Here is a 252,860-nt window from a genome sequence, read left to right as displayed (position 1 = left end):
CTCAGCCAGGTCTCTGGGGAATGGGGACAGGATTCTTCGTGGCCTTCTGAAGGTGGAAGAGATTTCGGGGGGAGGGTGTTAGGCGTGGAAACTGAGGGGTGAGGATGACACGAAGCAGCCCGGTCGGTGGCCGGCCTCAGTGAGGTCGCTCTTTCTCCCTCTGAGTCTGTGCTCATCTTAGCTCAGGCTGCCGTAACGAAACGCCGCAGTCTGGGCGGCTGACACATCGGAGAGTTCTTTCTCATAGCTCTGGAGGCTAGGAAGTCCAAGATCAAGGTTCTGGCTGATTTGGTTTCTGGTAAGAGTTCCCTTCCTGGCTTCTGGACGCCTGCCTTCTCACTATGTCCTCACGTGGCCTTTCCTCCGTGCCTGTGCAGAAGCTGAGAGAGAGAGAGAGAGAGAGAGCTTTTTCCTGATAATGTCCAGGAAGACACAGGACTGGGTTTCTCCACAGACCACAGCCGGGGCTGGTGGGCACTAAACCTTGTCTCTCAGGGCCAGTGGGGTGGCTCCCGAGCAGCCATCGACTTCAAAGCCAGGCCCGGCATCTCTGCCCTCCGTCACTATAGGGACTGCAGGGAGCCCCTCGGCCTTTGAGGGGGGCTGAGAAGGTTCACAGCAGGGCAGGCAGCCCAGCCCAGTGGTACCCAGAAGCCAGACTTCAAACCCAGCTCAGCCCCTACCAGCCAGATGGCACTGAGCAGTTCCCTAGTCCCTCTGAGCCCTAAGTTTCTCGTCTATAACACAGGGGCCTCTCCTCTCTGACGCAGCTGTCATCAGGTAACTTTGGGAGAACCTGGGCAGAGGCAAAACACGTTACAGGTGTAAAGGGCACCGCGAGAATGCGTGTGAATAAGAAACCTCCGGGTTGGGCTATGCAGAAGGCACCTCTGGCCAGACCCAGGCTCACGACCGAGCTTTGGGCACCAGGGAGCCGAGTCTCGGGGGCTGGTCTGTGCCCACGTCAGACACGGGGCCATGCTGGGCCGCTCGAGGCACACGGTTCTGGAGAACGGGAAGCCCGGTTCTCTCGGGGTGCGGGGATGCAGCGCGCTTGCCATCAGGACGCCCCAAGGCTGAGGGGGTCCCCGCAGGCCTGGCCCCTGCACGTCACTTGGACACAGACCAACGCTGTTCTCTTCCCACATCGGGGGTTTGAAAGAAAATGCCGTTCGAGAGAAAGGCGAAACCTCCACTTTCTTTCCAGGTAATGAACCTGCTCTGTTTTTACACTGAGCGCCGTGGAAGGAGGTGGCTGCTTGGTTGGGGAAGGTCCTTCAGGAAAATGGAGAGTGGGTTCAGGACCGGGTAGGCCGTATTCGGGCCTCGGGCAGGGCTCCCCTTGCTCCCCCTATGGGGCCGTGGCGGGCTGGAGAAGGGACGGACTGTGAGGAGAGGCTGCTAATGGTCCGCTTGTCACTGGGGCTCCACTCTTCCTGCAGTATTTGGGTTTTTAGTGCCCAGGAGTGGGCTGCCCTGCCTCACACGCCAGCCTCGGTTTCTCTCGGCCTTCTCCTTGGTGTGGGATTTTGGCTGAGACGCTAAACACCCCTGAGCCTCCATTTCCTCATCCTCGAAATGCAGACAAAGAAATGCACGAGGTGGCCGCCTCACAGGCCTGGCAGAGAGGGCACGGCTGAGTCTGAACGCCGACGCCACCCCCGGCGGGGGTCGGGCCACCCTGTCGCCCTGGCTTGTCAGTTCTCTTTCCTTCCCGAGATGAGGGAGATTGGTCACGAGAAAGCCCCCGACACCTGCGAGGCTTGGCCTCCCTGAATCCCCCGTCAGCTCGAGGCTGCTTCCGCTTTCCAGAAAGTGCGGTTTCTGTCGGCCGACGGCGTAGAATTCTAGGCTGTAGGGAAGTGAGCAGCTGCGGTCACCTTGCCCTACTCCGTCTCTTCACGGAAGTGGAAATCGAGGCCCGCGGAAGGGGAGGGGCGGGCATCTGGCACGATGACACACGGAGAAATGTCCAGTATCACAACCTTACATGGCAAACGAGGCCTCTTCTCTTGACATGTTGAAACTCCACCTGGACAAGGACAGAGCCCAGATCTCGGTGGGCGCCAGCGAGCTGTGGGCCATGTTAGGCCCAAGTTGTGTTTAAGATTTTTGAAACTGGTTCTCAGCGTTCACACTGAGAAGATTTCACAAACACGTGCAGATTTCCAGCTTCTCTTAGAAATGTTGATGAAATTGGTGTCGCACAGCCACAGTCAGTGGCTGGAGTGGGTTAGCCTCTGCTCCCTTGAGACTGGGCACGGGAGCCCTCACCCGGCCGGCCTCGCTGCCCGATGTGCCTGCCAGGGCTCAGTGGGAGCGTGAGCCTGTGACGCCCGCGTAGAACTTGCTGGTCCGGGATGGCGTATTCCCTCCCGTTCTCAGACCACACCTGTCTGGACAACAGGTGGTTCCTGTTTTTCTGCCTCTCCGTTCTCTCAACCAGTTAACCTGGCGTCAGGTAAAAGTGAAGACAGTAAGACATCCCATTCCATAATGGAGTTGTTTTCCATTGGAAAACCACAAACGTTCCAGAAGAAACTCTTGCTTTCCTTCCCAGTTGACCTAGTTGCAAAGGAAAGTCTTGTTTTCTTAAAAAGCCAAGATCTTGCTGCTGTGGTGTGCGGAAGGTGGTCAGCATTTCCATTAGGAACACTTTCCTGGGCTTTCAGACCCGGCCATAAAGATGTGTTTTGGACCCAAATTGCTCCCTCCCCCCAAGTGGAACCTGGGAATCTTTATTTCAAGGACTCTTTCAAAAGATCTTTCACTCTTGAAGTGCAAATACGTGTGGTTTGTGGCTCTCCAGACTGCGTTTGGGGGTTTAGATTTCGCCACATGACGTTTTCCAACCTTTAATTTTAAAGCCATCATCTTCTACATTTATTTCCACGGTTAAAACTGGTATTTTCTCTTTTTGTTATGATGAGAAGGTTGCATGAAAGGAGACTTTGTCTGTCTCTCCCATTTGGGGGACGTGCCAACATGGGGCCTTGGCAGGACCCTAGAGTGGCTGTCCTTTAAGTGTGTTAATTCGTGTTAACCGATCAGAGTGAACACGGTTCCGTTAGGAATGAAGAGGAGGTCTCATCCGCTCCGATCCCGGCCGGGCCTTCGCAGGTGTTTGTGATAGGGCTCGGTTCTCTCGGTTGTTTTAATTACCAGGAAATAGAGCTCCAGGCTCGATAGGATTGTTCTCACGGAAAATTTTGAAAACCTGCTCTGTATCACCTGTTCACTTTCTTTTTTTTCGAGAATGAGTTGATATTTTATGTATGGAGAGGCGGCCTACAGAAAAGGCAAACTTAACTCACCCGGTACGTATCTGTTCGCTTTATTCACGCCAACCTCCGAGCCAGCTCCGCGTCCTGCATTCCCTGACGTGGACAACGCCATCCGCCCAGATGCCCAAGTGGGGGCCTCTACACGTGGCCTTGATTTCTCCTGCTTCTCTTCTTCGGCATCTGGTTAACCACTTCCTGCCTATCATCTTGCTGAGAAGGCCCTGAGTCTGTCCTCCCCCTTCCCCATGGCCATGGCCATGGCCGTGCCTGTGTCCTTAACCATCTCTTGCCTGGGCTCAGCCTTCCGGCTGGCCTGGCTGAGCCAGTGTCTCCCCAGCCAGGCCACCCTCCACTCTGCGACCAGGTTGAGTGCCCTCAAAAAGGTCGCATCTCATCCCATTCCACACTCTTTCTTAAAAACTTTCGTTGGCTCCCGCTGTCTCAGGACAAAGTCCTGAGTCTGCCGCGTGACGTGGGACATACTCGCCAACGTTCTAGGACTGTGTACACCACTTCCATCTTGGGAACTTTATGTTACTGTCACTCTGAGCCCATCGTTCCACGGACAGCCAGGCCTTTCCTCGGTTCAACATTCTGTTCTCTATATCCAGCGGGGCTCCCCCCAGACACCCTCCTGTGGCAAACTTGTTCAAAGGCCAGGTCAAATGTCACATTCCTTGGAAATCTTTCTTGGTCTCTTCCAGGTGGAGTCAGTACTTTATTCAAAGCTCAGGGAGGATATTTGCCTGATGTATCGTGGTTTATCTTTCTCCCGGTCTTATCTTCCGCTAGACCATGAACGCTTTGAAGATAAGCTTCTGCATCTTTACTGATCTCTAAATATCTGTCACCTAATACAGCATCCGACCCAGACCTGTAGGCAAGGCTCCCTCGATGTCTCGTGAATTGAATAATCGTAGCTAATATTTATAAAGGGCGTGGCATGCACGAGGTTCCATTTCAAGTGCGTTTTACCCATTTTAATTTTCCCCCAACGGCCTTTAAGGCAGAAGCACGTCTTAGGGTTCCATTTGCTGATGAGAAGACTGGTGTGGAGAGCTTATGTGGGTTACCCAAGGCCGCGCCACCTGGATTGAATTCAGGCCACCTGTTGTTGGCTGGCTGAACCTTGGTGGTATTCTGTTTTCCAGTAAATGAGTCGTGGTTCAGCGCCCTGACCGACCTCTGTATAGCTCTGAGGTGAAGGTCATAGCAGGAACTGAAACCCGGGATCCATTTCCGGCCCTAAGATTTCCGTCTCAGGCTGTGGACTGAAGGCTCGATCTCTGTGTTCTTCCTCTCCTCAGCTGCTGGACCCAGGTGAGTCCCAGGCAGCTCGGGGGACAAGGGTGATGATACATTGCTGGCCTGCCTTTGGGAGTGAATCATCTAAAACCTGAAGTCCTGTTCTGAACAAACACCTCCTGGGAAGTGTGGGACGTCAGAAGTAAAGCAGGGACACACTGACCCCTTCGCCATCATCTTCCTCATCACCCTCATCACTCAGGAGTCTCTCCGAGGTCAGAAAATAGACCTCGTGCGGGTCTGCAAGCCCAGGCGAGAATGCTCGTTTCCTGAACCTTCATCCAGGGCGCAGGTTTATACACGAATGACCCAGCGTGACTACCCTGTGTGGCTGAAGTTTCCCCAGGAGCAGCAGTCAGAAGACCCAAGGTGACCACTTCCTTCCCGGAGGGGTCTGGATGGGATTCGTCATCTGTCTGGAATGTTTAGGGACAGTCTCTTCCGGAGGCGGGGATCTGAACTAGAACTCGTCCCAGATCTGTTCCATCTGGTCACAGGAGCCCGGGTCAGCACACGATGCTAAGAATTGACCCTTTAAATAGGGGGTGAGGGAGGTGGCCAGGTGTGCTGGAAGGAACAGAGACTCTGGAGTAGCCCTCATCTCGGTTCTGGCCTTGGCTCTGACACCATGGGAGGTGTTTGCTGCTTGCCCCGTGAGTACGATTCCGCCCCTTGACCCTCGCCAACTGTCCCCGCTCTCAGCTTTCATGGTCCGTGTGGTTCTGGAGAAGTGGATTCACCGCCTGGGCCTGGAGCTGGACACCGCTGGCCAGGCCGGTCCGTGCCTGGTTCCCCTGACGGCAGTTCTGAGCAGGAGGGACTTGACACCTCAATCAGCCCAGTCAGAGGACTTTTGCTGGGAATGCAGGACGCTGAGACTCTGGTCTCCCTCTCGAGGTCCTCGAGGACTCCCGTATCCCTGGTGCTTGTGAGAAATGCGAATTCCTAGGCTCTACCCCAGACCCGCTGAATCCGACCCTGAGTGGGAGCCCGGGAAGCAAGCCCTCAGGACGCTTCCGAAGAACCCTCCGCTTCAAGAGCCTCTTCTCTATGACATTCAATTTACAGGCGATTTAAAGACACAAACACCAAACCAAGGAGAAAACAGGCACGAAGAAACAAGGCGGCTTGCCCAAAGTCACGCGCCTAGCGAGTGAGGAGCCGGGGCTGGAAACCGGCTTTGCTCCCGTGCACGCCATTTAGGGGGCATCTGTGTTTTCACGACGTCGTGCGACTGTTCGGAGATCCCCGACCTGGTCCTTTGCGCCCAGGATGAAAATAAGTTCCGTGTGCCCTGAGGGCCTGTGGGGTGCGGCCCCCCACTTACTCACACGTTCACATGCCACATCACAGGCTCAGCGTCAGCTGCACTTAGGAGACCCCGGGGTCAGTGAGGACCGCGTCCTGCCCAAAGGGGCGGGTCTCTCCCTTGGCGCAGGAACCAGGGCGGGCTGGGAGAGAGGTGGTTGCCCTCATTTCTGGGGTCAAGCTGCTGGTGTCTCGGCTGGCTCCTTCTAACCCGATATGGGCTCCCAGTGTCGGTTTGGCACCCCAAGGCTCTGCTCCGCGTGTGTGTGAGGGGAGGAGGCGGGATGGGGGTGGGGGGGCGCCCAGCTGGTTCCTGGCCAGAGTCACGGCTCCAGTCTGAGAGTCCAGGCATACCTAAGTCGTCTCTCGTGGCTCCCCAATGCCATATTAGGCTGCCCCCTCCAAAGAGCGGAATCTCTGACTCATCTTCCCCCTCCCCCACACCTCCTCGCTCCTGCCAGTTTTTGGCTAAGATTAGATTTCACTCAAATCTGTGGCTTCTAAGGTTTATGTGCTATTTCAGTTTGGCGAATGACTCCTTGTTTCGAGTCAGAAGAAGAAGGCCTTTAGCCGAAGGGCCTCAGGAAGGGTTTTCTAGGCGACTTAATGTTTTGTACAACCGAAAATGCTGTGATTTCGGTGTACGTGAATCAGGAAGAGGCTGATCTGTCTCTCCAGTACATCCTGGGGTTAATGCGTGACATACAGGAGCGATTCTCGTTGGAAAGGCAAGGAAAACAAACCGCCCTCCCTGAATGTCCTGGGGGTCCCCAGCCCCGTGCTCGCCCGCACCCCAGCCCCGCCAGGTAGGCAAACTTTCCCAGTCCAGAGATGAGGAAACTGAGGTTCAGAGAGGTCAGGTCCCAAGCCCGAGGCCACGAAGCCCAGCGGGGGCATCAGGCTTGGAGCTCTGGCCTCACGTGTGGTCCGGCCATGCTGAGGAAGAGGCTGGGCTCCAGCCCTGCTTCCGCAAGAGATTCGAAGGTGTGTGTTCTCTAACCCTTCGCCCTGGGCCTTGGAGCGTGAATCGGACAGAGCTTTCTGGGTGTGGGCGACAGAACAGAGAATTGGAAAAAGAGGTGCAGAATCAGAGAGAAGGCAGGAGAGGCAGGACTAACGGACCGGAGCGCGGGGGGCCGGGCCGCTTGGCAGGCGGTGATGGAAGGTCTCCCCCAGGGCCGCCCCTGGAACAAGGGCCCAGCCGCTTCGTGCTCCGTTGTCTCTGCTCACAACTCAGACTCCAGGGACATCCGTGCAGCGGGCCGGGCTCTGGTGCCCACCTCTTGCCTTGCGGGGGTAGGGCAGGGTGTCTTGAACGATGGTCTCTACAGACAGCATCCGAATTTCCCAAAGGAAGTAGGGATGCCGTGACTGAAAGACAGGGCAACACTTTCCGTTACGTGAAGCGGGAAGGCCACGAGGAAGGAGGCCGCTCCAGGTCCCTCTGGCCCAGGGATGGGGGCACCAAGGCCTCGGTGCTAGGAAGAAGTTGTGGTAAACCAGGCTTTCCCCAGAGAGAAAGGAAGTATTGACAGAGAGGCTGCGGGGCCCCCAGGGAGGAGGAGGGGGTGCAGCAGATAGGATCCCCCCACTGAAAGGGGAGGAGGTGGGGTGAGGGACATTCAGGCTTGGGTTCTTTAGTTTTGTTCCAGCTTTGAGATTTGGGGTTAGAATTCTGACAGTGCCTAATATAGATGAGCTTCATGAGAACCCATGATCCCTGCACTGCAGGGCCACCAGCAGAGGGGCCTTGGATCCCCGGAGCTCTACTGTGTCCCCAATTCCCCCCATACGGGCCCAGCTCAAGTAATTATTAGTCGAAGATCAGGAAATGATCAGAGTCCCATGGGTGAGTGTCAAACCGCTTGGATTCACATCACAGCCCTACCTCCAGCCACCGCGGTGACACTGGCAAATTAAACTGTCCGTGCCTTGCGGGCCTCTTTTGTGAAGCGGGGCTGTCCACGCACTCCTCCTCACAGGTTGTCGTGGGGGGCAGATGAGATGAGGACAGGTGCGCACCGCGGAGCGCCTTCCCCGGCAGGTCGTCAGAGCCCGGCGAAGGTTAGCAGGAAGGAGCATCGCGCCTCCCGCTCCCGCGAAGCTGGTCGGGGAGAGCCGCGTGGCTTGCTCTGGGCAACAAAGGATATGTCGAAGTGACGTGTGGAACTTGGTGGATAGAGCTCGGTAGATAAGTGTGGAATGGCAGCGGTCACGGAGACGGGCCCCGGGGTCCCCTGGCGATGGCAGTGAACAGGGTCCCCTCACCCTCCTGCACTGGGCATGTGGTGAAAGCGAGAAAGAAACTCTCAGGCCTTCTTGCCTGCCCAGGGCGGGCTGCAGGGCTCTCCTCCAGTTGCATGTCTGGAGTTTGCATGAAAACTCAGATGCCTGGTCTCTGCCCCTGACCAGTCGTGTCCAGATCTCTGGGTGGGCCCTGGGATTCAGGTGACAGCTCGTGCAGATAAAAAGCAGCAAGGAAGATGGCAACTGTGTGTTCCTAGGCTGCGATGCACTGAGGTCCTGCTAATTATGTCGCAATTGTGTGAGCAGCTTGATTTCGGATGTGGTCTCTTTCACGGATCTGTACACACTCAGTATGGACACCTGTGCGTGGTGCGCGTGAGCGCGTGCAGGCTGGCTAGCCCACTCAGCGTCCCACGGGGAGGCTCTGTCACTGCTCCGTGCGAGCCTTCATCTGTGCCGTTCTCCCGTGAGAATGGAAGAGAAACGCCCTCTCCTTCTGATCACGGAATTCCCGTCTTTTGAGGCCCACCAGCTCCAGCCTGCCGGTGCTTGGGGGTGGGGTGGGGAGGGGGACAGGACCCCATTAGTTATTCAGTGTTCTGCCGTGCACAGCAGCACGGCCCCGCAGTATGGGAGAATGCAAACTGAGTTTTGAATTTTCTTCCTTTCTCTTCTCTTGCTGTTTGTGGACGGCCTCAGCCATGCCAGGAAGCACGCGGGGTGCTCTGTCATGCAGCGGGTCATTAATCTTTGCTGCCAGCCATGAAGTAAACATTGTCACCATTTTACAGATAAAGAAGCCAAGGCTCCGAGGTGGGTGGGTTAGGGGTAAATAACTCATCCAAATGGCAGAACTGGGTTGTTTAACCTCATTTTTTTTTCTGACTCTGAATCCTTTGCTATAAATCGGCAATCCCAAACGCTTCGGGCTCAGGACTCCTCTGCCTTCTTAAAAACTGAGGGTTCCGAAAAGCTTTTAATGTGGGCGCTAGCGATCAATATTGGTCCTATGAGGAATTAAAACTGGGAAAAACGTAACAGTATTTATTTCACATGAAATGACAATAATAAACCCATCACATATAAGACATATGATTTTATAGAGGGAAATTATATTTTCCAAAACAAAAACAGTGAAAAGTGGCCTTATTTTACATTGCGCAAAACTTTTTATTGTCTGCCTTAATAGAAGGCAGCTGGATTCTTGTATCTGCAGTCAGTCTGCTGTGTTACCACAAGTCACGCAGGCTCTGAAACACTCCACCGTATACTTTTGAGGCACTAAGAGTGAAAAAGGAAAATAACTTTTTAGTGCTGCTGTGAAAATCGTTTTGAACCCATGAGACCCTGAGAGGTCTCAGGGAATCGCGAGGGTGCCTGGGCAACCCTTTGAGAGCCAGTACTTGGATAAGCTCTGCTTTCCTCTGTATTCTCGAAATTTCTGAGCACTCCTCGTCTGCCTTTAGCACTGCCTGGACTTCACAAATGCCCATCCTTGTTGGGTAAGATGAGAGTTAGAACACAGGCAGCTCCTGGACTCCTGGCAGGAGGCTGCTACGGTCGGTCCACGAACAGCCTACAATTGCCACACGGTGCGGGAGACATGGGAAACACCGTGTGATCTTGACCCGGCTTCACGAGACCTTCCGAGCTCAGCTCTATGATGACCCTGGAATCTGAACGAATCACCACAACTTGTTTTCAAAGGAAGGAAGAAAAATATACACCTTTCTCTAGCAAATTGGAAATCGAAATACATTCCTGTCGGTTTGGGGGAGCAGAGAGGTAAACAGGTGGGTGCAGGGGATTTTTAGGGCAGTAAAACTATTCTGTATTGTCCTATGATGGTGGAACAGGTCACGATGCGTTCGTCAAAACCCATAGAATGTACGTCACCAAGAGTGAATTCTGTTGACGGTGATGTTAGTTAATATTAATGTGTTAACATCAGTGCGTCCATTCTAACAAGTAAACTGCACAAATGCAAGATGTTAATAACGGGGGGAAAATAGAGGGAAGGGTGAGAGGTTATGGGGAACCCTCTGTACCTTCCCATCAAGTTTCTGTAAGGCTAAAACTGCTCTTAGCAAAACATCCCCACCAGTCTGGGCCCTCTCTGGGTACTCTCTTTGGTTTAGGGGCGGGTCCAGTGGAAACCCTTGAACCGCTGTCCCGGCTGCCACGATGCTGGGGAACGGTCCCCACTCACGCATCATGGTCCCATACCAGAGATTCTCTTGGGATCTTTCTCCCATGATCTGTAGCTCTCAAAAGTCTACAGTAGCATCAACTAGGATTTGGAGGGTGTAATTCTGGTGGTGAGGCTAGTAATTAGAGGATCATTTAAGAGACTCCTTGGTGTGGTTTAATTACTTGAGAACTATCAGCCCATCCTCACAGGGATAATAGGCTCTCTAAAGCACAATGAAGCAAGAATTCTGAGTGTCTGGGCCTGGGGAATCTCCTGTAGCAAGATGTGGGCGGGAGGCCTGTCTCTCTGCCCAGGCCACTTGGGACTTCCTTGGGTTGGGAATCCAAAAGGAAAGCGTTTTACAATTGTGGGTTGGGTCAGGAGATGTGGCTGGCCAAGGTGTGTGAACCCCTAATTGACCACCAGCTCAGGCGGACAAGCCTTGGCTTGCTATGAGGGCACGCCTCCCTCACGAAGTCTTCTTTTAAATAAGCCCAGTCTGGAGAACAGAACCTGTTATAGCTGTCCTTGGCCCTTGGCAATCTGGGGACCATGAGGCTGGGACCAAGAGAGACACCAAAGGTGCTGATTTTAAGGAGGCGCGGTAAGGGCAGGCTCGGCACCTGACGCTGTGGGCCTTTCGGACCCCAGGCGCCGGGCTCACCTCGCCCTCGTCCTGACCTGCTGTGCAATGTGCCTTCCTTACCTCTCTGGCTATTCTGATCTTCAGACGCGCACCTGTCTTCCTCGCACCTGAGTATGTGCACCGTAAATAGTTCTTCACGTGTTCTCCTTGAGTTCTTCGCCCAGTGCGCATCTCCTTCCCCAGCTCCTTCGGGCCCAGCAGTCTCAGGAAACGTGCCTGACGCTGGAAGTTTCCTTCCACAGCCCAACGAGCACAGAGGCTCCCAGATAAAAACGTGCTTAGGAGACAATAAGCAGTTGTTCTGAGGTGGAAAGCAGAGACCCTAGTGACAAGCGCTCTCCTAAGACTTTCTGCTTTCGGGTGGCGGGGCCGCCATGTGAGGGGACAGGTACCATGGTGACCCTCTCAAAGAATTTTTTTTTTTTTTTTTTTGGCAGGGGTTTTCTCTCTGCTCAAACTTAATTGGTAATAGTATAACTTTCAATTTAATCATTGACCTAAATGAGTTGTATTTTTATCTCAGCAGGAGTCTGGCTGGGCTGAAAGAAACAGCTGTGGCAGCTGAGTGACAGGGGGACCTCTCAGTAGAATATTTGGGCTGGCAAATGACACCACTCCCGCTCTGAGATAAGACGGAGACTTTTTCAATCTATGTTTTAAAATCATAAAAAAAACCAGAGTCTCCTGCTGGAGATAAGAGTAAATAAGTTGGTCGGGAGCATCTGGGAGCTGTAAAAGAGGAGAGTGATACCAGCATTACTGAGATTATTGCTGAAACTAAGATTATGAGTAATTAAGGTTTTGAAAGTTTTCTCCAGGTGCACAATAGGCTACTCAGTATCTTGGATTCTTGAGCTGGGGTCAGGTTAACTATTAAAAGAAGACAAAAAAGTATTTCTAACAAAACCCGAAGGGAGTTTCGAGCCTGCACCATTCCCACTGCTTTACTGAGCCTTGATTTAAGCCTGAGCTCTCGGGAGGTCTCGCGTTGACTCGCGTCCATGCCCGGATTGATGGTGTTCTCCTTCACCGTGATGTTAAATTAGCTTGCTTGTTTTCCTCCCGGTGGTGGGATGTCCTTCGCCGAAATGTGCACTGTGAGCAAACAGACCCACGGCCACAGGCTGTGTGGGGACAGACGGGCATTGCATTTCTTCTCCAACTCGTAGTCCCCTCTGCTGGAACCTAAAATGCTGGGCCCGCAGCAGACATTTTTACTCCTCTTCTTACTCGGAAAGAACAGATCGCAATGCTCATTGCAGAGGCACGCAAGCCATCATTCTCACGTGCCTGAAATCTTCTTTTACAGGCGTCCTTTTGTCGGTATCTTTGATCTGGAGGGTGCGGTCACATGTTCCCTGAAGACGTAAGTCATCTAGAAGAACAACAAAGAGGAGAAAATCCCCTTAAATAACCCCCAAAACTGAATCAAAAATATAAATTAATTATTTTGAATCATTCCCTGATTCTCCCTTCTCTATCTCCTCTTCTCATCTTGTCTTTGAACGGGAGGTTCCAGAGCTGCGCAAGGTCTTAGCATCATCCGTGTTGGCCATGTGTCTAAGATGAGATACCTCATTCACAAAGGGAAACTTTTCATTTGGTTCGATTAGTGGGGAATGACTTTCTCAGAATGAGAGGATTAATCATTTTTAAACTGTTTAAATGTTTTTTTATTTAAAAAATTTTTTGAATATCCATTGACAGAGAAAACATGGTGCGTACACCACACACACATACACACACACACACACACACACACACAGAGGAATATTATTCTGTCCTGAAAAAGGACATCTCGCCATTTGTGACAAGATGGATGAATCTGAAGGACATATGCTAAGTGAAGCTGGACATAAAGACAAATACCATATGACCTCACTTATATGTGGAATCTAAAACAGTCAAACTCATAGAAACATAGCGCCGAATGGTAGCATCCGGGGCTTGGGCAGTGGGAAAAATGAGAAGGTAATGGATGGCCAAAGGGTACAAACTTCCAGTTATGGAAGATGAATAAATTCTGGAGATCTGACATGTAGCATGGCAACCAGTTAACAATACTTCATTGTATACTTGCTTTTGCTAAGAGGGTGCATCTTAAGTGTTCTCACCACACACACAAAGGTAATGCGAGGTGATGAGTATTTAACTATGGTGATCATTTCATGATATATACGTATGTTAAACATCAAGTTGTATCCCTTAAATATATACGATGTTTGTCAATTATATCTCAATAAAGCTAAAATTTTTTTAAAAGAAGAATTTTAGCAATTGTTTAATCAAATACGTGCCATAGTAGTCAGGACTCCTTGTATAGCAGGTGCCAGAAATCTGTTGAAGAAATAAACACTATCAAAAATATAAAGGTGTAAGTCCTAGAACCGAAGGGTGATCCCTGGGGCCAGGAAGCTCTAGGGTCTCAGGACCAGGTGCTGGAATAGGGTCTCCACCCACCCAAGGTCCCTGCAGCCCCCACCTGCAACCTCAGAAGCTTATCCACCCTGAATGGCCAGTGCTGCCCATACCTCTGGGGCTGCATCTTTGGAGCTTGTAGCCAAAAGAGGAGGAAGGATTTTCCAGCACATACAGTTTTTAAAAAGTCTAGGAGAAGGGCTCTGTTTTGCTCAACTGGGGTCAGATGCTCAGCTAGCACAAGAACGCTACTAGAAAAATGGGGGTGGGCAGCAAATCAGCAGCCACAGCATTCTCCTCTAATGAGGGAGAAATCATGTTCAAAAAAAAAGTTCCAGTGACTATGACAGTCCCTCAGGAAAGTTGCAGAGTTGCTGTCGTACCTCCTGATGCAGCAGGCGATGAATTTGCCCTACCACACAGGCTAACTTCACCCCCTGCATGCCAAAATGCTCCCCTTCTCTCTTTCTCTTATGAAAACGGAGCAAAAAGTAAAACGCAGTGAAGCCATGGGCAACTGGAGTCCTCAATGAACCAGAAATCTGTTTTTCATTCAACCTCGGGGGAAAGTAGAAGAAAGTCTTCACCAGCTCATCTTGCAGTAAGCTCTGGGGGCATAAATATATGGCTTAATCTCCCATTGCTTCCAAATGTCTTTTGTATGCTTCATTCTTATTTTGATGAAATACACATAACAAAGTGGACCATTTTAACCATTTTTAAGTGTACAAGTCAGTGGCACTAAGCACATTCACAACGTTGCGTAACGATCACCACCATCCATTTCATCATCCTGGACAGAAACTCTACCCATTAAACCCCAACTCCTCATTCACTAACTGCCCCCCACCCCCAAACCCCTGGGGACCTCTAGTCTGCATTCTGTCTCTATGAGTTTGCCTATTCTAGGCACTTCATAGAAGTGGGATCATAATAATTGTACTTTTGTGTCTGACTTATTTTACTTAGCATAATGTTTTCAAGGTTCAGCCATAGTGTAGCATACATCAGAATTTCATTCCTTTTTATGGCTACATTTATATATATTCCATTCATCTGTTGATGGACACCGGGTTGTTTCTACATTTGGCGATTGTGGATAATGCAGCTATGAACATCAGTGTACACCAAATGCCTTTCGGCAGTGCTGGATAAGTACTCATTTTCATGAAAATGATGATGTGGTATGTCCAATTACAACAGCAAAAATTGAATTTCCCGTTAAAATGGAGGCTCTGCGGGATCATGGAAAAAAAGACAAACTCCGGAATCCTATAGACTGATCTTTACCGCTTGGTTTATGATTTCCTAGTCTGTGATATTGGGCAAATTACGTAAGTTCTCTGAGCCTTAGTTTCCTCACCCAAAAAATAACTGACAAAAAAGGCTAAAACTGACATTTCTGGGCTGTTTTGAGCATTTGGTGTTTCCCAGATCCGCTTAGTGATCAAAAGCATGCCCATAGCACTTCTGAAAAACCCAGATTCCTGAGCCCCGCTCCGACACTACTGACTTAGAAAATATAGGAGCGAGGCCTGGAAGTCCGAAATCTTTAGGTGATGCTATGAAGCCAGATTTAAAACTCATCACTGAAATCAAGTAGATAAAGCCAGCCCCGAACTCAGGGCTCGTTTGATAAATGCGAACTTGCTCTCTTCCTCTTTTCGTTTCTTTATACTGTCTGTGCCCGTGAAGAAAGAACAGAGGAAGATGGCATTTTAAGATACACTTGCAACAATGACCGTTTCACGTAGTAACAATGAATATTCTAGCGGCGGATTGTTTTCTGTTTTGAACAGCTAACCAGTCACCTACAGCCGTACATGAGTTTGGCAGTGAAGGTTATAAAACCACTGACTTTACTCATTTATATCTTTGGCCATGCGTTTGGGTGCAGGTGCACCGTGTGCAGTTCAAGTCTGCTAGCGAGGGTGCCGAGGGGAATGGCGGCTGGAAGATACGCCATGTCGCGTGGAAAAGGGAACCCCTTGCAGATAGGCATTCCAGCCTGAGACTTTAATGCAGAGAAAGAACCAGTGAATTTATATTTTTTAAAAAAAACTGATTATTTTTTTGTGCGTGTCTTTCAAATTATAAGAGGAACGGACAGAGACATTATAATATAATTTGTTCCAGGTTCAAAAAAGCATATTTATGTCTTATGAGGAAAATGTAATTCAAACTGGCTGTGAGATGAGAGCTGTCAAATAGATTGAAAGCTGGATTATAAACCAAGACTAATGAGAGCCTGCAATGTGCACAAAGTTAGGGATGGGGTCCAGGAGGCTCGCTGCGAGGTCTTACAGGGGAGGTAAACAGTCTATTAATTAAGGTAGCAGATGGTAGTAAATTGGGAGATGTTTCAGATTCCAAGGACAGAAAAATAAAGGAAAGCGTGGGATCCGTAGCGGGGAGTGAGAAACCCCAGCGCGGACTCAATGATAGAAAAATAAAACGAGCCCCAGGTAGCCTTGGAAGCGAGCGCTATTTGAAATAACACGGGGGTTAGAGAGAGACTAGAGATGTTAGCAGAGTGGCTAAGGAGCTACTGGTGAAAGGGACCCGTGAGGCCATGGCTGAGCGTCAGGGATCCGGGCTGCCTCGGGCACGTGTGCCTAAGCTGAAGGTAACACGCCTCCGGGTAAGCATACTCTTGAGACCTGCCCCTGTGAGCGTTTGCAGACAAGAAATTGCCTCAGTAGAAGGGACTAAATTGAATGTAAACTGAAGAAGTAAATTAATTAGTGTAGGCGGAAAGAGCAGGTGAGCTGAGGTCGTGTGATGTGACCAGAGTAAGCCAAGGGGAGGAAACGGAGGGAAAGCTTTGGATTGTAGATTGGTGGACTACCATCGACCCTCCGGCTTGCCTTCAGTTAATTCCTCAGGCTTTTTGAGCCTCAGTTTCCCCACTACTAAAATGAAGATACGATTTCTTACCTTCTAAAGCTGGTGAGTATAACTTGGATGAGGTCTGTGCATAAATCACCGGGAACGTCGTTAAGTTTTGAGCATATGCAGCCTCCTGCCTGAGCTCCCCGTGCAATGAATGCGATCAGCCCGTACCTGTGGGAGGGGATGGGGAGAGGTGTGGGGGGAATTCTGGGGAGCATCTGTACAGCGGCCTCTGCATCTCTGTTCTCATATTCTGCCTGCAGAAGTGGGTCGTGCTCTGTTGGTATCATAGTGCAGCCATAGGCACCTCAGGGGGAGAGTCTAAAGCCGCTTCATGAAGCAAGAATCACATATGGTCAAAATTATCCTTGAGAATCCCTGAAAAGGCTCATAAAATACAGTACTTTGCTCCCTCTCAAAAAGTTCTTTGCAGCCAATTTTTCCCCAGAGTTGGAAGTGATCGCGTTTTTTTGTTTTTTGTTTTTTTTCAGTTGAGCACCAGGTAAAGTAATTGGCTTATACTTGTGGGCCATGCTAAACAAAAAATACTGAACTTTAAACCTGAAAATGGCACGTGGCGTGGTTAAATCCTCACACCAGAGGGGCCCCTGGAAACCGAGGGCAGCGCTGGGCTCCCCGTCCGTGCTGACTCCACACGGGTGCTGGGCGGGTAGAGCTGTGTATCTTCTGTCCTCTTCTGGGCCAGTCTTTGGGACTGTCTTCGTCTATTGGGGCCACTATAATAAGATACCATAGACTGGTGGCTCCAACAACAGAAATTTATGTCTTACTATTCTGGAAGCTGGAAAGTCAACGATTAATGTGCTGGCCGACTCGGCATCTGACGGGGGTGGGGAGGCTGCTTTCTGATTTGCAGATGGCTATCTTCTGGCTGTGTCCTCCCGTGCTGGGGAGGGACCCTTGAGTTTCTTTCTCTTCTAATAAGGACGCTAATCCCATTATAGGCCCTGCCTCCAAGACCTTATCTAAACCTAATAATCTCATCACCTCCCCCAAACCCTACCTTCTAATACCATCCCATAAGGGTTGAGGGCTTCAACATACAAATTTTGGGGGGATGCAAACATACAGTCCATAACACAGTTGAATTGGGCTGCTCTCACTTACACAATTTAAGTTTCCTCCACATCGTAGCATGTATCGGTACTTCGCTCCTTTTTAATGCCAAGTCGTACAGCATTGTTTGGATGGACCACATCTTGTTTCTCCATTCATCCATTGATGAACATTTGGGTTGGGTTTCACTTTTTGGCTATTACGAATAATGCTGCTATGAACAAATTTATCTGAACACTTGTTTTCCATTCTCTTGGATATGCACCTAGGAGTGGAATGACTGGGTCATATAGTAATTCTATGTTTTACTTTTTTAGGAACTACCAAACTGTTTTCCAAATGCACTGTACCATTTCACACTCTCACTAGCAATGTTTGAGGTCCTAAATTTTCCACATCCTTGCTAATAACGTGTTACTTCCGTTCTTCAGTTATCATAGACATCCTGGTGAGTGTAAAGTGGATTCTTGTGTTTTTGATTTGCATTTCTCTGATGACTAATGATGCAGGACATCTTTTCATGTGCTTATTGGCCATCTGTGGCTCTTTTTTGGAGAAATGTCTTCAGATTCTTGCCGATTTTTCAATTGAGTTTTGGGTTGTTCATTGTCTTGGTGGTTGTTGAGTTGTTAGAGTTCTTTATATATTCTGTATATTGGACTCTTAGGTGATACATGATTCGCAAATATTTTCTCCCATTCTGTGGGTTGTCTTTTCACTTTCTTGATAATAGCCTTTGATACACAAGTTTTTAATGTTGGTGAAGTCCAATTTATCCATTTTTTTTCTTTTTTTGCTTGTTTGGTTTTTGTTTTTGTTTTTGTTTTTGCCAAATCCACGATTATAAAAATTTTACTTCTTATATTTAGGTCTTCAATCTATTTTGAACTAATTTTTGTATGTAGTGCGAGGTAAGGATCCAACTTCATTCTTTTGCATCCTTTACGATATCTGCATAGCATTCTGTTCTATAGTTTATTTCACCAGTTTTCTTCTCAAATATTTGGATTACTTCCAACCTTTTACTACCGAAATAATATGATAAATATTCCTGTCTTTAGTCACTTCCTACATATCCGGGCATATTTGTAGGCTAAGTGACTAGAAGCGGGATTGCAGGATCAAAGATCGGTTACCTAATTGTCCTCCCGGAGGCTGAGTGGACGTGCACAGCTTCCAGCGCTTGCTGATCCTCACAGAAATGTGCCAATCAGATGGGTCATTTAAATATTTTTACTACGAGTGGGGTCGTACGCCTTTGAATATATTTTAAGAGCCTTTGTAATTTCTTTGCTATGAAATTTCTATTGGATTATTGGTCTTTTTGTTGTTGTTGTTATTATGTAGGCGATATTTATAAAGCAAAAGAGGCCTGTGGCTATAATTTGTTTATTTACCTTTCGGCTTTATTATTGGTGCCGTTCTCCTTCTCCAGAGAAAGTGTTTTACCCCTTCTTTTTCAAGATTTTGGCGTTAAGTGGCTACTTTTACAAGGCTTTCCCGTTCCAATGTTAAAATATTTTATTTTTTTGCTTGTATTTTTTATGATTTCACTATATTATTTAATCTTTGGTACAGCTGGAATTTATTTGGTTATTTGGTGTGAGGCAGGGATTCGTTTTTCCCTCTATATAGTTAAAGTAGTTTTTTTTTTTTGAGGTCATACATCCTCAGTTTCCCAAATAAAGCAGTAAAAGTTCAGTCCTGACCTGAAGGAAGCCCAAACCCACTTTGGTGTTTGACCCAGGTTGGGAAGGGCCTCTCTATGCACCGAAGTCAGAGGGTGGCCCTTTTTGGCTTTACCTGCTTAAGGAAGCATAGAGTCGTGGTTAGACTAGAGGCGGGCAGGGAACAGCAGCTGCTTTCTCAATACCTAGTTGTGTGAGTTGCACGCTGCTCATGTTTTTAACCTCTCTGTTGCGTTTTTTCCTTATCCATAAAGCGGGGATCATAACAGTGCCTATCTCACAGAACGGTGATAAGAAGTGAATACAGCCTAGTTTGGAAACTCCTCAGCACAGTCCACAGCCTAGCAAGCAGTAAAGCCAAGAGAACTGCTGCCATCAGCATTGTCACGGTCATCGTCATCGTCATTCAGGCACTTCGTGATGGCTCCAACCTGAGGTCTGCCCTTTCTGACACAGAAGGTGCTGACCTCGGGCTCCTGCTCTTGGACTGGACCCATCTTTTGTCCAGTCTTCTGACAAGGGAGCAAGTGGCGACCCTTGAGTGTCTGGTCTAGGCCTCCCTGGAGGGGTTCTGGGCTTTTGTGTGCATCCATCCATTTCCGAATCTCTCTAATTAGATGAAATCAAATAAAAACACAAATCAAGTGTAGCCCTGAAGGAAGAAGAGATCCCACAAAGGGTTGGCACCAAGGCTTGGTGGTTTGTAGGTGGTAGACTGAGGTCGAGAGTGAGAAAGTAAGTAAATAACCCCATATGAGCAATTTCCTAGTAGACCCGACCCAGGGCCCCAACTGCCTTGGAGCACTCGAATGCAGCTTCTGGGCTCTCTGTCTCATCGGCTTGTGGTGGCAAGGAGGCAGGGCCGTTGCGCCTTTCAAAATTTTTCTTTTTAAAGGTGGACCATAAAGCCACCTCCTTTTTTGGAGAGGTGGCATCATTCTCAAGGAGAATGGTGGCTGCAAGGTCACGTGGCGTCACCCCTTTTGTCTGAGAAGTGCCTGGGTATAGTAACCTTTAAGCTTCTGAAAGCTGTAACTGGGTGAGTTAACCCTGGTGGGGTTTTCGGTCACCATTATTTTCTGGTATTTTTGTTATCTTTGATGATGTAGCTACTGCTTTCTCTTCTCAACCTTAGGGAAGAGAGATACAATTCAGAGAACGAAAGAGGCAGATTCTTGCCTTTTGAGTTTTAAATGAGAAATAGACAGAGAGAGGGCCCTAGGGTTCTCCGGACTTGGGGGAGACTCTAGGGAAGGAAGAGAAGGGGTCCTTCCGAAGGGACTCCAGCTTCCCAGGCAGGAGAGGGGATCTGGGTCCTAGGGGAACCTTGGCTTCCCTCAGCCAGGGGGTCTGGTTCTGGAGTAGAAATGGCAGCTAGGGAGGTCACTTTGCAGGAGGTCTCTGAATCCAGGGGTGGATTTAATGTTTATGGGGCTTGAGGTTTAAACAATTTGGGACCTTCTTTAGAAAACAGAATTCAAAAGGATGAATTCAAAATTAGGTGCAGGTGGGTTTCTTTGGATGTGATGAAATATTCTGAAATTGGTGGTGACGGTTACACAACTTTGCAAATATACTAAAAACCACTGAACTGTATACTTGAAAAGGGTGGTATGTGAATTGGACCTCAATTAAAAAAATACACTGTTAAAAAAAAGTTAGGCACAGGGTTCCTGAAGGAGCCACACTGGGGAGGACCAGATCCTCCCCCCTCCTTGGCCTGCCTCCCATACCCAGGCCTGAAGAAGCTTCCAGGAACTTTGATGCAATCTTGGAGGAAGAGTGGGAATTACTGGTGATGAGGCTTCAGCTGTGTGGGATGGCACCAGGAAAATTAAAAAAGTAGCATTTCTTATACTCCTGGACTGAGATTCGAACCTGCCATGTGTATACCAGCTCTGTCTCAGGGGAGCTCAACGACCAGGCCTCCCTCAGGCAATGTAGGTGGTTGTGGAGCTGGAAGGGCTTGTACCCTATGTCTTCTGGGCTGGGGAGGGCTCCCTAGAGGGGACCTCACTTCTACCCAGAGCAGTTTTGGATGTAGAAATGGTCTGCAGTCTGGGCAAACAGACGAGGCTCTTCGGAGGCCAGGGATATGCCACTGTCATATTTATAATCGAATCCTTGTTTATCTTGAATCAGACCTGGCTCTCTGCATAACTTCTGTTCCCCATATTTTGAAGATTCAGGCCCAAAACACATTTCAGGGAATAAGGAGAAAGCTCATGTTTGAAAATGAACCAGCAAAATAAATCATTGTGTTTCTGACATGATGCCCATTGAATACTTTTCAATTCTTAGCTTTGGCAACAGCCTGTTACACACACACACACACACACACACACACAAAACAACCTATCACATAATTCTTTCTGAAAGGCTCATTCAGCCGGCCTCCCCCTCTCGGCTCCCAGCCCCCCTCTTCTCTTCTCTAAGCTCTCTCTCTCTCTTTTTTTTTTCTTTTAAACCAGCCTTTCTGGTGAGAGGGCAAGTGTACACACAGTCTCCTTTTCTGTTTGGGAAACAGAGCCCTATCAGTGAGCAGTAATGATAACATTGGTAGTTATGCAAGCAGAGATAACAGTAATCAGATCTCACGCTCTGGGCAAAAACCAATGGCCAAAATCTCACAAGGGGTTGGCGTGTTATGCTGAAAGGTGAAGGGGGATGTGTATGTGTGTTTTTGTTTTATCAAAGCACTTTTTTTTTTTTTTTTCTGCCAGAGGATCTCCTGGTTAAAGCCCTTTAGAAGTTGGCCAGTTAAGGGGACCCTGCCCTAAACCGAGATCTGAACTTCCTTCCTCTCCTTTCTCAGATTCTCTTGGCTATATTTTCTTGCATCAAATGATTTAGGGCTTCCTTTGCTTTCCAGCAGGTAATTTGAACTCTCTATATTGGAAGGAGCGAAGGCTAATGAACTCACTCAAGCAGAGGCCCATTGAATGGTAGCATCGGTTTGCAATGCCATTTGGATTTTTAAAAAGAAAGGTGTTGTTCTGGAGTTGCCCTTCTTTCCAAATCTGATTTTCCTCAGGGGGTTTCTGTCCATTGCTACCCAAATGACATGCAAATATACCGATACCTGGAAATTCTGACAGGGGCAGGAACTAGAAGTTGCCAGGCCAAAAATAGATCCCAGGCATAGATTGGGTTTGATAAGAGACCATGATCCTGAGCCCGTCACCTGCATTTAGGGATTGTAAAGTCAATGCTTTTAAGTTTCTCTGCTAGTTGGTTGCTCCGATTTCCTTTTGGAGTTGTCGTTCAGTCGTTTTATGGCAGAAGGAAGTCATGTCAGGTTCTCCAGATGTGGCAAATAATGTCTTCACGTGGACCCAGGGTCCCATCGTGAGACGGTTGTCAAGAGACGTATTCTGATTTTTATCTGACTTGAGCTGAAACTTGGATCCATAATAACCATCATTTTCAACAAAATGGAGACCAAATGATTTTCTCCTCTGTTCTGAAGCGTTCCTAATTACATTTGAAATGGAATGCATGGTTTCTACTTTTCTTCTGGGCACCCGAAGAACTGTCCCACTTTGTTTCCCCTTTCTGCTCATCTCTACCTCCCAAAAGAAACTGAGACGTGTCTACAGAGACTTAGACATGGAGCTGCGAAATGCGCCATAAATCACGAATTGCTTGGGGCGGGGCGAGGGGTGGGGGTTGGAGGCATTGTATAAGAAAATAAATTTTGTTTTATTTTTTAAAGATAAATTTTCTCTCCTGTCTGCAGACATAAGTGTTTGAATTAAAAATCATACTTCAAATGCTGTGTAGATGTTGGCATTTTAAAAGCAAATAATATTGGCTCATGGGTTGCTAAGCAACCCGTACAAACCAATCAGCATGGGTTTTAAACTGGGAACTGCTCTAAGAGACAAAAGGAAGCACCCATCACTGCATCTGGTGCAGTGGGCGGGGTTGGGACAGACCCTCTTCTAAATGGCTCCAATTAGAAGTTCAGCTCCCCGGCTTCCTCTGCCTGAACAGGCATTTTAATTTCACTGTGTCAATTCTCATTATCTATCTACATGGAATCCCCTTTTTAGTTTTCAGAAGTAATTAAGTAAAAAGCCCTTTCACTCACTGCGTTCTTGGCATTGATAAAGACATTTGAGGCATTTCAGACAAGGTGGGGGCCGGTTCCCCAGCAGTCTTTGAAGATGTTCTTTAAAGACGGTGCTGTCGAATGGAGGCAAACAGACCAATTAACCCCAGAATCGAAGCCCTGGTGGCTTTAAACTCCCTTCAAAAGAAATTAGCCCTACTGTTAATAAAGTGGGTGTTAGACCATTTCAGAATATCTGAGGCACACAGAGTCCACTGGAATGGAATTATTACATTGTCTTTGCCCAAAGAAGAGCCTTGTGCTGGTGTGAATTTTTGGTACGATTGTTGTCTGAGAATCAGGAAAAAATGGTCCAAACCACAGCTGGAGAAAAAATTCCTGGTGGAATAGTCCAGGTTTGTGAAACAAAAACATGGTTAGCTTTGAAAAAGAAAGAGAACCAGAAAAGGCAGAAGAGGGAGGTCCCAGAAGGGAGTCCCCCCCTACCCCAGCTGGGACTTGAGGCTCGAGCTGGGGTTCTGTTCAGGGCTCCAGCCCCCAGTGGTAAGTCTCGCTTCTCTGCTCACCCAGGAAGCCTGGTGGCACAACTCTTGAGTCCCCTATAGATTTTCCACGTCCCGGGGGAGACGGACCCAGAGCTTCAGACTCTGCAGGTAGAGTTAATGAATTGCCAAGACCCAGGGTGTTTATTTGAGTGGCCTTGATGCTTTCTCACAAGCAGAAAAAAAAAAAAAAAGAAGGAAATTATTTATTTTCTGGGGGAGTTGTTTTCCTCTGCTGGGACTTTGGAGGTGGATTTCGTATTGTTTTGGTTAAATGTCCATTTTTAGTGCTGCGGCTCACCCCTATTGTCTTTCTAAGAATAGAGAAATAGACCTTTTAATCGATGTATTCTCCGGGAAGAGGTCGTATTTTTAGTATCTGCCCTGCCAGCATGACTCTTTGACAATAAAGTGTAGGGAGAAAAGAAAAGAAAATAAGGAGCAGCCACCCCGACGCCCGGGAGGCCGAGCAGGGCGGGAGGGAGAGTGGGCTCCTGTGCGGCCCGCAGGTCTGGGACCTGGCCAAAGTCTCGGACTCGGGAGGGAGGCGCGTCTGGGAGGACAGAGCACACACGTCTTCAGAGGTGGGCGGAAGTGGCCGAGGCCTTTGTCGGCGTGTCTGCGTCTGCGATGGAGTCGGAACTTCAGCCTTGAGGAGCCGCATTGATGATCCGCGTCTCTCCCCACTGTCCACTGTCGTTTCCGAAGAGGAAAACGAGGCTGGGAGGAGCAGCAGTAACTCACCCGGAGTTCCGCGTTCTCTGCCCTAACTGGCCCGGATCTGTCCCGCCGCACAGGGACTCCGAAGGCCAGCTTGCTCAGGACGCAGGCTTTTGTTTGGCGTTGGCAGCGGGGCGGTCGGGCACCCGCCTTCGAGACGGGTGCCCTTTGCTCAGCGCCTGCGTGCCCCTCTGGGTCGGGGCTTCCCCCTGGCGTGGGGCCCTGAGCCGTGGGCGAGACTCGCCACCGTGGCCCGGGCCGGGCCGAGGAGGCCGTTGTCTCCTTCCTCGCGGTCTCCAGCTCCCCTTCTATCACGCCTTTCTCAGGCTCTGCCTTATCTCTCCCAGATAACGCGTTCATTTTCCAGCCATGACATTCCCCCACACCCAGTGCGAAGCGCGGACTCGGGAGGAACGGACAAGCAGCTCTCCTTGTTGCTTTAAGAGGCTCCTATGTCATTTCTAAGTTGATCTAGGAAAAGCAAAGCTCTGGGCTTTGATTCACTTGGGAGAGCCGGGACATGCGGTCTCCTTTTCAGCTTCCTTGCCCTTGGCCTTGCCTGCGGGCGACACCCCCGTTCTCTGTGTAGTGCTTCATCAACTCACGTGTTCAAAGAGTGAATTCCCCCACTTAGCGAAATTCTCAGTTTAAAGTTGAGTTTGAACCCTAGAAATGGAACCTCCGATAGATAATTCAGGGAAAATTTTCCTGGGGTCAGATCTGAAAATTCAGGGGCCTATGAGGCACCAGGGTTATGAATTTGCCGAGGCCAGGCCTTTACTAGCCACCTATTTATGCTGACATTGTCCCCGCTGGGCATCAATGCTGGGTCTTCATTCCCTTCCCTGCGACTCCTCCAGGTGTCTCTGTGCCATTTGAGGATTCCTCGGAGACACTGTTCTCATACCATGCCAGGCTGAGGGAGCTGTCTGGGGGGCTGAGCTGCCCGCCCAGACACGGTGCAGTCAGGATTTTGGCTGGAGTCTAGGCACAACCTTGGGGGTCCCACCCAGGAGAATATGGGGCATAAGTCCCTTTACTCCAGGGTTCCAAAAACCATTCTTGAGTTTTCTCATCTCCCTGCCAAACTCGGTTCTTAGAGTTGGTGTGGGGGATTTGGAACTCCTTCTTAGGAACCCACCGTTATCTAAGTTACCTTTTGTTTCTGATTCTCTCTTTCTCCCAATCTGGGAATCTTTATCCAGCATGCAGAAAAGGCCCATTTTGATCACATTCAAACTGCCTGTTTGAGCCTTGCCTGTTTATGTCAAAATGTCTTCTTGACATTTTGAGGCTTCTTTTCCTTCTGCTTCCTTAATAAAAAAAAATTCTGTGTGTGTGTGTGTGTGTGTGTGTGTGTGTGTGTGTAGATATACATATACACACACACACACACATATATACACACACATATAGATGTTTATATAAATGGCTTTACTGTGATATAATTTACACATGATAGAAGTCACCCATTTTAAGTCTACAGTTTGGCGAGCATTCATAAATTTGTATAGTTGTGCAAACATCACCACAGTCCAGGTTTAGAACATTTCCAGCACCCTAAATATTTCCTTGTGCCCATCTGCAGCCAATCCCCGCTCACCCACAGCTGTGGGCAACCACGGATCGGCTTTGTTTTTACAGTTCTGCCTTTCCTAGAAATTTTGTATAAGTGGAATCATACAATGTATATAGTCTTTGGTATCTGGCTTCTTTCTCTTCTGATACATATACGTTTAAACTTTCTGGATCATTATGATTCAGTCGATCTGAAGATGAAGTTTGGGAAACACGAGTTCCCCTTTAAGGAGTCGGGCCATGGATAGAGGCTACAAATGTGGCGGCTGGCAGTGACAAGGGGCGGAGGGTAGGACTTGTTTGTTTTAAGATACAAGGGACTTGAGAAGCTTAAATACTGATAGAAGAGTCATTAGAGGGAGAGAGGTTAAGGTGGCTGCGTGGGTGCCGGGTGATAAGCCGAGTTGATGGCATGGGGTCCTAAGAGGGGGAGGAGGGAAGACGGGAAGGACAGGCAGGTTCAGAGAGTCGGTGGACACTGAGGACATTCTCCTCTTACTCAGGTGTCTTGTTTCCCTGTCACCTGCCGAGGAGGGCGGAGAGTAGGTGGGAAGTCTGAGCGGAATGCAAGTTTGAAATAATTGTGAACAATGGAAGGTTGAACCGATCAAGGACACAAAGGTGGGCTGCTAGGCAGAAAGAGAGACCCAGGCAGTGCTGGCGAGTGTGACTTCATGATGGCGCCCATGAGTGTGGACGTACCATTGACCCCAACGGTGCTAGTAGTTTGGGCACACGTGAGAAGAAGCGTGGATCTGACGTTTCAAGTTGCCCCGGGAGAGATGAAAGAAGGAACAAGGAATTTAGCATGTCGATAGGAGAAGGTCTGAATAAATCATCAAACCCAAGTTGATTATAGAAGGAAAGGAAGAGATGGAGAAAGGTGTGTGTGTTCAGGAAGAAGTCACTAGGTATAGTAGGATCTGCAGGGGGTGAATGAATGAAGAAGCAGGAATCATTTGCAAGGGCAAGCCGTGAGGGAGGAAGCCAGTCCGAGCGCCGAATTCCTGAATTTGTGGTTTCAGAGGTCGGCATTCCACAGTGAAGCCACCAGGTGGCTGAGTGGGAGTGGAGAAAAAGGTAGATGGAGATACAGAGTCAAGGGTTCGAGAAGGCGCGTGTAGGAGGGCTGTTCGCAGCCTGGTGAACCTTCCCCCGGGGCAGAGAGGGAGAGCACTGGAATGGCCAGATGGGCCGCCGCTGATGAAAACAGGCAGGGGTGGAAGCTAGAACAAGCCCGTTTACCCGAGGATGGAGGGGGTGGTCTGGGACTCTCGAGGGGGTTAAGGACGTCTGTGAGACAGCTGCCCTAGGTGTGGAAGGTGACCCGGCTTCGTCTGCGATAAGGCTATGGGGAGCAGTGGTCTCAGGGGAGACCCGGTTTCAGACGGGGCCGGCGGATCAGAGCTGGAGGAGGCGGGAACTTGCCGGTGCCTCCTTCCCGCTGTCCTGTGTGTTCACTGTGCCTTCGCCACCACAGACTGTAGCTGCTGCACCATCTCTGCTGCCAGCATTTTTGCAGCGACCATGTTCATCGCATATTTAACTGGCCGTGAAGCGATTTTGCTGTAAAAACGATAACTTAACTAGTTGACAGTTTTGGTTTCGATTTTGGGTTTGGGTTCATTTCTCCAGTGAAAAGTTTTTGCAGTCACTCCCATTTTGATATTCTATATGAAGCTTAGCTCGCCCTCAAAACGGTCGCTGGGTTAAACTCGCACTTCCTATAGAACGAAGACAAGTTCTCGGGTGCGATCCGCAAAATAAAATCGGTTATTTGTGCAGTATTGCCGTGAATCTTCGTATACTTTAAATAAAGTCCTTAAAGTCTTTTATTCATTTTTTTCATGTTCATTATGTCCTTCTGAATGTTTTTTATTCATCGTGATTTTATCTTTTTTTTTATGGCAAAATTGTCTTACGGCTAACCGGTTTGTGGTAAAACCCTTGCAGCCGAGGTGCTGTGGTCAAAGTAGCTCGGACCCTCCTTTCTACCTGTTCAGGTAAATTGGGGTGAAGAGCCAAAGACAATCTCAGGTGTAAATTGCCCTCAGAAATTTCTCTAAAAGCAGCAGCTCAGCCATGTATTAAACAGCTTGGGGGACACTGCCTGATTCCCCAGCCGTAGAAAGGAAAGGACTAAAATTTTCGGCGATGCTTTTGTGTTCCAATCTGCATTCGCCGTCTAAGCTTCCTGTCTGTCGCTCTGACTATCTGCCACGTGCGTTACCTGCTGCCCGGAGGACGGCTTCGGCGGGAGCGAGCGACGTGCCCTCAACCAGACCAAATGGGCTTTTCGCTGCCACTACTGTTTGTATAGATTATTGGCTCTGGCGACTTTTTCCGATGATTAATACAAAATCACTGTTGGAAATTCTTCTTTCTGAAAAGACCCCCCCCCCCAAAAAAAAAAATATTGTTTTTTTTGTTCTTTGTTTTGTGGAGGATAAATTCTCCATTTCATCCACTTAAATGGTTTTTCACTTCGAAAGAGTGAGTGCTATTGAACTCTTCTGCTTGGCCCTCTCGGGTCAAAGGACCTCCATCATTCAAACACATTTCATACCCTGCCAGCACCTGAAACCACGTAGCCTGCCGCTTCTGCGTGAGGGAGAAACAGCTCTTCGATTGTGGGCTGGTCCACCCCCTTCCATCCAGTGGGCTCATATTCTGATGTGACTTCATGACGGGAGGCGACAATCTGCTCTTCCCAAGCTGGCTCCAGTTTCGGTTTATTCCTCTTAAGGGAGCATCTCACTGCGTTGCCTGATTTGACAAGGCTTAGAGGTCGGTGGGTATTTTGACTCTCCCTCATTTTTACTTTATGCTCTTGGAACCCAAATCTCCAATGCCAATCCATTGTATTCCCCTCCGTCCTCCCACCCCCCGGGGTCAAGATCCACTGAGTTCCTCAGCAATGTCTTATAGGGATATAGCGATGAGGCTGTCATAAGGCACGTTGATTGAAAGAATACAGTACACTTCATTGAGTCTTTTCTCTGGGACCAAGGTACACATTTATAGGATTCTTGGCCTGGTATCTCCCTCCCTTATTATCTTGGGGATACCTTACCCCTCAAAATCATATGACCACTGCAGGGGCTAACATGGTCCAGTGTGACCTGCACTTCTGGCCACTGTCAGCTGGCATTGGGTGGCCCCTGACTCACGCTGGGCCAGCCGGTCCCTTACTTTTGGATTTGGGAGTGGAGGAACATGACCAGCTAGTCCCAGGTTGCCCAGGACTTTCTCAGTTTCTCTACTAAAAATTCCATGCCCTGGGAAACCTCTTGGCTCCCAGCAAAGTGAGGCAGTTGGCCTCCCTAGGCTGGGGAGAGCATCAAAGCTGATGTGTCTCTGTGATTAAAGCTCTAAGCTGCTCTGTAGCAAGAAAGAATGTGCTGATGTGGAAACCCGGGCAGAGGAGGGAGATGAGGAAAGATACTGGCTTTATCTCTGCTTCCCATGCTCCCTGTATGAACCGTCCTCAAGCCCATCGGCCAGCGCATTGCACATTTTGCTGATTTCTGTTAAATGGAGCTTTGTCACGTCGACCAAAAGAAGCCTGATGCCTGCAATGCTCTGCCCAGGGCTGTGCCAGGCCTCTCCTTCTCGCTGAATCTGGGAACGACCTGCGAGCTAGACAGGAATGTGCCCTTTTACAAACAAAAACAAAAAACCAAATCTCAAAGATTTTAAGAGACTGACGGTCAAGGTCACAAATTAGAAAGATATAGAACTGGCAGTGATATCTAGGCCCAGAGAGTCCACGGTCGGGGTCTTACATTCACACTTCCGCTGCCTCTGCAGCGGATTCCTGAATCTGCTCACGTGGGCAGGGTACTGGTAGTCTGATGTCTATCCTGAATATGGCATGACTGGGGAGGGCCCGCACACCAGCTTCCACTCACTTCTTAAAGCCCAACTTCCCCCTCTGGGTGGGGAAAATCTTCAGCAGCAGCTGAGGGTTCTCTCACATTTGCTATAGTCCAGTGTTTTTTTTTTTTTTTTTTTTTTTTTTAGCTCGTTTGAGCTTTCCAGCAATCCCATAGGCAATGGTCTATTTTATCCTCACTTTACAGGTGAGGAGAACAAGGTACAAAGGAAAGCGATTTGCTAGTCAGTGGCGGAGTTGGGATCAGGAGTGCAGGCAGGCGGCATGGTGCGGAGTCGCTGGGCTGTCACTTCGAGCAAACGACGATGGCCCTGAAACCAGGGTGGGAAGCAGGTGATACCAGCCATTACGGAATCTGGGGTGGTTCTTCACCTCTTAGACCTTGCTTTTATTTCCCGCCCGTAAGGAGTGACTGAGAGGGTTGTGTAGGTTGCCAGTTTTGGTCCCTGGTCCATGGAGGACGCTCAGCACGTGGCGGTCACCCCCGTCCAGGCCTCCTCGCCAGATGCGTCGCTCACATTTCAGTTGCAGAGAAGAGAATCAATGCACGTCGTGGAAACAAGAAGCATTTTTTTCCGTCTTGTTTTGTTTCCCGAAGTGGTACTAGCGGCCTGCAGAACTGTTGAGAAGGCTGGGGAAGCAGACTCGAGGTTGACCATTTGAGAACGAGTCCCAGATCTAGAGTGCAGAACTGAAGCCACCCTGAATTAGAGGCCACCACTGCTTCCACCAGCCGCAGGCCACATCTGCCCTGATCCACGCCAGCAAGTGGATGGCCGGCACCCCACTTTCTGACACCCCTGAAGCTAGAGGTGCCAGGACTGCTGTGGAGGAGCTAAATGGCTGCAAGGCCAAGCTTATCAATAGGGAGGGCCAACAGAAGTACTGCTTTCCCTTACTTCCACTTTCCTAATCATACTTGCTTGCATCCGATTGGCTGAGATTGAATCACAACTGGAAGCCTCGTTGCAGGGGAGTCTGGGAAGTGTAGCTTTTAGCTTTCTAGCCTCCGCGACTCCAGTAGGCATCTAAGGAGGGTAGAATGGGTGTTGGATACCAATCCAACAGAGTAGGGTGGCCCCCTTACAAGGCTATCTGTAAGATGCTGAATGTTGCTTCTGGGTAGACGTGCTAAACACGCCTGCTGTGACTCCCTTCTCTCATCTCCTCCAGAAAACACCTTCTTTGAATTTCACGTGCTAAGTGGAGCGGGCAACTCTAGACAGAGGTTCTGGCTACCCTTTGCCACTGACATGGTGTGACATTGAGCATGCTTCCTCTTTGGTAAACGAGGGGGCTGGCCAAGGCTTCTCATCACACTTAGCAACCTCTAAATTTATAAGAAACAGACTCACATGTGATCACTTCATTCCAGAGCAACATTGGAGAAATAACATATTTCTTCTCAATATCAACGTTGTCAAAACCGCAGTGTCTGGGTCTGCATGGTTTCTGGTGAAACAGAGGCTGTGAAAACTGCGTCAGAGCAAACGTGGACTTAAATAGATAATAAATCTTGATAGGGACACAGGACTGCTGTATTTGGAGTCGAACCTGTTTACCCTCACCAGATAAAGTTCAGTTTGATGGCTCAGCTTCCCAAACTGGGCCAAGGTTCAGAAATGGAAGGTCTGTAGAATTCATTCCTAAGAAAACAGAAAGTAGAATTAGTAATCTAGAGTGTCAATATTGATGCTGAATTTTACTGTTGGGACCCAGGCCAAAATTGGGCCCTTGGTGTTTGGCTCTGTGGAAGTCAGGTGTGAATTCCTGGTGCCTATTAGCCTGACATTTCAAGGGACTAGAGCCACTTAAAAAAGCTGAATATGCATACGAACGTCGATGTGTAAGGACCAACATTTCGATTCTGTTTAAGAACTCCTAGCAGCCCTGGCTGAAGAGGCCCAAATACACAAAAATGTGATCAGAGGGTTTACACAAGAGCATCCCAGGTCTCACACCAGTTAGCTTCCTTCTGCATTTTACACGAATAAGTCTCTCTTGGGTCTCCAGAAATCCATCCTTGACGGGGCATGCCGCCCCCAGAGCAGGCTTCTCTGGGAATGCACATTTTCTTGGTTGCTTGCGGTATTCACTATTCATTTTATTTTCTTAGCTGAGTTGAGAAGATCCTGAGAACAAGAGGTGAACTTCAAGTTCGCCTAACCCCACTTCCCTGTTGGAGAGAGAGATATTTGGGGAATGAAGTCAAAGCAGGAAAGCCTGGGGGGGGGGGTGGTGGTTCCTGATTGTCATCTGGTCATCAGTCCTGTGTGGTCCCCCCTCACTTTTAGCCACCTGTGCATCCTGCATACGTCCTGGACGTTGTGATTCCGTGAATTAGTCAGTTTCCCCTCATTCCCATCCCGCCCCCCATTCTTTCCTTACTTTCTTAAACAATCCATGTGGTTTCCTTAGAAGATGTCCTAGCGGTCCAGCATCTTGGGCACTTAAGTAGCTTTTGAAGTTGTCTTGCTTAGCTTCACTTGGCTGAGCTCTCTCTCTTTTCCCTCTACCCCCATCCACGCCCACTCACAGAAGTGGATGAGTCTTGGCTGGACCAGGGTTGGGGAGACCTGGAAAAGCGCCAGTAGTTTCTCATCCATGGCAGTGAGGATGCCCAGAGGAGCCAGTGGAGAAGGGGACAGAGCAGGATGTGTAATCTCAAGCCAAAGGAGCTACTGTCAGATTTCGAGGGCAGGAGACTGGCCAGTGAAAGAGGAGAGCAGCTCCGAGGGCGAGACCGGGGTTTTGTCTGGAACAGGATCACTTCTTTACCTGGATCAGAGTGAGTGAGGGCTGCTCAGCTCGGTTCACAGGCCGAGGGTGAATGAATGGCATCTACCGTGATCTTAGCACCTTGTGTGTGCACGTGCGCTCAGAGACCCATAGTGACATGAAGCTTAAGACGCTGTCCTTAGTGATGGTTTCCTATCCACTTGGAAGCACGCGAAGAGCCTGTGTAACACAACAGGCTGTGTATTAAGTGCTAAATTATTGTGGACAGAGAACTAGACTGGTGAAGAGGATGCCCAGTTCTTACCATCTGTCTGCTCCTTAAGTCGGCTGTGGGGGCCAAAGTCTGCTATTCTGCAATGTGAAGGGATGTGCCTGAAAAATGAAAAAAAAAAAAACCTTAAAAAAATTACAAATGCAATAATACAGATACAGGAGTGTGCACAGAACACGTGAATTTCCACAAAGTAAGAGCTGGCATTTGTGGTGCCAACTTCACCCAGGCTAAGCAGTTGCATAATGCCAGCACCCAGAGGCCGCCTTCGAGCCCCCTCCCGATTATTTTCTCTCGGGGCCGTCACTGTGATCTCTATAGTTTCCAGTCCCTTTCAGCTCTAACAGGGAGTGACTCTAGACGTAACCACTGTGGACAGAAGGTCTCCACAGGCCTGGCTGAAGCTATTAAAAACAGGAACTCTGTGTTATATAGGTTCTTTTAAATAGTTTTGCAATAATGAGTATTTTGGGCCCAGATTGTGTGGGGACCATCGGAATTCTAATTTTTTTTTTTTTTAACAACTGAGCACGATAAACCAAGTTTCTGTATCTTCTCTCCTCTATGTACTTGGCACCGTGGTTCTAAATCTGTACTGTGGGTCAGACAATCCTTGCTTTCATCCCGAAGCTCACTATCGAGTATAGAGCTGTTTTTTAATTCTGGAGGTGCAGAACTGGCTGGGCGGGTACATCGTGGCACTAAGCTGCTCCTTGGGACTGCCCAGTTGTGATTCGGCTTGTGTACTTACGCCCGTAAAAGGTTTTTTCGAGCACAGAAAAAGGGCAAATGCCATGATTAAATGCGCACACACACACACACACACACACACCCAGAAAGCACGGCCACTAGCATAATACCACACGACGCACCCACTCAAAAGATGTTTGCAAAAGGAAATGGATTTGAAAAGTCTTCGAATGGAAAAAATGTGGCTGGATAGTGTTCAGAGACAAACGAGTACACGAGGTTTTACTGAAAAGCTGGTTTCCAGCAAGGCTTAGGATCGTTTTGCTGTGGCTTTCGCCGTATTAGAGGTTTCTAACCTCTTTCGGTTGGTGACGCAGTTGGAACTTCTGACGCGTCACTGGGGAGCGAGTGTCCTTGTCTCTTTCCACATGCCCCCCCCCCCCCCGCTCGGCCCCTGCTGGATCGTGCCAGCCCGCACGCCCCCTGCCTCAGCCTCGGAGCGGAGCCGCCCGCAGGCTCGCACTCCGGTACCCACGTCCCCCCGCCGCCCGTGCCGTCTCCCCTTTCCAGCTGTCTCCACTTCTGCCCACCAGTCGGGAGCAAGGTCATGGCTAGTCTGAGCCACAGCCTTCTCGCTGGGAAAATGTTGGAGAAGACGGCGCGAGGCGTTTTCTTCGAAGCGCAGAGACAAGGCGCCGCCGTTGAGCCGAAGTGCTCACTTCATTTCCTCCTGCTGGGGTCTAAATCGTTCTCGCCACAGGGCACCGTTCGCTGGCGTGGGTCTCCGGTGTGCTGGAGGAGATTGCTCCTTTGTGTGGTTTCAGGAGTGGGGTGGTCCTCGGCTTTTAAATCTGTCCCCTTTTCTCTGTCCCACCTCCCTGGTCACAGTGACCAAAGCCCATGTGCTCAGTTCATTCCTAGGGGCTGTGAAAGGTTTAGGTCCTCAGGAGTTTCTTAATAAGAGGCCTACATTCAAGCCTTTATGAACTCATGCCGAGTAGAGATCAGAGACCCAGTGAGGAGCTGTGAAGAGGGGCGACAGATGACCAAGGACCACTTTGCTTTTTGGCAGCTGTGTGGAAGGCCGAATGTCAGCGTTGCATCCTGCAAAAGGGGACATCCTGCTTCCGGGTAAGCGCTGGTTACCGACGGACGTGGTCCCCCAACAGGCTGAGGATTCACTGACAGTGGGACCGAGGCCTCGGGAAGGCGTGACCAAGATGCTAGTGACAATCAGTGTGGTGCTTACTTACTACTGGCGATTTCCTGCCCATTTCCTGCCTGGTGCTTCCATTTCTCTGTGGCGGGAAAGAAGGCACGTTTCCGAACCGGCATAGTCCCAGGTACAGACGAAGAGCTGTAGGGACACACCAAAGCTTGTCCAGTTTCCTTGCCTTGCACAGAAGAGGGTGCCTCCCTCACAGGGGCTGCAGAATCTGGGAATTCATCAAGCCCTGTAACCTGATGGGCCTGGGCCTTTAGATTGTTAGCAGAAGGAAAGCAAAGTGGTTTTTGAATGTGTGTCCATGCAAGACTGCAAATGAAAATACAGAGTGAAACTTGATCAAACCTGGCATTCCTCTCTCAGGCTTCCTCGGGGCGGAGGAGATGGCTACAGACTGGAAAATGTAATTTCAAGGGGGCCTGGCGAGAGACAGCAATAAAGACCAGCTTGTTTCATAGCACGGTTTGATGGGGGAAAGGCTTAGGAAGCGTCTTCATGGATGAAACGAGAGATGGTTCTAGAGGACGGAGCCTGATAACAGGGAGGCGGCCGAGCTCGCGATGGGAGAAGTCATGCTTCTTTAATTTGTTGGAATTTACGAAGGCTTCGCTGTAACTGCAGCAAAGCAAAGATCTTTTTATCGGTGCCGATGAATCAGATGAAGAAAAGGCTGCTGTTAGTTGTCAAAAGCGCACTGCCATACCGGCGGATGGTTAACAGCCGGCTCTGGGGGGCGGGGCGCAGAGCAGCCCTGAGCTTCTGCTGCGTTTGCCCGATGGCTGCGGTATAAATGCTGTCACGGTGGCTGAGTGCGAGGCACCAACGTGGCACCACTGAATACGGAGAGACACAGAATGAGGTCTCCCTCGGGAGCTGGTACGAGCCAGCCTACACAACCCCGTCGGTTGTTTCTCTGGCCTTGATGTGGGGTGAGGGTGGGGGGTGGGTTGGGGTGGGGGGAGCCGCTGGCCTGGTTGTCCTGCCTCGGATGGCAGCTAACATCCTGCTTCAGGAAGGCGGGCCGGCCTGTTGTTGGTGGCACAGGACGAGGGCTGGGGAGGAGAGCCAGATGCAGGCTGCTCTGGCCCGAAACTGGGATTTAAAATTCTAATGTTTTTAAACGATTCCTGAGGAATCCAGAATGCTTCAGAGGAATTCCAGTAAGCCCAGAGGATTCTGAACAAAACACGATGCGGACAGCAAAAGAATATTGAGTCTTTAGGGGAAAGTGCCCATTACTTGAAGCGAATGCTTTTTAATGATGTGTGAGCTGACCCTGGGTAGCGGGATCAACGGGGGTCACGGGGTCATCCTCCTTGTAGCTGGTGAAGACTGCTCAGAGAGGCACGGCTGTTGCTTCCCTTGGAGCTCCTCTGTGCACTCCATATGTCTTGCATTTTTTAAAAGACCAGACCTGAATTAAAATGTTCTGCCCCATTATCCCTAAAAGTACAATCATACTTGTCAGACCGAGCATGCGATGTTTAGTCCACTTGTGAAGCACCTCATCTTTGAGTGTAGGGTTTCAGTTCTTGGGGCCCAGGAGCAGCCCCTGCCCCCTCACCCGAAACCCTGGGAAAGAAGGTGCCAAGTGTGAGTCCCTTGACCCTTCTGTGGAGCAGTCCTAAATTTCGATTCAACACGGGTTTCTGTAAATAATGAGTGAATAAATAATCAAAGTCTCAAATACAAACACATATTCCCCCCTCGTAAGAAAAACTTAAAAAAAAAAAAAACTATGAAAAGGAAAATCTGCTGCTTAACGGTTTATTCCTACTTGCTTTTTCCCTCTAATTTATCCCACGCTTCGTGGACACTTAGGTCTTTCAACTCAAAAGACTGGAAAGCTCGGAAGCCCATTATGTAATTAATTCTACGTGTATTTATTGCTAAGCACCGGTAAGGCAAGACCCAGTTTCCCTCCCCTCAAGATACTCATTATCTAATAAGGAATGCAGTGTTTGGAAGGAGTTGGAACTTAGGCCAGACGGCGGTGGGGGGAGCTGCGGGCAGTGTTTGATCGGGGGCATGGCGCAGTCAGAGCTGTGCCCTTAGAAGGCAGTGTGAGGAAGGTGGGTTGGGAAGAGAGACCTGTGTTTCAGGAGAGAGGTCACCGCAGTCCAAGCAGGTAGAGATAGTGGGAAGCAGGGAGAAGGAAGGAGGGATGAAGAGAAACATACGTGTTAAGAAGAGTTGTTTTGAGGGCAGGATAATGAGCTCAACCGAGCTGTCAAGCTGGAGAAGAAATAGGACAAAACTGATATATTCTCCATGGGTTTCTGGTGTGTATCTGCACCTCTTATGATCAGAGACACTGACAGCTTTGCTTCCAGACTGAGTTTTCAAGGATGTTTGTCTGGTGAACAGCCTTGGAAGATAGAGATGGCGTTTTCTTCTGGAGCAGAAGATAAATTTGTTTGCTGTCCAACAAAATAAAGATAACATCTAGCTCGAAGGTCAGTTAGCTTTTCTTGTAGCACATTGTAAAAATGAAGCTCACACTGCCTGCCGTGCCGTGAGCAATAATGTTCCTGGTCTCTGGCCCAGGGGTCTCGTGTCTCTTCCAGCATTCATGAATCCATGGCAGGCTGGTAAGTTGGTTGCAGGTAGGGAAAAACCTTAGGCCCTCTTTAGAATCTTAGTTCTCGACACATGGAAATAGACATTTAGATCTAGGTAGTCTTTAGACATCATTTTTTCAGTTTTCTTGTATTAGACATGAAACCGAGGACCAAGGTGACTAGTTTTAGGACCCAGAGCAAGTTTGTGGTCAAGATGAAACTTTGTCCTAAGCGCACCCACCTCCTTCCCTAGGGCTTTCTTCACTGTTGCGTGTTGTGCTTGGCTTAATGTGTAAGAAGCGTTTCTGTGGATGATAATAGCAGCTAAATTCATTGAGCCCTATACCGCTCTATCCAGGTGTGCTAAGGGCTTTGCAAGCCCTGATCATCTTATTTGAACCTCTCCTATTATTACCTCTAGTTTAGAGAAGAGGAAACTGAGGCATGGCACGCAGAGGTTAACGGCTGGATCTGCACCCGAGCAGTCTGGTTCCAGCATCCACGGCCTACACCGCCTCAGGCTGGTCGAAACGAAAGTCGCTTTTTGGAAGCGGGCATAGGAAAATTTTCGAAGTTTATATTTCCATTGGATGGGTCCTGAAAAGAGAGGAAGGTCTAAAACGTGTTTTGATCACGAGAGTCTTGATGACTCACTGGGATTATTTTTGTTTATAAATGTTCATTTCATCTCTGATCTACTGCTGAGTTGAGAAAAACACATGTCAATAAGATGACAAAGAATATCATCTGTTGAGAGAGAGAAGGGAAAAGGAACACAGGCCGGCGGGGACAATTCTCTCACGTGAAAAGGAATAGAAATGCACTTTTGTTTTGAGTAATACCCATCATGTCGTGGGCTCTTACTACTTGCCAGGGACCATGCTAAGCACCCATGCGCATTATCTCATATGAACCCCCGTGCCTCTGTGGGTTACGTCTTTGTATCACGTCCATTTTACAGATGAAGAAATTGAAGGCCAGAGAGGTAAAGTCTCTCAGGAGGTGGATGGTATAACCCAGGATTAATGCCAGGCAGCACCCCTTCAGCTCCCATGCTCTCAGCACTGCCTTGGCTGTGTCATCAGGGAAGGCTCCATGGAGGAGGTGGCAGACTTCGAGTATGGGAGAGGGGAGGGCATCCTCAGTGAAGGAAAGGCACGGAGAGCTCTCGGCTTCTATGTGGGGTAGTGGGAGAGAGAGTTGGAGTGACAAAGCTAGATCAGATTATGGAGAGTCTTGAACGAGACGCTGAGAGGAGCTCGAGATGGTTTTTGAGGAGGAAGAGTGAAGAGGCAATGCTGTTGTTCAAGACGTCGCGAAGTGGCAAGAAGACGAAGCCCTGCACCAGATCCCAGGACGGCCGCGGGAGGCTGGAAAGGAAGGGACGTGGGCTCAGTCCTGCCTCCCTCCCTCCCTCCCTCCTTTATTCCTGTCTGCGGAGCGGCAGTTTCGGGTTCCTTATCTGGTGATTATATTTGTTTGTGGCCCTTAACATGGTTTAAAATACTTCAGTCTAGACTATGAATGTGTGGACTGGATAGTTGTAATAACGCTCTGGACAACCAGTGGTTCGACTTAAGGTACACCTGAGGTCATCAGCTAGTGTTTGAGACATCATCGCGAAGGATGCTCTCCCAGGTAGCTACTGCAGGCTTTGGCTGTCTTGACCTGCAAGCAAAAGCAGGGACTTTTGTTACTCATGTAACAGATGAGGGAAGTTACTTCCCACTGGTGTTCGTGTGTAGGGGTGTGTGTGGGGATTGGCCTTCGGTGTAAAATCCACATCTTCCCACCGCATGTTCAGGTGGAAGACTGTACGAGGTGTCTAACCACCTGTGCCCCTTGCAATGGTGCCCCAGGCTTGATTCTGAACTGGCCCAGCCCAGCCAGTGTTTTGCAGGATTCTTGCTGCCTGCGTACCAGGCTTGAACATTGTGACATTGACCTTGAGTGACATTGACCTTTCTTGCCAGTGCGATTGCAGCGCCCAAGAGGAGGACGGCTGAGACTTCCTAAAATTTACAGAACAGGTTTTTTGGCGACCATTTTTGTGCCAGTTTACTAATAAATGTTTGTTTCTGGGGCAGAATTCAGTCTGAAACTAGCTTTCGTTGTAACTTAAAAGAGATGCTGGGAGGAGACATAGCCCCATCTACATTTAATTCTTGGAGGAACCTTAACAGTTTCACCCAAAAGAACCTAATAATTGGGAGTAGCCCAACTGACATGTCAGTTTGCCACTCTCCCATATGAAGTAGAGAGCCCTAACATCTTCCTATCACAGACGAGGAAACTGAGACACAGAAACGGGCCTCGCTTGCCCAAGGCCACACAGCTGGGAAATGCCACTTCCAACAGCCAAAATGTCACCTTCACTTGACCTGCTAAAGCAAAACGTATCATCTGTCATTCCTTCCTTGTCATGAAAAAAAATTTGTAGCGGGGAAGGAGTAGAGATTACATATGTGGAGTTTGCTATTTAAAATACGTGACTGTCAAAGACCTGTATTTTTAGAATTCATTGCCGGGGGGCAGATGAAGTTGTGCATAGGCCAGGCCCAGCCCCCCGACTTTTGCTCATCTCTTCCAGCTCTCAGGGATCCAAATATAGTTTTTGACATTGGTACCTTTCCCTCTGGCTTATTCTGATCTTATTTTAAGGGCAAAAAAGAACGCTGAGCTCGGGTTCGGTAAAATTGGAATTCACCTGCCTAGTGTTTTTTTTCTGTAAGCTAATGTTAGTCTCGGTTTCAAGGAGGTAAATTAATTAATGAGACCTCTGTGGTAGATGCCTTCCAAGAGCTAGTCTCCGTTCTTCCTTGGTAAGGCCTAGAGTAGCCGTCCCCAACCATTCTGGCCCCAGGGACCGGTGCTCCTATGGGAACCTAATGCCTGAAGATCTGAGGTGGAGCTGACGCGGTGATGCTAGCGCTGGGGAGCGGCTGCAAATACAGGTGAAGCTTTGCTCGCTCACCTCTGGCTGTGCGGCCCGGTTCCTAAGGCCACAGGCCAGTACTGGTCCACAGCCCAGGGGTTGGGGACCCCTGGTTTAAACTATTTAGGCTTGATCGAAGCCAGCCATGGACATTTCATCCTCCTTTGCCGGTGAGTGGTTTATGGGGGATCGTGTAACCTAGTCCTGGCCATAATATGGGGTTAGTGAGCAATTTGGGGAAAGATTCTCCTTCTAGACAAAAGGTAGGGAGTGATGTGAGGAGAAGGCCTCTGATCCCACCCTGTTCCTTCTTGCATGGATGGGACACTGTCGTGCGAGGCCATGATGTTTGGTGCTTCAGCAGTCATTTTGTGACCATGAGGGGAGACTTGCTGACACGTGAGGAAGGCAGGGCAGAAGAAGGACAGAAAGAGCTGGGGTCTTTGGTGGCATCGCTGAGCTACTTAACCAACCCTGGCAAGGCGGACTTGTTTTGGGAAACTAATTGTTTCAGCCCCTTTTAGTTGAGTACTCTGTCACTTGTAGCTGACAGTATTACTATAGGAATAACTATTAACGAAGAAAACAGGGGAAGGGTGACAAATTCTCCAGCAGAAGAGTTAACCCCAGCATTCGTGAACGATGTGTCTTGAGACCTTGATTCATCTCATATTCCTAAATTAACGGTAAGTCCATAAAATGCCACGAAGTATTACTTAAAAAACTGAAGGGACGCTTTATCCTAATAAGGGATATTGATTTCAAATGACTGAAGAAAAAAAATCACTGGAAAAAAAAAAAAAGAAAGAAAGAAAAAATCCTCCTGGTCCAGCAAGCGACAGGTAGAGCACGCAAACGTCAGCCAGGGCTTGACGCGCATGCAGCTCGGCGGCGCCGCGCGCGCCGGCCACGCCCCGTTGCCCGGTCCGCGCGCCTCCGAGCTGACGTCACGTCCAGGCGCTGACGTCACGTCCAGGCGCTGACGTCACCGTCACGTCCAGGCGCTGACGTCACGTCCAGGCGCCGCGGGCCAGCAAAGAGGCTGCCGTCGGCCGCCAGGTAAAAAAAAACCCGGTTCCTTCAAAGGCTCAGAAAGACGCGTTCTTTCCACTGGCTCTAACGGGGCTGTGTGTCCCCTGCAGGAGTGCGATGCTTCGATTTCGGCCTGAGTCACCTGCCTGGTCTGGGTGCGTGGGGAGAGTCGACTGCACCTGGAAGTCCACAGGCCGAGACCAGGAACTACGGCTTCTCTAGGAGCCGTTGGGGACTGTCATCGGAAGGTAAATGAATGTTGGATGGCAAAAACTGGCAGCGCCCACTCCGCCTCCTCAGATCCTTTAGAAAGTCTGTTTTCTGCTGGAGAATGAGCGCTTTCTCCAACATTCTCATTTTTAAACACATACACACGTATTTTTAAATCCCATCACGAGCATTAGCAGTCGTCTCCCTTTTCAGTGTCATATTTCTTGACATTTTTATATGTGATGAGCAGAGAACGCTCGAGCCAGAAACAGATAGGAGCGCAGAGAGGTCTGCTACGGCCCTTGCCGGCCTCACTGTGCACGTCATCAAGATTCACACCTTGGAAAACGACAAATTAGTGCCGGGCGTGAAGCTTCTGGTTTTGCTCCCAAGCTGTTGGAGGGCTAAGTGTGTGAAGTGACAGGAGCCACAGTGATGGACATTTTGTGTGAGTGACGGAAGCCCTTGGACGGACAGACGGATGGTGGAGTGACTCTGTTTGTGGCTCCAGTGATCACAATTTCGCAGACAACTGCGAAGGCCTCTTCCCTTGACGGCTGTGAGCAGGCCTCGGGTGTGCCTGGGGAGGCGGCTCAAAACCCTCCCAGCGGCTACGGAAGGCGATGGTGTGGCCCACTCTGCTGTGCCTTCTGGAACGTGGGACTCACACCTGGGGGAGGGGAGGGGGTGATGTTATGACATTGACGTAACACAAATAAGCACGTTTTCACTTTAATAGCTATTACGGCACTACTTTGTTTATATTGCGTTAAAAACCCCACAGCTTGCACATCAGGCTTTGATTTCATGGCCGACGCTGCTAAGACTGAAGCGAGCAGCAATCTGGGATCCGCCTGACACAGACCTCGTAGATGTCTGGGGCAGCACCCAGGTGGAAGGTGTACGTGGCGGGAGTTGAGAAGACAGACTACAAAAGGCGGAGGTTTGGAGGACGTGACTCTTCAGGGTCCTCTGACTTTAAAGATGTTAAGTTTGCCGTTGTACACAGCTCCACAAGCATCTCATAGCCGCCGTGCTGCGGAGAGAGCTGTGGGAAGGACGGTGACGGGGATGCTCGGAGCCCTGTCTGGATGGCTGCGGCATTTCCTTGCAGGTGGTAGAAATCATCCACCTTATACAGCCAAGGAGACTGACGCTCAGAGAGGTTAGCAAACCTGCCCAGGTTCGAATACTGATTAGTAGCAGGACTGGCATGCAAATCCAGGTGTGTTGGACCCACGACTAGGGTGGCCAGATTTAGCAAAGACGAATAGAGGATGCCCAGTTAAAACTAAATTTAAGACAATCAAGAAATACATTTTTTAGGTGTATGTATGTCCCGTGCATTATTCCGCTTATACTTGTGCTTAAATGAGTCGTTGCTTATGTGAACTTCAAATCTCGGTGGACATCCTGTGTTTTCATTTGCTACATCTGGCAAGCCTTCTCCCAAACCCCTGTTCTTTCTCCTGCATCCATGGAAGGTTCCACGAAAAAGGTGGCAAATGACATAAAATGCGGCGTGAGGGGAAGGAAATGTCCAGAATAGGCAAAGTTGCAATTTAAAGAGATATTTAAAAATAAAAGTCTTTCCCCGGTGCGTCTGTCAGGGCAACGGCCCCAGCACCCCATTATCTTGGATGCTAAAGGGGGAACTTCTCCAATTTCATGCCCAGATGGGGGAGACGAAGAAGCAGGTTCTTTGACAACCAGGATTATTTTGTCTTTTTTCATCCATTATATTTCGGGAGCTTTCAAGTCTTTAAAGACAACCTCGGGGGCAAGTAGGGATGTCACTTACAATTTTAAGTGTTTGCTATTATGTGAAAGAAAAAGAGGAATTCCAGATATGGAAGACTGCGCGTTCCAGGGCTCCAGCCACTTTAAATACTCTTCAAAGAAAGTGCCAACAAGAATGAGAACGTAGAAGTTTTTTTTTTTTTTAATGTCTCCCTTATTATGTTCTTGCCTTCTTAAGATCTTAACATGCCGGTGTCAGATGCAAGTAGCTTTTTACTATCATCTTGAAACAGAATCAGGAGACATTTACTCCAGAAAAAACGCAGACTACTTTTTCTTGTCCTCTAAGCAGCAGCATGGTTAGCATATGCGCCTGTGCCTTCCCCGCGTTCCTCTGGATTGCGTGCCCTGCCTCTCCAGGTCTTCGCAGTTGGGAAGGTGAGGCGTTCCGCATAAACGCCCGAGTCCCGGGGCAACGTCTCGGGCGGCGTGGCTCACTCTGAGAGGCATGTCTGCCGGCGCCGCGGGGTTTGTGACCGTCAGTGCAGCGCAGTCCGGGCGGGAGTCTAGGGGGCCCCGGTGACGAGGCTGCTTTCCGTCCGTCCGTCCGTCCGTCCGTCCGTCTTGCTCCGTTGCAATGTTCCTTTGCCCCTTGTTTGGAATCGTTTTCCACGGGGGTAAGAGAGCGATGGCTCTTTGAGTCCTGTTCGTGGCTACGTCAACCGGAGGGTCACGCTCAGCTGCTCTCAGTCCTCCTTTCCTCACCCAGAAAGCAGGGGTGGGGATCCGACCTCCCGGGGTCGCTGTGGGCATTGAACTCCGGATGCACGTGCAGCTCGCACTAGTTTCCTGTGGCCGCCTTAACAAGGGGCTACCAACGTGGCGGCTTCGGACTAGGAAAACGCATTCTCCTTCAGTCCTGGAGACTAGACGCCTCACGACCCTGGACAGGCCTTGGCTTGTGGCAGCGTCACTCCAATCTCTGCTTCTGGCTTCATGTGGCCTCTGGGGGTCTTTTTCTGTTCGTTGCCAGGACACCCTCATTGGGCCAGGGCTCACCCTGATGCAGCATGATCTCCTCTTTATCCTAACCTTTTGTTCACCTGCGAAGACGCCGTTTCCAAATGCGGCCCCGTCCTGAGGTTCCTGGCGGACGTGAATTTTTGGGGGACACTGTTGAGCCCGCTCCACGGCTCACAGTGCAGCGCCTGGGCCCTCAAAGAGCGGAGGGAGCTCCGTGCTCCACACGTTCCCTTAGCCGGGGTTTTACGTAACCTCGCGATCCTTTCGAAAGGGAAGGCTATTTACACAAGGCCTCAGAAAATGCCTCCTCGAGTCCCCGGCCAGGCGGTTCCTGCCAGCCGGGCCGTGCCAGATGCTGGGAGCCAAGAGCTGGAAGACAGGAGCCCCAGCCCTCCAAGAGCCCATGGTCTAGTGGAGGAGAGTGACATGTAAACAAGTGATTACAATGCTCCTATTTATGAGGCTGGTGTGCCCCCGGGACTCCGTCCAGAACAATGCTCCCAGGGCTGCTGGCTGCTCGGGCCTCGCCCTCCACCTCTGTGCCTGGCGCTGGCAGGTGACTCACAGGTTACTGTCGATCATCGGGCCCCTCCAGATCCTCGCCTGCTCTCTGGTTTTGGCCTTTACCATCATTGGAAGCGTCTCAGCTGGCTCACTGCTAGTTCATTTTCTTTTTCTTTCTTTTTTTTTCCTGGTGATGGATTTCTACAGCCCTTTTCAAAAGACAAAACAAATTGTTTGTTTAACCTCCACAGGAGTAAGTGGGCCAGGGGTGGCGTGGGAAGGAAAGCGTACTGATTATTCTTGTGGGCAAACCTCCCTGGGTGTTTCCACAGAGATTCTTGACTGACTCACCTCATTGTATTTTCTCCATTACATTAAAAAAGCCTTCTCCCTAGTTCTTCTTTATCTGTCCCCTTTTCTTCTCTTTCTTTTTCCCTCCAACTCCATGCTCTCCCACTATAAAACGTGACCCACGTGGAGCTTCATACGGCTTATTTGGAACTTTTTAGAGATCAGTGGATAGGGCACAGTAGGCACTCGAGATGTCATTTGTGGGCTGACAGATGATGGTTATGTTAGTTACGTGGGGTCAGAGCTCTGTTAGAAGTTCAGGTCTGTTTGGCAAGGCTCGGGAAAAGCAATCTTTTGGGTGGATTCTCAAAAGTACTGATTCTCAAAAGCGGTAAATAGATTGCAATCACCTGGGTGGAAGGCTTTTCTTAGAAATGGAAATGTTCAGTCCCTTGGAGATTCCGATTCCTTAAATCCAAGGGGAGAGCCAGCAGTGGCATGCTTTAGGAGCTCCCCAGGTACCTGACACATAGCCAGGCTTGAAATTCTGGTGTCCTGGGTGTACCCCGGCCCCATTAAATGGGAATCTCTGGCGTGAGGGCCAGGCACCACTACGCTGGGGTTTACAGCCGCCAGGTGATTCCAGTGTTCGCCAAGGCTGCGAACCACACTGCCCATGCTCAGACTTAGGCTGGAGGGCAGGCCCCCAGCAGGTGGTGGCCCCCGGACTCTGGACTCCGAGGCGGCGGCTCTGCAGAGGGGTCTGAAAATGTACGTTTCTGACAGATTTTCGGGTGCTGCTGCCGCTGCCACCGTCACTTGCCTGAGACCACGCCCCGGGAACCACGGCCCTGAAGCCAGGTGGCCCCCTGCAAGGTAACGTGCTGGTCTCGTTTTTCTCCATCTGCTCCTCCACCTTCGCCACCCCCTCCCCGCTTTGCTTCAGTCCGTTCTCGTCAGCTAGGAGACCTTGGCATTTTTTCTGAGCTCGCTGGATGGGAGCTAGCCCTCTGGCTTCCAGGCTGCTTGCTGGAGTCACAGGAAGGGCAGACGGGATTTGCAGAGGAAGAGAGAGGCCCGTTTTTACAGCACGCCTTAATTTTGATTTTCTTTCTCGGCCATCATGCAGGGTATAGAACAATGAATTCTTATGGAGCTAAATTTCCCTACATCTGTTCCCTTGCCACAGAGAAGGCTGGGCTATGTCCCCCGGGCCCAGGGAAGACACCTCTTAATTCAGCTTGGACAGCTAGTCCAGACTGGGTGCCAGGAAGGACCTAAGCCTGTGGCAAGGGTGGGGAGCTGATGGGGAATGTGGGGGAAGAGGGCTGGGGGAGGTGGGGCGTTTGGGGCTTCAGAGGCTACAAAGGTGAAACTTTGGGAATTGGGAGCACAGGAGCCCGGCCTTAGTTGGTGTCTCCAGGTTTTTTTTGTTGTTGCTGTTTAATTGACGTGTAATTGATGTGCAATATCCTGTTAGTTTCATAGTGATTCAATATTTATATACATCGTGAAATAATCCCTATAAGTCTAGTTACCATCTGTCAGCACATAAAGTTATTAAATGTTATTGACTGTATTCCCTACGCTGTAGCTTATATCCCCATAGCTTATTTATTGTATAACTGGAAATTTTGTACCTCTTAATCCTTTTACCTAGTTCACCTGCCCCTCAATTCCTCTCCACTCTAGGAACCACCAGTTTGCTTCCTGTAACTATGACTCTGTTTCTGTTTCGTTCTTTAAAATTCCTTATATAAGTGGGATCATCAGTATTTGTCTTTCTCTGACTTACTTCTTAGGATAATATAGGTCCATCCACGTTGTTGCAGATGGCAAGATTTCATTCTTTTTTATGGCTGAGTAATATTTCATTGTGTGTGTGTGTATCTCGATGAACATTTGGGTTGCTTCTGTATCTCAACTATTGTAAATAATGTTGCAATGAACACAGGGGCGCATGTATCTTTTTGAAACAGTGGTTTCCTTTTCTTTAGATAAATACCCAGAAGTGGAATTGGTATTTCTATTTTTAATTTTTTCAGGAACCTCCACACTGTTTTCCATACTGGTTGTACCATTTTATAGTCTCACCCACAGTGTAAGATGGTTCTCTTTTCTCTACATCCTTGACAGCACTTGTCATTTTTTGTCTTTTTGATAATAAGCATTCTGACAGGTGTGAGGCGGTATCTCGTTGTGGTTTTGAGTTGCATTTTCCTGGTAATTAGTGATGTTAAACATTCTTTTCATGTGCCTGTTAGCCATCTGTATATCTTCTTTGGTAAAATGTCTGCTGAAGTCCTTTGTTTATTTTTTTTAAAGTACCGTGTAAGTTCTTTATATATTTTGGATGTTAACCCCTTATTGAATGTGTAATTTGCAAAGAGGTTGCCTTTTTGTTTTGTCGGTGGTTTTCTTCGCTGTGCAAAAGCTCTTGAGTTTGATGTAATCTCGTTTGTTTATGTTTGTTTTTGTTGCCCATGCCTGAGGAGGCTGGTCCAAAAAATATTGTAAGACCCGTGCCAAAGAGCTTACTGCCTATGTTTTTGTCTAGGATTTTTATAGTTTCATGTCTTACACTCAGTCTTTAATATATTTTGAATTTATTTTTGCGTATGGCGTGCGAGAGTGGTCCAGTTTCAATCTTTTGCATGTTCAGTTTCCCCAATGCCTTTTTATTAAAGAGACTGTCCTTTCCTCGTTGTATACTCTTGCCTTCTTTATCGTAGATTAACTGACTACATACATAGGGGTTTATTTCTGGGTTATCTATCCCGTCGATCTGTGGGTCTGTTTGCATATCAGTGCATACTGTTGGGACTCCTATGGCTTTGTAGTGCGGGGTGCGGGTTTTAAGGCAGGCATATGGTGGCACAGTCTGGGAAAGAGACTGGGACAGGAGGACAGCAGGCCTCGCCTGCCACAGGAAGGTGTCGCCTCCCTTTGCCTTTCTCTTCCCCACAGCAGATAATTGGCCACCCGGATCTGTGGCCCAGGAGCCACTTAATTTGAAGGACATGATTCCATGGCAATCAATGGGAGTGTCTAGTACCTACCCCACCTTTAGCCTGTGGGACAAAAGCAGCAAATGTCACAGGCTGCACTCCCAGTAGAATAGAAAACTCTCTTTGTTTAACGCCAGGCATATCTGTGAGCGCGTTACAATCTTGCGGCAGCGTGCCCACCCCTCCTGTTTTTCCTGGGCCGGGTGAGCCTGCGCCCTGGAACCCTTGTGAAGTTATGTGCTCAGGAGCTGGGCTCTGTGTGCGGGGGAGGAAGCCAGCTGCTCCCTGAAAGGGGACAGGTGAGGGTGCTGGGGTGTCCGTGGGCTGCCAGGCCATGGTGCATTCAAGGATGTTTTGTTCAGTGTTTTTTTTTTTTTTTTTTTGGGGGGGGTGGGGGGAGTCTGACTGTCCCCGAAAGCTGCCATGTCCAGCATATGCCACTGTGAGTTGTCCTGAACACAGGGTCTGGCTTTGCTGTAAGAATCAATAGTCCTGAGCAAGCAGCAAGAGAATATTTCAGAAATCAAACCCACCGTCCCCAGCTCCTAGGACCTCAGGGGCTGGGACTTGAGGAAATGGCTTCAAAGAGCATCCTTTCATCCACGCGAAGAGGCGATAGGATTCTCTGCTCCTTTCCTCAGTGAAGCCAGTGAAGGAGACAGAATGATTAAACGGCTGTGGGACAGAGTCATCGAGCCGCTCCGCCGATATCCGGTGGGTGCCCATCAAGTGCCCAGTCCTGTTTGGGGGCTGGTGATGCTGAGAAAGATGAAAAGACAGATGGAGATGAATCTCCATCCCCTAGGACGGCAGTCCTCAAGTTTTTTGGTCTGAGGACCCTTTATCCTCTTAAAAATCAAGGACCTCCAAGAACTCGAGGGTTTTATCTGTCAGTATTTACCATATTAGAAATACAGAGAAATGTTTGACACACTTTTTATTAAAAAAATAAGTCAAATATGTGTTCACATAAACATTTTAATGAGAAAACTAGTGTCATTATTTTAAACGGCTTTGAGTTGTAATTCATATTTGATAAATTGTACGTATTTAGAGTGTATAATTTGATTTTTTGACATACGTACACATCCTCCGAAACATCACGGCGTATCCATCACCCCAGTAGTTTCCCTGTGCCCCTTTTTACTCCTTTTCTTCAGCCCCCCTCTCTCCACCCCCAGTAATCATTCATCTTTCACTAAACATTAATTTGCATTTCATAGAATTTTATATAAATGGAATCACACAGCCCGTAGTCTGTTTTATTTTTTGCCAGCTTCTTTCAACATATACTTTTGTGGGATTCATCATGTTGTATGTACCAATCATTCATTACCTTTTATTACTGTGAATAGACCACCATTCATTTATCTATTGACGAACATTTAGGCTGTTGCCAGTTTTTGGCTCTTATGAATAAAGGGGTCATAAATGTTCATGTACAAGTATTTATGTGGACATATAACTCCTTTTGTGTGAAAACCGAGGAGTAGAATAGTTTATCCTTTAGGAGGCATGTGTTTAATTCTTCAGGAAACTGCTGAGCTGTTTTCCACAGCAATTGCACCATTTTCTGTTCCCACCTGTAGAGAATGAGTGTTCTGGTTCTCCTACATTCTTGTCAGCATTTGGTAGGGTCTGTCTTTTTAATTTTAGCCACTCTAACAGGTAGTGGTATCTCATTGTGGGTTGAACTAGCAATTCCCTAATAACTAGTGATATTATATCTCCTTAACTAGTGGTATTATATCTCCTTTATGTGAATTGCATGTATGTCATTTTTGATGACTTTCTATGGAAATATTTTGCTCATTAAAAAAAATTGGGCCATTTTATGATTGAGTTTTGAGAGTTTTTAAAAAACATATTCTGGATACAAATTCTTTATTAGATACAGACTTGGCAGAGTTTCTTCTTCCCAGTCTGTAACTTGTCTTTTCATTCTATTAACAATGTCGTAAATTGCTGAAGTTTTATTTTGGGGGAAGTCCAGTTTATCAGTTTGTTCTTCGATGGATTGTGCTTTCGCTGTCTACTCTTAGAACTGTTTGCCTAACTCAAAGACTTTCTTTTATGTTTTCTAGAAGTTTTTTAGTTTTAAGCCTTGCATTTAGGACTATAATTCATTTAAATGTATTTTTTAAAAATTATTTTGATATAGTTGTAGGTTAATTTGCAGTTGTAGAAAATAACACAGGCAAATTCCATGTGCCATTTACCCAATTTTCCTCAATAGTAACATCTTACAAAGTTCTGGAAAATGTCACCTCAAGGATAGTTGAAACACAGAACATTTCCATCACTACAAGAAGCCTTTCGATTGTACATTTATAGTAAAACCCTCCCTCTCACCATCCACTCTCCTAACTCCTTACAACCACTAATCCGTTCTCCATCTCTAAAGTTTGGTCATTTCAAAAATGTTATACAAATACACTTAAACAATGTGTAAATTCTGGGGACTGACTTTTTCATGTAAGTGATCGTGTGAATCAACATTCGTTCCTTTTTATTGCTGAGTCGTGTTCCATTCTATGGCTAGCCCATGATTTGTTTAACCATTCTCCTATCAAAGGACATTTGAGTGGTTCCAGTTTTTGTGGAAAAAGGTACTGTAAATAATACTACTTGGAACAATTGTGTGCAGGGTTCTGTGTGAATATAAGTTTTTATTTTCCTGAGATAAATGTTTAGTTTTGTAAAACTGCCAAACTGTTTTCCAGAATGGCTCTACCATTTTGAATTTCCACCAGTGACATATGAATGACCCAGTTTCTTCATGTTCTTGCCAGCATGTGGTGGTAACACTACTTTTTATGTTAGCCATTCCGAAAGGTACATAGTGATACATTCTTGGGAGGCATGGGGCTGCTTGGTGGAATTAAAAGTCAATTATCTTTTAAAGAGATTTAAAAAACATATAGAAAAAATCTTATATGTTTACACATATAGCATCCTTTTCTGATGATTCAGAATTCTTCGTGTACATTCAGATTCTCATCTGGTGTCATTTTCTTTCTGCCTGAAGGACATCTTTTAACCTTGGTCATAGAGTGGACCTGTTGGTAATAAGCTCTTTCAACTTTTGTATATCTGACAATGTTTCTATTTTGCTTTCATATTATATTTTAATAAACTTTTATTTTAGAAAGATTTTACTCATAGGAAAAATGCAAAGATAATAGAAACAGTTCACAAATACCCCACACCCAGCTTCCCAGGTGTCGACGTCTTACAAATGTGATACGTTTGTCAACACTATGAAAGTCCTTACTTTATTGGTATATCCTTGAGTAGTTTTTATGTAAAGTCCTTTTTCTGTTCCAAAATATCACATTCCATTTAATCGTGTCTCCTTAGGCTACTCGTGGCTGTGATAATTTCTCAGACTTTCCTTTTTCTTTACGACCTTGAATGTTTTGAGATGTACTGATCAGATATTTTGTTGAGTGTTCCACAACATGGTATTTTTCTGATATTTGTCTCATGATTAGACTAGAGTTATGGGGCTTTCGGAGGAAGAGCACAGAGGTAAAGTGTCATTTTCATTACATCATATGAAGGCTACATATTTCCACATGACTTATCACTGTCGCTATGACCTTAATCACCTGGCTAACCTGGCGTTTCAGGTTTCTTCACTATAAAGTTGCCTCTCGCCTTTCTGTACTGTGGTCTTTGGAAGGAAATTGCTATGTGCAGTCTGCGCATTTTATTCATGCATTTTATTATATCAGTATGGATTTATGGGTATTTATGTTTTGGCTTGTAATCTAATACTATGTTTTTTTATTTTGTAGCTGCCTTCATTTTAAAAGACATTGTTGCCAGATGCAGAATTCTGGGTTGGCAGGTGTTTTCTTTCAGCACTTTAAGGATGTCATGTCAATGTCTTCTTGCTTGCATCATTTTTAACGATAAACCTACTGGCATTTTAATTTTTTTGATCCTCTGTACATAACATGGATTTTTTTTTTCTGGCTGTTTTTCAGATTTTCTCTTGATCATTGGTTTTAAGCAATTTGACAGTAGCATGTCTCGGTATAGTTTTCTTCATAGTTCTGCTTGGGATTCGTTGGGCTTCTTGGGTGGTGAGTTGATAATTTTCATTAAGTTAGAAAGTTTTAGCTATTACTTCAAATATTCTTCTGGTGGCTGCTTTTCCTTCAGGGACTGCAGTTAACCATGGCTCGAAATCGTGCCACAGCGTATTGATGTGCCGTTTATTTTTATTTCCCCCCCTTTTTTTTTTACAGTGTATTTCATTTTGGATAGTTTCTGTTGTTATGGCTTCAGCTTTCCTATTTTTTTTTCTCCTGCAGTATAAATCTGCCATTAATCTCACCCATTGTACTTTTCATTCATAGACATTCAATGTGGGACTTTAAAAAATATCTTCCATGTCTCTAGTTAACTATTCCATATGTTTAAAAGGTTATAATAATGAATTAGATATCGTTGTCAGCAAATGCTAACATCTACGTCAGTTCTGGGTCAGTTTCAATTGGCCGATTATTTTTCTCGTTGTGGGTCATATTTTCCCGCCTCTTCGCATGCCTAGTCATTTTTGCTTGGGTGCCAGACATTGTGGTTCTTACCTCATTAGGTGATGAGTTTTTTTGTGTGTTTCTGTAAATATCCTTGAACTTTGTTCTGGGATGCAGTTAAGTGACTTGGAAGCAGTTTAATTCTTTTGAATCTTGCAATTATGATTTGTTAGGTTATTTCAGAACAGTGCTCATCCTAGGGCTAATTATTCCCCACGACTGAGGTAATACATTTCTGAGTATTCAACAAAATGCTCCACGATTATGAGTTTTTCCGGTGTGGCAGGTGGGAACTAGTACTTTACTAGTACTCTACTAGTACTCTGCCTGTGAGCATTTCCTCTAATTTTTTTCGAATGGTTCTTTCCCTGGCCTGAGGTGGGTAGCTTCTTCACATGCATGGATTAGTACTCTGCTGAATCTTTGGAGGGGACCCTCAAGAGACCTCTGGGGTTTTCTCTCTGCGCAGTTTACTCCTCTTTGCCCTATAAACTTTCTCTGTTTTGGTCTTCCCGGACTTCCAGCTGCATGTCAGGCTGTGAAGCTCTGCCTCAGTTTCCCCTCTTTGTATCACAGCCTGCAGACTCTCTCAAGGTGATTCTAGGGCTCGCCATGTTTATTTCCTGTTTCCCAGGATTCACTGTTTCTCATTTCCTAGTGTCATGGTCGCTGTTGTTTTGTGTATTTTGTTAGGATTTTTGGTTGTTGCAGATGAGATAGTGAATTCAGTCCTTGCTTCTCCATCTTAATTGGAAAAATCTGTATAGTTAAAAAAAAAAAAGTACATGATCCGATCCTAGACATAGGGATTCTGATTCACTAGTGGGTGTGAGGTGAATTTACAACTTTTTAAGCTCAAGTTTTTGAGTTTAAAAAACAAAAATCGTGACGGCAATAGCAACCAACATGTACTGGTGATTCTTAGGTACTGCCTCCCTCCCCCAGACTGGGAACTCCATGACGGCATGAAAATAATAGTTATTTGTTATACATTTCCTATGCAGTGTGCACATGCCAGCCATTTTGCATACTTTGCATATTTTATTTTTGTAACAAATCATCGATAAAGATATTTTTATCAACATATCACAGAAGAGGAAACTGAGACTTAGGATAAGAAAACAAAACAAAACAAAACAAAACTGTAGCCTTTAGTTATCTTAGGCCAGTTTTCTGATCCTGCCAGAGTGTTACTACATCGTCCAAATGATCCTGCATCCACAAAGCATGTGCTCTGATATTTCAACAAAGCAGGCAGCCGCTTTCAAAATCATTTTCATTCATTATGATTTATTGGGTTTTACGAACTCTGTCCTTGGGCAATTGCTTTGCTATTTGGAGATATCTTTACCTTTCTTGGTTATATATATATTTTTGTTGTTCTTTCGGTCCTTTTAAAGAAAAATTTAAAAGTCAAATTTTCAGTGCAAACTAAAGAACACTTGGAACGCGTGTAAGGAATAAACAATGCCCGTGTACCCAGCTGAAGGAATGGCTGAGCGCCTTTTTACGGACACTTCAGGTGAGACTGAGTGAGGCGCTTGGGATCAGTGCGCAGACCCCGACCTGCTCCATCCGGATCGCTGCTCGTTCCTGTCTTTATTCCAAGCGAGCTCTCCAACACGCTTTGTTTAGTAAAGCCCAGAGATCAGGGCCCCCTGTGAATGGAGCGCGCCCCCACACACCCCAGGGAACAGATGCTCTCAAAGGAGTCATTTAGCTGTTTGCAAAAAAAAAAAAGAGCGCGTTTGGCTACCACGTAGCAAAATGCGCAGTGAGTGAGAATGGGAACGCCTCTGCGGGGAGAACGGGACAGACGCACCGGTCCCAGGGTAGCAGCATCTCGGTTTCTGTGCCCAAACCGGGCACCCTTTACGAAGCGCATCAGGGTTTCCCATCCGGCCTTCCAGCCAAACCCACAGCCGCCCTTGGCCACCGCCGCTCTCACGGGAGGTCAGACGTGACACCTCTTCCTTTCTTTTTTTGTCCAAAGAAAGACTTCACTCATCATGAGTGGCACTGCTGATGTGTGACTCTGTGGATGACACCTCCTCTGCCAAGCCCATTGAGCGAGTTTCGTTTATTCCCATCACGAAGGTCTGCAGTCCCCACGTGAGGCAGCTCTGACATCCCGGAGATGGTGGTGGAGGGTGCCGGAAAAAAGGAATCTTCGAATTCATACGCACACACACCAGAGCGTGGGCATACGTATACTGCTAGTCATCAGATACCCGAACTAGAGGATTTTAGAATTAAAAGTGGGAATCAATTCAGTTTCTGATTTAATGGTAATTTTTATTGTACATTTTTTTTTTCAGTCAAGACATCTAATACTATTATAAAGGGGGTTTGTGAAGTTACAACCCTCTAATCACACAAGTCAGTTCTTCTGGCAACCAGCCCCCATCCTGAAACCCTCCAGGGGCTCACGGAGGGTCACCTCATTAACATAAACTCAGGTGTGGTTGAAAGGGCCTCCCGGAAATAACAAAAGATGCTCCTCTCGTCCCTATCACTTGGGGAATTCCAAGGGTTTCAGGAAATCTTCCAGGAACCAAGGATAAAAGCCAAAGATACGTTTCTTATGATACCGCAGTATCTCAGTTCTTACTCATCCCTCCGATTCCATTCCCCGCCATGGAGTCATTCCAGCCTTCCGCCTTTCCTTGGAACTTCTTTCTCCACTGGTGAGAAACCTGCCTCTCATCAACGATGTGCTCCTGTGTTCGGTTCTAACTTACACCACATAAAGTAACTTGAACTTGCTAACCCACGCCCCTCTGAGAAACACATCCGCTGACCAGAGTATCACATTCATCTGCAGTTGACCCTTGAACGACACAGGTTTGAACGGCGGGTCCACTTCTACACGATTTTTTTTTTTTTTTCAGTAAATACTGTAAATGTAGTCTCTTATGGTTTTCTTAACTTTTTCTTTTCTGTAGCTTACTTTATGGTAAGAATGCAGTATACAGTACGTAGAACACACACAAAAATGTGCTAATTGACTTTATATTCTGAGCAAGGCTTCTGGTCAATAGTAGGCTATTGTTAAGTATTTGTGGAATAAAGAGTTGTATGTGGATTTTTGACCTCGCAGCACGTGGTGGGGGGTGGGGGTGTCAAGTCCCCAGTACCCCAGGGTGTTCAAGGGTTGACTGTACAGTTCTTTTTAGCCTTACGATTTTTACTCAGAGTTACTTAGATTAGCTATTTTCTTCTCCACCCCCTCAGCATTATTTTATTTGTAATACTGCTGGGTTTATTTGTTGCTATTAGTATTCAGTTGGGCTCCTTCCATATCTTGGTTGATTTTGTCTATTTTTCCAAGATAGCGAGAGCGTTTGAAACGCCACTCTGGTTCTCACATTAAGTACTACGCGAAAGAAATAAAAAGTGTTTCAGAAGCGTCTCTCCCCCCTCATCCCTGGCACCCCGTCTCCCCTTTCTCCCTCACCCCGTTTCCATTCATACCAGTCTCTGGTTTAACTCCCTCCCGCTCACTTTTTTATTTTTCCTCACAAATAAGCAGATATATGAGCACATATTTTTTTTGTAGTTCCTTTTATGGGTTGAATCGTGTGACCCCCCCCCCCCAAATTCATATGTTGAAATCCTGGACCCCATTACCTCAGAAGGTAACTTTATTTGGAAACAGGATCGCTACAGATATAATCAGTGAAGACGAGGTCATTAGAGCGCGTCCTGGTCCAGTGTGACCGGTATCCTTAGACGAAGGAGAAATGTGGACACAGGAAGGTCACCTAGTGAAGACGAAGACGGGTCAGGCCGATGCTTGAGCCAAGGAACCACAAGGTTGCTAGCCAACCAGCAGACGCGAGAGGAGGGGCGTGGAACAGCCCGTTCTCATGGTCCTCAGAAGGAGCCAACCTGCTGCCACCCCGATCTCACACCCGCAGTCTCCGGAACTGTGGGACGACACCTGTCTGTGGCGGAAGCCCCCGCCTTGGCGGTATTTCGTGACAGCAGCTCCAGCAAGCTAACACACCAGCCCCTTCCTTTTGCGTGTGACGGGTGCCATTCTACAGGTTCTCTTGCGCTTTGCTTTTCTCACTTCGTGAAGCAGTCCGCGGAGAGAACTTGCTCATTACAAAAAAAAAAAAAAAAAAAGCTCAGATGCATTCGGGGCTTGGATGTGCCGTAGCTTGCCCAATAAAGCAGGTATGTAGTTTCCAAAATGTTGCAGTTACAAATGATGCTGCAATACATGACCTCGTCCAAATGTATCTTCATGTTGTTGGAAGTTTATCTTCAAGGTGGACTTCTGGATGTGGGGTTGCAGGTAGAAAGGCGGGTGCGCAGGCGGTTACTAACAAATATCAGTGGCACCCCCCCCCCCCACAAGTGGACAAGGGCGCCTATTTCTCCGCAGCCTCACCTAGAGGATATATTGTCATGTTTTCAAATTTTTGCCAGCCTGGCAGGTGAGAAATGGTATCTTAGGAGAGTTTGAATTTTTCTAATTATGAGTTTTAAGTGTTTCATTTGTTCGAGGGTCATTGTTAGATCTCTTTTGTGAATTGTCTATTCATGCCTTTTTTTCCTATCGCGTTTTATTCCTTTGCCCCACAGATTTTGAGAGGTCTTTATATAATTGAGAATAGTGGCCCTTTGTTGGTGCTGTATATTCTGAATATTTTCTTTCAGCTTATCAGATGACTTTGTATAACAAATAACACTGTAAACATTATCCATATCTGTCAAGTTTTCCTTTTATTGCATTGGGTTTGGGTCATGAGTAGAAAGCCCTTTCCCGTAACAAGATTAACCCTGTTTAATCTCAGTTTCAATCAGCAGTCTAGATTAGGTCATTGATTAGGAATAGATTACACTGCTCACTGTTTTGTGGGGCACATGCGGGAGTCTGGCCAGCTAGGGGAAGTGCACATTCAGTTATTTATATCTTATAACAATCTCATGTTTACACACCCAGTGAGCAATTGTGTATGATCCACAGATGATGATTCATCGACAGGCCCCACAGCATGGCTTTAGGCCCCAAGGGAGCATGACCACTTGAATCAGAAGGCACATTAGGCTTTTGATGTTAAGACTTGTTCCTAGACAGTGAATAAATGAGTTCTGTGCCGGTGAGCAACTGAGATCAAGGGAAGATTTGTTGTCTTGAGACAGGGGATGAGAGTTAAAGTTTTTTTTTTTTTTTTTTGTTTTTTAACCTTTAGTCTCTGAGTCTGGGGTTATAAAGCTAAGAATATATATTGTTTTTCTTTCTTTAAAAATGACAGAAAATGTGATCTCAGCACTTGAAAGCCACTGTCCTCTTAAGCCTTTCTCAAACTCTTCATCTTTTTCTGCTCCCACCTCCACCAAGTTAGGGAACCCCGGGCCGGGGCAGAATTTTGGTGACTGAGTGCATCGTTTAGTTCTCTCATTCATGCAGTTCGTTCAGCAAATATTGGTGTGGACTTATCAGGCGATTGTGTGTGTGTGTGTGTAGTTTTGTTTTGGTTTTCTTTTCTTTTCTTTTTTTTTTTTAACTGACACCTGCTCCTTGCCCAAGTCCGGTAAGAATCTCGGGGGTTGGAAGCTGAACATCAGTATTAAAGAACTGCCACCCAGCTTCCCAGGTGAGTCTCATGTGCAGCTGGCTGCGAGAACAGCTGTTCCGTATCTTGCGTCTCAAATTCTCATGTGTCTGAAAATGACACAGGAATCTTTGTCAACATGCCGATTGGGACTTAGTAGGTCTGGGCACAGGAAGGGGGTGCTGAGATTCCGCAGCTCTGATAGGCTCCCAGGTGAGGCCCATGATGCTCATGCACGGACCACGCTTTGGTGGCAAGGCTAGACCCCACCAGGAAGTGATCTGTGAATGTGCTTGTTGAATAGTTTCAGCTGTTAGGACTGTTGGTTGCCATGAGGCTGGAGGACCCTTCCCTAGAGGCATGCTGTATTTTCCCCTGTGTTTTGTTTTTTAAATTCCAAAGGCTGAGGGAGGCTTTGGCCGGGAGGCCTGGGGCTGTGGCTCAAGTCCTTGAAATCCTACTCCCTACCAAGGTGTAGCTCAGCTGTGTAATCCACACCTTGCAGCCTCTTTTCAGGAATGACATCTCTCCTGCCCCCTCTTGTTTCTCTCCGTGGAGTCTCAGTATTGTGAGCTGAGTAATTGCAGGCTGGAAGGGAGCTCTCCAGTCCACACTGAGCACATGCTCAGGCCCCCTGCAAGACCCTCCATGTCCCCAGTAACCGAAACAATGAAGGTTTCATCAACATGAAACAAATCCATCAGTACGCCCTGGATTTTCAGGATGAACCCAATGGCCTCCCCTTCAAACAGCTCCTGAGCTGTTCTGCTAGTTTTGATCAAGATGTGATTAGTGGTTAATGGGCCTTGAAAGACATCTTTATTTATTACTGTTACAGATCACCGTTGCCTCGATATCGATCTTTTTCAATTTTCTATTTCGTCCTTTGAAATGGTCCAAGCGCAGTGGGCAGCTCATTGCCTGCAGCATTCGCTTTGTTCCAAGCCCATTTCCTTTTGTAATTAATGTAGTGATATTTCATTGTAATTGTTATTTGGCCCCCTTTTCTTTTAGACCAGAGGGCTGGAATAAATGGGAACATGCCATTTTAAAGGCGGGTGGCAGGTAGAGAAGAGCCTAGTTCGAAACTAAGTTGAAAACTTCTAATGAGACCTCAATACCGGGCTTAATCAGATTTATCCAGAAGTTGCAATTTTTGCCATACCACAGGAGAAAAATGCCACGTTGGATTTGGGAATTTTAGAAGACTGGAAATTTTGTTGATCAGAATGTTATATCATCCAGAGTATTTTTTAGGAAGTCTGTATTTATGTTGCGAAAAGGTGAGTTAAATAATATTACAGTTTAGTCAATGAGCAATGTTTCTGTCTCTGATCCCTTCGCTCAGCTGGAGGCACCCAAGGTCATGATGCCCTTTCAAGGGGCTGAGTCCTGTCGGGGACACGGAGATGAATGACACATCCCCATGCTCTAGGGGCCCAGAGTCGGGGAGGAGAGGCAAATGGATGCGAGAGGGGGGCCACCTCTCAGAAGCAGGTGAGGTTGTAAAGCTAGTCCACGGACGAAAAATGCCGAGTCCAAATGTGGTGGAGCTCAGCATCTTTTCAGAAAGCCCAGCTCAGTCCGGGTTTCCTCCAGCACCAGGATAGGGTACCACTCTTTAGTTTATGCTCCAGCTGGAGGAGTCGGCTTGTGTTTGGGACCGTGCGATTCTGAAAGTACAGGTCTTAAAATGCTAGAGTGATTCCCGGAGAGGGGAGATGCCTGCAGGATAAGAGACATGTGGGGACAGTAGATGCGTGTGGCCCCCTGTGTTTTCTCGGAGACAGAATGCCCGGTGAGAGGCCCCGCAGGAGAATTCCCTGCATTCTCATTGTTCTTTTTCTTGAGAATTCATATGTGTACTTCTCGTTTGATGTGGAAAAGCCGATGGAAGTTATTTAACCTCCGTTGTGATTCTGCTGTATAAAGCCAAACAGACTTCACGGGTGCTGGAAGGGAGCTAAGCCCAAAGGGCTAGGGGAGTTTTGGGGGAAGGAGAGTGTAATCCCAGCCAAGGAGATTGGGGAAGTGTTTTTGGATCAGGGGAATGAGAGGCAGGCCTCGGAGGAAGGCATGACCTTCACAGGTAGTGCATGGGGGACTTGAGACCCAGACGGGGCCAGCGTAGGAAAAGGAACAGTGGTTGCAGAATCCTGGCTCTGGGACGTGGATGCGGGGAAGTGGGAGCAGGGGACGGTGACACTGGCGGCCTTCAGAAGGCCTTCCTGCCATCCCAGGCAGTCTCCGCTTTATTCCGTAGGCGGTATTAGAGTGAGCACACAGGGCGACAGGAGCTTTGGTGGCAGGAGGCATAGCTGGCGTGGTAGAGACGAGGGGGGCTGGGGTCGTGGGGTGACTGCGGCGTCCGTCTCGGTGGGTCTGCGGTGGAGGCAGAGTGCCGACGACTCACGCAGGGAGCATTTACGATGTAGAAGGGCCGCTTGATTCTGTGTGGGGTGAGGGTGGAGAGGGAGTACGGTGGGGGGTGGCTGGCTTCGAAGGACCTGCAGACGGTGAGTGAAGGACGGTGGCAGTAACGGGGTCTTCGTGACGCAAAGGTGGCCGTGAGCATTTTTATAAAGCGCATTCAATATAATGATAAAATTTTGTATTTGGAAAACAAAATAAAAAGTAGATTATAAGTTTTTGACGATATAAACAATAGGGAGCAAAATGCTAGAGTCATTTTAGGGTTGGGGGATGGAGAGAGGGAGTGGCTTGTCTTCCTGGCTGGACAGAGGGGTTCTGCAGAGGGTCCGTGGCAAATGTGACAGGGAGGGAGTAGCCAGAGAGAAATGCAGGGTCACTTTACAGAGAATCCAGTGGGCTGAGGAGTAGCGCTGAGTGGTGCTTGATGCCTGCACGGCTGAAGTTGGGCCGCGGGGCTGTTTGTCGAGGGGCTTCTTCACCTATTTTTGTGCCATGGACCCCCTTGGCAGCCAAGATCGGTGCTCGTAAATGCATATAACAAAGCGTATAGGTTTATAAGGGAAACCGATGATACCAAAATAGAATTACCAAAAAATGTGAAAAATATCATAATATATGTACTTTCAATTAAGATGTTGAATAACAAGCACTAGAAGCAGGTTTACTCATTCATGTAATTTTGGAGTAGTGGCGATGAATGTAAATGGAATTTCGAGATATGCAGCAACTTTAATGTGATGTGAATATTTTTGACATTTAATCTTACTAATATTACCTCGGTTCGCTGCCTACTTTTATATTTACAGGAAACGATCAATTTCAATTAGAGGTTAGGGAAGATACAGATTTACTGTTTTTCCATCCTCATTCACAGGTCCCATGGGTTCTGTAAGCTCAGGTTAAGACACCCTGAGCCCCACAGTCAGCCCACGCCTTCCTCTAGACTCTGGGGAAGCGGGCGCATCAATCATCGCGGCTCACGGCATTAATCGGATGCATCGAGAACAGTAAGCGTGCCCTTTGGCTCGATTCTAGAGGGTTGCAAGAAGGAGTGAGCACAGATTTGTGTGGAGATGAGGGTGAGTTCTGGAATGGAACGTTCTGGGCTGCACGAAAAATTAAGTAGAGTTAGTTTGGGCAACTCACAGCAGCCGTACAGACCCTAATGGCTGTCGGACAAGGAGGACCTCGAGGTGTGTCCTCACACATGTAGAACATTCTACAAGGCCATATGCATTTTGTACGAAGGTTCATATGAGATTTAATATAGAAGAATTCATTTCGGTGAAGGGGTGTTTCTGAGAAAAGCATCGTGTTTCTGGGTTTTTGAGATGTAAGTGGAATATCTTCCGATAACCATGTTCTCATGTAGAGACCTCACCCGAAGTCTATTTTGGGTGCAAAAACGTTGTCCACAGATTGAACGTAATTAAAGTCTCTCTCACTTAAGAGCCTGGCACCTCATTAAGGTTGTGAGAAAATGCCCTGAAGACACTGATTTAAAGAGCGTGTAGAGTATGAAAACGTCATCTCTGCTGCTATGACAAGTGACAGTGGTCACTGGTGAGCCCATTTCTGTGACTTTCCTGTGCAGGCTGGCCCCAAAGTGCCTTATTCCATATGAGGATGACAGTTGTGGTGATGACTCAGGTCCCAACGGAGCTAGAGCTTGGGTGACTTGAACTGTTTTCTCAGGAGCAAATTCCAAGTGGGCCACGTGGTCTGACAATGGAAATCAGACTCATCTTGCAATTTTTTTTGTTTTTTGTTTTTGTTTTTTGGTTGAGTTGGAGCTCAGGGCAAAGCAATGATGTTTAGCCATGAGAATTTCCTGGGATTCAAAGGCCATCTGAAAGTATTACAAAGATGACCGAAGATGTTAGAACGCAGTGTGAGGAAGATGTGTCATGGTGCTTATAGGTAATTGTATTTCCCTCCGCCCTTTTGGTCAGGAGAGCTGGCAGGGGAGCTCTGTATGCATCACTCAGGCATCTTAGCCGACGGCCTCGGAAATCAGACTCCCCACCTCAGCTGTCTGGCTGTTAAACAGAGACCCAAACTATACAAAATTTTAACTCTCTTGTGCAGAAATTGTGAAGTGCACACTTGCTATTGTGTTCTCACTCGCCTTCGAGCAACATTATTGGCATTCTTGCTCAGTGCCAGCTGGGACTTAAACCGTTGAACTGAGGTTGCTTTTGGTGGCCGTCTGTAGGATTCGTGATGAAACTCGTAAAGGTCCCGGGTCCTGTAACAGTTGAGTGTGAGTATCAGTTTCCTAGGGTTGCCACAACTAATTGCCACAAATTTGGTGGCTCAAGACAACAGTTCTGGAGGCCAGAAGTTCAAGTTCAAGGTGTCGGCAGAGATAACTCCTTCCGGAGGCTGAGAGAGAATCTGTTCCATGTCTCTGTCCCAGCTCCTGGTGAGTCCTGGTCTTCCTTGCCGTGTGGCAACTTAATGCGAATCTCTGTCTTCATCTTCACACGGTACAAGGCCTCTCTCCTGTGTCTTTGTCAAATCTCCTCTTCCTTTGTCTTTAGAGACATCAGTCATTGGATGTAGGGCACACCCCAAATCCAGGACGATCTTATCTAGAGATCTTTAACTTAATTGTAGTTGCAAAGACTATGTCCCGTTGAGGTCACATTCACAAGGACTGGAGTCAGGATATGGATGTATCTTTTGGGGGACCCATGTTCAACCACGTACCACATAAGGAAGAGGCTGTGAGGTGTAGGGGCAGAGCATGGACTTGGAATTAGAGTAAATGCTTCGAATTGCAGCTCCGCCACTGCGAGTCTCGGCAAATTATTTAAGCCTCTGAGCTGCAGCTTTTCATCTGTGGTGGAGAGACAATGATGGCGAACTCACAGGCTTTTGTATGATTAAGGGAGTCGAGGCAAAGCAGGTACCTCGTACAGTGCTTGGGACATAACTCAAGATGCGATAGCTATTCATACTGTTTTCTGGGCCAGACAGAGTGGGGCTTGACATGGCTACTCGCTGGGGATTTCTGGTGGGTCATGTGACATGACAGCTCGGCGTCATCTAGGTTAAAAGTGGGGACTCCTTCCCTCTCTGTTCCCGCCCTCCCTTCTGCTGCTTATGAGTGGGGTCGGCCTCTCCCCTGCTCTGCGCGGAGCCATCCGGCCTGACCCTCGTGTCGATCTAGACCCAAGTCTGAGATGTTTGTGAGAAAAACGAAGCTGCGCCCCAGACACAGGCAGGATGAACAGGCCGGTGTCAGGATGCCAGAACGCAAATCCTGGGCTTTGGCCAACTTCCTGTAACATCTCGATAGATAAAGCGCGAAAGACCAGTCAATAGTTTAACCCATTTAGTTATAGCTCAGGGCGAATGGAAAGGATGAGGGATTTCGTGGCTAATCTCCCGATAGAATCATCACCTCTACCAGCTGTGTGACCGTGGACGAGCGATTTAGCCTCTCTCTGCCTCAGTTTCCCCACCCACGCTAGAGGGGTAATTAGAGGACCTTCCCCACTTGGCATGTGGCTCGCATGCCCGATGGAGGCAAAGCGCTTGGTCCCAGGGCCCGGCCCCCGGCAAGGGCTCGTGGTGGTGGTGGTGTTGGTGGTGGTGTTGGTGGTGGTGGTGGTGGTGGTGTTGGTGGTGGTGTTGTTGTTGGTGGTGGTGGTGGTGGTGGTGGTGGTGGTGGTGATGATTAACATCGCGACCAGAATTATTATTCCCCACACTGTCAGAACCGCAGTTCTAAGTCTTTGGAGAGAGGTTTGCTCACTCTGGCTTTAAAAAGTCACAGGACATCCAGGATTTGTGTTTTCTGATGCCTCTCCCATGCATCATTTATGTTGTAGGCCGAGCGTCTTCAGAATTGATAATTAGGCTTCCTAGATTGCTTTGCAGGTAGAAGTGACAGGCCGGATGAATATGGTAATTTATGAAGCTGAGGTGATTAGAGAAGGAGAAATTATAATCAGCAGAGATATTCTCTTTGCTCTAGGATGGGAAAACAGCAGAATTTAACTTTCAAAATTTGGCTTTAGTTTGAGCTTTAAAACAACTTCAAAACTTTATTAGTCCTTTCAGAAGACATAAGAACACAGAAAACAACGAAAAGAGTTCCTTACATGCCAGCATCAAATGAGCCTCAGCGTCCATTAAAAAGAAGGGACGTAGCACTGATCTAGGTGTTCTGGCTTCTGCCCGCCCTCTCGGAGTTGACACATGATGTAAATGTCACTTGGTCTTTAGTGTTCACACTGCCACCGCTGTTACTCAGTGCCTCCGGACCACGGCTCTGCTGGACTCGATGTTTATCATTGTTGGGTCTGTCGTTGTAGGTTTCGACTACATGGGCAGCCATGAACAACAGTCTGGCGCTTTCAAATTTTATCCGAACGGTGTTGATACACGTAAATCTACTTCGTTTTAGCTGCTAAATGGAATTCTATTATACGACTAAACTGTAAGTTTGCTTACCCATTCGCCTCCTGAGGGACATTTTTGTTGTTGCCCCTTGTGACTGCCGTAATGAGCCCTCGGGTACGTCGCATGCGGCAATGCTCGTGTGTGGAACTGTTCAGCGAGGTGGCATTCTTGGAGTGCGGGAAGTTTAAGGAAGCACGTCTTCAGCTTTATTAGGAAGTGACAAACTGTTCTCCAAAATGATTTTGCCATAGTTTGCACCTTTCGTCTGAGAGTGTGGTCGCATTCAAAAAAAAAAAACCTTAAATATTTTTGCGAAATGGAGGAAATGAGTTGAGGAAGCATGCATTTAACAAAATTTGAGGAACGACATCACAAGTCTTGCATTTTTGACTTTCAGATAGCATTCTGACGTTTTGTCACATGTAACGTGTGTGCATACCCCTAGTTTTACACCTCGCTTCGATTTTGCTGGACCTGTAATCCGAATCTTCAACCGTTATGACTTTTGAATGTGTTTTCCATTTAGTGCTAAGATGCTAAATGCGCCTTAGTAAATTCTTCCAGTGTTTGACTTCAAAGAGAGAAGTGCTTCATATTAATAAAACAAATCTGGACTGTACAAAGAGCTTAACCCTTTCACGGCCAAACTGAAAGAAAGGAGACGATGTGGGGAGCAGAACTAGATGAAAAACACTTCAAAGATAGTCAGATAGTGTTTCTCCTTTTCAAGACTTTATAATCTGGTAGTGGGTGATAGACGATTCAACATAAAATGGTTAAGCAACAGCTTCATAGTCATATATTATCAAGTGCGTGGAGGACACGTTTTCTATATTTGATGACAGAGGAAATGAAGGAGAGAGATACAGCAGAGTAGGGTTAGCTTGGAAAGATCTGGTAGGAAATTAATAGCCATAGAAGGAAACTCACATAACATAATAGGGAATACCATTTATTATCTTCACCTTAATTGATTAATTGGTTCCGGTGGTTGAATGATTCTAAATCTGTACATTCCTAAAGAAAGGAATAAAACATGGCTAGTGTTGACTCATGCTGACTCTTGCCTTCTTTTACTGGGTGGAATCAATGGGCCTGGCCATGGCCGGAAGTTTTAACTCTCCTTTGACCCTGGGGTCAGACTTCCTGCCTGTGACTTACCGAATTACTCAGAGCCAGGGCATCTGAGTCCACCCCCAGAACCAAGCCGTAAACGCGAAAGAATATCCTGCCTTTTACATTCTCAACAGTTCTAGACAAACTGTGTGGAGCTCAAATGTCACCTAGAATCGAGAAGCAGAGCCACAGTTGCCAGAGGAACATGGCGAGTGGGGCCAAGAAACGGAACGGTGCCAAGCTGGCCACTGCTCCAGGAAGTTGGGTCTTTGGTGGCGGCTGTGTGCTTGGGGACTTTTGGGAGTGCGAATATGGCACCAAGATGTTTATAGGCTTTCTTCCAGAAGGAGAACAAATGTTCTCTTCGACGAATTAACATTTCAGGGTGATCAGTGAAGAGTTTCACATCCCACTGTGCTGTCTAGAATTTTCTTTGTGCAACATCACGACGCTTCTCTGATTGAATCCTTCCATTGTTTTTCCACCACACTCACAGCAGCGGTTCTGAATGTCGGCACTATCGACGTGTTGGACAAGGTGATTTTTCTGTTGTGTGGGCTTTCCTGTGCGTTATAGGATTTTAAACATTTCTGGTCTCTACTTACCGGATGCCAGCGGCACTAACCTCTCGGTTGTGAGGACCCAAAATGTCTCCAGATATTGCCACATGTTCCCTGGGGGACAAAACTGATTCCTGCCGAGAACCACCAACTTAGGGCAAGACCAACCCCTTTCCACGGACAGCAGAACCCTTGGCTTCCTCTTTGACGGCCCCTCCAGCATGTGCCCTGGCTCACTCCGTCCCTCTGTTCTGTGAGCCAAACTCCCTCCCTCCTAGGGTCTCTGCCTGAGGCCGGCAGCTCAGCCCGGAAGGCTTCATTCAGATCTCCGTGTGGCTGGTTGGCTCCTTGTTATCCTTTAGGTTCAGATCAGAGGCTTTCCCTGATCTTCCCACCTAAAGCCACCTACCTCTCCACCCTCGCCTCGTGCTCTCTCTCTCTCAACCTCTCTATTTACTTCATTATGCTCATTCCTGCCACAACGACCTAGTATATCCTTTTGTTTTCTTGTTTATTACCTGTCTCTGCTAGACTGTGAGCTTCTGAGAATAGAATCCATTCTATCATAATTCTACATCCTGGAGTCTGACACCTGGTTGGCACGCAATAAATTTTAGTTGAATAGAATTATGAGAAAAGGTCGGCCAAAGAAGCAAACCAGATGACCGCTTCCATATCAGGTCGAGACTTCACTGAGGAAGGTGCCGGAAATCGATTTAACTGGGTGGACCTGCCTGAATGATATATTGGGGAAGCGATTTTTTTACAAATTCCTGAATTCCAGCAGTCTCTCTCTCTCTCCCTCTCTCCCTCCCTCCCAATCTCCCATCAGTTTTTGTGGTCATGCTAGCTGCTCCCCAACAGATTGCTGTCCTACCGGAGGTCAGAGGTCACGCACAAGGCCTGACTCATAAACTCTGCTGGTGAAAGATTGGCGAGGGAGCAGGTTCCAGTTCCTTCCTAAGCTCACGTCTCTCACGGGTCCTTTTCTGCAGCTAATTCCCTAAATGAGTTCGAAGCCTGTAGCGCGGAAACCAATGGGGTCATTGTCGTCCGCTTTGAACTCTGGGCGGTTCCGGGCGGTCGGCGTGCGGAGGCCGGAGGCCGGAGCGGGCGCTCAGCGCCCGGTGGGGGCCGCGCGCGGCTTCGGTCGGTCGAGGTGCAGGGGCGGGGCAGCGAGAGAGTCGCCTCAATAAAAGCCGTGAAAATGAAACTTCAGCACGGGGCGGTGAAAGAGCTCGATTTTATTTTGTTTTCACACGTTAGGTTCTGCTTCTCGCGGACAAGCACCGGGGCGAGCGCTCTGAAAAGAGGCTTTGTGCAGGCGCTGGACGAAGCTCCATCAGATTTGTCGTTTCAGGAATGTCGCCAGATGTATTGACTTACGAGCAATCGCTTTAGTGCCATCTGGCCTCACCGAGGCCACGTTCGGGATGGAAAAAGCTGAACCAGAGAAATAAAATTTGTTCATCATGCCATTACCCTTGCTGCTTATTTAAAGAAGGGGAAAAAATGTAACTTCTTGGCAGGGGGGAGGGAGATGCCATTTGAAAATAAAATATAAGGTTTTTTAGGAGTAAGAGTTCCAAAACTCCAAAGTCAGCCGTGATGTTTACACAGAGACTTGAAAGCTGCCCCCCGGCTGTCATGTTGTGTATATATATATATGCGTGTGTGTGTGTATGTGTGTGTGTGTGTGTTTTGTCCAGTGTAAAACTTCTCTGAGACCCTACTGTTCTGTACGTAAAAAAGTTAACTCCTTAGATCCCGGTCTCACGAGCGACCTGCCTTTTAGTGCTTCTTGGAATGTGACCAGGTAACCTTGTGGGTTTTGTCCCATGACAAAGATTTATCCGGGCTTGTAATGAATAACTCAGTTGTCACCTGGCGCAAACTGGCTTCCTGCATAAAGGGGGCCGTGCTGGAGCATCAGATTCGAATGCTCTCGTCCTTGCCCGTGGCCCCTCTCCCTGTCATAGTGACGGCTTCGTTTCTGAGCATTACTTCACTCGGTTTGCTCAGTCCGGGGGTGACTCGGCTGTATGACTGTCTGCATTGTTTGAATTAATATATGTTCTCCTGGGGTAAGTGGAGAAAACACGGTTGTACGTCCAGAACCATCTACGTAATCTGCAAGGTCTGATGTAGAATGACAAGGCGCAGGGGGCTCTTTGCTGAAAAAGCACGAAGAATTTCAAGACGCCACCAGCAGCGCGTTGCACCAAGCCTGGGGCCTACTGTGCGTGCGGCCCCGTGCGACCGCGTCCGTCACGCAAGCAGGAAGCCCACCGTGTGTGTTTTCAGTGCCGCTTTTATCCTTGGAGTCAGGACACTTCCGGGACCATGTCTTCCCTCCTGTCTGGCCCCACCGTTGTGCCGGGATTGACTCATTTCGCCTTCGAAACTCAGCTAAATCACTGCGGCTTCTCTCAGGCCGTCTGCCTCCCGGCCTCTGTTCGCATTACCCATTTAATTTTAAATGTCAATTCCGTTGATACAAGAAACATTTATTACGTACCTACTGTGCGCCAGGCATGGGGGAGGTAGAGGAGAATTTTTCATTAATTCACTTCCTCATTATTTTTTTTCTTTCATTTTCCTCCTGTCTGCCCCATCATTCCTGTTGTGCCGACTCAGAAAGGGCTGACTGCCCAAGGGGGAGATAGCCCGAAGGCAGAGCCCGAATTAAAATGAGAAATTAATAGCTGGGAAAATAAAGGTGGCCGTTAGCATGCTGGTGCGATTTGTGTATTGGCTGCTAACTAAGTAGGAAAATAGCCCATTGAAGTAAACCACAGCGTGTTCTCAATGAATTTTGGATTTTCCCGTCTAATTCTTAAAAACAGCAATGATTATTTCCATCTTATAGGTGAAGGAGCTAAGTCTCAGGCAAAGGATCTGCTCTAGATTGCGCAGCTCCTAAAAGGCAGAGCCAAGACTTGAATCCAGATCAGGCTGACTGCAAACCTGCTCCAGCATTTGATTAAATCCTATGACCTGAATATGTGAAAATGAATGGAGGCGAGGAGGCTGCTCTGGGTACCAGGACACAGTGACAAAAGCAGTTGGTCAGATACGGGAAAGGTTTCTCACTTCACGCTGCATCTCACGTTTCCTCAGATTTATTATCTCCAGTACGTCTTATGCTGATCCTTGAGGTACGTGGGAAAGGTAGAGTTTATTGTCGTCTTCCTACAGGATGAGTGCACCTCTCAGTTTATTTAAAGGAGTTCCGGTGTCAAATAGTCTGCGTTGCCTCCCCAGGCTCGCTCAGATTTATCAATGTGTCCCTGCTGTGGGTTCAGGAAACATGGTCATCACAGGTACATGGGAAACTCCAGACCTGGCGTCATAAGATTCTAGACATTGCCATTTTAATTGATGAGAAGGCAGCATGTGGTATGGCAAAGGGACTTGGTCTGGGATAGAGGAGGCCTGAATTCTGCTCCTGGCTTTGCTGACTCCTGAGGCTGTGACTTTGGACAAAGCATTCTGTGCCTCAGTATCCCCTCCTTGTACAGTGGGCTTTTTGAGAGCTCCTGCTCGCTCTGACATCCTAACCTTCTAAACAATACATCGGTGGGCTAGAGAGGAACTCAGTCCGTTAGGTAGGACACTCTGTCACGCCTTTCGGTGTTCAGGGCTCGGGAACGGGGTGAATGACGTGCGGTGAGTGAGTGGTTTTTCTTCCTCCATAGTTTATTTATAAAACTGTCCCTTCTGTCCCGCGCGAGCCACAAATGTCTTCACACGAGGATGTGCTGGCTTCATCATGGAAGACAGAGACCAAAACCGTCATCCTGGCAGAGGGATCAAACTCCTTAATTCACTGCAGTGCCAGAGGACAAAGCCAGGATAAGTGAGTGGAAGCTACAAGACCATCTTCAGCTCAGGAGAGGATGAGATGCCCCCAGGTAGCAGCCTCTGATAGTGGAACTCACCCGAGGTAGTAGAAGCCTGAGGCTCCTCTAGTGTAACGTGTGTGTGTGTGAGAGAGAGAGAGAGAGAGAGAGAGAGAGAGAATGAATGAGTATGAGTGTGTGAGTGCCTTAAGCATCAGATAAAAAGCTATTTTTAAGGACTCTAGAAACTTTGGGGGGATTTTTGGTTTGTTATTTTTTTTTAAGAGTACTGAGAAAGCCCAGAGGACAGGAGCATGTGTGCTCACCTCTCCCAGAAGCTCAGACAATCTCCACATGTATAAAGACTCTCAAATATTACAAAGGCCAATAAACGAAGAGTCCCCAGTGAGCCTTCCATTACATAAGTACCAACAATAAAGACAAATGCAGAACGAGTCAGATGCCCGAAGATTCCAGACGGGCTAAAAGCATTCTGTCCGATTGTTCCAGGTTTCTGACCCTTTGTCTCCCTGTACCAGCCCCAGCCCATCTTGTGCTGCAGGTTCCTGGCAGGGGCATCTGGCAGGGGCATCTGGGGAGGGAGAGCAGGGGCCCCTCTCCCCCCATCTGTTCCTGCCCCGCCGTCATTTCAGCTCTGTGGGTTTTGACTCGCGGTACTTTCTACCCATTGTGAGATTTTGCTGGGAAGAGAGTCATGCTCCTGGCCGGGATGCTGGGCCAGATCTCCCCGACTGCCCAGCACAGTTCCAACAGGCGACACCCAGACATCACCCCCTGGACCCCGGGGACAAACACGATGGCCCGAGAAGCCTGGGCCTTGCATTTCAGGAGCGATAAAACTGCAGACCCTCTGTATGTGCTCATACGCGGGGTGGCCCCAGCTCAGATGCCTCTGCTGGGGGATGTCCTCCTTCAGTGCTGGCTGGCGCGTGACATTCTCCCACGAGGAAATGCCCGAAGAGATGAACGACGGCTGCCGTGAAGGTCCGCGATGGAGTCGGGTCGCCGTGAGCGACGGGGCTTGGCGTGCGCGGCCTCCGGTCATCCAGCCTTCGGAGGGTCCACCGACGGCCCTTCAAACCGTTACCTCTTTCCGGAAAAGTTGTTTTAGGATCGTGAATCTCTTTCCTGATGGCACAGCGTCATGAACATAGGAGAGAAAAAGGACGTTTCGCGGGCTTATCCCCTCACGGGCTTGAGATGCTGTCGCAGTTGCGTAGATGTGGATGGCGCAGCACAGGCCGGACAGGCCTAGAAGTCGCTTTATTTTTGGGTAAAACCTTGCCACCCCTCCGGCGCGGAATGCCGTGAACGGTCTCTGGACGAACAGCTTTGAGTCCGGCTCCTCCGCTTACTCACTACATATCTTCGATGAGCTATTCGTAACCGCCTTGGGCTTCCGTGTGCTCATTTGTAACATGGTGAAGAACATCCTGCCTCGGGGGGGCAGGGAGGGATGACAGTCCGTGCGTGGCGTGGTCCACGCCGTGTCGTCGTGCTGGGCACGGCTGAGCGCTCCAGAACACTCCTGCTTTTATTATCGACCTGATGCTGTTTGTCACCCCCCACCCCCACCCTTCATCCCGTCCCCTTTCAAATGAAAGCAGGGTTTATAGGAAGTTTTGTAAGTCGAGAGTGCGTGTTAGTTGATTCTAGTGAGTCAAGGTGGCTGTGTGGGTTTAGGGTCCTACTCGAGTTCTCCTGAAGCTGTTGAAGGAGAGAATTCGCGGCCATGCCCAGAGGCGGCCTCTGGAGATGGGACTCGCAGCTTCAGACAAGCCTTCGGTATGTAAAACCGGCCTTCCGAGAAACTCCAACGCTTGAAGACATCACATGACATTTATCTAAATCTCTCGGGTTTGCACATGGAGCTTTGATTTCACAAGAAGGCTTTCTGGAACTTCCTGCTCCCGGTCCGGGCAGCAGCGTGAGAAGAGGCTTCCGTGTGTGTTTTGGCAGAGCGTGGCCGGAACAGGGAAGCAAGGCGGTGTGAACAACTCAAGGATAATTTAGAAGGAGTGAAGTGATACTTTCCGAATCTCAGAAATTTTTGTTTGGGTTCATTTCAAATTCGGGGCAAAGAATCGTGGGGCTGGTTCTCGTGGACACAGGGAGGACTCTGCCCCTTATACGTGGGGAGCTATGCAAGTCTGTCCTTCACGCGTCAAGCATGGTCTTCTATACGATGGTTGTTTGAAATAGTCTCCCTCTCCCTCTCTCCATATAAAAACCCAAGTACCTGTTATAATTCCCGGAGTTTCCGCATCCTCACAGGACCTCCGGTGAGCATGTCCAAGAGGACCCGTGTGGTACAGTTATACTGTTGGTCTCAGGGAGTGACCGACTCCACATTTTACACTTTCCTTTCACAGAGCACTCACTGATCTAGCATGAGCTAGGGACAGGCACTGACCTTTAAGATAAGTAGATTTATGGTCCAGTGAGTTATTAGCTCTTATAATGAAAACTGCTAGGTGAAATTAACTCTATTTCCTTTGGAGTTGAGCAAAGAACTACTTTGTTCTTTGATTCCCACCTGGAATGTTCTAGCATTTTTCCTGATGCGGTGGCTTTTCCCCGATATTAAAAAAAAAAAAAAAAATTCCATCTTCCAACTCTCCTAATCAAGTTTATTTGAAAGAAATGTCTTTTGGAGATTTAAAGACGTTTTATCACGTGGGCCTTATCTAAGTTTGGCTGATATGACAGTTATGAAATATTTTCTGGGGTCTGAAGACATGCTTTCACTGATATTTATTCCATTCAAATATAAAGTGAAACAATGATAAAGTGGAATCTAAACTAGGTTTTTACTTCTGGTATATACGACTTTAAAAAGCTTTTCTGCTAAAGTTTAAATGAGTTATTCCTTTAGATACTGATTTATCATTTTCGATGAATGTGCCATGTTTTCTAAGCATTGGAACACTGGGTGTTTCTGCCGGTGATAAAAATGCGCCTTTTCACATTTATTCAACACAGATGATTTGAGTACCTACTATGTGCTATGAGGAGTGTTTACTCTGTTTCCTCTGTCTAGAATGTTCTTCCTTAACTACTTAGTATTCTTAAATTCTAAATGAATTTCTTCCTGTCCCTTCAGGCCCATTTTTTAAAACATCCCTTTCTTCTGCTTGTGTGTTTCTTTAAGATGGTGTGGCCTCAGGTTCTAGCAGCTAGAACTGGGGACTCTTTTAGAGCAGGAAACTTATCTTTATCTTCATCTTCACTTTGGACTTCCTAGGTTCTCAGAAAATGTTTATTGAATAGATGTCGAATGATCTTCCAAATAAGTGTTGACTAGATGGATTGCAGCTGAGAAGACAGGCTCACACCGAACTGGGGATCACGGTGGCCTCAGAGGAGTGGCCCTTGTCCACAGCCTTTGTAGGTCTGGAGAGGCAGCACGTCATCCACTGTGCGACTCGACTCAACACCCACACACCCCCACACCCCCACACAAGTGGCTCTGCGTGCGGCGGACGGTGGTCTGCCCGCTGTAACTCATGGTGTCGCTCCGTTGGGCTGTGTGCTGGGAGACTTAGTGGTCGAGTTTATTTTCGTGTTGGGTGGTCTGCAGCACAGATCACGGCAATCCACAAAGCGCCACCAGTGGCATCAGTGGACGCCCAGCAGCGGTGTGAGTCATGGACCTAGAGGCAGTCAGTCCCTGCGTGTGCTTGGCAGATCCCCTGTCCAGTGAACGATGCCCGAGTTCTTTTCAGTCACATTGTGTCTAAATTATCCCGGAGTCTTCGTAAGTAGGATCCGAAGTAATGACATTGAACCGTGTTGCAAAACAAACGAACTTAACCAATAGTCAAAATCTTGAAATTTTTTCTTTAAAAAAATTTTTTTAACTCAAAATTTTAATTTGAGTTTTTTTTCTCTCTGTTTATATTACATTCAAGAAAGAATGTAAAAGAAGGAATATATGACTTCCTCAAGGTGCTGCATTGACCGCCTTCTGAGATCAAAGCCCTCTCCCCAACCCTCACCCCACCCCACCCCGCCACACCTCAGACCTGTTTTTCTAAGCCTGCCAGAGAATTCCTCAGACATCCTCCTTGAAGACTGCCTGACCTGGAGATGATCCTGGACCCCAGTCGACAGGCCGATTCAAGCCTCAGCCAAACACGCTCTGTGGTCAGTTGTGACCTTGATGGTAGCTTTTTAGAGGTAGGATAAATGTTCCTTTCATTCTCCCTAGTGGCCCTATGGGTGTCAGGGGTGTCTGGGAACTCCAGAGGTGACCAAGGGCACCAGGCAGAGTGGTCCTTCCCCTCAGAACTTCCCTGGCTGGACAGTTTGGAGTCTCTACACCACTCCTGACTTCCGGGGTCAGCCCCGGGTCCCATGCACTTCTAGGCCGGGCGGACTGGTCCGGGGCTGCCGCATGCAGCCTGAGCCAGCGCCATAACTAAAGGAGCCATGCTTTAAACTGGTCTAGTAGTGCGAGGTCTCAGATACCACTGTACAGGCATATACAGTATATCCGATTTTAATGATCGTGAAGATCTTTGCTATACATGTGTATACCTGGTGTGTATAAAGTATACACATATGGCTTTTACATACGATTCAATGTAACAAAGTCATTCTTTGCCTTTAGCACAGAAAAATTCAAAATCAGTGTTATTTTTCAAAGGATGTTTCCTTATTCACTCTACAAACACCTGTAGCACCTCTAAGAGGCGGGGCTCTGTTCTAAGGGTGTCACGAATGTGGACTCCTTTAATCTTCACAGCCACTCGTAAGTGGTAGGTACCACTATGTGTCTCCATTTCGTGAATGAGGAAACTGAGGCACAGAGCAGTCAGGGTGCCGAACCGGTACGCCAGCCCAAGCCGTCTGCGCTCCCATTCTCCGCCTCCTGGCTACTCTCCTGGGACACATAGCTCCATCCGTCCCATCTGCAACGAGAGGCAGTTCGCCCCTTCAGTACCAGCGCCTGAGACTAAGTCAGACGATGGGCCGTTTGACTTTCTGTGCATCTGGCACTATGGCGGCCAGCGAGAAGGTCCCAAGGGCAGGGGTTCAGACCCCAGCCGCAGAGGTGGGTGTCAGACCTCAGGCTGGACTCTGGACAGCCCTGACAAAGGCCAAGCAGCTATTAGATGGTAATGCATGTGGGCCCCTGTGGACCCTTAGCAACCTGAACCAGACGTGACACAGCTCTTAGAAGGTCCGCGTTCTATTGCCCATCAGCCAGGGCGGGAGAGGCAGCAACGTTTACACTTTATCTTAACTCCGACTTAAAACAGTTATATTTCCGCTGAGCTGACACTCATGTGGAGCAACCTTCGGGCAGAAGGAATGATTTACTAACTGTTGAGTAGTCAGTTGTGGTCATACGTTGCCTGAGATTTTATTAAAAATTATAACATATCTTAGGAACATAATGAAATAGAGAAGTAGAGAATCAATAAATGTCTTGGCTGTTTTTCCTGTAGAAGGGATGGCTTGTATTGTTACAAGCAGATGCCCTACCGAGGGCGGGGAGATTATCCTTTTATGAGAGCAAAAAGCTTTTAAGCGAATATGTTTTTAAAGGCTGTAGTGAAAAGTGTTTCAAAATGACTCCTGTGCATTAATCCAAATCTTTGTGATGTAGCTGCAGCACCAAGCCACACAGGGCCTGGCTTTAACGTAGAGCAGTGTAGTCCTGCCCTCTGGGTGGCTTCAAGAAAGTTCGAAGTCTCGCTCCAGTGTGATTCAGGGACGAGAGTTGCAGGGAATCGGAGAAAAGGCTGGTGTTGTGTCTTCAGGCTACAACCATCATGGCGCTGGGGCGGGGCCGTGCCCGCCTCTGCGGGAGTCCTTCCGGTGTCCACGTGATTTCAAGTCGCCTCGACCTGGCTCAGGGGGCCTGAGCTCAGGCAGTGGGCAGACAGGAAGGTGCTCTGCAGGGCCAGCCTGTGCAAATGGGGTAACCGGGGACTGGGGAGCTCGTGGATGGGGCTGGGCGGCCGGAGGTCCCCGCTTGAAGGCTTCACAGTGAGATCAGTGTTGTGACATAATAAATGTTCACTCTCTTCATCTGCTAAATGTGGAGGTAATTTGTTGTGCAGCAAAAGATGACAAACATAAATGCTACCTTCTCGCGTCTTCCTGCGCTTTCCTGTTCCTGCTCTCTCAAGCCCACACCGGCTGCGCAGGCATGTGGCCACTGAAAGCGCTGCCCCTGGATGTGGGTAAGAGAGGCCCTGTGCCAGGCCCCTGCGTTCATGGGCCCCGCTCTGGTCGTCCTCCGGCCCCGTCTCTCCCCGAGGGCTGGGAATCTGCAGGAGGACTGTAGCCTGTCCTGCCTCATCGCCCCACATGGCAACTGTCCAAGCACCTAGGAGTCTCTGCCCTAATGCACCCAAACCTCATCCAGGCCCCGGGGGCATCTTCCCTGAGCTTGGCCTCCTGAGGGGGAACCGTGCTGCTAGAGGTCAACCCAGGCCTATGGGTACTACTGTTCCCGAGGACGTGGGTAGCTCTGGGACGCATGGACTCGGATGTCCACAGAGTGCTCGCAGGGTCCCCCATGGTGTGCAGTGGTCCCGGGGTGACAGGAGAGGAGGGCTAGACGGCAGGTCTAGGGCGAGTTCTTCCCCAACATCCTGGCAAGAAACTCTGAGGGTTCTGAGTCTGAAGCTGGTCTTCCAAGTCCCTGTGAAATTGTATTTGTCAAGGTAGAAAGACGAAATGGATTTTATTCAGCAGTTCATGACTGTGATCTATAACTTTTAAATATTTAGACTTGTGGTATATGAGTCTTCATTTTATTTTTCTGGATCTTATAAATGTGAGAGTTAGTCATGGCCACTTGATCTCAAAAGGAATTTGTAGAAAATTGCTATTTGGAGCCAGAGCTAGTCAATCTACAGATAAACATGTTTCTACCTCTCAAAATGTGGTATGAAATGGAAACGAATCAAGCTTACATTTTTATCTTCAGCTCTATTTATATCTATCGAATAGATGGTAGGTTGTTTATCTGCTTTTCCGTCTATTTATCTATCCATCTGTCCATCCACCCAGCGATTCATCTACGTACGCACGTACCTGCCTGCCTGTTCTATCTGAAAATAACCTCCTCTCGTAGGGCGTTTTTGTTCCTCTAAGAAGCCGTCCTGCTCTTTCCTTCGCTGGCACCTCATCTGTTCCCTTGGGGCCGTCCCCCCCAGGGGTTACTTTTCAGCCTTGGCTTCCTTGGCCAAGACTGTTAGACACGCTGGCGAATTTGTGGGATTGTTGGATTTTTGAACTCGGTATCTCTGCTGTTCCCGATTAGAAAAGAACTTCTGATTTCTCCACCATGTTTCATGCCGGAAAAATGCTTCTTGCCTGACTTGCTCCTTCTCCGTGTCCTGTTACACATAGCCGCTCTGCTCTCGTTCAAAAGCTGACACGTTTTAGTGGTAGACGTGATGAGACCTACATTTCTGTTTGTGTTTTGCTAACTTGGGAAGCTCTTTGTCTAGATTATTTGTGTGTAGGTAATCTAGTCAGGGGAGAGATAGAAAAGGAATCATTTTTCTGTTCCAATTAGAACTGGGACCTTAAACACAGACCATATTGCATTTGAAAGTGGCCCAGGAATCTCGTCATATTCTTGTGTTCTAATGAATTCCAAAGAGAGTAGCGGGCCATTAGCGAAGTCACTGGCCATTAAACAACGCTCAGGTTACCCGACCCAGAGCTTTCCTTCCCTGAAGTACGCGACAGCACTATTTTAGTAAATACGATACAGGAAAGCAATTTTTAAGTTCTTTCCTGACATCTAGTCAGCATTTAATAATCTACGAATGCAAGATGATTTTGGAGTAGTCTTCTCAGTTAGCGTGCGTGTGTGTGTGTGTGTGCGCGCACGCGCATCGATTTCTTCTCTACGCTGATTGTTTTATTCCGAAGTCGCCCCGCACGCCTTCCGGCCAGGTCGGAATGGGCTCTTCTCTGAGAAGTGCTGGATCCCGCGGCGGCTGCAGCATCAAACAGTCAGCACAGATGGAGCGTTCCAAGCTATCAGTGTGATTCTAACAGACACGTTTATTTAATCCCGACTCTCAGGACTTAGGCCATCAAGGCCCGCCTCCTCCTTTGCCAGCAGAGTAATTGCTACCACATTTAACTCCATGAATGTGGTGCCATTTTCCTGCAATTGTGGTTAACTGAGGAGAAATCCTGAGACACATAAACCTTGGTTTCTATGAGACATATACGTATGTCACTGAAATATGAGAGCTTGCCTTCACAATACTATCCTTTTAGAAAGCCAGAGCTGTCCGACGTTCCTTGGAATGGTCCTTAAAAGATTTTGGCAGCGTTGCAATCTCTTTCTCTCTCTCTCTCTCTCTCTCTCTCTCTTTCTCTCTCTCTCTCTCTCTCTCTCTCTCTCCTTTTTCTTAAAGGGGTGAAGGTACAGATTAGGGAAGGGAGGAGGCAAATAAGGCGGGTGGCTTATTTATTTACTTATTTTGTCAGGAACCTGGCTTTATTCAGTGGAAGCCATTTAGGCCCATTTTGGGGCAGGGGCCTTAGAGTCTGACCACATTCGAAACACCCTGAAAAGGTTCCAGCCTGTCGACGGGGGAACATCTCTTAAACTGTAGCAACTGACGACAATCACTGTGTTGAGATCAAAGCTTCAGCGTTCTGTCTGCTGACACCTGAGAACATTATCAGAGGGAATATTGAGATGTCAGCAGCAGATGTGAAGGAATTATTTACCAGAGAGCTAGTGAATCGTAAGGGGCTAGAAACACAATCATCCGTAAAAAACACACATTTGAAAACCAGCTTCTACTTTTCTAATAGCTTCAGTCTAGCCTTCCCTGGGGCAGCATTCTTGCGTTCGTAGTTACGATTAGGGCATTGATCTGTCTCTTTACTCACGGTGCATTCACGTGCGCTTCCTCCCGCGGGTGCCAGCGGAGCCGCCATCTCCACCTCCGACTCACTACCTACTCATTTGAGTTTCCGAAAGCATCATACAATTCCAGAAGTAACCAGACACCGGGAGAGCACGTCTGTGCCAACGTACACATGCATGCGACATCACATCCGTGTGGTCCTGTTTTTCTTTCGGAAATTTAGAAGGCGCGTTAGTCATAACCGAGCCCTTCTACATGTCTCGGCGCTTCCCAGTCAACACACCTACGTCCCGCAAAGCCCAGGTAACATGGGTGAAGCGTGTCCTTTTTTAAAATGTGCAGGTTAGGAAATGAAAACAGTCGGAAGCCACCTGCTAGGTAAAGCGAGAGAACAGACGAGAGCGATGAGCTGGTCAGAGTGTCTGAGTCCAGGTCTGGGAGGCTGTCAGCGGTTCTTCCATGCGAATACTTACTGAGCATCTTCTACTCACCAGCTCCTGGGATGAGCAAAATAGGAAGACTCTTACTTTCGCAAACTTCCCATTTTAGTGGGGGTGACAGATTTCAAGCCAACGATCACATGAACATATAATTATAAACTACAATAACTGCTATTAAATGAAGGACAGGATGCTCTAAGAGCAAAATTAGGGACCCCGATTTAGATAGTCAGGGTTGGGGGCGGGGGCATTTAGGAGGCTCCCTCCCAGGAAGCGACATTTAAATTGAAACTTGAAGTCAGAATTGGCCAGGGAGGAGAGAGAAGAAGTTTCGAGATTTAAAGAAGGGCACGTGTAGGGACTGTGACATAAGGAAGAGCTTGACCTTCTGAAGGTCTCGGCTGGATCCAGAGAGAAAGATGCAGAGAGAGGGGAGGGAAGGCAAGAATGGGCCAGGCCAGGGCGACAGGAAACCAGCTGTCAGCAGTGAGCTGGTCTCATGGAGAGAATGTTTCCCACCTCTATGAGGAGAAGGAGGCCCCATCATTCTGGTTCCTGCGAAGGTTCTGATTCAACTTTGGGAAATGAAATATCCTTAAGGCAATTTTATAAAAACATCCCTCTCTCTACTGAACCTGAACAGGAATTCTAAATCTACCGCTAATATCAATCACTTCGCAGAGTGTGTGGGCAGGGGACTTCGGTCTTATTGTTTCAGCAACCCTATGACTACTGTGGATTGTGTAAGAATAACCCCCAGAAAAAACAAGAGTCGAGCTGAGGTTGATCTGGAAAGATTTGCGACATACCTCTTTCAGTTTTGTTTTGATCTACTTTCTCATGTCTGTGAGTCCCTGTCATGTAAATAAATCTCTATACATATTTCTTTATTTTGAAATACATGGATTTCAGGGAAAAAAAATATTCTTGTTCAAATCCTGGAACCAAATGCTGTTCTTAAAGTTTTCGGACAGAGGCCTTCATTGAGACCATTGTTGAAGAGAGAAGCTGGGAATAAAACGCAGTCCCACACATCTCTCTTTCATGTATAGGTCAGATCCATCCACTGGAAGCTTGGCCAGGTCACCGCAGAAGGAGAAATTGCTGAGAAATCGAGTGAATCGGCAGTCTGACCCTGAGTCTCTGAGTTGCCTACGGGATGATGGGATCAAAGGATATTTTACTGTCAAACTTTCTTCCAAAATGATTTTTTAAAGTACACAAAGTTGGCTGCAAAGAAATGTCTGTTTTGTTTTTGTTTTTGTTTTTTGATTCGACAAGCATGTAGTGAATATTTGCTGCACACGGACTGGATCAGGTGTTCTAAAGGACTCACTCACTCTCCTTAAGAAAATGTTCCAACCTGTCTTTACAGAGCTTACAATCTAATTGAGGCCATAAAACTCAAGTTCTTCCACTCAAAAGTGGTGTTAGGGGAGCATCCCATCCATAGTTCAAAGGCTTTAGAGATGCCTCAGGCAGTGGGGTCTGGGCGTGGGGCGGGGACCGGGGAGGAAGGCTCGGGTCTGCAGTGTCGGCTGAGCATTCACAGGGAGACGTGGAGGGGGCCGTGGCTGGGAGAGAGGACTGTAGAAGTGAAGGGTGCTCTTTGGGGGAAACCATCCGCCATGAGGATGATCCGAGCCCACATTTTATTTTGGAAATGGCTTCTCGAGGGTGAGGGACTACGCGTGGACTGCCATGGAGGAGCACGTGGCAGGTCACCAGTGGATCTGCGGGTGGGGGAGGGAGGGGTCGGGACCTCGGGGCCTTTGTAGGGAAAAAAGTTGCCTTTTTTTCCTAGTCCTCGAAGTCATTCATATGTAGTATGGGAATAGGGAAAATATAGAAAATAATGAATGGCCCATAATCCTGCTGTTCTGAGTTGACTTCTGTTAGCATAGCCGAGTATATTTATTTATACATGCCTGTGTATAATCAGCACAGTCACACATACATGTTTTTGAAAAGAAAAAGTCTTCATAGTATTAAAATTTTATTTTTTGCTTGATTATGTATCGTGAGCATTGCTTTATAGCCTGGAACAGTCTCTAAGAATTATGATTTTAATAGCTGCAGGTTATTCCATGGAAAGGATGGGCCGAAATTTCCTTAGTCATTCTCTTTTTGTTAGGCACGTATGTCACTTTTGATTTCGTTGCTAATATGAGTCACATGTGATAAACACTCTGGAACATAACATTTGTTTTCATCTCATTATTTCCTGAGGATAAGTTTCTAGATGTGTAATCACCGGGCCAAGCCGCATAAGCATGCTCTAGGCTTTTGGTGCACAACAGCGACTTGTCAGGGCCCGCTCTGGCCCTGTTTGTCCTCAGATGGCAGTAAACGTTTCCTCATTTGATGGGCTTGCTTCTGCCCCGGGGACATCATTTTTATGCCTGTCTCTTAATTTTCCAAACCGGGAATGAATTCCAATGCCGAAAAATGTGGGCACCTTTTCAGTGTTGTGATCCCAGAAGAGAACTACCCGGCATGATGGATGAACCAAATGTGGTATGTCCACGCCATGGAATATTATTTGGCCATAAAAAAGGAATGAACTATTGACACCAACTACAATGTGGATGAACTTGGAAATGTTATGCCAAGTGAAAAAAGGCAGAAGCAAAGAGTCGTATATTGTATGATTCCCTTTATGTGAAATGTCCAGAATAGGCTAATTTATAGAGATAGGCAGTGGGTTACTGGTTGCCAAGGGCCGTGGGGAGGGGAGGAGGGAGAGACGAGCTAATGGATAGAGGGTCTCTTTTAAGGGTGCGGATGGCGTTTTAGAATCAGGTAGAGAAGAGGAAGGCACAACCTTGCGAATATACTAAATGCCACTGAATTGTGTGCTTTAAAGTAGCTAAGGCGGTAAATCTCATGTGAATTTTACCTCAGTGATGGGAAAACAACCCTACCTTGTGCTGCTCAGGGAACCAGATAAGAGACCTTATTGGGGATCCCAGGGCCTCTCCATCTGGCCCACGCTCTCTGAGAAGGAAAGCAGAAGAAACTAGACCAAAGCTTTGATTTCAGTAGATAACAATCACTTTTCTAGAAGCTATCCAGGTAGATTTTGAAACACTCCGTTTTTCATAGTATTCAATTTTTCTTCAAAGAGATTTTCTAATAGGGCAAGATCTAGTTTTCTCCAGAAACTCTTAGAGCAGGAAATGCCAACATTTCAACATGGCGGGGTTCTGTTTAATGTAAAGATTAGCCCAGACCCCATGTCATAGACTTATTTGTAGAAGTTCATCTTTATAAAACTTTTCCCTGCTTCTTTAGTTACTCATTTTTGTGAGGAATTGAGTTATTGACTATAAAGTTGGCCAGAAGAGAGTCTCAGGGAATTAAAATCTGAATGTAAATTAATGATTAGCTCACCTGGCCTCAGTTTTTAGAAGCAAAATATATTCACATATCTCTCTAAAAGTTGCCAGATAGCTAGCTCATCGAAAATCTCCTAATTATAGGGAAATGGCATTAAATCTCTTTTTCTCACTATTTCAGAGAGTTAAGATTTTTTAATGACAGTTTTGGCTTTGGTTATGTATTAGGATTAGTGTTTCTGGATGTTTAAAGTCATTGATATAAAATAACATTTTGTCTGAAAAAACGAAGAAGGTACTTTTAGAAAATTCCATTAGCAGGTAGTGGTAGCGAAAGGAAATTTCCATTAGTCTTACCAACAAAGCCCGGGGGACTTTTGAAAGGTGTTTTAATAGAAAAAACTAGCTCAAGAGACTTATAATTAAACTCCAAAGATGGAAAAGAAATTAACTTCCTCATTTGTATAGTTATGAGATTTGTGAAGAGGAAAACCCATCAAAGGTGAGCCGTTCCAAACAATGACTCGCTACTCACACCCTCATTCATTCATTCATTCATTCATTCAGTAAGCATTTACTGTGCAGTGTTTACCCCCTTACATAATGCTGTGTTCCATCGATGTGAAAACTATGTCATCAGAGTTCTCATTGATCATTGAAGGCACAGAGTAGTATCACTGAAAAGCCGATAGAAATACGCTATATAATTAGTGCAACAAATTCTACTCAAAGGGAAAATATGCTAACTTGCTGGGGAGAATTGAGAAGATTTCGTAGCGGGAACGCCCGTGGAGTGAGCCGTTGAAAGGTAGACGGCTTGTCAACAGGCAAAGATGACAGAGCATTCGATGGGCAAATAGCGAAGTGTGCGAGCAGCGAGGTGAGTGGGCAGAGATTCCGTTCTGCTGGAGGCGTGGCCGCGGCTCTCACCTGGCGAGGTGGAGTTCCTGAAAGAGCAGAGTGAGGCGTGACCCCAGGCAGGTAGAGGTCCGAAGGCGCACGGGGGCAGGCAGGCAGGCGGGGCTGGACCACGGAGCGGCGCGAGGCAGAGATCGAACGCTGGCCTTGCTTTGGGAGACGTCCGTCGAATCGGGCATCGCGTCGTCACCTCTGCTAAAGACGTTGTTTCCCCGGCCAAGCCACCTCGCCGCCCTCGCTTCTCTCTCCCCTCTAACGAGAGCCCTTACATGGACGGAGAAATACGGCATGTTCTCAGAGCGCTTAGAAAAATCTTGGACTTAAAAGGCACTTCTTTTATTTAAAAATAAAACAAAGCACTTCTCATTTTATTTGTGGCTCCGATTCTGTGGCGAGTTGAAAGAGGTAAACTATTCTCTGGCAGCGAATTCCCCTCCAGCATCCGATGATTTAAAGCCAAGTGGGAAAGAGCTAGGCTGACATCCTGGAAATGTCACCTCAAACACCTTCTTTCTCTTTGGTGGTGGTGGTGGCGGGGCGGCGGGTGTTACCCACGTTATTCAACCCCCCGAGAGGGCGTCCTGGAGGAGAGGGAAGAGGGTTTCTCAGGTGAGGGGAGTGGATGGGCAGGAGCGCTCAGAAGACATGCCGAAGACCACGGCGAGGCAGGGCAGGCTGGCGGCCTGGCTCCAGAGTGGCCGTGCGAAGGCCAGCGAGGCAGGCCGCCGTCAGGGCCAGGCGCTGTCCTGTTTGCAGAAGGCTTTTGCATGAGCTTTGAGTCTTTAAAGGCAGCAGTGCAAGTAGTGTCGGTAATTGCCAGTGAGAGGCGCGTGAAGATCCAGATTTAAGGTTTACTTTGCTTGGGGCCAAATAGGATCACTATTTAAAACTTTATTCAGAACTTGTCATTTGCCATCTCTCCCTCCAGCCTTCCTTTCATCCGTTTGTTTATCCCTCCATCCCTCTATCTGTCCATCCATCCCCCGATCTACCCACACATCCATCCCTTCATCCATCCGTCCATCCATCCACCCATCTCCGGACACTATGCAGTGCCCCTGCACCCCCAAGTGAAGCTGTCCTCACACGCTTGCTTATCTATCGTCCTTGCCCATTCTCCCACGCATCCCTCAGACTTCAGCGTTCCGTCGGGGTACACATACTCTGTCTTGTCTATCCCCAATACCTCGAAAACTGTCTGGCACATAGTAGGTTCTACATGAATATTTATCAAATAAATTTATTAGCTCATTATTATTATTTAATTCCTCAGACATTCTGTACCTACTATGCTCTAGGCTTTCTTCTGGATTCTTGGCACACAAAAATGAATAGAAGACTTGTTCTCTGTACCCGAGACACTAACTGACATTGGGAAAGAAGTAAAAACACAATAAAACACATATTCGATAATAGTGATATAGAAAGGGAAGAAAACCCACAATTATTAAATACTCAGTATGTACACATTCACTGTGTTTGGCGTCTTCCACATGATAGATTTTTCTTGCGCCACCTTTGTAAGACATGCCCTCCATCCTCCTGACGAAGAAACTGGGTCTCTGAGGGAGATAGTAACTCATCTGTTACTAATGAAAAGTGCTATAGGAGAACGGAGAGGGTGTGGTTCATTCTGTTGGGAGAAGTGGTGTAGAGCAGGTCAAGGATGACCCCTCACGGGAGGGGACAGCCGTACCGAGACTTGAAGCCGTCCGCAAGCTCGCATCCGTGGGGAGAGAGGCAGTGGAAAAGGGGAGCATTTCTGTCACTGCTTCCTAGCAGAGACCAAAGGGCAGCATCAGGTTCAGCCAGGAGAGTCGGTAACATACGCAGCTCTTCAGTACATGTGGCCCGTGAGCTGGCGCACCTGGAAACGCGCCACGAGACATCTGCTCTCCGCATCCCTAGCATTTGCTTGCCATGGTGTCGTCGCCCGTGAAACCCAGAGACGACTGACTTGTTGTTTGGCTTCTTTTTAAGGACAATAGTGATCACAGGAAAGAGGAGACCCATTTGTCTTCCCAGGGAATGGATGACAGCCTTAAATTTAGCAGGCTGAGTCAACATTCTCAAGTGCTGATGCCAGCCGTCCACAGATTCTGTTTTCCTTAAAGAAACGATTATCTTTCGGAATAGAAGGATGTGTGAATTCATTCGTTTCCAGTCGCTGCATTCTGCCGTGGTCTGTAACCCTCGTTTGTATTTAGCCATAAAATATACATCCAAACCATCTTTTTCCTCCCCCACCATCTCTGAATTATATGGGTCATTGCCTTGCCCTCAGCTCCAATTTGACAATCCCACTCTGGTGTGAGAAGAAACTAACAGTATCAGATTACTTTGCCCCAAACAGTTAATTCATCTCACATGGCTGAGTGGCTCGTTCCCAGGAAGAGCCTGGCCAGGCTGAGACCAGGGTCAGCCCCGACTGTCACCAGGATTAAGGGCTCTGGGCGGTGGCAGACGCCCCTCCGGGGAACACCAAAGATTCCGATAATTAAAAACAAAACACATGTTCTGTACTCATCTTCTGTAATTCAAATATGTGACGCACTAGACTGTGATTAATTAAAAATGTGGAACTAATATTAAGAATCTGGAAAGGCTCGAAGAAGTTATATTAGCTGGACGATTCCCCCAAATTTAAAAGAGATGAATCAATGTAAAATTAAAAAAAATAATAAGTGTTGTCACTGGCTGATTGAAAACCACAGCAAAAAACAAAACAAACAAACAAACAAACAAACGAACACCCATCCATGGCCGGCTCTCCAGATTCTCCAGAAATCTCCGTGCGCCTGGCAGTGGCTCAAACATTACAACGGTTGTACCGAGGTGTCCATTGGCATTATTAGGTCCTCCTGCTTTTGATCATCCTGACTCGCTTTCTCCTTCGGAACTGTGTCTCTGTAACCAATTTGCAAGCCTCTGACTTTGATTCCAGCTGCCCCGTGGCCGCCGACGCAAACGGCACAGCCTGACGTGCGAGCTCCTTTCGGGGCCCGCTCTCCCGGACCCGTCTGGCTGGTTTTTCTGTCGCCGGCCTCCAGCGCCATTCACGGGCTGGCCGACTGTAGGCAGCAAGGTCCAGATACAAGGCCCCTGGGGTCCTTCACAGGCTCATGTCCATTCACAGCCCTGGAAGCCCCTCCGAGTTACCCTAGTGCCGCTGTCTTGGGGTCTGTCCCCAACCAAGGGAAATGGGTTGGTGGCATTTGAAGAATAATAAGCCTTGGATTAGCCCTGTAACGAGCTCCCCGCTCGCCCCTCAGTTTCCTGGGGAATCAGACTCAGCAAACTGCCTTTCTTTTGGAATCAGCAGGAATTTTTGTAACCTGACAAGTGATAAATACATATTTTTCTCTCTAAGAAAGACTTCTTTGCCAGGAGGGGAATCCTGAGAATCAGTAATACGTTTATACCTTGTTAACAGTGGAAGTTGAGAATGCTTTCAGGATCTATTCCCAACTTTAAGATTAAACAAACAAACAAACAAACAAACAAACAAAAAAACTCAACCCAAGAGGCAGCATCTGTCACAAAGCCAACATTAACCTTCAAAAAGCCCCTTCTAAGAAGACCCCTACATATGCCCTCTTTCCACGACCTGCACCCTCTGGAAAAGGTCTTATGGTTTTGCAACGGGTCGTCTCCCATTCCCGTCAGAGGGGGCCCAGCCTGTCCATGTTTCGGTCCTTGTCTCGCTCATGAAGCTCCACATGGCAACAGGAGACCAGGGCAACGTCTGCCCCCTCCTTCAGTTGTCCTTTCCCACTGTCAGGATTCGCAGCCCTGGGCAGGAAGGGCGGTAAGGCGCATCACCTTCTGGGGTCTCCTCCCACGTCCCTCCAAGCTGCTGCCTTGGAGAGCACAGAGCAGTAACACAGACATCAGGGAGTTAGCCCATTAGACTAAACAAGTCCGAAAGGACGCAGACACCGAGGACTTTATTTAAAGGTCCGCCACCAGCACGAGGGCTTTGGGACAGGCTGGCTCTTTTCTTGTCTGATGTTCAGTCCCGGGGAGAGGGCATTGAGCCGCCTGGACCTTTGTCTCAGGGAGCCTAGATGTCCCTCCCAGAGCATCAGGTGGAGCAGATGCCTGTGCCTTTCAGAGACTGAGGGACGGGCCAGGGGGCGTGGGGGACTGGCCACTTCGGAGCAGGGCCAGGGGAGCGCCGGTGCTCGAGGGAACAATGGGAGCCGGGGGCTTTGCAGCTCAGAACCCTGTGACCCTCTCAGTTCTCCTCCTCTGACCTCCCCAAACTGGACCAAACCATGGAATTGTGGGAATCCCTAAAGCTAAGCAACTTTGCCAGGGCTTTTGCGTTCTTGTTGAAGTCTCGATCCCAAGTGGAGGAGCATCGTGGAAAGGGGTGGGTGTCTCCTTGTAGGGTAATCTCTGGTAGGCTGCACGAAATGGGGTGATGGCTTCGTCAGTGAGTGCTGGTCAGCGTCCCGAGTTTCTGATGTTTTTAAGTGACTGGCAAGTTCGCCGCCCAGGACCAGTAGCCACAGCAGGCGGTGAGAGACATTGCTTTGAGGTCGACTTAAGTCTGCAGATCAAAAATGCTTTTAGTCATCACTCAGTGTTGGCAGCATTTAAACAGTGCTGGGTAGCCCCCAAATCATTCTTATTAAAGAGCAGCCCCTCAAGCTTCTTCCCACCAAAGGGTTCGGGAGGGTGGAAGGATCCTCTTGTGTTATCAGGGTTTTGATTTTCAGTGAGTTTGGCTCTTCTCTCTTCACTTCCATTTCTGATTTGCGCGACACAGAGCTCCGAAGTTTCCGGTTAATCTCATTTGTGCGTTATGCTGGTTAGTGGTGGAAGAACCGCAGAGGCTTAGCTCTGTTTGGAGAAGGACACCCCCCCGACTTCAAAGGTCCGCCGGCATAAAAGGACCCAACCTCAGTGGAAACTGGGATGAAACGTATAGCCCGGCTTCTGATGTGTTTCCATGACTTTTCGGTTTGGATTGAACAGAAAACCCAGAGCAAACAGTCTTCCTGAGCACACAAACTTCCACTTTCCAATATTTTTTCTCCCCCTGGTTAGAGAAATGCCAACATTTTTCAGACTCAATATTCTAATTCAGATCTGCTCTAAATTTGCTGAAGGACTGGGAATTTCTTTATCCTTGGGGGTTCTGCTATTCCCAGTGAATGTAGAAGTTTATTTCAGAGTTCTTCGTGGAGATGAAACCGATTGCAGGCTACCTGGTTACCTGTAGCAGAATGTTTAATGCTGGTTGATGTGCATTTTCTGCTGAGCAGCATAAGTCAGTCGGTACATGTTCCGAGACTCAGGACAAACATTTCTACCAATAGCTTAAATTAGGCGGGATTTAAGAGGCGAAATCATGTTGAAAAAACAAACCAGACAGCACGTCCCGCCTCCTCCATTACTGATTTTTGTATATAACCCATTATTCTTGATTTCTTCCTATGCTAATTCTCTTGCTCTCTTATTTATCATTATAAATTTATAATTCCAGTTGTATCTCCTGAAAGAAGGGAATTGTGCTTTGGAGGCAAGTTGGAAAACAAACCCAACCGTGTCTTTGGTTGAATGCGACATTTGACAATGTCGAGGTATAGTTACTGAAAACAGAGCAAACCCCAAACCCCCAAACCAGGAGGGTGCTCGATCCTGGAGCGGGGCGTGGAGGAACGTCTGCTCTGGGCTTGCCGGACCCCATCGGGCTCAGCGGATTCCACCTTGGGAGCTGCGTTTCAAGACGAACCCAGCCAGACTGCAGTTGGTGGAAGAGAGGGCGTTCGGCCACCTGCTATGTTGTGTTTGACCTGCAGCGTGACTTAAATATTAAATGCTTTTCACCAAGTTTTATATCCTAGAAGTCCAGGCTCCTCCCTCTTGCCTCATATCCGCTCCCTATCACTCGCCACCGTCACTCGCCTGACTTTCGAAGGCATTTGAGATTCTGCCAGGCACGGTTCCAGGCACTGGGGCTATGCTTGAGGACAGGGAGAGCCCTCACCCTCATGAAGCTTTCGTTCCAGGAGGGCAGACTAAAATGAAACAACCCAGCACATCGTCTCCGAGATCGTTTTTGACAGTGACGTGTGCTCCGGGGGAAATAGCAGAGGGTCACGCGATGGGGGGCGATGGAGGAGGGACGTTGCCTGGGATGGTGGGGAAGACCACTGTGGAGGTGACATTGAACTAAACCTCGTGGCACTCTGCGGGAGCGGCATTGCTGGCACAGGGAAGAGCAAGCGCCACGTGGGGAGGCCGGGATGGGACTGCAGAGGTCCCGCAGGGCTGGCGTGGGAAGAGCGAGGCCCGGGTGGGAGCCGACGGCGCAGCAGGCGGGTCTCAGGCTGCGGCGGCCGGTGGAGGAGCCTGGCGTTGGCGGCGGGTGTGATTCCAAGGTCGGACTAGGCGCCTGTGAATCCCCCTTTCTGATCCGATTCTGAAACCCTCGCTGGGGCAGCACAGGCTCTGCGGCCACCGGCCGCCAGACCTCCCACAACACGAGAGTTCGAGTCTTACGGGTTCTTTGGAGAGATGTACAGGCGTAATTCGGCTGCCGGCAAGCGCTCCAGCCTTATTTTGCAAGCCTAGCAGCGAGGCTATGGTGCGGTTAAACGAACTGGCCTCGGTGGCTCAACCAGGCAGTGGGCAGCACCTGAAATAAAGCCCTACTGTGCCGCGTCTTCTCCCCTGTACCGCCTCATTAGTATTCACTAGAGCTGGTGTGATCTGAAAGGGAGCATTGTTTCCGAATCAATAAGGGGCCGAGTTCGTGTAGTACAGTGAGTGCCTGAACTTCAAGTGCCTCCTTATCGCCAGCGCACAGTAGAGGACAGGTCCAAATAAAACACATTATCAGGCTTTGTTGACTTTCCAGGCCGAGTGGCTGTATTAATGGGGCTCTTTATATCCATTCCCTTTATGAACCAGGTTTTCTCACTTTCATTTCTCTGGGAACTTCTAAATAAAGCTTTTGCTGAAGAATGACAAGGGTGTTTGAATTGGATGGTTGAACAGAAACCATTTGCTCCGTGGAGTTCATGCCTGCAAAATGGGGGGAAAATATGTAAGAAATGGCCACCCCGTTTCTAAGGAGGCAGGAAGGGGTTTGATTGTTTGCTTTGCGGCATTCCACATCGTGTTTAAATTTTTGATGCCAGACTGACAGCGCTGACTTTATCAGAAGGTTTTCTCTGAATCTCCACGTCTGCAATTAGAAACTCAAAACGAATTTTTAACATGTTTCTACACTTAGAATTCTAACAATTGTCCGTTGGATTTAGCCTGTGTGTGGGGATCAGTATGATGCCATTATTGCACACTTTTGGTAAAATCCGTGTTACCTGCTTTCCGTTAGTGGGCAGGGTATTGTCATGACTGCCCCGTGGGCACGTTCTGGGTGCATGATAGTTCCAAGCTGGGTGCATCCTCAGATCGAAAGCGAGCGTGCTTAGAAATTCTTTTCTTCACATCTCATTTTATAGACCTCTTGGTTCTTCCTATGCATTTTACTGAGTTGATATGCTTTTCAAATATTTTCTGAGTCAACATAAAGATTTTTAAAAGAAAAATCTGAATTTCTAGTTCCTCGTGAAATATCAAAAGATCTAGCAGCTCTGGGCCTACCCAGGGCCCGAGCTCACCCCAAATCCATAGTCCCCACCACTCCCGATTGTCTCCCTGCCCCCAAGGCTGAGTGCCAGGTTATAGTTTATCACAGCACTGTTGTATTTTTTTTTAAAGTAGAGAAATATTTCTCTGTACTCACATCTTTATCAAAGTAGAAACATAGAAAATGACCCAGGCAGCTGAATGCTTGGCAGAACGGGGAGCGTTTGGGTTTCACACGGTGAAATCTCTCGGCCGGGCTCATTGGCAGCGCTTGCTGGGCCCCTGGATTAATTTGCCTTCACATTTGCCTTCGCATTTGTGTCCCCGCTACCAGAAGTAACCTTCCCTACCTTTCCCTCGAGTTCCCCCCTAAAATGCCACTGTAATCTGGATTTCGAATGACAATAAAATGTACGCCATTTTATTTGAGTCCTCGTAACAGGCTTTTACATAAATTCATTATAGTTTCAACGTAGAGACTGCTTCTAACAGAGGATGTCTTTTTCTTTTAACTCTAGAGCAGAAATTGGTTTGACTAATTGTCATAGGGATAATACCAGTCATGTAATAAGTATTAATCGAACACCTACTATCTGCCGGGGCTGTTGTCGTTGCTGCAGGTGCGTCGGTCTCCCACGACGCTTCTCCCGTGGCGGGTGAGGAGAGGTACAGACGAGATAAGCTCAGCTGTTGATAAACACTGAAGACGTTAAAACAGGCGACTGGACTAGACGATGACTGAGGTGCGAGTGGAGATAAGAGGCTCCTGTCCTGACTCAGGAATGCCTTTTCCTCGACCCGCTATCTGAACCGAGATACCGAATGATAAGGAAGATCTGGGGGAAGAGCGCTCCACTTACAGCAAAGAGCAAGTGCAAAGGTCCTGGGGTGAGGACAGGCTTTGTGCGTTTGAGGGACACAGACAAGGCAACTTGAGTGAGGAGCATGGTATGAGACGAGGTCAGAAAAGGAGGCAGAGGCCGCAGTACTAGGACCTTCTTATAGGTCACATGGGAGCATGGACTTTTACTCCAAGGAGTGCTCCATCTTTCATAGACATGCAGGCTCCAGATTTCTCTTGGCAGACGGGGTGGTGTCCTGGAGAAATTATGGACTTGAGAATTAAGCATCTCTTGGTTTGAATCTCCTCTCCATCCGCTACCGAGCATGACCTTCAGCATGTCTTTCATTTCTCTGAGCTCAGGTTTTAGCTTAAAATAGGAGTAATGCTGTCATTGTGATTTACGGATTCCTTTGTTCATTCATCCCACAAATACTTACTGCATTTCTACTGTGTATCGGGCCCTGGAGATAGGTCCATGAATGTACAGGACAGCTGAGGTTTTCCTTCCTTTAAGAAGCTTACGGTCCACCTGGCAGTGACAGTCATCTAATAGCCAGCATTATGAATAAGATAATTTCAGGTAGTGGTCAGTGCTGTGAAGAAAAGGCACAGAGTAACTGATAACAGAGACTGGGAGGGACCTACTTGACTTAGTAAGTTGTCCTCATTCACTTCAGAGGACTCTAAGGGTCAGAGAAGTTAAGTGACTTGCTCAAGATCTCACCGCACATAAGCAAAACCAGAAATCAAAGCTTGTCTTTTTGGTTCCACAGTCTTTGTTCTTTAATTCTTTCAAGATACTACATAGCCGGATAACTTGTTTATTTTATTGAGTGACTTATACCAGAGAATCGAGAATTAATGTCCAAACCATCCAGGTGGCTACTTAATGCTGGGCTACGCTGTGCCATGTTAAATTATGTGGCTGCTAAAATGACCTGGGACTGAGCACTCAGTCCGTATTGCGCGCATTCTGGAGTCCGAGCAGCCCTGTTTCCACAGTTCCCGCCTGTTCTAACCTTCACGGTTTCCGGGGCACTTCATGCCAACTATTCCATTTGATACTATACCAGCCCTTTGAAAATGTGTCGTTAGCCCTGCTTTACAGATGGAGACGTTGAAGTTCTGCAGAGTAGGTAAGCGATTTGCCCAAGCTGCACAGATGTCAAGTGCAAAGCCCAGTGGATTCTGGGCCAGGACTTGAACGTGGTCTTCATGGTCTAAATTCTAAACTTATTCTACCTACGTCTTCCTCCCAGGGTCCTTCCTACCTCCAGGTGCTCTCCTTCTCCCCAGCCTTATGCCCCAGGAGAACAGAGGGGCACATCCTCAATAAATACATTTTGATTATGAGCGTGCTAGTTGCAGGGTAGGATCTAATCTCAGCCATTGATGCCACTTTGACTTGAATCAATGACTCATTAGTGGCAGTATTTGGACACGTTAAACGTCTTCCAATAGGTGAGGAGGAGTGTATGTTTGTTCATGGAGTCTTTCTCTAGGTAGCAAGTCCTGCTTTCAGCTAAACAGGAGGTTGGTCCTGGTCTGAAGGAACTAGTCTTATTCAGAGCTTCTATTGCTCTTGAAAATTTAGTAGTAGCATTTTTAAAAAAACTCGAAACAAATGAAGAGGAGTCTTCAGTGTGTATAGTGGGGATTTGGGAGCGGGTGGGGGTGCAGGCCCCCTCAGAAACACGTTCGTGCCTCCATCAGCCTCTGCCTTCCTGTTGCCGGCTCTCCGGCTTCCTCTTTGCCGCCTGGCAGGTCCTCCCTGTCCCGTAGGAGATATCGCAGTTCTCGAGGGTCAGAGAAAACTCTCCCCGTGAAGCTTCGCGAGGATGAGCCAGACCCTCTTGTCCCCTCGCTGTCTGCCCTGTCCCCCAGAGCACCTCATTCCTGCCCACAGTGATGTCGCCACCTCGAAGTGGGTGAGTCATGACTTTCCTTCCCGACTGTCACTGGGATGTCTGGTTGTCTGCTCGATATCTTCCCTCGGATCGCGAAGGAAACTCAAACTCAACTTGTCTCGATTGATTTTCACTCCCCAAACCTGTCGTTCATCTAGTGTTTTCTGTCTCAGTGAGGTCACCGCTATCCACCCCATTGCATGAGCTGGGAAATGGGGCGTCAGCACTTCATCTCCGCCCGCTGTCGGGTCCAGCAGCACTTCGGGCCCTGAATACCTGTGGCGTGTGCACCGTTCTCTCCACACCTGTCACTCCCAGTCTAGTCCAAGCTACTCTGGACACCCCCGTCCTCGGCGTCCCATTCAGCACACCCTCAATGGGTCTTCGCGGAAGGCGGGTCTGATCACGCGCTTCCACGGCGTAAAACTCTCCGGTTGTTCCTTATTGGGAATCGAACCGGAATTCCTCGACTTGGCCTTCAGGGCCGCTGCGTTTGGCCTCTTCCGCCCTCCGCAGCCTCATCCAGTCCGCGTGCGTCCACGCTTCCTCCGCTCCGGCTGCGCCCTTCACACCAGAGGCTCTTTCCATGCCATTCCCTCTTTCATCTCTTCTTTGCTTGGTGGAGTTGTATTTACTTGGAATCGCTGATTTCTCATCGCTGCTCAGGCATCCTTTTCCTGGGTCGAATCCTTTTCTTGTAGGTTATATGATGTCACACTGCTACTTCGTGGCCCTTTTCATACTTTACGATGAAAACTTCTCTTCATGTGATTATTAATCTCGACTTTTGTGAGTGCCAGGACCTGCCTACTTTTGCCCCTGCCATCGATACAGTAGTTGGCATTGTAGATTTAGTAGAGGCCTCCTTGCTCGGGGCAGTCAGCGGACACTAAGTTCTCCTAGAAGTTGCGAGGGCACGGTAGTGTCAGTACCAGATAGCTGGGTCGGGGTAACTGACCTGAATTACTGTCACCACCACCATCACCACCACCCAAATCATCATTATCATTACTGGTGCCGCAGTAAGGCGAGTTGGTGTTTTCCTGTTATGGGACATAATCAGTTCATTGGTTTCTCGGGAACATCTAGAGTTCTGATAAACTTGCATCCGATATTGATATGATATTGTCAGTTAATCTCTTTAACAACAACAACACCTACATATATATTTTTTGCTTTAGGCCTTAGAGAGCTTAGGTCTCAAGTCTTCAGATTGGAAAACATACACGTTCTTCTAAAAGTAAGAGTTGAGATCTCATTTATTCATTTAGCAAACATTTTTTTAAGTCCTAGTGTGTGTAAGGCACTGTATTAGAGGCTGGTAATACAGTGCCCTCATGGAACTTATAATACAGTGGAAGGAAATAGAAATAAATAAAAAATATATGTCAGGAATGTAAACATTATAGTGCAAACAAAGTGATGTAGTAGAGCCTGAGGGGGCTGTTTTAGATTCTATAACGGTTTAGCTGTTTTACAGTGTAACAAGCAGCATTAAAATCTCAGTGCCTTATGACAACAAGGATTTGTTTGGAGGCTCCTCATTCATTTGGGGGTTTTTCGTTCACCTTGCACCAGTGATAATCTGAGCATAGCCTTCTCAGCAGAGCAGGCGGGTGAGCGGAAACGTGCTGTAGCTCTTAGGGCCTCTGCTTGCATCTGGCCCACTGTCACCTACACCCGTATTTCATTGGCCGGAGCAAATCATGTGACTGACATCAATGGAGAGAAGCAGTTGCTCTGCCTACAGAAAAGGCATCTGGCAAAAGTGGGGCTGTCTAATTCCGTTACTGGGAATAGGAAGTTGGGAATTGTCATCTGGTCTACCCCCAGAGAGCTCAGGCACCATCAGAGTAGGTGACATGCAAGCTCAGACCTGAACGAAGGAAAGCAACCTGCGATCTTGAGGAAGAGCTGCAGCCACCGGGCACAGCTGGAGGGGCAGACCCGCGGCAGAAACGGGCTTGGCGGATGGGATGAAACACACATGAGTTAAAAGTGGCTGGAGCGGGGCGGCAAGAGCGAGACTCAGGTGTGGGCAGGTGCCCGATGACGGGGGCCGTGCAGGTCACGGGGAGGGTCTGGGCTTTGCAATGGGAAGAATGGGCGTGACATGTGTGCTGATGTTTATAAAATAACACTCTGGCCATGGCTGGTGTCTGCCGTCTGGTAGGTGGGCAAGCAGGGCGGGTCAGCTTTGAAAACCTACGAGGAGCATGACCTGAACCCCCTTTCTCTTAAAGGATTCAAAGGCTACCCTAGGAAATTGCAGGACGATTTAGCCCACACTCTGGTCCTTCACCCCCTTGCAGGGTCGAGACGCTGTGTTTTCCAAGACTGCGCCTCCCCAGGGAGCCACTTGCTTGTCTTGGAGGAAGAGAGTTCAGGGTGGGCCCCAGATATGTCGCCCCTCTGACACCGCCTCCTAATTCAGAGCAGAAGCCTCCATAAGGGATCGCTTCAGAAGAAAGGCTGCGCTTTCATTTATTTTTTCCCCCCTAAAGTTTAAACATTCTCTGCACTTGAGTGGCTGTTGCTTATGCATCTGACTTATTTAGGCAATTTGCTATTGTGTGTGTGGTCCAACCCAGCCTGTTTCAGTGAAGTGTATGTTAGACGCTTGGAAATCGTCCAGTGGGCATGGTGTGTGTGGTTGTATGTGTGCGTGTGTGTGTGGGGGGGTGGGCAGAGGAAGAGAGTGTGGAGGAGAGGAGAGAAGAGGGAGGAAGGGAAGAAAGAGGAGAGAGAAGAAATAAGGGGGTGGGGAGGAGAGGGAGAAGGAGAGGAGAAGAGAAAGAAAAAGAGGGTGAGAAATTTTTTAACTAGCAACTCAAGCATGGCGTTCACAGATGAATAGTATACATTCGATTTGAAGAATGGATTCTTATTTATTTTTTTAATTTGGCTATTGTCAGTCATATTGCAAGCATACTGACATGGTTTAAATTAGCGCGGTGGAAGCAATATACTGCAGAGGAGTGCGTGACTAAATTATTAAGAGCGCTCCATGAGGACCAAGCACGAAACCATCTCAGCAAACAGAGAAACTTTATATGGAGCTTTTCGCCAGCTGTGTCCCTGGTCATTGAGCACAACGTGTAACCGTTTGCCCAGGGACTATTTTTGGAAAAGCAGTCATTTCATCAAGGGTACAGCTTAGGTTTGAAATTTTGTTTGGATCACTTGCCAAGAAATTGGCGTCCAAAAATTAAATACGAAAAATGTGAAGAGAATTGGAAACTAAGGCAGGGAACTCTGCCCACCAAATTTTAACTCTTACTAACCTGTTTGAAAATAACATTGAGAATAATCATATTGTGGCAACAATAGATAATTTGTTTCCACGCTACAGTTTCTGTAATTTCTTTTTTGGACAAGTGGAAACATCAGAAGCTTTAAAGGTAAGAGAGTTCAGATGAGATCTTGGCTACATCACTTAGGGACAGTGTGAGCTTAAGCAAGACGTCTTTTTTTTTTTTTTTTGCCTAAGTTCACTCATCTGTAAACTGGGAGTGAAAGTGCACGCAGGTTTTTGAGCAGAATAAACGAGATCCTGTGTGCAAAAGGCCTTTTAAAAACCGCAAGTATGTGCACATAATGCGTTATAATTTTTAATGATGAGCTGAGGGTCACCGTCCAACACCATTGTAATGAAGAGTTAAGAAATAAGAAAGCGAACATTTTTGCGAATTCCTGGAGCTCTTTAATGGAGTAATCAAAGAAAAAAGCTGGGGCAAATGTTTCAGCGCCGACTCTGGGGCGGGGGTGGGGGTCGGTTTGAGAACTGGTGAGGAGCAGAGCAGATTGTGACCATAGGCAAGGAAAAACAAAATGGGAACAAATCTGCAACAGGTTTAAAGCTGATGTTTTCCTGAACCTCTTAAGCCAATAAAGTACTGTGAGCCACTCATCTTGTTCTGATTTCCACATATTATAGGCCCATTAGCGTGGGATGATAAACAGTTCCCTCAGTAGAAAGAGAAACATCAGGTGATCGGGAGCAGCTACAGGTGAGGGGCGCTGGGAGGGGGCACTGGGCTGTGAGGCAGGTGTGAGGTCTCTCGGATAGACACCCCCTGACTCAGTCAGGAGCCTAGCAAGGCTCCTCGCGTGACATAACTCTGCAGGATTTGTTTATCGCCTTGATAAGCAAATGAGTCACAGGAGAGACAGGAGGCGTTGGGGACCCACAATTAAATTCCGCACATTCCTCAAGTCCCAGCTGGAGTCCCGCCTCATTTGTGCCGTCTTCCCGCCCAGTGGGCGCCCTTTTCATGCTGGTTCTTACAGCATCTTCCACTGGGGAGAGAGACTCCTCTGGACCATTCTTTCCTCACATCTATAGGTCACTCTTTCCTTCAGCCCGTTTTTAAAATAAGAGGTTTTTTTTGTTTGTTTGTTTGTTTTTGTTTGTTTGTTTTTTTCCCGGAGCATTGGTCATGTACTTGGGGCTTTTCATTACACCGAAGACCCAAAGAAGAAAGGGTTCCTCCACCATCGTTCCATTCACAGCCTGGAAGGGAAGATCGATATAAAAACCAATAACCGACATTTCTCCAAAGTAGATTTACAAACGGCCTAAGCGCACGTGAAAAGATGCTCGATACCTTCGGTCATTAAGGAACTACAGATCAAAACCACGATGAGATGCCATTTTGTACCCGCTGGGACAGCTGTGGTTGAACAAACAGAAAATGTGCCAGCGAGGATGCGGGGAAATGAGGGCCTTTAGGGACCGCCGATGGGAATGTAAAATGACACAGCCACCGTAGCCAACAGGTCGGAGGTCCCGCAAGGGTAAACACAGAATCATCATGTGACCTGCCAGTCCCACTCTCAATTAATACCCTAAAGAATTCAAAACAGGTGTTCAGACAAAATCACACGAATGTTCGCGGCAGCACTGGCTGAAGTGGCCGAAAGATGGACACGTCCGGGGTGCCCGTCAACTGACCAACTGGATGAGCAGAGGTGCTCTCTCTATGTATCCACAGAGTGGAATATTATTCAGTCATGAAAAGGAAGGAAGTACTGATACATACTACCTGACCCTCAAAAACATTAGGTGAAAAGACGCAGAAGACAAAAGTCACCTCTCGAATGATGCCATTTACATAAAATACCAGGACCAGGTAAACCCACAGAGACAGAAAGATGAGTGTCTGCCAGGGCCGAGGGAGGAAGGACCACAGAGTGACTGCTAAGTGGACACAGGATTTTCTGTGGAGTGATGAAAATGTCTAGAATTAGTGGGTTCGGAGCGGTAACGTGCCACCTTTATCACGTATCAAGGTTACATACTGACAAAACGACTTACCGCAGTGGATATTAAACCCAGCCACCTGGCCGAGGTGTTTGGCAGGTTTCTCTACTGCGAGCTACTTTTCCCCCTTTCCATGTCGCGTTCTCAGGAAGGAAGTCCGCACCGAGGCGTGGGAAGTTATGCCTCACTTCAACTTCATCCCGTCTTTTAACTTTCCTCATTTCTATTCCCAAGGAAGGAGAGCATTTGGTCAGTATAAACTGAGAACTACCCATGCAAGGATGACTGTGTTCCCCTTCAGCCCCGCTTAAAGCACAGCTTCTCCACCGTGGCGCCGCTGACATTTTAGGTGGGGCGATTCTTTGTCGTGGGGCCGTCCCGTGCGTCGTGGGATGTTTTCCAGTGTCCCCGACCCCTGTGCACTGGATACCAGTAGCAAACTACTTACAGCCTCCAAAAATGCTCCTGCACATTTCCAGGTGTCCTCCTGGGGGGCCGGTGCCCCACACCCCCGTGCCCTAGTCAAGGACCTCACAGTAGATCAGCACGCCAATGGCACCGCGAAGAAAGAGCTTTCTAAATATATATATATATATACATATATATAGTAATACAGTGTTCTTTCTCCAAGCACAAGACTGTTATGCCCCAGGAAGAATGCCCCCTTTCACAAGTTAAACATGCCAGAAAACTCAGTACGTATGCGTTTCTTCAGTGCAAAGCACTAATCAGTTCCAGGGGCAGAACATAGAGCGAATGGCCTGGGACACAAAGCAAGACCTTCCAGGTTCCCATGGAAGGCCGTGTGAGTGCTGCCCTTGTGGGCGTGCAAGGTGATGGCTTTGAAATTACAAGTATGAAAGAGGTTGCTAGAGTCCATCCTTCTTTGTGTTAGGCTGGGCAAGGTTATGCTGTGGTAACAAGCATTCTAAAAACTTCAGTGGCTTGAAACACCAAAGATTTATGTCTTATTCATGTACATGTCCTACGAGGGTGAGCGATGACTCTAATCTTTGGAGTTACTCAGGACCTGGGGGCTGTATCTTGACATGGGTTCTCATGGTCTTCATGGCAGAGAAGACCGTCCACCGAAGTGTCTTACACTGGCGATCACATGTTTTTGGAAGTAGCGTTCATTATTTCCGCGTACTTTTCATTGGCTGGGTCATGTGGCCATGCCTGACTTCAGCAGGCATGAAAGGACAGTTTCACCATGCACCTGGGCGGAGGAGGACCAGATGTCTGTGAACATTGCTAATGACCACTGCACCTTCAAAATACAAAAAAAAAAAAAAAAAAAAAAGTATTATCAGGTCTTAGCTATTATTGAAGAATCAATACATAATAACTCATGAGATGCTTTCCTACTTTGATGACAAGGCCTCAAAAATATTGATTGAATAAAGAGGATATCTCAAAACATTCAGAATTTTTTTTTTCAGGGAGCAGAAGTTGCACCGAAGGTCATCGGTGCAATAGATGTTCCAACTAAGTGTGAACCAAGCTTCAGGGGCTGGTTGTGTCTGAACCGCACCTCGTCCGTGGCTTTTCCCATGGCTTACTATCTGTAGTAACTTCATATCTAGCTGTGTGACAGAGGGCTGTGGAGTCGGGGTTTCGCATGAAGACTTTTGTACATCTGTCCCTGGGAAGAGATATGAAGAGTATAGTGAACGTCCTTCTATTTCCCAGCCGCCTCCCTGAACCAAGAGCCGTGGGGAGGGCGCTATAAATGAAGACCTAAGGGAGCTGTTTTGACAAAGTGCACTGCGGGATTCTGGGGTTGAGCAGTGTAGCATGGGTGCCTTGATGGTGACGGGGCACCGCCAAGTAGAGAAGAGGAGGTACCTCCCTGTCCTCCATGTGCATACGGCGAGGTCCTGTCGAAGTGGGCGGGACATCACCCTGTCAGTGAAGGAGGAGAAACGATGTGGCTTCTTCCAGTGGCTTAGTGGGCAGTGGTACTGCCAGGGAGGCTGGAGCGGGGAAGTAGGGAAGACAGTCCCGTGATTGCCCGGAAGTCACGGGGGAAGGCCACGCAGAGGGCCGATCCCTTGCAGACAAGCAGCTAAAGTTTTGGAGCCGGAAGAGTCTGGGCATTAATTAAATGTAATCTTATTTATAGCCAAAGGCTTATAAATCCTGGGAAACTCCAATTATGTGAGGATTTAAAAAAGATTTTAATGAACACGTGGAAGCAAAGGCCTGGACGAAACAGGTCGGCCGATGTGAAGACCAGTGGATTGCAGCCTCAGAAGAAGCTTTTATTTAGACGTTTGTTCCCCTGGAGCAGGATCGCTTTTGTTTGCTGTTATGTCTCAGTGTTAGCAGTGATATTGACTGTAGTGTTAAAACATGAATATTGGACAGTTGGTTTAATTACTGTATTTTGAAACTAAAGTTTTGCTGAGAGAGAGAGAGAGAGAGAATGTGTGTTACATTTAAAAACTACCGTTGAGCTATATCTGTATCACAGCATACATGTGTGAAGTTATATACTGTGGGCACGTCGTGGTTTATGTACATTCTCCTGTGCGCCTTCTACTTAGAACTCCTTGTGGGCGTAAGTGCCCCGCTGTTTAGCAGAGTGTGGTCTGGGACTTGGGTCAAGGAGCACCCTTGGCTTTTGTCAGGTGATGAGGTGGGATCACTTGTCTCCTGGGAATGATGAAATGTTCCCTTCTCACCCACAAGGGTTCCAAGGCTGAAGGGTTGTTTGTGATGATCTGATCTTCATTCATGTGGTAAAGTTTATTTTTGTTAATTGCCTGTGAGTCAACAACTATACCACATTTACCAGGAGAAAGCAGCCCACACTGTCTAGTGTACACATTTACAAGTTTCTTTAAGGAAAGAGTGAAAGGCCTAGAGAAGCATCTTGAAGTCATAAACCTCTGGAAGAGAGGCTGACGCATGTCCCCAGAACTACCATCGTTGACACAAGAACCCAGAACTAAAATTTATGACATAATAAACCTTGAGATGATGGACCAGAGGAGGAAGGTGGGAACAGAGGCGGGGAAGGGGGTTCCAAGGCACTTGTTTCATTCAGAACGAGGAGTAAGTATTGATACGTTTGAACATGAATGGAGAAGAAAATGTGATTGTGGATCTCAGTAAGTTAGGAGCAACTCTCAGAAAACAAAAATCAAATGTACAACTTTCAAATAGTCAATGAGTTTGATCTATTCGATGGAAGGCAGGAAAGGAGAAGAAAAAAGAAAATATTGCAGAAAAAATAAAATGATATGACAGAAATAATTTGCATATAGCAATAAGCACAATTTAATGCACCAGGCAAAAAAAACGGAAGTACTCAAGTTGAATACAAAACATAAAATCTGGCACTATTTTGTCAATAAGAGAGTAGTGAAAGAAAGAATTTTGTTAGGTCAGTAACAAAAATGTAAAGTATATGTTATGCAAATGTAAACCAAAGGAACACCGAACTAGCAATATTAATATCTGATTAAATAGAATTAAAGGCAAAAACCATCAATGGCAAAGAGAGATACAACATACTTATAAGTGTAACGATAGAGTAAAAATACATAGTCATAATGAATACAAATGCACTAGATATCATCATCTTAAAATATACAAAATGACAATTGATAGGACAAGAAAGAGATAAGTTAATATGCAGTAATTTTAAACAGCTCTCCCAAACTGATAAGTTAAGCAGACCAAAGGTAAGCAAAGATATAAAACATTTGAATAACACATTAAGCTCAAAAACTAATAGATATGTATGGAATTCTGTATCCAACGAACAGAAAATGTACCTTTTTTTTTTTTTTGAGATGAGATCATTCACAAAAAATGACAATTTTCTAGGCCACCAAGGATGCTTCTGTATTCCAAAGAATCCTATTTAATGCAGAATATATTCTCCAATTAAAATGCAATAAAATGAAAAATCAATGTGAAAGAAAACTAAAAATAGCTCATATATGTGGAACCTAAATAACTCAGGTTAAAACAGAAATCATGGGGAATTATGAAATACTGAGGACTAAACAGAAATAAAAAAACTACCTATAGAGTAGGGGCATACACTGTATAACATAATAAGCCCCAGCCAGCTCTGTAAGATCAAACCAAACCAAAACAAAACAAAACTCAGTCTAGTGATTGAGAGAGAGGGTATTAACTTGCCATTTGCCAATGCTGTGATCTAAATAGAAATCTATTGGTATCAACAGAAAAATATTAGAATAAAGGAGTTTAGGGAATTTGCCAGACACAGATAAACTCAGGAAAATCAATCATGTCTCTCCATGTCACCAGCGACCAATCCGAAAATAAAATGGAAAAACAAGATGTCTTCATAAGAGCAACAAAAATTTAAAAGATTTAGAAATGAACAAAGAATACATATAATATCTATGGATAATATTGAAAAGTATGATTAAATGAAGAACTACTCCAGGCTTATGGATGGAGTGTTAAGATGTCAGTTCTCTCCAAACTAATGTATAGTTTCAATGTGATCCAAACAAAATTGCAGTTAGCTTTTTTAAAGGGATGTGACAAAATTTTCTATATACAGAAGTATGTAGGTCCATGAATAGCTAAGTCCCTTTGGAGAAAAGAGGAAGAAGGTGCACTTTCATCACCAGCTATTAAGACATAGTACAAAAGCGTAGAAATAAAAAGTGTGTATTGGTACAAGAACAGAAAAGAACCAATGAAACAGAAATAACGTATATATGTTATAATAAATGTAAAAGGTCAAGAGGACAGGTTACCTAACAGCAAGCGCTGAGAAAATTGGCTCACTCTACAGAGAAAAAGAAAGTGAGATCCCTACCTCACACCATAGAGAAGTGGACCCTGGGTGGACGGACAGCTTACACGTGAAAAGTAGAAGTAGAGCGCTAAGAGGAGACAACGTAGGACCCGGGGCAGAAGGAAGGACTCCCTCCACCATGGTCTCCAAAGAACGAATCATTGGGTGAATGATTGATGGTCCTGATCACACAAAACAGGTATTTTTAAAAAACAACATAAAGTTAACAGTCGAGAGACTAGAAGACATTCTCAATGTCTAAGACCAATGAGAGACCACTATACAGAATACAAAGGACTCTGCCCATAAACCAGAAAGAGAGAGAAAAGTCTATAGAAGAACATGAACAAAGGAAATGAATAGCAATTCATAAAAGGGGTAAACCGGAATGGTTAACGAAGTGATGGAGAGAAGCTCAGGCCCAGTAATACTGACAGAAACATAAATTAAAGCAGGAATGGGATAATAGTCTATTCCCAGTTTAATTGAAAAAATTTTAATCTACTAGGATAATGCATGGGTGGGCGGGATGCGGGGTAGTAGGGTGTGGGGTGGGCGGCCGATGGGAATGGGGACCGATCAGGCGACAAGGGGGTGACAGTGGCAGGCTTACTCAGACGACGTCTGTGTTTACGCGGGGCCTCGGAGCCTCACCCGCTGGGTATTCGCAGAGGAAAGCTTTACGTGAATCTAGAAGAAGACATACATTCAAATGCCCAGTGCTTCCTGTTCATGTCCTGGGGAAATAGAGTCTACCTGTGTGTCGGAGAGGAGAAGAGGGGATAGTTCAGTACGGTGAGGTGGATGGACGTGAACCACTGTGCAGCAGTTAGAGGCCACGGAATCGATGCACTCGTAGAACAGGTACAGAGCTTTAAAACGTAGTGCTGCGTGAAAAAGAATGTGGGTCGTTTCCCAGTGCTGTTTATGCAAACTAACTGCACACACGTGAAGCGGTTCTGTGTTTTACAGAGATACCTACACATTCGAGGGTCGTATACAGTATTGCCTGGGGCAGGAGTGTGGAAATGGGAGTAGAGAATGAAAAAACGAAAGGCGATGTGTAAATAAAGTAAGATAATAGAGCAGACTTTCCTGGCTCGATGACGATAACAGGTTATGAACTGAGGCATAAGATAAATTCAGCCATCTGCCTCTGAAGCCCAGAAGGCAAAGCAAAGTACTCCATATTTGCACCTCTCTCTCCATGCATATTTTCTTGTGTGCCACCAAATATACACGACTTAAAATGGGAGGTCTTTAAACTTCGAAGTCACCATTGAAAGAACTAAATTTCGGATTACTGCAATTTGGAGGAAACAAGTGGTCTCCATCCTTAATTTAGAGAGGTCCAGTCTGGTGCTCATCACCTGTTTCTGGCGCTTGGTTTCACTTGGCCTCCCATTTTAGCCTCTGGAAAATTTCACAGAGCTTCTGTTTTCAGAATCAGGGCTTTAGAGCAGGTACCTCCCACCACCCCCTCCTTTGCTTACACAGACTTTCTGATTGATTGACGTTTCCCTTCCCATCAAACTGCATCAGCTATATTAGCAACTTTATGGTCTGATATCTGATCTCCTGGCAGTCCCACTGGGCAAATGTAGGTCGTTACAGGCAACCAGGTCCTCAGACAATGTCCAGGTTTCCCAGATAATAACTTCTCAAGATTTATTCTCTTTTTTTTTTTTTCCATTAAGAGTCTGTTAGATTCCTTAAATTTTATTTGTAACATGGTACAAAGCAGATCAATTGAAGGTCAGGGACTTTCTCTTGAGGTGGCCGTTATCTCTTCCTAAAGTAAAAAGTAAACAATTCCGGGGTACCCGATAAGCCAGCTCATCTTACTCCTGCTTAATTATACTCAGGTTATAACTATCTTGGTGTATTACTCCTATTTTCAGAAAACTCTTGGACGTAATATGTTCCCACCTCCACCGGCCCCCTTTAGCAGGAATTCTCCTTTATGGGGATCCCACATCCTCTGGGGATCCCACATCCTCCACGAGTAGGTTCCAGCTTCCGTTATTATTTTGTTCCTTGAAGACACAGAGCATCTGGAAAATATCCTTCGTTCAATAAATGTTCATGAATCTAAGCCTATTAATAGTTCCCCAAATGGTCTTTATTTCTCTCCGTAATCAATTTTGGTTATATCAACATTTCTAACGGTGACACTCGTGTGGAAAGTTGTAAGTCTAAGTATTTAGCTGGGTAATAACCCATTTCGTTGTTACGGGCGCATGTGGGATTTGTCACGGTGTACAGACCATCTGAACAACCCCATGTTCTTTCTCTAGATTTGGTGTCGACTTGGCCTCTGTCATTCAAATAAGATCAGTAGTAGTAGATGCTGTTTCTCAGCAAGTTGCCAGTCTTCTGAGCAGTTGAAACATGTCATTAAAGAGAATACTCCGTCTATTAGAAGTCTTCAATTTTGCTGTTTCTCATTATGACAAGTTCAGGGTCACAGATGTCAGGGCCTTTAGTAAGCACACCTGTCCTGCATAGACCTCGGGTAGAATAATTGGGGATCTTGACAGTTTCCAGCTCCCTTGATCATGAACATATCTATGTGTCTAATTATACTTATAAAAACATACCTATATTTGAAAGGAAACTTTACCTCTAATTAGTCGAATGGCCTTGAATAAATTAATTTACCTCCCTAAGCTTCAGTTATCTCGCATACAAGATGAGGCTTCTTTCGTTCACATAGCGAGCACTTACTAAATGCCTCGCGTGCGTGAGGCATCATTTTAGGAGCTGGGAGTAGAGCTGCAAACAGGCAAGTTACCTCTGCATGGAACTCATACTCTTGCTGCAATTCAAAAGACAAAAAAAAAACCCAAAAATAAAATAGTGATATAGCGCGAATACCTCACAGAGTGGTTATGAGACTAACAGAGAAGCTGCAAGGATCGAACAAACTCCCGGGCGTAGTAGGTCCTCATGGGCACAGTAGGCCCTCAATCAGTGGTAGTTACTTGAGTTGAACAAAGAACTGTAGTTAAAAGCTGTCGCTTATTCTGGCCTCTTCGCGAGACCTGTGAGGGTGGTGGCAAAGATGCAGACAGTGACCTTGACGTGCCGCTGGAGTGCCCAGGACATGTTCATGGAGAGATGATGGGGGAATGGCACTCGTGCCCTTGGCTTCCGAAGACAGAGCGCGTGTGAATGCACGTGTGGGGGAGGGGGGGAGAGGAGACGAGGACCAGTCTGTGGAGCAGATCTGGCTCCCGCCCTGCCCCCACCCCCACTTCGCTCCGCCCAGAGGAGGCCCTGGGATTAGTTCCCCGGAAGCATCAGGACCGTCCTCGCTGTAGCTGGGGGCTCACTGCCGGTTCAGCTGAAGCATGTATGCACACGTGCACGCAGCTGGGCGCGTGGGAGGCAGGGGAGGCCGGCATCCCCCAGACCAGTGTCCTCCCTCTCGATTCCCCGCGTGCACTCGTCAAGGATCTTGCGCAATTGCCATTATCACGGTCCAGCCACTGCTCCTTGGGGCTAAGTAGGGGATCACTTGGGGTCCCTCCAGCTGAGACACACTGTGGTTCTAAATTCAAGGACGTTCTCATCTTCATCCCCATTGTCCTCGAGCTTTGGGAAGGGCAGGAGCTGCTCTGGTGGTTAGGACTGAACTGGGCCCAGACCGGTCTCTTTAGGGCTCTGACTTTTCCTTGGCATTATACAGAAACTTGGCTCAGGTTCCCTGCTGTATAAAACCCCTTAATATGTAGTCACTTGATAGACTGAGAATATCTCGGTGCTGTAATTTGTGGTCCTTTTGGAAGGGACTGTGAAATATGATTGAGAGGTACATAGAAGGAAGGAAAGAGAAGCAATGTGGCTACACAAGTCAGCAGAAGTCAAGTTCGAATTTGTGAACCACTCAGTGGACTGAAAGCCAAGTCATTGGAAACAAATCAAAATGAGCAAACACATTTTTATATTATCCTTCTTTAAATATTTGTTACATCCATCGTGGCTGTAAGACCTAGTGACCTTTCCTTGGGGACATTAATTCTTGGGTTGTTGGCTTTTGTTTTTCTAAAGCAAGTAATCACTTGAACTCCCTGGCATTGCACTTGGCCATGAAACTTGCCGGGTAGATGTGTGGGGGAGACTAATGCCTTCTCCGGCTGCCGAGCTGTGCCTGAGCCGGCTAGGACTATGAGGCTTGAAGGCCCAGCAAGCCAACACAAACACACTGATTCCCCTGAACTCATCAGAAGTTTCGCTGAGTTACAGAGAATTCCACTTACTGCTTCTGGAGAACACAGCCAGGCCTAACAGTTCAGATATGTCTCAACAGACTGGAAGCAAGCATTCCTTTTTAAGAGAAAAAACAAGCCACTGTCTTTCCTGCAGGAATTTGATATGATGCGGATTTGAAGATATTCGGCGTGCGGATTTTCATGTTGTACATTCTGACTGGTACCCGAAGGTAAATTCATTAACCAGATTGTATTTCAAGCCCGAAGAGGAATGGCGTGCGTGAACATGATTTAACAGCCCATAGCCACGTGGACTTGTAGAAGCAGCTGTGTCAGACATTCAAGTCAAGTTGGGGCATGAGTGACCTCTAACATCTAAAGGAACGTTTACTCCTTGTAAGTTTATCCTCCAATTTTAAAAAAGTAGTGTTTGCTGACATACAGCCTTCATTAAGCTGCCAGAGACTTAAGATAATAGCAGGAAGTTCTGCACAGATAAACTCAGTGTGGTCGCCAGGGGAGAGTGGAGCTTAGTCCATTAAATCATTAATGGATATTTGAAATGCCTTTATAATGGGGCGCCGATGCAGTCCACATATTAAAATAAAGGAGAACACATCTTATCTTATTCCGTGGTTCTCACTGGGACCAAAAGACTCTCCCTTGAACTTACTTTGTTTACAGATGACAAGGAACGAGGTTTATTTGAACTGGTTTTGTTTTGAGTCGATGTGGGTTTTTCCTCTCAAGTGCAGAATGTATCCTTTGAGTTCCTGCATCTCTGGTTTTTCTTTTTTTTTTGTAGCAGTGCCAGAGTTTATCACCACTCACTTCTGGATAGTGTTAATGCTGCAGTCACTTCCTGTCTGCAAAACAATCGTAACATTCACCAGAGTTCTGGGTGTTAAGGCCACGTGGGGCGTTGTTACCTGAAATGGCTAAGAGGAGTTTTTACGTTAGTGCAAGATGCGGACACCGTTTCGAGAGGAGTATCATCCTACATCCAACAGGTGCCCATCAAATGAATAGGAAGACAGAAGGGGAAGCCTGGAGTGTCTAGGGGACCCGCCTCTCCTGTTCTCATCGCAGCGAGGGTTAGTCTAGAAGTGGTGGAAATAGCCCCAAAGGGAGTCCGTCGATGTAGAGCAGTGGTTCTCCTACTTTGGCGGACGTCAGAATCACTGAGAGAATTTATAAACATGTGCGTTGCGGGCCCCATCCCCTGGGCCTCTGACTCAGTCAGGCCTGGCCAGGGTGCGTTCTGGGGATCTGCCGTTCTGACAAGGTGCTGGGTGATGCTGGTGCTGCTGGTCCAGCGAGCACATTCTGAGAGCCACCGATATCAGGGAGGCCGAAAGGAAATGGGGCCGAAATTCCGTGCTGGACTCAATACTTCACTTCTCGTGTCCCATTTCAAGGAGAAAGGATCTGACGAAAGGTAATGTCGTTGTTTGAAATGTGACTGCAGACATTTCTGACATCATGGAATAGCTGTGTTTCAGCAAAGCAGAAATGAACAAATGAATGAAGTATGTATCAATCCCATTCGCTTGCTAATCTCGTCTATCAAGTCAAAGACATGCTCCCTGTAAGTGGACTTCACAGGGAGAGCCGAGCAGGAGCACTCAGATGAGAGAGGCTCGACGTCACGGTCATGGCGTTGTGTGTGTGGGACTCTGGGGTTGGTGTTGCTCCCTTTTCTTTGTTCTGTGGCCTCTCCTCCCCGCCTCTGCACCTTGCTTCTCCTGGGTCTGCGGGTTGTCAGGGACTGTGGTTTCAGACACCCCACTTAGGGGTGCAAGAGAAGCCATGCTTAGCACTTCATCAATAGAAATATCTCTAGTTTCTATAGACTGACTGATTTCAAAGGCTTCACTCTTAGAATGTAGATCTTCTCATCACTTGTGTTTTTCAATGTCTGATGTTCGTAGGCATTTAACGTCTGCCTTTATCTGTGGAAATCAGCACATAAATGTTTTGCCACATCCCGAGAAGGCCTTAAGTCTTCAGGTTATGGAAAATAAACCAGTGCCCTGGTTTATCAAGCCCTCGGTTTCAAAATTGCCACACACAAAAATGTATTTATGATCAAGGTAAAATGTGTGGGGAGTTTCATTTTCCAGTGTTTTTTAGTGGAAACAAGTAGTAAAATCATGGTGTGGTAAGAGTAACAGAGAATCTTACTGCTTGATTGTCTTTCTCAGTCGAAACTTGGGAATTACTAGGGACAGGAGTCGTCTGGGCTTCCAAAACAGGGAGCAACACTCACATTATTTCGTTGGAGAAGTTTTAAAGGAATTTGTAGAATGTAAATGGTTCATTATCTTAATGATCCAAAACACGTCAGCAAATGACAGGGATACATATCATATTCTGAGGCTGTAGTTCAACATTGGATAGAGCTACAGATAAAATCACATGCATCGCTGCCCAAAGCTTAGAAAAGGGGAAGGAAGGGGAGAGGCAGGTTTAGTTGCCGGTGACTCTTTCAAGTGCAAGAGAAAAAGAAGAAAAGGAAAGTAGGCTTTTCCATCACCCCAGAGTTACCTCTTTGTCCTCGAACACGTATCAGCATAGGGTCTCGGAAGCTGTTGGCACCTGTGAAGAAGTCAGCGATTGTTCCTCGCCTCCGTTATTATTAGGTCCTTTTTTTAAACGTCCTTTCTACCCCTGCTTCCTCCGTTATGCTCAGGCTGCCATGAGCTCGCTTTCTCGCTTCCGTTTCTCTTCCCTGCAGGGAACCACAGGTGACAGTCCTTGCTCATCGCCCCAATCCACCTGTTCTAAATAGTCTCACCCGTAACGCCTTGGGCTCCCCGGGCTTCCTCGTAAATGTGCTCAAAAGGATAATTGTGGTTTCTCAGTTACAAGCTCGATATGAGGTGACAGTTTAGTGGTCAGTCCAGCTGTATCGGGAGTTGAAATTATCCACGCTTGTCTGCACTCTGCTTACCCAACTGGATGGCTCTACCTTTTTCCGGCTGACTTAGCCTTCTCTCCCCCGCAGAGTGTACAGCCTGAATCCCTTTGCCTGCTCAGAAATTGGCTCCCTTTGTCTTTGGGAGTTAGTCGGACCTCGTGGGTAATGAAGAGGTCTGGCTCGTTCAGATTTCTCTCTTTGATGAATAGCAAGAGACCATCGTTTTACTGTGTGAAATAAGTAGTCGCTCCTCTCATGGGTGGAAAAGTATTTCTAAATTATATTCTTTGCTGACTCCTTCCCTGTTTTGCCTCTGAATACTGCTCGAGGCGAATTTTCAGGTTTTGAATGAGCCTCGTTGTGTCGTGGGCGTCTGGTTGAGGAGAGGACAGGAATAAGTGGAAATGCCGATAAGGGGTCCTGGGTCTGTGGGTTGTCAGGGACTGTGGTTTCAGACGCCCCCCTTAGGGGTGCAAGAGAAGCCATGCTTAGGATCGAAGTGCACTTCTCGCTCAAAGACTCTTCCAGAAGGAATATTTTCATAAGTTAGAGACGTCCAGACTCTAAGAGCCCTCGTTCCGTGCTATCCAAATGGCTTTTCCTCATCTTCCTCACCCATCTGGCACAACCGCGTTTTGTTTCTGGCAATTTCGTGTGCGTTTTAATCAGGCGGTGAGAGGGGGGATGAGGAGATGCTCACAGATTCAGGCTGCACCGCCAGCAGCTGCCTAGGTGGAGAATGGCTTGGCGATTTTGCTTGGCTTCATCCGGGCTTCGTGCGCAGTGCCCTGGAGTCTGGAGAGGACGCTCTCCCTGGATATCCCCAGTTGTTTTTCAGAGCAGCAATCCTTCAATGTTGTCTCACTTTCTCAAGCAAAGAAATCAAATTGCCTTAGATGTATAATGTTCATTTCTTCAGCCACAAAACACACTGTGTGTTCAATATTGTGCTAAGCAGGGAAGACACAGAAATGAGTCAGACAGCTTCTGCCCCGAGGAACTTGCTTTCTAGTAGCGCGGGGTATAAGACGGAAGGACGTACAGAATACGGTGAGGATACCGAAGAGGAAAGGGACGAATCTAGTTCCCAAAGGAGGAGTTTGAGTACGAAATTCCCTAGAGAAGACAACTCAGCACCTGCATCATGAAGGATGAGGCGTTGCCGACCTGGAGACAAGGAGTGGCATCTCATGGCGGAGGGGTGACATGAGCAAACACAAGGAATTGTGACACCAGCTGGTGTGCCTCAGACGCCACACTCATAAACAGTTCTTTTTAAGTTTGGGCAACTGAAGTCATAAGCAATTATCTGTGCACCAAATGGCACATTTTCCTCCCAGTAGAGATGCATATCCTCTTTTGCAGTCACGAACCCAGGGTCACTTTTAGGCTACCTGAAAACTACAGAAAACACAATGAAAGTCCGGACGCATTTTGTCCCCTTCCTCCACACTCACCAGAGCTCCAGAATATCAATTGCACGTCTGTTGGAGTCTCGGCGCTTCTCATGCTGCCTGTGTCTGGGGTGAGAACTGCGTGGGGCTGAGCAGTGTCTGCAGTTAGGACGGAAGCTGATGAACTCTTCACGTCCTTGATCTCAACGTGCCTTGACGGAGGCTGAGCCTGTCTGTCTCTACGGGGAGAGCCTGGCTCCAATTCTAGCAGATTTAATAGCTCCTCATTTATTTTTCCAGTCTTCATCAACATGCTTCTAAGAATTGTCTTCACATTCCATTACCATTTTCTAGAACCTTCCCTGCAGAGGAAAACCAACACTCCAACCCGCCACCCTGGTTAAATGTTGGCAGATACTTTGTCTAGTTTTCTAAAACATACATTAAGCAATTCAGCTGAAAGCCTGTTGCAACAAGCCGTTCGATTTTAATGAACTAACTGCACTGAAGGGGTTTTGTCATATTTACATTACGTCTTTCACTAACTAGTTCCAAAAAAAAAGAAAAAGAAAGAAAAAGAAAGAAAATGAGTTACTTCCTAGGATAAAGCCAGAAATACAAAGGACAAAACTCCTTGCTCGAAATGATTTCCTGAAGCCACGTGGCCGGCACCATATACAGAAGATGAATGAAGAAGGGATACATGAGCCGTAAAAAACCCAAATTCTGCTCTGTCCCTCAAGAGTACCCTTCCTTTTTTACGAGCTGGTTTCAGATAAATGAATACACAAATGAGAAAGAGTACCCTCTTCTGCGGGGGTCGACGGTCGCCTGGACCGCGGACCTCAGCAAGAGATGCGTCCGGAGACGGCCGGCCCCGCCACATGCCGGTGTCCCCTCCGGACCGTTTGACACTTCACCATCTCACTGCCCATGGGGAAAAAGTCCTTTGAAAGTGAAAAAAATCACAAGTTTTAAGTTTCGTCTTTAACAAGATGGATGTCCCCGGCAAGCTATGTTACCCCATGGCTTGTCCAGTTATTAGCCAGGGGCAGGGGGGTCAGTAATGATACAACCCCGGTGACCCCATGCTCCCCCCAAGGTGGAATTCCGCTCGGCGACGGATTCGTTATTTACATAAAACGGCAGCAGTTCTGGTGTGGACGCTGGGTAATGAGCCTGGTCACGCTTCCTCCGAGGCCGTGGGTCCCAGCAGGAGCCGACTGAGCTGGCAGGCCGGCGGCCCCCCGCTCGTTTACATTAGGGGCGGCCTTCCGGGCAAGCGGCCAGCCACACGGGGGTCTGCGTTATACAAGGTTTCGGCACCCGGGGAAGTATGGGTGGACGTACATGCGTATTTCTGTGCATATGTATTTACAAGCCCCGTCTGGCCTTAGTTCTGAAAGCAGCGCCTGGGACGAGGCCTAGCGTGCAGATGGTTTATTTAAGGAGCCTCGGCCGCGGGAGCGAGGACGGAGGAGTGACTGGGGGAAGGAGAGCGAGTCAGTAAAGGGACACGTTACTGAGCTGAACATGGAGCGGGCAGCTGGTGCCCCATCCCACGGGGCCGCGGGGTTTAAGCGTTCAGTTCTATTCGCGTTGGTAAATACACGTATCTGTGTACCCCACACCCCTTGAGAGAGGTGGACTACTTCAGTCTTCCCAGAAGCATCTTTGTGCCGCTTGCCAAGCAATCCCCATCTCCAGAAGCACTCACCGATTTGATTTCTATAACTCCACGTTAATTTTCTCATGTTAAAAAACTCCATGTAGATGGAACCATCTGACGTGTACTATTTTGTCTACGGCTGCTTTCGCTCAGCCTAATGTTCTGGACATTCATATGTTTCATGACTCTGCGTCCGTATTTTTTATTGCCACGTAGTACTCCGCCGTGTGAATCTACTACCGCTCGTTTATTCGTTCTCCATTTAGTGACTGACACTTGAGTGGTTTCCAGTATGGAGCTATTAGGAACGCAGCTGGTATGAACAAGTCTTTCTGTGGACATGTGTTTTCATTTCTTCTGGATAAATACCTCGGAGACTGCTGGGTCTTCGAATAACCGTATATTTAACTAGATAACAAAAGCGGTTATAACATTGTACACTCCCACCAGCAATGCGTTAGAGATCTGGTAGCTCCACAGCCTTGCCAATATCTGCTGATTTCAGTGTTTTACGTTTCAGTCATTCTGGTGGGCATGTAACAGCATTTCATGGTAGTTTTAATTTACATTTCCCTGATGACTAACGATATTAAATGCCCTTTCATGTGCTTATTGGTCGTTTGAATATTTTCTTTGGTGCATGTTCACATCTTTTGCTCATTTCTTTATTGGGCTTTCTGTCTTTTTATTACTGAGCTCTGTGAATTCTTTGCATCTTCCAGAATCAAATCCTTTATCAGATCTGTGTGCCACAGATGGCCCCGCCCAGGTCGTGGCTCTCCTGTTCATTTTAATGGCATCGGCTATCCAGCAGAAATGTGAAATGTTGACTTTGTCCAATACTTGTGTTCTTCTTTGATGTTTAGTGCTTTCTGATTTTTCTCTAAATCGTCTTTGCCTAATCCAAGTTCATAAAGATGCGTTCGTAAGTTTTCTCATAGGAGCTTTGTAGTTTTACAAGGCATATGTTGGATTGTTCCGAATAGTCTATGCCAATTTATATTTCTTACCAAGAAAAGTTGGTAGTCAGGACTTTTTATTACCTCTGGACACCGATGGAGACATTACTATGCAGACTGATGAATTGCAGAGACCTTTGAAAATCCTGACTAAATTCCGCATGTTTACATCTGCCCCGGAGATGGTGCGTGAGCCGGGTCAGCGGTTCAGAAATGGTTTCTACATTCTCCTTGCATTTGCTTTGGGTGACGCTGCTTAGCTAGTCCCAGCCCGTACGTTGCCTGTCACCATACACAGGGGCACTCTGCCGTTGAAACCTGACGTACGTTACATGCCTGTGTTGACACTTCTTGTCTTAAAAGAATGGGCTTTTTATTTCACTGGTGCTGCTGCGTTTGTGGGGGTTGCCAGGTCCTTAACATAATGTTTATTTGAATTTGGCAGAATGAAAAATTGGACTTACTTTTTTTTTTAGTTCCCAAGGCTGTTTTCACCTCTAACCTCTAATAATCCTTTTTTTTTTTCTCATTTTATAAAAAAAAAAAGTCTTTACAAAGAAGAATGAAATACAGTAGAGGGTCTTCGCATGTCCTGGGGTTCAGTGAGGGGCGCACCTCCCCCTTCCCCAGCATCTGCAAGTGAAGGTGCGAAGAGGCCCTGGATTGTACAAATTAGAAACGGACCGTCTTCTCTAAAACTGCGTGGTAATCATACAGATTGTCATCGAGTACAGGCTGGTCCTTAATTTATGCACTCAGGCATCCTCTGAACATTTGAGTCTTCGGAGAGAGAACACCGAACACTGGAATCAAAAGGTTTGAGTTACATTCTGGGTCCTGCCACTTGCTAGCAATACGATTTTCAATATGTCATATTTGCTGTCATCTGGTCTTCTCATCTGTACATGGAAACGATGATACCTAGTGAGTTACTCAGAACGGGCTAAGCTCTACCAAAGGCATCAACACAGCTCCGAATCTGTGTGGCTTAGTCATCAAGCCTAGGTTTTTCTTTCCTTGAGCGAAATCCACTGATTTAATTCTCATGTATCTCGTGCTGGTCTTCAGTGCCTCTCTTCCATCTAAGACTTCTTCATTTTATCCTTGCCGTCTGGCCAAGGGGCTTCCAAAGTCACCGTGACAAGGGAACGGGGACGATGGGAGGAGGCGCACTGCCGGTTAACTGCCTCGACTTGGCAGTGACACTCATCACCTCTGCTCACAGTCCATACGAGCGAGTCACACGCCCCCCGTGAGGGAGCCTGGGAAGTGCAAGGGGGCTCGGGCACTACTTGGCGGACACTTCCAGTGTTTGCCGTGTGCATCCCACGGACGTTCTGTGATGCTCAAACGAGATTGCAGATTAAAGCACATTATAAATATCTTACAATATTTACGACAATGTTGTATTACTTTGTATTCCATTCAAGACATGTGCTGATTTAGTTACATTTGCTGGCATTTGCACACACGCTTTTGTGTTTTTTTTTTCTTTTACTGTTGCCTCACTTTGAAGTAGAAATAAGAGCCATGACTATGTTAAAAGTCTGGTTGGTGAACAGATTCTTTATTCTTTACCTTTTTGGACCTAAACACAAGGTCAGTCAAACATCACTTGATTAGACTAACAGAGTGAAAACACATTGGAATGAGCGGAAGATTTGAATTATAGAAGGGTTTTAGAAGAAATACAAGGGGTCTGTAGAAATTCGAACTAGCTGCTTACAAACTCTGCCATAAAGACATTAAGATGCCTCTATAACAAACAGCTGTCATTTGCATGTCAAGTGTGGCGAAAGCCTTCCTTGACTAGCTTAAACATGACTCCTAGCAATCTTGTTTGTATTATTGATTTGTTTAGTGAAACCACTGCTCAGAGAGTACAAAGGCAGGCTTCAGTGCAGCCCAAGCCAAATTATTATAATTTTGGAATGAGTGGAATCTGAAATAACGAGGTTTTATTTTACTTTGCCCTGGGGGTTTCTATGTAGTATTGGGAGAGGGAAAAAAAAATTTGTTTTATTTGAAAAACATACAACTTTCATTGTGTTCAAAGTGAAGTTAGAAAACAAATCAATAAAATGGTCTCATGGCACAATGGGACTTGTTCTGTTGTTAATTTCTCTGTTCAAGGCATTTAACTCAAAAGAATTAGGGTTGTTTTCCCTCTCACTATTTAGCTCGTTTGATTTTGAATTTGAGGCTTATAAACATAACTGCAAAGTCACTGTCTTTGTTATTAATTTCTTGTTGATTGTCTAAAGCTCTGACGTTTGAGCACGGTGTGTGCACTCAAAGTCTCTTTCAGGCAGGGGGACCTGGATCAGTGGTCACACACGTGGCCTTCACCTAGAGAAGCCTCCGTCGACCCACTTATATATCTTACTCTTGTTTCTTTCTGCATCGCATCTATGTAACACACTGGACGTGGAACACGTGTTCTCAGGTCTGCAATGAGACGGATGTCTTCCTGCCCTTCCATCCATTCCGACTCCGAGGTGACATCCTTCCTACATTATATGCAATAATGTCGGGACTTTTCCATTGAGATGGCCTGCCCTCCCTTGGCTAAGACATGAGCACACAATCAAGCTAAGCCATTCAGAATTCTTTCTCCTGGGAATCTGCACATAGACTACAAGGATGGAAGCTGCTAGAATGGATTCTTCTTGACACCTGCTCCCTAAAGAGATAGTCATTATTTCCCGCCCCTCAGACTTCTTAAGGTTCTCTGATTCTTCCCTCTCAGATCTTGGTATTTCATCTTTTTTCTTCAGTTCCGTGTGCTCCCCCATATCTTTCCAATAATTTCTCTTTTTCTTTAGATTAGTTCTCACTGGTTTCTACTACCTGCAAGCAAGAATCTTGTTTCAGTACGGTTATTTGCGTTTGCTTTAGAATCCTAGAATTTCAGTGCAACAGAATCTTAAAGATAAACTCGAAATGCATTGAAATGAGACTGGAAAGGTTGGCCACACTTCTTTATTACATTACAGTTCAATCTATTAAAAGCAGTCAAAAGAACCCTTATCTGAAGATTGAAAATATTTTTGTCCTCGGTCATAATGTTTAAAGTAAAAGGAATCCTCTTCCTTGTAGATTCACAGACTCAGTCGCTCGGTGCCACTGTACGTCTCACAGGCACTTCAGTCCCAAGTCGTCCAAAACAAAACTCGATTTCCCCTAAACTTGCTCCCCAGGGAACCAAACAGGAGAATTCATGGGAAGAAATGAGTTTTCACTTTCATTCTGATGCAACTTCTCACCTGGCATGCTTACGTGAAAGGCGACATCTAACAGGAGAATTTAAGATTGTTTATTTTTTTTCCCAGAAGTTTCTAAAAGCTTTTCTCTGTCTATCATTATTCTTCATTATAATTACAGTATTAAATTTGGAAAACAGAAAAGAAAAAAAAATTACAGCTAGTCCTGGTACTCAAAGAGAGTTCCTGTTAACATTTTGGTGTGATTCTTTTCCTATGGATTTTAATGTGGTTTTGCTAGTAATGCATATGCAATTTTTGGCCTTTCTTTTTCACTTAACACTCTGTAAGCAGCCTCTGCATGGCAGTGGTACAGTCTTCATATGCGTCTTCAATAGGGCTGCATGCTATTCTATTAAATAACCATTCTATTAAATGGTTATTCTATATTTACCCAGCCATTTCCCATCTGGACAGTTGGGCAGATTAATTAAAATACAGGGTACTCAGATTTTATACCTATACTTACAGTGGTAGAAGAACGATTCGGACAGCTCCAGGACATACCTTGGCGAGGGGGGGCGGTGCATTTACAAAGGGTTTGCTGTTCATTTGGTTCTTTTGTTACTAGAGACAGGAATACTTAGATGTAGCCATTTACCACAGCATAAATATCTACAGTCACCAAGGCAGTGGAAAACTTTTAAAATCCACATTTGATGTTTGCCCACGCACATTTGACAGAACAATAGATTATTTTACTCTTGGCCTCAAGAGTTGGTAAGATTCTAATAATTCATTTAATTTCTACCATTGAGTTTATTGGGTTTAAGTTTTGGACCTCAGTTTTTTTGGAGTAACTTCTGCGCCTCCCCCTCTATTTCGGTGGAAAGTGATGTGTTTGGGTTTCTGCTCTTGGAGGGCAATCGTTGGTCTGAACAGTTTTCATTTATCTTAAAATTACAAAGGTATTTCCAGTTACAATCGGTTTTGCAATTCCTTCCTCCCTCTGTTTCACAAAAACCATAAAACCCACACTGTCTGAAAATGCTGCATTGAGCAAAATGGATTCAGTCCTCCTTGGAGAGCAGGAAAGGTTGGAGCCAGCCTGTGCTGTAAACATTTCCAGGGACATCGTCTCTTTCCCAGAATTGGTTTTAGTCAAAGGCTGCTGACCAGTCGTGCAATTCCATGTGGGGTTGCTGACCCTGGATCCTACTTGAACTTCATTCTGGATGTCACGGAGGCATCTACCCACATCGCGTCCGTGTCTTCCCTGCTCTCGGTCCTTCTGTCTCTACTCCTGCTGGTCTGGCCCCCGCCGTTATTTTTTAAGGACCCAAGCCATAAAAAACCAAGACTTTGGATTTCTGAATGAACATTTCCAGTGTTAAACTCAGTGGTTTCCTGTCACAGAAGCACAGACTCAGTGAGTTCTGATGGTTCCACAGTGCGAGTCCTTCTTTTCTGGTTAAATTAAACATCCTCATCCCTTCGATTGCAACATTTGATCCTCCATGTTAAAAGTCTGCAAATTCTTTGAACGGATTGTTTTCAGCAGATTATAACTGGCCTCTTATTTTCCAGTCTTAGGAAAACCAAGTGGAAAGTGTGGGTTTTCTGGAGCATTTTTTTTCCCCGTTTGCCCTCATATTTAATTGCGGACCATGATAGATAGAACTCAGATGGAGGACTTTCTCATGCAGGCCCTTCCTTCCGGTGGGCGCGTGTGCTGTAAATGTTAGAATTCCCACTTCTCCTGTGTGCAATGGCAAGTGTTAGCATCTGGCCAGTTTGCCAGTGGCAGTCGTGGTCCCAACCCAAGACTTGGGAGAGAATTTTGAGAGAATCCGAGCCTTACCCCCTCCACAGAGACCACTGCACAGTCTTCCCTGCCAACCCCCCACCCTCCTTCCCTGCCCAGATTTAGGGAGGGTCGAGAGAGAAGGGGAGAAATCTGTAGTAGGTGTATTGCTCATGACTCCGATATTCTTGAGTTGAAGAAACCGTCTGTTCCCGGAGGGACCTTAGGTGACAAATGTGCGTGCTTTTTGGGGCGGGGGGAGGCACCTGTGGAGGCCGAACATCCCAGTCCAAACTCCCCCGCACTTTCTATCACATCCGGTGCTTACTCACGCCGCTCTCGTTTCTGCACAAGCCTGTCCTCTCTGTGAAACTATGAGCCAGTCGAGGGCAGAGAGACCTCTTGATCCATAAATGTTTGTTGAATGAATAAATAAATGAGTCATTGCTGAGTGTCTCCCAGGGACTCTGTGCTAAGAGAAGAACAGTGATTTCCTAGCTGGGTTGGGGGAGGTTCTGAGCCTTCTTTCCCAGCAGCCCTCTGCGTTCAGTGCTTGGGGCCACCATAACAAATTACCACACACCGCGGGGCTCGAAAGAACCGAAATTTTTTCTCTCCCGGCTCTGGACGGTGAGGTGGTAGATGGTGAGGCTGCTCCCTCTGAGCAGTCTGGAGGGGAGGGCTTCCTCACCTGCTCCGGGCTCTGGTTCCTCATAACTTTAGCCTCTGCCTCCATCTTCACGTGCCTTCTGCTCTTCTGTCTTTAGAAGGACATCTGTCATTGGGTATAGGGCCCGCCCATGGCATCGAGGATGATCCCATCTTGGGATCCTTAACTTAATCACATCTGCAAAGACCCTTTCCTTAAATAAGGTACATTCACAGGTTCTGGGGATTACTAACGGATGCGCAAAATAAATGGAGATAAGGGCACAGATGCTCAGAGACACGAAGCTTTGGCGGCTCAATGCTGAGCTGCCGAGCAGCCCCTGGGGAAGGAGCTGGGTGGGGCCACTCTCCCTGCTCGGGGTGACAGCGACCTCTGCAGAGGCTCTCCGCAAAACAAATGCCGAATGCTACTTTCGCGTTTTGCCTTTTTTTTTTTTTTTTTTCACAAAAGCAAAAATCTTCTTCAGATTTATTTTGGTGAACGAAAACGGGTAGTGATGTACGTCTCTCTTAAAGGCGAAGTGGTGAAAACAAAATTTTGGAAAGAGGGGGGTACCTATGCTCGACAATATGTAACCGAAAAAAATGCCTTCTTACCTAACAGTTCATTACTTAATACAGATGAATTATATATGCGCAGACAGTTGAAAAATGTCTTCTTGACTTCAGTCAGTATTTGAACCGTCCTCAGCGTTGACGAAAGGTTAACATCCTTCCCTTTTTCAAAAATGGTTCTTGTCTGTTCTGCGTCAAATCAAAGGCCTGTCAGCAGGGAAATCCTGAGGACGTCCCAGGTGCACGGCGGGCAGCTTCCTTGGAGAAGCCATCCCCCTATGATTTGTTCCTCTCATCACTTTACTTAGCGATTTTTGTTTGGCTTACGTCAAGTCCCGACAGTACGAAACCAACCATTAAATGGATTTTTCAAGGCACGGCCCACGAAGGACCCTCTGGAGCCTCCTGGGGTTTGCCCTAGAATTAAACAGACCTGCCTCTGCCTTCTCACGTTCCCTCACGACACTAGGCTTCAGTTCTGGAGACCATAAAGGGAGAGGGTGAGACTGATTGGAATGGGAACACAAGGGTTCTGGCCCCTCCTCGGACTGGCGAGCCACCTCAGATGTGTCCCTTCAGTTTCTCTTAGCTTCGGGGTGCCCATTGCCCGTTGGTGTGAAACTATTAACCCTCCTCTGGTTCTGAGAATCCAGCGCTTCCTGTGACTCTAAGACTCACTTCTAGCTCTAAAATTAAGTTTCTACAATTGATATCTTCCTCTCAGTCAGTTACTTGCGAAACTAGTTTGGAGATAGCAAGTAGATTATCTACAGTGTTACTCATCATTCCCTATGCATTCTCTCTGCCATCGTAATTCGACTTCCCCCTTTATTGGGATAAAGAGACAGAGGACAAATGATAACCTTCGCCCTCATGGTATACTGGGGTAGATCTCAGAAGGAATTTCGTAATTTCCATGGCATTCCTGAAGACATTGATCTACGCCTGCCTTGCCATCATTCTTTACCACAGAACATTTAACCCAAGGCTGTGGTTTTATTCCTCAATTTGCGTCATGTGCTCCCAGTGCCTCATGGGAATGAGACGGGGACAAAATTTGGGTGACCGACAGCTTCTACATACTGGGGCTTATACTTCCTGTGAAAGGGCATCCGACCCCATCTTAAGAGGTTGGAAGGGTAATACTAATAATAGGCAACACCCATCAAGTGCCTACTATATACTTAGCACCGTGATAGGCATGTTTTAGCTCTACCTTATTTCATCCACCCATTTAGTTTTCAGGCCTTACTTATACTGAGTGACATGGAAATGGACTAATTTCTAAGGATGGAATTCTAAGTATTTCAGAGGAAAAGAGCAACTATAATTCCTTTTAAGGTGATCTCCTTGAGAGCAGCAATCATTCGGATGGATAAGTTCTGACGGGTTTGCGAAAACATCAGTCACATGACCATGGAGTCCCATCTCAAGTGACTCGGTGGGGGCCTGGGGGTGGCCTGTCATCGCTTCTGCTGACAGATGGGGCTGCCCATCTGCTCTTCATTTTCATTGTTGCCTGCTCAGCCAGAAAGCTCGCAGCCAATGTGTTAAAGGGATCTCCCTGCCCATCCCAGTGGACAGAACTATCCATCAGAATAGGAGAATGTCGGTTTTCTCTTGGGGTTTCATATTTTGTGGAGCTGTGCTTTGGGGAATCCTGACTGAAGAGTGACTTCGGTGGCTGGGAAGGGTGACATTAATGGGCCCAGAGACTTTCATAGATGAAATCGGCACCTCTAAGCATCTTCCTTCTCCCAGAGGGAGCAGCTGAATCTGCTCCTCGCCCAGCAAAAATGTGGGCTCCATGTGCATTATAGACATCTATTCTATATGAAAGTATGCGGCCAGAGGATGTCTGAGTCTCCACTTCTCCCTTCTACACACTGTGCATGGCCCTGAAGATAAAGTTCCCAGGGACTTTTTTAGGGCTGGAGCGGAGTTGAGTTGGAAGCCATCAAGCTGTGATGCTGGACACCTAGTCTTTAGACAAGGGGCACCTCCAGAATGAAGGTTTTTTTTTTTTAAATTTGGGATGGGCACCCAAAATAGTTTTAGAATAGCTTTTCGCAGGAACTCTATGCCACCGAGGAAACGGGAGCCATTTTCCCGGGGGGGGGGGGCGCTGGGTGGGGTCTGCTGCCAAAGTCTCTGCTGCGCAAAGGTGAGGTCAAGGACGGGGCCAAGAGCTTCCTTAATTACAGCCTCTGTTTCCATAAGTCAGTAGGATTTCTGACAGAAAGGGGCTAAAGCAACAGGCTTTATGGTGTAAAATCATAGATTTTAGTTCCTGAAATATAGATGAAACATTTATCGTTTCTATTCAACCATCCAAGGGGAAAAGGGAAAAGGCAGTTTGGTAAATGTTTTGAAGCTCTTTTAGGAGATTCTGGCAGATTGAGGGATGCACTTAACTGGGTATAGCCATCCTCTCCCAGGGCCTTTCTCTCAGGTCCATAAATTTGGCCGTGGTGGCTTCGTGGTATAGCCTCGGCAATGGAGCCACAGAGGGTGTGAGGTCCACCTTCTGTCCATTTCTGAGATGCTGAGCTGTTGGGCTAGGGCCCGTGAACATCCAGTAGATGATTAAGTGAGATTAAAAACATCAGAGCAACTGACATTCACTCTTCCTTGAAGAAGGGAGTTGGTGAAGTGACCTTGACTTTTTAGGAACGTACACTTCGTGAAAATGACATAGACCTTTCCCTCTGTTCTCTGATCATCAGGGATTATGTTTGGTCTCAGCCATCACATCCCTGTGCTCTAGCACCACCAGGGCCACTACCCTCTCCCCCACTCCCCCCAATGTGTATCCTGGGCCTGATATTTACAGGATAATCAAATAGAGCCACCAAACAACTATATAGTATATCAGTAAGGTTGTTTGATTTCAAAGTCTTTCACTAAATAGCCATAATAGCCATAAAATACTGGAGATAGGCTAATGAGGATCATAAAATTTATTATTGAGAGCATCTATTATCTTCCTGAGAGATGCCCTCTCGTTATCACAGTTGGGCTGATTACATTTCCATGGTTAAAATTTCATTACGGCCTGTGTTTTGCTCAGGGTCTCATAACTTGCCCAGAGCTGAAGCTTGTTAGCCAGGAGCTCCTTTTGGGAATTTTACTTTTATTAATACTTTACGGTTAGTGGCCTTTAATTATTAATGTTAAATGAAAATGGGATTCTAAAAGCGTTACAGAGGACTTTTAACTCGGGTGTCAAAATAATTTACAGTGATTAATAAGCTTTAAATGACTATCACAAGAGACCGTTTGAATTCCATTTTGATTGGAAGGCATTGACTGGAATATGTTTATAATTAAAAAAAAAAAATGTGTCCCTGGGGAAAACTTTTATCTGATATCGCTAGTAAGAAATATAGCGTTTCTTCTGAACAACTGATATGCCCTCGTGGGTGGCTGTTAGAACAACGTGTGAGAGCTGGGTTGGTGGCCTGCCCCGTGTTGTTAAGGGGGGCCTTATGTGATGTTCGGATTGGCTTTATCTAACCATTTTCTCTTCTATCCACTCATACACACGCACATCCCCACGCTCCTGAAAAAAGGTGGAGTATAAAAAAATAAAAGGTGACATTTACAAAGAGTTCGCCGTGTGCTATTGACAGGTGCTGTCTCCTTTAATTCCTACAGTAATTGTGTGGGGCAGGTCCTGCTCTTCTCCCCGTTCAATAGATAAGAAAGCCAAGGCTCACGGTGGTCCATGACTTGCCCCGAGTCCTCGGCTGGTAAGTAACAGAATGAGATTTAAATGGGGGGACGGTCAGGATTCAGAACCAATGTATCATACTGTGTTCCATGCGTAAGTGGATAACGTTTCAAACCCCTGCTTTGCCGCTGGCAAGGATCCCAGCGGCCTGGGTTTAGGACAGGTCTCCACCTCCGTAAGGACACAGGGCAGCTCAGGGGGTCAGAGCAGAGGCCCTGCTCCACGGAGGGAGAGGCTAGCAGGGCGCCCCTCCCCGCCCAGGGCGTCTGGAGCAGCAGCAGTAGTTGGGAGATGCTGACTGCAGGCGGGAGGCTTCGTTTGGAAGACGGCAGTCTTGACTCCACCCTTTTTGTAAGCACTGTTCGACATGTTTACTATAATTTCCTTTTCATATTTTTTATATAACGTGTTAGAAATGAGTCTGAGGAGAAGAGGCGATTCGAGTCAGTTCTGGCTTGTCATTTCCTGGACCATCCAGCCAAATTTAAGCCGGTGCATTCAGCCCCCGTCCTCACGCCCTCCCCCTGGGGCATCGGGTCCCTCTCCTGCCTTGTTGCAGGTTCTTTTCTCTCTGAGGGATACAAACTTCTTTGCTAGAGACCTGGGGGCACACATAACTGGGACCCTGAATGATAACGTGAAACAATTCAGGCAACTTTTCTTAGAAGCTTCTAGGTGCCAGGCACAGGCATTGTAGGTTCATTATCTTGTTTACTCCTCATAGCAAGCCATTTCTCCTTCATTGGTGACACCATGCAAAGATGTCTGCAAACTACACACACACACGCACGCGTACTCGCACACTCACGCGCACTCTCACGTGCACGTGCACACAGTGGGTGTGTGAGATGCTCGAGGGTCTTTAGACCTGAGTCTGCTTCTCTCCAGCATTCTTGGTGATAAGGGATCTGAGTGGCAAAGACAATGCAGCTAATGTAACTGAGTCCCTCCTGTGGGCAGACTCATTACGTCACTGTCACCTGGCTCCCAGCCTCTCCGCAGCTGGGTGAGCCAGAGTGTTTTCACCTGCTCTTACTCCACGCGGGGATTGGCGCTCTGGACACAGCTGCCATCCTCCATCCCTTCCCGTGGTGGCTGTATCAATGTCCACCTCCTCCAGCGGGATCCAGAAGGACGAGTCTCCTGTGGGCTCACTCAGGTGACCCCTGTGTCTTCGATACTGGCTGGACCTCAGGATGGTTTGCCGAGTGAATGAGTGTGAGCGTGGAGGAGGGATGGGCAATTTTAGTCCCTGAGACAGCCTTCCTGGGGGTCCTTGCTGACCCCTTCCGGGCATCTGTCACATGTTCTAGGTCAGCCGATGGCATCTCATGTCCATGTCTTGTGTAGAAGGAAAAGACAACTTGGTTATTTGCGGAGAGTCAGCTAAAGAGACTGTGGGTCTCCAGTTTGCCGCAAATTGGCCGCCGACTTGCACTCACATGATATCTGCCAGGACGTAGGAGCTGCTGAACTTCAGAGCTGAGAGAAGTAAACGTCTCCATAGCAACTGTCTGCTTAATTGGTTGAACTTTATAATGGGCCCTCCTGGAGAGGCCCTGTGATCAGAAGCTGCTTTTTCTCAGGTCCTGGGAGCCCGGCTTCTGCTGGGACAGCTCGCCCTTCGACGCCCACCCTCCCTGCTGTGTGCCCTGCACGTCCTCCGCTTGCTGTTCCTGCATGCGTGTGTGTGTGTGTGTGTGCGCGCGCACGTGCACACTCTGGGAGTGTGTGCCAGTGTATGTTGGTATGAGCTTGTGTTGGGTGTGAATCTGTGCGTGCACAGGTGGCTGTGTGTGTGTGTGCATGCATTTCCGAATGTGCATGTGACGGGAAGTATGTGTATCAATCACGCAGGCATGTGTATATGTGAGTGTGGATGCGTGCGTGTGTGTGTGCATGCCTGGCTGTGCGTGTGGACGTGTATTTGTTAGTGTATGCACAGGTGTGTCTGCATATGTGTGCGCATGAATGCGTTTGTGTGCGTGCATGTGTGGCTGTGTGTGGCGGCGTGTTTGCCAGTGCAAGCACATGTCTGTCTCTGTGTGAGGGGCCCCTCCCCCGCCCCGCCCGTGAGGGGTCAGGTGGTGGCGTCGTTCTCCCCATCTCTCCGCATGTTGATATTATCACTTCGCTCCCCAAGTCTGGCAGGAGACGCAGAATTAAACACAGACGTCCTGGTGCCAAAACAAAATCGCGAAAAGGCTTGAAGCCCCCGTTCCCTAACTCGTAGCCTATCGCGCTGGGAACAAGCCCGGCTTTGTTTGATTTTCTGCATTGACCGGGGGTAGAACAGTCTGGAGCCACATGGGTTCTGATAGAAGAGCTGACTCGAAGCCAGGGAATGCCGAGCTGTTGGGACCCAAGGCAGAGCGGAGCCGGCGCAATGGGACGGGACGGGGGCCTGTACGAGAGCGCGGAACGACGTTCTCACCCCGGGTCAGGGATGAAGACAGAGTGGTGGCCCATGTCTGGTCTCGCATGGTCCTGCGGCTGGGCCGGCTGGGTGGGAGGGGCCTGCGGGGAAAAGGGCAGACAGGACAGGTCCCGCCGAAACGTGCTTGTCCGGGGCCAGGTGGCCTGGGGCCCTCTCCAGGGCTTTCTGCGCTGGGGCCCCAACGGGAGGGGAGAGCTGGGGTCTCCTGGGGTCTCCCCATGTGCCTGGGGCTGCCCTGCGGTCTCATTACTTCATTTTCTCTTTTCTTTGGGGCTCTGATCCTAAATGGGCCTCACCAGAGTTTTCTGGTTTTATTCTAACCCTAGTGTTTGGCACCCACCACGCAGGCTGCGTTTTCACTGACTCTGACCAACGAGTTCGCCCAGGGTTGGTCGTGATTCTGCAGTGGAGGGGGTTTGTGGGAAGGCCGTGGGAGGGCCATGCCAGGCCACGGGAGGAATGGACCGGGAAGGCAGGGGGCGTGGGGAGGGTCGGTCCACTGCCAGGGGCGTGCACCCAAGCCAGCTGGGCCTCAGGTGTGGTCGAACCTGTCAGAGGCTCATCATCAATCCCGTGAAGTGGTTGCCCCTGAGGCAGTCAGGCCCAGAGCCTGATGTCCCGGAGTGCTGGTCCGTCCTGCCCCAGGGGTCGGCATGCTCACCCTCCCAGAATACCCCACATCTGTGAGGAGAGCACTCCTCCCCCAGGACGGACCTGTCCTCAGCCCAGAGCGTTGTAGGCCGTGGTGGTTTTTTTGTGTGTGTTTGTTTTTGTTTTTTTTTTTTTCCTTTCTAGAAGTGATCACATCAGCCACTGACTTCGTCACTATTAACTGTTTCAGAGGATCACCCTAGTAGCAGTTAAATCCAAATGTCCAATCTTCTCAGGTTCAAATGATAAGTTTTCCCTCTGGTATCTTGTGCCAAGAAAACATTGTTATTTCGAATCTTCTTTATTGGGGCTTATGAAAGAAATTGGGATGGATTTATGTAATAGAATATTTCAGACGCTGAAAAGAATGGGGCAAATCTGTATGAGAAAAGATGTCTATGATATTATTCCGTATTCTTTTACTTTGTTAAGTGAAAAAAAAAAGCCAGCCGTAGAACAGCACAATCGTTTGATTCTGTTTTTATTACATAATAAGGGTATGGGTCTGGGAAGTCATATACCAAACCAAGAACCATAGTTGTCTTGAGGAGGTGGAGCTTGGGAACTTATAATTTTTACTTGATCTCTCTCTCTCTCTCTCTCTCTCTCTCTCTCTCTCTCTCTCTTTCTTTCAGTTGTAAGCATGAATATTTTTTTTTAAATAAAAAAATCTCATTAATATGGACGCAACTATATGGTCAAGGAGACTTGGCTTTATTTTTAACCAGGGGTTTTAAATCTTTTTTTATGCCATAGACCTTTGTGACAGTTTGTTGAAGACTTTGGATCTCTTCTCAGAATAATACTTTAAATATATAAAATGAAATATGTAAATCCAAATATATCGAAATATAATTACCAAAAAATTATTAGAAATTATGATATAATTATATAAATATACATATACACACATACACACATTTATTAATTGATACATTAAAATTAAAGTTCTAGCTGCAGGTCTTATAGCTACTGTAGTTGAAAAGTGATATTTTGAGAAATCTGCAACTACCGGTGCCGCATGAAAATACCTGTGATTGTTCATGGCCGAGTCGCGTATACTAATCCGAGTGTGGTTTGTCGCCTTCCTTCACAAGTGAAGGAAATGCTAAATGACAGTTACAAGAAGTGAAAATCAAGATGTGACCACCCCCCCCCCCATCTAGCATCACAGATCCCTGTTTGAATTTACCTGCCTAAGGACCAATGCTTTTAACTAGACGTGAGACGCTGACTAATATGGTTCCCTGTTTCTGAGTCTCGGTGCCTGCATCTGTAAAACGAGGGGCTTAGTGACGGCAAATATGTATCATCTTATATGTCAACTGTAACCTGGTGGGGCATGCTGAAAATGTTACTGAGATGATTTCTGAGATCAGTTGGAGGGGGTCCCATGAGTGATTGGTGACGTCTGCCATGGGTACGAGATGGGAGAGGGGGAAGTGTATTCATGGCACAACTTTTTATTCCTGGACTAGATGAGCCTGTGGTCTCTCCCAGCGCTGAAATTTTAACAAGTCTGAAAATAATTAATCTCTTCTGACTCCAATTAAAAGTACCTCCTGTCCAACAAGAATAACAATGGCATGAGGATTGCTATTTCTTCCTGAGAGTGAGTTGTGTGTGTAGCATTGGCGGCATTCTGCCCCCATAAACCAAGTCTTCTCAGAGACTTCCCATTAAATAATATCGTAAGCTTTACCTCCAGTTTCAGTGATAGAATGGTTACTGGGAACAGATTGTCTAGAAAGAAAACAAGAATTAGTAAACACAGTCTTACAAATGAGCCATCTGGAGATTTATTTACATAAGAAAAGAGGAAAGCCTTGGTATTTTCATGCTGGGGTTTGTTTCTCTTGCAAGTAGCCACAGGGGTGTATTTGTCATGAACACACATCAGCTTTTTAGCAGAGATTGCTGAAAGCATGAAAAAACAATGCTCATTTGGTTGGTTATTTGGGGAACTGGAAGGAGAAGAGAGAGTGGGAGAGTCACACACACAAAAAGGGTTTTGAATGAATTTTACCATATGGGATTTCAAAATAGTTATAATGTACTCACACGCTGGTTTTAAAATTATACATTATCTTCAAAGTGCTAAATGAGAACAATGCCAAATAACAAGGTCAAATTGGGAGGCATTAAACCATCGTGCAAATGCAGAGGGACTACAGATACTGGGGGACCAAAACCTCGACATAACTCAACTAGCGTTTCCTGGGTGTCAGGCCAACTCTGCAGAACCCCTTAACTTCTTCCTCTAGTTCGTCTTTTTCTACTGCTCCCCCAGGAAGTGTGCACTGAGATATTCTCTCTTCCTAGGAATTCCAGCCACGTCACCTCTCCTTCCACCCACCCCCAGGGTGTTCCTCTGCGCAGGGAGGACAACATGGAGCAGATAAGAGAGGGGTGGGGAGGATCCCATGGGTGACAGAGCTCACCAAGCCCTCAGCCCCCACGTTAGATGATACCACACCGGCCCAGGTGGCATCTCCTGCCATTTCTGCAAAGTGACAGGCTGGGTAAAAATAGCCCCGCTGTGTCTGGACAAGCAATGTTTGGCCAATAAAATACAAATGAATAAGACGACAGTTGGACCGACTTTACAGAAAGATAGCTCAATTCTGCTCCTGGACAGGGCTGGGTTGTAAAGTATCTTTCATGTTTGCTCTGGAAATTGTATAGCTCAGGGCAGCAATTCTTTATAGGGGCAAGAAGAGGCAAGACTGGAAGTGCTGAGCAGGTCCGCTGCCCCAGGGCTCCTGGCTTCAGAAACAGATGCAAGGGCAGGAAGTGAAGCTTGAAGAGTGAATGCAGCTGGAAAGCGCCCAGCAATTCAGAGCCATCAGCATGAAAGATAATTACCTGCTGACAGGTCTCTGATGTGTACCTAGATGGGTGTGTGTGTGTGTGTGTGTGTGTGTGCGTGCGTGCGTGCGTGCACACACACATGCAGGCTTTGGTTAACTACACCTTTACAGGCAACTTGGGAGCATATTCCGTACTCTTACCTGGACAAGAGGGGGAAGGGCTCATAGACAAGGATCCAGAAGGCTTCGGCATTGTATAGTGAGCAGATACGCACCTGGACTTGGAAATGTGGAAAGTGCGAGAAGAAACAAAACACAAAATGTGAAAAGTGTTCGGAAGAGGTGGTACCAGAGCAGTGTTCTGGGCTGGCGCCTGGCTCGACAATGTTTCTGGAAGGTTCTGTGAAGAAGTGCACAGTCAATAGCCTTGCCGATGGAAGGGATGTGTAAGAAGAACAGCCAATAGGGATGGCAAGCATTTGTCAAGGCCTGGGGACTGAGGCCTTCCACAGCCCATGACACTCGTTGTGGGTCCGTTTTCCAGATGGGCATCCTGACTGAGAAAGGGTACATCAGTCACCTAAGGCTACACAACCAGTGAGAGGAAGGGCTGGGATTTCAACCTGCACAGCTTGACTCCAAAGTTCTTACTTAGGCAAAAGTGACCTTGACCTCATCAAAATGACAAATAGAATTGGGGGACTAGAAGCCCCCAGCACATGACCTCCACACCGTCAGGCAAGTCATCATTATTTCAATTGTTATAATTTATCACTACCAATATATGGAATAGGACGATAAGCTGTAGCATTTTGCATGGGACGGGGGGGGGGGCGGGGGGGGACTCTTAAAAGTGTATTATGAGGCTCTGAAAGTGATTTCAGACGATCGTGAACTTGGATGGTCTTCTAGGTTAGTGATTCCAGACATGATGATTTTGTATATAATGTCTGAAAGTTTGCAGGTGCGCACAGACTGTAGTTGTATATTTAATATCCAATGTTGCTGAAATGCATAATGTCAGAAGCTGCTTTAAATTAAGAAATGCCTTTAAATAAATTTGTATGTTATTGTTATGACATCATCTACACTTATTTGAAAATAGTCATATATACACGGAGGAGACAATAAGATTATTTAGAACACAAACCATGCTTCCTGGGCAAGGGTGGTTAGGAAGATACATTTCATTCCAGAAAATGGGAGAAGAATGGATACTTTTCAAATAGCACAAAGGTGTTTGTTTCTTTAGCACCAAATGGAATTCTTGACTCTCTCAGTATAATCCAACATTTTACCAACCAGTACGATTTGTTGAAGAATGAAAGTTGAGCTCAAGGAAATAGTGGTCTAATTTGACCATTAAGGATGTCAGTCGAAGAGTCTGACTCCCAGATGGAGTAATGGATACAACTTGTTCCATCAGAGTCATTCTAGAAGACATGGCATCGGAGTCAGGCAAGCGAAGTCATAAGTTCAGGACCCTGCTTTCCACTTCCAGGTCCTATTATCGAGGGCCTCGTCGGCTCCTTTATGAGAGCAGTCGGGGGAAATGTGATCTCTGGAGAAAAGGAGCCAGCAGCTCCATGGATGGGTCACCTGGTTGCTTCCTCCCCTACGTTCCCACCTTCAGAGGAATCGGCTCCACTGAATTCATTCTTGCTTTTTTCAGTCCCGATGCCAGGAGCAGCAAATTCCACAGGCACTCGGTAGGGCTTTATCTGATTGTCCCTCTCAGGGGCTGACATAGTGTAACTCATCGCCGATGGGAAGGAAAGGTAATGTAATACCGACGTTATGCTACTTTTCCATGGAGACCCATAAGTAAGAGTCCTGCTTGTTATCCAGTCATCGTTTCCTCTATCCGAGGTTTGAAAAATTTAACCAGCCAGAAGAAATTCGTGTTCTCTGTCCTCCTTTCAGAACTCATGGATCGGGAGTTTTCTAACCTTCTCGGTATTCTCAATTTGAGTTCCAAATAGATTTGAATTTCTTTAGAAATGAATCAGCTCTTCAATTTGCAGAATCAAAGACAGGCGATATTATGGCTCCCTCTGTCTTGACACAAATATCTGCCCATGGAAGGCAGAGGTGTTGGTGGCTTCCTCTCCTTCTGCTGTTATACGAACTTGAATGAGATTAGGTTATGAGAGGCAATTCTGCCTTCCACTGCAAGGACAATGTTGTGCATTTTGCTAAGCTTTCGGAGAGAGTGTGAGTGGCAAGGATTCAATAATTATTGTAAGTAGACTCTAGTAGACTTACAGTTCCAACTTGTTTTGGGGCTCAACTTCTGGAAGACAGCCTACAAAAATAGCAATTTATAGGGGAAAAAAAGCGGGTCCTGAGGCATTTGGTTGGGGCAGACATTAGTTCCATTTAGGGCTTAAACCAGCCCACAGTTAATTGTAGGTCTCTTGCATTAGCTTGTAGGAGCAGGAAAAGCATGTAATTCGAGCTAATCTGATGGGCAAATGAACTGGGTCCTTGGTGCCAAGTGAGACCGTGAAACAAAAGGACACATGTGTTTTCAGGAAAAAAAAACCAATACAACATAGTTTCAACTGTTGCGCACGTGAACCTCTGGAGAATTCTTTGGAAGGTTTGTCATTTTAGAAAAGGACCTTTGGGGTATAGTGGATACACCTCGGGAGCCCAGCGCCTCTCGGTTATCTGGGCAGCGAAGCACGTGGCCTGGATTCATTTGCGGGCCCCTTGCAGAGGAGAAGTTTTGTTTCAACGAATTGTCAGGACCTGCTTCCGAAAGCCCCTCCGTCTTGTGGCTCTTTGTGTTCATTTCACCCGGACGTATGTTATAATCAGTACATTACAATCAACCCCGGCCTCATCCCTGTCTATTCTGATTTACTTGGTCTGAGATGGGAATCTGTGTTCTAAAAGTCTCCCAGAGCAATGCAGTGAGGTGACAGCAGTTAGGGAGGGTTCAGAACCCCACCCCCCACCTAGTAGCAGAGGTGGCTTAAGGAAGGTGAGCTGATGGCTGAGGTTAACGCACTTACTTCAGCGCCCCGAGAGGGAAGTGATGCGAGACAAGCCGTGAGGTCGGACAGGGATATTTGGCACTTTGCAGCGATGCCATCTTGTCGGGCCGTGTTGCAGGGTTTGTGTTCCTGGGGGGTGAGTGCACTGGTGGTTTATCTAACGTCACTCATCCAGAGACCCACTTCCTCAGAGCATCAGTGTGATGCGACCTCAAATCAGGCTGTTCTGATGCGCTCTCTGCTAGCACAAGTCCTCTGAAGGAGAGGACTCTTAAATTTAAATCCCGAGCCTGAAATGAGGATTTATTATGCCCCTTTTCTGGTAGGGCTGCCTTCCTGGGATCCCAGATTTGAATACCTGTTGGTAGGCTGCTTTTAGGTCAATGAACAATTAGGCAGTTTGATCATTCAAATCAGAAATTATCCATTTCACCAAATATGTGTTAAAACAGTAGTCAGTGTGCTTTGAATGCATTATGCTAATTTAAACCAATTTGTGTGTGTGTGTGTGTGTGTGTAATAGTTGTGTTAAAATCAGACCTTTTGTTTTTCCCATTAGAAGAAAACCTTTCTAAGGGCAAACATTTTTTAATATCAGTAATGTGTGAATTGGATAAAACTACAGGATTAGACTCTCCAAAAATTAGGGACAGAAAATTAAATAGTAACTCAAACATAACCTATTATGTGTCTTGAAAATGAGAATTTTTTAAAACATACTAGTGGTTAATATGGTTCATCAGAAAAGACACTTAAAAGAGACAGCAGTCTAGTCTATGGCAGACTAAATATTAATCCCACATTAGAGGAACAATGGACATACTGTTTTCGTACTCTGTTTTTATATGGAAAGTGAAAATCAAAGTAACTGCGGTGACTTCATATTGAATCAGTAAGTCACTTGTAAATATAAAGGCTGAAATGTCACTGGGGGACAAATGAGCAACTTCACCTGTATCCTTAGGTATGCAGTGAAGGAGCTTAGATCAGGGGAACCAGGCATATGGAGCGAAATGGAAAATATTTATTTATTTACCTATCTATTTATTTAATTATTTAATTTTTTATGCCTACAGCACCTGCTCTTCCCAGGTGGTCTCCCATCCAAGTACTAACCAGGCCCGACCCTGCTTAGCTTCCGAGATCAGACAGGATCAGGCGTGCAGGGTGGCATGGCCATAGATGCAAAATTATTTTTTTTAATTAACATTCTAATTCTAACAGAACAGTCACAGATAAAGAGACAGGGGCTCTGAGAGTTTGTAAATTTGATAACTTTGCATGTATTTTAATTTACATGGATTTAGGATCTGAACAACTGGCCTCATAGGGCTTCAATCCAGCACCCGAGAGTAGTTCACCCCCTTCTCAGAAGGTCTGCTTTGCGCCCTGTGGCACCGCATGGAACATTCATGGAAGTAGGACTCTGCATCAGGGTTCAGCAGACAGACAACCAACAGGATCCCTCTCTCCTTCTCTCTTTCTCCCCCTCGCTAGCTCTACTTTATTCCTATATATCATCATCAAGTATATAGGTATATGCACTAAATGTACATATGTGCTATATATGTGCTACATGTGTATATGTGTAACATGTATGTACAGTATCATTTATATATATATTCCTGGTTCACCTGACCTAAGATCCTTCGCTGCACACCTGAGGACGCCAATGAAGTTGCTCGCTATGTTCTCCAGTGACATCACAACTTTTATATTGACAGGTGACTTTCTGATTCAATATGAAGTCACAGTAATTACTTCAATTTCCACTCTCTACATAAATATTGTATCTGTGTATATATGTGCTTGTGTGTGTGTATGAGAGAGAAGGTGAGAGAGAAGTTGATTAATTTTAAAGAATTGGCTCACACAATTGTAGAGACTGGCAAGTCCAAAATACGCAGGGTAGGCTGGCAGTTTGGAGACCCAGGGAAGAGCCGATATTGCAGCTTGAGTCTAAAGGCCACCTGTTGGCAGAATTCCCTCTTGCTAGGGGGACATCGGTCTTTGTATTGTTAAGACTTTCTACTGATTGGATGAGTCCCACCACATTATGGAGGATAATCTGCTTTATCCAAAGTCTACTGATGAAAATGTTCTCCTCTAAAAAATACCTTCACAGAAACATCTAGAATAATGTTTGACCAAATATCTGGATGCCATGTCTAGACAAGTCGGCACATCGAATTAACCATCACAGACTCCTTGCCGTGCCGAGGATGAAAGTGATAACATTTCAGCAATTCGAGAGCAGGGAGGGGGTGAGTAGGCCCGCCATGCTGAAACGATAATCTATACTTTCATGACACCCCTTCGAGTCCTTTTTCATATACATACATTTACTTGCTTAATTATTATAGTATACATATATTTTTATCCTTTCTCCATTAATATTATATTGTAAGCACAATTTCCACGTCCTTTATAGTTCATCTTTATGGAGATGTAACATTTCATCAAAAGGCTGCAGCATAATTTAATTAACCGGTCCCTTCTGCTGCATGTTGAGGTTGCCTGAAGTCTTTTGCTGTTATAAATCATATCGCAGTAGTTCGCTTTCCTTTAAGATAAATTCCTAAAAACAGAATCACTGAGCCAAAGCATTTAAATCAATAGACGTGATGCATATTGCTTTTGTTGGACTTGATTAGAATGTGTGCATTTTTCTAAGTTTTCGTTTGTTTCTTTCTCTTTTGTTTCTTTGTTAATGATCTTACATGACCGCTTCTGGTTTCCGACGATGACATCTGCAGCCAAGGCGACACACAGATGGCCATCACAACCCCCCAATTCCTTCAGTGATGTTTTTCTGACAAAGATATACTTCAAGGCTAAAATGCCCTTACCTAGTCCTCGCATGAGAGAGATTTATAGCTTAGAAAATCTGAGTACAATTTCTGTAGCCATTTTTTTAACCGAGAGTGGGGGGAAAAAACACATTTCACACTTCAAAAGCAATTTGCGATTTATTTTTGGTTCTTTGATAATTCAGGGAGACTTTGAAATGCTTAACGTCTCATATCTTCTCACGTAATTGAAGAAGAGTCCACAGCTGAGAAGTTTAAGGAATTATAGAATCTGGAGCAAACATTTTAGAAGATAGAAGTTAATGGTGTTATTATCTCTTTAAGAAGAGTTTGTTTTAATTTTTTGTTGCAATATTTGAAGTTTCGTATTGGACATCAGCGCCTTGTTTGGTAGGATCTGGTAAACATGCTTGCAGGTCTCACTTCGGTACAAGAAAGTAATGAATGTATTTAAGGAAGTAAATTTAAAATCGATGTTAGGCATGGTGCTTATTTTACATAGGAGTGAATCACTTATATTTTGGGGAAATTATTTATACTTGAACCCATATTTTTTGGACATCTCATGTAAACAGAACCATGCACTAGGTGGTGGCCTTTTGTGACTGGCTTCTTTCACTCAGCATAAGTTTTTCTGAGGTTCATCCACACAGTAACATATATCAGGCATTTGTTTCTTTTCATAGCTGAATAATATTCCAGTGTATAGATAGGCCACGTTTTCTTTATTCGTTCATCAGTTGACAGACGTTGGGACTGCTTTCAGTTCTTGGCTACCAGAGAATAATGGTGCGATGATGATTCATGTACAAGTCTTAGGTAAATATGTTTTTATTTCTCTTGGGTACACACCTAGGGGCGCAATTGCTGAGTCATATGGTAACTCCATGTTTGGCTTTTTGAGAAACATGTTTTCATGGGCTCACACGTGGATCAAGTTATGCTTAGGCATGTTAGTGTCAGCTTGTGTGATGGCAATGACCAAGAGTAAGAAAGTAAAATGCTAGAGTGCCTCGGACCGAGAACGTCTTAACGGGGATGGTTTTTCATAAGAAACTGCTCATTTTGAACAATCTGTTCAGTTCTCAGTTTTTAAGCACATTTATTTGTGTGATAGTGACGTAGGAGGATATTAGTGGACCGAAAGATCTGATGTGACTCATTTATGAAGCTTCCTATAATTCTAAATGCCTAATTTGCTCTTTAGGAATTAGTTTTTGCATCGCAAAGCAAATACCACATACCCCAGACTTCCCAGTAAACACCCCATTTGGGCCTTCTAACGAAATAGTTTCTGTGCCTGTCTTCAGTTAAAAATGCTAATGATGATTCCTTAAGACCCAATGGAGAAAACCAACAGTTCACCAAATGCCTGAACTCTTCCGATTCTGCCGTGTACATGAAGGCTGCAATTAAAGTTGGTTTATTTTAAGCAAAATCCCTTTAATAACATGGGAGGCAGTGTTTGGGGGAACATTTCTGAAGCTGACATTTAATACACTGAAGAAGATACATTATAAACATGTTAATGTTACTATCAGTTGCTTAGCTTTTCACCCGTGAAAGTTCGATTATGAATTCCTTAGGGATTTGATCTTAGCCTTGGAATTAAACCTAAAATGGTTAATTCACATGAACACTGGCCATGAGGATCGAACCCTTTTCCTCTTCTTTAGTAGAAAGACGATATTAGCTGTGTAATTATATCCCTCGGTGGCATTAACCACGGAATTGAAGGTTTGGCTTCCTTCTGGCAAACAAACCCCGGGTTTTGACTTGAAGCTTGTACGGCACACGTGTATAATCACGCTACATGTGAAGGGTGGAAATTAGAGTGTGGGGTTGCTGATTTATATTCCATGAACCGAGTTTTCCTATGCCAACCCAGAAAAAAGCTTACCATGGCCAAAGCGTCCAGTTTTCTTGTGGCTTCTGCAGTCCCTGGAAGTGATACAGGGGACAGATTTTGGTACATTCCAGCACAAGGTCTAATTAAGGATGTAACGATCGGTGAGCATTTAAAGTAAAAGCCTAAATGCTAAACCTGGACCTTCTTGTTTTCAAATTAAAAGGTCAGTAACCCAGTGTCAACAGTTTTAGACAGCTTGGGTTATACCTCTAAGAAATAATCAAAGTCAGCAAGTACAAACAAAGCCAGCCCATTGTTCCATTGCGTCTGAGTGAAGGAATCCAGTTGTCTTATGTGTTGTGACTGACACGATTTGACAGGCTCGCTGTTTTTTTTTTTTTTTTTTTTTTGGTCTTTGGGTTTTGAATAATTGCTTCTTGCAGAAAGCCTATATTTTCTGTACTCTGTGGTTGCCAAGCCGTACTTGACTTTTAAAAGAGAGTCAAAGGAACATATCCTTGTGAGAAATTGCTGCTTTATGGAGTACAAATGAGAGGTTTCATGATCTTTGAAGCTAGGGAGGCCAAACCAGGCTTAGAAACCCCATCGCCAGGCTGCGTTTTATATTCTTCATTGCCATACTAAACTGAACTGTCTTTTTGTTGAAAGTAGAAAAAAGAAAAAGTATATATATAATATGTGTGTGAGTGTGTGTGTGTGTGGTGGACAGTTAGTGTTGAGTTTAGTGAGTTTTCCCATCTCGTTTCCAAAGCAGAAAGTTCTCCTTGACCACTGCAGCCCAGAAGTTGGGCAGAATGGCAGACTGCTCCAGCCCTAGACAAATGGTTCTCCACTGGGGAAGGCTCCCCCTCCCCCCGCCCATCCCCCCGCCCATCCCCCCGCCCATCCCCCCATGGAACATCAGGCAACGTCTGGAGCCGTTTTTGGCTGTCATAACTGGGAGGAGCAGTGCTGCTGGTGTTTAGTGGGTAGAGGCCGGAGAAGCTGCTCAGCATCCTGCACTGCACAGGACAGACCCCTAAGACGGGGACTGGCTCAGCCCCAGATCAGCAAGCTGGGAGGAGAGGCGCCCACTCGGAGGGCTTACCCACGACGCCGGGCGCGGCGTTTCGGGCTCTGCTGTTCACAGGCTGCGGGGGGCGGAAGGAAGACCCAGGGTCTTCCTCCCACCCAACAAAGCGTGCTCTTTGCTTGGCACCCCGTTTCTTGGGGCTGCCCGCGAGGAGAGCACTGGGGCGATGGGAAGCCAGCTCCCAGCCTGCAGGAGCGCCGTGGGGCCAGTGGGGGCGCACACACAGCTGGTGTCACGTGACTTCGGCTCCCCCGCACCGCTCCGCCAGCCGCTGGTGGGAACCTGCAGGCCCGGACTTGCTTTCGTCCTTTATTGGACAAATGTTTTATAACACGCTTTTTGCTCCAGGTTAACTTTCTTCTTCGTCATCATTAAATAATATAAAAAAATATTTCTTCTTGGTGTTTTTTAAGCCTTCACCTTTCTTGGCAGGAAGGCACTTTGACACGCAGATTAGAAAGTCGTCCAAAGTCACCATGACCTCTAGTCTTGCTGCCATGTATGTGAGTATTTCTATTTTCCTTAGCCATGTCTGCAGGGAAACAAAACCACTTTCATCAGTTTTCCAGAGTCAAAATGTCTAAGCATTCTGGGGGCCAGCTGTGGTCTGTGAATGAACGTGTGACCCATGCCGGCCTGTCCCCCGGTCGCTGAGCCCCAGGTCTGCCGGATGAGTGCCACCAACTCCTGGGGCTCATCCAGGCCGGAGAAAAGGGAATGAAACACCTTCGTGCTGAGGCGTGCGTGTGCTGGCTGACTTCTCTCCTTCACTTTTTGATGAAAGGCCTAGAAAGGATGGCAGAAGCACGACTTTGTTGGGGTGGGGGGGGGCTGGCCGTGCATTGTGGGAGGTGTAGCATTTGGTTACAGCTTTGGATCATAGAGTATTAAGGGGGAGGGGCTCACAGGGCCTCCAGGCGCAGTCTCTCCCACACCCCCTTTCCCCCCAAAGGAGGGATTGTTGCCTCCAGCCCTGTGAGAGCCACCTTTTCTCTCCACCCCTGTTCTGCCCATCCTGGGCAGAGAACCGGCCGTGTGAGGAGCAGCCTGCGGCACGTGCGTAAATGCACACCGTGGGTCCCACACCGGCCACGCAGAAGCGGAGCCCCTCGGCGAAGCCTGGGCTCTCTATTTGTGACCAGTCCCCTGGGCCTCCTGAGGCACAGCCTGGTTTGGGGGTCACTTCTCGTGTGCTCTCTTGTCAGGCCATTTCTGTCATGCACGACGCCCTTGACAGCTCTCTGTCAACGTGTCATTAACACATGCTTTTGCCTGCCCGCCCAGAGCTCTCCACCCTGTGGCCTGGGCAGCGTCCAAAGTCATGTCCGGCTTCTCCTCTGCTTGTACCTTCTGCATCAGCCGCTCCAGATCATACATCTTGGGGGAGGTACAAGGCGGTTGTCAAGAGTTAGTATAGTTCAGCCAACAGGGGGCCCGCGCTGAGCGCCGAGTTTGCACACGGGGACCTTGTGAATGAGCCTGCCTCTTCGGTCAGACTCAGTGAGGCCCGCGAGCTCTCCAGGACCCGGGAACGCATGTGCCGAGCGTAGCCCTTTCTCAAGTGGTGTTTAGACATTGGTCCTGATGACCGTCTATGTTGCTTTTGCTCAGGGCCCAACTCCCTAAGTGGAAGAAAGAGTTTGTTTTAAATTCTGTTACCACAAAACCGAGGAGTGTGACATTCCTAGGCTGAGCATCTCCAAGGAGTGGAATTCCTCCCTGTGACCTGCTTCGCACTGCATTCTGGACTTGTCCCCGGCTAGGACATTCGCTGCCCCTGCTGATCTCCCTGTCCCTGAGGTACACATGGGAGACTCTGACTCCTTGATTCTTCCCATTCTTCTGTTTCTCTTGCCATTTGTCAGGACAAGGACTTCACGACCCAGCTCCGAGATGTTGTCTGTAGACTGGGAACAGGTGGCTTGTCAGAGGGGACCCCTGCTCTTCCTGTCACCTCCACGTAGGTTGTTATCTTCAGAGGCAAATTCAGACGGGACCCCCTCTCTCCACGTGACCCTCTCTCGGGATACCTGAACACACAGGATATCTGAAATCTGTGCATTACGTTTATTCACTCACTTGTTTATTCATTCATTCGATTGATAGTCGTCGAATGCCGAGATCTTCCTGCAGGCACCATGACTTGCTTTCTGCCTCAAAGAGTTCCTGAGTGAGGGCAATAATTCCTGTGCCTTTGGAAACTCGTGCCTCTTTCAGTAAATAAATAATAATAAAAAAATTCATGTTCTATCAATGGTTAAAATAAAAAACAAACATAACTTTTGGGACTAAAAGCAAATCTAAGCAACAGTAACTTTATACTGCGCTCCCATGACCTGGTACTATCCCTCTGCCCCCACCCCACCCTTCCCACAGACGCCTCCAACTGTGGGAAGCTTCTGAGTGTGACAACCTGGATTTGTTCCGGGGCATCCAGGACTAACCAGGAATCATCGTGGCCGAAGTGATCACGCTGGTACCTAGTACAAGGCAGGCACTGGTCAGGTTCGAGAAGGGACCGCTCATTTTACAGCCTCCTTTTCCCACCCCGACGGGTGTCGGATTTACACAGAAGCTCAGAATGGCCGACCCATGCCTGCCCACCATCCGTGGATCCTTGTTACACTCTCCTCATAGGTTTGTCCCATCTCCCAGGTAGGTGGGAAGCCCCTTGAGGGCACAGGTTATGTTCACGCACTCCTGTGCACGTGCTCAGACACACTCTCTCTCTCCCTCTCTCTGCCTGCCGCCCCCAGCCTAGCGCCATCCCCTGTACATTTTAGATTCCTAACGGATGTGTTGACATGATTACAAAAATAAAAATTTAAAAACCGATGCCAGAATGCCCCCAAGATCCTGTCCAATAGGACTTTGACTGCCTTCCTTTAAAAACAACAACAAACAGTATGTCTTCTTTTTTCTTCTTCTTACTCTTCCCATTTCTGACCAGGAAGGGTACCACATGTCTTTGGTAAGACAGGTTCAGTGCCACGATGCCTGTGGGCGGTGGCTCTCTTGTCCTCGTGATTTGAATCCGGAGCCAAGGCTGCCTCATTGCTCTCGGGGACTGGCCGTTGGGAGCCTTCGCCAGCTCCTTCAAGGGGGAAGAACCTTGGCAGCGCAGGAGGCCGGGCGGGGCTTGCCTCCCTAGGCAGTGCTCAGAATATCCTTGGGGAGAGGCCTGCCTATGACCTTGACCGTGAGTCCTGGCAAGACATGCAATAGCTGTGCCTCGCATGGGCCATCCGTGCTCCAGGCGGCTCCCCTGGTATGGGGGGTGGTGACAGGCGGATGTAGTCAGCGCTCTAGTAATCGACACAAGTTCTCTTTGACTACCATCTCCTGACAGGTTTTATGGCCCCTTGTCGATCTTATTTTTCTTTCATCACACAGAGCCCTGTATTGAATACTGTCTTTGGAATTCCAGGAGGACCTCGCCCAGCACTCAAGGCTGAGGTCGCTTGCCGTAGTGTCTGAAACTAGTAACAGCTACCATGCATCACGGGAATGCTTGGCGTGGGTTATGAACCAGTTACTATGTTATTTAATTTTAGTAATTGTTTGAGACCGATATTATTTGTACCCATTTTACCATGCCAGAAACTAAGACTCAAACATTGAGTAATCCCTTGATTCATATCTCTGGACAGCGGCCAGCCTGGGACTTGAACCCGCGTCGGCTTGACTCAGAAGCTCTTGCTCTTTTCCCGATACTTGACCACAAAGCAAATTAATACTGTAAACACTATCGTGAAGAGAATGCTTAGTCTACTGAAGAAGACAAGGGCTTCAGCAGCATAAAAACGAAATTTATTGCTAGCCGATTGATATATTAGCCACGCATCAGATTACAGTTTTCATAAAGCATTTGTCCTAAAGGAGTTCTATGTGGCAGTGATGTTAGCAAAGTATGAATTATTTTAGTACTTGAGAGTTATTAAACTGCTTGTCTTTAAAAATAATTACTTATTCAGACTTTCTGCTAATTCGGACTGGCAGTTTCCTGGGAGTAGACAGAGTGAGCATTTGCTATCCTTTGCTCATTCATTAGGCACCCCGAACAATCGGTTCGGCTTGCCAGTACGCTCACTCGGCCCAGGCTCTCTTTATCAGATACGCTGGTGGTTTTGGCTCCCGCCATCAGAACTCGTCCCGGCCCCTCCAGCTCGATCTCATCCACTGGTCTGCTAAGCTTTTGTCTAGGGCGTGACTGGCACAGAGTATGGGCTCGACAGTATTCGTGGAATAAATGGAGCGATGGGCTCATTTGCAGCATGACTCAAAAAGGCGAACAGGACAGGGCTGAAGTGCACAGCTCAGTAAGTCCCGGGTCCCCACGCCCCTCTGTCTACACGCGAGCTTCGCGACAGTCATCAACGGCTGCTTGACGGCGAAAGCCAACACCCTCGTTTAGCGTTCTCGGGTCTGTTCCCTTTCACCCCCAGCCCTTCTCCTTGGTTAGGGTCCAGGACAAAATCGTCACTTTCTTTGAAAACGACCTTTCTTGTCCGTCTCCATCTCTTTTGTTCTCCCGTTTCTATGGTTACCTCATCAGCACTGGGATTCTCCCAGCGCCATCCTTGGCTCCTTCTCTTCTCTCTCTCTGTTCTGTCCCCACTATGGGGTCTGAGCCATGCATGTCACGTGACCTCTGGGACCACGCGTGGAGTGATATCCCAGAAACGCCCCACAAAGCTGGTGGTGCTTCCTCATCCTGGATTCTGTTCTCCTCTCAAACTCGCCGCGCACAGGCTGCCAGACGAGAGCATTGCATGCCGGTGGCGGCGGCCGCCAGTCTCAGACTTCTCTCACGTGAAGGCGGCCAGTGGTCGACTTTGATCGCCTCCGCACTTGTCAGTGACTGGAGGAGCTGCCGCTCCACCTGTTTAGACTGACCCACGGGGAAGTGGCCCGGGGCAGAGACCACAGAGCAGGCCGAGACGCAGACACAAGTCAGCATCCCCAGGCTGGCCTCTCCCCTCCCTGCTGTGGCGTGGTCCCCAGGCCAGTGTCCACAGCGCATGCCCAGGGTGCCAGCCACCTGCTGTGCAGAACCCGAGCCCGTCTCCCTCATCGGGACCAACGGCCTTCCCGATGGAACTTTTTTTTTCTATTCATTTAAAACTACTACATTGCCACCGTGTGTGCCTGTAAGTGTGTAAGTGTGTAAGTTGGTGTTTGTGAGTGTGTGAGCATATATGAGTGTGTGCCTGTGTGAGTGTGAGGGTATGTGTGAGAATGTGTATTTTAATCAGTAAGTTCATAATGAGGAAAATCCGACCCATGTGGCTAATCTGTTAGCAGACCCCAGGAGAGAATGCTGTGCTTTTAAGCAAGAACCACTGGCAACGGCCGTTCCTCTCCTTGAATTTCCCCGGGTCCCCTGTCGGATAAAACGTAGGATCCCCAGTTAAATTTGAGTTTCAGATGAACAACAAATAGTCGTTCAGCATATGTCACAAACAATTTAGTCACTGTTTATCAGAAGTTTAAAACTAACCTTGTGTCCTGTTTTTTTATTGGGTGTATCTGGCACCCCCATTTCTGACATTCCCTCCATCTCAACGTTCCTACAGAGCACGGGACACGAGTCTCGGGCCACTTCCCTCACATGGCAGTGATGCGTTTTTTGGCCAACTGTCTTCCCTGTCAGGATACTTACCCCAAGGCAAGAGCGGTGACTGTACGCTCACTGTCTCAGGCTTTCTGTCATGTCCCACATGCCAGGCACAGGTGTGAGGTCCCAAGACAGGGAAGATAAGGGCTCTACGCTGAAGCAGGGGGTGGCACACTGTGGCCCTTGGCCGGATCCAGCCCACCGCCTGTTCTGTACGGGCTCCGAACGTCACCACACTGGTTCGTTTGTGTTGCTAAGGCTGCCGTCACGCTGCGATGGGAGAGCATATGGCCTCTTGGCCCGCAAAGCCTAAAATATTTACTATCTGGCCCTTTACAGAAAAAAGTCACCGACCCCTGGCCTAGAGGGTCTTACAGTCTAAAGGAGGGAGACAGACATAAACAAATAAAAGCAAATTCATCTTTCATCTCCGAAGCCTCGTCTGTGTCCGTGTGTGGTCTGGGGACCACCTCACTGAGAGCCACCTGGAGCCCCTTGCCCAGCCGAGCTGATGTCTGCCCTTCCAACAAGCCTCCCAGGTGATTCTTCACACTGACGTCTGAGCATTGCCGCACAGGTGTCTGCCACCCTGTCAGGTGCGGGGTTGGCCCTTATATGTGCTGGGATGGCCAGAGAGGGTCTGTCCGTCGATCGCACCTCAGTTCTGTACCATAATCACAATTTCAGCAGTCATAAATCCTGTACGTGGATTTAGCACAATTTACCCCTGCTTCAGGCATGACGTTGCCGGGCTTTCTGTGGGGGAAATGACCCTCACAGAGCAATCCCCTCCACTGACCTGAGCATCGTCCTCTCATCCTGAGCGAGGGTGGTGGCTGCGTCCCAGTCTTACGCAGTGGAGCAGAGCCATGCTTTCTTACGGACAAAGCCATCTTCCACCTCCGGGTCCGTCGCCTCTAGCCGACCTGGACAGCGTCACGCGGTCACGTAATCGGAATGAGCACGCTGGTTCCCTCACGTCCCCGAGCTCAGAAAGTGCTGCCACGCGATGGGTCGACAGAAAATAAATAAGAGAGAGGTCAGCCCAGTCGTGTTTGGAAGGCAAACGCTTCCTAGTGAAAATAAAGCCTGCGACTATACGTGGAGACAGATGTTCACACCTGCTACTCTTGTTAGCGGACTTGAGAAAATAAATTCAAGATAAGCAAGCCATGGGCATTCCTGAGGCCGGCGTGGGCCTGGCTCTTCGTGGCCTTGCAAGCTGATCGGAGTGCAAAGGGGATCAAGTATTGAAGTAATTTTCCTGGCAAGTCCACCTAAATTTTCTCGTGATAGCCAAATAATTAGGACAAACAGAATTTTTAAAAACTTGACTTATCCGTATAATGAGATACTTTAATGACCCTTTTTATTTTGGACACAAAGATCCAGACTTAAAGTTTCCGTTGACGTGTTGGCAGGAGGGGAGGTATTTGGACCTTACATGGCGGTGATGTGGATGGCAATACACTCGTCCAGTTCGCATTCGCTTCTGCTGCTTGGGTTCAGGTGCAGCCACGTGAAAGAGTTTACCTGCAGTCATCCTCAGATCAGTGACATGTCCCGGCCTCACGGGACACTTCGAGGTTCCCCGCGACAGACATCAGTGTTCCTTTTTCCGTTCTTTTCATTCGTTACGTGAAGTTATCAGGCACAGACACGCCTATGCGAGCGATCGTTTAAGATGCATTTGAAATGAAATGCCACCGCACGAGAGGTTCAGCCTTCGGGTATTTAAGTAAATGAAAATTACCTTCTGTCTGACAAGATTTGGAGGAAAAAAAAAGAAAACCTCAAATATCACTATACTTACAATCTTTGGATCGTTGAAAAAAATTCAGACGACCTAAAGAATTCTGTATTTTATGATTTCTTTGATTCATACATTTCATGTTTGTTAGATTATTACATTCCAAGCAGTTCCTGCCATACTACATCCCATGTGCAACCTCAGATGATACAGAAGTGCTTCTGTGCTCGTTACTATGTTTCATATTCAAGTGCCCAACCCAATGTTTTTCTTTTAAATATATTCATTATAACTTAATGTTTCTTTCTTTCTTTCTTTTCTTTTTTTTTTTATGCTTCCATCATTTATAGAAACACACCAGGGAGGGAAACCTGAATTAAAAATGGTCTTCTCACATTTTTTAGACAGGAGCCTTAGAATTGGTTACTAATTGCACCAGCATGGGGCTTATTAGCTGGTTAGAGCCCTATGTAAGTAAATCGTTAAAGGAGTCCAAATGAATTTTATGTGCAAATGTGAGGTTTACCAAGAAAAACAACAAAAAAAGCCTCTCCCTCATATAATCATGCCGAGAAGGGATCAGGTGTTGTTGTACATCTAGGACACAAAATAAATATAAAAATCAAGTCCCCACGATTCAGCCGTTTTTTATTAATAAGTCTTCATCCATCATAAATTCCTGAGAAAGCTGGCCAGATGTTTGAGACCCACCCCACTTGCCACCTAGGTCACGCCTGCAGGAGTTGCAATTTAGTTAATTTCACTACTACAGTAGCTTGATATAATTAAAGACCCAGTAGGTTGTGTTTTAAACGCTATTAAGTCATTAGGGGTTTTTAGGGGACCAGGAATGATCCTTCATTGCAGTAAAGAGGGCAATGGTCTCTTCGTACAAAGAAGCCAACGATCCTTATTTTAAAAAAGTGGGAGTTAAAGCGCCTAGCAATGAAATGCGATGCTCTGACATCAATTATGGAAATCGATAAAGAATGCCGTGAAGCACATAGTGCTTTCTCTGCCTTTTCTCTCGAGGAGCCGCCGCCATGGCAGACCCAACAAGCCTGCGCTCGCCTAATCAAAGCAATAAATTCTCTGCATCAGAACCGCAATTTTGAAGATGGTCTAAAAAAATTTTTTTGTGCTGAAGACTGTTTCTGAGCCCAATTTACCTCCTAATTCCTGAGAACAATAAAGGCATAACAAAGGATTCTGCCTGACGAACTAGTTTAAAATAACATATAGATATTGCTGCACACATCTTTCAACAGCTCAGCTCTGTTAGCAAAAGAGGAGGCAATTGGAGGGAGGCAGGGGCCTAATGAGAACCTCTGAGCAAAAAAATAAAAACTTATAATAGCAGCAGAATCATTTAAATGGGTCGAGCGGGTCAGAAAGTGAACCATTCCGAACCTGCTTTCCTGAGACCGGGCCACTTTCAAGGTTAGTTTTGGTTCAGAACAATCTGTGTTCAGGACACTACTTACCCTACTGAGCCGGCCTGACATCAGCCAGGGACACCTCCAGCACCGCGAGTGGCCCTCAGCTCTCTCCAGCCCTGTCAAGAACCCTCTGGAACACCGGCGAAGGGCGCGCGTGAAGCTCTTCCACGTGCTCCATGACCGTTTGTTTAAGTTTAGTTTTACTACAGCAGTTAACAATCAGATTCGGAGACAAGTCTCATAAATCAGGACAACGGCCCCGAAACTTCCCACGCCCTCTGTTCTGGTAACAAGGAGAGAAAAGGGCGCCAAAAGTCGGTGTCGATTTCCTCTCGTGGAGCCGTTTGCGAAACCCCGAGGTCGCCGCCGACACATCACGGCGCTACGGTGATGAGAGGTGCTGAGGGAGGTGGTGGTCGGAAAGGGCTGGCGGCCCTGTGTGGCCGTCACGTGATGCCAGATGCTGGGGCCACAAGCCACTTGGATGCCCAGACCGGGAATGTTCCAGGCATTTCGAGGAAGCCCGGGGTGGGGGGGGGAATCCAAGAGAGAGACGCAAAAACGATAATGAACCTTCAAGGGCAAGAGAGCCGTGGGCGTTCAAGGCCCAGGATGTGGAGCATGACTTGGCCAAAGGCCGGCTTATGGTCACTGCCAGCGGAGAGAGATTTGAAGGGCCCAGGACATTCGGCTTGGGCCTTGGGTGGGGGCGGGTGCAAGTGCATGCCACGAATGGGAGGCTTCCGCGTAGCGATCTCGGCATGTATCTGAATGAAACTCCAACTGGACCCGAGACCGGCTTCGGGAAAATAGGGACATCTCATCCTTTGGGTTCCTGGCCTCAGGTCAAATCCAGCTCTTGGACATGCCTGTTGGGGGCTGTCGTGAAGAAGAGGGGCCCATTCTAATTGGAACCTTGATTTCTGACCTGATCCAATGTGCGTGCCTGGTTTGTTGAGGCCCTTTGGGGACTAGAAGGATTCTAGTGACCAGCAGCAATGGAAAGTTCTTGTTTTGAGCTGGAAGGAAACCAGATGTTGACTATGCGACTGGCTGTCAGTGTCGATCCTGGTTCCCGTGAGGATGGCTCCTTGCAGATGTGTGGGCTAATTGAAGCCAACTGGCCGTCTGGTTTTAAACAGAGCGGGTCTTCTTGCCTCATCCTCCGCCCCCACCAAAAAATGATCAAGCCTTTACATAGGTTTACTTATAGCTCAGCTTAAGGGTTTATCCATCTTTCACGGAGCACCTACTATGTGTCAGGTACCATGCCAGGCACTGGGGACACACACAGGAAGCCTCCTCCTTAACGAGGTCACGTGCATGACCTAGCCTAGTCCTGCCTCTCCAATTGGCTCTTATACCACGACACTCCTTTGAGGCTGGAGTCACACTGACCTCAGGGCCTTTGCACGTGCTGCCCCTGGTCTTGGAATATTCTTCCTCTTGCTTGTCTCCCGTCTCATCTTTCAGGTCTCAGATGCCTTTCCTGGCCACCTCTTCTGGAGCAGACAGCCGTAGTACTAGTAACTATGACATCTTAACCCTATTCACCCTACTTTTTTTTCTTTATAGTCCTGACCACATTCTGTAATTTCCTCGTTTATGTTTGTTTGCCCCGTAGAGTATATTGGTTACGAGTGTGAGCTCTGAGGTCAGACCGCCTGGGTTCGGATCGTGACTCTGCTTCTCTCTGGCTCTGTGTCTTACCCTCAGCGATTCAGTTTCTTGATCTGTATAATGGAAACGAAACAGTAGCTTCTTTTTCGTGTCGGTTTGGTCAAATCTTTTAGTTAATGGTTCCACATTTCTGTTACTTTGGGCCAGCTACTTAATAAAACAGTAACATAGCAATGAACAGAAACAGACTGCATTAATTCACAGAAAATATCTCAAAAACACGTACTTTTAAAATAGCTATATATCTTTATTAAATGGAACAATTTACAACTATAAAATATAAATGAGGAGGAGATTTTGCTTGCCTGTATAATGCATAAAAATAGCTCAGAATTAGGAAAAAAACATTTACCTTCCAAGCCTGAGTGGGCTCATATGTGTAAAACAACTGAATTCAGATGGTTCAATTTAATCTCTGAAAAACTGGCCATTTCTAGGATTGAATCATTTGTTAGTTCAACATCACGAGAAGAGGTCAGGTACTTAACATGTCAAAAATACAGCAGGTGTTAACACAAATGAATTATTGTAAACTGTACTGAGGAGTATGATGAGTAGCTCAAACAGAAGAAAATATGTTTTTGTTTTTTGTTTGTTTAAAGAGAGGGCATTGAAAAAGAAATGCAAAAAGTTATTGGCAATAGTGTTTTACGAGACAAGGCAGATATTTAGGATGTTTTTGAAAGGCGAACCTTGTGCTGAGAAGAAGCTGTTTAGTTAAGAGTATTGCTGACATGGTTGGCTTGTGATACTGTGGTGGTCCTGGGAATGACGTGACACATTTCTAGTAATTTAATTAGCAATCTAGAACTTCCTTTGCTTCCTAATGAGAGCACTTTAATCCACGTCGTGACTCTTGAATGGCGCATATGTCATCCCAGTGCCAGACGCTGAGGGGACGCTCGTGTTCTCTTTCTGCCATTACCTCCGATGGCCAATACGGTTGGCAGTTGGTATTCTGTTGAATTAAAGATCTGGCCAACTGGATTACCACATGCCCCCTCTACAGATTCTGACTATTCAGGGACAGGACATTAAAGCTCTGCCGAATGGAATGGCGTTCTTAACTCAGAAATTACAGAAGGTGCTTGCAGTTTTTTACATTTATCGTTCCGAGCACCAGTAACCATAATGATGATGAACACCTGGTGGGTAGGTAGTTCCAGTTGGCTGTTCCTAGGCCTGCTATAGATTTAGTAGTGACAGAGTAGTTGACTCTTAGACACTTTCATGGGTCAGACACCGACCTGCTTCTCTCCTGGTTAATTCATTTAATTGTCACATCGATCCTTAGAGATAGGTGCAAGTATTAGTCTCGCTTTATACATATGTAACTTACATCTCAGTAAAAAAATTTGAGAAACGCAGCTCCAAGTTCTGTCCGTCCAGCCGATGAGGTCGCCTTAAGTCTGCTGGCTTCTCTGCCTTTTAGCAGCCTCTTTCCTCCTTGCTTCTCAGCAAATACTCCAAGGAGAAAGGGGAGGTGTGGGGAAACTCTGGCTTGCCGTGGCAGGCTCGCCTTCCCCCTGGGACGCGCCTTCTCAAGCCCTGGGGGCCCCGGCAGGTCCCCGATGCCTCTGGACAGACGTTTTTGCATTTTATCCAACTTTTCTAGTAAACACGCCTGCTGAGATCTATAAGCTACTCCATCACAGCAGGAAAATTTTTATCATCTTTAATAAATACGTACTCTGGTCCCTAACCATCCCAAAGTAAGAGAAATACAGTAACATGGAATAAAATAGAACATGATATGACTATAGTCATAATTTTTTTTTTTTTTTTTTACTATCAGTAGTGATGCATAAAAGCTTCTGGAATGTCATCTTGTAAAATTACACGTAGCGCAGGTTTTAGTCTTGCGATTGTTTGTGTTTAGAAAAAGGAAGATTAAAATGTCTCTTAAACATTCATCTGAGCGGAAGACCCCCGGCATCCAGTGCTGCAGGTGCTCCAGCGAGGCCAATGGCCCCGGGAAGGGGCAGTACCGTGGCTGAGGAACTCACCTCCGCCCTTTGTGGATGCCGAGGTTCAGGCACTGATACCCTTCACGGGCGGAGTGAGCTCAGTTGCTCAGAAGCGACACTGTGCTGCTTTCTGCCGTGTGAATGTCTCAGGGGCCCAGGAGGCCTACAGCCGCTAACACAGGCATCAGAAAGAGAAGCTCCATTTTAAGCAGATGGCATTTTAAAAACGGCCAGGTAAAGGCAAGAAAGGCGGACGTTAAGTCTTGTTCGATCCTTAGAAACCTCACCTCACCTTTAGAAAACACTTACTTCAGATTTATTGAAGGAAGAAAATGGCCATGTTCCCATGTTTCAATTCTTTTGGTAAATATTATGTACGTCTCATGTGTGTTCAGGTACCTTGCGAGAGACATAGGAATATAAAACCTCATCTAGAACAACTCCAGACACTTAACACTCTAGGGAGGAACCAAGACAGAGCTCGCAAGTCAAAGCAGCCTGCGGTTAGGGGTGAAAATAATTGTAGAAGGTAAAAGCTACGGCGGGTTTGCCGAAGGGGGCTCTGTGAGATGCGGAGGGATCCGGGAGGGCTTGCTGGGGGAGGCATGTTTCATGTCGATGCCAGTGCTTAGCGGCTCTTAACCACCACTTGTGTAATTTCCGCTGGCTCTTTTCTTCTCCTTTGGGTCTGTGGTCCAAACAAGATTTGACAGCAATCGCCACCTTAGCATTCTGTTGTTGATTCCTGGGCGACGGGTACCAACGGGTACTATGGGATGTCTTCGCAGGCTTCCCGATCCTTTGGACCTTGCCATCCAGAATGAACAGTCACCTGCACACAGCGCCCGCACCGCGCTCCGCTTCTCCTCGGCAGGCGGCAGGGGCCGGAGCATGAATGAAAAAGCCCGGCAACCAGACAGTCCAGACCTGTGCCGCTCACGTGCCACGGCTCAGAGCTTTGAAGGGGTTTCAGCGAATTAGCGGCGTTGAGAGAAAATTCTTCTTAATCATTTCCTCCCTTTCCCTTGTTGGCTCCGTGAATTTTTCCAGAAGGCAATGGCCAGAACTTTATGGAAACCAAATGATACGTTATTTGAGAGAAATAAAATATAATTGATTCAGAATATCAATTCATCCCCTCTCAGTAGTTTCGTAGAGAGAGTTTCCCACTCCCTCTCCACCCCTGTCCTTGAAATCCAAAGGGGGTTTGTTACTAAAGGTTGATGTTAATTTGTCAAGTCATTTAGCTTCAGAAACAGTTCTTTTAATAGGCTGAGACTCCCGCCAAGGAGGCAGCTCGTGTGTAGAGAGAAAGCGCCAAGCAGGAGGGGAGGCAGGCAGCGTGGCGAGCCCACGCGGGGGCCAGAGACCAGGGGCGCTGCGCAGTGCGGACCCCGCTCTCCAAGGCCTGGCACGTGTTTGGGCGCAGAGCGGGGGTTCACGTCGCTCAGTCGAATGGGCCGTCGGAACCGAGGTGCATTCTTGCATGCGGCGGTCATAAGCTGTCACTTACGCACCTCGCCTGCCCGGGGCTGGATGTCTGCTGGCCCCACTCCCTACGCGGAGGAGTTAGCGAAGCAAGGTCTGCAGCATCAGGAAATTCTCGAAGCCGTCGCCATCGCTGCCTTCGGGTTTCAGCAGCCTCCTACGGAGTCTTTCGGCAGCCGTCCCCAACCTCCCTGGCCCCAGGGGCCGGTGCTCCTACGAGAACCTAACGCCCGATGATCCGAGGCGGCGCTGAGGCGGTGACGCTGGCGCTGGGGAGCGGCTCGGATACAGGTGAAGCTCCGCTCGCTTGCCCACCGCTCACCTCCTGCTGTTGCAGCCCAGTTCCTAACAGGCCAGGGACCAGTCCACGGTGCCCGGGGGTTGGGGACCCCTGCTTTAAGTGACATGGTGGACAAGTGGGAGCTGAGGGCAGTCTGAGCATCCCTATCGAGTTGAGGAATACCGAGGGTTGGTGTTGGCGGCCTGAACCCCACCAGGAAGACTCTCCGGACTGTGCACCCAGCTCAAACTGCAGCCCTTGCCTTTGCTCTGTTTTGCATTCTAAATAATGGTTAAGAGGAAGACATTAACGGCACATGCGGACCGGGGTTGCACAGACTTATTCCGTAAAGGGCCGTACAGTAAATACTTTAGGTTTTCCAGGCTGTCTGGTTTCTGCTACAACTGCTCTACCGTGTAGTAGTTCAGAAGAGCTACGGATAATATGTAAACAAACGAGCGTGGCTGGTTCCAATAAGACTTTATTTCTGGATGTTAAAATTTGAATTTCAGATCATGTTTATTTGTCATGAAATGTTCTTCTTTGGGATCCCTCCTCTCCCGCCACAGACATATAAAAATGTGAAAGCCATTCTTAGCTCGTGGGCCGTACAAAGGAAGGTAGCTGGGCTGGGGCTGGATGTGGCCTGCAGTTAGCTGGCCTCCAGTGCAGAAAGTGGGCTGCTTGAGGGGGACCCCGCCACAGCTGATGATGGGTTCAAGATCCCAAGAATGCAGAGCAACTTAAATGATGGAGCACATCTAACAGAATGAAATGCGACGGGACACAGTCATTCGTTCATTCCACAGATATTCACTGGGTATCTATTGTGCATCACCGGCAGTACGGCAGTAAACCCTATAGAAAGGTCCTGCCCTCAGGAGATTATGTTGTTTTGTGCTGGGCAGCTGGGAGCTGAACACCTTTTGCCTTAGGATGGGGGTCCCCAACCCCTGGGCCATGGACCAGTATCGGTCCGAAGCCAGTTAGGAACTGGGCCGCACAGCAGGAGGCGAGCAGAGGGCCGGCGAGCGAAGCTCCATCTGTGTCCGCAGCCGCTCCCCAGTGCCAGCGTCACCGCCTCAGCTCCGCCTCAGATCAGCAGGCGTTGGACTCTCGTAGGAGCGCCGGTCGCTGGTGCCAAAAAGGTTGGGGACCGCTGCCTTAGGAGACTCAGATAAAATTCTACTCTTAGTTTCAGAAAACCAAACCCACGAATACAGGACAAGAGCCACATCTTTGGGGGTCTCTGTTGAGTCAGTTTGAATCACTACTGTTGTAGCTGAATTAAAGGTGACATGACTTCAAGCCATGTTAATAGAAATAAAGTGTTCGAAGTCAACGCCTGATCTTCTTAGACTTGCTTCTTCGTCCTCTCTTCTGGGCTGGTCAGGCCCCGCTTTGAATACTGGTGTGGAAATGTTTCATCCCTCATCCGACAGCTATTTATTGAGCGCTTACTCTGTGCCAGACGCGAGACTGAGGAGCAGTCACTCAGGGACACCACGGAGAGTAAGGTGGGCTTGGATGTCGTCGAAGACCCTCCCTTTATGATGCTGTGGTGTGGCTAAGGGCAAAAAGGGAACTCAGAGGTGTTTGGAAAAGCACGTAGGTTACGAAATGGCAGAGCGACCGAAGTATCCCCTCCGCGCTTCTGTGATCGAGGTGACGTGAGGGCGGAGCACGTCCCCCACCTCGGCTTTCTCAGGGGTGCTGGTGGCAACGGAGCGTCGAGCGCGATAGGTCCCGGGTCCACTGACTTTGTAATTTCTATTTCCTGATGAGAGCCTTTTAGAGGTAGAGTAGGCCCTAAGTTACCCAATGAAATATTATAGACTTAATATTCTATAATCACATATTTAATTATTACCATTATTAATAAATATGATTAAATATACAATTATACATTGTTTATAATTATTGTTTATCATTTCTATTGTGTAGTGGACAATAGTGTTTGTAACGATGACCTTGAGGCACTAGATATATCATTGAAGAGTTAATACATGCTGTTTAATATCATCTTGGTATTAAATATATGACACTATGTTTCGATTGTTTGATAAATGGTACCCTGGCTATGAGAAATATAACTTTTTATTAACCAGAATGTTTGATTACCAAACACCCACTTAGTCTCCAACCGATTTAGGTAGCATGTTAGCATTCTCCTTTCTATAGCTGAAGAAAGTAAAGTAAATAAGTAAGTAAGTAGATAACCATCGCTTGCCCTGAAAAATCTGAGGTACATTTCCAACTCGTGAATTTCCTGAAGGAGCTGGTGAAGTGTGGGTGACTGCGGAATATCAGTCATTTGAAAAACCTAACACACGTCATCAATTCTAAGATACACATCCCACCACCTCTTAACATTTTTAAATCCTGAAACTTCACCGTATTTGTTTATTATTTCTAACAGTTTTTCAGTGGAGTCTTTAGGGTTTTCTATCTAGAGAATCATGTCATCTGCAAAAGGTGACAATTTAACTTCTTTATTCCCTACTTCTGTGCTATTAATTTCTTTCTCTTGCCTGATTGCTCTAGCTAGGACTTCCAATACCATACTGAATTAAACATTTTTGAAATCTTGGTATACCTTATAATCAGTGTTGTCTTAAACATTTATAATTGTCTACCTTTTCCTTCCCTTTTTTTCTCCTTTTTTTCCCCCTGCCTCTCTTCCTTCCTTTCCTTCTTTCACATAAAAGTTTATCTTTAAAAGTATTCTAATCTTAATGATAATAACTTGGGGTGGCTTTGTGTGAGGTGGGGTCGGATATCCATAGTCTTCATCACCTTCTTCCCAAAGATGCCTCGAATAAAAACAATAATATTTACTAACATGGAGAATTGATGTTTTCCTGATCTTATATAAAAACGAAAGAGCATCTTTATTTTAGTTATTTGTAACAAAAACTCTAAGTGAAAAACAAAACGAAGCAGTACATTTCTGCCCTCACCAAAGCCAGACTGCTGACCCGACACTTGCCCTGCATTCGATTTCTCTAAAAGAGGCCATTTCAAGTGTGTCTTTGCATGTTTTTAGAGAACAACTTGTAAATCCCGTTTTCTTCATCAGCGCACTTCCTTGCAATGTGTAAAAGAGGCTAGATACAAATAATGTGTGTGTGTGTGTGTGTGTGTGTGTGTGTGTATGTGTGTGTATATATATGCATATATTTTAGATAGAGGTTATTTTTTGGTCACTTGCTAATTCATGGGCTCAGTGGATATGAATTCCAGGGTACCCGTTTCATCTAAATCAAGACCAGGAGACTCACTGATGTGCTTGAACTTGCTGGTAAAGAGATTATTCTGCACTTAGGCTGGAGGTAAGGGCGACCTCATCCGCTGCCTTAGATCTCGGGAGCGGGCAGAGCTGATGGTGTGACTGGCAACCTGAATGCTTTTCAACACGTCTTCCTCCTGTTTTTCATTCTGGGTAGTTCTTCCCGGAGTTCAAAGACTCTCTCTCCCAGGCTCCAGAAACTCAGTGATATATGACTGTCTCTAAATTTGTCCTACTTTCTGCTTTTAGCAGTAATCAAACCTCATTCCTCAATTTAATTTGGCTAAAAAAGAATGGCCCGTATGTAACTTTAAGGGATTTCTTGTGATGTCAGGGAAATGTAACTCCGTGTTTCTTAGCCTTGACGATGGAGGGAATAAAGAAGTCGACGGGCTTCTGTAGAACAGATTACTTTCTTTGTCTTTGAAGTTATTTTATCCAATTTAATAGTCTTTCACTTTCTCTTCTTCATCTTTGGTCAAAAGCTTTGTGTAGGAGTACGCAGACGATAAAACCTACACCCACGAAAAGTTCTCAACCACGTAGTCTGCGGCTGTCTGTCACTTGGCTATATAGCATTTCAGTGTTTAGTCTGGGAAAAACAGCAGAATCTATATTTTAACACTTCAGTCTGTCATTTCTTCTAGCTCCGATTTTGCAATTTTGTTTTGTATCTAACTCTGCACAAACATAGCAAAAAAAAAAAAAAAAAGCAATAAATGCACATCAAGACACTGGCATAGTTTTTGATAGTTTAAATTTCACTAATCATTCCAGGTAATTTTTTATTTCCCCGCCCAAATATTTGGTTAATACTTATAAGAGGTTTTGGGGACATGTGAGTTTTGTTTTCGTTTTCGTTTTTTGTTTTTCAAAATCTCAGGAAGGACCAGTCTTGCTCACCCTTCCCACGAGTCTGCCTCCAGCCTGAGGAGCAGTTAGAAATCAGCCCACGAATGCTTTTCCTTTCATCACTGAAGTTCCTGGCTTGTGTACGTGGGAGATGGCCCCTGAAAGTTTTCTGCCAGAAAAATATTTTCTCTCTACTGAGATGAAATGAAATGTTCTTTTTAGCAAACAGAGAATCATGAGGACCTCTGCCTTCCTCCCTCCCTCCTGCTCCCTTCCCTCCTCCCGCCCACCCCCACCCCCTCCCTCCTCTCTTTCTCTCTTAAAAATTTGGCAGCCAACGGCTCAGCAATGAGATTATTTTATTCCAGAAACAACTTTTCCCACCGTAATATAGTTAATGAACTCTTTGTTTAATCTTAAACTAAACTTCTTCATTTCATCAAAGTAATATTTGTTGTAGAAATGGCTTTAAAAAAAAAAAAAAACTCTAAAAGTACAATGAAGAAAAAAATGATTCCCAATTCCCACTTCTCAAATGCTAAAGTTTTGGCATATTATTTTCATCAAGCTTTTTTTTTTTTTTTTTTTGCGGGGTAACCCTTGGTTGACCTCATAGATTGCAAGGATCTTGTCAATTTACAATCCCTTATTTTTTTTATTTTTATGTTTTACACCTACAGCACCTGGTCTTCCTAGGTGGTCTCCCATCCAAGTACTAATCAGGCCTGACCCTGCTTAGCTTAGGTTTTATTTTTTTAAGTAAAAAAATTTTTTTGACTTAGTTGAGATTAATTGCTAATGTATTTTATATTCTTCACTTTTTGCTTAACAAAATATTGTCTTTCTATATGCTATTAAAATGATTTATAAATGTAATTTTTGCTGGCTGCATACTATTCTGCCATACGGTGAGTATATTTCCCCAACCATTCCACTACTGTTGGCTGTTTAGGGTGAATCTAATTTCCACTTCAGCTTTTGAATTAATATAAAATGACCAACTCTGGGAATAAATCAATGTCAGCATTTGATCTCTATAGATTTCGCTAGTGCAGGAGTCTGCAAACTCTGGTAAAGGTCCAGGTAGTAAATATTTCAGGCTTTTCAGGCCATCTGGTCTCTTACAGCTACTCAGCTCTTCCCTTGCAGAGAGAAAACTGCCATGGACAGTATGCAAAAAAAAAAGAGCATGGTTGGGTTTCAATAAAACTTTATTTATTCAAACAGGATATGGCCCCTGGTCTGTAGTTTGCCCATTCCTGCTCTAGTGTGTGTAATTTTATGCTTACAGTTCTCAAAACCTGTTAGAAATGAGTCATGTAATTAATTATGAATCAATTGCATTACTCTCTCTGATTGCGTCCTTTCGAGTTAATGTTGGGCCAAAACAGCTGTCCTCCGGGGTCAGAGAGATGGTTCTTAGCTTGTGGCTCTCAGGGCAGATCAGACAGGCCTTCTCCCAGACCGTAAAGCCCCAGGCAAGCCATCAGCTGGCCTGGAGCAACTATACTGCTAGTTATTTATCCACATGTCACCTCTGTTTACAGAGTGACTCTGAACGGCCTTGCCTGTATTTTTACCTGCATCTGTCAGATCATGACTGGTTCTAGCCTCTGGCCAGCCAGGTAAGAAGCCAAAAAAGGCAAGGGAGAGGAAAAATGTGGTGAAACCAGTGTGACCGCCTTCGCAGAACTAAACCCTCCACCTCTTAGTGGTCTGGACCCCACGTCCCCAAGCCCAGCTCTCTTTTGAAAGTTTAAAGTGAAACCAGTTGAATAGGAGAGTTACTGAAATGTTCTCTCATATTTGATCATTTTAAGACCCCCTCGTAGCTGTCGTGTAAAGTGTGCCTCGAAGGGGGAGGATGCTTGCAGGTTTCTTTCGCGTGTGCGTGTGAACATTGTGAGGGAATTCTCTTGCTCCAGGAATCATCAAGAGGAAGCTCAGGGGTGATGGTGTGCGTGTATTGTCATGGCCGCAGGAAGTCCCAGTGGCTGGCATTAAAACCACCCGCAGCTTGCTCTCTTCCAAGGCAGAATAAAAGCTATCGTGGTGACTATGCCGTAGTGTGGCCTGTCTCCTCAGGCTCTACGAGGGAGTATTAGACACCCACTTGCCATTCAACCAACCACCACCTCGAGTAAAAAGCCAGACTGGGATTCTATATTGTAACTCGAGATGTGATTTTTTTTTTAGCTTGTATCACGGTTGTCTCAAGTTCTCTGGCTGTGAACTTCAACTTATCTATAATTTATTGCTCATGGAGAGGAGCTAATTTGGGGCTTATTATATTTTCTCTTGACGCTGATATTTGAGGGAGAAATGGAATCATAGCCTACACACTCTGGGGTTTGCCAACAATAGATTTGCTTCTTTATCCTTAAAATCAACTGAGGAATTTTAGAGAGGAGAAGACAAATGCCGGTAGAAAAATGTTAACTTAATAAAACGGACTCAGATCAGATTTCCCTCGTTCTGGCTGCCTCCTGCCCGGAATCCTTTTGTTGACTTCTTGAAACTTCCTCTGATTTATAGGACCCCTTTCCTGTAGGCCGAATGCCTTTTGATTAAGAAGTGAACCACAGCTCCAAAACCACAGGGACAGCTGTTGTTCGAATTATCCAGAAAACTCACTGCCATTTTTCCACTTTGTTATGTTAATGCTGAAAGTGGCCCGAAGTGCCAGGGGCCGCTCATTGCCCTAGACAACCCTCGCTTCTCTGTCGGCCCCTTTGGACCAGACGAGGTCTTCCAAAAGAAAGTCTCGAGACTTCTTAAATGGATGTGAAGGTGGGAGGCCGGTTTTCTCCTCTGCGTGTTCTGATTCCTTCCACCCTCAAAACTCTATGAGCATTTAAGATGCCGGGATCCTGTGAATAACGTCTCAACTACCCCAAGCAGTGATGCCGAGTGAAGGATTGAGGGGCTCTCTCTTCCTGGGGTGGTTGGTGTGTATGGATTGAAAACGGAGTGTGATTACACCTGTTGGTCAGATGTTTGTTGCAGTTTCAATTTCAAATAACATTAAAACATAACAGGACATTGCCACTTGTCAAGGGTAGCATAAGAGAAGAGAGGATGAGAAGCGCTCGTGTGGTCCATGACGGGACAGGTCCTGCGACTGGGAAAAGAGACGAAAAGCTGTGACTGAGAGTCTTAGGTCGTTAACAGGTAAAAACTGCCAACACCGGGTCCCTCCCTTTGAGACAGACTGAGCAATCAGAGGAACTTAATGAGTGTACCTGCGGCACCTGGGAAGAGAGACAGGTGGAGGCATCTGCACCCAGGGAGGTAAGAAGGGCCGCACGTTATCCCTGGGCTCAGGAAGCAGCCCACAGCACCTGGGACATGGGGCAGGTGGGCTTTGATAAAGAGGGAGGCAGGACTCTATCGCAGGGCTCAGCACAGCACGGCCCAGCGCCAGGCTGGCCCACTGCCCCTTTCGGTTAATACACTTTTACTGGCGCATAGCCAGACCATTCATTCACGTGTCACCCGTGGCCTTTCGTTCTGCAGCAGTAGAGTTGTTACGACAGAGACTATCTGACCTACAAAACTGAAAATACATGCCGTTTGGCTGTTTCGACAAGAACGAGGTTGTCAACTTCTGCTCTAACATAGGCCCCTGTTACGGGACGATGTCTCGAACGGTCCAGAGGCGGGAAGACCCCGCGCAGCCCGAGAGCGCGCGTGCCCCGGGGGAGGCGGAGCCCAGGCCAGGAGCAGGAGGGGGCGGTGCGCGGGCTCGTTGCCTTTCACTTCTTTCCGGTCCTTCCCGTGAGCGTCCCCGCTCCTATTTTGTCACGGTTGGGTAGGCCAGGGGCGGTTGGCATGGTGACTGCAGGCAAATCCACCCCTTGTCTATTTGCTGCTCCCCACTTTTGGAGGTGGAGGCCAGCAAAACCCCGTGTTGACAGGACTGCGGGGAGGCGCGCAGACGCGTCCTGGGGTGATTAACGTGCCGAGGTCATCGTTCTATCTGGAAACAAACAGTGGAAGGCACAGCTGAGCGGGCGTGGCCCCCGTCGCCGCAATCTGAAAGCCACTATCAGGGGCCGCCGGGCCCTCAGCTGCTCTGCCTCGCCGAGCCAACGGCTAAGCCACGTGCAGCTCGTCAGCCCCAGACGGCCCTGCTCAGAGAGGCAGGTTCACACCGGGCCCGTGGGCCCGGGGGGGAGGCCGCTCTGCCTGCTGGAGAGCTGAGCGAAGGGATCCGTAGTGTCCCTGGGTCACGCGGGCAGGGACGTGGGCAGGGTTCTCAGCGAGTGCGATCCGCTTGGAGGATGCGCCTTTCTGGGGTAGCCTGGAGCGAGGGACTGCACCACCTTCAGAAGCCTGTTTTCCAAGCCCGCCTCCCTTTCTAGATCCGCCTCCAGAAACTTCCGCGCAGTACCACCAGGAGGCCCTGGCTCTTCTCTGGCCCCCCCAGCAGGTGGAAGCGCTTGGCACTGCTGTGCTGACCGGGTCGGGCTTGCTGCGGGCCCCTCTTTGCTGACAAAGCCTCGGTGACCTCAGGGACAGGGTGGGATGTGATGCGGGCGTGGTTCTCGCGTTTACTCCTTTTCGACCTTCCTAGTTGCATTTTAGAGTGTTTCAATGGTGAGCTCGACAAAGGATGTATTTAATCTAATAAAGAATTATAGTAGTCTATTACTACTACCCACTTAGCCAGGGAAACATGATAGGAATTGGGGGGCATTTAAAACTGAATTTTGCCAGTAGCCAGCCCCCCAAATTCCTCAATGTGTGTGTTCTACCTTGAAAACAGAAGCTGTGTGTAGACCTGATAGTGTGCGATTCATTGGAGTCACATCATGAAGTTTGAGGCCGTGACAGCATCTTCACAGCATCGTCTTGCCTGTTTTCCTTCTGACAAATTCTCTTTTGGGAAAGGGTCATCGTGATCCTGAGCCACTTTTTCTGTTGGAATTGGGGCTCTGGTCTGTACAGTCTATGTTGTCTGGCTCCATTTTAAAAGCATAATTTTGAAGTAACTTTTCACTTGAGGTTAGTTCTTAAACTGGTCTCTGGGCCATCTCAGGACCATGTCAACTATAAATGAGACTCTGCTTGGTCCTGCATGTCTGATCCATGCAGATCCTGAAGCCACCTTCCTGTCACTCACCTTCCTCCAATTCTTCTGTGTCCTCGTGGAGAAGGATGCGGGTCCTGTGCTCCAATGGCTTACAAGCCATGGCAGGTGCCAAGGTGTCTTCCCACAGGGCTCACCTCTGGGGCAACGTGATGCAGCAGGAAGCTCCTTGACCTCAGCAGTCACAACTACTTCCCCACGAGACACACTTTCTAACCATTAGATTTCAGAATGAGTTGTGTTTTGTTGTCTACAAAGCGGAGACGTGGATGCCTTCCTCGCCTATGGAGACTTTGAGGCACCAGTCTTCCTAATAAAACACGTCGATGAAGGAGGGAACTGGAGGGGAATGTGGAAAGACGCATGGAGAGTTCCATGGTGATAGCGAAGGAGGCTGGTTCTGTGCGAGCCCCAGAAAAGGATCCATAAAGGGAGATCCGGGTGGAGAGCCAGCTGCTGCTGTATCGCTGTGTGACGTGATCATTCCGCCAACTATGTGGGCGATAGAGTTAAGCCGGGTTGGGCAAAACTGTTAACAGGTGCTCTTTGGTGCTTTTATTGTTTTGTTACATGTGTAACACTCTTCAGCCAGAGCAAAATAAACACATATCCTGGTTATTTAATAACAAGGAAGAGGCCACACCCCAAATCAGGGTGAAAAGACAAACAGGATGGGAACAAATATTCTCCTTTGACAGGTGGCAGGTGCCGAGAGGGGCAGGGTCCAGTGGGGTGTTATTAAGGTGAGGGGTTTAACTGCAATGGGGAACGTTCCAGAATTGAGGTCTGAAGCCAAGGGCGTTGTTAGGGGTTTAGCTTGGTGGTTGGGGGAGGGGCAGGTACACCCCCAGGAAAGAGTTCTCGAAGGAACAGCAGACCTGACCATCCCATGGGAGGGTGTCAGTCTTGGTCCCTTGGGGTCGCGGGAGGTACAAAACATGAGGGGGTCTGAGGGCACTTCCAGGTTACGGCGTTGTGAGTTATTGAGCAGAGCTCTCAGTCCTGGGGAGCTGGGGTGAATCCGGAGAAAATGGGGGTGGAGCCAGAAGAAAAGGCAGCCCAAGAGAAGCGTGGCTGCCACCTTGAGCATCTGCCAGAGGTATGACTTCATTTTATGGACCAACAAGGGACACTGGACAGAGTGTCAGGGGCAGGGGCTGAGCAGACACTGTATCTCAAGGGCGCCCTGAACTTCGTGTGTTTGCCTGAGCATCAGCACACATCGGTCTGAGGAAGAGCTGCCTTCTTATTTTTTGCTTATTTTTTTCCCTTGTTCTGTACTTTGGATGATTTTGAAAATAGATACCCTGGTTACACGTTTGCGGGCCAAAAAACTCGTACAAGTAGGGGAGGAATCAGAACCCAAGAAGGTCTTCTGCCTTTCGCACTTATTCGTTGAAGGGTTGATCAAATAACTTGCAATCCACAGATGCCGCTCTTACTTTCCTTTGGCTTTTATACTTTGCCCTCACGCCAGTGTCGCTTAGACCACACCTGCTGTTTGAATTGTTTTAAGGCTGTCCCGATAGAAACACAAGCTCCTTTAGAAGTCCGCCCTGACAGTTTATCTTTGGGGTTACTGGGAACAACTCCATTAGGAAAGGGATGGATGCATGAAGAGAAAAGACAAGGAGAGTGGTTCTGTCCCATTTTACACATACAGAGGCTGAAGCTCCGAGAAGGCCATACCCCGTCCCCATACGCAGTGGGGCACAGGTGTGTCTGGACCAGTCGAGACTGCTGAGAAGCTCTTGCTCTCCCCACTGCAAAAGTGACCCAGGAACTCTCAAAGGGCAGAGAGTTGCCTGCCATGAACACTCACGGACCCAGAAGGGGGACAGCCATTGTGGCCTTAGGAACCCAAATGTTTATTGACTCAAGTTCACAGAAGGTGAAAATGGAAGCGGCGTAGGACACCTGCATGATGTCATTAATAACCAGCCACGCAGCCTACTCCTGACTGCTTTTCTCTCCAGCAGAGGGAGGGGCGTCAGGTAACTGAGTTATTCTAATCAACTCTGGGCAGAAAATCAGGGTCAGATGAAGCAGTTCCTCACTACATAGTTAAGATGATCAATGGTTAGGCGTTAGTAAAATAGATACCAAACTGTACTCAAGGATTAGTCTCTCTTCAAATTTTCCTGCAAAATCACCTGGTGTTTTTGCTAAAAATATAGTTTAAAACCCAGATCTATCCCACCCATCGGTGTCTGGGGGATATGTTGGCATCAGTGCCAGCGAGAAAATTTGAGAAACAGAACTTTAACTTATACATGTATTCTTGAAAAAAACAAAATACATGCTCAGTTCTTTGGGGTTACCAGCATGGGTGGGGACCCTTCAGCGTCCTCTCTGGCCCCATGCCTGCTTCTGCTCACCCCCTTGGCTGGGCGAGCTACATGGGTGTATCTATGTAGGATACACAAGAGAGCTGCCGATTCTTTGCTTTCAACTCGCTTCGTACGAGCAGGTGGGGAAAGAAGTTAAATCGATATTCGAATTCTAGATGTTTCCCCCTCCCGGAAGATCCTGGGAGCGGAGAAGTGGGGAGTAGGAGCCCCATCTGGGCCTCACCCTCAGTCGTCTGTCCCAGACTGGTCCAGATTCTGCAGCGGGAGTTCTCTGTGCATAGTTAAGAGGTTCTACATCCTCATTCTGCCATTGTTGCTTCTCTGTATTGGTTACTCGGTAACCCCGACAGGAGGAAAGCTGGTGAGGAAGGAGATGGATAAAGGAGAGGGGGTCCAGGAGGTCAGAGGTCTGGTGGGGAGGGGGCACTGGGGTGCAGCAGGGTCTTTGGGAGAGGATGGTCGGGGGGTCAAATTGGGATGGGGCCAACAGGAGAATGATGGGGAGGTGGACCACTGGGAAGGGGGACAATAAAGAGGGGCCCAGTGGGGAGGACGGCTCATTAGCAGGGCAGGATCAGGTTATTCCCAAGGCCCTAAACGTAATGGTGCAAATTGTGTCAAAACCTTTTCCGTAACTTGCCATTATTTTCATAAAAGCCGGTATGAGTGGTAAAATCTTTCAGTCTCTCACGAGGTCTCTGCCTCCCGGCTGCCCTATCCCACGGCCTGTCTCGAGAGCTACCACCACTGTCACCTGGCGGAGCTTGCTCGTTACAGGCAAAGAACCCTAAGGGAATGAGTTCTTCGAAAACTGAAGTTTTAAAAATGGAACTAGAAAGTAATAGTAATCATTACGCACACGCATTGGTGGAAAATGCATGACTTTCAAGCATGGTGCTGGGTAAGAAAGCCTCCCCTCTTGTTCGATCACACACATTCTCGAACATCTGTTACTTTTTGTAAGCGTCGGTGCAGAGAAGCCGGCAGGCCAGCAAGCCACACGGCTTTTTGAAGCTATTCGCTGTTTCTGCTTTTTGGAAGTAGATTTCTGTCTGGAGTTTAATTTCCTGAAGCTCAAAGACACTATAACAGCATGTTCTTCTATACTCTGATTAACTAAAAGCAGCCAAGAACAGTTCATTAAATTTGTCAAATTGTTCTTTTTAATTTGAGAACGATGGCTATAAAAATATAGGGTTATAGCTTGACTTAACTTTACCTAAAATATCTTTTGAAGTCAGGGAAAGATGCTGACATTGTAGCAATGCATAATAATCAGGTGTAATATCATACTCTCACTTCAGGAGAAAGTTCCCCAGCATCCGCCTTAGAGAGGTGCTCTGATCTTTATTTTTTAAGAACTGAGTTTGGGGAATCCCGACTTTGGAGCCTGGATTAAGGGAGCAGTAAGGGAGCAAAGGAGACTCTGATGAGCGCATCGCGGTCCTGGGCGATGCCCAGGCAGAGTCTCCGCCTGCCGACATCCGTGGTCCCCCTGCTCCCTGGCCACCCAGAGCTGCCCTCAAAGTGTAGACCTCAGGCCTGACCATGTGCTCTGCTCTAGGACCCATCTGAGTAGGAGAGCTTACCTGTCCTTGTTTTTCGGTCTTCATCACATACCTGGCTTCCCGGCTTCAAGCACTTTCTCCTTCTGCCGTCTTCAAATACAGCTCTGCACCAGGTTCTGAGATCCCTCCTGCCTCTTTGCAATCCTCATCACCAATCCGACCCTATGAGTGCGGTTTGTCAACAAGAGTTCCCTGCTGCCCAGCCATCCCCTGGTGCCTCAGCCGGGGCTCTGTTCTTGTCCTCCTCTACCTAGCAGGTTGGGCCAGGGAGAGGGGGCAGCTCAGGGCAGAGGGCGGGTGCTGGGCCAGCAGCCCATCTTCCAAAGGTGCAGCGGGTAGCAGCTTTGAGTGCGAGTGAGTCATCACAGGAAGTGGCGGATGGAGGAGCGGAGGGCCAGTCCCTCAGGGGTTCCCGTCTCCTTCCGCAGTGTCTTGTCCCTTGACCAGCACAACTTCGATTCCTCAGAGCTGGCCCTAGGCCTGCGTTTGGGTGAATAGGTGGATGGGGAGACAGGAGACCCAGACTCCAGTCTTGGGGTCTCAGTTCCCCATTAGTTCCTGGCTTCCATGAGCACAGATATTCTACTTTTGAACTGAAATATTCAAATGAACCATTTTCCCACCTGCTTCCACACCTACTCGAATCAGTGACCCTCTCGGACTGTCCCTCTGAGACAAAGGTCGGACGTGGACCAGCAGTGAACTTTTACCTGGTCATTATTATGCTTTTCCCAGGGGTGTGTGACTACCTGGGGGAGAAGTTCTGTCCCAGAGGCTCCCAGGGAAAAGGCTGGACCAGGATGGGTGATAACCATGGGCGGCTGGACCCAAAGCCACTTTGAAGAGAGGAGGTAATGATGGAAGCATGATATTTGGCATTGGAAGCAAGGGTCAAGTGCGAGGCTCAAGGCTAGCACTGAAGTCCAAGTTTAGGAGCATGGGATGAAGGAGGGGGTGGTGCTATGAGCTGAAAGAGTTTGCAGTGAAGGTTACAGAGATGAGGATGCCGAGAGCCTGTGTTTACAGGGTGTGAACCTTAAGCCGAAGGAGAGGCTGCCTTGACAATCATGCTTATCGTATTTCTCATGGACACACCTTCAAAACAGGACTTACCATTTGACCCACATTTAGTGCCTGGCATAGAGCCCGGCACGTAGTAGGTCCTCATATATTGCTAAGGAAGAGATATGGAGCCTTTGAGAGTTTGGTTCCATAAGATCAAACCTTGTACTTCTGAGGGGTCCTCCATAGTGGATGTGCTGCCCACTGCCCAGGGGGCGGTTTTATTAGTCACAATGATATGGGGCCACCACTGGCATGTGCTGGTCCTGAGGAGGGGGGATCAGGGATGTTAGATGACTTGGTACATAAAGTGTGTCTCACCATGAAGAATTAGTCCACATCCTGTGGGAAGTCCACGGAGGTGAAAAGCCCACTGCCAGTTATCTGAACCTAAAATAGAACTCTACGTTACGCACACGCACCAAGGATTTTGTGCGTGGGTTTAATATATACTGAGCTTTCAAGGAATACAACTAACCAGGTGAAATGAGGGACAGTGGCACTTTGTTGCTGCTGTTCAACATTTCTGGAAGTCGTGTCGACCGTCTCTACGCTGTTCACGACGTCTGAGCCCCCAACGATACCCCACATAAGTCTACATTTAGAGCTGTTGCGTTCCGTCCAGCTCGATGTATATTATGTTTGTATTTGCTGAACTCTGATTTTCAACCGTTAAACTACTTCTCTTAAATCCAAATGTATTCATAGTATAAGCATCTGGTATCCCAGGACATCTTGAGGGTTAATGTATCCAGCCCTTACCTAAAATACAGATTATTTTATTATAAGTTATTTAACTTTTTATTTCTCTTTATATAGCATTTAGAGCAGTACATTGATCTGATTTTTTGAAATGGTGTGCATGGTTAGGTTATATAATCTATGGAATTCATTACAAGTTGATAAAGCGAAGTTTTAAAGTATTTATTTTAAAAAGAGAGAGTGGACCAGAAACCACTGTTTTAGGCCCTAGTCCTCGCCTTTGCCAGGTTTTCCCTGTCCGTCTGTCTTTCAGCTCTAGCAACCTGGGGTCTGACTGTGCTACGCCTCCAAAGTGAGTTATATTCTAAGAGTGAAATCGTGAGGATCCATTGCCTTCCAATTGATTTAGAACATAAAATTTCCTTCTGTGTTTTAGAAATCTTTTCCACAAGTGTGCCTTCCTCTACATAGGAGCGTAAAATCTTGACAGAGCTCCAGATGACTTCTGACTCTTTGTTGTCCTGGACTGAGAAGCGATCTCTCTCAGCCTGGTGTTTGCCCACTGACCGGGCACACAGGCTCCCCGTGGTCCCTTCTGTGGCCTCCGGGGCTGAGAGACGCCCTTCAAGTTTTAGGCTGAGGGGGCTGAATGGACCTGCCCTGCTCCTTGCCAGGCGTTTCCTGAGTGTGGCACCGTGGGGTGAGAGAAACCTCAGCACCCGATGCTGGGGAGGATAATGGAGCCCTTGATCCTTTGAAGAAGTCTGTAGATTGTCTGTTGCCAAAAGTGCCTCTTGAAAGCCACCCTCTAGAATACACTGCTCCCTCAGGCTCGCCTAATGCTGCCCCTTTTAACCTTTGACCTCACAGCCTGGTGGCAGAGTGCCACCACTTGTCCATTTTCACACCTAACAACCCCTCTGAGAAGCAGAAAGACAGGACTGAGGAGGAGGAAGAGCCCAGGAGGCGGAAGCCCAGACACATGACAGCCTGTCCTTGCTGGGCAGCTTCAGGTCCTGTCCCAGGCACTTACACCAAGTCCCCGGTGAAGGCCACTTCCAGTCTCCACTTCCTGTCTCCATTCGCCAGCTTGGCTCTGCTCTCCTCGTTTGTGATCAGAGTATGACACAGCGTTATAATCTCTCAATTCCACTCAGGCTCAGTGTCCTTACCAGATGTGGCACGTCATGAATTTTTGTGTCCAGTTTGCAGCTAGCGTATCTTTGTGTGTGTTCAAGGATGATACATTTGTTTTTTCCATTCACTTACTCAGCAAAGATCTGTTGAGAGCCTGTTCTGTGCCAAGTACTTTCCTAGTCTCTGGAGATACTATGGTGAATAAAATCATCATCTCCTCCCTTGCATCTTGAAAGAGTAAAGAAATAAATAAAATAATTGAAACTGTGACAAATGACAGGGTGAAAAATAGGGAAAGCCCTGAAAGAAAATAACAACGGGACTTACTTAGATCGGGCAGTTGGGACAGGCCTCTCTCTGAAAAGGTGACATTTAAAGTGAGACCTGGAGATTACGTGCCCAGACAGGCAAAAAACTGAGGAGAGCATTGCCGAGGGAACAGAATGTGCGAAAAAGCTTGAGGTGGGAAGGGGTTCGATGTGCGTGAACTCACGGGGAGCCCGTGGGCCCGGAGCGTGGCTTATCCAGGAGGAAAGCGATGCCGAGTGAGGTCAGCTAGGCAGGCCTGGGTCAGATCATGCGAAGCCTGTGAGGTCTTTTCAAACTGTGTCTGTGCAAACTCTTTGGTACTCATTCCTTCAAAGAGCGAATCCCCAAACCTTCCCCCTTAAGTGTCATCTATACTTAATGATCAGGATGTGGCGGAAGCGACAGTGTGTGAGGTTCAAAGTTAAGACAGAGAAGCACACACTGCAGCTTCCTGCTGGCTCGGCGTCGGATGGCTCGCTTTGGCAGAAGCCGGCTGCTGTGCTCTGAAGACACTCAGGCAGCCCCGGGAGGTGGTCCTCGGGGCTGAGACCTCCCACCAGCAGCCATCGAGGGTATGCCGTGTTTGAAGCAAGAGTCTCCACCCTCGGTCAAGTCCTAGCCAACATCTTGATGACAACCTTATGAGAGAGTCGGAGCCCGATCTCCCAGCTGAGCCACTCCTGAATTCTTGACCCACAGAAGTGATGAGATAATAAATGGTTGCTATGAGCCGCTAAGTTTGAGGGGGTCTTTGTTAAGCGTCAATGGAAAACTGATACAGCTTGGCATGCTGCGTTAAGGAACTTAAATTTTTGTAAAGTGGAAAAAAAAGCCATTGAAGAGTTCTGAGCAGGGTAATTATACGTAATCAGATTTATTCTTTTAAAAGCATGAAGAATGGTTTAGAGATGGGCAAAACTGAAAGAGAGATGCCCTTCGAGGCTGAATCAGTTAAAATACAGCGGCTACAAGCATCTGAAATTCCCAGCCCAAAATGATGTAAATAATAAAGACATTTATGTTCTCACTTGTCAAGGAGCCCAGGTGTAGGGTAGCTCTCGGGGTCGTTAATTCAGTGGTGCCGTCAGCATCGCCAGGACCCTCGCTCTTTTCGTCTCTGTTCTGCCTGTCTTAGAGCATTGGCTTTGCACCAGACTGACTTCTCTTGCGAGGGCCAGATGGGTATGTGGATTCTCTATATAGTTGTCACATCAAGAAACGACAAAGTCCAGTTTCTCTTAAGTGTCTTTTCGTAGGCGCGTGGAAGCCTTTCCCTGAAGTTCTCTGATCACATTTCATTGATCAGAATTGCATCGCATGCTCACGGCTAACTGATTCCTAGCTGGGGGGAAAGACCACCATGACCGGCTCAGGCTAGACATTGCAGAGGCCTAGAGTATGACTGCAGCAGTGAGATGGAAGGGAATAGATGGATTTGAGGAATACTTTGTAGAAACCAGGGGATGAGAGAATCGTGCACGGCCCTTAAGTTCTGGGTAGGAGCAACTGGGGGTTGAGAAGTACCATTTTCTTATACGAGAAGAGGAAGCTTTGTGCAATGTGAGAATTAGATTTGCTGTTTCTATTGGCAGGGCTCATCGGGCACATTGTACTAACGACTAGCACATGCCTGAAGGATACGGTATCTTTGTTTCAAAGATGGATTCACTGGTGATAAATATCTAGCACCAGGCAGACTGGGCAGGGGAGTGCAGGGAGGGAGGGCTTTCTGGCCGAAACTGCAAGGCTGCAGCAATTTCTTTTTACTGGTAAGCCTCGCTTTAAGGATCATTATTAAAGACATTAATTGATACTGTAGCATGGGCTTCAGTGGGTGTCCTAGGATCATTTTCTCTGCAGTGGACACTTTCATTAACGCGCTTGGCAACCAGATACATTACCTTACAACTTCCATAAATAATAATGACATGGGCATTTGCTTCTAGGTTATACTTTCTATTTTTAAAGCTCATTGTCACTTTAATGGATTGATCCATAAATGTATAAAAGCTATGTAAAAGGACTATCCTCATCACATTTTCATATCCTATATTATGTTAAATACAGTTAAGTCTGAAATTCTAAGTGACTCTTAGTTTGACAAACCTTTATTGAGTGCCTACTGTGTTCCAGGTGCTGTCCGAGGTGCTGAAAGGACCGTTATGATAGTAGGTTACTCAGCATCGCTGACTTTTGAATGAATAGGTTTAGATTCACTTAGCCAAGGAAGTGCTAAAAGAGGCCTATGATCCATGAAAAATGGTGTTTCCCTTCTTGGGCACCTTTTCTTCTTTCTAGAAATGATAGGGAAAACAAAATCACCATGGTCCTTGATTCCTGGGATTTTAAAAGAAAACTGCCAGAAATGAGATTTTTTTTGGATCTTACTGGGTTTAAGTCCTGTTTCTGTGTAGGGTTGAAACATTTTATCTACAAAGGTACAAAACCATTAAGTTAATTTTCAATTTGGAGTCCTAAATAAGGGTTTGCAATGACATTGGCTTTACCTGGCCGGAAGTTCCATGCTTAAGTCTGTAGACCAACTGAATCCATTCCACTGGAGTCATTATTTTTTTTAAATTTCATTTTCCTTAATTTATTTCTTACTATCTGAAATTAACTTGTTTGTTTATTTGTTTTTATTATCTGTTTACTACTGGGACACTAGCACTTAGAATAGCACCTGGCATAGGAAATGAACAAATTTTATTGTGTTAATGGCAGCTGAAATCCCCCTCCCAACTGAAGTCTTTTTTTCCTATTTAGCTCTGCTTTCCCTGGATTCTAGTTACCCAAAATATTATGGAGTAAATTCTTCTCATTTAGGACTTAACTATTTAAGATTGGCAATTTAAATTCATACCAGACTGTAAGATCCTTGTGGCCAGGGACCAAGTCTTGTGTTTCTTTTAAAGCCAACCTCCCAAGCTCAGATGAAGGGCATCTGTCTAAGACTAGTGGGCCAACTGATCAAGGTGCGAGGCAGATAGAAATTCGGGGAGGCCCCTTTCTCTGCCTGAGTCCCACCGACAGCATAGAGCTGTGGCTCATGAAGAGAAACGTAACTATAGTTTTCAAAATTAAACCTACTTCAGGAGCTTGGTTCCCTGTCAGGTAGTGGCACTCAGCTCTGTGGCTATGTGGCTTTGCGTGCGATTGAGTCGTGTCATAAAATTGTCAGTCGTGTGTGTGGCTCGGAACCGAAGTCTTCTGCCAGTTCACACTCTCAGGAAATGCATAATGCAGTTAGATTTGTGTATTTTTCTGAAAAACCAACAACCAAAGAAGACATAGGAAGCATGAAGTTAGAACATGTGCCCTCCACCCGCTGATGCCACTGATGGCAGAGAAATTGCTGGGTGGACGCGACTGGGGGCGGGAACTAAAGACGGATTCTACTGCAGCGGGATTTTTTGGTTGCTTTGCTTTTGAAGTTGTGTGAAAAGAATGAGGATAAATGTGATCGAAATTAAGAAGATTCTTTTGTAATTAAATATCTTTGGGACTCTTTGGCTTGCTCTTCCTGCATTCAAAGAGACAGAGCTTGCATTGTCTCTAGAGATGTGGTAAGTTCAGCAGTATTGGCCACGATGCGTGGTCCAGAACACAGAATGGTTTCCAATAGCTGGATTGTCAGTGGACTGGGAAGGTCACAATGTGGTTTTAGGGTCCAATGGCTCTCACTCTCTGGAGAGCCATTTTTTGGAGCACGAGCCAGGATAAATTATCACAGTTACTGTGGCTATTTCAGGCAAGTTAACTGCGTTTCTGAGGAGCTCAGGAAACTGTCAGAATGGTTTCGGAGATGTCTTAAAAGGTTTTAAAACTAATTTTAGACTTTCAGCAAGTCACAGAAATAGTACAGTGAGTTTCAGTATATGTCTCACCCAGTTTCTTCTAGCAGTAGCATGTTATGTAATGATAGTATAATTATCAGAATGAGCAAATTAACATCGATTCTATACTATTAACTAAATGAGACCTTATTCGAACCTCACCGAGTTTCTCCCTAATGCTCAGGATCCTACACTGCATTGAATTGTCATTTCCCCTCAGGTTCCTCCAAGCTGTCAGTTCCTCTTTTTTTTTTTCTTGTCTTCCCAATTTTGACACTTCCGAAGATTATCGATCATCTATTTTTGTAGATTATCCTTCAGTTCGGGTGGGCCGACCTGATGTTTTCTCATGGTTAGAATGAGGTTATAAGTATCTGTAAGAATCCCACAGCAGTGACCCTGTAGCCTTCTCAGTGCTTCACCTCATGGGGTTCCTGACGTTGACATACCTTGTCGCTGGTGACCTTGATCGCTTGGTTAAGGTGGCGTCTGCTGGTTTTCTCCGCTCTCTTTCCCTTTGTAGTTAATAAATATCTTGGGGGAGATCCTTTGAGACTAAGCAAATTCTGTTTCTTTTCCACCTTTCACCCTCTAATTTTTAGCGTCAATAATCGTCTCGCATCCACATCAATCATTACTACAGGTTTGCCTATTATTTACCAGGAAGTTTCCTGTTTCCTTTCTACATTTATTAATTGGAATTTTATTCTAAAGAAGAGCAGTCTTTTCTCCCTGATTAATTGATTAATACATTCATACACATTCAGTAATGAATTCATTAATTAATGTAAGTAAGTCCGTGTAGGCTCCAGACGGTTATTCTTCTCAGTGAGTTATAACCCAGTGCTGCCGTTATTCATTTTGTGGCTCAACTAGTCCAGTTTAGGCCATTAGGAGCTTCCCTGCCTTGGCTCTTCTGCTCCATCAATAAGCTCTTATCATTTTCCGACACTCCCTTACTTTCTGGCACCACAAGATGTTCCTGGCTCATCGTGTACGTTCCTGTCCCAGCCCCGTAGTCACAGAGTAACTTTTAAATGGGAGTCACTGTGGAGCACCAAGTCATCAATTTAGCCTTGAATTTCAGATTCAGTATTGATGGACAGCTAGGAACTAGATGACCTATCACACGGCACCTGAAATCTGTCAAGGTGTACCGAAGGATATTAATAACTTGTGCTAAAACTTGAACTCAGTTATGAAGGTTTCATAATGCAGGTGAGGGAGAGATTTTTGGCATAAGAGGACCTGGTTTGGGGGCATGTCTACCACCTGTTATCTGCGTGTTCTCATATAAGTCACGTGGCCACTTCTCAGAGGGACCACATCTGAGTGAACGTACCACTCACGGACTTACAGTGGGATCAATGAGCCGTGCATGACAATGCTTTACAAACCAAAACATTGTAAAAATGTGAGGTGTTAGTGTTATTGCTTCTGTAAACACTTTTTCATCATAATCGCGGTGGAGTTAAATGGACCTGAACGATCATCCTGTCCAATGCCTGTCTATCACAGGAAGAGAAGTAGAGCCCCAGACAGGTGAAGAAATTTGCCCACAGCTCCAGGATGGTGGAAACGAGACAGTGGCGGAGGTCGTCTAACCCCTGTCACACGTCCTCTCCATTACAGCATCCACCACGCCCGGAAGGAGCTACGATCTACTACACTCTTTCTCGCACCTCCTGCGACAGAATTCGGGTAGGCTAGGGAAACAGAGTGCCAGTTTTACCTTCCGAAATGTTACTTTACCTTTCACTTGTGTTAATTTTTACACACTATACCTAGTTCTCTCATGAGGGTGGGACTATTTCATTTTTCTGTAAGAACCAGCCTAAGAAGAATTATCTCTGTTATCTCAACCTGGTTCTGAGAGGTGATTCCCACCCTGCTACTGGAGAGGACTCCTGCATCCTGTGACAGCGACTGAATGATGCTGAACATCTGGGCGTTTGCTGTGTTTTTATTCCAGATGTTTGGAATCATGGAGACAGTTTCTGGGTCTACAATAGCAGAGAAGAAAAGGTTTTATTTTTTTTTTTAAACCATATTAGTCTCAGAATATTTTAGAACAGGGTATTTTGTTGTTCTTTCCTAGAATATTTGCTGAGAAAAAACTTAGAACTTCAGAAATATCTGCTTCAGAGGATCCCCGTCCTCAAAACACCCCGTTAACACCAGCAGTGGCGCCCTGTTCTGCTTCAGAGTTCGGTACCACTCTTCCCATGGGGCACTTTTCCCCCTCAGCCTCCGCAGGTCTCGGCAGCTGTTGGTCGCGATGTCCTGCTCGCCCTCTGGCTGCAGATCCGAGTTTGTGACCAGATCTTGCCAGTGTTGGCTCCCATCCCTGCCCGCGGCGATTGTACAAGACCGATCCTGATATTCGCCCTTCCGGATCCAGCTGTACGCGAGCTGGACCCCAGACTTCACAGTCAAGAAATCCTTCCTGTGCCTAAACCCATCGCAGTGGTTTCCGTCTCTTACAGCCAGGTCTTTGTCTCAGGGACCGTCCGTTTTACTGGCCGCCGAAGGCAATAAGCACACGTCCGATGAGTGAGTGCATTGGGGACAGTACAGCGAGGGATTTTTCCATCCAAGTATGTGAGTCTGTAGCTTCAGCTTCTTTAAATTTATCAGGGTACAAGGGAAAATTGGGAAGTGGAGCAGTTTATTTTTGAATTATCGGTAGTGAGCAGTGACATAACTCACGGGGCAAGAAGACGGACAGCCAAGGTATCTGAATAATTCACAGACTGGATAATTAGCCCGAATGGTTAGCATTCCCAGAAACGCCACTGCCCGGGATCCCTTTGTTCAGCCAACAGTTACAACCCGTCTCATTTCATCACATCAGATTTTTAATGAGAAGAGAAGGACAAAAGACACTCGTCTGTTAGAGCCCATCACATGCCGGACCCCAGCCCGGGCGGCAGGACTGGCTCCAGGGTGTGACCCGTGCAGCGCCCCCAGCCTCTGCGCTGGGAAGGGCCCTGCGCTCTGCCTAATGCTCTGCCGTCGCCAACTTGAAATTCTTAATTTTCGAACAAGGGGTTAGTCAGGCCCCACAGCTTCCCTTTTCCCTGGGCCTTGCTAACTGTAGTCAGCCCTGCCGGACAGGTTGTGTGTGATCTGTCAGTCCTCATATCAGCTCAAGGACACTTTGTCCTCTACCTCATCCTTCCAGAAGGAGAACCCAGATAAATGACTGGCCCGAGGTCACACAGCAGAGCCAGGATTTAGACTCATGTCCGTCTGGCCGGAGAGCCTCTGAGTGTCCCTCGGCCTCTTCTGCTCACGCACAAGTAATACAAGGAAATCCTCATTCACAGAGCTGCATCTCACCTTAGGGAGATAGCACGGAGAGCCTGAGGCCAGGGGATTCGAGGATTCTTGAAACACCGTGTCCGTAATTGAACCAGAAACTTCTCCAGCTCTTTTTATTAATTCGTCCGATAGATTTTTTTTTTTGGTCAAACATTTTACATGCATTTATTCATCCAATAGCAGATATTCATTGAGGTCTTGCCCTGTGCCAAGCCCTGTTTGAGGCTCTAAGAATATGGCAATGAATAAAGCAGGCAAGATCCCAGCTTTCAGAGAGAGAGAGAAAGAGAGAGGGGGATGGGGGGGGGGGAGAGAGAGAGAGAGAGAGAGAGAGAATGTGTGTGTGTGTGCGCGTGCGTGCGTGCATGTGTGAGAGTGTGAGTGTGTGTGAGTGAGGGTGTGTTGGGGTTGCGGGAACAGGGAGAGTGACAATAAACAAGCTAACAAACAAACTGGATAACTTAGGACATGGTAATGACAGTGAATTTAGGATGCCTCATATGGACGGGTGAGCAGGGCATCGCTCTCCCAGGAACAGATATCTGAGCGGGAACCTGAAGAACCCAGCCAGGGTGAAACCAGCATTAGCAGCTTCGAAGCAGAAGCCAGGTGGAGGGAAAAAAGCCCCTGGTGCTGCGCATAGCTCGGCAGGTAGCGTGGGTCTCACCAGAGCCCAGTGCAGGTGAGGAAACAGACCTGGGGAGGTAAGGAAAGTTGCCAGCATCACAGTGAGTGGGAGACTAAGAATTAAATTCTGTTTCCGGAGCAGGTGCAGTCGGTCACTGCAGTCTGGCCTCCCTGGCGCAAAAAGCTGATGAAGGGATTTGTTTTAGATGGTGACAGCCTTGCAAGGGACAGGCACGTGAACCTGAACGGAGACCTCTCTGACCGCATTGGCATCACACATTCCAGTCTTCCACCCCCCTGCCCCCAGGGACCCATAAATTCTAATGGGAGGTTAGAATTTGGATGTGAGGGTGGGCATAGGGTAGAATGCATGTCAAGTAGACTACCTGTCCCACCTCACCAGAGCTCAGTGGCTCCTTACCTGGAATTTGGGGGCTCCAGTGCCCTGAAAGATGAGGATCTCAGCTTCAACAGAATGACCAGATGTCTGTTTGAAACCTTGTGTATTCGGTGAGATGCTCATGACACCCAGCTCTGACAAAGGGGGTGGACCCACGGTCACCTCAGATTTAGACCACATCCTTGGAAAGCCCCGTCCCATTCCCTAAGTGGGTTAGGGACTGAGCTATACTGGTGATAGAGATGGCCCTGTTACCACATTTCACCAAGAGATGAAACCACTACCAGCATTCCAGCTGGCTTTAGGTGCCGTAGAAGAGAGAAACTTTGGATTTATTGCCTTGCCTGACATCACTTTGGATGGATTTTAAAACTAGTAATAACTAATAATAATTATTGGGGGTGTTTAAGACACGTTCACTTAAATGGTGAATATTAACAATCATCATACAAGGTAATAAGATGATTTATACCTCAATATGTACTTGAGATATAGCTAAATGCATTAAAAATTTGCATTTGTGCTTATTTCAAACCCCAAATTTCAGTGTGTTATAGTGATTGAGTCATATCATTCTTTTATTGCATTTGGCTATATGATTTATTAAACAAAAGCGTGAATAAAATGTGAATTTTAAAGTAAGATATAATGGTGCACATATCACAAAGCTAGAGTGGATTTCCAAATGTAAAAAGAGCTATTTTTGGTAGTTTCATAATATATTTGGTTTTTTGAAATCACTATGCTGGCAAATGACAACAGCCCAAAGAAAAGCCACTTCAGACTTTTGATGAGTGAAAGTAAAAAAAAAAAAAAAAAAAAAAAAGCTCTAAAAGTTGCATCTGTGATTGTGTCTGGCAGTGAGCAGTTCGTCTTTCCTGGTATTATTCTTGGGTGGGTATCAATTAAAGTGCCCTTTACAAACCTGTGTTCCAGTTTAGACTTTCTAAAGACAGAAGAGTTGTTTTGTGTAGATAGAGTCCCAGTTTGATGACGTGTTTTGGGGGTTGGATCAGCGGCTCTGCTTAGGGACGAACGTTTCTCAAAATTGTATCGTCGATGGGGTCCCCTTGACATTTGTGACCCTTCCAGGGGCCAAGTGATAGGTAGGTGTTAAGAAGTAATTTCACTAATGTGCTTTTATTTATTTTTTTATAATCTCATCCTACCCCTGCCAAATACATTATTTTTATTATTAGAAGCTTTGCTTTGCACGTGGGTGCCTGGTTCATGTTGAAGAGACATTATTCAAAACTCACCCCTTGGTGAAAGTGTCTGGGCACCGTTTATCAGTGTGACCTGGCCAATTCCGGAGTGACTCCTCCGGGCGGATGGCAATCCCATTTGCCCACCCTCCCTGTCTCATTCGGGTCCCTTTCTAGGCTTCACAGCTTTTCTGTTGCTGCCTTTTATGTGTACGTAGGTGCCACCCTACCTTCATTTTGCTCCGCGTCAATAATGTCACAGTGACCTTCATGCAACTTCCCGCTGCCCACTGGACCCAAGTTTCAAGTAATTACACCTCCTTTGGCGACAGTTACTGGCTCACACCAGACTTAGCGCATGCTCGAGCAGTCTGCAATGGCTCAGACTTATGAGAAATGTCGAGTTCCTCGTTTTCACATGTGAGAAGACATTCACCCCCAGCTCCGGCCCCAGTGCAGGTCATTGTTATGATATCATAGACACTAGGAAATCTGAGAAAAGTGTCACCATTTTATCTCTCGGCAGAGGGAGTGCACAGAAGTGCCCTGGAATTGGCTCCTTAGCAAAAACTGGAATGTTCTGCTGACTTTGCCCAATTAGCCACTTCAGGAAGCAAATTGGCGATAACAACAAATTGGGTCAAAAATAATTTTTCTGCATTTTTCATAAGTTTCTTCTCCCAGAGAAATGAGGAACAGGGAGGCGTGCCATAAAAAACGAGGAGTCTTCTTTTCACGAGCGTTTAACAACCCGCCTGCCCTCTAATTGCACAGGCCATGAAAAACGCTGCGCTCAGCAACCTCAGTCCCGATGCCAAAATACCCACAGGCTCTGTGCCTTTGCAAAACGTCCCGGCTCATTCTCTTCAGATGATCACAGACTGGATCTGCGCGGAGCCCAGAGTGATTCTTTCCCACGGACTCTGCTGTTTTTGCGAGAGCCGGGTCCAGCCGCACGGCGTCAGGGCGAGGTCATGCTGTGTCTTTGGCCTTCACACGTCGATAATGCCCACATGCTTTCTGCTCCAAAGACAACAGTTTTCTCTGCTTAAATCATATTCTTTTTTGCTTTGCAAGTTAACGTTCAGGCTGGAACATGGCAGGGAAGCACCCCCCCACCCCCCCGCTCCAGGCAGTTAGAGGGGTGTGTGTTTCTAGGTCAGTGGTCGATGTCTTCCCTTTGTCATGCCTGGCAGGCAGCCTTTGGTGGAGGCCGCCCGAACGCTGACATGTTTGGTAACTTGAGGAAGAGATGGAGCAATCGGTTATCTGCATCAATATCACTCAGCAAACCGCATGCCCACAGTGGCCATCTTGAATTGATTGCTCCAGTGACATAAGTCAGGCAAGCTCCATGCCAATCCTGCCTGCCAGCAGATGGCTCTAAATGAGGTCATTGTTTTGACAGTTTCACAAAAGAACCCCAAACAGCCTGAGCAAACCCTTACACATGTTGGATTATTCAGAACAGTTGCGAGATGAAAAATGAGCGCGGAGCAAAACCTTGGGAAATGCGAGACGCCACTGAGCGCCCCTCGTTGACGCGTCCCATCGGGGGGAGACCCCGGGGGAGGCTGGAGAGGATCGTTCCAGGAGACTCCCTCCCAGCCCCTCCTCTGCCCCGGGTGTTACGACCGCTTGGGTGGCGGTGATGATCTGATTAGGGGAAGACAATTATCTCAAACCTCAGTGATTGCAAGCTCCGTTGAGAAGCATCTTGGCAGCCTGGATGCTGATATTCTTGGAACACTGGCGTTTGTTGCCAGTTCCAACAGTGGATGTGTAGCAAGTCACGTGACTCCAAAGTCACATTGGAAATTCATAGAATTTCAGTGTCCACTGGGACGACTTATTATTTGGGTTGGGAAACTGGGCAGGCATCCATCTTTCTGAGTTTTTTTCCGAGGACGTCTGCTGTGTTTTGCCTTCCAGAGAGCGCGCATCCCTTGATGGCCATGCTTGACGCCTGAACGCTGATCCGACCTCACCACGTCTCTCACGCTCGTTTCCGAGGCAGGGATGTTTCCCTGTTTCCGATCTCTGTGCTCCTCGGAACTGGGATCGTTTTAAGTGGTCACATGTCTCTCCTTCCTCAAGTGGTAGAAAGAACACTAGTTAGAAGTACGTTTTCCAGCCTTAGATGCCAGTTCTGGAAACTCATGAAGGCAAATAAAACAATGCCAGACTTGGGGTTTACGTGGGTTTCCTTGAACTGCCATAACGGGGTACCACAGAGCGCTCGGCTGCCGCATCAGAACGGATCCTCCCACCGTTCGGGAGGCTGTAAGTCCAAAAGCAAGTTGTCATCGAGCCTGCTTCTTCTTGGGGACTTTGAGCAGAGGGAGAGTCTGTTCCATGGCTCTCTTCTGGTGGCCACCGGAAATCCTTGCTCTTCCTAGCTTGGGATAGTGTAACTCCTATCTCTGCCTTCCCCTTCACAGAGCAGTTTTGCTGTGTGCCTCTGTATCCAAATTTCTCTCATGTAAGGAAGGATCCCACTCCCCGAATTAGGATCCACTCCAATGCAGTATGACATCATCTTAACTACTTACATCTGCAAAGACCCTATTTCTAGATAAGATCACGTTCACCGGTACCAGGGTGAGGACTTGAACCTATCATCTTGGAGGACACAATGCTTTCCACTGCAGGGTCTGATTCCCAAGTTCATCCTCAGTGCCAGCCGTCTCTTGCCATCTGTAGGCCTTTGGCAGATCGTGGAATTTCTAGGTCTGTGTTTCCTCATCCACGGAATGAGAACACGGAGCTAGGTGCAGGGTCATGCTCTCTGCCTGTATGATCCCATTTGGGGGTGTTATCGCCTGGGTTTTAGGGCACCTTTATTGGGGTAGGGATAAATATCAACCTAGGAAGGACTCAAATTTTAAATGTGAATTTCAAGTTCTTTCAATAGTTCACTCCCAAACTAGACAATATTGTCGAAGTGAGGCTCAAATCGAAAACCACTAAAATGCTAGGTCTTCAGATCCATGCATGGAATTTTTCTTTTTTATTTATTTGTATTTTTTTAAATTTTATTAGTTTCAAGTATACAGTACATCGGTTAGACATTTACATAGTTTATAAAACTATCCCCCTTATTGCTCCTTCTCTTCTCTGGCCCTCCACCTCGCCACTATATTAATGCTGACTGCATTCCCTCTGCCATGCTCCCCATCCCCGTGACCATCTATTGACTACTAATTTGTACTTTTTCAACCCTTTATCCCATTCTCCCAGCCCCGAAACCCCCTTCCCATGCATGGAATTTTTTATAGGCATTCACGACTCAGCATTTTATGAGCTAGCACTCAAGTATTTTCATTTCTGCACATGAGCCAGGCCTGCTTGTGTGAGGTGTTAGCCTCGAAAAGATGACGACACAGATCCTTTCTTCAAGGAGCCCACGGTCTAAAGGCGAGAGTTGGAGCAATAGCTAAGTGCAAGGATGGACCGTGCTGGGTGGTTATGGGCGTGCAGAAGCCCAGCACCTAACTCACCTGGGTACCAGGAGGACTTCCACGAAGAGGAGACAAACGATTCAGGGGAAGCCGTCGGTGGGTTTGTTAGGATGATGAGGCCTTCTAACCGGAGTGGAGAAGGCGCAGACAAGAAGCCGGTACCGGAAGCAGAGTGCTGTGTGGGGCTCGTGGTCAGAGCACAATTCCTGTATTCGGCATTGGCAGTTGATGAGAGAAACGGCAGTGAAAATTTGTCTCATTCTCATAGCGCTTCCTACAGATAAAACTCTGTCTTAGAACTGATTGAGGAGGGGCGGCTAGGCCGGCTCCCAAGCCTGGGGTGGTTCTCTTATAACTCTTCGAGGCACGTGTGAGAATACGTGGGGTGATTCGCCTTCCTCCATCTGAAGGCATGCAGTGAGCAGGGCGGCTTTGCCTCTGGACGTTTTGACTGTGGAGGCTGGTGGGGCGGGATGTCCGTGGGCCCACAGAGTGCCACCGTGCTGGGTGGGTTGACTTGAAATAGGGACAGCCTGCGGTGGGGGGTGGGCAAACCTTATCACCACCCACCCACGAAGACCCTGCTCGCCGTCCTCACTTGCTCCCTGAGCCTGTTCTCGACCCCGTCTCCCAGGCAGTTATCTCGTCTGGCCAGACCCTCCCCGCCCTTGAAGAAACCTTAGCTATTCTTCAAAGCTCTGCTCACCCCATGGACACTCTGTGAATCCCCCAAAATCCTCCAGGAGAAACCGATGAGCATATCCCGTGATCGGCATTCTCTCGGGATTTTGTTTGTAATTATACCAACACCTCACCATTGACGAGGCCGGCCAGACTTGGCGCTTGACGTAACTGCTGAGTACGCGCACCTTCCCCTGCGGGCCGTAATGGCCGCGAATGGAGCCCTCTCGGCGCTCTCGGTGCAGGGAGTGTCGCCGCCGTTGGCTCTAGCTCTTGTGCCCTCAGCTCACCACCCCGTTTACGTGGCTGCTCCAGCCAGTGGCTGACTTCGGAGGAATGTGGTTCTTCTCTCAAGTGCAGCTACGACTCCAGGGCGCCCCACCAGCGTTCCAAAACTTTCTTAGATCTGCACAGCAGGCGCACACTCGTCTGCATCCAACCTGCCTTCCTTCCCTCCCGGTCTCCGCCACAGGGCAGAACTGCATGGTGACCTGATGACTCCACCCGCACCACCCAGTAATCTCCAGTGCAGCTAACCCTACTCTGAGTTTCGCTGCTCAAGGTCCCAAACTAACATACCTCCTAGCAGCACAAAAAGGAAGCCATTTTCTCCCCATTCCCTGATGAGGAGGCTGAGCTGAGGGGCGGCTCAGTCAAGTTTTGAAGCTGGGTCTTTCTGGCCCCGACATCTGCTCTTTCCACCGTCCCATGGGGCCCGTCCCTTCTCTTGGCACTCGTCCTCACGTGTGGAGAGTTAGTCCTGTTTACCTGTTTTTCCACCAGAATCCATGCTTTGTCATCTTTGGAAGCCCAGTTCCCAGCTCGGTGCCATATGTAGTAGGTGCTAAATAATTGCTTGCTAAATCAATGCATCCAAACACTCATTCACTGACATCTTTCTGGCCAACTCCTCCAGAGATCCTTGATTTGTCCCCTCCCATCCCATGGTGACTGCTCTGTCCCGGTCTCCTATGATCGTACCCGTAATCCTCACCATAACAGGGACTTCATTGTTCTCTAACAGCCTGTGTGTTCTCTTCTTAGGTCTCCAAATAGAGTCATTCAGAGACTAGCTCTTAAAGGTGGGGATGGCATCTGCCTATTTCTTTACCATCCTCACATATCCAGATTGATTGTAATCAGTTTTTAAACTTCGTTGCCTATTTCTGTCTGTCCCCATGCCTACCATGACATGGACTCCAGTGTTGTTTAGCTTCTGGGATCTGTTCTATTCTGATGACTCTTTATGGTCTAGGACATATGTTCTCAATGTGTGTTTGGAGGAATGTTGTCTCAAAGGGGACAAAAATTAGTTCTTGGAAATGAAAAAAATTTTAGTCTTTTAATGGATAAAGTACAGACGCATATTCAGTATATAAACAGATAATACAATATACCTGTGGCATTAAAAATGTCATGGGAAGTAATTAAGAAAAATGTCTTAACTAGCTCCTTTGGTAGGGGAAATAATGAGAAAAAAAAAATTGAGAGACATGGCTGGGAGTCAAACTGGACCATAATATGGGAACTGGACCATAATATGAGAAGCTTCAAGCTTCTCACCATTAAGGATAATGTTATCTTTAGGTTTTTTTTGTAGATAGTCTTTATCAAGCCAAGACTGTTCCCCTCTATTCCCAGTTTGCTGAGAGCTTTTATTATGAACGGTTACTGGGTTTTGTTGAGTGCTTTTTCTGTATTTATTGATTTGATCATGCAGTTTTTCTTTTGTAGTTTGTCGATGTGATGGATTACATTAACTGATTTTTAAATGTTTAATCAGCCTCGCATGTTTGAGATAAATCCCATTCATTCGTGCTATATAATTCTTTTTATACTCTTCTGATTCAATGGGCTAATATTTTGTCAAGAACTTGTACATCAGTGTTCATGAGAGCTATTATTGGTCTGTAGTTTTCTTATGTCTTTGTCTGGTTTGGGTATTAAGGTAATGTTTACTTCATAGAATAAGTTAGTAAGTATTCCTTCTGCTTCTATCCTCTGAAAAACATTGCGGAGAATTGGTATAATTTCTTTCTTAAATGTCTGGTAAAATTTACTAGCGAACCCATCTGGTGCTTTTTGTTTTGGAAGGTTATTAATTATTGATTCAATTTCTTTAATAGATATAGACCTAATAGCACCACCTAGTTCTTCTTGTCTGAGTTTTGATGGATTACATCTTTTGAGGAATTAGTTCATTTAATCTCAGCCATCAAATTTTTAGGCAGAATTGTTCATAGCATTCTTCTAATATACTGTTAATTTCCACGAGATCTGTAGTGATGCCCCTTTTTCTTTTCTGATATCAGTAATTTGCGTCCTCTCCCTTTTTTCTTAGGTAGCCTGGCGAGAGGCCTTTTGATTTTGTTCATCTTTTTAACCATCTCATCGTTATTTTTTCCTCCCAGTGACTATATTCATTTTATACCTAGTTAGTCTCATGCTTGCTTCATGGAATGGCTCAAGTCGGAGAGTTAATCGAGGTATTTAAAATCATTAACCTAAGGTTTTACTGAGAGGAAGTAAAGTTTTGATAAAGCATCTCCATGAAAAGAAATATGCTGGGGAGATTGCTCCTATTTTAAATTGATTTTCTTTGGGGAAGTGGTAGTTTATAATGGAGGAGCTGAACTTACTTTACCTCTAACTTTATAGCTTAAGGTAAGTAAAACGTATTCATTATTTTTGCTTTAATAATTAACAGAATAAGAACATGCCAGGAAATGACTCTATAGCTACTAAGAGAATATTGGGTATTCTCTACATTTAAATGGCTTTTATGTGCTTAAAAATATGAGTTCTTACTAATATTTTATACATTATTTCAAACAAAATGAATTTCAATTATGGAAGAGCTAGAGGCTTGGTGGTTTGACCTGCAAATATAATCATCACATATTATAGTGTTTTTATATTAACATTTTGATTTCAAATAATTGGCTTACAAATGAATTTTCGGAATACAGTCTTTCTCTAGTTTAGTACTTATCACAGAAGACTTAATCTATGTATGCTATGTACTAAAGAATGCAAGTTCAATTTTAAAAAAATGCTATGCAGAGGAGCCAAAACGAGCATGCCTTTGAGCTGTGCTAATAAAAGTCTAGTGTCTGGCTTAAGAGGGGCGACCCTCTGTGCTGATCAGACCACACAGAGCAGCGTGGGATACGGGTAACCACGTGGTCTAACTAAAAGGTGGGGTACTGCTGTGGAGCCAGATTCTCAGGACATTGATGAATGGGAACAGTCTAGAGGAGAGTACTGGAGTACTGGGTCATAGGAATCCCTAACAGATACTCAGAGGACCTAAGAATGTTTAGTCTGGAACACAGAGGGCTTACAGAGGACACATGATCATCCAGTGGGTGATGAGTTCCTTTGTTTTGTGTAGTCCTGAGGGTTGAACAAAGCCAGTGAATGGAAGATGAAGGGAGACAGAGTTTAGAAGTTTGGGGATCATCACAGTTGGAGGGGGGTAAGTATGACCTGCCCACAGACTTGGCTGGAAGAGCAGTTAAGAGCTATAGCTCTGGGGTTAAATGCTTCGGTTAGGATCCTGCTTAATAGATGTGTGACCGTGAGCAGATCCCTCATCTGTGGATTAGAACAATGATATTACCTACCACGTAGGGATGGTTATGGGGATTAACTGAGATAACTGCAAAAGTTTTCAAGAGATGGCATATAGTGAGTACAGGGACCACACCTAACACATTGCCAGGCGTAGTAGGTGCAGGTGCCCCGTAAGCTGTTTGTTGACTCACTGACTGAATAAATGAATGGCTCATCCCAATGGTCTCATCCAACCGTGAGTCTGGTACCTCATCAGAAAAGCGGCATTTTCTTTCTCTTTGATATATATCAACTCTATTTTTATGAGTTTTAAAATAACTATATTTAATATTTATATTACACATAATTATATTATTTATAATAATTATATATACATACATAACATATAATTATATAAATTACATAATATTATATTTACATGTAGTTTAAAAATATTAAAAAAGTCAAGAATTAGAAAGGAAAAAACAATCTTTGATCTCATCCACTGGGAGCAAACACTAACATTCCTTTTGATTCTTTTCTCATGTATTATTTACACAGTTGAATCACACTACGTATAGTTTTTGTTTTTGTTTTTTTTTGGCTCAACATTACATGCTAGTTTGGTTGCTTTTAAAGATGCTTTTCAGTACTTATTTACTCATTTACTGCTTCATTCCTGAGCATTCCCTGAGCACCTGCAATGTATTCAGGTGTAGAAGTAGCGAGAAGAACGGAGACTTCTCGTCCTCCATCTGCCAACGCAGATGCTGGATGCTGGGTTCATGACAGCAAATACAGGCTGTTAAATGATTAGAAACCCATGTCTTTACCATTTTCACTGAAACTCTTGCCCCAAATGTGTATCATCAATAGTTAACATGTATTTCTTTTACCCTCGGACTAGAAAAATCTCCCCCAAATAACCAGTTCCTTTGCCTTCGACAATGCTCGCCTCCCCGCCTGGAACCACCCTACTGCTGGGAGCTGCCAACATACACACTGAGCTACTAGACACGTTCCCAGACGATGCTTAATTAAATCCTTTAATTACTAGCCACTCACCACATTTGCATCATTCCCTAGCGCTTAGCACCAGAATTCAGTCAGGGGAAGAAGCCAGGCTCCTATCTGTCCAAATTACTGCCTAATTAGAGTTTTATCAGATGCAGAAAAGTTGGATTTCTGAAAATATTTTTTGGAACTCACCAGCATTGAGCTTTGTATTAAGCGAGTTTTTATGCCTTGAAAATGCCCTTTATCCAAACCGATAAGTGAGGCTGAGACTTCAGCGTAGATCTACATATAGGATTAGCTTAATCGAACTCATTGACAAGAGTAGCATTAGCAAAGGTAACTGGAGAGTGATATGTTTATAGCCTTCTCTGAAGACACAAACCCAGTGTGGTGTATTGTTCCGTGTTTGCCTTCAGTGGTGGTCCACGCTGAAAAGGCAGCTGTGGAGGGAAAAATGAATGGAAAACCCTGAATTGAATTTTCGCTTGGTCACGGGTTGACTGATCACCTGTCACACCCTGTGTCTGGGTCTCAGACTCCCAATCTGTAAATTCGGCCCGCTTCCCTGGGCCGGCGCAAGGGTTAAGCGAGGCCATGAAAGGGAAGCACCTTTCAGGTGTGAAGAGCACGGGGCATGGGAGAGTTGAATTGGCAAGAAGTATGGAGGCCACGAGGGGACAAGAAACCTCCACACGCCTGTCGTAAGAAGAAGGAACAATGCTGATGTCGTGTCTTGCTTCCCAGCCCACCTTTAACACGTTCTATTCCCTGCAGGTCAGGACAGGGTGGGGACAGAACTGGTGTTAAAATCTCCATGTTGCAGATGAGGAAGCATCCTCAGATTGCCTTAGAGGGCCGCTGACCCTTCCCAGAGCTCATGCCCTCAATAACATGTTTCAAAGCAGAAAACAACGTGGAGCCAGTCTGTCCCAGGCGCTCTGTCCTCTTCCTTCCCATGAGACACCAGGAGGCTGAGACCTGGAGCCGGGGCTGTGGTAGGGTGGTCCTTTCAGAAATACCCTCAGTCCGTCCTCCTCAGAGTCCTCAGGTGTCAGCAGAGGCAGCATAATGGCCGCCTGTCCACACCTGCAGTTGTGGCTGGACAGGTGAAATCAAAGCTATTCCTTGGGGGCAGAGAAAGTATTTGGCAATACTAAGCACAGTATTGTGCGCAAAAATATTTCTTTAATAATTAATTTCATTACGATATATTTCATTGTTACTCCAATCTCTAAAGCCATTCCTGACCATTGCATCTAAAATAGCGGCCCCCTCCCTCCTACCCACCGACACCTGGCCATTCTCCCCATCCCCTTACCTGGCCTATTTTTTCTCCTTAGTACTTGTTACCATCTTATATACTTCAAGACTTTCAGTCTATTTGCTCATTGTGTAACTCTTCCCCAACCTCCTTTGCCCAGAAGGCAAACTCAATGAGCCGGGCTTTGCTCTGTTCTCTGCTGGATGCCCAGGCCTGGCAAAGCACCTGGGACATCGTAGGTTCTCAGTAAATATTTGTGGAATAAGTAAATGAGTGGGAGCAACTCTTAAAATCTTCTGAAGTTTGTCAGTGATGGAGTCTGCCTTAACGACCCTTTATTTATACAAAAATACTTAATTAGGAATGATTCTTCTTTGAATAAGATGCTGTGGGAGCATTTGTCCAGGCTTGTTTTAAAAAATAGCCTGTTCATTCTGTAGCCATTTCACGAGTACTGTTTATGTGCCGGGCACTTGGGGTTTAAAAAAAAAAGAAAAAAAGTGCATGGAACATGTCTGTGCTTCCAGAGTTAAGGGTGGGACAGACAAGTAAGCAGATCCTGAGAGTGGAAAGTGTGACGATTGGGGCTGTTCAAGCTGCTAAGGGCGTCTGGGAAGAGAAGCAAATAACTTTACCTGGAGGAGTTGGGAAAAAGGTGTTAGAGGGGGGACAAGGAGGCGAACTGAGGGCGTGCCAGGTAAAGGAAAGAAGGTTCGAAGATAAGACATCAATCACTAAAGGGCAAGGCGCGCAGGGCGTGCCCCGAACCAGTCTGTGCGCGTGTGTTTCGGCTTCCTCTAGACGACTGCTTCTTGACTTCTCCATCTGGGTGTCCTGTGGCCACTTCAAACCTAACGGGATACCAACCCCTCACCTAGGCAGAGCTCGCTTCCCTTTCAAACCTTAACCTTCCTCTCAATCCCTTTCTCAGTGATTTAAATGCCGCTTATCCCGTAGCCCACGCCAGGAACCTGGGGTGGTCCCTGACACCTCGCGTCTCTGAACTCCATAGCGGTACCAATTAGTCATCAACATCTGTGCTAATCCTGCCTCTCTCTGCCGTCTCTTCTCTCTCCACCGAGCCCAGAAGCCACCTCGTCTCAGGTCCCCATCCCCGGCCTGGATTATTGCGATGGCCTCCGGAGTGGTTTTCTTGCCCCCATCTAATCCTTCCTCCGCGAGCTTCTAGAGTGGTCTTTCTGAAACGCTCGTGGTTCGGCCTTGCGTGGCCCCGCTTCCCTCCCCCGCCTCATAGCCAGCCTCTCTACCTTGCACTCTATGTTCACACTCCACCATTTGCACATTTCAGCTTCTCAACGTGCATTGCGCTCTAGGCTCCCCGCTAGGCCTTCAGACACCTGCTCTCTCGACTTGGAAGGTGTTTTGGCAGTTCTTCCCCTGAATCCCCCTTGCTGCTTCCCAGGGAGGCATCCCCTTTAAGAATCATGACCGTAGTGGTTCCGTAGTGCGGCAGTTAGCACGTCTGTTTTACACGCCGAAGTTCCTGGGTTCACACCCCACACCATGGTCCATGGTCTACAGCCATGTCACCCTGAACAAGCCCGATATCTGATCTTGTGAAGCTAAGCAGGGTTGGGCCTGGTTAGTGCTTGGATGGGAGACCACCTAAGACGACCAAGTGCTGTAGGTATATATATATTTTAAAAAATCGTGACCACAACACCCCACCTGGCCTGACCCCAGGTGTCTCTTTCCTAGACTAGGCTGCAACCACATCGCAGCCTAGCACAGAGAGTGCCCTGTCACTTTTGTAGGACATATTTTTGGCCATCCATTCAATAAAAATTGAATGAACAAACGTGTCATTTTCTCATTTAAAAGCCAGATTTGTAGACAAACTCAGGCAGATGATGCCCCGTCTCCAGACGTCAGGCTCCTTCTGGAAACCGATCGCATTCAATCCTCTCTCCTCCCTTCCAGCACTGACCGTGTAAGAATTGATTCAATAGAATTCCGTATCCAGGATAAAAAAATACTTGGCTTGCGTGCTTCTTCTTTTTTTCTTTCCAAGGTTTATAATCTTAAATCGGAGTTTAAATTTATAGGTATTTAAAGCAAACACTACGGCAGCTGGTAGAAAAAGGCAAAACCTGGTGAGACAGTGACTTGTTTCTTTATTAAAGCATACCACGTGACTCCATTCTTCCGACTCCTTTACTCTTAAATCGTTTGCGAAGAGAACTTGGAAATGACTATTGTTTTCACTTGAAAGCAAATGCGGAGACGGGACGAGCAAATGATAAAGAATGACTGTTCCAAACCAAGCAGCCGGCCTTGACTCTTTTCGAAGGCCACCTCGGATTATTGCCGACCCTCTTTACCTATGGCCACGAGGTAGCAAAGACGGGGGCAGGGGTGTGGCGTGGGGGGGCAGGACCCAGCAACCCTGCCTCACACGCTCCCTTTGCAGCTTCACTGTTCCTGTTTCACGGGGAATGTCGGGGTGGCAGAGAGACCGATGAGTGACCGAAGCGCTCCTGGTGGTGACGGCGGGTGCCAGAGCACCCAGCCGCAGGCCAGGTGGCCAGGCGCTATTCGTTATGAGCCGCCATCGGCTCAGTACCTTAAAATGATTAAGTCGAGGAGACGTTTGACACCATCCTGGAAAGTTCCAATGCTGAGAATCACCACGGTTGTCCTCACGGCGTCCTTCCAGAGACACCTGGGTCCTTGGTCCGGGTCCGGCCTCGCGGTGTACTGCACCTCGCTCACGGAGCTTGTCTTCTCCCGCCTGACGCGTTATGTGCATCTTCAGAGCTGCTGCAGACATTAGCTCCTCAGCACTGCGGGTCCTGGGGCCGCGGCTGGGTTCCAGAAGCAGTGGCGCTACATCAGACCGTTGGATACCCTGGACCTCAGAGGGAGGCTTTCCAGGGACACCCCCAGTGTCGTGAGGTGCTCGTGCCGTAGAAAACCCCAGTCCCCAATACTGCCTGTGTGGCACCCTCTTCTCACCGACAGAAGTTATTTTCTCCTTGTAACAAGAGACTGACTTGAAAAAACTTCAAAGATCCTCACCTTCACGTGGCAGCATTCTAGTTTATAAAGGTCAGCAGAAAGGGTTGTTTATTGAGTCCTTACCAGGTCCCACGGTGACGCTTCCTGGAGTCGAATCGCAGTGGGCTGTCCCCTCGTTCTGGGTGGACTCTGGTGACACACGTGTCAGGGCTTCTCTCTGGAAGGGCACGCCAAGCATTCGGGGCAGGCGTGTACAGAGCCTCCGTACCTGGTGATACTTGGCTGTGGAAAAAGTAAAATCATTTAAAACCAAGACCGAAACTGCTGTAATACACAGTGCAAAAAAGCCCCCAAAGACACTAGGAACTATGAGTGGGTCTCCTTTATGTTACAATAAGCAGAATGTAGGTCACTGTGCGGCAATCTGCTGATTTCTCAGTATGAACAAAGAGCATCAATTCTTGGAGCAGTTGAGGTATAATTTTTCTAACAAAATTGTCTTGTACCAGCACCTTTCCGTTCACGAGGGACCTTCAGAGCATTAGATTATGTGAAGGTCATTTTGGCAAAAAATATAAGAGGCCATTTCTACTTCCTCCTGGACTCTCTTCATTCTTGGCTATTTATAGCTCCTGCTTCCAACATGCGTATTTTATCAACATTCTAGGTTCTTTTCTTTAATTGTTAACCGTTCCTATTCTACCATTTCCTTTCCCATCAGTGACAATGGCTGTGATCGGAACTATTCTCATTTAATCACAATTTTAGCATTATATATAAATGATAATGCAATGGTATTTTTTTTCCATATTTTTATAAATAGTTCGTTGTGTCAGTTCGTTCGTGAGTATTTTCGTGTTCTGATAACTTTTCCTTACTCAGGAAATCACATGACGGAGAGAAACTCAATGCCAAGTGTCTTCCTCTCCTCAGCCCCCGAAAGGAATGGAGCACCAGCTTGGGCTACTCGTTAAGTGGGTGGTCCAGACATTTGTGCCCTGGGTTTGGAGGAAGAGGTGTGACTCTACATTCGTGTCACTCTAGAGTCTTCAGAACATTGTGTCATTCTTTATCCATATTGGCCTCACGATTTGCTTCAAGGTCAGAGACGATGGACCCGTTTTGTCGATGGAACTCAGAGGGTAAAAGTGACTCGCGCAAAGGCATATGCCGGTCATTGCCGGGGCTGGGATACCAACCAGGTTTCTCGATTTTAAGAGCATCGAGGGGGGCCGAAAGGATGAAGGCAGCCTGGGTAAGCCGAGAAAAGGGGGTGGTTCTAGGCGAGGGAGTCTCAGGTAGATGTAAGCTTGGGATATACGAATGACGAAGAATGAAGACAAAATAGTAGATATGGAACCTGGAAAAGGAATTTCGACCTTTGTATGTCAAATGCCTGAGCTTTTAGTATTTCATGAAAGAACCCGGGCAAGCTACCGAGATGGGTCATCTTTATCTTTACTTCCCCAACTGCGGGGAGCTCCATTGTCCCCAGCTCTCATCTCCTGTAACATAGGCTGGGCCAGCTCTTGAAGTCCAGTGGAAAATAGTCCTCTTATCCTGCAGCAACCAGCCTGCCAGATAGCATCTAGATAAGGCACCAGGGCCTTTCGCAGCATTTCGCACACAGCAAATGGTTTTTGGCACGGAAAGCCATCAATGTAGAAATAACTTAGGGAAAAAATTTTTGTGAATTGTTATTTTTCCCTGAGGTCTCAGAGGAAGAAAGAAAGTTTACTTAAAGGGGAACGCTTTACCGTAGACTCTAGTAGCTAGTAACTTGGGCCTGTAAAATGGTATTCTAGTGACAACCTGCCCCAAATGTCTTGAAAATCACTTTTGACCCAAGGAACTGGTTCCAGGAAGCCACTGTTGAAATATCTAAATGAATCCAGCTGTATTACTCTGATATATTGATCCAAGGGATGTGGTAGGGAGTCTGGGGGACAATGCTTGAAGTCGATCCAACGCATTTTGAATAAAAGTTTATTTTATTGCCATTTTTATTAAAAGCCCTAACCCTGAGCTGCTGCGGTGGGAACAGTCGGATGCCTGGGGCGACTGGTTCAGCTGCTCCTGGTGTCTCCACCAATGGGCCGAGCGCAGGCCGCCCCCGGTGCCGGCTGCTCTGGGCTCTTCCCTTTCGGCCACCTGGATTGGCAAAGCTGGGCATAGCTCATGCCTGTAATCATTGCCGTGACCATCCCGTCAAAGCTTCTGGGTTTTGGAAAACTCAGCGAATTCCCACAGTCGCCTCCTTTCTATCTGCCCTCAGGAGGCTGGACAGGACCTCGTCCCCCCCGCAGCGGGCCTTGCATTGTGCTGACTGCCGTCGCTCCGCTGGCCTCCCGTGCTGCTGGGGCTGAGCCCCAGGCTGCCCCCAGCCTCCCAGGGAAGGAGCATGGGGCAGCCCCGTGTGTGCTGTCCAGCTTTCCTGCAGGACGTCGCCGCGGCCAGTGCCCAGGACAGCCAGCCAAGCTGGGCCCTTTGTTTACCAGCTGGGGGCAGGGGTGGTGCCCAAGCTGAGTCCTGTCCTTGTGTGCCACATGGGCCTCTCCTGATGGCCAGGGCTTTTCTTCTCTTCGGACAGTGTCAGCCGTTGGGAATGACGGGGAGCACAAGGGCAAAATCTTGTCTTTCTCAATATGCCAAAAAAAAAAAAAAAAAAAAAAAAAACCCAAACCAACAACTCCAAAACAAACAAGGCTGCCCACTTTGGACAGACCACTGCCATGTGATGACTGTGAGGGCCGTGGTGCTCATGAGCCAAGAACAAGCTGAGAGAAAGCAGAGCCATGAGGGAGGCAAATAATTGACCAAGACAAAAATGGCCTTTGTGCGGCCGCGAGGAAGCCGAGCGGGAAACCGGCGCCAGCGAGGAGCAGCACCCCGGCCGGGCCGCCCGCCTCCCGCGCTCTGGATTACTCCTTAGCAAAGAAATGGTTCTTTAGAGACCTCGGAAGCCCGTGATCTCCCATTTCCCGGTATCTGGGCTCTGGTTGGAAGGGCTCTGTTGCGAAACGCTCACCGTCACCCAGGAGGGTGGATGGTGCCGGGAGACACAGAGGACGCTGCCCTCAAAGATGTCCGTCCCAGTCCCCAAAGGCCCCCATCAAAACGCAACGGAATGCGAAACGGCACACTCAAGCCTTAGCTTGAAAATGGCCCGAGTAAAACGCAGGTGACCCGATTCTGTGACTAGGTTCAGCCACACCCGTCATTACTGATGTAGCCTCGTCTTCACCCGGAGATGTAGCAGAAGGAACATCTCTCCCTTCCTCCACCTCAGTCCTCCGTTATTAAATTTGGTGGCCGGAAAGGAATTTTAAGAGGTTATGTCGATCACAGTTCTTTAGTCTAAACAGAAATTATTATTTTTTTTTGGATAAACACTTATTGAATCTCTACCATGTACCAAGGGACCCGTGCTAGATGTGAAAACGGCTGCTCCTTTATAAGGAGATGGACACACAGAGAATTACAATGTCGTGGGATGAACGCTATCTCAGATCGACGGCCAGTCCGAGCGGATACCCGTCTCCTTTCAAGTTCTCTAGCCCAGGGGATTGCTCCCCTCTTCCCCGGGAACGCACGCAGGTGCCGCAGCAGGCCCGAAAGGCTTCGCGTTTTCCGGACTCATTTCCCGGGTTTCCAGGTTACACTTGCCTCCTCACCAGGCCGACATATGTTCCGGTGCTCTTGACCTTTTACTTCCCACAGGGAACCGGATGAGGAGATGTGGATGGACTCTTTGGACCCACCCAGCTCACAGCTCATCTGGGGGAATGGAGCACAGCGAGCTCGGTCACCTGCTGCGTGATGCTCATAACGCAGGCCCAGGACTTCTGCCTCTGCCAGGCCCGGCGCCCGTTCAAGCTCAGCGGCCAGTGTTCGCCTTTCCCTCAATACCTTGAATGAGGCGCTGTGGTCCCGCTATTCTGAAAAGGAAGCTTTGTTCCCTGGTTCCTCTGGTCAGCTTGGAATTTCATGGTCAGACCTTCTGCAGTTTGTTTTTCTTCTCTTTCTGTCATTTTGAAAGCAGCCCAAGGTGAAACCCTGCCGAGATGCCAGCCGACAGCTCCACCCTTGGCTGCAGCAGGAAAGCAACATGCCAGGCACGGCTCCCTCTGGGAAGTGGGTCTCAGGCAAAAGCAGGAACCGTGCTGCCCAAACACAGCCCGTCCAGATTCCTGGGCTCCTCTCCACACTTGCTGAGATTTCCACGGATGTGCTGGGTTGGACTTGGAGTGATCTCGCAGTATATATAGGAAGGGGGCATCGCATCTAACATTCTACAGAAAGCCTCCCAAAAAATAAAGGCCAACACGTGTCCCAGGGAGCGTTGGCTCATTCATTCTCTTAGCTCCCAGACGAGGCTCCTGCGGTCACCCCCTCGTTAACCGTGAAAGATCAGGGATGGCACAGGTCGCTAGCGAAGTCTTCGGATCCATAAATTTCATAGCACTTGGTGAGAGCTAAAAAAAATCTATGCTTTTTTCCCCACCTTCTGAGTTCTTCTAGCTGGGCTAATAATCAAGTTAGCAGAGACAGATTCACAGGAGAAAAATCAGATTTAATACATGCACGTAGGGAAACTCATGTAGGCATGAAAATTCCGAAGACAGCGAGGCGACACTGGGCATATAAGGCATTTTGGACAAAGGAGAAAAGAGAGGCTGCAGGGTGTCAGATTTCAGAAGGGAGAAGGGACAATTTACAGGCGCCCGGGGAGGAGGAGAGCGTGCGTGGCTGGCAGGGCCTTGCTGGTCAGCTCGGAAACACTGGGACACACGCTGTCTGGCTAAGGGGTCCCTGCCTGATGGCTTGTTATTTACCACACTTAATTCAAATTAGGCTAAGGCAACGTTCTAAAATTCCCTTCCTGTCTGCATCTCTTGGGCAGGAAAAGGCTGAGGGTCAACGTTTCTGTCTTTTTTTCCTCAATAAACAGCTTAAAATCAATATTCCCCAAAGGAGCTTCAGGGTGGCAAAATTTCGGTTTCCTTCAGCCTCTCGGTCTTCAGTGGGCAGTATCTCTTGATTGTCAGAAGCATGTTTTCCCCTAACAACAATTTTGCCAGGGCTTTATTTGATTGTTTCTTTAACAAAAAGCCTAAATGTTATTTCTGAAGATATTGTAAGATTATTGTTATTTCCCTGTGGAAATCTGAGAACTCTGCCTTAAATGATCCCAGCAAAACGTTTGGCCCCGGGGATTTGCAGCTTCAGTTAGGAGCGAATAAAAGGACTGTCTCTGCTGAATAACTTCATTTTTTGGTGAATGGTCCAATTCATACCCAGAGTCAGAAGCAAGAATTATCCAAGGGGATGATTCCATTTTAGATTTTAATTGATTCGTGTTTGTGTTTTTGTTTTTTTCCTGACTAGAGGTGATTGACTGTGAAACTTTTCACGTAAGAGAAATAACACCATGAGTCTTTCTAATGCTGTTTCTCTGTGCAAGTATTTAAATGCTACAACACTCCATGAGGTAGAGCAATTTAGAGTGTTGGTTAGTACCCAGGCTACTACAACATCATTGGGTCGATTATGAAGCAAGTTCAGAAGCTATCCCGTTTACCGGGGAAGCAAATCTTTGGCAAAATAAAATGGTTTGGGACACGGATGTGAAGGGTGAATCCTGCCCTGCCCCTGCTCGGATCCAAGCAGAGCAATTCTGCCTTGGTATGTATTAAATTCGGGGATTCCATATAAGACTTACCTTTAAAGTAGTCCTGATTTAAAACATTTAGGGAAATGATTCTTTGTAGAGTATTGCTTTCCACCTTCCACAATTTCATGTCACCTGGTTTCTCTTCTCCAGCACATAGACCCATTTTGAAAATATACAATTGAATACGATCCTTCCCATTCTTACACTCCCTAAATACCTAGTGCTCTTAGCTGGTTGTGGCTTGAGAAGCATGGACTGTGGGAGGATGGAGCACGTGGTCCATGTAATTTGGATGACAGGAAGGCAGGCTGTGGGTACAGATTGTGCTTTGCTAATAGGAGCGCCGCTCCTCAGAGAAAGGACGAGGAAGAATTTCCTCTTACAAAGTGGAGGACAGTCGTTCACTGGTAAACGAGCAAGATATGACTCGAAAGAACCATATTTCCAAAGGGTTTTGACCTCCTGAAAATTGTAACCTTTGTCAGGGTCTTACGTGTTCTCAAGATGTAGCCATTTCCTTTTGAGAATTGTCTTGAGCATCTATGCCCCTGAAGTCCTCCTCACTGGGAGCACAACACAGCTCTTTGATGAGTCACCGGATTTGGGGGGACCCACCAAAATCGTGAAGAGTCAAATTGAGTGGATGAGGTGGTCATCAGCCTGGGTAATGGAGTGAAGTCAAAATATATAGTGGCCAATTTCCCCCTGCGCTTCATTAGCCTGTTCTGAAGAATTTATGTTGAAAAAATTAATTTATTCTTTCAATCAGTGTTTACCAAACCTCTTCCCCAGGCAAGTAATTTCTGTTCAGTTACTACCTCGTCTTCCTCACCGCGTAAGAACATTTTCCCTCTTAGCCAATGTTACCCACTGCTTTAGAACAATTGTTTCATTCATTTAGAACAACTGTCACTCAAACGAAAATCTATTTCTTGAATGGTTTCAAATCCTTCTTTAAACTGCCATATTTAAAATTTAGGCTCCAGAAATTCTTCTTGCGTTCCATAACATTTAGGAGGTTGACCACAGTCTGCAGTTTTTCTGGGTTATTTTCAGAGTGTAAGCCATGCCAGCACATTATTTACATTGGTCAAATGAGCTGGCTCCCTGCCAGACGGCCCCTTTCCTTTCTGACATGCCGACAGCACCTTCGTTCCGTTCCCAGGGAGGCCTAGGCTTCTCGGGGCACGCACTCTGCATAATTGCAAAAGAACAGTAACTATCTCAAGCATCGGCTTCCATAATCCATCCACAAATACAAGCCGAATTATTTATCCTCCTTTTTCCATGATTAGTAACCATGTTGCCAGACTCCTGGGCGGCGAGTAGATTCAGCTAACCAAAACAGAGGACGAATCCAAGGTCACCAGGAAGGACGCCAGCTACAACACCGCTCCCTTTCTATTTCCAAAGAAGTACGTTCAGATCGATGACTTGCTTTACATTTCTTGCTTGTAGAAGGCGCCGGAGAGACACAGCCCTGTTTGAAAAGTGGGGAGGGAGAGAAGATTCCCATGCTCAGGGAATGAAACGGAGATTGTGAAAGCACAAAGCGCAGGGTGGTTAGAGGGCTCTGTAGCGTCTTCTCGCTGACCAAGTGTTTTAAATATCAGACTGGGAATGTTACCCAACGTTTCAACACATTTCAGCGTATCATACACTACATGTCATTATTAGTCATTTCGGAACAGCTTAAAAAATTGCACAAAGTTCAGTGGATGACCCAGTCACGTCAGAGTAACAAGATAGCTTTAAAAATCCCGCCTCGCCTCACTCTTTCATGAGAGAGCCTTGTTGCACTTTATAAATTTGACTTTGTTAATCTTTGCCGTTTCATTGCCTGGTTGACACGTTTGCCAGGGTTTCAGATGTCTTTTTGTTTTTTTTTTTTGTCCTCCTAAGGTAAGTGTGTAATATCAAGGCTTGCATTTCAGAAAATGCACGCAGCCCTTGACTTTTGCCCATTCTAATATGATCATTAAGTAACCCTGGAGGAAAATGGAACACTTTGAACAGAGATGCGAAGCAGATGTAGCTTCAAAAGTAACATTTAAAAATGTGCATTGGAGATGACGTCTATTCACATTTCAGAAATCACCAGCACAGTGGATCGTATAAAATATATGGAGTGAGATTTAGCAGCTGGGGAACACTTGTTTATCTACTTCGTAGTGTTAAATCTCAATAAATGTTTTGAACAACGAATTGGTATGTAATGTTACCAAATAACTCTTTCTATTAAATGAAACTCGTTAGATCCCACGGCATAGCTGAGTTTTGGAATATCAAAGGATTATGGGCCACATGTTAATCCAGGATAACATATAATCACGTAATTGTTATAGCTATATTTCAGAAGTTGTTAACTTTAGTATGCAGCTTTATTTTATACATTATGGTGAGGTATGTCCTATAGCCTAGAAGTAGGGCCAATCAGAGAGCCTTGGGGTGTGAATTAGAACTTCTTGCTTTGGTCAAATGCATCAATTGAGGAAAAACAGTAGGGAGACTTAGTTGGTGTTTTGCAATCAAAACTACCTGTGGGGTTGACCAGTCGTCCGTTCTTCATCTTGTTGATTGGTTGTAAGTCAGGTCTACTGTGGTGTCTTGGATTTTAGTTCTACCAGAGACCGTAACAGGGCTCAGCTAGTGCTGATCGGATTCATTTCAATTCAAATGCGGGCCCTCATGTGGTGGGAACAGTCGATCTTGTTGATCTGATTTTCCCTGGTTCTTACACAAAGATAGTGAAAGTCTCCTCCCCCGAGGTCTCTTACATAATGTGGGAGCTATACCCTAAAAATTGGTTTAAAAAAAAACACACAGAAACTAAAATTGACAGCCCGTATGAAGCTCAAGTCACAGAATCCGGTGTGAGTGATACAGTTTCTTTATTCTTCTCATTCTAGGTTCATCTTTTCACCCCGGGTTTTGTCTAAGGCGGTGGGAGGGGTCTGAGGTAGTGTCACAGGGTGTGGGTGGACACATCCAGCTGTGGGTGCCCTCTCCCTGCACTGGTACCTGCAGATTCCCTCCCGATGTAGCTGGTGCTCTTGGTCACTGACAGGTGCAGCCCTCTTCCGCTTGACCTGGGTCCTCATCGACGAGGCCATCTCAGGCCTTGTGGCTCCCTTTGCTGCTTTCCCACCTCACAGGAGTCATTTCGTGGCTTCAGACGCATTTGGAGAACACAAAATTGTTCAGGCTAAGTCTCCATCTACCTAGAAATTGCATGGTGTCATTTCTTTCCTTCTGGGGCCATTCCTAAGAAACAGGTTATGGTGTCCCCTGTTTTTTGATCCCACACACTTACCTGGGGATTGAGTCTTTCCTAGAGCTGGGTTAGGGGGATAAAGTAAGAGGGAATGAGAGTTTTTATCCTGAGCCCTCTGCATTTTTATCCTCCTATGTGACTCTTCTGGCCTCCAGGAAGTCCTTTACTATTCTTAGGGATATTGTTTTTTTGATTCATGAGGTGTATTCCTTAATCTACAAATTAATCCTCTTCCTTCCGCAAATTTTCTAAGCTTTTGAAGAGAAAGGCAAGTTGAAGGTGAGAGAAGGAAATTCTGATGAAAAATATTGTTAAATATTGCAAAACATTGTGGTGTTAACCAAGTATGGATCGCTTATGCTAGGCAATATGTCTATAAACCATATTTTATCTCATTTTTAGTACCTTATACAGTAGGCATCTTTAGCTTTTATATTGGAGGAAATCTAAGCTCAGAGAGGTTAAATAACTTTTCCCAAAAACCAGTAAGCAGGAACAATGAGATATGAATCAGAGACTTATCTGGCGCCAGAGCCCCAAATCCATTCCCTACATTAGTGGAATCCCTAGAGGTTCTGATGGGATTGGTTGGCATCAGGATTTGTTGTTGTCGTTGTTTCTTAAGAGACTCTTTGATAGGGACCGGGAACCTAAACTTGTGCCCCATGAATACACTGTTTCAGAGGAATCACGCCTAGCTTGATGCTTTCTACTGAAGATGGGTCTTTGGTTTTCATTTCTTCTTGTCTCTGAGAGGTGAACAGGCTCTGGAAAGGAACTCTAGCTAGAGGAAGCGTTTATGTTACTGGGATTTTGAGCCATGAAATGTAGTTCTCATTTCCTACTTTTTTTGTGTGTGCCAAAATGATTCCCAAATGTTCACAGGTTGAGATGAGCCTCTGGTCATCGTGGAATTCGATGGGAAAGAAACCTCGAGAGAGAGTAAATGTTTAGATTTCTATTTAAGTTCTCCAAACAGAGAAAGGGGCTGAGCTGTAGTCCTCTAATGTCGCTTGGAACATTTGTCTGAAAAAAACCTTTCTTTAGAACATTTGCTGAGGGGAGGGCTACTTTTTTTATCACTTGCAATGAAACTCATACATGATCTTCTTCCAAAAGGACTAATTTCATAGGAGACTGGAGAAGTCAGTAAAGGCCTTAAATAGGTTGAACTTCTTTAGTTTGCACTTAAAGGCCGTACTCAATTGTAGCCCTTGTTAAAAGTTAAGCCGAGAAATGTCTCTGAGGAGAAATTCAAGCTTTGCTTCCAGCTTGGACTGGTCATGAATGGTGATTATCTGACTGTAATTCAAATCACATGTGCTGCCCATGGTTTTATTTTTTTCCCCCTCCCTATTCATGATTATTTTTCCCCTTTAAAATTGAGCAAAATAGTCCTTGGCTTAAAGCAGACCTATTCACATAAAGACACGAAATCAGGTGGGATTCAAGACCTCAAGCTGCAAAGCAGATTAATCAATCTCCAGTGAAGACAAGGCCCGGTATGACACAGCTGGATAATCTTTAGCTCGTCCCACTTACCTCTCCCCCCGCCCCGCCCCGGTGACCCACCGGTGAATGCATTTCAAACCACGAAACTAAACTTGTCAGAAAAATACAATTATGGAAAAAGAGAGTCAAGGACTTTGTTTATATTCCAGTCGTGCTTTTGTGTCCGAGCAGCTGAACGAACGACGGGCGCGTCTCTAGGACTGTGTCGCCGGAGCTCGGTGTTGGATGTCACCGCGGACACTGTGTGTAGGTGTTTGGTTTTACTCGTGAGAAGGTTTTCCCTGCGTTTGGCATCGTTTGAGTCAGAACTTTAGGCCAAGGGAGGCTGTATGGCCCAGGAAGGAGAGTTTGAAGTTGAGAGCCACCTCGCAGAAGTGGGGGGGTCTGGGCTGTCCCTTACGGGTAGCAATCTTAGGGAACTTGTATGTCATTTGCGTCTCGGTTTCCTTATCCTTAAAATGGGAGGCAATAGTTCGAAACTCACAGGGTCATTGTGAGGTTAAAATTAAGGCTGCGGGAGGTATCTGTGGAGCATCCTGGGAACTATTGATAACTAGCTGTCGCTGTTATCTGAGGTCATTAGCAGGGAGCCGAGGACCACAAAGGGGAGGAAAACGTGCCTTGAAAAGGGAAGAGTGAGCTAAGTGCCCAGCCCCCTCCGCGCCCCGCACAGGTGCATGGCCGCCAGGAGACCCCTCAATTACTCAGCCTTTCCCCACTCTCCTTTTCATTGGCCTTAGAGTTTTCTTTGGTTTTCAAAATTATTTTCACTGATGTGTACCAGATTTCTTTAAAGGGTCCTCAGTGTTCTACAACTTTTAAGACCCTGTACTAAAAATATATGTTTTATCCTGTGTTGCCTAAGGCGATTGTTTCTTCCCTCTGGTTTGCTTATGAAATATCAACTGGACTTTCTAGAACTTGCTTCTAGCCTTATTTTCTATATTCTCCAGCAGCTCGTTCAGCCCAAGGCCCTCCACCTCCCCCTGTCTCTGTTCTGTGTGTGCGTGTGAGATGTGTTTATTCGGGTGTGTGGGCTTGCGTCCTTGCTCATTGTCCTCATGTGTTTACATGATTGAATCAACAGCGCAAGAGTCAGAGCAGATCTTTTGGATAGAACCTTATACCACCGCATTTTGTAATAAAATATTATAATATACAGGGCTGTTTTCGAAATTCATCTGTGTGGCAAAGTATTCTTCTGACAGTCTGCTCCAAACAGCAAGGGATAGCTGTCGCCGACACAATTAAAACCTCATCTGGTCGTTGCCTTTCTCATGTTGGGGTACGAACGTGGCCCTCCCGAGCTGGGGGAGGAAAAGAGGAGAACATAAACCAACATAACAACGAAAACAAGCCGAAGCCTCATCAGGCCGAATACGGGAACGTCAGGGCTGCCCGACTGGTAAAGGTTTTGAACTCAAGCCTTTCTCTGCGCTAAGCCTCAAGTTCCTCCTCCTACGAAATCATGACGGAACCAGGAAGCAAGAGTCAACAGAAACAGGCGGAAGAAACACCTCCATTATTCCCGGGGCCCTTTCCGTTAGTGTTTTAACAACTTTAGGAGGTGTCGGTCCACGGCAGAATCTCAAGTGATGCTTCTTCTTCTGCGGGTTTGAAGATGGGAAGGGGCACACGGCTTAAAGCAAAAGATCTTTCGGAAAGGTGCTTCCTTCGGAGGCATTTTACCTGTTCCAGGTCGCCAGGGCACCCCGTAAGGTATCAGATATCTTTCTCAGTGTGTTCACACTGTGCCTGGGTGTCTCCTAAATTCTTTAATGTACCCTCTGGAGGAATGCCTGTGTGTAATCTCTAGGATTTTCTAAAATGAATCCCAATGCCCTTTGCATAAGCAGAGAACCAGGCACTCAGCAGAACAAGTTTAGCCCTTAATTCCTCTACTGTAGAGTCAGCAATGGCCACATACGACCTGGGGGCCGTTGATGAGGCTTTTCGAAAAGTCTAATTTAGCACAACGATACATTCCACAGAAAGAGCGAACATGCCTGGGTCGTGTTTGTTTTGACAAAGCGAGCCCCGATTTTGTTAAAGGATGACAACTGAAGCATCTGCACCACAAGGAACATTTTTGTGCCTCGTTCCAACCCAAATTTTCCACCAGATTTTAATGTAATTTGCTCTCCTCTCCGCCCCCCGCCCCCAAATGAGAAAAATCTGCCTGCAGGAGGAGAAGTCAAGTTTCAGCAAAGAATAATAATCTCTTCGCAGCTCAAGCATGGGTAATTGAGAAGTGGTTTCTGCACGGTAGGTAGTCACACACCGCAGAGCGGGGAAGGCCAGGCCCAGGAGGCCGAGCGTGGTCCTCTGGTGCCGGCAGCTGCATCTTCCCCTGGAGGAGCCTCCTCAGGCGACATCTGCGCATGTGAGCATCAGCTGGGCTTCTGGTGGGGCTCCTCGTGCAGGTACCAGGGCGCCAGTCATCTGTGGGGAAGAACAGATTTTTGCTCCTTTGGAATAAGTAGATAGAATAGTGTCATGCATCGTTGCCATTTCCAACTGGGCCTTCCACGCCTATGCCCAGGTAGACGCAATAAAAAATGCTATCAGTCGTGAGCATGGAGGTCACATGGGGTAGGGGCGAGGGGCACTCCTCTTCCTTCTTCATAGCTTGAAATGATGCCAGATCATGCGTCAAGTGGGAGAAAGAGGGGCCCCGTTTTCTGTTTTGTGCTAGAGAGCACTTTTGGCAGAGTTCTCAAAGTCATTACGTTAATTACCATTAATGCAGGGCCCCATCCTGAGCGCTTACGTACCTCTCCTCCTACTTACTCCTCTGAATGTATTATCCAGCTTGAGTTTCAGACAGGCCCAAGCTTATCAGCTGGTAAACTGAGACAGGATTCAAATCTCGGATTCATGTCCTGGCCTCCACTGAAAGCGTTTTGCCGCGTCCAAGTGTTTCCTTGGTGAAGCGAGTTCCGAGCGTCCCCGGACGGTCATGGAGCGCTGACGCCTCTTTCGTTCTCAGAAGCATTCTGTTTCATCCGGAGGATCGTGACGGGTAAAACCCGGGTGTCCGTCTGTCGGCAGAGCACATGTCTGGACAGAGCGACCTTCTGAGCCTTTTCGTTTTCGCTCAGACTTTTGCATGAGCCCAGGTATTCACAGCGTCCTTTGACTCAGGGCGACCACTCAGACCCAGCTCGTGAGACCCGCCCCGAGAGGCCAGGGCAGGGCCGACGGTGCCTGGGCGCCCGGGCTGGGTTGGTCGACATGGCCTTTTCCAGCAGCGAAGTAACAACCTGGAAAATGTGCTCCTCTGTGCCATATTTTCTTTTCCACATTTCCAACATTCGAATTATTTATTAAAGAAAGGAGACATTCCTGCCCTTGTTTTCCTAGGACGGTATGTTCCTCAAAAACGCAAGACAGTGCAAAAGCCAAGAGACCGAGGCCCAAGCCAAGACACCCACAGCGTACCCCGGATAGGAGCCTGAGGTTCTCTATTTCACCCGCGTGCCAAATGTCACAATCATCTATATATACACAGTGCATGCGAAGGAAATTCTCTAACTGAACTAACTGAAACGCAGTGGCTTTGATTAATGAATATGAAATTTGCTGGATAATTAATTACATAAATGCAGTAAATGCATATACATAGCATAAATTCAAAACATTCGAAAGGGCGCCCACGCTGTCTGAAGGTTGACTCAGTTCTCGTCATTGGAAGCACATCGATGTGGCCAGTTCCTCCTTCCTTCCTTCCTTCCTTCCTTCCTTCCTTCCTTCCTTCCTTCCTTCCTTCCTTCCTTCCTTCCTTCCCTCCTTCCCTCCTTCCCTCCTTCCCTCCTTCCCTCCTTCCCTCCTTCTTTCCTTCCCTCCTTCCCTTCTTCCCTCCCTCCCCTCATTCTCTCTCTCCTTCTGTCCCTTTCTTCCATTTCCTAAGAGTTATTAACCCAGCCTGTTCAGCTATCCTGAAGTAATTGGGATTACGTACCTGTCTAAGGATAACCTGTGCGACTGGGCTATTGAGCAGGGCACCTCAAAGCACGTCACTTCCGTTAACGTTTATTAAGCCCCTGCTCTCTTCCAGACGTTGTGACAATAGCCAATCCATGTAGAAAATCGAGTCAAACAGCTTTTCATGAGTTTTCAGTAAACTGACCGATAGTCAAAAATTCCAATTGGAAGCTAGACAAATTAGGAAAATCAACAGTAGCCAAGAAAACTTTAAAAAAGAAGAGCAATGAAGTAGATACACCCCGTCAAAACGCAGCAGAAAACCTCTAAAGTCACAACAGGCTGACATTGACACACGTGTGGGCAGGCCAACGGTGCGGAGGAGAAGATCCAGGGTAAGACCCGTTTCCATAGAGAAACTCGCTGTGTGAAAGGGCGGCGTCTCCCATTGGCGGAGGAAGGAACTTCTCTGCAAGAGGCCTTAGGATCAGTAGATACAGCCACTGGGAAAAAAACACAGTTACATCCATTCCTCACAACATACACCAGGTTAAATTCCAAGCAGGTAAGAGATTTAGATGTAAAAGCTAAAACTATAAACAATATTAGAAGAAAATATTGGCAGATTATTCCCTAACCTTGGAGAGAATGAAACTTTCTGAACTATGACTCAGATTGAGCAATGATAAGGGGAAAAATTGATCGATTTGGTTTTATAGAAATAAAAACAATTTTCGTATGGGAAAAAAATCAAAGAAACCCCCAACCATCAACCCCACCCCCCAGAAAAAACACCGTGAGTCAGATAAAAAGACGAATGACAAACTAGTAGGGCAAATATTTGCAACTTACATCAAAGAGAATGTATTAAAAAAAACTTCTAAAAATAGAGGGAAAAAAATCCCAACAATTCTATAAAAAATGGATTAGAAATATAAGCAGACAATTGACAGGAAAAAAAATGCAAATCTCTCTTAACAATATGAAAAGATTCTCAACTTCATTTATCGTAAGATAAATAAAAATGAAAACCGCACCAGATACCAGTTTTTCCTCTAAGATACCAAAATCCAAAAGGTTGGCAGCACATTCTGCTGGCAAAGCTGGAGGTAAACAGGCACTTTACATGGTGCTCGTCGGAATGCGAAATGGTACAATCCCTGGGGAGGCGACTTTAGCATTATCTACACGTGCATCGGCCCGCCCTCCGGCCCAGCAATTCCACTTCTAGGAATCTCCAAAACACCCTGGCAAAAATAAGAAAAGGCATATGCATGAGGCTACTCATCGCAGCGCTATATGTGAGAGCAATCTAGGGCCGGAGATGTTACAAATGTCCATCGACAGGGAACTGGTTGAACAAACTGTGGGACGTCCACATAACTGACTACTGCACAGCTATCAAAAAGAAGGAGGGTGATTTCCCAGGTGTGTTAAGTGAACAAAGAAAGGTAGAAAAAAGAATAGTAGGCTGTTATTTATCAAGTCATCATTTCTGTTATTCACTGGTACTAAGAAAACAGAATAAACCATACATTAAAAAAAAAAAAAATGACTACTTTTGGAGCAGGGAAGAACCGCTGTGGAGAGGACAGAGATGAAAACTGGCCTCGTTGAGTGTGTTCTGTAGATTTGACTTTGGAACCATGAAAATATTTCATATAATTATAAAACTGAATTATAAAAGAAAAGATCGAAAGGCAGTATCTAAAAGGTGCAAATAAAATAAAGCAAATAAACCTAACTACGTATTAAGCTCGCGGCATCAGCAAAGAGAGAGGAACTCCCAAATCACTTTTAAATACGGTACCCTGACTGTGTGTGCCTGGTGAGGACACACTCGAAGGACAAAAAAAACGCAAAAAAGAAACCTTACACTGTTTCCAGTAGTCCTGCTGTTGGCGCTTGTGCTCGTGTTCCTATTCTGAGACTAAAGTATGACGCGGGATTAAGCAAATGAATGATTATTTTCATGTCATTGAGAAATGGGATTTTTGTCATGAAAATAGATACACTTATAAGATCAGGACGTTTAAAATCTTATAGTCCTGATTTTGAATTAGGAGTATGAACTCAGATGATAGATAGATAGACAGATAGATAGATGATAGGTAGATTTTTAAAGCTCTGTTCACACAAAAGGCCAGTGCCCGAACCAGTAGCAAATGGGCACACGTAGCACCCAGGATGTGCTTCTGCGAAAATCTTCAGGTTTCCAAGGCTTTTGGCAAGGTGGTTGCTTCCAGTTTCAGAAGGAAATAAACAAGGTGTGCCTGGGGCAACTTGTCGTAACTGAAAGTAAGGAAGCTGTCAAAGACTAGAAGGGACATGTCGAAGGAACTCAGGAGCCAACTTGCAAAAGCTCCCACAGGGCAAATATTTTAACATCAATAAAGATAACAACTAAGAAGGATTGAAACATATCAAATCTGTTTGAATCCGTGAGTTCAAAATGGTGCCGGAAAAAATTCCTGGTCACCTTTGGAGAATACTAGAAAATAACTCATTATTTTGAACATTGGCAACTGAAGAACATAGCATTTATCCTGTTGTTTCTGCATGAACTGTACCTGAGGCAACAGAAGAGTTGATGAGAGGTCGTTTCTCTTCGGAGCAGCATTAGTGACAATGACTGACAGGAGTCAGGAAGCCACCGAGAACAAAGCCTCAGCTTCTGATGCCGCCACCTAGGGACACAGGTCGGAACAGAAGGGGCCGCTTTGCAGACCCTAATGGATTCATGGATCTAGGCCACGATCCCCAAAAGCTGCAAACATCACAAAAAGAGGAAAAGCCCAACGGACGGACGGGAGAACACTGCCTCGCCCTGCGAAGTGCCCAAAATATCCAACTTGAATCAGATCCAGACTCGACTACCACTCACAAGAAGTACGGTGGGCCAGAGGAACGTGTTTACTCCCTGGAGACACAGTCAGCGAAGTGTCAAGAGTAAGGAGCTTTACAGGACGAACCACCCTGTTTCTTCAACAAAACATTTCGAGGATATAATAAAAGAGAGATGAGAAGGAAACTATACATTAAAAAAGACTTTAGAGACTAACAACCAGCCACGTGATAGGGACCTAATTTGAATATTTTAATATGTTTAAGATAAGAAAATCTGAACACTAGGATAAGGACTAGATAACTTGGTGATAGTAAAAATTATTATTGTTAATCCTTTTTAGGTGTGGTAACATCGAGGTGTTTGAAGATATCCTTATCTTTCAGGCACAAAAAATAAATTTGGCCTTTAAAATTTCCCAGGTGGACAGCTAACTTTAACTTTTTAAAAAATATATATATCCAGGGATCTTTATTTTAGTTCACCTCAAGTTTATTATAATTATAATATTTTTTTAAAGCTAAATTTAAAACGCAAGTTATCTGGGAATCGATCCTGAAAGGGTGATTTCAGCACATTCTTAAAATTTCCTTTTCACCAAAGACTTGAAAATGTCAGTGCTAAAAAGAGGTAGCTAACCACAAAGAGACCTGTCTTAGATTATTAGAACTCTTCCCTCTGGCCCTCTTTCTTCATCTGTTTCCTTTTTCCAGAGGAATCACTTTTTTGTTGTTGTTGTTTAATTTACAAATTCCCATTGATAAGATTGTAATAATTGTATCAGAGTTTTGGGGGACGCATAGAATAATAATGACTTTACCTGTTCCTTGGGTTGAATTTTAACTTAAAATTAAGGTTCACACGTAGATTCCATCGCCTTATAAATAGAAATGCATTATTCGTGGTCAACCGCCTAGAACTTTGACTTTTGTACAATGGTTGTTTTGAAGTTCGAACAGCCAGGATCTTGTTTGGTTTTGAAGAGCAGCGTCCGAATGGCAGAAGGGGAGACAGGGTGTCCATCCTCCAGTGGCTGCAGTGGCTCTGATCTGAGTCCCCACCTGTAATATCCTGCTGTCCTCATTGGGATAGGTTCTCAGGCGGACCATCGGCCGCTAGCATTTGGGTGAGAATGTTGGCTAATTTCGTAATTAATTATAATCGTAATTTCTATCAAGAAGGTGCTATGAGGACTAAAAAATGGAAAACGAGCATTCAAATTAGTCTGCAGTCTGTGTCTGCTACGTGACACCTCAGAATTCTGTGAGGGGAATTTTTATCAACGATTTGATGACCTGTTTTGTATCTTAAAGACAATAGTTTCAGAAACGAAGTAGAAAACCTGGGCTGATGATACCAGCAATGAAAGGTTATTTGATGCCGAAGCATCTCACCATTCATTCACCAAATACAGATTTACTGAGTATCAGCCATTGACAAAGCATGGCAGTAGGTGTCGTAATGAATGGATAAGAAGTCTGAGATCACCACGTGGGTACCATACGCTCGGAGGAGTAAAACAGAACGGCACCTTGAAATCCGTATGGGAATTAAGTGTATGGTCCAGAGAAAGGGCCGCGATTTCAGATGGGTTGATTTTTGGAATTCCTTGCCCGAGCGGGGCCGGATCAGGGAGGATTCCTAGGAAAGGTTATGTTTGCGAGGGCGGCGGAGGCTGGTAGGATTTAGGCGGTTGAAGCCGGAGTGTGTGTGTCTCGTGCACGGGCCCGCGCTTGCGTGCGACTGTCTGGGGGAGGGGGTAGGAGTCTGGAAGAGCACTTCTGTGGGAAGCAGCACAGACAAGAAGCCAGACGGTGGGAAGTGGGGCCAGTGTTCAGAGAACAGGGGAAAATGCATCGCCATCTGGCCTTATCTGTCCTCTGGCTTTGGGGATCGCTGTCCTTACCTACTTGCCTGCCTATATCTGTGACTGTTCTTTAAAAGAGCACACCAGTTACGTCTCTGTTGTAATGGAAAAGTTCTTTGAAAATGTTTATGAGGGTAATTTCTTTCAATTCTACTTCTACAGTGACAGTAAAATTAGATTGGGAATGATCAAGAAATATTTGTCTTTCTGAGTCTCTTGATTGTTGACTTCATTTTTAGAGGAGATAGATGGTTTTAAGAAAATTCCTTATAGGAGCTTAAACCCCTGAATTTGCATTGAACTAATCTAATGACACGGCGTTTATTTACTTTACGAAAGGGATGCCTGAAGGGGGTGCCTGTCATAGCCAGATTCCCTCATTGTGTTTACAAAATACTTTCTTTTGCTACAGTTCGGTTTCCATGACATTTCCAGGTCCACGTGTCTGGTATGAGGCATGCTTTCAGCAGCAACGAGAACACATTTCTGTCTCCATTAGTTAGTTTTTATGTTATGCATTTACAGCAGTAGTTCCTGGTTCATGGCCTGAATCAGTAGTCTCCAAGTCTGGTGTTCAGGAGAGCATGAACGTGCCAGTCCCCCGGGAAAGGAAATATTACAGCTTAGATTCACATTAATATTATAAGAAAAAATTCATTTTCCTGATGCTTAAAAGTCTATGCGGATTATTTTAAAGTGAATGTACCCATATCAGGGTCGTGTGTTCACATATCCGACTTGCATTCTGATTGGTTAGGCCTGGGGTGTTGTATAGTTTGAACAGTAGCCTTGATTGTGTTTTAGCTTAAGCTTCTTGTTTTCAGACGAAGAGTAACGAGAGCCGCTGAAGAGTTTAAAGAGGGGGAGCAGCACGAGCAGAGGTGCATTTGAGAAGGATGGCTTGGGCTACCATGTTCTGAGTAAATTGGAGAGGGGCAAGAGCTGAGGTGGGGTGACCAGGTATAAGACTAGCCCAGTACCCCAGGGACTCTGCAGTCGTGAGGTGAAAGCCGGAACCAGGGTGTGATGCCTGCGGTGTAGACAGAGCTGATGCTATCAAACTGACGCCACATTTGAGGCGACTTCTTTTCATTTTCTGGGTTGCATGTGCCCTGTGGCTCTATGGGATATGTTTAGTTATCCAGTGTTGGGAGGTGGGGGTTAATAATAATATCATGGTTGATAAAGACTTGTCTTAAAGAAATGTCTTTTTTTTTTTTCTGAGAATTTGAATGATAAAAATCTATTTGATAGTAAAAATTTTCCTTGTTTGCTGCAAAGAGAGGCTTATGGAGCCTCTGAGTCATGACTCCAGCTCAGAGTTTGTTTACTTGATCGCTATTGGTCTTTTGCACTTGGACGTGAGGGCAGAGACCGGCAGTCTCCAGCCCCGGAACCAACTTGAACATGCGGACAATCAATAAATCTCTTAACTGTGCACGATCTGGACTTGCCCGGGAGCATCAGTAATCCTGGAACTGAAGCCTCCCGCCCGTGCGGCGGGCTGTCCCCTGGCTGGTGGCAGAGTTTCGCGTCCGTGCCCCCAGGCCTGTGCAGTTTGGTAGAGCTTCCGTTTGCAAAACAACCTTCATTTTTCACAAACACTTCCCTGACTACGGGGAAGAGAGATAGGGAAATGAAAGGTCAGCGCGTGGTGTCCAAGTGGCCACTGGCCTGACCTCAAGCGAGACGTGCCGTGACTCTGGGACGGGTCCAGGGAGGGAGGCGGCGGGGGCACCGCTCAGGGGGACGGAGGAGCCTGTGCTTTTGATCACGCACCCGTTATGCGTTTCACTTCCACTTGGATTTTATTCTAACTTCCTATTTCCTTAAGGAACAATTCGAAGAGAAGCACATTGTCTTCTTTCCTTTCTTCCTCTTGTCTTCCTCAAACTTTCTTGCCATACAGTGTTCATTAATTTAGGTAGATTCCCGGTTAATAATTAAAAACAGTCGTGATTAACATTTATCGAGCTCTGACCATGAGCTAGGTATTGTACAGCACTGTAAGAATACGCCTTAGGGCAGTCAGCCCATTTTACAGGTGAAGGAAGTGAGGGTCGTTAGGCCACAGTCCGTGGCCAGTCACACAGCCCCTCACACGCGGGCCTAGGGCCCCGCACCGCAGCGGGCTGACTCCGAGGCCCGCAGACGGCACTTACACACTCTGCCGCCTCCTCCCTTAGTCCTATTTCTCTTTTGCTTTCCTGGAGGGGGTCATCTCCCTGCTGCCCACAGAACAGCACCTCCGGTACAGTAGGCTTACAGGTGAATGTCCTGAGGCTTGACCTGGACTCAGATCTCGGGGGGAAGGGCTGCGTTTGTCCATCTTTATACCCTTCCGCCTCGCGTATGGTAGGTACTCGATGAACAGCCCCTCGGTGAGAACTGAATGACCTCGTTTCCCTTATCTCCCAGTTTTCAGACTGTGGAGGGTAGAGGCAGAAAGGATTTGAAATTGATTTTGACTTTCGGGAGACATTAAAGCTCAGAAGTGTGTGGCGATGTGCCCGCACTGTCCCGGAAAGCTGACACGGGACTCTGCTGCGTCTTCGGGTGCGTCTTAACAAACCTCGTCGGGGCGGCAGTCGAATTCCGCTCTGCAGTGAAGACACAAAAACCAAGGTCCAAGGAAATGAGGATTTTGTTTGTTTTCAAGGCAAGTAGAATTCTGTGGCTTTTTCATGTTCTCCTGTTGCCATCCTGCTTACCCTACTCTCCAAAGCAGAGCCTGGAGGCTGGCGGATGTGGGTCATGGGCACAGAAACGTCGCTGAGACTCAGTGTGCGGATGCGTTCTGGGCGGCCGTTGCTGCTGGCTCCATCACGTAGATGGGCAGCGTGGTAGGATGATCTCCTGGCCTCCTGCCTCAGGGCTGGTGGCCATGACTGCTCTTTAGTCTAGAGGGCTTTTTACCTGGGGTCCCTCAAGCAGTCACTGGAGCAGCGTAGCAGTTCATTAATGTTTCAGTTTCTTAACCATTCAGCAGCTAGTTTCACAGAGTTGTTGAATGGGGTAAGAAATATGGTAAGGAATTACTTGTCACATCGGGACCGTCCCGGGCCTTACTGCGACATGGCAGCAGTATGGTCCACCGGGATCTGTCTTTGGGGACATCCATATGGCACAGAGCACTGAGCAACAGTGATCCAGTTATAGCCCCAGATATCTCAAGGGATAAAAATTTTAACATGATGACAAGGAGTGACAAGCAATTAGACCCAAGGCACAATTTACATTGCATTATCAGGGGAAGGGTTACATCTTTGTTTTAAAAACAATGACTCTCAGCCTTTTTGGATGTAGCATAGAGTGGAGAAAGTTGCTGCGGTAAGAATAAAAGTGTGAGTCTTGACCCTGGCAATGACGTGTATTTTATACCTTGTGCCTGGTAGGCACTCGGTAGATATTTGATGAGTCCTACATTAAGAAACACCTTGAGCTAGATACTTAACCTCTCTGAATCTCATTTTCTATATCTGTAAAAGAGTAAATGTGGATCACATGATTTTGAAGGTCTATCTCAGCTTTGATGGTCTGTGGCTGTGATTCTTCTTGTAGGAAGACACACTGAGGAGAGAGTTAATTAATTTTAATTTTAACAATTAATTTGAATGCATCAAATCGGCAGATCTTAGATGAGATCAGGCAACGAAGGCATCCTTTTAATCAGTCATTTTATAAGTAATTAGTTGACAGTGCCTAGGGAGTTTCAAGAACACCAGAATTACCAGGAGGAATTCAGGGGGCGCTGTGGTCAGAGGCCGGCTGTAGTAACTTAGTCCAGCATGGGTGGTAAAACTGCACCATTGAGACTATGGGTCAGACTCCCCTCGTCTGAGTCCTGGTTTGGCACTTAGCATGTCCTTGGGCAGACGTCTCCTTTTAGACCTTGGTTTATGTAACACGGCGACAACAACATACCTTTCCTTGTGCCATCACTGGAAGGGTTGAGTGGAGATGTCGCCAAGCACGTGTTTGGGGGACAGGTGTGGGACAGGTGTGGGATAGGTGTTGGACATGACCACTGGGTACCCAGTGTTGTCCAGGAGACTTAGCCGAACAAGTCAAGCTGCAGGGTTCTCCAGAGTTCCGTAGCAACTCAAGAAAGCGGAAGAATGACTCAAAATATCTTTTGTAAAAAAGACGCGTTAAGAACACCTGTACTTCTTTGTTTTAACTCAAGAGTCCCCAATTCGAATGTGGCTTTTCTTGGTTTGGGAGGGAATGCACTGGCCTGCCAGCGTGATTCTTCCCCTCTGCCAACAGTTTGCTGTTCCTTCTCACCAACCCATACCTTGGCATCTGGTTGTACGCCAGTCTTTCGTGAGTTTAGTGACTACGAGTTCATTATCCCGAGTTTTCCAAGCTGTAGGAACTAAACAATCCCGCTGAAAGGGGGGTCCTGAGGGCCACATCCTGGACTGAGGAGGGGTGGCCTGAAGGACATTTGACTCTGCTGGAAGACACTGAGACCGTACACCCGTTGACCCCCTACTTGCCTTTTCCTAGAGTGAAGGGCTCTCCCCTGGGACCACTTAGATTACAAAAGCCCCAGTAGATGACTGTCTAGGTTTTGGGCTTGTCACCGCTGGCCCTGACCATCCAAGTGCCGAACTCAAAAACATCCCATAAACGAAGCAGGAACTCTTACTTGGGAACACGTGGTCATAGTGTCCTTGTGTCGGTTGGTACTAAGACAAGATAATTGCATTTTACTATCATTATGTAATGAATACAGAAAACATGACATATTAGGATTGCAAACTTAGAAAGAAAGCATTGCAAATTTCAGGACAATGGTCTGAAAGTAACTGCTCGAAGTCACCTCTTACATCCTTCCTCTCACTTAACCCTCACATGTACCCCGGCACGGGGATTTCAAATGAAGTTACCCTCATTTCATAGTGGGGGGTCTGATGCTCAAAGAAGCTGAGAAACATCTCTAAACTTCGGTGTTAGAAGTCAGAACTGGGACTCAAATTAGGGCTTTGATGTCAAGCCTGGATCTTCCTGTCTTTGCATGACACTCTTGGGGTGGTCGTCAGTCCAAATATATATTAGGATATGCTGTGGGAGTTTTATGGAAATGTCAGAGGCGGAATTCAGAAGATGATTTTGTACTTCCATAAAATAGAAAAGGAGGTAATTGGATGTTTGGGCAAAGGCACAAAATACAGTATGGGGCATCCTCAGCCAGGGTGAGTTTACTGTATCCCATTTCCAAAATGTGTTAAGGTTAGCGTAGTTGCTCTGCTTGGTCCCTCATGTGACATTCATTCAAAAGGCTAGTTAACGAAAGAAGGGTACCACATGCTTACCCGCTGATTTCCATTGCTTCTGTCTGTTCGAAACAGTAGCAAATTGCCACTGGAGCTCCCCTTAGAAGGAGCCGAGCTAGCTGGTACCCACCCCGTTCATGGACAAGTTTCTAATTTCACCCACAAGACTGCAACAAGCACGTGCTCGCAACAGCGTTGTTTTAGGTTTCAATGCTGTGTTGTCATGCGGGAATTGTTCTGTGTTTATAAAAAAAAAAATTCACTTCTGACCTCTTACCCCCAGCATCAGTGAAAATACGAATAAATGCCGAATAATGAGCTGTCTTCGTCAAGACGGGCACCACACCTGCCGCCAGTTACCTGTGAGAAGGCGCAGGTGCCGCTTCAAGGCCGGCTTTACCGTTCCAGCCCCACGTCTGTCACTCCGGTGTCACAGAGCTGGGAGGGAGGGGCCTCACGCACTCTGGGAGAAGCCTGGTAAAGGGAGCACAGCACTTCTCACTGCCGCTGCCGGGGCCGACTCCAAGCACGAGCCGCGGATCCAAACGTCGTGTGGGTGCAGTTAAGAAAGGGTAGGCTCCCCGAGTCCTCGTGCTGGCTTCTGGGGCCCTTGCTTGCCAGGAGGGAGTACAAAGAGCGTCCAGTGGACAACAAGCACGGTACAGCCTTTCGCCTGGGTGAGGAAAAGCCTGCTGGGGAGTCAAGTGATCCGGAGTCGCTGGTGAGCAGCGCGTTTGGTCGGCACTCTGGAGGCCAAAGCGGCAATGTCGTGCGAGCGACTGTCCTTTTCCCTTAGAGAAACTCCCCGAGGAGTGAGCTGCTGGCCCCTCTGAGGCCACGCTGAGGTGTTTTCCCTCACGCTGTGCGTAGAAGCCACATGCGACTTGCATGCTGGTGTGATGCCCGGATGTCCCTTGGTCCTTCCCCCAGTTCAAATCCAGACCTTGCTTACAGGGCAGGTTGACATCTAGGGCCCGAGCGCCAAATCCATCCTGCTGTCTGCTTTTGTGTGGCTCGTGAGTGAAAATAGTACTTACGTTTTTAAATGGTTGGGGTGGGGGGTGCGGTTTAAAAAGACTAATATTCCGTGACACGTGAAAATTCTAGACAGGTCCAATTCTATTATCCATAAAGTTTTATCAGCACACAGCTGTGTTCATTTCATGCCGCAGTGACAGAATAATGTGGTTGTGACAGCCTGTATGGCTCACAAAGCCTAAACTATTTACTGTCCAGCCCTTTACAGAAAGAGTTGCCAACTCCTGCTCTTGGGACAGCCCATCTACAGAAATTTGAGCAATTAATATCACCTACATTGTCCTGATTCATTTTCAAATATTTTAAAGAAAATGGAGGTAATGTCAGTAAGTACATTGCTGCTAACGCCGCTAAGCGCCACCAAGGAATTTTGTGTATCCATCCCGGAGGAGGTGGCCGTCTTGGACCCCATTTCCCTGGGACACCAAGGAGCCTTGACTTGGACCATATGGTATTTGGTCACTCAGATGTGTTCATGGTCACCCTTCTTGTGAAATGGATTTCAAACATCAATTATCGGTCTTCCTTCTCCAAATTCCTTTGCCAGGGAATGAACGCTCAGAGGAGTCAGTAGTAGCAGATAAAAGGCAGAGAGAGCTCTTGGGAGCGGCGCACCATCTCAGGGCGTCTGGTTCCTTCGTGGATGACACTGGTTTTCGTGACATCCACCCAACAGCGTGATGTTTTTCCTGCTAGAAATTTTGCCCTGGCTTGTAAGCTGGGCTCTGCTCCAGGCGGCGTTTCTGAAACCCCGCCCGATGAAAGAGTTTGAGCCCCGTTGCCCCAGAGGCAATGCGGACACAGAGAGGGTCAGAGAGACGCTGGTTCGAACCCCCAGCTCGCTCGCTTCCTAGCTGATTGTTCTATAATCTTTCTGAGCCTCCGTGGCTGCATCTATAAAATAAGGGTGATAATACTGTATAACAGCTTCACGAGCTATCAAGCATTCACCTGTGTTGGCTGTTATTATAACATCAAATACAGGGGATTCTCCTATTTCTGTGAACTGTTTTAACATATGTGTTCATGGGAGTGCGCGCGCACACACACAATTTATGCTGGGAATTGAACCAAGAGAATTTTTCTTTGAACTGTTTCCTTCTTGGTTGAATGAATCATTGCCCATTATCTTTAGGGTACAATAATGTAAAATGCCAGTGAAAGGAGTCGGTGTTTGTTTCAATGGACCATTAACTCTTCAGGTATAATTTTCCTCGTCTTGCTACTGTAGTTTGCATTACTTTTAAATTAAGGAAATATTTAGTAGGTAATAGCCAAGATAACAATTAAAAAAAAAATCCTTTGGTGGTACCATGGCAGTCATGGGAACTTCAGGGAGACCTGAAAGGGGTAAGTTTGTATTTAAAAACTGTGGGTCGCTGCTTGTGCAAGGGCTTAAAACAGGTGCTTGTTTATACATGGCCATAATGAGGGCCTGGTCCCTTCCCCAGGGGGTCTGAGTTACAGTGGGCAGCCAGGCAGACCTGATCAGGTACTAGATATTAAGTACAGGATTCTGGATGCTGGTTTTAAATCTGCTGTCTTTTGAGTTCTTTATTCTTTTCGGATATCCTCTGTAGGGTTTTGATCACACCATCCAGACATTGGTAGAGGTAGTTTTCTTTTTTTTTTTTTTTTAAACTCACTGAGATATATTCCCAGGCATATTACTGGTGGGCGAGTTTCATTTTAACCCTCACCTGTAAATCATCTTCCACACTGCTTCAAGAGGGAGCTTGCTAAAAGGTAAATCTGATCATGTCTTTTTGTTGTTTAAAATTCCTTCCTGCCGATGGCAGTTTTGTTTTGTGATTTACTTGTTATTTTAATTAAAGTTATACATAAACATAGTTTTTCAAAAGGCAAATAGTAGTACTAGTTTATGAGGAAAAACAGCTACCTTCTACCCTACCCCTCCCTACCCCTAGTTCTTCTCCCCAAAAGAACATATTTTCCACTCTTTCATAGTTTCTTCTCACATTTCCCAATAACTAGAGCCGTACCACCCTGAACAAGACCGATGTCTGATCTCGGAAGCGAAGCAGGGTTGGGCCTGATTAGTACCTGGATGGGAGACCGCCTAGGAAGACCAGGTACCTGAAGCCCCTCCCTAGGTCATCTTATTCCACATGTTTGAAAGCCTGTCAAATGGGATAAAATTACACGTAAAATGTGTCTCTCTGAGAGACCGAGCTTAGGTCTTGGATGGAATTTGTGAGAGGGCTGAGTCATTGGACATTGCCGATCGCTTCTCGAACACCCCCCCAGCTCGTGTGAAACCAGTCTCGGGGCGTCTCTCCTGGGTCTGGGGGTTTCTCCTCCGTTTCCTTCATGGTTTCTCCTTCTACTGTCCTTCGTCACCTTTTGGCATAAGAAAAGTTTCTTTGTAATTCATCAAGAAACTCTCGCTCCTAAATTTTGTCTACTGCCGTTCTCTGGTATAGTTAATCCCTATGGAAACTTTTTATAGATGACTCATCAATTCTTAATCTTCTCCTCTAAGCCTTTTGAGGGTATTAAGAGATTTCCACTATAATATATGGCCTAATTTGTGTCTTCTGCTAATAGGAAACCATGTTAATTAGAATTAGAAAAATTTGCAAATTATTCCTCACATTTTTCTGATTTTATAAGGAGAGGAGGAATAATTCGCTGAAGGCAGAGGAGGACAAGAACCACACGTGAAAATAAAGTAGAAAAGAAGTAGATTACACTGACCGAATTGCTGATGGATTGCTTATGTGTGATAGTGCTGTTCTATTTAACTGTCCTGTTGGTATAAATTTTTATTTAATAGTTTTAGGGATAATTTGCTTAATATTTTCATAATTATAGAATTTAACCCAAGCATTTAGACCTATGCTATCTTCCCAACAAATTTGAATTTATTAATAAGCAAACATTTCTTGATCGCTTACTGTGTCTATGACATTCTGCCAATCTTGTGGTCAAGCACTGTTAGTTATAGATGAAGAAACAGATCCAAAGCGCTCCGAGTCAGTGGGCAGAGGCAGGATTCTAATGCGGATGCAACTCTCATGGCTGAGACAGTGCATTGGCCCCCGGAGTTTCCTTGCACAAGGTACAGTGGAGGCACACATTTCCCAGAATTCCTGGCAGTGAGCTCTTATCCCCATGACTGGGTTCTTGCCAAAGAAATGTGTATGAAGTGGTGTGAACCACATTCAGGGATGGACCTTGGAAACATTCCATGAAACTTGCAGCCCACTTCTCAACTTTTGCAGTGACACCGAACGCTGCAAATCCAAGATAGAGGAGCCTTGATCCCTGAGTCACTGTATGGAAGATAATTGACCAGGCGGGGTTTCCAAGCATCACTGAATTTTGTATAATAGAGACACAATTTTTTTATCTTGTTTGTTGGCTAAGATTTCTGTTGTAGCATCTAGCATGGCTTACTTTAATTAAGAAACTGCTACTGGATTTGGGGTGATGTTATAATCAATACTTGCTTAGCAGTAAAAAGGCAGGTTTTGAGGAAGTGGATATGCTTTCCTCTCTTTGATGAGGTGAGATTTGAGCAGAGACCTGAATGATGTGAACCAGACATATTTCAAAGGAAAGAGTGTTCTCTATTGAGGGTATAGGAGGTAACAGTGTGTTCCAAGTGACAGAAATTCCACAGGCCATGATGACTGGGCAGAGTAAACAATGTGGGGAGGATGGTAAGGGATGAAGGCAGAGGGGACCGGATCATGTGTCCTTTCTGACCATGCTAATCACTGGATTCATGAAGGGCCATCTCTCAAATGACTTGAGACAAAATCAAAGTGACTGCTCTGGAGAAGTATGTCCCGTGACTCAAAAAGTGGCTCTAATGATGACAAATCCTCTGAAGTCCAGATGCACAGGAAGAGCTCAAATGAAATTATTTAATGAAAATAATCTGTTTTATATGAGATGCATATTTAAGTGCATATATGCAACTAAATTTACAAATTAAATATACATTTGAATATATCATCTACCTCTACACATATTCACATTTACATACAAAATATTTATGATAATAGCTGTCTATATATAACTACATTATAAAATATAACAGAATATACTTGTTTATTTAATATTTCATTAAGAAAATGGAAAACCGTGGTACATCAATGTCATATTCAGGAACATAAACTTCTTCTGTACTTACATAACTGTGTTATATACTTATGCAAAGTGAAAATGCACAATCTTGGCTTTTAAGCTACTAGTTAGTATTACAGACCAGAAGTTACAGAAATTTCGATCTGATAGAAACTTAAGAAATGGACTCCTCCTTCCCTTGTTTCACAGGCAGAGAAACAAAGTCTGCCCGGGAAAGTCAGGCGGCCTGCTGAAATCACACAGCGCTGGTTTGCGGCAGAGAGCAGATCTGGGCCCGGCAGCCGCTCTGTGTGGGGGTCCCTCCTCCAGGGACACCCAGTGTCATGGGCAAAGACTTCAGACTCGGCAGTGCTGACACTTGTAGCCAGTCTAGCTCCACTGCAGAACTGGACTGATTTGCTTGTTCCTTTTAGAGGTGCATTTGGTGCAGACTGCTGCTACCATCACAGTTTGGACATAAAAAGGAAGAATAGCTACTGTTAATTGAACACCTACTATGTGCAGGGCCTGGAGTCTGCCTCCAGAGCCTGTGCTATTAACCACTGTGCTCGCTGCCCTACCCGCTGCCTGGCATAGGCACTCGGCAAATGGTGGTTTGTATTTTGGGGAGTGTATAAAATGGAAAACAATTTGAGGGCACAAGACCAGTGAGCGAGCGTCATTTAAAGCCGGCCTTTTGTTCTTGGAAGTTAAGCCCCCTGGAGGGAGCCGGAGACGTGGTCCCCATCAGCGCCCCCCCGAGCCGTGCTGTCCTCCTGGCCTCGGCCAGCGCCGGAGCGAGCGGGCTCTTCCCAACAATGCCGCGTTGTCTCCATCGCTGTCGACTGACCGCCCCAGAACCCCACAGCCTCCCGACTCCAGCCTTATCTCCGAGCGGGACACCCTCCCCTGCACATCACCGAGCTGCTCGTGACGCCAGCTCCAGTCCTCAGTCAGGCTCTGTTCATCTGTGACCTTAGGCGGGAGCGGAGCGGGGACAGGCCAGGACGCCCCTTTCCACCTGAGTGACGATGATATGAAGCCCCGCTTTGGAACACTGAGATGCCCCGAGCCTCGCGGCGCTCCCCGGGCACCCGCGCCCCTGCATGAAAGGCCCCCTTGTTCTGTGGAGAGCGGCCAACTGTGACATAGCCTCCCAGGTGCTTTTCATGTGGCCGCCTCCAGGCGCTCCTGTCTGCATTTTAATAGCTGAGTTAAAGGTAACCCGAGAGGCAGATATGCCCGGAGCCGGTGAGGAGGGCCTAGATTCAGTGAGTCCTACTTTTTAAAAATTGAAATGAAAATAGCTAATCTTCCCCTGCTTTTGGAACTATCTCAATGTGCAGTGTAGCTAAATTAATTTCATAGTTAGCAACAAACAAAAGCCCCTGAAATATAACTTGCTTATGCCATATTTTTCCAGAGTCATCTCATCACAGTCGTGTAAGACTTCACTGTTGACCCAATAAGCCATGGGGTGCAGATCACAGGATCGATCCCCGTTTACCATCATCTCATTTCGCAGTTCCTGCCCTCGGGCATGCTCTATCGACTTCTAGAAACAGCCAGGAGCTAGTCAAGGGTAAACGAAGAGTGAACTGGTTCCTTAAGGAGATGGAAGGATATGGTAGACTGTACTATACTTTTATTTTACTTTGGACGTTGGTGTTACCAGTGAAACATGGCTCTCATAGAAAACCCTCACTGGGTGGCCTTCGTAGAGTCACTTGCCTCTTCGAGATTTGATCCTCAAATCTGCATTGGAAACGGTCTCCACCTGCCAGGACCGTAGGTCAGCTTTTGAGAAAATGCACTTGCACTCTGAGGCTCAGGGTGGTTCCCAGGGTGACCAACCATCCAGGTTCACTGGGGACTGAGAAATTTCCTGGGATGCTCACACCTGGAAAGTCACAGGCAAATCCGGACAGCTGGTCACCTCATCGCACACAGTTTTATCCCACCTTTCTAAATACTTTTTATTAGTAAAAACGCAGGATTTGTTTAACCTTCGTGTTTTTGTTGGTATAAACCTAATGCTTTGTTAGTGATAACGCTCTTTTTCAGACATCTTCAATAAAAATGGTGGCGGCCGCTGTAATAAATGCTGGAACTGGGGGCTTCTCCTCCAGGGGTGTTTGGTTCTCACAGGGACTAGGAAGTGACTCTGACATGACTCTCTGGGGTCTGGGAAGCCAAGGGTCCTGTAAGAAGAGAGATTTCATTCAAATGCCAGGAGCATCCCTGCTGAGAAGCACTGGATCTGGCCAGTTCCTTCCCTCATCCCAGGCTTGATGCTTGATTGGCTGGTGGTCCGGCCCACTGGCAGGATACAGCCACCTCTGGGGGTGGGGTGGGGTGGGGGTGGAGCTGCTCTGTAAAGAGGAGTGGTGCCTCTCCATGTACCTACTCATTTATTTTACCAAACTTATTCCGCATTTACTATGTGCTCTGAGGATAAAGTGGTAAATAAGACATGGTTATGTTTTCACGATGTTTATACTCTAACAAGAAATGCAGTGACAAAAGCTAAGGACCGCTGGGAGGAGGGGAGTCCAGGGTGATGGGGCGTCTCAAGGCAGGGCAGCCCTCCTCATCCAGAGACTCTGAAGAAAGGAATGTAGAGCATGATTGCCCCGTGGCACCTGCCCTTGGATGGCTAACAGGCATCGCACAGGGAACAGGTCCCAAGTAATGCGCTCGATTGCCCCCAGGCCTATGCTCCACAGCCTTCCTTACCGAAGAGGACAGCACCACCGCCCTTCCCATTGCTCAGGCCCAAACCTTCGGAGTCATCCTTTCTCTCCCGTCTCGCACCCAATCCATCAGCGAATTTCGTCAGATACACCTTCACCGTAGAATCCATCACATCTCCCCATCTTCCCTGTCACAGTCTATTCTTAACGAAGCTGGTGAAATGGCCCTTTGAGAGGGCAGGTCACTTAGTAATATCAACAACAGCAGCAATGATAATAACAATGAACAACATGAATAATGAGTACTTACAGCACTTAGTATGTACTAGCTTGACACGTAATTATTTTCTAAGTACTAATGCTGATGATAATCCTATGAGGTGGGTACTGCAGTCGCTTCCGGTGTCCCATGACAAACACCGCTAAAAACCAAAATGCTGTGCAAGATCACAATAAAAGAAACTCCAGGGCTTGTGGGGGAATGCAGTTAGGAACATAACCCTCAAAAAGCCCTTCGATGCGACGTTCCTTAAGAAAAGAACCTAATAAAAGCAGTAGCACCGTTTCACACAGTGATTCAGAAATACGTGAAAACCACGCTGGGTGCGGCACTTTACCTTGTAAAGAGTGGCGCTGGCTTGTGGAGGTGGGTTTGGGAAGAGTCAGACACGGTCAGCTTGTGAGTTGCTGTGACGCAGTAGGAGGGTGGCCGACGCGGACAGTCAGGACAGCACAGGGGTAGGGTGTGGCCCCTGACACAGGCGCTGAGCTAGGTAGCCGGGCGCTTTTGGGGTGGATGTGCACGTGCGTTCGCGTTTCCCTGCAGGGTTTAATTCAGTTGGTGTCGTGTTTTGTTGTTCGTTTTGTGTGTATTACGGTTGAAATTACGTACAGCCAAACATGGGATTGCTGAAATACGCTCAGATTGTTCCCTAGCATATTGCAAATCACATTTGGACAAGCTCATGTTTTCCGAACAAGCTTTCTAGCGTGACTGACTGGATCGCTAGCCCTGCCTAACACATTAGGAAACCGAGGCGTTAGGAAGTGACGTTCCCCAGGTGGAGTAGCTAATAAGTGGTGGAACTGGGTTTTGAACTTGAGCTGGATTTCAGAATCTTTGTGCTCAGCCTCTGAGTCAGATTATGTAGGTTGGAGTCAGAAAGTACAGAATGATTCTGCGTAAGGATGAGGGTTTTTAGAGACCTTGATTCTGATGAGACGGAATGATCTCTCGGAGCTGTTCCAGGTAGGAAAATGTCGCTGGTATTGATAAAAAATAAAATAATGTGCATGAACGTAAGATTTGTGTGTGGTATTCCTCCTGGACCAGACTCTGGGGTTGTCTCTTTACGTTCCAAACGTAGGATTAAAATAGCAGGGGTGGGTACCTCAGTTCTCACTGTTTTATACGTGAGAAAGGAGTATAGAGTAGTTTAACTTGCCAAAGATCACACAGCAGAGCAAGGACATGACTTGGATGATATAATTTCTAAGGACACATGCTCCTCAAATTGTCACACTTGCAATTATGGAACAATATTGTAGAGCATGGGGACTTCAGAATCATACGGATCATTTTATCGTTGAAGAGAGGGGCCGTGGCTTGGCCAAGCCCACACAGCTAACAAAGGGAGCGTCCCGACCTATAAGCCCAGTACCACGAGCCTGCCCACTGCACCTGCAACCCGTGAGGCTGAGTATTCCATAAATAGACAACCACGTAAGGTGGGCTGCGATGATCGTTTTATCTTCAAAAGCTTCGAAATCTGGGGCACTTTTCCAATGAGAAGAATGCATCTTACCACCCGCAACGTGTGGTAGCAATAACTTCTACTTCGTGAACACGTTTAAAATTGGACAGATCTCTGGGTAATCACCACATCATTTGGTAAACGAGCATTCCCAACCAGTCTGAGGAGTCACTCCATGCTGGTTCCTTGTCATAGGCTGAAACCATCCCCAGTCAAGCCGGGGGGCCGACCTCTCCGCCGTTGCCTCGCCTCGCACAGAGCAGCCTCGGCAGGGACTGTGACGTGTGGGAGGGAAGGGTGTTTAACTGGGAGCGTCACTGCCCCGAATGGCTTGACTCTACAGATGACCCTTCCCTCCATGGAACAGGAGTGCGCCTTTATCAGCCGTGGCCCACCTGGCCTCACCTAGCTCACCTCCCAGTGGTGGACAGTGAGGGACACAGCACCAGGAACGTGCTCTGGGCTCCTGGACCCAGAAAGGCGTGGCCATAAGGGGCAGGTGTTGGAGTCAAATGAGGTCCAGCCCCCAAGGATAGATTTTACGCATATCTTTGACCTTCTTTGAGTCCTGGTCTCCTTCTATGAAAATAGGAAACAAGTAAAACCTACCTCACAGGTTATCGTGAGAAGTAACTTAAGCTAACTAAAGGGCCAGATAGAAATATTTTAGGCTTTGTGATCTATATGGTCTGTAAGGACCACTCAACTCTACTATCATGGCCCAAAGCAGCTGCAGACAGTAAGTAAACAAATGGGCATGGTTGAGTTCCAATAAAATTTCATTTACAAAAACAGGTGATAGGCAGGCTTTGATCTGTGGGCCATACCTCTGATATAGAGCATCTAGTTCAAAACTGGGCACATGGTCGGCATTAAGTAGAAGCTATTATTATTATTATTATTGCTACTATTACTCTTACTCTGCCGACCGCACCACTATGGCTGGATGACCATGGGAAACCACGATGCATTGGTGATGTAAAAATAAAGTGTGATAAATACATCATGACAAGAATAACAAATAATGTAGTGAGAATAACACCTACGTGGCTTACCACATGCCGGTCTAAGAAGTCTGTATGAATTAACTCATTTAAGCCTCAGATAGAGTTTATTATCCCCATTTTGCAGATGAGGAAACTGAGACAAAATAATCTTAGCAACTTGCTCAAACCATGGAGCTAAGATTCAGACCTAGATGAGATGGCTTCAGAGCCCAGATAACTTCCGTCATCACTTTGAAACACTACATTATGATACTCCATTATGTGATTCTATAATTCCTTTCGTTGCCTCTCCAAGTGTGATGTCTTCTTGAGGTTTTTGGGGATGCTGGTGTCGCTTGGCCTGGTGAAGAGCTGGACCTCCATCCAGGCCTGGTCCTGTCCTCGGCTGGGGTGGATTCTTCCCCGAGGGCACTTAGCTCCCCATCCCAGGCTGTGATGGCTGCCTGATGTGGGAGATGCTTTGGGCATGGCTAATTGCATCCAAGCACCTGGACAGCCCTCATGGGCTGGTGATGATGAAATGACCTCAGGGCCAGGGGTGCCCATTACTTAGTTGATTACTTTCCCTCTGCCTGTGAACAGTGACATTATGACAGCCTGGAAAAGGTCTGCTGGGAGAGAAATGACTCCTACGCGGGTGGGACGGTTATTTCATTTTTACTATATATTACGTCCTTTAAAACCAACAACTTGTAGACATCATTTCATTTTCGAAGCCTCTTTACCGATCCCCAGATCCAAAATTTGGCGGATTCTGGTGATGGTAACATTTCCACTGCAAGTGAAATTTTAATTTCTCGAGGATTTGTTGCCATCTTTCCACCTTTGAATTTGTCTCCGGCGTCCAGAATGCGTGTGTGGATCTGAGAGGCCAGGGGACTGGCTTTGGTCCTTCCCCAGTGGCCTCCCAACAGCAGATTAAATCAGAAAAGCATAACGGTCAAGTTCCTTGCTGAAGACATGTAACATCATCCCGGAAAAGGAGGAAACAGCCGTGCCCTCTCCTTGGGCAGCCAGCTGAGCAGGAGAATCTAACAGGTCTTTTCCACATTTGATGTGATTCATACGTATATATGAGACGAGTGTGGTTCTCCAGTGAGCCAGGCCGACGGGAGAGAACGAGCCTTGCTTGGTTTCCACTTGACGGCTGTCGTTACAGAACCAACCCATCCTTGAGTTCTGTACACTCTTTGCTGAGCATGTTGAGAGATTATCACCCTATGCACGGTGGGTATTCTCTCTGAGGGCCACACTGTCAGCCGTTTCAAAAACCAAAGCCGGGCAGCGATCCTCCACCGGGTTTATTTGGAACTGTCAGCAGCCTCGGCGGCACTCGCCCATCAAAGGTGGAGAAAGCAGCTCGCCCCAGCCAGATGGCAGCACGTCTGTGTGCGCAGGCGCCCAGATGCAGCTAGCTGGGTGGGGCGGGGTGGGGGGCTGGGAGAGGAGATGAAGGCGAGGTTTCCGCCGGAGTGGATCGATCCAGAGAGTGGGGGAAAGGCAGTGCGCTCTGGATAAAAATAGCACGCGCATGAACTCCTGCCCCCCACTCCTTAATGATCTCTCCGCGGCCTCGCGCTTGGCTCTCGGAGAATCAGCGGGCGCCGGGAACCGTTACTCAGCTGGGGAGGAGCGCAGGGAGCCCGCGTGCCAGGTGGGCCTTCCAAGCCGGCGCAGCGCTGAACTTCTCCACATGCGAACAAGTGTTTACGGTTTTAAAGATGTGTTGAGTAATTGCACATGCGAGATAGCGCCCCTTTAATGCGCGCGGCATGTTCCCAGGCTTCCCTGAGCACACCCCGGTCGACGATGAAATCGTTTGCGTTCTCTGCGTCTGTCCGGGCTGGAGGAGGCACTGGTTTGCGTTGAGATATAATTGGTAGCACTTGTGCCTTTGTTGTTTTTTGGGTTTTTTTTTTTTTTTTTTTTTTTTTTAGCTACCGAAAATTACTACCTTAATCCGCTCTTTACTTACCCGGATGATGACGACGGTAGAACCCCCGCGGAGCCCCCCTCGCCTCGGAGAACTGACTCGCAGTTTTGGAAACTCACGTGGAGGCTCACATCACATTTCAGAATGCTGGTTGGAAAAAAACAAAACAACGGCATCGATTCACTTTCAAGCTCGCTCAGTTTGCACGAATTTTGAATCCCCTCAGAATAATATAATAACTCTTTTGCTACCGAAAACCTCCTGTTTTTACAGATGGATTTCCTCTTATCCCGCCCCGCCCCCCCAATTCTTTACTCTCTTTATTTTCATGGGGAAGTAGCTGGTGTCATTTCACTGGGACAGGAAAGCGCGTTCTGCTGTCCTTGTTATTTTATTATTATTATTTTTTATAACCTTCTTTGTCTTCTCTCTGGCTTCCAGCAAAGCTCAGCCAAAATGGTTTGGCAGGTCACCTTGCATTAGTAAAACTCTGTGTCAGCCACAACCGAGGCCCAGAATGAAGGATTAACGTCAGCTTGCAAGTTGGAGAAACGCACCAAGTCCCACGAATGTCTTTCCGCCAGCCCCTCAAGTGGGAGTCCATGGGTGAGCAAGACCAGCGGGGTGCGTGACCCACTTCATCCGTGTCACCTGCCCGTGGTGCTCTGGCCGCCCCAGGATCCCCCCATCTCAGCTGACTTCACGACCTGGCTGACGCCTCTCAATTAACTTCAGGGCTGCAGGATCTTTTTACTACTGTTTTGCAATTTTCCCAGCTGTGTGAGTGCTTTGGCATCAGAGGAAGAGGCTCAGGGAAGTAGGGCCTCGGAGGACTGGATCCTGCGCTTATGCGGCCTCCGTTCCTCCCGGCAGCCCCTCCGTGAAGTCAGGCAGGCAGATCCGCACCAGAGATGAGCGTGTGTCTGGAACAGAACTTCCCAGTTCTGAAGTCTTTTCCACGTCTGAGCCTGAGCCTCTGCCTTGCTAGACTTAGACATTGGTTACATTTAAATGAGAAGTAAAGTCTTACTCATACCCCTTACTTTCGTGGGATCTCACTGCCGCCCCTCCACCTGCTCCAGGGTGGGGTGGGCTATCATGAATGAGTTCATTGCTTAGGACGATGGTCTGGTGGAGACTCGGCTGGATCCTCCTGTCTTTGCTTTCCCCTGCACCCCATTCCCATAGTGGTAGCAGCAGAATTGGGGCGTTTATCATGTTAGGGTAGTTGGTTGTTTCTTTGTTGTTCTGTGAGATTCTCAAAGGTGGTTTTGATGAGCGTCTGGGGAAGGGGAGCAGGCTCTAGCCGCGGTCCTGCGGATCCAACAGGGACGAAAGACAAGCAGACACTGTCCTCCTGGTACATACTTCTTACTGAGGGAGACAGTAATATGCAAATTTAATAACTCGAAGATGTGCTAGGGAGGAAGTGCAGGGGTCAAGAACCTGAATCCAGGGAGCCCTGTAGATAAGAGCAGACAGGGCAGGTGATGGAGGCAGGGGCTTGGGCTCGGAGGACTGGAGGGGCCACCGGGTTGGAGTCGCAGCAAAGGAGTCTGGGTATTGAATCCAGAAATTGATATTGGAGCTCCTTACATCTGCCTGCCCGCGTGCCTGCCTGCCTGCCTGCCTTCCTCTTTCTTCCTCTTTCTTTCTTTCTTTCTTTCTTTCTTTCTTTCTTTCTTTCTTTCTTTCTTTCTTTCTTTCTTTCTTTCTTTCATCCCATATTTATAGAGCACCTACCACATGACTGTGCTGTCACACACTCCAAAATCCATACAATTCCTGTCCTTACAAAGCTTGCAGCCTAATAGAGAAAACAATCAACTAGCAATTAGATTCATCCAATTATACACTGTTGGAAGTGCCATGAGGAAGAGAAACAGGAGTCATGGTAGAGTAACCAGGGAGCCTCACTTAAAGGCATCTTTTTGGGGACATCTCTCTGAGGATGCGACATCCGGCTTAAAGAATCTGGCCTGGTGCAGAGGGGGTGAAAAAACATTGTGAGTAAAGCAAACGACACATGCAAAAGGGCCTGGGATCTGAAGGATAATGCCCCCCACAGGGGTTCACACGCCAGTTCCCAAAACCTGTGGACATCTTGCCTGACACGACAGAAGGGACTTTGCAGATTAAGGTTACAGATCTCAGGATGGGGAGTGGCCTGGGTGGTTCAGGTGGACCTGATGTAATCACATGAGCCCTTAAAAGCAGAGAACCTTTTCCAGCTGCGGTCAGAGGAAGCCATGACGATATAATGAGGCTCAGAGAGATGCAACATTTGGAGAAGGAAGAAGGGGCCACAAGCCGAGGGATGCGGGCGGCTTCTAGAAATCTGAGAGGCATGGAAATGGGTTCTTCCCCAGAAACCTCAGAAAGGAGCCAGACCTCCCGACATGGAAGTTTCACCCTCGTGACGCCTGTGTGGGACTTCTGACCTCTAGAACTATACAATGATAAATTTGTGCTGTTCGAAGCTACCGGGTTTGTGGTCATTTGTTACAGCGGCAATTCAAAACTCATAGAGGCCGGAGGGAGAAACGAGCCTGGTACGTTCCAGAGACCAAAGGATCCGGTGTGCCCAGAACAGTGGAGGAGACACACACGCAAAGCTCTGAAGCGATTTCAGCCCGGGCGGGGTAGATGTAGTGGAGTGATTGACACGGCGTGATTCTCCTCGGATGTAAGGTGGACGATGCGAGGGCTAGAGGGACCGGCGTGGAGGGGAGACGAGTTAGGAGCTGTGTTAGGAGCCCTCTCGACAAGTGGCAGGTGAGGCCGAAGTCAGGGAAGTGGGGATGGAGTCGAGAGCTGTCCGGAGGTGAGACAGATCAGACGCGATGATTGATCGGCTTCAGGGAGCAGGGGAAAGAGGAATCCGGGACGGCCCCCAGGCTGCCGGCCTAGGCAGGGGCTAGAAGCGAAGGTCGAGGGAAGCTGGGAAGGAGGCACTAGGGCTGCACCATGCCCGGCCACGGCCCAGATGGTCGCACCTGCCACCAGCAAAGCTGGTCATCGAGAAGCATCTGTCATCTCAGAAGACGGTGGGACACCCCCCGAATAGCAAGGAGAATGTCCACTGCCAAGCTTAGTGGTTGGGACTCTTCCCGAAGATGCGAGTGATAGAAAAACCGGTTCCAAGTGTCTTAAGGCCGAAGAGAACTTATGCTTGTTTTTAAGCTGAAAGTCAAGAGGATACGTCTGGCTTAACTAGCTTGATTCAGGCCTTGGTCTCCTGGCCTCACTTCTTTTGAGAGGCTCCATTCTCCACTCTTGCGGGCCAGCCGCCTCGCACCAGCCGAGGAGGGGCAGAGCCCAGAAAAACTGTTGAGATGATTCTGATTGGGCCAGATCGGATCAACCCCCGCCACCCCCGGCCTGGCCGTCCACCGTCACCGCCGCCAGGGAAACCGTGGGACAGGGAAGGGGAAGAGTGGTCTGACTCGCCCTGGGTCCTGAGGTCCTTCCTTGGGCCGTGGTCTGAGGGAGCAGGGAGTGCAGGCCCGAATGGGAGTCAGAGGTGCTGCTGCACGGAGGATGGACGGACACAGAGCAGCTCCCCTCGCCCACACGTCATCCAAATGTCCCTGACCCCTGATTAGGAACAAGACGTACGGCTTGTCGACTGAGAACTACGTGTGAAACAAAGAGGACTGAGCCCCGGGCGTTGTCTCTCTGGCGGGCGGTTTCACGTTCACAGCCGGCGGGCAGGAGAACAGGAATGCCGGGTCGGAGCCGCTGGGACAGTCACGTGCAGGAGGGGCAGGTGACAGGGGAAGACTGACTGCGCAGGAACTAGAGGCGACTGCAGCGCGTGAGGCCCGTGAGGGCTGCAGGGCGTCCGTCCCGTGGGCCTCGCCGCGCCTGTCCGTCCTGCGCGCTGGGCCCGCCTCTGAGCAGCGGCCCCTGTCCACGTGCCCCCCTCCCGTGCTGCTGAAGAGCGGTGGCCCGGCGCAGAGGGGCCGTCTTGTCCCTTGAGCTTAAGTGACAGACAATAATTTCCAAACCTCGCTTTCTGGGGAGGGCGCGGAGAGCTTTGATCAGCCTCAGAGGACAGCATGGTCGAGCGGACGCCGTTCGAGGGGCTCAGGTCACAGGGTCCCTCTTGGCGTTCCTTCCTGTGGGCGGCACTGTAACTGCGCAATTGCAAAAGGCATCGGTTAGATTCTGAAGGTTTTCGGTAGGGCAGCGAAGTGTGTGCCGCATCTCAGAAAAGGTTCTAACAGAAGCGACGTTAAAACCTGGGAGCATGGTCAGGGGCATTTTCTTCAGTGCAGCCCGTGGTATCCAGACCCATAGCAGATGCGGTTGGGGCGCTGGCCGTCGCCCCTCAGCTCTCTGCCTTCCCTTCCACGCCCATAGTTTGCTACTGCAAGCAGCCGAGGCTTGCAGCCTGAGCAGGGTGCGCCGGGGGTGTGCTCACGGCATTCTAGGGCAGGCTGCGCGCTGCGCAGGTGACCCTCCAGGAGCAGCCCTCAGCCAGCGCCCTCTCCTTTCAGAGGACGGAGTCTCTCAGAGGTCCCCAGCGGGCGGTGGTGTGCTGGAGAACAGACTCTGGTGGGGAGAGGGAGCAGAGAAAGGGCCTCGATTATCCAACCAAAGCCCCCACTGCCACTGAGGAGCGGCGTGTCCTCTCTGACAATGCAGGTAGCTCTGGCCTTTTTTACGGGGGCTGCACTTGAGGCTGTCGGTGCCCCAGGGGCGGGCACCCCTGCCGATCCTGACTCCTGGAAGCCTGTCTGCGTGGCAGCTCCATGTCCCTCCCAACGTCCTCCCATCCCCACCCCGGAGGTTACTGCAGAAGCTGTGCCTCCTGCTCCTCCGGGCTGGCAACGCCTCCTGCCCAGCCACCGCAGCCTGGCTCACGCACGCCCTTTCCGATCTGGCCTCAGAGCCTCGAGTCACGCTCTGAGACCCTTGGGTGCCGGGCCGAGTAGACGGAACAAATATCCCGGATTCCCTTTCCGGCTTCACCTTCCCTTACGCGTCCCACCTTTCTGCCGCCTTTGTTTCTACACCAGAAGATCGCAGTCTAGGGTTCGCTGTCAGGAGGATTCTTCAAAATAGCGTTTCTATGGTGAAACAATGTCCCTTGTTTGGAAATACACGGAGCTTATAAAATATGTTCCTGGACCCGGGCATAGTGTAGCGTCTAGGGATTTATTTACAATGAAGAAATTGTTTTTGCGAATTGTGGTTAAACAAAAGGATTGTTTCTGGAGTGTTGAGTAAAGGAGACATTGTTTATTATATTAGTTATTTGGGACACAAGCTGGAAAGGGATGATTTTGCAGAGAACAAGGGGGTCGACGGTCACCGAATGCAATCATCCATTTTTTTTCTTCAGGCCGGGAAAACTAGAAGTCAAACGTTGCAACCTCTGTCACCCGCCCCCCTTTCTCCAGCCTCGTGTCACCTTTTCTACCCCAGCTCCCACAAAGGGGCACGTGTCACCCGTGGCCGGTCCTCATCCCCCGCACTCAGGGCTCCGCCGCCCTGGCTCCTCCAAAACCCAGCAACGGGAGACGTGCCGCGCGACCTTCCTTATCTTGCTCCGAGGCTGAGCTGCTTCCAAGGAGCTCTCAGCACGTCGGAGACAGAACACCTCCTCCTCCCGCACAGGGTCCCCAGGCGGTGGAGAAACAGTGTGTGTCAGAGTTCGCAGGATGGAAGCGAGAGCCAACTCCACCATCTCTCCCTTGTCACAGGGTTCTCAGGGCCCTTCCCCACACGGCAGACCTGGGGATCAGAGAGGACGAGCCTGTTAACCAGACCCTGGTGTCTGGAGGGTCCAGGCAGGGGCGTGTCTGCTGCTGGGAAGGTGTGTCCTTACTTACTTAAGGAAGGTGTCATCTGCCAGGCTCTACGCTTTTTCTGGATGTCGAATTATACTTTTGGGGAGCGGAACTAACTTCGATTACTGGGCTTAGAGGGAGGGTGTGGGATGGGACTCGTTCGCCTAAACTGTCTGCTCCTTAAATGCCATGTTAACACCTTACGAGATCTCGAAGACTTTTCTGTCTTTCCGGAGCCCTATGAGAGTGAATGTAACTTTTAGGAAGCATGAGTTCCTGAGCGAACAATACTCCGTCGATCTGCGGAGTCTGCAGGAATTGGTCGTCTGCCATGCGGCGGAGGCCGACAGATGTGTAAGTGGGGAAAAGGCGAGGCGGCCAGCGGATGGAGACAGTGCATGGCTTCCCCTCACTTGGCAGTTTTTTCCGGGAGATATTTTATCCGTAACGTCCCCTGGGTCGTTCAGACACAGCAGACGCCGACATGGTGCCTCAGCTCTTCCCACGCTCCTCAAGCTGGTGGTTTTTTCTACTACGCGCCGCCAAGGGTCACCCCCCTGCTGGAGACCGGGTGAACGCTCGTGCGCCCCGGAATCTGTGTGTTGAATGTCAAACCCCCAACGTGATGGTATTTGGAGGCTGGGCCTTCGGGACGCGGGTAGCTCGGGAGGGTGGAGCTCTCACGAATGAGGTTAGCGTCCTTGTGAAAGAGGCCCCCGCGAGATCCCGTTGCTCCTTCTGCCACGTAAGGACGCAGCGAGAAGACGGTCATGTGTAAACCAGGACTCGGGCCCAAATCCGCAGGTGACTTTATCTCAGACTTCTGGCCTCAATTCCGTGGTCCGTGGCGTGTGCATCATAGCGGCCCAAATGGAATAAGACGGCTGGACGGCTGGGAGTGCTCGGGTTCCGCGCTAGGGCAGGTGCAGCTGAGTGCAGGGCAGGTAACACTCCAGGAGCAGCTCCGCCCGTGGCCGGTGCGTGTTGGTGGAGAAGTCCCCCGGGCCCTGTACTCCAGGAAAACAACGTCCTCTCTCAGAAGCCCCAGCAGGCAGTGAGTGATGTGCCGTCAGGCTCCCTGGGAGGGGGTCGGTGCAGGACGAGCCTTAATCTGTAGCATGTCCATTTCTGTGGTGTAAATACTCTGATTGTGCTGGAATTTGAGTTACCAGCAGATGCACTGAACTGAGAATTGGGGAAAGATACACGCCAGGGACCGCCTTGGTGGGGAGGCTGGGGACAGTCCAGTAGTTCATCCATGGTCAAGTATCTGGTGGTGTTTAGGGATTAAGAGGCTTTGTCTGGACAGCCTGGGCCCTGGACTTGCCTCTGTCTCTGTCACAGGCTGGGCGATTTCGAACAAGTCATTTGTCGGCTAAACCTCTGTCAATGCTTCTGTGAAAGGGAAATAATATAGGATGTCTTGAAGTTTGGGGGACATGTGCATGGGGTGATGTATGTGAAATGCGTAGTGTTTATTACCTGGCACAGGTAAGCATCCAAAACATATCGGCCGCTATTAAAATAAAAGTGGGATCAAGCTCTGTGAGTCCAGAGAGTGATCATTTGAATACAGTACAGCCCCCTGTCCTCAGGGAGAGAGAAGGACCACAGACCCACACTCCCTGTTCGGAGTGCTGACTGGTCTGAGAGTGAGCTTTGCAGGGGGTTCAGGGAGCCCAGGGAAGGGGACACACAGCGGCCTCCCAGCCAGGTGCTGACCTCCAGTTCCTCTTTCTGCTGATAAAAATGTTTAGCTTGGTGAGAACTCTCCACTTCTGTTCCTGTTCTGCCGCGACAAGGGAGGCTGGCCGCGGTATTGCTTTCAGGCCATCTTTCCCCATCCCCGAGACCTCCCGCCAGACGGCAGGAAGGCTCAGGGGAGGGGTCACGGCGCGCCCTGCACTGTGCACTAGCCCCCTCGGCCTCGAGGAATGGCGGGCGGGCCCCTCCTGCCGAGCGCTACTCGTTCAGATGAACTTGAATTTCCGACCGACGGCTCACACTTCCTGATTTGTTTAACCCAGGAAACGAAATGTGAAAGGTGAACGGCCTTACTCAACGTTCAGTATCTCTTGGCTCCACGAAAAGCCAGGAGTGATGTTGTCTACGGCCCTTTGAGGTCTGAGGAAACAGTGGTTCGCAATCGGACAATTTTGCACTCCAGGGGACATGTGACAACGTCTGGAGACGTTTTCGGTTGTCACACGGGTGGTGTGCCGCTGGCATCTGAGGCAGGGACACCGCTAAGCACCCTGCAGTACACAGGACAGCGCCCGCTGCAGAGCTGTCTGACCCAAACTGCTAACGGTGTGGAAGCTGAGAATCCCTGTTCTAAAAGGATGAAAAGTGTGCGTGTGCGTGTGTGTGTGTGTGTAAAAGAGCAAGACACGTGGATAGGGTGTCCAGCAGGGCTCTACGGTGTTTCCAAGCATCTGAGAGGGGATGGAGTGGGCGCCACTTTAGGACTCGCTGCGTTGGAGTCAGAACTGCTAAGGGGACTAACCAGTTCAATTTCGCATTTTGTGTCTAGCGGGAGGCAGACCCCGGCCTGCAGAGCGCACGAGCAAAGCCCGAAGCCGGCGAGATGGCGCTCACAGCACACCTGAAGCTCAGGGGTGAGTGACACCGTGACGTCTGGCTTTCCAATGGCAGCTGGGGAACCCAGCCTTCAGAATGCCGCACAAGGGAGTCCGGGCGCCGTGGTGGGGCGGGGTGGGAAAACCTGACACATAGGCCTCCCCCGTCCCACCAGCGGGGGGCAAGCAGGGCTTGGAATGAACAGGACGGCCTCCTACCAGGGGGCAAGGACAGTCTTGATTGGTCTGGGGGTCCATTAGCGACTGTCCGGGCTAGAGGAGGCTCCCGCCTGGCCCTGGACCTCTCGCCCGAAGGTCTAGGAAGAGACTGAGGGCTTTGGGTCCCCGTGCAGTCTGGGCCACTGCTTACTGTGTAGCACCTGAGAAAGCCGGTGGCCTGGAGGCCTTTGCCCCCTGTGCGGTTAACTGGCCATTGCTGTCCTTGTGAAGTGGCTGAGCATTCCTGGGCAGGCGTTGGCTGCTGTGCAGGGTTCTTGAGGAGGCAAGTCCCGTTGGAGTCACTGTTTTTCGTAACCTCTCCTGCTTGCGACGGCTCCCCCGCGCCCAGCTGTGAAGACTCTGCGTCTCCGTCTCCGGCTGTAGGGTTTTTCCAGAGTGGATTGCATGGGCGAGTGAGTCGGAGCTGATAACCCTGGACGTAGGTGGTCACCACGCTTCCTGTGCATCCGAGTGCCCCTAACGCTTGTTTAAGGCACCCCCGCCAGGAAAAGACCCCGCGACACCACATGTTTAGGTAGAGCCTAGGAAATGCAGGTCGCCATGGGATAACCTCCATCCCTATCCAGTCTGATCACTTAGAGTAGTGGAGGCGTTGCCATTTTTTTCCAGTCGTTGAATTAACTGTTTTAACATTTCTTGAGTGTCTACCACGTTCTAGACAATGCGCCAGATCCTGGAGACCCTGGGGGATGGTGGCACTGAGTAGAGGACGCCCGACCTCGCAAGGGCACACGGAGCTGCCACTCTTGTGAAATGAAGGGTCCAGGGTGGTGGGGGTGGGGCCTGAGCAGACCTCGCTGGCCCCAGAGGAGCTGGGCGCCGTGGCGATTTTCGTGGGTCTCTCGGCAAACTGCGATTCAGTCGAATTGAGGTGTAGAAAGAATCAGCAGTCCACTTAAAGGCATCTTAGGGAAGACTTCGCCAGGTTGGGGACATCGGCACAGGCTGTTTTTCAGTGGAGCAGACACTGTCCTGTGTCTGGGGCAAGCTGCCCACAGGCTAGTCCTCGGCCATGGGCGTGCCATTGAAAGAAGGGCTTCAAGGAAGAGCCTGCACTAGGCGGGAAAGAGGTAAAGGTCACTGCTGTCTGCCAAGGTCCCGAGAGAGTGGGGTGTGCAGGCGTGCGGCTCCCTGGGTAAAACCGCGACCCTTCGGAGCGGCCGCTGGGGGCGTGAGTTTATCCTTCTGTCCGCGGCGTGAGCTCGCGTGGGCTTCGCATCCTGTTTTATCAGTTCGCGCCCTCCCAAGTAGGCTGTGGTGAGGCACGTGCCCCCCAAGACTTTGGATAAGGGGAAGGGGCTGCGTCGGATGCGGCTGCCGTTTGTTTCCGTCACAGGAAGTGGCGCTTTGCTTGGTCCTCGCAGATGCCCATGACGCTCTGCAGAGCTGCTGAGACATTACAGCTCTTTACGGAGTTTCTCCCGAAACTCTGGTTTGGAATTTATTATTGTGCTTTCTCTTGTCTTATTTGTTCATTTGTTTTTTTAAAAAACATATGATGTTGTGGCCAGAATAATCTTATTTGACACTCCAGAGGATCCAAAATAACAGTTTCAAGGGCCTTTGAAATGTGCTTAGAGAAATCAGACCTTGAGGAGAATTTTAAAACGGATTTGTGGAACATTTCTAAAAAAACCTGTTGCCAAACCTGGAGAGAAATTTTATGACTCATGAGTGAGTCTCGATCACATGTTCTCCCCTTTACTTTCAAAAATAATGTTTCTTATTTATTTTTCTAAATATGAAAGCAAGACAATATGATTACAGAACATTTGGAAAATATAAAGAAATATATATATGAAAATAAAAATCATCCTTTTTTTCTCCACCAGGGCAATATTGACTGTGAATATTTGGGTATTTATTCTTCCATTCTTTTTCTGTGCATGTATAATTGATATACACTTGAAAATAAACTTTATAAGTATATACTGTATTTAATTTTATATCCTATTTTCCACAACACTGTAGCATATTCCTATGTTATGAAATATTCATTAGAAACAAAATTTGTAAACACTGCATCATAGTCTCTGATATAGATTCAACATAATTCATTGAACCATTGTTCGCTTTCTTAACATTTTCCTTTCTAAAAAAGCATGAATGATGCCAGGGCAAATAGATAAATATTGGACGGCAAATGTGGATATATCACTCAAAGGGTAATTACTGAGTCACGGGACACGAGCATTTTCAAAGTTCTTTTCCCTTCTCTCCTCCCTTCCTCCCTCCCTTCCTTCTTTCTTTCATATTTAAAACTTAAATCCATTTATAGCTATTCTGATATTTGATGATAATTTGGGTTAACAGCCCAATTTTCCAGTATTATTTATTGCATAATAAATGGTTCCTTAGCCATTAAGTTATGCTGTTCATTGCTTATTTTACAGACACACACACACACACACACACACACACACACACACACACATTTTCGAGTCTATTTTAGGGCTATCTGCTCTACTTGATTTGCTATTGGTCCTTTTTCCAGTAGAATATCCTTTTACATTCTGATAGGAGAAGATACACATCATTTTTAAATTCTAAAATAGTCTGTGATTCTTCCTTATGTCTTCTTCTAGAAGATTCTTAAAATTATCTTTTAAATTATGTCAGCATAGAAATTATTGGGAAAGAACTAACATCTTTATAGTGCTTTTGTTTGATATCTTTCTCTATTTGCTCAGACTTTCATCTCTCCTATGTGTTATCATTTTCAAATACTTTTCTTATTAACATTATTTCTAAGTGTTGCTATTATGAGCCGGCTCTTCTATTATCTTTTTAGTTAATTCTAGTATTATGGAAAAGCTATAATCTTTGTATATTTATATCTGACCACTTTAATGAATATACATTTCTATTATCAATTGCTTTTCTTGATTTTTCTAGACACATAATTCTATTATCTATGCAGGGAGTAATTTTATATCTTGTTTTCTAGTTTACTGCCTATTTCTTTTTCCTGCATTATTGTATTGGCTAGACCTTTCAAAACCCTGTGGATTAATTGAGGCTATAGTGGGCAACTGTATCTTTTTCTTAATGTTCGTAGAAATGGTTCCAGTGTTTTACCACTAAGAGTTGTTGTTGGGTTAAGATAGGCAACGCTTATTTTGACAATATCCTTTTACGCGTATTTTAAGAATCTTTCCCACCAAAATCAAGAATGATGTCTTATTGATGGACAATTCAACATCTTTTGACGATGGTCACATAGTGTTATTTCCTTGATCTACTGATGTGACTGACCGTGTGTGCAGGGTGGGGGCAGAGGCAATGCGTCTGATCACCAGGGCCTAGCAAGCTGCCTGGCACATAGTAAATGACTGATAAAAATACTGAGTAGGTGAATTAGTAGACTTTTGGTAAAATATATATTTATGGTTGAAGTTCCTCTTGCACCCTTCTACGAAATATGAGGTCCAGTGTCCTCACCTTGATAAAACGCAACATGCCCCTGGTCCCTGCTCAGGTCCTCTCTCCCACGTCTTCTCCGTTGCCCTGGAAGGTAGGTCTGCCGCTGCCCTGACTCTGCGGTCGTGGATGCCGTCACATGCAAAAGGCAGGCAGTGTCTTATTCGCTTATATTCCTGGTAGCAGCACTGGATCTGTCCTGTAGAGAGCTCAGTAGCTGTTTGTTGTACTTCGGTGAATCACTTGGTTTGGATCGGGCGATATTTCTCTTGGGAGATGGGGTCCACTTTGAGTGGGGCATGAACGGATTGGGATGGGAGAAAAGATATAACAACCGGACCAGGTCAACCCGCAGAATCTGCCCCAGTGATTAAGAAGAAGATGAACCCAGTAGCCAAGTCGTCTTGGCCCTTGGATAAGGGCAGTTGGTCCGGGGGCTTCTGAGCAGCTTCACTTTCAAATGGAAATGGCTCACCCTTGCAGGGCGGCCCTTTTCTAAGAGCTGGCCCTGTCTCTTTCTTTCTGACGAGGACAGCCAAGTTCAACATGCAGCAGGAATGGAAGCAGAGACACACATGTCACATCCAGGCAGCTAAACGTTCCCAGCTCAAAACAGGGCCCAACTGAAAGGATCAAAGGCTGCACATGGCCAGGCAGTGACAAATTTATGAAGTCCTGTCATCCACATGAAAACATTGTGTATTTTAATCTGCCCAGTGGAAATAAATCAATCTTGGGTTTCTGTAGAAGGAATTGCAAGTCAGCTACACTTCTCCGTAAAGATGTAAGGGATCCGTTTAAGGCGGGTTTTACATCTTTCAAAGAGGAAAGGTTTTCTTTGCCAAGGAGGCATCTAAATGCACTTTTGTATTCCCTCTTTCACAAAAAGTCCCGAACATCCAGCCTTCAATAAGTATACAAGCTTTGTTATTACACTTAGATTTACAAACAAAATCGTTGGCACAGGAAAGCCTGTGGTAGGTAGGACAGACCACCCGTAAGTATGCGTATGAAAGCCCAGTTGGAAAATCTCCTTATGTCAGCCAAAAGTGTGACTGCATTTCTAAAAACTTGGCTGTTCTCTTGGTGGTCGAAACAGTGAACCTTTTTGTTCATTGAATGCTGAAAAAACAAGTATGCCAAAGAGTGCCTTTTCCTAACGGGTTTCAAAACTCCATGCTATTTTTGACTCTTTTTCTCTCAGGGCTTGAGAACATTCAACAAATGTGAATCAGAGATGTTTTATTGTTCCGTGTGCCGTCGGAGATTTCAGGCCATGGCCAACAAGTGTTGGCCCATTTGCCCGCAACGTGGCTTACAATGGAGCCTCTTTCTGCTCATGTCCTCTGAGCACAGGCAGGGATGGATGCTGGCTGTACTCACTTCAGTGCACGGGGATGCGGGAGAGAGGCTCGGGCATCGAATAGGAGGCAAAAGGAGGGAGAGGGAGCAGCGTCCTGGAGAGTCCATTGTGCATGATGTCCAACTGAGGCTTTAAACACTGTCTGTGGTTACGGAAGACGGCAGCATCTCCAAGCTGGGATAGCATAAGTAACAAGGGTTTCATGAGCTTGTTACTTTGAACCGATTGGGCTGACAACCTTTCCGAATGTTATGTGTGATATAGCTAATGTATATTAAATATAAATGTTATGTGTGATACATATCTACACATTATATATAAAATGTAGTCGACATATTAATGACATGTATGATATGTAATACTATATATAGTGATAGATGTTTGTGGGTATGTAATGTTTTATATGACATAGTTGATATAACTTCCCTGCTGTACTTCTTAGGTTTTTGTCATGACCTCGGATGGACTGAAAACCCTTTTGAACTAGGGGGAGGGTGAGGAGAGAAGGCTAATAGCCCCCTGTCCTACTCCGCAGACCGGGCGGCTCGTAAACAATAAGCGTTTATTTCTCATAGCTCGGGAGGCTGCAATGTCCAAGATCAAGGTGCTGGCAGAGTCACTGTCCTTTTTTTTTTTAATGAAAAATTATGAAGTAAAAAATTTAAAGAGTACAAAAGCTCTGCAATAAAAAATAATTCTCCCTTTCATCCTGAGTCCCCAAACCCCCTCCCCGCGGTGACTGCTGTTAAAAGCCATTTTTCAAGTGAGTCCTTTCAGAGTAGTTCTATGCACGCACACGCACACACACTTAAACCATACAGCTACACCAAATGGCAGTGTGCTGCATTATTCTCCACCTTTTTGTCTTAGCAATTTATTTTGGAGACCCTTCTCTAACAGCTCACTTTCGTCCACCTTACTCTTTTTTTAACGTCTGTGTAGGGTTCAGAATTGGATATCACATAATTTAACGCGCCGGCCCACACCAAAGGGCACAGAGTTCATTGCTAGCTCTCCGTTACAATGAATAGCACTGTTCTTAATCTTTCATATGCAGATATATCTCTAGGAGAATCTCCTTGATGCAGTTTGCCAGTGTCGATGGGCATATGCGTTGCAATTTAGTATGATTGTCATTGTTATTATTCCTATTATTATTATTATTATATTTTTATAGATATTCGAAGACATCGGGCCAGCTTGCTCACCCACCAGTGGGCCAAGCGCACCTGTTTTGTTATCCCTGTATCAGCCCAACGCGTCTCAAACTGTCATCTTTGCCAGTCTGGCGAAGGAGAAATGCCACATTAAATGTGAAGGTTTTAACAGAGTCTTTATTGCTTTCCCGTATATATGTTAACATCGTGCAGCTTAAATACCCCTTGGAGATCATTTGGTCCAATTTTCTCATCGCATAATTTTCACATGAGGAAGAAAGCTCAGTGTGGGAGCGGCCCCCGCTGTACCACTCAGCATGCCCCGTTCCCCCGCCAGGGCAGAGCCAGCCAGACGGCTGACGTAGGGGGAACTCAGCCTTTCTCATGGGAGCCTCTGCTCCTGGCGAGCAACGTTGGACAATTGCTTGACTTCATGAACGCGCTGAAGTTGATCTATAAAACCCACACCGTCATCCATCACCCTCGGAAGTATAGATCGCAGGCAGGCAGAGTTGGCCTTCACGCAGAGCCTCGGCGACTTGATACTTGAGATTCCCTTACGGGTGGTACCAAAACATCCTTTTCGACCGTGTGAGAGAACCTCTGAGAAGTGTCTCCCCTGGGGCAGGCGATGCGCCCCTTCGTTGTGTCAAAGCGTGTGACCGGAAGGTACGAACGATTGACAACAGGCCCTTCCTTAGGGGGAAGGGATTTCGCTTTGGGGGTGAAGGACAGGAACGGAGGTGTGGCGCAGGGGAGAAGGGAAGGCAGAGGGCTCCCTGGCTCCCTGGCTCCATGTCTTAGTCTGTTCAGGCTGCCGTAACAAAAAGTAGCTCAGACAAGGAGGCTCGTCAACAACAGACACGTGTTTCTCGCAGTTCTGGAGGCTGCGAGTCCAGTATCGAGATGCCGGCAGATTCCGTGGCAGTGAGAACCTCCTTCCTGGTCCGTAAATGACCATCTTCTGGCTGTTCCCTCTTTTTTAAGGACACTAATCCCATTCAGGTGTGGGAGCCACCCTCATGACCTGGTCACCTCCCAAAGGGCCCCCACCTCCAGATGCCATCACAATGAGAGTTAGATTTCAACATGAACTCGGGGGATGGGGAGACACAAACATTGGGTGCCCAGCACTCCCCGGGCAGGAGCCAGAGGCGGTGGGACCGGGTCCTTTCCTCCCTAGGGCAGCCGCTTCGGTCAAGCTACCTAATTCCTCCAGGCCTCCGTTTTCTCATCTGCAAAATGAGGACAATTACGGTCTCCACCTTCTGTGGCTTCCATGAGGATGAACAAGGAAACACGTGAAGAGCACCCGGCGCGGCGCCTTGCGCCTCACGAAGCCGCGGGCTACGAAGGCGCCGCGTCAGCGTTGTTACCTGCCGCACTCACGAGATCGCACCTGCTGCCCTCACCCCGGCAGCCTCTGCGCCTTACGTTAACCTGCTGTTCTTTTTGTTCTCAGACCGCTGTGCTGGACAAGGCATTGTGCAAAATAGAAGTGTTATCAGGGACAGTGATGCCCTCCAGGGAGAAACAAGCCACGCTCCCCGGAAGGCAGGGGAGGGGGACGCCCCAGAAGGACCACGCCGTCTCCGGGGCGCGCGGAGCCAGCTCTAGCAGACCGCGATGGTGCGGTGGCGTTTGTGGCCTCACTCGGTGTCAGGGTCATCTCGACTTCCGCAGAGCCACCCGCCAGAGTCCTTTGGGCCCATATACAGCTCAGCCTCATTCTGAACCCGCCGATGTTCTCCACTCTTGTTTGAGCTCAGAAGTTGGGCAGCCTTGGGAAGAAAAAGCCCACTCAGCAAGACAAAATGCCCATCTAGATGGCTAACCGATTGGGATAAACACAGATTTTCTAGGCTGTAGAAATGTCAAATTAAAACAACCCCCCTTCGGTGTTTTAAATCCAAAGCCCGTCTTTCAGCGCCCTTCTCTCTCCTTCTCTAACGATGGTACAGTCTGTGGTCTTGTACCTGAGTGTTTGAAACCCGTGATTGGTTGTAGTTGGTTGCAGTTCTTGGCTTTGAGGATATGCATTGCAAGTGTGTGTGTATTTACTCCTTCTCAGTCATTCTCTTGATACTAGCGGGAGAACTGGTTTCTAGGATATCCGCTGGTTTTGAGGGTCTGTGGAGGACATACTCCTTGCGACTAGGCTGCAGGTTAGAATTTCTATAATCTGTGTATTTTTTGGCTTCCTCGCAAAAATGTCAGGCCTTTCTGATAGAGCTGAAACTGATGCTACATCCGCTCCTTTGCTAGAAAAGATTCAACATAAAGATTAGTTATAGGAACAAAAGCTCCCTTTTCACCTCATTTTTATGTTACACGTTCTTCTAATTTTGCTAGCATGGCCTCCCCCCAAAACAATCAGGGCTCTGTCAGAAAGCTTTCAACCGTGTTTCAAGCACTTTTAAAAAAAACCACACACACACATGCGCACACATGCACACACGCGCCCCCAAGCCTAATGCGGGCACTTCACAGGCAGCTTCAGCCATATGAAATCTGTAGAAAAATAGAACTAACTCTTGTTTATTAAGAACGTGAAATCTAAAGGCTGGTGGCTCACAGATCGGGGCTCTAGAGCTGGCCGCCCCCTCTGTCACAGCACCGTTCCCCTCTGGGTCCTGTTCTCACACCTGCGTCACAGGACTTGAACTTGCTCTAGCCTGGGGTGGAATTCCTCCCTCTGCGACACGTCCAGATTCCAGCTTCGTGCCGCTGTTCATTTATTCCTTTTTGCTTCCTTTATTGGTTTATCTGGTGTTGTCAAAAATTATTTTTGGAGACTTATAAAACAAAATTAAAAGCAGGAAAGTAGCAGCAATTTTATTTATATCATCTCAAATGAATCGGTTGACTTCCGTATCTGGTACCTCTTTCTCTCCTTTTGCCCTCTTTGAAAAATCATGCTATCAGTACAGTAAATGTGATACATGCTCCAACTAAAGAAGAACTCATATATACTCAAGGCAGAATAGCGCAAAGGTAGTTACAATACTTAACACGAAATCTTAACTTCCAGAAACAAAAATTCTTAACATAAAGTGAACATCATTTCTGCGCTATATACATATAAAAATCTGGATAGACATTAGATAGGTGGATAGATATAGTTTAAAAGATGGATTTAATTTGGGAATTGGTACTTTACTTCCTCAAAGATGTTTTCTACTCTTTCTTTTTCCCCCCCCCCGCCCTTTTGAGACTACAAATGAATGTTAGACTACTTGATATTGCCTCACGGGTCACTCAGTACTAATTAATTCTTTCCAATTTTTTCCCTGTTCTTCAGATTGGATCATTTCTATTGATTCAACTTCAATACGTAGACCCTTCCTCCGTGCGTAACTGAAAAAGTTCAGGGATATGTCATATCACATGCTGCTTGATTCAGGAGCTCAAACATTGTCCCTTGGACCCAGTTTTTCTCTCTCCATCTCTCTCCTATACTCTTGAGAGAGTGTGAGCTCAATTCTCAGCAAATTCTCACTCACCTCATGGTGGAAAGATGGCTACCCAAACCTCGCTTTGATCTGGGTTCAAGTTCAGTAGGAATATGAGTGAGTGAGTCTCTCTCAGCAAGAGCCATTGGCTCTCCCTATCTCTGACTGCATCTCCATCCTCTAGACCAGTGTCCATGCTGGGAGAATGCGATCCTCTCATTGACAGGCCTGAGTCAGAGGTCTCCTCTAGGTAGAGGCCTTGAGTTGGCTCCACGAAAGTGCACGGATTGATGGTGCAGAAAGAAGAGTTTCTCCCAGGAAAACAAAAATAGCGTGAATAGAAAACAGGTCACCAGATCTTGGACAGCCTTAGAACAACAGATGTTCTCTATGACAGAGTAACATGTTGGTTTATTGCAGGTATGTTAAAAGTCAAAGGTCCTGAATGCCATTAATTTTTCTGCTCATCAGTTGACCTTCAGGATATGTCTCAGGACCTATAAGAACTGCCTTGGAAGGATCTGTGTGTGTTCCCCAAACAGACAACTGGGGATGCTCAAGAAAGATAGAGAGGCTCCTGCAGCCCATCCACCATTTATTTTCTATAAGGATAAGTCATTCCAGGTTTATTTGAAGTAGAATAAGTGTTAAATTTTATAAAATTAAATCAAAAATATTTATTGTTAGTGTTAAGATGAAACATCCGCTTAAAAAATATTTAATATTCTAAGCAAAAGATACAGAGCTAGGGCCCATGGTAACCACAATGACCACCAGTTGGCTCAGATTAGTCCTTATTTATCTGTGTTTGTTTTGTTTTGTTTTGTTTTGTTTTAAAGTAATGAGACTGTACTCTGGTGCAGTCTGTTTTTGCAAAGCTTTACATTTTTAGAGATATATGCAAGAAGAAAAGATCTGAGAATCCTATCTGGAATTCGTTTTTAGTAAACCAGATAAAACAGAAAAGAATAGATTGAACTCCTTTGCTACATCTTATGAAAAAGAATTATTCCACAGGACAGAGCAAAGCCAGTTTGGTGTGTTCTTTCTTTGGGGTGTTTTACTTTATTTATGGTCTCTGTTTCTTGTCACAACTCAGGGTATCTGGGAACTTTTAAGGCAAATGTGCACACTGGTTAGTTTCTCTTAATCAGTATAAGCATCATTTCATCCTTAGCCCGAATCGTGTTGTCCTGGTAGATGAAGAGGTTATCATGTTGTTCTCACATCTGAGCTTTAGAAGTTAAAAATAAAAGAAAATTCCACTCTCTGACGAGCTTCACAGATCTTTGACCCCAGGTTGATGAGTGGAGGCCAGTGTTTAATTTGATACTTTCAGGATTAAGTACAGGTTCGAGACCTTCAAAGATTTTTTCCTTCTTTTTAAGTGCCTCACCCACGTTTCTGGGATATTTCCACAATATTCTTAACTGGCACACTATCTTTGGTGCTAGAAGCTTGAAGAAAACCAATGGCTAATTATTATTTTTACAGGCCTTCACCGTGGTCTCAGGCTTGGAAGACCCTCAGCGTAGAGGGAGGTACAGATCTAGGTGTCTCACTGTGTACTGTGAAAGTCTCACGGTTTTCCAAATATTATTTGTACTCAGTTTTATTTAAAAGATAAACATCTCACATTTGTAAGAGATAAAGAAATTGGAACCGAAAAATATAAAAACAACCTGTTGCAAGCTGCTCAATATTTAATGACTCATGAGCCTTTCAGGGGTGACTAGTTTGCCAGCACTGGCTGGGGTCCAGGGGAGTCAGCTGAACCTCTTTACAGTTTCTGCCTGAGGACTGTACTATTTGGGGTGGGAGGGCATTTTGTCACATGACCCATTTCGTCTCGGAACACTTCCGCGTGATGAGGAAGCGGGCACTGCGGGATGGCCGGGAGGTTCTCATCATCAGCACCACACGGCCGCCTTGCTTTCCACCCTCTGGGCCCGCTCGCCTCCGATCCAGTCTCTGAACCACAACAACTCAAGCCACTTTCAAAAAGCACAATCCTGAACTTGATTTCCTGATGAAGACCCAAGTGTCACCTTGTCACTGCAAGGTTACAACCCTTCAGCGGCACCCCCTATTCCCTGGAGAAGGAAGCCCGAGTTTCTGTGCATGCCTTCCTGAGGCCTCGGCCGTCTGGCCCTGCCGGTTCTCCACCTTATCTTGGTCCTGCCCCCGCCCGCTTGGGGCTGAAGATGGAGAAGGTACCTCACCCTCTCCTCTCCTCTCCACCCTGCTAAGTCGTGGGCCTGCACCTTGGTCTCCCTCTATCCGTTTCACCTTCCCACTATCTTTAAGCTCAGATATCAGGTCTGTCAGGGGGTCCCCCTAACACTCCCCTCCCTAAAAGCAGGGGCAGAGCACGTCTCCCAGAACCCACTCCGGGCTAAAAACCACCTTCTATACTGCTTCCATGGGGCCAGCAGGTGCCTGTCATGTGGGAAATGCCCAACAAGTATTTGTTGAATGAATCTAAGCATAGTTTATAATCTTTTCCCAGGTAGGGCCGGGGGACAGAAAAAAAAAAAATGGTTGAGAGCTGTTTGTTTTGTTTCCTCTTAGAACTTTTTTTTTCCCTGAAAAGGGTGTCATTTAAGAACTTGTGTGTGTGTATGTTTGACATCCTTCGGGGCCTGCCATCTTACAAAAGGTCCCTCTTGGTTGGTCTCTAGCTATCATGACTGAACATCAGGCAATGAAAACTCCGGGAATTGTTTACTTGGATTCGAGCTGGTAGAAGCAAACGAGTGGGCTTCCACTTTCCGTCTGAACTGCACTTGTTTATAAATAGTGCTGGAGTGTTTCCTCCTCGATTTTTTTCCCTTTGAACATCTCGTCTAAGGCAAATGAGACGAGGACTTGGAAAACTGTCCGTTGAAACGTTTATTAACTGAAAAATGGTGTTAAAGGAAAATATACGCCTCATGGAAATGCAGTTTAGTTATCACACATATGGGATGCATTTTACTGAAGTCAAACAGTTTCTGAAGGGAAAAAAAAAAATCCCATAAATATACAAACTGCTTTACTCTATTTTGTTATTCAACTCAATTCAAAAGTGCTACAGGGAATTTAATATATGAAGCGTTGGCTCTTGAAGACCGCGCCTAAGTTTTATTATTGTTGGCATATTTGTTGAAACATGTAACATAGATGATTGATTTATTTCTGTGCTGTTTTGCTGAGCTCATGTTTAAGTCTTGATTTCTGTTCAAGGCTGAGTTTTGTCTTTGGATCTTACTTGAAAGATTCCTTCCAATATAAAAATAGATCCATTTTGACTTTTATTTCTGTAAGTAGCAGAACTGCTCTCGGAACTTCCTTTTTTACGGGTAAAGTGTTAAAATTAGATAGCACTGGGGAGAGGGTTTTTAGGAGACTCTGTCTCCAGAATGAGGTCTTCCCGTTGTCCCCTCACGGGCTCAGAGCCTCACAGGAGGGCCACCTGAGTCAGGGTCATCAACTCACATGACTCTTTGATAGGGTAACGGCCATGTTACATGCTCCTTACCCCAAACATAAAAATAGATGTGCGAGGATTTCCGTCTGGGTGTAGAATCCCAGGCTTGTGCGAAATTTGTATGTGGCTTATACTTTCTGCTCTTTACAATGCTGGAGCAAAATGCAGCTAAAGACGAGATAAGACCCTGGCCAGTTGAATGGAAAACACGTAATAAAATGAGTATCTTACCACTCTCTTTTCACCAGCTCTGGGCCACCTCTGACATGGCCAGAGATCCTTGGGGAAAATGCCCTGGACTTGAATCAAGTGAAGAAAGTATTCCAGCTAAGTTAGATTGTGAGAATTCCTCTTATTGAAAGAAGCTCTTTGTGGAGAGGAGGGAGAAGGAAGGGGGAACTTGGAGTGTGGCCGAAGGCTTAATGCCCAACAGCTCCCCTGCCCTTCTCTTGCAAAACAATCCACTCAGGATCCAGGATCCGGACACCACTGTGATCCCAGCTCTTCTCCTTGGTCTCTAGCTATCACGACTGAACATCAGATAATGATTTGACACTCTCAGGAGTGTCCAGGTTCATCTCAACTGTTGGTGTGACCCCACTGGTCTTCAAGCCGTTGTGAGCCTGGGAGATTGTTAGTACTGGCTACTACTAGGGACTCTTAAGCCTTGAGGGAGGAAATGACCAAAACACATGCCCTCTGGGAGTTTCCCCAAAAAGGAGCTTCTCCCTCAGATGATAGGTTCAGGAAGAGAGGCCCCCGTGACAAAAGTCTCCTGTGTTCAACATTCCTCGTGAACTAAGGGACACATTGTGCTGGAGACCGATGTTCTCTGACAATTCATCTTCCAGTGTCTCCAACACTCCAGGCCACTCCGGTGTTGTAGCCGATCCCTGCTTCTTCTGTTGAGCACCGGATGAAATAGTTGGCTTGTCTCTGGGGCCATGTTAGAAAAATACATGCTAAATATGAGAGGGGTTCACCCCATGAAACCCACAGTAAGGATGTGGAGAGAGATGAGGAGGGAGATTCAGCAGAAGCAGACCAGATAGACTCTTATCTCCAAGTTCACGTTTGCTCAGGCTCTTGCTCATTGAGGGAGGATTGCCTGGGTTGTTTAAATTGTCATTTCCCCTTTTCCTCCCCTAAGCCACTCGGCTTCACCTCCCCCCTCCCCATCCATGTTTGCCGATAATTGAATATGTGTATAATGTCACTCTA

At 47.1% G+C, this 252,860-nt stretch overlaps 1 long non-coding RNA gene and 1 pseudogene across 1 annotated transcript; one reads left to right on the top strand and one right to left on the bottom strand.

Annotated features, from left to right (window-relative positions):
* The first annotated feature begins 45,877 nt into the window (after window positions 1–45,877).
* LOC107512999 lies at window positions 45,878–245,997 on the top strand. Its single transcript, XR_004951443.1, has 3 exons — window positions 45,878–45,963; window positions 238,493–238,577; window positions 244,739–245,997. It is a non-coding gene; the product is annotated as an uncharacterized LOC107512999 (long non-coding RNA).
* On the bottom strand, window positions 135,650–135,766 carry LOC118604421 (annotated as a pseudogene).
* Window positions 245,998–252,860: the final 6,863 nt, after the last annotated feature.

This window comes from Rousettus aegyptiacus, unplaced genomic scaffold (assembly GCF_014176215.1).
Source record: "Rousettus aegyptiacus isolate mRouAeg1 unplaced genomic scaffold, mRouAeg1.p scaffold_m13_p_6, whole genome shotgun sequence".
NCBI classification, from domain to species: domain Eukaryota; kingdom Metazoa; phylum Chordata; class Mammalia; order Chiroptera; family Pteropodidae; genus Rousettus; species Rousettus aegyptiacus.
The sequence above is the reverse complement of the archived record's forward strand: the minus strand, read 5'-3'. Positions and strand labels throughout refer to the sequence as shown.